The sequence below is a fragment of the Anser brachyrhynchus genome (genome assembly GCF_964034855.1).
Source record: "Anser brachyrhynchus genome assembly, chromosome: 1".
NCBI classification, from domain to species: domain Eukaryota; kingdom Metazoa; phylum Chordata; class Aves; order Anseriformes; family Anatidae; genus Anser; species Anser brachyrhynchus.
Genome location: NC_137694.1, coordinates 14,524,991 through 14,812,549, shown reverse-complemented (window position 1 = coordinate 14,812,549; position 287,559 = coordinate 14,524,991). Strand labels below are relative to the sequence as shown.

Below are 287,559 nucleotides of genomic sequence, written 5' to 3'. Positions count from 1 at the left end.
GCATCGTTTTGCTCATCCTTACCACAGATCTTAGAAACAGTCTTCCCCATTCCATCTCTTCCATTTGCTCCTTCTGTTGCTCTTGAAGGAACCGAGCGGATTCTGACAGAGCTGAAATTGGTTGTGCTACTGTTGTATTTACTCCATTCTGCTCCTGCCTTTCACCTTGCCTGACGGCTGCAGATGGGTCCCTCCTGTTTCAAGGGGGGAAACAGATCCTAGCCCAGGAGCTGGCAGGACTCATTGAGAGGGCTTTAAACTAGGTATGAAGGGGGATGCGGATGAAATGAGGCTGTCCCTGTGTGCTGTAAATGATCTGGCGGGGAAGAAGACCAGCGTGGCTGAACAGGGAAATTTTGCTGAGTGTCCAGGAGAAAAAGAGAGCTTACGTCTGGTGGAAGAAGGGACAGGCAACTCGGGGAGAGTACAAGGGAGTTGCCAGCATACGCAGAGAAAAAAATCAGGAAGGCTAAAGCCGAGCACGAGCTCAGCCTGGCCCATGGCTTGGACAGGTACACTCTTTGCTGGGTTAAAAACTGGCTGGATGGCCGGGCCCAGTGAGTGGTGGTGAACAGAGTGAAATCCAGCTGGCGACCGGTCATGAGTGGTGTTCCCCAGGGGTCGGTGTTGGGGCCCATCCTCTTTAATATCTTTGTTGATGATTTGGATGAGGGAATTGCGTGCACCCTCAGAATGTTTGCAGATGACACCAATTTGGGGGGAAGTATTGATCTGCCGGAAGGGGTGAAGGCCCTGCAGAGGGACCTAGACAGGTTGGATCGATGGGCAGAGGCCAATGGGATGAGGTTCAACATGGCTAAGTGCTGGGTCCTGCGCTTTGGTCACCACAACCCCATGCAACGCTACAGGCTACAAGTAATTTTATGCTACAAGTAATTTTAATAATTAAAAGTTTCACAAGTTTAGTTTTAACAATTAAGAAATTCACAATTTTAATTCTAATCATTAAAAAATAAACATATCAACAAGAAGTGCTTCATTCAGAGGAAGGGCAATTTCCACAGCGTGCGCTATCCCAGCAGGCCACTAGATGGTATGACAGGATTCTGTCTGCACGACGGCAGCCACCCAGCGCTCCCAGGCAAAATCCTCCAGTCAGCAGCTAACATTCTTCTGGCTGAAGATTTGTAACTCTGCAATGAAATTTAGAAATTTTAATACATGTGCATTCATCAACATTTTTGTCGTTTACAGTTAATTGCTATGTTCCAGAGCTCCATCTTCAGCGGTGACTTTCTGAGGTGCGTTCACAGAACGCTTCACATAGCAGCATACTGCACAGACTGTCTCACAGCTGCCTGCCTAACACCTACAAAATGATGAGCTATGAAAATTAAGCTACAGGATTCACGTGTAGATTGTGATCCCACGTGGAAATCGCAGTGCCTGAGAGTCAAGAGCAGCTATGAGAAACTTCTGCTCTGGAGCATCCTCCAGAGGAGCCACCACATCTCTGGGCCTTCCTTGCCCTTTGGAAACGTACAGAGAAATGTGGGGGGTAGGTTCTTTTTCTGTAGTGGACTTTTTCATTGCTTTTCAACAGTTTTACGGTTTACCTGCTTAAATTCATCCTTGCAGAGATTTGATTCAGAATTGGTTTCAGCTTATGAAATTAGCCTTATGGAAGCACCACCTATATTTAATATGTTTGATACCACTTTGGAATGCAAACCACTAGCAAAAATGTTCCAAAATACTTTTAACCCCAGTGGAGAGATAAGTTATATGGAGTGAAAAATTAAGAGCCTTTTACAGTTTTGAATTAATGAGCCCATAGCTAGAACACTCTATACAGTTCAGAGTACTTCCATAGCTGGTATGTGACACCTGAAAATACTTTGGGAAAAAAATCAGTTAGGAGCTGAGAGCATTTCTGAAGAATGCTTTAAAAAATGCAATACTTTTAACCAACTGACAAGCAGAAAAGGAGAGGAATCAGACAAACGCCTATATGTATTTTTATGGAGATGCATTGCTTGCAGGGATTAAGTAGAAGATGGGGAAGAAAGAAGACAGACACACAAATTCAAATACTGAGATACATTGGATGTGGATGGGAGGATGGCTTGGTTCATTTAGACTGAAAAAAGGCTTTAAATGCCACTTTACATACGGAACAGTTTTTCTTGAACATGTAGGATGCAGTGGAGAAAATGACCAAATAGATCTTCCATTTTTATCTTGACCTGTCCCTTTTCTTCTATTCTTCGTTAACTAGTTAAAGGAACTGGCTATTCAAGGCAGCAAGGCCTATTAGGGTGGCTTGAACCCTCAGCAATACTTTTTTGGATTTGTTGGGAGGTTTTTGTTGGTATGCTTTGGTGGGATTCTCGTACTATAAAGACAGTAGGGATCATAGAGAGTTTCCCATCGGGCATGTTTTCCTGGTTCAGCCGCTACTCATTTAACTCAGGGAAAACAGCACTGAACTGTGACAGATGCTTACAGGATGTGAGGGCATTACGCCGGCTGTGTTAAAAATACCACTGTGAAACACAGAAAAAATAGTGTCAGCTCCACAGAGACTGGCCCACTGGAGTCCAGTCCTACCAGACCTTCACAGCCCAAACCAAAGTGCATTTTAGTTGTGCCATTGCGATATCCCTGTGAGAGAGACCCTAGGAGACTTGCACAGCTCTGCTGTGGTTTTGTGCCATAATTTGCACCCACCGTTCAACTCCATTGACTTTAACAGGGATTGATTTCAGCACCAGAACCACAAATTACTGTCATTCCTTTGCAACATCAGTCAATAAAATACCTTATCAAGTCAAGCTGTACATTCTAATTAATTCCGTAATTCTCACTGTAAATTCTAACTAACGAAGTAACAAATTTTATTCTTTTAAACCTTACATTTGAGGTTCTCAGATAGCCTGGGGGCTCAGCGCAGGACAGGAAAGGAGGGCTCAAACAACACTTGAAAGTTCACAGGTCTTGTATGGGTGGCAAGCAAAAGGCAAGCAGGGGCCAGCTGCACTAATGTACCTACACTTCCTACCTGTGGTTAAGTCCACAGTCATTCCCCTCAACTCCAACACGGCTGAACACCATCCTTCTCAGGCTGTCCCTTGATGGTCTGCCCCCATTTTCTTTTATTAGTGGGCGTCTGTTCATGACCTGGACATGAATCATCTTATTTCGCACCTCGATGGTCCTCACTGACGTTGTTGGTGGGCATCTGTCAGTGGCCTGGACATTGCTCTTCTCAGGCTCAACTCTGATGCCTTGCGCCAGTGCCGTTGGTGGGTGTCTGTACCAAATTGCCACCATTTTGTTAACGTCAACCCACGCCCTGATGGTCCGCAAAAACTTTGTCAGTGGGTCCAGATTCATTTGTGCATCATCCACCTTTTGATGCTTATTGGAGGGTTGGTTGTCAAGGTCATCCATTTCTGCTGTGTATTTCCTTTTCCTCCCCAGCCGCACCATTTCTTCCAGCCTTGGACGCTTTCTGGGGGGCTGGCCATCAAGGTCATCCATTTCTTCCGGGTATTTCCTCTTCCTTTTCAGCCGCTCCATCTCATCCAGCCTGGGACGCTTACGAGGGGGTTGGTTGTTGAGGTCTTTCATTTTTTCCGTGTATTTCCTCTTCCGTCCCAGACGGATCATTGGATTCATCCTTTGGGCTCTGCAGCGCACTGCCCAAAGCCACCAAAGGCTGGCAGTCCCTGCCTGATTGCCCTGCATAGGTCACTGTCCAAATGCCCTTCGAGTCTCTCTGTGGCACTCCAGGTGCAGGAAGCTTCTGGACTAGTTGCTGGCACTTTGGCAGCCCCTTTATTAAGGTGGGGGCAAGATGACCTCATAGAGAGGTGACATGACGTTTAAAGAGGCTTCCCCTCTTTCCTCACACCTCATTAAAATGGTTGCCCTGGTGCTGGCAATTACTCGCCGAGCTTCGCGCTCCCCGAGTGCCAGGGAGACACTTGAAGGGCCCAGCTTCATGGGAGCCACTGCACAGGGCTGTTGCGTGAGCCCACCACAGGGACGCCAAGGCCAGGGCGGCCTGTGGGACTGGGTCTGCGGTCAGAGGCCAAGATGACTGATGGGCCCTTGCTGTCTTCAGCTCCTCCTGTCTTCAGTGATCGGAGGCACGGCTGAAGGCAGAGGCAGCTCCACCACCACTGCCCCTTTCTGCTGCTCAGAGAAGAATGTGAGGCCCAGGAGAGAAGCGGAGAGAGACCGCTTGGGCTCGGTCCCTCAGTGCTCCCTCAGGAGGCCTCATCAGGCCCATCCTGTTCTGTGCTAATTAGATATCTCCGTTTGGTGATAAAACCAGACCTGGCAGAATTTGGGAACTTAATTAGCTTTTGTCAAACATTTAGGTAATAATAGGCCCATGAACAGTCGGAAACCTGGGCTTACAATGCACAAGTCTTGCGATCTTGTTTACTTTTAAGCGGTTATGCTTAAAATCAGTGGATGTATGAGCAATACTCGCAACGTATTTTGATTTCAAGAACTTCATGCAATACGTTCTGGATTTCTGCAATTAAAAAATAGTTTGAATGATCTTTATTAGGAAGTTCATGGCATAACATGAAAATAAACACATGCCCTAATGAATCAAAATGGATTAAGTTATGGAGAAGTTTGCACAGGATTTTATTAGACCCAGTTTCATTGAATATTTTCAATGAAAATAGAAAAAGATTAGAAGGGCAATTCCCCCGCTCTACTTTTTGATGTGGAGAACCAGGGTTGAGGCTGTTACATTCTGATGTGGTGTTTCCTGTGATATCTGTGGCAGGGTTCAGAAAGGAGCTGTATTGCGTTTCCGTGGCAAGGTTTTGGTAGCAGGGGGCTGCCGGGGTGGCCTCTGTGAGAAGAGTCCAGAAGCTGCCCCATGTTAGATAAGGGCCAGTTCCAGCTGGCTCCAAAGAGACCCGCTGCTGGCCAGAGTCAAGCCATGAGCAATGCTGGTTGGACCTCTGGGAGAGCAGATTTAAGAAAGAAAAAAATAAAATAAAAAATAAAAAAATAAAACAAATAAAAATAAAAATTAAAAAATAAAAATAAAAATACAATTAAAAATAAAAATAAAAAACCTGCTGGGCAACAGCAGCTGGGAGAGTGAAGAGTGGTAAACTGCCCTGCAGTCACCAAGGTCAGTGAATAAGGAGGGGGAGAATCCATCAATCCATTTCTTGGGGGGCGTGGTCTGCACCAACTTTGTTGGTGGGCGTCTGCCCAAGTCCTGGATGTTGTTCTCCTCAGCCGAGCCCCCGATGGTCTGCTCCCATGTTTTCAGTGGGTTCCCAACCATCGTTTCCCCATCATCCATCTATGGACACCTTCTGGGGGGTTGACCGTTGAGGGCATCTATTTCTTGGGTGGATTTCCTCTTTGTCCCTAGTAGCACAATTTCATCCATCTTCTGACACTTTACAGGGTGATTGGCCACGGAGGTCATCCACTTCTTGGGTGGACTCCCTCTTCCTCCTGAGCCACACCATTTCATCCAGCCTTGGATGCCTACAGGGGGGTTGGCCGTCGAGGTCATCCATTTCTTGTGTGGATTTCCTCTTCCGTCCCAGACGGATCGTTACATCCATCCTTTGGCCTTTGCAGCGCACCACCCAAAGGCTGGCAGTCCCTGCCTGATTTCCCTGCACCCTGTCTACTCCAAGTCTCCTTGAATTCCAGGCACTAGGACCTTGGCAAGAGGTTGCCAGCTACAGGGCAGCCCTTTTTATGGGGCGGGTGCCAGCATACACTGAGGTGGCACGAGAGTAGGTGGCAGCTGACATCACAGGAGGCCCCTTCGTGGCAGAGGAGGCAGATACTGAGTCCACCCAGCATCGTTTTGCTCATCCTTACCACAGATCTTAGAAACAGTCTTCCCCATTCCATCTCTTCCATTTGCTCCTTCTGTTGCTCTTGAAGGAACCGAGCGGATTCTGACAGAGCTGAAATTGGTTGTGCTACTGTTGTATTTACTCCATTCTGCTCCTGCCTTTCACCTTGCCTGACGGCTGCAGATGGGTCCCTCCTGTTTCAAGGGGGGAAACAGATCCTAGCCCAGGAGCTGGCAGGACTCATTGAGAGGGCTTTAAACTAGGTATGAAGGGGGATGCGGATGAAATGAGGCTGTCCCTGTGTGCTGTAAATGATCTGGCGGGGAAGAAGACCAGCGTGGCTGAACAGGGAAATTTTGCTGAGTGTCCAGGAGAAAAAGAGAGCTTACGTCTGGTGGAAGAAGGGACAGGCAACTCGGGGAGAGTACAAGGGAGTTGCCAGCATACGCAGAGAAAAAAAATCAGGAAGGCTAAAGCCGAGCACGAGCTCAGCCTGGCCCATGGCTTGGAGAGGTACACTCTTTGCTGGGTTAAAAACTGGCTGGATGGCCGGGCCCAGTGAGTGGTGGTGAACAGAGTGAAATCCAGCTGGCGACCGGTCATGAGTGCTGTTCCCCAGGGGTCGGTGTTGGGGCCCATCCTCTTTAATATCTTTGTTGATGATTTGGATGAGGGAATTGCGTGCACCCTCAGAATGTTTGCAGATGACACCAATTTGGGGGGAAGTATTGATCTGCCGGAAGGGATGAAGGCCCTGCAGAGGGACCTAGACAGGTTGGATCGATGGGCAGAGGCCAATGGGATGAGGTTCAACATGGCTAAGTGCTGGGTCCTGCGCTTTGGTCACCACAACCCCATGCAACGCTACAGGCTACAAGTAATTTTATGCTACAAGTAATTTTAATAATTAAAAGTTTCACAAGTTTAGTTTTAACAATTAAGAAATTCACAATTTTAATTCTAATCATTAAAAAATAAACATATCAACAAGAAGTGCTTCATTCAGAGGAAGGGCAATTTCCACAGCGTGCGCTATCCCAGCAGGCCACTAGATGGTACGACAGGATTCTGTCTGCACGACGGCAGCCACCCAGCACTCCCAGGCAAAATCCTCCAGTCAGCAGCTAACATTCTTCTGGCTGAAGATTTGTAACTCTGCAATGAAATTTAGAAATTTTAATACATGTGCATTCATCAACATTTTTGTCGTTTACAGTTAATTGCTATGTTCCAGAGCTCCATCTTCAGCGGTGACTTTCTGAGGTGCGTTCACAGAACGCTTCACATAGCAGCATACTGCACAGACTGTCTCACAGCTGCCTGCCTAACACCTACAAAATGATGAGCTATGAAAATTAAGCTACAGGATTCACGTGTAGATTGTGATCCCACGTGGAAATCGCAGTGCCTGAGAGTCAAGAGCAGCTATGAGAAACTTCTGCTCTGGAGCATCCTCCAGAGGAGCCACCACATCTCTGGGCCTTCCTTGCCCTTTGGAAACGTACAGAGAAATGTGGGGGGTAGGTTCTTTTTCTGTAGTGGACTTTTTCATTGCTTTTCAACAGTTTTACGGTTTACCTGCTTAAATTCATCCTTGCAGAGATTTGATTCAGAATTGGTTTCAGCTTATGAAATTAGCCTTATGGAAGCACCACCTATATTTAATATGTTTGATACCACTTTGGAATGCAAACCACTAGCAAAAATGTTCCAAAATACTTTTAACCCCAGTGGAGAGATAAGTTATATGGAGTGAAAAATTAAGAGCCTTTTACAATTTTGAATTAATGAGCCCATAGCTAGAACACTCTATACAGTTCAGAGTACTTCCATAGCTGGTATGTGACACCTGAAAATACTTTGGGAAAAAAATCAGTTAGGAGCTGAGAGCATTTCTGAAGAATGCTTTAAAAAATGCAATACTTTTAACCAACTGACAAGCAGAAAAGGAGAGGAATCAGACAAACGCCTATATGTATTTTTATGGAGATGCATTGCTTGCAGGGATTAAGTAGAAGATGGGGAAGAAAGAAGACAGACACACAAATTCAAATACTGAGATACATTGGATGTGGATGGGAGGATGGCTTGGTTCATTTAGACTGAAAAAAGGCTTTAAATGCCACTTTACATACGGAACAGTTTTTCTTGAACATGTAGGATGCAGTGGAGAAAATGACCAAATAGATCTTCCATTTTTATCTTGACCTGTCCCTTTTCTTCTATTCTTCGTTAACTAGTTAAAGGAACTGGCTATTCAAGGCAGCAAGGCCTATTAGGGTGGCTTGAACCCTCAGCAATACTTTTTTGGATTTGTTGGGAGGTTTTTGTTGGTATGCTTTGGTGGGATTCTCGTACTATAAAGACAGTAGGGATCATAGAGAGTCTCCCATCGGGCATGTTTTCCTGGTTCAGCCGCTACTCATTTAACTCAGGGAAAACAGCACTGAACTGTGACAGATGCTTACAGGATGTGAGGGCATTACGCCGACTGTGTTAAAAATACCACTGTGAAACACAGAAAAAATAGTGTCAGCTCCACAGAGACTGGCCCACTGGAGTCCAGTCCTACCAGACCTTCACAGCCCAAACCAAAGTGCATTTTAGTTGTGCCATTGCGATATCCCTGTGAGAGAGACCCTAGGAGACTTGCACAGCTCTGCTGTGGTTTTGTGCCATAATTTGCACCCACCGTTCAACTCCATTGACTTTAACAGGGATTGATTTCAGCACCAGAACCACAAATTACTGTCATTCCTTTGCAACATCAGTCAATAAAATACCTTATCAAGTCAAGCTGTACATTCTAATTAATTCCGTAATTCTCACTGTAAATTCTAACTAACGAAGTAACAAATTTTATTCTTTTAAACCTTACATTTGAGGTTCTCAGATAGCCTGGGGGCTCAGCGCAGGACAGGAAAGGAGGGCTCAAACAACACTTGAAAGTTCACAGGTCTTGTATGGGTGGCAAGCAAAAGGCAAGCAGGGGCCAGCTGCACTAATGTACCTACACTTCCTACCTGTGGTTAAGTCCACAGTCATTCCCCTCAACTCCAACACGGCTGAACACCATCCTTCTCAGGCTGTCCCTTGATGGTCTGCCCCCATTTTCTTTTATTAGTGGGCGTCTGTTCATGACCTGGACATGAATCATCTTATTTCGCACCTCGATGGTCCTCACTGACGTTGTTGGTGGGCATCTGTCAGTGGCCTGGACATTGCTCTTCTCAGGCTCAACTCTGATGCCTTGCGCCAGTGCCGTTGGTGGGTGTCTGTACCAAATTGCCACCATTTTGTTAACGTCAACCCACGCCCTGATGGTCCGCAAAAACTTTGTCAGTGGGTCCAGATTCATTTGTGCATCATCCACCTTTTGATGCTTATTGGAGGGTTGGTTGTCAAGGTCATCCATTTCTGCTGTGTATTTCCTTTTCCTCCCCAGCCGCACCATTTCTTCCAGCCTTGGACGCTTTCTGGGGGGCTGGCCATCAAGGTCATCCATTTCTTCCGGGTATTTCCTCTTCCTTTTCAGCCGCTCCATCTCATCCAGCCTGGGACGCTTACGAGGGGGTTGGTTGTTGAGGTCTTTCATTTTTTCCGTGTATTTCCTCTTCCGTCCCAGACGGATCATTGGATTCATCCTTTGGGCTCTGCAGCGCACTGCCCAAAGCCACCAAAGGCTGGCAGTCCCTGCCTGATTGCCCTGCATAGGTCACTGTCCAAATGCCCTTCGAGTCTCTCTGTGGCACTCCAGGTGCAGGAAGCTTCTGGACTAGTTGCTGGCACTTTGGCAGCCCCTTTATTAAGGTGGGGGCAAGATGACCTCATAGAGAGGTGACATGACGTTTAAAGAGGCTTCCCCTCTTTCCTCACACCTCATTAAAATGGTTGCCCTGGTGCTGGCAATTACTCGCCGAGCTTCGCGCTCCCCGAGTGCCAGGGAGACACTTGAAGGGCCCAGCTTCATGGGAGCCACTGCACAGGGCTGTTGCTTGATCCCACCACAGGGACGCCAAGGCCAGGGCGGCCTGTGGGACTGGGTCTGCGGTCAGAGGCCAAGATGACTGATGGGCCCTTGCTGTCTTCAGCTCCTCCTGTCTTCAGTGATCGGAGGCACGGCTGAAGGCAGAGGCAGCTCCACCACCACTGCCCCTTTCTGCTGCTCAGAGAAGAATGTGAGGCCCAGGAGAGAAGCGGAGAGAGACCGCTTGGGCTCGGTCCCTCAGTGCTCCCTCAGGAGGCCTCATCAGGCCCATCCTGTTCTGTGCTAATTAGATATCTCCGTTTGGTGATAAAACCAGACCTGGCAGAATTTGGGAACTTAATTAGCTTTTGTCAAACATTTAGGTAATAATAGGCCCATGAACAGTCGGAAACCTGGGCTTACAATGCACAAGTCTTGCGATCTTGTTTACTTTTAAGCGGTTATGCTTAAAATCAGTGGATGTATGAGCAATACTCGCAACGTATTTTGATTTCAAGAACTTCATGCAATACGTTCTGGATTTCTGCAATTAAAAAATAGTTTGAATGATCTTTATTAGGAAGTTCATGGCATAACATGAAAATAAACACATGCCCTAATGAATCAAAATGGATTAAGTTATGGAGAAGTTTGCACAGGATTTTATTAGACCCAGTTTCATTGAATATTTTCAATGAAAATAGAAAAAGATTAGAAGGGCAATTCCCCCGCTCTACTTTTTGATGTGGAGAACCAGGGTTGAGGCTGTTACATTCTGATGTGGTGTTTCCTGTGATATCTGTGGCAGGGTTCAGAAAGGAGCTGTATTGCGTTTCCGTGGCAAGGTTTTGGTAGCAGGGGGCTGCCGGGGTGGCCTCTGTGAGAAGAGTCCAGAAGCTGCCCCATGTTAGATAAGGGCCAGTTCCAGCTGGCTCCAAAGAGACCCGCTGCTGGCCAGAGTCAAGCCATGAGCAATGCTGGTTGGACCTCTGGGAGAGCAGATTTAAGAAAGAAAAAAATAAAATAAAAAATAAAAAAATAAAACAAATAAAAATAAAAATTAAAAAATAAAAATAAAAATACAATTAAAAATAAAAATAAAAAACCTGCTGGGCAACAGCAGCTGGGAGAGTGAAGAGTGGTAAACTGCCCTGCAGTCACCAAGGTCAGTGAATAAGGAGGGGGAGAATCCATCAATCCATTTCTTGGGGGGCGTGGTCTGCACCAACTTTGTTGGTGGGCGTCTGCCCAAGTCCTGGATGTTGTTCTCCTCAGCCGAGCCCCCGATGGTCTGCTCCCATGTTTTCAGTGGGTTCCCAACCATCGTTTCCCCATCATCCATCTATGGACACCTTCTGGGGGGTTGACCGTTGAGGGCATCTATTTCTTGGGTGGATTTCCTCTTTGTCCCTAGTAGCACAATTTCATCCATCTTCTGACACTTTACAGGGTGATTGGCCACGGAGGTCATCCACTTCTTGGGTGGACTCCCTCTTCCTCCTGAGCCACACCATTTCATCCAGCCTTGGATGCCTACAGGGGGGTTGGCCGTCGAGGTCATCCATTTCTTGTGTGGATTTCCTCTTCCGTCCCAGACGGATCGTTACATCCATCCTTTGGCCTTTGCAGCGCACCACCCAAAGGCTGGCAGTCCCTGCCTGATTTCCCTGCACCCTGTCTACTCCAAGTCTCCTTGAATTCCAGGCACTAGGAACTTGGCAAGAAGTTGCCAGCTACAGGGCAGCCCTTTTTATGGGGCGGGTGCCAGCATACACTGAGGTGGCACGAGAGTAGGTGGCAGCTGACATCACAGGAGGCCCCTTCGTGGCAGAGGAGGCAGATACTGAGTCCACCCAGCATCGTTTTGCTCATCCTTACCACAGATCTTAGAAACAGTCTTCCCCATTCCATCTCTTCCATTTGCTCCTTCTGTTGCTCTTGAAGGAACCGAGCGGATTCTGACAGAGCTGAAATTGGTTGTGCTACTGTTGTATTTACTCCATTCTGCTCCTGCCTTTCACCTTGCCTGACGGCTGCAGATGGGTCCCTCCTGTTTCAAGGGGGGAAACAGATCCTAGCCCAGGAGCTGGCAGGACTCATTGAGAGGGCTTTAAACTAGGTATGAAGGGGGATGGGGATGAAATGAGGCTGTCCCTGTGTGCTGTAAATGATCTGGCGGGGAAGAAGACCAGCGTGGCTGAACAGGGAAATTTTGCTGAGTGTCCAGGAGAAAAAGAGAGCTTACGTCTGGTGGAAGAAGGGACAGGCAACTCGGGGAGAGTACAAGGGAGTTGCCAGCATACGCAGAGAAAAAAATCAGGAAGGCTAAAGCCGAGCACGAGCTCAGCCTGGCCCATGGCTTGGACAGGTACACTCTTTGCTGGGTTAAAAACTGGCTGGATGGCCGGGCCCAGTGAGTGGTGGTGAACAGAGTGAAATCCAGCTGGCGACCGGTCATGAGTGCTGTTCCCCAGGGGTCGGTGTTGGGGCCCATCCTCTTTAATATCTTTGTTGATGATTTGGATGAGGGAATTGCGTGCACCCTCAGAATGTTTGCAGATGACACCAATTTGGGGGGAAGTATTGATCTGCCGGAAGGGGTGAAGGCCCTGCAGAGGGACCTAGAGAGGTTGGATCGATGGGCAGAGGCCAATGGGATGAGGTTCAACATGGCTAAGTGCTGGGTCCTGCGCTTTGGTCACCACAACCCCATGCAACACTACAGGCTACAAGTAATTTTATGCTACAAGTAATTTTAATAATTAAAAGTTTCACAAGTTTAGTTTTAACAATTAAGAAATTCACAATTTTAATTCTAATCATTAAAAAATAAACATATCAACAAGAAGTGCTTCATTCAGAGGAAGGGCAATTTCCACAGCGTGCGCTATCCCAGCAGGCCACTAGATGGTACGACAGGATTCTGTCTGCACGACGGCAGCCACCCAGCGCTCCCAGGCAAAATCCTCCAGTCAGCAGCTAACATTCTTCTGGCTGAAGATTTGTAACTCTGCAATGAAATTTAGAAATTTTAATACATGTGCATTCATCAACATTTTTGTCGTTTACAGTTAATTGCTATGTTCCAGAGCTCCATCTTCAGCGGTGACTTTCTGAGGTGCGTTCACAGAACGCTTCACATAGCAGCATACTGCACAGACTGTCTCACAGCTGCCTGCCTAACACCTACAAAATGATGAGCTATGAAAATTAAGCTACAGGATTCACGTGTAGATTGTGATCCCACGTGGAAATCGCAGTGCCTGAGAGTCAAGAGCAGCTATGAGAAACTTCTGCTCTGGAGCATCCTCCAGAGGAGCCACCACATCTCTGGGCCTTCCTTGCCCTTTGGAAACGTACAGAGAAATGTGGGGGGTAGGTTCTTTTTCTGTAGTGGACTTTTTCATTGCTTTTCAACAGTTTTACGGTTTACCTGCTTAAATTCATCCTTGCAGAGATTTGATTCAGAATTGGTTTCAGCTTATGAAATTAGCCTTATGGAAGCACCACCTATATTTAATATGTTTGATACCACTTTGGAATGCAAACCACTAGCAAAAATGTTCCAAAATACTTTTAACCCCAGTGGAGAGATAAGTTATATGGAGTGAAAAATTAAGAGCCTTTTACAGTTTTGAATTAATGAGCCCATAGCTAGAACACTCTATACAGTTCAGAGTACTTCCATAGCTGGTATGTGACACCTGAAAATACTTTGGGAAAAAAATCAGTTAGGAGCTGAGAGCATTTCTGAAGAATGCTTTAAAAAATGCAATACTTTTAACCAACTGACAAGCAGAAAAGGAGAGGAATCAGACAAACGCCTATATGTATTTTTATGGAGATGCATTGCTTGCAGGGATTAAGTAGAAGATGGGGAAGAAAGAAGACAGACACACAAATTCAAATACTGAGATACATTGGATGTGGATGGGAGGATGGCTTGGTTCATTTAGACTGAAAAAAGGCTTTAAATGCCACTTTACATACGGAACAGTTTTTCTTGAACATGTAGGATGCAGTGGAGAAAATGACCAAATAGATCTTCCATTTTTATCTTGACCTGTCCCTTTTCTTCTATTCTTCGTTAACTAGTTAAAGGAACTGGCTATTCAAGGCAGCAAGGCCTATTAGGGTGGCTTGAACCCTCAGCAATACTTTTTTGGATTTGTTGGGAGGTTTTTGTTGGTATGCTTTGGTGGGATTCTCGTACTATAAAGACAGTAGGGATCATAGAGAGTCTCCCATCGGGCATGTTTTCCTGGTTCAGCCGCTACTCATTTAACTCAGGGAAAACAGCACTGAACTGTGACAGATGCTTACAGGATGTGAGGGCATTACGCCGGCTGTGTTAAAAATACCACTGTGAAACACAGAAAAAATAGTGTCAGCTCCACAGAGACTGGCCCACTGGAGTCCAGTCCTACCAGACCTTCACAGCCCAAACCAAAGTGCATTTTAGTTGTGCCATTGCGATATCCCTGTGAGAGAGACCCTAGGAGACTTGCACAGCTCTGCTGTGGTTTTGTGCCATAATTTGCACCCACCGTTCAACTCCATTGACTTTAACAGGGATTGATTTCAGCACCAGAACCACAAATTACTGTCATTCCTTTGCAACATCAGTCAATAAAATACCTTATCAAGTCAAGCTGTACATTCTAATTAATTCCGTAATTCTAACTGTAAATTCTAACTAACGAAGTAACAAATTTTATTCTTTTAAACCTTACATTTGAGGTTCTCAGATAGCCTGGGGGCTCAGCGCAGGACAGGAAAGGAGGGCTCAAACAACACTTGAAAGTTCACAGGTCTTGTATGGGTGGCAAGCAAAAGGCAAGCAGGGGCCAGCTGCACTAATGTACCTACACTTCCTACCTGTGGTTAAGTCCACAGTCATTCCCCTCAACTCCAACACGGCTGAACACCGTCCTTCTCAGGCTGTCCCTTGATGGTCTGCCCCCATTTTCTTTTATTAGTGGGCGTCTGTTCATGACCTGGACATGAATCATCTTATTTCGCACCTCGATGGTCCTCACTGACGTTGTTGGTGGGCATCTGTCAGTGGCCTGGACATTGCTCTTCTCAGGCTCAACTCTGATGCCTTGCGCCAGTGCCGTTGGTGGGTGTCTGTACCAAATTGCCACCATTTTGTTAACGTCAACCCACGCCCTGATGGTCCGCAAAAACTTTGTCAGTGGGTCCAGATTCATTTGTGCATCATCCACCTTTTGATGCTTATTGGAGGGTTGGTTGTCAAGGTCATCCATTTCTGCTGTGTATTTCCTTTTCCTCCCCAGCCGCACCATTTCTTCCAGCCTTGGACGCTTTCTGGGGGGCTGGCCATCAAGGTCATCCATTTCTTCCGGGTATTTCCTCTTCCTTTTCAGCCGCTCCATCTCATCCAGCCTGGGACGCTTACGAGGGGGTTGGTTGTTGAGGTCTTTCATTTTTTCCGTGTATTTCCTCTTCCGTCCCAGACGGATCATTGGATTCATCCTTTGGGCTCTGCAGCGCACTGCCCAAAGCCACCAAAGGCTGGCAGTCCCTGCCTGATTGCCCTGCATAGGTCACTGTCCAAATGCCCTTCGAGTCTCTCTGTGGCAGTCCAGGTGCAGGAAGCTTCTGGACTAGTTGCTGGCACTTTGGCAGCCCCTTTATTAAGGTGGGGGCAAGATGACCTCACAGAGAGGTGACATGACGTTTAAAGAGGCTTCCCCTCTTTCCTCACACCTCATTAAAATGGTTGCCCTGGTGCTGGCAATTACTCGCCGAGCTTCGCGCTCCCCGAGTGCCAGGGAGACACTTGAAGGGCCCAGCTTCATGGGAGCCACTGCACAGGGCTGTTGCGTGAGCCCACCACAGGGACGCCAAGGCCAGGGCGGCCTGTGGGACTGGGTCTGCGGTCAGAGGCCAAGATGACTGATGGGCCCTTGCTGTCTTCAGCTCCTCCTGTCTTCAGTGATCGGAGGCACGGCTGAAGGCAGAGGCAGCTCCACCACCACTGCCCCTTTCTGCTGCTCAGAGAAGAATGTGAGGCCCAGGAGAGAAGCGGAGAGAGACCGCTTGGGCTCGGTCCCTCAGTGCTCCCTCAGGAGGCCTCATCAGGCCCATCCTGTTCTGTGCTAATTAGATATCTCCGTTTGGTGATAAAACCAGACCTGGCAGAATTTGGGAACTTAATTAGCTTTTGTCAAACATTTAGGTAATAATAGGCCCATGAACAGTCGGAAACCTGGGCTTACAATGCACAAGTCTTGCGATCTTGTTTACTTTTAAGCGGTTATGCTTAAAATCAGTGGATGTATGAGCAATACTCGCAACGTATTTTGATTTCAAGAACTTCATGCAATACGTTCTGGATTTCTGCAATTAAAAAATAGTTTGAATGATCTTTATTAGGAAGTTCATGGCATAACATGAAAATAAACACATGCCCTAATGAATCAAAATGGATTAAGTTATGGAGAAGTTTGCACAGGATTTTATTAGACCCAGTTTCATTGAATATTTTCAATGAAAATAGAAAAAGATTAGAAGGGCAATTCCCCCGCTCTACTTTTTGATGTGGAGAACCAGGGTTGAGGCTGTTACATTCTGATGTGGTGTTTCCTGTGATATCTGTGGCAGGGTTCAGAAAGGAGCTGTATTGCGTTTCCGTGGCAAGGTTTTGGTAGCAGGGGGCTGCCGGGGTGGCCTCTGTGAGAAGAGTCCAGAAGCTGCCCCATGTTAGATAAGGGCCAGTTCCAGCTGGCTCCAAAGAGACCCGCTGCTGGCCAGAGTCAAGCCATGAGCAATGCTGGTTGGACCTCTGGGAGAGCAGATTTAAGAAAGAAAAAAATAAAATAAAAAATAAAAAAATAAAACAAATAAAAATAAAAATTAAAAAATAAAAATAAAAATACAATTAAAAATAAAAATAAAAAACCTGCTGGGCAACAGCAGCTGGGAGAGTGAAGAGTGGTAAACTGCCCTGCAGTCACCAAGGTCAGTGAATAAGGAGGGGGAGAATCCATCAATCCATTTCTTGGGGGGCGTGGTCTGCACCAACTTTGTTGGTGGGCATCTGCCCAAGTCCTGGATGTTGTTCTCCTCAGCCGAGCCCCCGATGGTCTGCTCCCATGTTTTCAGTGGGTTCCCAACCATCGTTTCCCCATCATCCATCTATGGACACCTTCTGGGGGGTTGACCGTTGAGGGCATCTATTTCTTGGGTGGATTTCCTCTTTGTCCCTAGTAGCACAATTTCATCCATCTTCTGACACTTTACAGGGTGATTGGCCACGGAGGTCATCCACTTCTTGGGTGGACTCCCTCTTCCTCCTGAGCCACACCATTTCATCCAGCCTTGGATGCCTACAGGGGGGTTGGCCGTCGAGGTCATCCATTTCTTGTGTGGATTTCCTCTTCTGTCCCAGACGGATCGTTACATCCATCCTTTGGCCTTTGCAGCGCACCACCCAAAGGCTGGCAGTCCCTGCCTGATTTCCCTGCACCCTGTCTACTCCAAGTCTCCTTGAATTCCAGGCACTAGGACCTTGGCAAGAGGTTGCCAGCTACAGGGCAGCCCTTTTTATGGGGCGGGTGCCAGCATACACTGAGGTGGCACGAGAGTAGGTGGCAGCTGACATCACAGGAGGCCCCTTCGTGGCAGAGGAGGCAGATACTGAGTCCACCCAGCATCGTTTTGCTCATCCTTACCACAGATCTTAGAAACAGTCTTCCCCATTCCATCTCTTCCATTTGCTCCTTCTGTTGCTCTTGAAGGAACCGAGCGGATTCTGACAGAGCTGAAATTGGTTGTGCTACTGTTGTATTTACTCCATTCTGCTCCCGCCTTTCACCTTGCCTGACGGCTGCAGATGGGTCCCTCCTGTTTCAAGGGGGGAAACAGATCCTAGCCCAGGAGCTGGCAGGACTCATTGAGAGGGCTTTAAACTAGGTATGAAGGGGGATGGGGATGAAATGAGGCTGTCCCTGTGTGCTGTAAATGATCTGGCGGGGAAGAAGACCAGCGTGGCTGAACAGGGAAATTTTGCTGAGTGTCCAGGAGAAAAAGAGAGCTTACGTCTGGTGGAAGAAGGGACAGGCAACTCGGGGAGAGTACAAGGGAGTTGCCAGCATACACAGAGAAAAAAATCAGGAAGGCTAAAGCCGAGCACGAGCTCAGCCTGGCCCATGGCTTGGACAGGTACACTCTTTGCTGGGTTAAAAACTGGCTGGATGGCCGGGCCCAGTGAGTGGTGGTGAACAGAGTGAAATCCAGCTGGCAACCGGTCATGAGTGCTGTTCCCCAGGGGTCGGTGTTGGGGCCCATCCTCTTTAATATCTTTGTTGATGATTTGGATGAGGGAATTGCGTGCACCCTCAGAATGTTTGCAGATGACACCAATTTGGGGGGAAGTATTGATCTGCCGGAAGGGGTGAAGGCCCTGCAGAGGGACCTAGACAGGTTGGATCGATGGGCAGAGGCCAATGGGATGAGGTTCAACATGGCTAAGTGCTGGGTCCTGCGCTTTGGTCACCACAACCCCATGCAACGCTACAGGCTACAAGTAATTTTATGCTACAAGTAATTTTAATAATTAAAAGTTTCACAAGTTTAGTTTTAACAATTAAGAAATTCACAATTTTAATTCTAATCATTAAAAAATAAACATATCAACAAGAAGTGCTTCATTCAGAGGAAGGGCAATTTCCACAGCGTGCGCTATCCCAGCAGGCCACTAGATGGTACGACAGGATTCTGTCTGCACGACGGCAGCCACCCAGCGCTCCCAGGCAAAATCCTCCAGTCAGCAGCTAACATTCTTCTGGCTGAAGATTTGTAACTCTGCAATGAAATTTAGAAATTTTAATACATGTGCATTCATCAACATTTTTGTCGTTTACAGTTAATTGCTATGTTCCAGAGCTCCATCTTCAGCGGTGACTTTCTGAGGTGCGTTCACAGAACGCTTCACATAGCAGCATACTGCACAGACTGTCTCACAGCTGCCTGCCTAACACCTACAAAATGATGAGCTATGAAAACTAAGCTACAGGATTCACGTGTAGATTGTGATCCCACGTGGAAATCGCAGTGCCTGAGAGTCAAGAGCAGCTATGAGAAACTTCTGCTCTGGAGCATCCTCCAGAGGAGCCACCACATCTCTGGGCCTTCCTTGCCCTTTGGAAACGTACAGAGAAATGTGGGGGGTAGGTTCTTTTTCTGTAGTGGACTTTTTCATTGCTTTTCAACAGTTTTACGGTTTACCTGCTTAAATTCATCCTTGCAGAGATTTGATTCAGAATTGGTTTCAGCTTATGAAATTAGCCTTATGGAAGCACCACCTATATTTAATATGTTTGATACCACTTTGGAATGCAAACCACTAGCAAAAATGTTCCAAAATACTTTTAACCCCAGTGGAGAGATAAGTTATATGGAGTGAAAAATTAAGAGCCTTTTACAGTTTTGAATTAATGAGCCCATAGCTAGAACACTCTATACAGTTCAGAGTACTTCCATAGCTGGTATGTGACACCTGAAAATACTTTGGGAAAAAAATCAGTTAGGAGCTGAGAGCATTTCTGAAGAATGCTTTAAAAAATGCAATACTTTTAACCAACTGACAAGCAGAAAAGGAGAGGAATCAGACAAACGCCTATATGTATTTTTATGGAGATGCATTGCTTGCAGGGATTAAGTAGAAGATGGGGAAGAAAGAAGACAGACACACAAATTCAAATACTGAGATACATTGGATGTGGATGGGAGGATGGCTTGGTTCATTTAGACTGAAAAAAGGCTTTAAATGCCACTTTACATACGGAACAGTTTTTCTTGAACATGTAGGATGCAGTGGAGAAAATGACCAAATAGATCTTCCATTTTTATCTTGACCTGTCCCTTTTCTTCTATTCTTCGTTAACTAGTTAAAGGAACTGGCTATTCAAGGCAGCAAGGCCTATTAGGGTGGCTTGAACCCTCAGCAATACTTTTTTGGATTTGTTGGGAGGTTTTTGTTGGTATGCTTTGGTGGGATTCTCGTACTATAAAGACAGTAGGGATCATAGAGAGTCTCCCATCGGGCATGTTTTCCTGGTTCAGCCGCTACTCATTTAACTCAGGGAAAACAGCACTGAACTGTGACAGATGCTTACAGGATGTGAGGGCATTACGCTGGCTGTGTTAAAAATACCACTGTGAAACACAGAAAAAATAGTGTCAGCTCCACAGAGACTGGCCCACTGGAGTCCAGTCCTACCAGACCTTCACAGCCCAAACCAAAGTGCATTTTAGTTGTGCCATTGCGATATCCCTGTGAGAGAGACCCTAGGAGACTTGCACAGCTCTGCTGTGGTTTTGTGCCATAATTTGCACCCACCGTTCAACTCCATTGACTTTAACAGGGATTGATTTCAGCACCAGAACCACAAATTACTGTCATTCCTTTGCAACATCAGTCAATAAAATACCTTATCAAGTCAAGCTGTACATTCTAATTAATTCCGTAATTCTAACTGTAAATTCTAACTAACGAAGTAACAAATTTTATTCTTTTAAACCTTACATTTGAGGTTCTCAGATAGCCTGGGGGCTCAGCGCAGGACAGGAAAGGAGGGCTCAAACAACACTTGAAAGTTCACAGGTCTTGTATGGGTGGCAAGCGAAAGGCAAGCAGGGGCCAGCTGCACTAATGTACCTACACTTCCTACCTGTGGTTAAGTCCACAGTCATTCCCCTCAACTCCAACACGGCTGAACACCATCTTTCTCAGGCTGTCCCTTGATGGTCTGCCCCCATTTTCTTTTATTAGTGGGCGTCTGTTCATGACCTGGACATGAATCATCTTATTTCGCACCTCGATGGTCCTCACTGACGTTGTTGGTGGGCATCTGTCAGTGGCCTGGACATTGCTCTTCTCAGGCTCAACTCTGATGCCTTGCGCCAGTGCCGTTGGTGGGTGTCTGTACCAAATTGCCACCATTTTGTTAACGTCAACCCACGCCCTGATGGTCCGCAAAAACTTTGTCAGTGGGTCCAGATTCATTTGTGCATCATCCACCTTTTGATGCTTATTGGAGGGTTGGTTGTCAAGGTCATCCATTTCTGCTGTGTATTTCCTTTTCCTCCCCAGCCGCACCATTTCTTCCAGCCTTGGACGCTTTCTGGGGGGCTGGCCATCAAGGTCATCCATTTCTTCCGGGTATTTCCTCTTCCTTTTCAGCCGCTCCATCTCATCCAGCCTGGGACGCTTACGAGGGGGTTGGTTGTTGAGGTCTTTCATTTTTTCCGTGTATTTCCTCTTCCGTCCCAGACGGATCATTGGATTCATCCTTTGGGCTCTGCAGCGCACTGCCCAAAGCCACCAAAGGCTGGCAGTCCCTGCCTGATTGCCCTGCATAGGTCACTGTCCAAATGCCCTTCGAGTCTCTCTGTGGCACTCCAGGTGCAGGAAGCTTCTGGACTAGTTGCTGGCACTTTGGCAGCCCCTTTATTAAGGTGGGGGCAAGATGACCTCATAGAGAGGTGACATGACGTTTAAAGAGGCTTCCCCTCTTTCCTCACACCTCATTAAAATGGTTGCCCTGGTGCTGGCAATTACTCGCCGAGCTTCGCGCTCCCCGAGTGCCAGGGAGACACTTGAAGGGCCCAGCTTCATGGGAGCCACTGCACAGGGCTGTTGCGTGAGCCCACCACAGGGACGCCAAGGCCAGGGCGGCCTGTGGGACTGGGTCTGCGGTCAGAGGCCAAGATGACTGATGGGCCCTTGCTGTCTTCAGCTCCTCCTGTCTTCAGTGATCGGAGGCACGGCTGAAGGCAGAGGCAGCTCCACCACCACTGCCCCTTTCTGCTGCTCAGAGAAGAATGTGAGGCCCAGGAGAGAAGCGGAGAGAGACCGCTTGGGCTCGGTCCCTCAGTGCTCCCTCAGGAGGCCTCATCAGGCCCATCCTGTTCTGTGCTAATTAGATATCTCCGTTTGGTGATAAAACCAGACCTGGCAGAATTTGGGAACTTAATTAGCTTTTGTCAAACATTTAGGTAATAATAGGCCCATGAACAGTCGGAAACCTGGGCTTACAATGCACAAGTCTTGCGATCTTGTTTACTTTTAAGCGGTTATGCTTAAAATCAGTGGATGTATGAGCAATACTCGCAACGTATTTTGATTTCAAGAACTTCATGCAATACGTTCTGGATTTCTGCAATTAAAAAATAGTTTGAATGATCTTTATTAGGAAGTTCATGGCATAACATGAAAATAAACACATGCCCTAATGAATCAAAATGGATTAAGTTATGGAGAAGTTTGCACAGGATTTTATTAGACCCAGTTTCATTGAATATTTTCAATGAAAATAGAAAAAGATTAGAAGGGCAATTCCCCCGCTCTACTTTTTGATGTGGAGAACCAGGGTTGAGGCTGTTACATTCTGATGTGGTGTTTCCTGTGATATCTGTGGCAGGGTTCAGAAAGGAGCTGTATTGCGTTTCCGTGGCAAGGTTTTGGTAGCAGGGGGCTGCCGGGGTGGCCTCTGTGAGAAGAGTCCAGAAGCTGCCCCATGTTAGATAAGGGCCAGTTCCAGCTGGCTCCAAAGAGACCCGCTGCTGGCCAGAGTCAAGCCATGAGCAATGCTGGTTGGACCTCTGGGAGAGCAGATTTAAGAAAGAAAAAAATAAAATAAAAAATAAAAAAATAAAACAAATAAAAATAAAAATTAAAAAATAAAAATAAAAATACAATTAAAAATAAAAATAAAAAACCTGCTGGGCAACAGCAGCTGGGAGAGTGAAGTGTGGTAAACTGCCCTGCAGTCACCAAGGTCAGTGAATAAGGAGGGGGAGAATCCATCAATCCATTTCTTGGGGGGCGTGGTCTGCACCAACTTTGTTGGTGGGCGTCTGCCCAAGTCCTGGATGTTGTTCTCCTCAGCCGAGCCCCCGATGGTCTGCTCCCATGTTTTCAGTGGGTTCCCAACCATCGTTTCCCCATCATCCATCTATGGACACCTTCTGGGGGGTTGACCGTTGAGGGCATCTATTTCTTGGGTGGATTTCCTCTTTGTCCCTAGTAGCACAATTTCATCCATCTTCTGACACTTTACAGGGTGATTGGCCACGGAGGTCATCCACTTCTTGGGTGGACTCCCTCTTCCTCCTGAGCCACACCATTTCATCCAGCCTTGGATGCCTACAGGGGGGTTGGCCGTCGAGGTCATCCATTTCTTGTGTGGATTTCCTCTTCCGTCCCAGACGGATCGTTACATCCATCCTTTGGCCTTTGCAGCGCACCACCCAAAGGCTGGCAGTCCCTGCCTGATTTCCCTGCACCCTGTCTACTCCAAGTCTCCTTGAATTCCAGGCACTAGGACCTTGGCAAGAGGTTGCCAGCTACAGGGCAGCCCTTTTTATGGGGCGGGTGCCAGCATACACTGAGGTGGCACGAGAGTAGGTGGCAGCTGACATCACAGGAGGCCCCTTCGTGGCAGAGGAGGCAGATACTGAGTCCACCCAGCATCGTTTTGCTCATCCTTACCACAGATCTTAGAAACAGTCTTCCCCATTCCATCTCTTCCATTTGCTCCTTCTGTTGCTCTTGAAGGAACCGAGCGGATTCTGACAGAGCTGAAATTGGTTGTGCTACTGTTGTATTTACTCCATTCTGCTCCTGCCTTTCACCTTGCCTGACGGCTGCAGATGGGTCCCTCCTGTTTCAAGGGGGGAAACAGATCCTAGCCCAGGAGCTGGCAGGACTCATTGAGAGGGCTTTAAACTAGGTATGAAGGGGGATGGGGATGAAATGAGGCTGTCCCTGTGTGCTGTAAATGATCTGGCGGGGAAGAAGACCAGCGTGGCTGAACAGGGAAATTTTGCTGAGTGTCCAGGAGAAAAAGAGAGCTTACGTCTGGTGGAAGAAGGGACAGGCAACTCGGGGAGAGTACAAGGGAGTTGCCAGCATACGCAGAGAAAAAAATCAGGAAGGCTAAAGCCGAGCACGAGCTCAGCCTGGCCCATGGCTTGGACAGGTACACTCTTTGCTGGGTTAAAAACTGGCTGGATGGCCGGGCCCAGTGAGTGGTGGTGAACAGAGTGAAATCCAGCTGGCGACCGGTCATGAGTGCTGTTCCCCAGGGGTCGGTGTTGGGGCCCATCCTCTTTAATATCTTTGTTGATGATTTGGATGAGGGAATTGCGTGCACCCTCAGAATGTTTGCAGATGACACCAATTTGGGGGGAAGTATTGATCTGCCGGAAGGGGTGAAGGCCCTGCAGAGGGACCTAGACAGGTTGGATCGATGGGCAGAGGCCAATGGGATGAGGTTCAACATGGCTAAGTGCTGGGTCCTGCGCTTTGGTCACCACAACCCCATGCAACGCTACAGGCTACAAGTAATTTTATGCTACAAGTAATTTTAATAATTAAAAGTTTCACAAGTTTAGTTTTAACAATTAAGAAATTCACAATTTTAATTCTAATCATTAAAAAATAAACATATCAACAAGAAGTGCTTCATTCAGAGGAAGGGCAATTTCCACAGCGTGCGCTATCCCAGCAGGCCACTAGATGGTACGACAGGATTCTGTCTGCACGACGGCAGCCACCCAGCGCTCCCAGGCAAAATCCTCCAGTCAGCAGCTAACATTCTTCTGGCTGAAGATTTGTAACTCTGCAATGAAATTTAGAAATTTTAATACATGTGCATTCATCAACATTTTTGTCGTTTACAGTTAATTGCTATGTTCCAGAGCTCCATCTTCAGCGGTGACTTTCTGAGGTGCGTTCACAGAACGCTTCACATAGCAGCATACTGCACAGACTGTCTCACAGCTGCCTGCCTAACACCTACAAAATGATGAGCTATGAAAATTAAGCTACAGGATTCACGTGTAGATTGTGATCCCACGTGGAAATCGCAGTGCCTGAGAGTCAAGAGCAGCTATGAGAAACTTCTGCTCTGGAGCATCCTCCAGAGGAGCCACCACATCTCTGGGCCTTCCTTGCCCTTTGGAAACGTACAGAGAAATGTGGGGGGTAGGTTCTTTTTCTGTAGTGGACTTTTTCATTGCTTTTCAACAGTTTTACGGTTTACCTGCTTAAATTCATCCTTGCAGAGATTTGATTCAGAATTGGTTTCAGCTTATGAAATTAGCCTTATGGAAGCACCACCTATATTTAATATGTTTGATACCACTTTGGAATGCAAACCACTAGCAAAAATGTTCCAAAATACTTTTAACCCCAGTGGAGAGATAAGTTATATGGAGTGAAAAATTAAGAGCCTTTTACAATTTTGAATTAATGAGCCCATAGCTAGAACACTCTATACAGTTCAGAGTACTTCCATAGCTGGTATGTGACACCTGAAAATACTTTGGGAAAAAAATCAGTTAGGAGCTGAGAGCATTTCTGAAGAATGCTTTAAAAAATGCAATACTTTTAACCAACTGACAAGCAGAAAAGGAGAGGAATCAGACAAACGCCTATATGTATTTTTATGGAGATGCATTGCTTGCAGGGATTAAGTAGAAGATGGGGAAGAAAGAAGACAGACACACAAATTCAAATACTGAGATACATTGGATGTGGATGGGAGGATGGCTTGGTTCATTTAGACTGAAAAAAGGCTTTAAATGCCACTTTACATACGGAACAGTTTTTCTTGAACATGTAGGATGCAGTGGAGAAAATGACCAAATAGATCTTCCATTTTTATCTTGACCTGTCCCTTTTCTTCTATTCTTCGTTAACTAGTTAAAGGAACTGGCTATTCAAGGCAGCAAGGCCTATTAGGGTGGCTTGAACCCTCAGCAATACTTTTTTGGATTTGTTGGGAGGTTTTTGTTGGTATGCTTTGGTGGGATTCTCGTACTATAAAGACAGTAGGGATCATAGAGAGTCTCCCATCGGGCATGTTTTCCTGGTTCAGCCGCTACTCATTTAACTCAGGGAAAACAGCACTGAACTGTGACAGATGCTTACAGGATGTGAGGGCATTACGCCGGCTGTGTTAAAAATACCACTGTGAAACACAGAAAAAATAGTGTCAGCTCCACAGAGACTGGCCCACTGGAGTCCAGTCCTACCAGACCTTCACAGCCCAAACCAAAGTGCATTTTAGTTGTGCCATTGCGATATCCCTGTGAGAGAGACCCTAGGAGACTTGCACAGCTCTGCTGTGGTTTTGTGCCATAATTTGCACCCACCGTTCAACTCCATTGACTTTAACAGGGATTGATTTCAGCACCAGAACCACAAATTACTGTCATTCCTTTGCAACATCAGTCAATAAAATACCTTATCAAGTCAAGCTGTACATTCTAATTAATTCCGTAATTCTCACTGTAAATTCTAACTAACGAAGTAACAAATTTTATTCTTTTAAACCTTACATTTGAGGTTCTCAGATAGCCTGGGGGCTCAGCGCAGGACAGGAAAGGAGGGCTCAAACAACACTTGAAAGTTCACAGGTCTTGTATGGGTGGCAAGCAAAAGGCAAGCAGGGGCCAGCTGCACTAATGTACCTACACTTCCTACCTGTGGTTAAGTCCACAGTCATTCCCCTCAACTCCAACACGGCTGAACACCATCCTTCTCAGGCTGTCCCTTGATGGTCTGCCCCCATTTTCTTTTATTAGTGGGCGTCTGTTCATGACCTGGACATGAATCATCTTATTTCGCACCTCGATGGTCCTCACTGACGTTGTTGGTGGGCATCTGTCAGTGGCCTGGACATTGCTCTTCTCAGGCTCAACTCTGATGCCTTGCGCCAGTGCCGTTGGTGGGTGTCTGTACCAAATTGCCACCATTTTGTTAACGTCAACCCACGCCCTGATGGTCCGCAAAAACTTTGTCAGTGGGTCCAGATTCATTTGTGCATCATCCACCTTTTGATGCTTATTGGAGGGTTGGTTGTCAAGGTCATCCATTTCTGCTGTGTATTTCCTTTTCCTCCCCAGCCGCACCATTTCTTCCAGCCTTGGACGCTTTCTGGGGGGCTGGCCATCAAGGTCATCCATTTCTTCCGGGTATTTCCTCTTCCTTTTCAGCCGCTCCATCTCATCCAGCCTGGGACGCTTACGAGGGGGTTGGTTGTTGAGGTCTTTCATTTTTTCCGTGTATTTCCTCTTCCGTCCCAGACGGATCATTGGATTCATCCTTTGGGCTCTGCAGCGCACTGCCCAAAGCCACCAAAGGCTGGCAGTCCCTGCCTGATTGCCCTGCATAGGTCACTGTCCAAATGCCCTTCGAGTCTCTCTGTGGCACTCCAGGTGCAGGAAGCTTCTGGACTAGTTGCTGGCACTTTGGCAGCCCCTTTATTAAGGTGGGGGCAAGATGACCTCATAGAGAGGTGACATGACGTTTAAAGAGGCTTCCCCTCTTTCCTCACACCTCATTAAAATGGTTGCCCTGGTGCTGGCAATTACTCGCTGAGCTTCGCGCTCCCCGAGTGCCAGGGAGACACTTGAAGGGCCCAGCTTCATGGGAGCCACTGCACAGGGCTGTTGCGTGAGCCCACCACAGGGACGCCAAGGCCAGGGCGGCCTGTGGGACTGGGTCTGCGGTCAGAGGCCAAGATGACTGATGGGCCCTTGCTGTCTTCAGCTCCTCCTGTCTTCAGTGATCGGAGGCACGGCTGAAGGCAGAGGCAGCTCCACCACCACTGCCCCTTTCTGCTGCTCAGAGAAGAATGTGAGGCCCAGGAGAGAAGCGGAGAGAGACCGCTTGGGCTCGGTCCCTCAGTGCTCCCTCAGGAGGCCTCATCAGGCCCATCCTGTTCTGTGCTAATTAGATATCTCCGTTTGGTGATAAAACCAGACCTGGCAGAATTTGGGAACTTAATTAGCTTTTGTCAAACATTTAGGTAATAATAGGCCCATGAACAGTCGGAAACCTGGGCTTACAATGCACAAGTCTTGCGATCTTGTTTACTTTTAAGCGGTTATGCTTAAAATCAGTGGATGTATGAGCAATACTCGCAACGTATTTTGATTTCAAGAACTTCATGCAATACGTTCTGGATTTCTGCAATTAAAAAATAGTTTGAATGATCTTTATTAGGAAGTTCATGGCATAACATGAAAATAAACACATGCCCTAATGAATCAAAATGGATTAAGTTATGGAGAAGTTTGCACAGGATTTTATTAGACCCAGTTTCATTGAATATTTTCAATGAAAATAGAAAAAGATTAGAAGGGCAATTCCCCCGCTCTACTTTTTGATGTGGAGAACCAGGGTTGAGGCTGTTACATTCTGATGTGGTGTTTCCTGTGATATCTGTGGCAGGGTTCAGAAAGGAGCTGTATTGCGTTTCCGTGGCAAGGTTTTGGTAGCAGGGGGCTGCCGGGGTGGCCTCTGTGAGAAGAGTCCAGAAGCTGCCCCATGTTAGATAAGGGCCAGTTCCAGCTGGCTCCAAAGAGACCCGCTGCTGGCCAGAGTCAAGCCATGAGCAATGCTGGTTGGACCTCTGGGAGAGCAGATTTAAGAAAGAAAAAAATAAAATAAAAAATAAAAAAATAAAACAAATAAAAATAAAAATTAAAAAATAAAAATAAAAATACAATTAAAAATAAAAATAAAAAACCTGCTGGGCAACAGCAGCTGGGAGAGTGAAGTGTGGTAAACTGCCCTGCAGTCACCAAGGTCAGTGAATAAGGAGGGGGAGAATCCATCAATCCATTTCTTGGGGGGCGTGGTCTGCACCAACTTTCTTGGTGGGCGTCTGCCCAAGTCCTGGATGTTGTTCTCCTCAGCCGAGCCCCCGATGGTCTGCTCCCATGTTTTCAGTGGGTTCCCAACCATCGTTTCCCCATCATCCATCTATGGACACCTTCTGGGGGGTTGACCGTTGAGGGCATCTATTTCTTGGGTGGATTTCCTCTTTGTCCCTAGTAGCACAATTTCATCCATCTTCTGACACTTTACAGGGTGATTGGCCACGGAGGTCATCCACTTCTTGGGTGGACTCCCTCTTCCTCCTGAGCCACACCATTTCATCCAGCCTTGGATGCCTACAGGGGGGTTGGCCGTCGAGGTCATCCATTTCTTGTGTGGATTTCCTCTTCCGTCCCAGACGGATCGTTACATCCATCCTTTGGCCTTTGCAGCGCACCACCCAAAGGCTGGCAGTCCCTGCCTGATTTCCCTGCACCCTGTCTACTCCAAGTCTCCTTGAATTCCAGGCACTAGGACCTTGGCAAGAGGTTGCCAGCTACAGGGCAGCCCTTTTTATGGGGCGGGTGCCAGCATACACTGAGGTGGCACGAGAGTAGGTGGCAGCTGACATCACAGGAGGCCCCTTCGTGGCAGAGGAGGCAGATACTGAGTCCACCCAGCATCGTTTTGCTCATCCTTACCACAGATCTTAGAAACAGTCTTCCCCATTCCATCTCTTCCATTTGCTCCTTCTGTTGCTCTTGAAGGAACCGAGCGGATTCTGACAGAGCTGAAATTGGTTGTGCTACTGTTGTATTTACTCCATTCTGCTCCTGCCTTTCACCTTGCCTGACGGCTGCAGATGGGTCCCTCCTGTTTCAAGGGGGGAAACAGATCCTAGCCCAGGAGCTGGCAGGACTCATTGAGAGGGCTTTAAACTAGGTATGAAGGGGGATGGGGATGAAATGAGGCTGTCCCTGTGTGCTGTAAATGATCTGGCGGGGAAGAAGACCAGCGTGGCTGAACAGGGAAATTTTGCTGAGTGTCCAGGAGAAAAAGAGAGCTTACGTCTGGTGGAAGAAGGGACAGGCAACTCGGGGAGAGTACAAGGGAGTTGCCAGCATACGCAGAGAAAAAAATCAGGAAGGCTAAAGCCGAGCACGAGCTCAGCCTGGCCCATGGCTTGGACAGGTACACTCTTTGCTGGGTTAAAAACTGGCTGGATGGCCGGGCCCAGTGAGTGGTGGTGAACAGAGTGAAATCCAGCTGGCGACCGGTCATGAGTGCTGTTCCCCAGGGGTCGGTGTTGGGGCCCATCCTCTTTAATATCTTTGTTGATGATTTGGATGAGGGAATTGCGTGCACCCTCAGAATGTTTGCAGATGACACCAATTTGGGGGGAAGTATTGATCTGCCGGAAGGGGTGAAGGCCCTGCAGAGGGACCTAGACAGGTTGGATCGATGGGCAGAGGCCAATGGGATGAGGTTCAACATGGCTAAGTGCTGGGTCCTGCGCTTTGGTCACCACAACCCCATGCAACGCTACAGGCTACAAGTAATTTTATGCTACAAGTAATTTTAATAATTAAAAGTTTCACAAGTTTAGTTTTAACAATTAAGAAATTCACAATTTTAATTCTAATCATTAAAAAATAAACATATCAACAAGAAGTGCTTCATTCAGAGGAAGGGCAATTTCCACAGCGTGCGCTATCCCAGCAGGCCACTAGATGGTACGACAGGATTCTGTCTGCACGACGGCAGCCACCCAGCGCTCCCAGGCAAAATCCTCCAGTCAGCAGCTAACATTCTTCTGGCTGAAGATTTGTAACTCTGCAATGAAATTTAGAAATTTTAATACATGTGCATTCATCAACATTTTTGTCGTTTACAGTTAATTGCTATGTTCCAGAGCTCCATCTTCAGCGGTGACTTTCTGAGGTGCGTTCACAGAACGCTTCACATAGCAGCATACTGCACAGACTGTCTCACAGCTGCCTGCCTAACACCTACAAAATGATGAGCTATGAAAATTAAGCTACAGGATTCACGTGTAGATTGTGATCCCACGTGGAAATCGCAGTGCCTGAGAGTCAAGAGCAGCTATGAGAAACTTCTGCTCTGGAGCATCCTCCAGAGGAGCCACCACATCTCTGGGCCTTCCTTGCCCTTTGGAAACGTACAGAGAAATGTGGGGGGTAGGTTCTTTTTCTGTAGTGGACTTTTTCATTGCTTTTCAACAGTTTTACGGTTTACCTGCTTAAATTCATCCTTGCAGAGATTTGATTCAGAATTGGTTTCAGCTTATGAAATTAGCCTTATGGAAGCACCACCTATATTTAATATGTTTGATACCACTTTGGAATGCAAACCACTAGCAAAAATGTTCCAAAATACTTTTAACCCCAGTGGAGAGATAAGTTATATGGAGTGAAAAATTAAGAGCCTTTTACAATTTTGAATTAATGAGCCCATAGCTAGAACACTCTATACAGTTCAGAGTACTTCCATAGCTGGTATGTGACACCTGAAAATACTTTGGGAAAAAAATCAGTTAGGAGCTGAGAGCATTTCTGAAGAATGCTTTAAAAAATGCAATACTTTTAACCAACTGACAAGCAGAAAAGGAGAGGAATCAGACAAACGCCTATATGTATTTTTATGGAGATGCATTGCTTGCAGGGATTAAGTAGAAGATGGGGAAGAAAGAAGACAGACACACAAATTCAAATACTGAGATACATTGGATGTGGATGGGAGGATGGCTTGGTTCATTTAGACTGAAAAAAGGCTTTAAATGCCACTTTACATACGGAACAGTTTTTCTTGAACATGTAGGATGCAGTGGAGAAAATGACCAAATAGATCTTCCATTTTTATCTTGACCTGTCCCTTTTCTTCTATTCTTCGTTAACTAGTTAAAGGAACTGGCTATTCAAGGCAGCAAGGCCTATTAGGGTGGCTTGAACCCTCAGCAATACTTTTTTGGATTTGTTGGGAGGTTTTTGTTGGTATGCTTTGGTGGGATTCTCGTACTATAAAGACAGTAGGGATCATAGAGAGTCTCCCATCGGGCATGTTTTCCTGGTTCAGCCGCTACTCATTTAACTCAGGGAAAACAGCACTGAACTGTGACAGATGCTTACAGGATGTGAGGGCATTACGCCGGCTGTGTTAAAAATACCACTGTGAAACACAGAAAAAATAGTGTCAGCTCCACAGAGACTGGCCCACTGGAGTCCAGTCCTACCAGACCTTCACAGCCCAAACCAAAGTGCATTTTAGTTGTGCCATTGCGATATCCCTGTGAGAGAGACCCTAGGAGACTTGCACAGCTCTGCTGTGGTTTTGTGCCATAATTTGCACCCACCGTTCAACTCCATTGACTTTAACAGGGATTGATTTCAGCACCAGAACCACAAATTACTGTCATTCCTTTGCAACATCAGTCAATAAAATACCTTATCAAGTCAAGCTGTACATTCTAATTAATTCCGTAATTCTCACTGTAAATTCTAACTAACGAAGTAACAAATTTTATTCTTTTAAACCTTACATTTGAGGTTCTCAGATAGCCTGGGGGCTCAGCGCAGGACAGGAAAGGAGGGCTCAAACAACACTTGAAAGTTCACAGGTCTTGTATGGGTGGCAAGCAAAAGGCAAGCAGGGGCCAGCTGCACTAATGTACCTACACTTCCTACCTGTGGTTAAGTCCACAGTCATTCCCCTCAACTCCAACACGGCTGAACACCATCCTTCTCAGGCTGTCCCTTGATGGTCTGCCCCCATTTTCTTTTATTAGTGGGCGTCTGTTCATGACCTGGACATGAATCATCTTATTTCGCACCTCGATGGTCCTCACTGACGTTGTTGGTGGGCATCTGTCAGTGGCCTGGACATTGCTCTTCTCAGGCTCAACTCTGATGCCTTGCGCCAGTGCCGTTGGTGGGTGTCTGTACCAAATTGCCACCATTTTGTTAACGTCAACCCACGCCCTGATGGTCCGCAAAAACTTTGTCAGTGGGTCCAGATTCATTTGTGCATCATCCACCTTTTGATGCTTATTGGAGGGTTGGTTGTCAAGGTCATCCATTTCTGCTGTGTATTTCCTTTTCCTCCCCAGCCGCACCATTTCTTCCAGCCTTGGATGCTTTCTGGGGGGCTGGCCATCAAGGTCATCCATTTCTTCCGGGTATTTCCTCTTCCTTTTCAGCCGCTCCATCTCATCCAGCCTGGGACGCTTACGAGGGGGTTGGTTGTTGAGGTCTTTCATTTTTTCCGTGTATTTCCTCTTCCGTCCCAGACGGATCATTGGATTCATCCTTTGGGCTCTGCAGCGCACTGCCCAAAGCCACCAAAGGCTGGCAGTCCCTGCCTGATTGCCCTGCATAGGTCACTGTCCAAATGCCCTTCGAGTCTCTCTGTGGCACTCCAGGTGCAGGAAGCTTCTGGACTAGTTGCTGGCACTTTGGCAGCCCCTTTATTAAGGTGGGGGCAAGATGACCTCATAGAGAGGTGACATGACGTTTAAAGAGGCTTCCCCTCTTTCCTCACACCTCATTAAAATGGTTGCCCTGGTGCTGGCAATTACTCGCCGAGCTTCGCGCTCCCCGAGTGCCAGGGAGACACTTGAAGGGCCCAGCTTCATGGGAGCCACTGCACAGGGCTGTTGCGTGAGCCCACCACAGGGACGCCAAGGCCAGGGCGGCCTGTGGGACTGGGTCTGCGGTCAGAGGCCAAGATGACTGATGGGCCCTTGCTGTCTTCAGCTCCTCCTGTCTTCAGTGATCGGAGGCACGGCTGAAGGCAGAGGCAGCTCCACCACCACTGCCCCTTTCTGCTGCTCAGAGAAGAATGTGAGGCCCAGGAGAGAAGCGGAGAGAGACCGCTTGGGCTCGGTCCCTCAGTGCTCCCTCAGGAGGCCTCATCAGGCCCATCCTGTTCTGTGCTAATTAGATATCTCCGTTTGGTGATAAAACCAGACCTGGCAGAATTTGGGAACTTAATTAGCTTTTGTCAAACATTTAGGTAATAATAGGCCCATGAACAGTCGGAAACCTGGGCTTACAATGCACAAGTCTTGCGATCTTGTTTACTTTTAAGCGGTTATGCTTAAAATCAGTGGATGTATGAGCAATACTCGCAACGTATTTTGATTTCAAGAACTTCATGCAATACGTTCTGGATTTCTGCAATTAAAAAATAGTTTGAATGATCTTTATTAGGAAGTTCATGGCATAACATGAAAATAAACACATGCCCTAATGAATCAAAATGGATTAAGTTATGGAGAAGTTTGCACAGGATTTTATTAGACCCAGTTTCATTGAATATTTTCAATGAAAATAGAAAAAGATTAGAAGGGCAATTCCCCCGCTCTACTTTTTGATGTGGAGAACCAGGGTTGAGGCTGTTACATTCTGATGTGGTGTTTCCTGTGATATCTGTGGCAGGGTTCAGAAAGGAGCTGTATTGCGTTTCCGTGGCAAGGTTTTGGTAGCAGGGGGCTGCCGGGGTGGCCTCTGTGAGAAGAGTCCAGAAGCTGCCCCATGTTAGATAAGGGCCAGTTCCAGCTGGCTCCAAAGAGACCCGCTGCTGGCCAGAGTCAAGCCATGAGCAATGCTGGTTGGACCTCTGGGAGAGCAGATTTAAGAAAGAAAAAAATAAAATAAAAAATAAAAAAATAAATAAAAATAAAAATTAAAAAATAAAAATAAAAATACAATTAAAAATAAAAATAAAAAACCTGCTGGGCAACAGCAGCTGGGAGAGTGAAGTGTGGTAAACTGCCCTGCAGTCACCAAGGTCAGTGAATAAGGAGGGGGAGAATCCATCAATCCATTTCTTGGGGGGCGTGGTCTGCACCAACTTTGTTGGTGGGCGTCTGCCCAAGTCCTGGATGTTGTTCTCCTCAGCCGAGCCCCCGATGGTCTGCTCCCATGTTTTCAGTGGGTTCCCAACCATCGTTTCCCCATCATCCATCTATGGACACCTTCTGGGGGGTTGACCGTTGAGGGCATCTATTTCTTGGGTGGATTTCCTCTTTGTCCCTAGTAGCACAATTTCATCCATCTTCTGACACTTTACAGGGTGATTGGCCACGGAGGTCATCCACTTCTTGGGTGGACTCCCTCTTCCTCCTGAGCCACACCATTTCATCCAGCCTTGGATGCTTACAGGGGGGTTGGCCGTCGAGGTCATCCATTTCTTGTGTGGATTTCCTCTTCCGTCCCAGACGGATCGTTACATCCATCCTTTGGCCTTTGCAGCGCACCACCCAAAGGCTGGCAGTCCCTGCCTGATTTCCCTGCACCCTGTCTACTCCAAGTCTCCTTGAATTCCAGGCACTAGGACCTTGGCAAGAGGTTGCCAGCTACAGGGCAGCCCTTTTTATGGGGCGGGTGCCAGCATACACTGAGGTGGCACGAGAGTAGGTGGCAGCTGACATCACAGGAGGCCCCTTCGTGGCAGAGGAGGCAGATACTGAGTCCACCCAGCATCGTTTTGCTCATCCTTACCACAGATCTTAGAAACAGTCTTCCCCATTCCATCTCTTCCATTTGCTCCTTCTGTTGCTCTTGAAGGAACCGAGCGGATTCTGACAGAGCTGAAATTGGTTGTGCTACTGTTGTATTTGCTCCATTCTGCTCCTGCCTTTCACCTTGCCTGACGGCTGCAGATGGGTCCCTCCTGTTTCAAGGGGGGAAACAGATCCTAGCCCAGGAGCTGGCAGGACTCACTGAGAGGGCTTTAAACTAGGTATGAAGGGGGATGGGGATGAAATGAGGCTCAATAGAGATGATCCTGGAGTACATGGAAAACAGCTTCCTGACTCAGCTGGTTTGCTGAGAAGGACTACCTACCAGAGAAGGACTGGTGGGAGATGTGCTGGTCGGGAGCTACCTTGGTCAGAGTGACCACAAAATGGTGGAGTTCTCTGTTCTTGGTGAAGTCAGGAGGGGCGCGTCAGTTAAACTGCTACCCTGGACTTCCGGAGGGCAGACTTTGAGCTGTGCAGGACACTGGTAGGAAGGGTCCCTTGGGAGTCAGTGCTGAAGGGCAGAGGGGTCCAGGAAGGCTGGATGCTGCTCAGGAAGGAAGTCTTAAAAGCGCAGGAGCAGGCTGTCCCTGTGTGCTGTAAATGATCTGGCGGGGAAGAAGACCAGCGTGGCTGAAGAGGGAAATTTTGCTGAGTGTCCAGGAGAAAAAGAGAGTTTACGTCTGGTGGAAGAAGGGACAGGCAACTCGGGGAGAGTACAAGGGAGTTGCCAGCATACGCAGAGAAAAAAATCAGGAAGGCTAAAGCCGAGCACGAGCTCAGCCTGGCCCACGGCTTGGACAGGTACACTCTTTGCTGGGTTAAAAACTGGCTGGATGGCCGGGCCCAGTGAGTGGTGGTGAACGGAGTGAAATCCAGCTGGCGACCGGTCATGAGTGCTGTTCCCCAGGGGTCGGTGTTGGGGCCCATCCTCTTTAGTATCTTTGTTGATGATTTGGATGAGGGAATTGCGTGCACCCTCAGAATGTTTGCAGATGACACCAATTTGGGGGGAAGTATTGATCTGCCGGAAGGGATGAAGGCCCTGCAGAGGGACCTAGACAGGTTGGATCGATGAAAATGAAAAATAAAATAAAAAATAAAAAATAAAAAAATATAAAATAAAAAATAAAACAAAAAAATAAAAATTAAGAAATAAAAATAAAAATACAATTAAAAATAAAAATAAAAAACCTGCTGGGCAACAGCAGCTGGGAGAGTGAGGAGTGGTAAACTGCCCTGCAGTCACCAAGGTCAGTGAATAAGGAGGGGGAGAATCCATCAATCCATTTCTTGGGGGGCGTGGTCTGCACCAACTTTGTTGGTGGGCATCTGCCCAAGTCCTGGATGTTGTTCTCCTCAGCCGAGCCCCCGATGGTCTGCTCCCATGTTTTCAGTGGGTTCCCAACCATCGTTTCCCCATCATCCATCTATGGACACCTTCTGGGGGGTTGACCGTTGAGGGCATCTATTTCTTGGGTGGATTTCCTCTTTGTCCCAGATGGATCGTTACATCCATCCTTTGGCCTTTGCAGCGCACCACCCAAAGGCTGGCAGTCCCTGCCTGATTTCCCTGCACCCTGTCTACTCCAAGTCTCCTTGAATTCCAGGCACTAGGAACTTGGCAAGAGGTTGCCAGCTACAGGGCAGCCCTTTTTATGGGGCGGGTGCCAGCATACACTGAGGTGGCACGAGAGTAGGTGGCAGCTGACATCACAGGAGGCCCCTTCGTGGCAGAGGAGGCAGATACTGAGTCCACCCAGCATCGTTTTGCTCATCCTTACCACAGATCTTAGAAACAGTCTTCCCCATTCCATCTCTTCCATTTGCTCCTTCTGTTGCTCTTGAAGGAACCGAGCGGATTCTGACAGAGCTGAAATTGGTTGTGCTACTGTTGTATTTGCTCCATTCTGCTCCTGCCTTTCACCTTGCCTGACGGCTGCAGATGGGTCCCTCCTGTTTCAAGGGGGGAAACAGATCCTAGCCCAGGAGCTGGCAGGACTCACTGAGAGGGCTTTAAACTAGGTATGAAGGGGGATGGGGATGAAATGAGGCTCAATAGAGATGATCCTGGAGTACATGGAAAACAGCTTCCTGACTCAGCTGGTTTGCTGAGAAGGACTACCTACCAGAGAAGGACTGGTGGGAGATGTGCTGGTCGGGAGCTACCTTGGTCAGAGTGACCACAAAATGGTGGAGTTCTCTGTTCTTGGTGAAGTCAGGAGGGGCGCGTCAGTTAAACTGCTACCCTGGACTTCCGGAGGGCAGACTTTGAGCTGTGCAGGACACTGGTAGGAAGGGTCCCTTGGGAGTCAGTGCTGAAGGGCAGAGGGGTCCAGGAAGGCTGGATGCTGCTCAGGAAGGAAGTCTTAAAAGCGCAGGAGCAGGCTGTCCCTGTGTGCTGTAAATGATCTGGCGGGGAAGAAGACCAGCGTGGCTGAAGAGGGAAATTTTGCTGAGTGTCCAGGAGAAAAAGAGAGTTTACGTCTGGTGGAAGAAGGGACAGGCAACTCGGGGAGAGTACAAGGGAGTTGCCAGCATACGCAGAGAAAAAAATCAGGAAGGCTAAAGCCGAGCACGAGCTCAGCCTGGCCCATGGCTTGGACAGGTACACTCTTTGCTGGGTTAAAAACTGGCTGGATGGCCGGGCCCAGTGAGTGGTGGTGAACGGAGTGAAATCCAGCTGGCGACCGGTCATGAGTGGTGTTCCCCAGGGGTCGGTGTTGGGGCCCATCCTCTTTAGTATCTTTGTTGATGATTTGGATGAGGGAATTGCGTGCACCCTCAGAATGTTTGCAGATGACACCAATTTGGGGGGAAGTATTGATCTGCCGGAAGGGATGAAGGCCCTGCAGAGGGACCTAGACAGGTTGGATCGATGAAAATGAAAAATAAAATAAAAAATAAAAAATAAAAAAATATAAAATAAAAAATAAAACAAAAAAATAAAAATTAAGAAATAAAAATAAAAATACAATTAAAAATAAAAATAAAAAACCTGCTGGGCAACAGCAGCTGGGAGAGTGAGGAGTGGTAAACTGCCCTGCAGTCACCAAGGTCAGTGAATAAGGAGGGGGAGAATCCATCAATCCATTTCTTGGGGGGCGTGGTCTGCACCAACTTTGTTGGTGGGCATCTGCCCAAGTCCTGGATGTTGTTCTCCTCAGCCGAGCCCCCGATGGTCTGCTCCCATGTTTTCAGTGGGTTCCCAACCATCGTTTCCCCATCATCCATCTATGGACACCTTCTGGGGGGTTGACCGTTGAGGGCATCTATTTCTTGGGTGGATTTCCTCTTTGTCCCAGATGGATCGTTACATCCATCCTTTGGCCTTTGCAGCGCACCACCCAAAGGCTGGCAGTCCCTGCCTGATTTCCCTGCACCCTGTCTACTCCAAGTCTCCTTGAATTCCAGGCACTAGGAACTTGGCAAGAGGTTGCCAGCTACAGGGCAGCCCTTTTTATGGGGCGGGTGCCAGCATACACTGAGGTGGCACGAGAGTAGGTGGCAGCTGACATCACAGGAGGCCCCTTCGTGGCAGAGGAGGCAGATACTGAGTCCACCCAGCATCGTTTTGCTCATCCTTACCACAGATCTTAGAAACAGTCTTCCCCATTCCATCTCTTCCATTTGCTCCTTCTGTTGCTCTTGAAGGAACCGAGCGGATTCTGACAGAGCTGAAATTGGTTGTGCTACTGTTGTATTTGCTCCATTCTGCTCCTGCCTTTCACCTTGCCTGACGGCTGCAGATGGGTCCCTCCTGTTTCAAGGGGGGAAACAGATCCTAGCCCAGGAGCTGGCAGGACTCACTGAGAGGGCTTTAAACTAGGTATGAAGGGGGATGGGGATGAAATGAGGCTCAATAGAGATGATCCTGGAGTACATGGAAAACAGCTTCCTGACTCAGCTGGTTTGCTGAGAAGGACTACCTACCAGAGAAGGACTGGTGGGAGATGTGCTGGTCGGGAGCTACCTTGGTCAGAGTGACCACAAAATGGTGGAGTTCTCTGTTCTTGGTGAAGTCAGGAGGGGCGCGTCAGTTAAACTGCTACCCTGGACTTCCGGAGGGCAGACTTTGAGCTGTGCAGGACACTGGTAGGAAGGGTCCCTTGGGAGTCAGTGCTGAAGGGCAGAGGGGTCCAGGAGGGCTGGATGCTGCTCAGGAAGGAAGTCTTAAAAGCGCAGGAGCAGGCTGTCCCTGTGTGCTGTAAATGATCTGGCGGGGAAGAAGACCAGCGTGGCTGAACAGGGAAATTTTGCTGAGTGTCCAGGAGAGACACAAGAGAGTTTACGTGTGGTGGAAGAAGGGACAGGCAACTCGGGGAGAGTACAAGGGAGTTGCCAGCATACGCAGAGAAAAAAATCAGGAAGGCTAAAGCCGAGCACGAGCTCAGCCTGGCCCACGGCTTGGACAGGTACACTCTTTGCTGGGTTAAAAACTGGCTGGATGGCCGGGCCCAGTGAGTGGTGGTGAACGGAGTGAAATCCAGCTGGCGACCGGTCATGAGTGCTGTTCCCCAGGGGTCGGTGTTGGGGCCCATCCTCTTTAATATCTTTGTTGATGATTTGGATGAGGGAATTGCGTGCACCCTCAGAATGTTTGCAGATGACACCAATTTGGGGGGAAGTATTGATCTGCCGGAAGGGATGAAGGCCCTGCAGAGGGACCTAGACAGGTTGGATCGATGGGCAGAGGCCAATGGGATGAGGTTCAACATGGCTAAGTGCTGGGTCCTGCGCTTTGGTCACCACAACCCCATGCAACGCTACAGGCTACAAGTAATTTTACGCTACAAGTAATTTTAATAATTAAAAGTTTCACAAGTTTAGTTTTAACAATTAAGAAATTCACAATTTTAATTCTAATCATTAAAAAATAAACATATCAACAATAAGTGCTTCATTCAGAGGAAGGGCAATTTCCACAGTGTGCGCTATCCCAGCAGGCCACTAGATGGTACGACAGGATTCTGTCTGCACGACGGCAGCCACCCAGCGCTCCCAGGCAAAATCCTCCAGTTAACATTCTTCTGGCTGAAGATTTGTAACCCTGCAATGAAATTTAGAAATTTTAATACATGTGCATTCATCAACATTTTTGTCGTTTACAGTTAATTGCTATGTTCCAGAGCTCCATCTTCAGCGGTGACTTTCTGAGGTGCGTTCACAGAACGCTTCACATAGCAGCATACTGCACAGACTGTCTCACAGCTGCCTGCCTAACACCTACAAAATGATGAGCTATGAAAATTAAGCTACAGGATTCACGTGTAGATTGTGATCCCACGTGGAAATCGCAGTGCCTGAGAGTCAAGAGCAGCTATGAGAAACTTCTGCTCTGGAGCATCCTCCAGAGGAGCCACCACATCTCTGGGCCTTCCTTGCCCTTTGGAAACGTACAGAGAAATGTGGGGGGTAGGTTCTTTTTCTGTAGTGGACTTTTTCATTGCTTTTCAACAGTTTTACGGTTTACCTGCTTAAATTCATCCTTGCAGAGATTTGATTCAGAATTGGTTTCAGCTTATGAAATTAGCCTTATGGAAGCACCACCTATATTTAATATGTTTGATACCACTTTGGAATGCAAACCACTAGCAAAAATGTTCCAAAATACTTTTAACCCCAGTGGAGAGATAAGTTATATGGAGTGAAAAATTAAGAGCCTTTTACAATTTTGAATTAATGAGCCCATAGCTAGAACACTCTATACAGTTCAGAGTACTTCCATAGCTGGTATGTGACACCTGAAAATACTTTGGGAAAAAAATCAGTTAGGAGCTGAGAGCATTTCTGAAGAATGCTTTAAAAAATGCAATACTTTTAACCAACTGACAAGCAGAAAAGGAGAGGAAGCAGACAAATGCCTATATGTATTTTTATGGAGATGCATTGCTTGCAGGGATTAAGTAGAAGATGGGGAAGAAAGAAGACAGACACACAAATTCAAATACTGAGATACATTGGATGTGGATGGGAGGATGGCTTGGTTCATTTAGGCTGAAAAAAGGCTTTAAATGCCACTTTACATATGGAACAGTTTTTCTTGAACATGTAGGATGCAGTGGAGAAAATGACCAAATAGGTCTTCCATTTTTATCTTGACCTGTCCCTTTTCTTCTATTCTTCGTTAACTAGTTAAAGGAACTGGCTATTCAAGGCAGCAAGGCCTATTAGGGTGGCTTGAACCCTCAGCAATACTTTTTCGGATTTGTTGGGAGGTTTTTGTTGGTATGCTTTGGTGGGATTCTCGTACTATAAAGACAGTAGGGATCATAGAGAGTCTCCCATCGGGTATGTTTTCCTGGTTCAGCCGCTACTCATTTAACTCAGGGAAAACAGCACTGAACTGTGACAGATCCTTACAGGATGTGAGGGCATTACGCCGGCTGTGTTAAAAATACCACTGTGAAACACAGAAAAAATAGTGTCAGCTCCACAGAGACTGGCCCACTGGAGTCCAGTCCTACAAGACCTTCACAGCCCAAACCAAAGTGCATTTTAGTTGTGCCATTGCAATATCCCTGTGAGAGAGACCCTAGGAGACTTGCACAGCTCTGCTGTGGTCTTGTGCCATAATTTGCACCCACCGTTCAACTCCATTGACTTTAACAGGGATTGATTTCAGCACCAGAACCACAAATTACTGTCATTCCTTTGCAACATCAGTCAATAAAATACCTTATCAAGTCAAGCTGTACATTCTAATTAATTCCGTAATTCTAACTGTAAATTCTAACTAACGAAGTAACAAATTTTATTCTTTTAAACCTTACATTTGAGGTTCTCAGATAGCCTGGGGGCTCAGCGCAGGACAGGAAAGGAGGGCTCAAACAACACTTGAAAGTTCACAGGTCTTGTATGGGTGGCAAGCGAAAGGCAAGCAGGGGCCAGCTGCACTAATGTACCTACACTTCCTACCTGTGGTTAAGTCCACAGTCATTCCCCTCAACTCCAACACGGCTGAACACCATCCTTCTCAGGCTGTCCCTTGATGGTCTGCCCCCATTTTCTTTTATTAGTGGGCGTCTGTTCATGACCTGGACATGAATCATCTTATTTCGCACCTCGATGGTCCTCACTGACGTTGTTGGTGGGCATCTGTCAGTGGCCTGGACATTGCTCTTCTCAGGCTCAACTCTGATGCCTTGCGCCAGCGCCGTTGGTGGGTGTCTGCACCAAATTGCCACCATTTTGTTAACGTCAACCCACGCCCTGATGGTCCGCAAAAACTTTGTCAGTGGGTCCAGATTCATTTGTGCATCATCCACCTTCTGACGCTTATTGCAGGGTTGGCCATCAAGGTCGTCCATTTCTTCTGTGTATTTCCTCTTCCTTTTCAGCCGCTCCATCTCATCCAGCCTTGGACGCTTTTTGGGGGGCTGGCCATCAAGGTCATCCATTTCTTCCGGGTATTTCCTCTTCCTTTTCAGCCGCTCCATCTCATCCAGCCTGGGACGCTTACGAGGGGGTTGGTTGTTGAGGTCTTTCATTTTTTCCGTGTATTTCCTCTTCCGTCCCAGACGGATCATTGGATTCATCCTTTGGGCTCTGCAGCGCACTGCCCAAAGCCACCAAAGGCTGGCAGTCCGTGCCTGATTGCTCTGCATAGGTCACTGTGCAAATGCCCTTCGAGTCTCTCTGTTGCACTCCAGGTGCAGGAAGCTTCTGGACTAGTTGCTGGCACTTTGGCAGCCCCTTTATTAAGGTGGGGGCGAGATGACCTCATAGAGAGGTGACATGACGTTTAAAGAGGCTTCCCCTCTTTCCTCACACCTCATTAAAATGGTTGCCCTGGTGCTGGCAATTACTCGCCGAGCTTCTCGCTCCCCGAGTGCCAGGGAGACACTTGAAGGGCCCAGCTTCATGGGAGCCACTGCACAGGGCTGTTGCGTGAGCCCACCACAGGGACGCCAAGGCCAGGGCGGCCTGTGGGACTGGGTCTGCGGTCAGAGGCCAAGATGACTGATGGGCCCTTGCTGTCTTCAGCTCCTCCTGTCTTCAGTGATCGGAGGCACGGCTGAAGGCAGAGGCAGCTCCACCACCACTGCCCCTTTCTGCTGCTCGGAGAAGAATGTGAGGCCCAGGAGAGAAGCGGAGAGAGACCGCTTGGGCTCGGTCCCTCAGTGCTCCCTCAGGAGGCCTCATCAGGCCCATCCTGTTCTGTGCTAATTAGATATCTCCGTTTGGTGATAAAACCAGACCTGGCAGAATTTGGGAACTTAATTAATTTTTGTCAAACATTTAGGTAATAATAGGCCTATGAACAGTTGGAAACCTGGGCTTACAATGCACAAGTCTTGCGATCTTGTTTACTTTTAGGTGGTTATGCTTAAAATCAGTGGATGTATGAGCAATACACGCAACGTATTTTGATTTCAAGAACTTCACGCAATACGTTCTGGATTTCTGCAATTAAAAAGTAGTTTGAATGATCTTTATTAGGAAGTTCATGGCATAACATGAAAATAAACACATGCCCTAATGAATCAAAATGGATTAAGTTATGGAGAAGTTTGCACAGGATTTTATTAGACCCAGTTTCATTGAATATTTTCAATGAAAATAGAAAAAGATTAGAAGGGCAATTCCCCCGCTCTACTTTTTGATGTGGAGAACCAGGGTTGAGGCTGTTACATTCTGATGTGGTGTTTCCTGTGATATCTGTGGCAGGGTTCAGAAAGGAGCTGTATTGCGTTTCCGTGGCAAGGTTTTGGTAGCAGGGGGCTGCCGGGGTGGCCTCTGTGAGAAGAGTCCAGAAGCTGCCCCATGTTAGATAAGGGCCAGTTCCAGCTGGCTCCAAAGAGACCCGCTGCTGGCCAGAGTCAAGCCATGAGCAATGCTGGTTGGACCTCTGGGAGAGCAGATTTAAGAAAGAAAAAAATAAAATAAAAAATAAAAAAATAAAACAAATAAAAATAAAAATTAAAAAATAAAACATAAAAAATAAAAAATAAAACATAAATAAAAATAAAAATTAAAAAATAAAAATAAAAATACAATTAAAAATAAAAATAAAAAACCTGCTGGGCAACAGCAACTGAGAGAGTGAAGAGTGGTAAACTGCCCTGCAGTCACCAAGGTCAGTGAATAAGGAGGGGGAGGATCCATCAATCCATTTCTTGGGGGGCGTGGTCTGCACCAACTTTGTTGGTGGGCGTCTGCCCAAGTCCTGGATGTTGTTCTCCTCAGCCGAGCCCCCGATGGTCTGCTCCCATGTTTTCAGTGGGTTCCCAACCATCGTTTCCCCATCATCCATCTATGGACACCTTCTGGGGGGTTGACCGTTGAGGGCATCTATTTCTTGGGTGGATTTCCTCTTTGTCCCTAGTAGCACAATTTCATCCATCTTCTGACACTTTACAGGGTGATTGGCCACGGAGGTCATCCACTTCTTGGGTGGACTCCCTCTTCCTCCTGAGCCACACCATTTCATCCAGCCTTGGATGCTTACAGGGGGGTTGGCCGTCGAGGTCATCCATTTCTTGTGTGGATTTCCTCTTCTGTCCCAGACGGATCGTTACATCCATCCTTTGGCCTTTGCAGCGCACCACCCAAAGGCTGGCAGTCCCTGCCTGATTTCCCTGCACCCTGTCTACTCCAAGTCTCCTTGAATTCCAGGCACTAGGAACTTGGCAAGAGGTTGCCAGCTACAGGGCAGCCCTTTTTATGGGGCGGGTGCCAGCATACACTGAGGTGGCACGAGAGTAGGTGGCAGCTGACATCACAGGAGGCCCCTTCGTGGCAGAGGAGGCAGATACTGAGTCCACCCAGCATCGTTTTGCTCATCCTTACCACAGATCTTAGAAACAGTCTTCCCCATTCCATCTCTTCCATTTGCTCCTTCTGTTGCTCTTGAAGGAACCGAGCGGATTCTGACAGAGCTGAAATTGGTTGTGCTACTGTTGTATTTGCTCCATTCTGCTCCTGCCTTTCACCTTGCCTGACGGCTACAGATGGGTCCCTCCTGTTTCAAGGGGGGAAACAGATCCTAGCCCAGGAGCTGGCAGGACTCACTGAGAGGGCTTTAAACTAGGTATGAAGGGGGATGGGGATGAAATGAGGCTCAATAGAGATGATCCTGGAGTACATGGAAAACAGCTTCCTGACTCAGCTGGTTTGCTGAGAAGGACTACCTACCAGAGAAGGACTGGTGGGAGATGTGCTGGTCGGGAGCTACCTTGGTCAGAGTGACCACAAAATGGTGGAGTTCTCTGTTCTTGGTGAAGTCAGGAGGGGCGCGTCAGTTAAACTGCTACCCTGGACTTCCGGAGGGCAGACTTTGAGCTGTGCAGGACACTGGTAGGAAGGGTCCCTTGGGAGTCAGTGCTGAAGGGCAGAGGGGTCCAGGAAGGCTGGATGCTGCTCAGGAAGGAAGTCTTAAAAGCGCAGGAGCAGGCTGTCCCTGTGTGCTGTAAATGAGCTGGCGGGGAAGAAGACCAGCGTGGCTGAAGAGGGAAATTTTGCTGAGTGTCCAGGAGATAAAGAGAGTTTACGTGTGGTGGAAGAAGGGACAGGCAACTCGGGGAGAGTACAAGGGAGTTGCCAGCATACGCAGAGAAAAAATCAGGAAGGCTAAAGCCGAGCACGAGCTCAGCCTCGCTCACGGCTTGGACAGGTACACTCTTTGCTGGGTTAAAAACTGGCTGGATGGCCGGGCCCAGTGAGTGGTGGTGAACGGAGTGAAATCCAGCTGGCGACCGGTCATGAGTGGTGTTCCCCAGGGGTCGGTGTTGGGGCCCATCCTCTTTAATATCTTTGTTGATGATTTGGATGAGGGAATTGCGTGCACCCTCAGAATGTTTGCAGATGACACCAATTTGGGGGGAAGTATTGATCTGCCGGAAGGGATGAAAGCCCTGCAGAGGGACCTAGACAGGTTGGATCGATGGGCAGAGGCCAATGGGATGAGGTTCAACATGGCTAAGTGCTGGGTCCTGCGCTTTGGTCACCACAACCCCATGCAACGCTACAGGCTTGGGGTAGAGTGGCTGGAAAGCTGTGCAGAGGAAAAGGATCTGGGAGTGCTGATTGATGCTCACCTGAACCTGAGCCAGCAATGTGCCCAGGTGGCCAAGAAGGCCAACGGCATCCTGGCTTGTGTCAGGAATAGTGTAGCCAGCAGGACCAGGGAGGTGATTGTCCCCCTGTACTCTGCTCTGGTGAGGCCACACCTCGAGTGCTGTGCTCAGTTTTGAGCCCCTCACTGCAAGAAAGACAGTGCAAGAAGGCCCTGGAGCGTGTCTGGAGAAGGGCTACAAAGCTGGTGAAGGGCCTGGAGCACAAGTCCTATGAGAAGCGGCTGAGGGAACTGGGGTTGTTGTGTCTGGAGAAGAGGAGGCTCAGGGGAGACCTTACTGCTCTCTACAACTGCCTGAAAGGAAGGTGTGGGGAGCTGGGGGTCGGCCTCTTCTCACAGATAACTAGCGATAGGACTAGAAGGAATGGCCTCAAGTTGCACCAGGGGAGGTTTAGGTTAGAAATTAGGAGACATTTCTTCTCAGAGGGAGTAGTCAGGCATTGGAACGGGTTGCCCAAGGAGATGGTGGAGTCACCATCCCTGGGGGTGTTCAAGGAGAGGTTGGACGTGGTGCTTAGGGACATGGTTTAGTGAGTGACGGTGGTGGTAGGGAGGTGGTTGGACCAGATGATCTTGAAGGTCTTTTCTAACCTTAATGATTCTGTGATTCTAAACATATCTAAACTACCCCTAAAGCTGTGGGATGAAGGCCCAGGAAGACAGCTCCGGCCCTGAGCTGCTAGAGGTCTGATGCTGGGCTGAGCAACATATTTGCAAGAGATGGAGTATTCTCAAGGCTCCATGTGTTCAAAACCACGCCAGAGCACACATAGACAGTCCAATCTCCTTTGTCAACTTGTCACCTTCATTTGGAAATGCAAGGTGCACTTCTGCAGACTCGTGGTTTTGTTCCCTGCTGTGCTGGGGACTCCCACTCCTGTGATACCTTGCTGTCATTTTTAATTGTACAGAGTGTTTCAGTAGCCTGCTCCACAGAGCAGCTGATCACTTATGTGCTTTCAAGGCATACACAGACAGAAAAAGACAATACTACATTTCAAAAATGAATTCTAGCATGTGCTTGATGATGCCTGCACACTGCTGGAGTGCTGAGAGGTTTGGCACCTTATCCCATCTGAGTGCTTGCAGAACAGCCTCGCTCCTCCAAGGAAAGCTCCACAAGTGGCATCTGCTATGCACATGCTCTCACCCTTCAGCACACTGCACCATTTGTGTTTTGTATCCACAGATGCATATTCTTGGAGATATCCAATACAAAAGCCAACTAGTCATTACTTGTAACTAGTAACTAATTTGTAAGTTGATCTTAACAGCAAGATCACACATTAGTAACTACGTTAATATTAAGGCTGGCAAGCGTAGAGCTACATCAGATTTAAAAGCAGTTTACAGATACTGGTATAAATAGAATCAGTGACACTAATTCATTGAATTTTGAGGTATCAACAACATCATTTCCCTGTAATAAAGGAGCCTCTTCTATTCATTTTAAGAGTTTATATAACCCTCAGGGACGGGCACACCAAAATTTGACAGCTGGGGATTGACTGTATTTCATCTGTGCAGTTCATCTAATGCTCACAAGCACAAATGAGAACAAAGCAGAAGCCACCAGCCAGGGAGGAGGCTGCCAGGCTGGACAGCAGCTGTATTTGTAATGCAGCAGTGAAAGAAAAGAATGAACCATCCTTTTCACAGTTTTAAATTTGGACTGCCTCCAGGAGCCCAAAGCAGCAGGCTGATCTCAGTACCTCTCCTGCTCGCCACGCAGGAAACTGGGGTAGAAAATTCTCCTTGAATGAAGAAGCAAACTGTGTGAGAATGTCATACCCTGCTGCCAATGCCTCGCAGCAGAGCAACCCCAGGCTAGTTGAAAGCCCGACTCTTTGCTACTGTTCTCAGAAGTACTACCCAGCCTGGCAGCTTCGTATGAATTACCACCCTTGGCCAGCTTCCCACAACTTATTCACAGTAGTAACATCTGTTGCAGATTTAATTCAGGAAAGTCTAATTATTACAGTTGCTCAGCACTGGGGATCACCAAAGGTCTGTGACATGTAGCGAGGAGGCTGTGAAGGTTAACCAGAACTGCAGGTAAATTCTGACTGGGATTTGCAGAGCCCACTTGTCCCACAAGCTGAGACCAGCTTTCTCTGGGCATGGTACCTGCACAGCACTGCTCTACCTTTGTGTGACCCTGAAAGTAATTTGACTGGCAAGCCCACGGCGGAATTTCACCTGCTCTTCTTCCCAGAGAGCTGGCAGTGCAGCAGTTCTGACTCACAGGGCACACATGTGGGAGCTCCTCCTCCTTTCACTGGAGGCTGAGCTAGCTCTGATCACCTCCCATTTTCTGGGGGGTGACAGATGCATAGTTCGTGGTGAGCAGGCTGCTCAGTCTCTCATCTCTGCATATTCGTACTGGGTAGGAAGAGAGATGAACCACATTGCCGAAGACTCAGTGTGATGGTCTGTTCTGAGACATTAGTGACTGTAATGCAAATGCAGAGCTGTACAACTAACACAGGAATATTTTATAAGGACTCGACAAGGAAAAAAGAGGGTTTTATTCTTTATGGTAAACAATTAAAAAGAAACAACAGCTGTTCCTATTCGGGCATATGAAAGACCATCCAGGAGGGCACTTGACACCCAGCAACACCTATTTGGGCCAACACATGATGTGAGACTGCATATGTGCAGGCCACGACTGATCCAGTAGCACCTCTCTCCAGGTGCCTCTGCAACCCTGCTCAGCCACTGGCAGTGAAGTCTAACAGCCACATCTTATTCTGTATAGTACCCCCCAGCTACATTTCCTTGCTATTCCTGGTTTGCTTTGCTGCCATTTCTTTCCTACTTCACTGGATCAGCAACTCCTGGAAGTGTTTGACACTTTATTTCACGAGGAAAAAAGAGCGTGTGGCACTGCAAGGACAGAAAGCAGCACAGGCGAGAAGGGGAGGGAATACAGAAACCAGGAAAGTCCATGAGGAGATTCACCACTGATGTCTAGGCTTCTGTGCATTTGTAAGAAATCAGTGGTATTTTGTTGCAATTATTGTTCATAACTGAGAACTTCCTGCACAACAAAAGCTAATGTTTTCAATATTTCTTGTCAAAATATTCAAAATGCCTGCCATCTCCTGGTGCTCACAAAAGGACAGCAAATGCAGGGAACAATCACGTGAAATGGGAAAAAAAAATAAAAAATAAAAAATAAAAAAAAAGTGGACAGTATTTTGTGTGCAGTTTTACTTCTCTTGCGTGGGGTACGCTGTGAAAGAGGACAGTGCACGTCAGGCCTGTCTGACTTGGAGAATCAGAGTCACTCAGGTTGGCAGGGACCTCTGGAGATCACCTCACCCAGTCCCCTGCCCAAAGCACGGCTGACTACTCTAATAAGATCTAATAAGATCAGTAAGTCCCAAATCCAGGTATGGCACACAGGGCGCTCTGAAGCATGCTTGTCCTTTGGCCACTACCCGTTGTTCCTAATGCATGGCTTGGCCACGAGGACACACAGCCCTGACACCACAGCACTCAGGGCCTCACTGTGGTTTCACCAAACTTCAGCTGAGCACATCCCCCTTGGCCTCCTGGCGTAGTCACTGCTGCCGTATTTCACAAAATGGCCGAAGCTGTTCCTTCCTGTGTCTCTTACTGCACTGCTTCCCCAAGCAGGATCCCCACCTGGAGACAAGGCCCTCCATGGCAGCAGCAACCACCCCACACAGCTGAACTTTCCCTCTAATTTGAGGCTGATGGACCCCAGTGTGACGTAACAAGGGGCAGGGCCATCCCAGTATGAGGTAACTGGATGGGGCTACCTCCAGTGTGACATAATTGGCGGGGTAGGGTGGGGTGGAGCAGGGCCACTGGCTCTATAAAGGAGTGCCTTGGGGAAGGTGGTGCTGGTGTGGGTTTCTGTGGTTGTTGCAGGCTGTTCTGCTGTCTTTCAGGATGTTTGGTTTGCGGGTGGACGTTGGCATGCTGCTGGAGCCCCTGGGCTTCATAAAGGTCCTTCAGTGGGTGAGTGGGGCTGGGAAGACCCTGGGGGAGGCCTTGTTTCCTTCATGAGGCTGTTTCTCCTTCTGGCCTGGGCCTCGCTTTGCTCCCATGCCTAAGTGGGGCAGGCCTGATGAGGTGTGTGTTAGCAGGCTGCTGGCTCCCTGATTTGTCTTGCTGCTGGTGGCTGCTCAACAAAGCTGCTCTTCAGCCAGCTCCTCTGGCTGGGAGGGAAGAAAGCAGTTCTGTAGATTAATAGGATTATGTGTTAATTACAAATATTATAGTAACTTGTGCTGCCCAGTGTTGGAATCTTGTGTTCTCCTCATTGGAGGGTTGAGGCTTTGCTAGTGAACAAAGGGAAAGCAAGAGCTAGAGATGCTCTTGAGTGTGCAGCTTCCAGCTGCTTTAATGTACAGCTGTGGGTGTCTGAGACTCTTAAAAATGCTTATTAACTGAGAGGTGGTGTGCTGGCTTTTCCCTGTAAGCATTCAAATTTTAAAAGGTACTTCTGCTATAAAGCTGAGAAAAATGCAAACAAACTTTCAAATTGCCTTACTAATTATGTTGCTCTCTCTTCTTGGTTATAGAAACTCAATGTTTCCATTCCCTCTTGACATCACATAATGCTTTCCCATCACTAGCTTCATCCTTTGCTTACTCTTTCACTAGCTATTTTTGCCAAAAGTTTGGATTTGTTTCCTCTGAGCTCTGGTGATGTATATTAATATGGCTGTGTGTGAACTTCTGTAGATTTTTTCCTTTTTTGCTTTTGCAACCTGCGGAGGCTTTCATGGTGAAATTACCCTTTTAGTTTCCTGCAAGGGTGTGGTGAACAAAACTGTAACAGCTGCTTTTGCATATCCATTCAGGTGAGTGTTCTCTTCAGTTGTTACTCATTATATGCTGATTATCTTTACTTTGCTTTCATCTGTCTTTTTCTTCATGATTGCTTACACTGTTAATTCAGATACTTAAAGTAAGCCCCCCTGACTTTCTCTGTGGTAGCTAAAAAAGTGAATATTTAGTTATAACTGCTCAAAGCATTGTGATTGTCAGTGCCCTACAAAAACAAGTAGTTAGAGCGGACAATTGGTTCTGTTATTGCTTTAAATTGCTCTACCTTAAACTATATCCTAGCAGAGTGTAAAAGCTGCAAAAATGATTTAATCAGCAAAACAACAGTCTTAACAGTCTTTCTTCATCAGTTTGTAGTTTGGAGGCATGACTGTGATGTTTTTGCTGTATAGCAAGCTCTAACCACATGAAGTATCATCTTTTCTAGGCTGAATACTGTTGCTTTTAATGCACCAGATCCAAAACGCTGTGGTGGTACTTGGACTGACAGCTATCTCGTGGGCAACTTCTCCTCTTCTGCGCAGTTCTTTGTTACACTTGCAGTGTTGGTATTACTCTACTGCATTGCTGCCCTTGTTGTATACGTTGGATATAAGGATGTGTATCAACACAATAGCAAGTTTCCACTAACTGTAAGTAATACTACGATATTTTAATGCCTTGCCTTCTAAAAATATAAAGAGATGGGAAATAGTGCTAACACAAGAGTACCTGAATTAATTTATGAATATTCAGTATTTCCAAAAGATAGGTGGAGCTTGAACCGAATGTCTTGCATCAGTAGCTACAGCACTCTAGCAGAAAATGGAAATCTATGGCATGTTATCCTGTTACTGAGTCAGAGACTGGAATGAAGTTCATTCTTAAGTGAACAGTGTCTTCACGCCTTCTTCGTTATCCTGTATTTGAATATGCGTTTGGTCTGTAGGGGGAGCCTCTTCTGTTAGTCACTAGGAATTTGCCATCTGTAGAGCACCTGCTGTGCAGATGTGAGTAGCAGAGGGAAATTGCTATCTTGTGAATTTTACTCACCTTAAATACTAAATCCTTGATCCTCAGGATGAGACATTCCAGAGCATGCCAAAAAATGGATCTTGTGACCTTTCAAGCCAAGTCTTCACATATCAGCAACCTAGTCTTAAATTATCTGCTTTCTTCTCCCTGCTGGTACCCTAGCTTTGTGAAACTTCAACTTTTATAAACAAGTGTCAGGCGTCTGATTTAGAAACTAATTTCTTCCAAAGGATCAGATTGCCTTTTGTATTTATCAAGCATAAGCATACACAGTTCTGCAGTTGATAATCAACAGATTATAACTTGTGTTGTAATTACAGTAGTGTTAATGTCTAAATGTGCTTGGGCTCGTTAGTACTGATGTGGTTATTCTGATATAACTGATATAGTCTCTGCCTTATTTTCTTGTGTACATTCATGCAATTTTTTAAAGCCTTATAATGAATGCTTTTCTTCTGTAGGACTTATTTGTCACTGTCATAATAAGCTTTCTGTGGCTAGTCAGTACTTTTGCTTGGTCAACGGCACTTGCTGACATCAAAATATCCACGGGGGCCAGTATTATTTCACAAACTGACTCTTGCAAAGCACCAGGAACAACTTGTCACTTTGTTTCTGTGACCAGAATGGGAACTCTGAATGCGTCTGTGGTATGTATTTCTTGCACTGTATGGTGTACAATAAATGTTACAGAATTAGTCAGTAGTACCTGAGAATCCTATTCTACTGATTATGTGTTGCTTCAACTTAAGATTGCTTTATGGGATATCAGTCATTCAGACCTATTAATACAGTGGTAAACATTGACTGGTATTCCTTTTTCCTTATTTTTAAAGGAAACTTCTTTCTTCAAGGAAATAAACAGAAATAACTTGCAGGGTCTGTCTTTTAGAATTACTAGATATGATAGTTCCATACACACTTAAGTTGCCATACTATTTCTGTCTCTAGCCTAGAGCACCTTCATATGTTGCTCAGCCACCCAAATGGCTTGCTGACTTATGTAAGTATGGAGGGAACACTATGCTTCCTGCTTTCCATTTGGTGCTGAGCGTAGCTTTTTTTTCTTAAGCGCGTGAACTTTTGCGAACTTTCACACATCAGAGGTTCCTTTATAAGACAATGATTGGTATGGAGTGCTCATAGTCATAGGCAGTACTCTTCCTCACAGCAGGGCAAATGAGGCTCATTGTATGATTCTCCTAGTAAATTCTGCTTTTTAGAACTGTTATAATTTGTTGGCCCAATAATCAATCATGTGCTCTGCATATGCAGAGGTACTGAGGGACTGAAGAAAACTTGTAGAACTGTCCTTTGTATGGAATAAGTTGACTATCTGACTTTTTTTTCAAAGTCTATTTAAAATACCCTGTAATATTTGAAAGCATGTGCCAGTGTCTCCTCCCAATTAGAGGTTCCAGAGATAGCTATTGTTTCTGGCTTGTTTTGAAGTCATATTCTGTGTTCTTGATGTGTGGGAGTTCTTTTAAGCCTAAACTCACCTTTTTTCTCTTAACTTGCAGGTATTTGGCTTACTTAATATCGTTTTGTGGGGAGGAAGTACTTCGTTTGTATACAAGGACACCAACTTGCGCAACCAGTCAAACAAAATTTCTCAAGTTGCAGGAATATATCCAGCTCAAAGAATATGAAAATGAGATGATACCTTGAAGTGCTTCTACCTTCACATCACATTGCCAAGAGCATGGAGCTATTAGGATTTCTTTCAGTAATAACTGATAGTACAAAATGGAAGTCTGCGCAGACTATTAGCTTGACATAGGGTCTTTGAAATTTCAACTGAAATGTTATCCTGAAATATATTATACCTTAACAAAAAGCTGCACAGCTTTGTACAATCTTTGAAGAGCAAAATATTGAGGTTACTGATGCTCTGGGGAGAGTTCTTATGTTACCCTCATAGGAGGGATGGGTAAGGAGCAACTGTATTTGGGTTATGACTGCAACCTATTTACTTCTAATAAGCCTTTAATGAAAGTGAAATGTAAATGCAACTAGGGTGTGTGAAATTCCCATGCAAATGTAGTTCAGCTGCCTCCTCTGATTGGTACCTTGCAAAAACCATAGGCGTAAAACTTGTAGCTGCGTCATAGTTGTAGGCATCATACATGGGTTTGCAGATGGTCCAGATTACTGTATCAAATCTGTCAACCAGTCTTACTGGAAGGGTGTTATTTCTGTGTTTAATATGTCACTATTAAATGGCTTGGGACAAGAAGACAGCTGAGTTTCAATAGAAGATCATTTCTCAAAGATGACGTATGTGCAATAGCTGACTTAAACATTAAAACAAAGTATGGTTCAATACTTTCACAAATACTTTAGACACCCAAGCTACTGTGTTCTAATAGCTAATGGTGGGGTTTCTATGAATAAAGAAACTCATTGTGTGGGCAGTCTTTGTATCTGAAAGAACAGGAATACAGTTATCTGAATATGACCTAGTCCTTGATACTGTTCAGTTTATTTACACTTACTTGGAGCATTACTTGAGCCTTCTTGTGGACAGCCATGTTGTGGTGGTTTTACATGGGTGGGCAGCTGAGCATCGCCCTAGTTGCTCTCTCACTTCCCTTCCTCAAAAGGAAAGGGGGAGAAAATACAATGATAAGGACTCAAGGGTTGAGATAAAGATGGGGAGATCACTCAACACTTATTGTGATGGTCAAAGCAGACTCAGAGTAGGGAGATAGCTTGTTAGTAATAGGCAATAAACTTTAGTAAAGAAGTGAGAAACCAGGGAAAGAAACCAGAAACACAGAACACCTTCCCCTCCCCATCCACCCTCTTCCACCTCCTTTCCCCGAGCAGTGTGGGGGAATAGGGTTTGTGGTCAGTTTATAGCACTTTGTCTCCACCACTCTTCTCGGTCACTCTCATCCCCTGTGCTGTGGGGTCCCTCCCACAGGATGCAGTTCTTGCCAAACTGATGTGGCGTGGGCTTCCCACAGGCAGCAGCTCTTCAACAACTGCTCCAGATATGGGTCCATACCATGGGGTCCATCCCACAGGAGCGAACTGCTCCAGCACGGGTCCCCCATGGGCAGCAGCTCTCCCCAGACCCCTGCTCCTGCGTGGGCTCCTCTCCACGGGCTGCAGCTCCGGCCCGGGGCCTGCTCCTGCGGGGGCTCTCCATGGGCCGCAGCCTCCTCCAGGCCACATCCACCTGCTCCACCGGGGGCTCCTCCACGGGCTGCAGCGTGGAGATCTGCTCCATGTGGGACCCATGGGCTGCAGGGGGACAGCCTGCTCCACCAGGGGCCTCTCCATGGGCTGCAGGGGAACTTGTGCTGCCTGCCTGGAGCACCTCCTGCCCTCCTTCTACACTGACCTTGGGAGCTGCAGGGCTGCTTCTCACTCCTTGCTCTCCCAGCTGCTGTTCCACAGAAGTTTTTTTTCCCTTTCTTAAATCTGCTCTCACAGAGGCGCAAAAAACATCGCTTATTGGCCCGGCTCTGGCCAGCGGCAGGGCCCTTACCTGACGTGGGACAGCTGCTGGATTCTTCTCGTAGAAGCGACTCCTATGGCCCCCTGCTACCAAAACCTTGCCATGTAAACCCACTACACATGTGAAGATATCTGACTTCGTGAATTTCCCAGAAAGAATGTTTGTTTTGATTAATCTAATAAACTCCTGTTCAATCTCTCTGATTCCTTTAAACTGTGTCATCAAATAAGCATATGCAAGCTATGGTGTGTGTAACACAAATCTTAATTGTTCAGTATGCTACAGCTACAGCATTTCTGATAATACACTTTCACGCTGAAGATTCTAATAAAAATAGTATGACAAATGTGCCTTCAATCCTTACTGCTGTGATAGATGCGAATGCACTAGGTTTTCAGCTTTTGGGACATGGCTTTAGCTATTGCTGATTGTGCTAGCTGAATGAGTTAACTGTGCTGCAGAGGAGTTCTTACGCTGATGCCTTCAGTTGTTTTTCTGGTGGGTTTGTTGTTTTGCAGACTATTTGTTACTCTTGCAGACTACAACTGCCTGCTGCTGCCCATTTTGTCACTTACTGTGGGCATTCCTTAGAACCATCCAGCACAAACTGTGCTCTGCAGACGCTTTCATCTAAAGGACAGATGAAACCACCAAAACCTCGTTCTTTGGCAATGATGTTTGTGTTAACTTCACACTCAAAGGTCTTCAAGCAGTTGGTGATTGGTGTTAACACATTGATTGACCGAACTATCTCCACAAACTTCCTTGGGCCTATTTTATATGCAAATCAGCCACGATGTGTATGCTCTGCTCGTAGTCCTATGTTCCTGGCACTTCCTTTGCATTAAATGATCAGAAGATGACACCTGGCTGGGTTACTGTTCTGTCATTTTAGTAATTTTAATTGGGTCTTGAAGCTTCACTGGAATTATTGATGTTAAAAGATGAGCCTGATCTTCTCTTTAATCTCTGCTACTAGGTCATACGCAGCAGAATTGCATCGAGCTATAAATACAGTGTGAATCTTCTGGAAAGGCTGCATGTATAGTAATTACAATGCTTAGGTGTTAACTAATGCAGAACATGAAGCTTTTATCAAGATTGAAAGTACTGAGCCAGACAGTTGTTTATAAATACAAGGAAGCATTGTTTAGAAATGGTCTTACATTAGCTGTTCTCCTGTCTTTCATAACTCCTGCCAAAAAAATGACTTGTGATGTCCTTTCTGACCTCTTCTCTTGTATCAATTCCATGTTCCAAGTTCTAACTTTAAGCCTCAAATCCTCATTCCTCCTTGAAGAGATTTCATTTATTATCTAGCACTGCCCTGAGCTGACAGTTGTCACTGATGGCTTCTTTTGTAACAGTATGTTTATATTGCTATGTATAGTTGGGAAGAGAGAAACAAAGAAGAGCTAGTGAAAAAAAAAAAAAACCTGTAGTTGCTGCACATAGGGCTGTTTTTTTTGTGTGTGTGTGTGTTTTTGTTTGTTTGGTTTTTCTTTTTCTCTCTCTCTTTTTTTTTTATGGTTAAGTCAAAACAATTGAGCCTCCTCAGCTGTTGTTTTCTTATCAGAATTATAGACACCTGAGATACAAAAGCCATGTGCTATTTCATCATGATGAACTAAGACAGCCTTATACAAGTGACTCTATCAGGAAGATAATATTTAGAAGGTTTAGTAATTCCATTGCTGTATTTTTAATTCCAAAGCTAAACCTGGAGCCCATTAGTGTTTGTCACCTGATCAAAGTTAGCACTGCTTTGACCAAGGTTGAACCAAGTTTTTTTTTTCCAGAGGTCTCTTCTTTGTAATGTTCTTTTTTTTTCTAACATCTGATGCATCGTTTGCTTTTGTCCCTTGTTTGTTTGTTTTGTGTTGTTTGTTTTTTTTAAATTTTCAACCAGAGACTCCCTGCTTGCATTATGCTTATTTAAAGTATGTATTTCATCCTAAAATCTAAAACTTCTATGAGTTTTCTTACTGCACAAGGAAAAAAACCCTGCCAGTTATAGACTAATTAAGCTTTCCAATCTCATAATTCTTTGATATAAAATATAAAATATATCAAATATAAAATGATGAATTTATATAATTCATCACATGTAATTCTATATATGGTACGTATAAAACTGTTTTTTAACCTTTAATATTGTTTTTAACAAAAGCAAGTTCCCGTCTATTTATCTACCACCTGCAGCTCCGGTGCCGTGACAAACTGACTGTGTCCCAAACAGCGCTGTTGGAGACATTCGAGCAGCTTAGTTATAAACTGGTAATTGTGTGTATTTTTGCACATGAGAGCAGGAATGGATTAGGTCGGTGTATGCCTCGTTGGCTAAGGTCCAGCCAGCAGCTGAAGCCAAAAGAGAGCTGGAATGCTTTTGTTTCAACCAAAACTTAAATTTAATGTGCACTCGGTCTGTTTTCATGAAGGTTTTTTATGAAGAGGCATTTCTGTCCTCAGTAGGGCTGAAACTTTCTCCTGCACTTTTTGTAGATGAAACAAGTGCATCTCATCTCCGGAGTGCTTCCCTTAGAAGGCAGAGAGATAAAATACAGCAGACAGGACTACAACTGGTAAAATACACGCCAAAAGATACAGCGTTATGTTGTGAAGAAATTCAAGCTGATGACTGCACGCGTGGCGTGCTCTGCACAGATAAACGTTAGCAGTGTCCTGGCTCTGCAGGCTGAGGTGGATGTGCTGTGTAGTCCTCAGCCAGCAAGATTTCAAAAAGAAACAACAGGCACGTGTCCCCTTCTGGTTCATTAGGATAAGGCTTGTTCTGCTTTGTGCAGGGGAGGGACTGGTGCAGAGCACCGCTTGCTTTGATGTCTGCTAGAGTCCTGCCACTGGGATGAAATGGAAAGCGTCGTGCAGCAGGAGCAAGCAGCTGCTCTCAGTTACACTGGACACCCACAAAGGGCTGAGAAGCCTTTGCCTTTGAATTGACATCACGTTCACGCTGGCAGCGCCGAGATGCTCGGTGTCTTATTTACTCATGAGAGCGGGGAAAGAAAAAAAAAAAAAAGAAAGACTGCTGAGTGATTTACCAGCTTTATCTCGACTGCACAAGAATCACTGTTGCTAACAGGAGCTGCAGTGTGCTTGATCCCTCTGTACAGAGGGAACAAAGGGCCTGGAAATCTGCCAGATCTCGAAAGGTGTCCTCAGCTGGCAGCAATCTCTCTTGCAGCCATCAGTGGAGCAAGCTCATAAAAATCCTCTCAGACTGCCTGTATCCTTCTGGTAGCAAGCTATGGTTATGCAGCCCTGGCAGGTGAACTGAGGTGCGATACACGGTGTGATCGTGAGGCACCGTGATCGGAAACCCATGGCAGGAACAAAGGCTGGATGGTGGCGGTGCAGGAAAATGGAGCTGGGGGGTCAGTGTGGGATACCAGCAGGGAACTTCACGGCCAAGAACAGAATCCTGCCAGCATTTTGGGATGCCTAAGGATGGGTTCCCTCTTCTCCTTTGACACCAGTGTTAATTGCAAATAGTGGAGGTGTATTTGGGTTGCCACATCTCATAATTCATCCTCCGCTGAAGGAACCTAGCTCAGTGTTGCTGCTGCCAGGAGAACTGCAGCTACCTCTGCCCCATCAGCAGTGAGTGGTTTGTACTCGACACTACATCCTGCCAAAATCCGAGCAATCCCTCATTTATTCATAAAATGCACTCTATCTTTTCTTGGCTTATGAATTTATGTTAGTGCTGCCAGCTGCATTTCCTTCTTACCTGTCTGCTGGGCAATTTGACTTAATGCAGTCATCAAGGAGGCTCTGTACTGATCCCTTCAGGCCTGATTCTCAGGCTAAGGAAAAGCTGGTGCAGCACAAGCGCTAACAAATTTACACACTTCATTTCAATTTGATCCAAAATTTGATGTAGTTTTTCTAGAAGTAGCGCTCTCCAGTCCTCAGCTTTGCTTTTTCCCTGTGGCCCAAGATCCTCAGCTGTCTGTCCCAAATCCCCTGGGTCATTTCTTGCATCGTGAAGCAACCACAGTTTTACCTGCTGCACCTCCCCGCCTCTGGATGGTGTGCAATCAGTTGTTACACATGCCGCTGTTCCCAGCTCCTTTTTCTTTTACCATTTATGCATATCATCCCCTAAATCATTTTCCTCTGCTGACTTCAAATCTAATTCTCCGCCACTTTCTGCAGATACAGCAGCTATTTTTAATTTTTGCATCCTGATCTGCTTTTGCAAGCATCTAATTTTAGCTTCGCATTTAATATGATCAGGTTCCCTTGGAGCTCTCCGTTGCTCTAGGGCGAGTCGCTGCACTATGCATGTTAATCCTTCTGCTGGAATCTGTCATTTTCTGCTTCTGCAGGTTTATTTTTCCCCTTTTCAGCACTGAAAATACCATATTTCACTATTACCTTTTTGAGCCGCTAGACGGTACTCCTTTTCAGGTTTCTTAGGATTTTCTTTTAAAACACAGTTTTCAGATCAAAGCAGTCATTTTCTGCTTTTACACTAGCTCTATCAGCACAAAATGTTGTAGTTGCTTCCCACAGCAGTCACAGTAATATGGGAATTGTGTTCTCAAGTTTCACTTCATGGTTTCCACAATAACTGGAGAACACTTACTCTGCATCACCCTTGTCCTACAGGCTGAGATGGCATGCACCTTCTTCCACAGATGGGTCCCCGTGGCCCAGAAGGTCTTGGGGCTTTTGTTTATTTGATTGTTTGTTTATTCTCTTACATCGCTCCAATCTTCAGCTGGATCAGTTGGCATCATTTGGGTGGCATTAGTGGCCTGTTGAGGTCTCTGCCTGCAGGGGAGGACCTAACATTTGGTGTCCAGCAAAGGGAAAAAAGACTGGGCAAACCGTGACGGGCACACACTGGCTAGCTGACGAAACCCATTTTTTTTTTTTTCTGGTGCCATGCAACGCCCTAGTGTGAACTCAACAAGAGGAGGCTGTGATGCCATCAGATCCAAACTGTGCTATTCTTTAACAAGACGTCATGGAACAGTGCACCTTGGAAGCTGCCCCCCGTTCAAGGACCCAGCACTGCCCCCAAGCTCCTTACTGACACAGTGTGCTTGTAGCATGCCTGGAACAAGCCACGTTTATGCCTCGGAAACAGCCTGCAATTAAACTGAGCACTTCACACTGATGCTTGGTGAACTGGCCAGCAAAGAAGAGATTCCAAATCAGAAGAAGAAGAAGACGGAACAAGGAAGCAATATGCTAATAATGGGTCCAAAGCAGAAAAGAAAAAAAAAAAAAAGAAAACAAAAAAGAAAAAAAAGTTTTGTAGTCCATCGAGCTGTAAAAGCTCAGGGCTGAACTTCTCTTGGCTTTCAGACGTTCCCAGCAGTGGCATACAAGGCATCTTCAATACAGAGTCCCAGCAATGACCCCAGGCACAGCACCAGCAGCAGGGTAGGTGCTGGTGCTGGGTAGGACTCAGAGGCTGCAGAAATAGGCATGGGATTGGTAGGGTTTCTTCCCAGAATATCATGAATGCAGGTAGATCAAGCAGTTATGGTTAGAGAAGAATAGCATGCATGCCAGTAGAGGAGATAAGGGTGATTATTTTTAGCTTTAGTTTCCACAGAGACTGTGCATCAAAAGTAATGAGAAAGGACTGGCAGGCACTGGCACCTGTGAGGCTTGCACTCACCTCCATGAAGAGCATCTCTAGGATGAAGCTAGACCAGGATGTAAATCTGAGAAATGCATTGCTAAATCAAAGAAGCCAAAGGGCACATATTCTAATCTTGTCCTGAGGCCCTGGGAGCTCTTAATCAAGGAAACAATAATTTCGTTTTGATCTTTCTTGACCGACTGTTTTTACATGTGGCTGATGTGTGCGCTGCATGCACAACCCTGCTGGAAATAGAGGAGGGCTGCAGGAAACCCCCAGAATTTCTGCTTTCTTCTTCAAGAGACCGTGACCCTATTCTTCCAGGTGCAGCACAGTTATTCGTATGGATCTACAGCAAGTGCAGCAGGCCTTCGGCCTGGAGTGACAGAGCTTTGTATCTGCCATGCGTCAGCACTGGTGCCTCCAAACGGGCAGGACTTTGAAGGGTTGGGGCTGCCTGTTGCTTAATTTTGCTAAGAGGGTAAACTCATGCTGCTTCCAGGTCAGTGATGGGGCAGGACCTCTGCAGGAACACCTAACGGTATGACACTGATTCAACCCTGGCTGTGCATGAGGAAATCCCCGGGACCATCCACCTTTGTCCCGACTTACCTGTCAGAACAGCACCGAAATGTTGATCTGAAACATCTGTCGCTTTGGTTCATCATCAATCTTCTGAGCTGGCTCCCTCACACCAAGCACAGCAGTGATGGGGAGAGGGGGTGAGAAGGAAAAAGGCACCAGCTGCAGCCTTGCTGGTCCTGTGTACAGGCTGAAGCAGGATTGTTCCAGAAATGATCCAGCCTGCTCCACTGTAACATGATCCTGTAATGGGATCATTCCTTACTTGATAAATCTACATCGCTGTGGTGTCCTACAACCCTTTTTCTCACTCTTTCGGATGTTTTTAATATTTTTTTTTCTCAAATTTACTTGTTCTTTCTGCCTTTCTTCTGCAACCTCCTTCTCCTCTCTCTTGGCCGGCAGCCTTTTGGCGTCGGTGCTGCACTGCACCCACCTGCTATATATATTTATGTGTGTGTGTCTGTGTGGATATATATAAAAATATATACACAGATAGATATATAAAAGGGAAAGTCGAATTTCCCCGCGTCGCAGGCCGCCCTGGCCCTGTTCCCAGCCCCGCAGGCAGCCGAGCCGCTGGGGGTCAGTGTTGCTCCGCTAAAGCTGCGCTTTAGGGCCCAGGCTCCACACAGCAGCCCCTAAACAAAAAGCCATGGGGAGAAGGTTCCTGGAAATTCAGGAGTAGTGCGAGGCTGCAGCAGGAAGAAATATTGGGGAAAGCCCTGGGGGAAGGGGAGGGATGGAGCCCGCTCTCCAGCGGTGTGTTTCGGGGTGTTGCAGGGGCCCAGTGTGGGTGCTCGGGGCCTGGTCCCGCACCGGTCACAGCGATGCTGTGGGAGCACGAAGGTCAGGCTGTCGCTGGGAGTACTGGGGGTACTGGGACCTCCCCAGCTCCCTGGAGCAGCCTTCACAAGCTGGGGTGCTGGTGGGCCGGCTCATTTTCACCTGGATACGCGCAGTCCCTCTGGCAAGGCGATCAGATATCATGGGGTGCCATGAGGTGTCGCAGGGTGCTGAGGGGTACCAGGGGGTGCTGCGTGGTGCTGGACACCCAGGCAGGGCAGGCTGCGCTGGATAGGCAGGGCTGAGCCAGGCAGATCCTGCGCAAACACAGCCCTACTGCCCTGTTGGAATATCCCCCACCAGTAACCACGGGATGGAACAGGAGATTAGGCACGACTGCAAAACTGGGCCGAGTTTGGTGCCGGAGAACTGCAACACAATGGCATCCTTGAATAACACTCAGAGTAAGGTCTGTTTTGTTTTCAAGTGTGAAAACAACACGATATGGAGCTTGCTGCAGAAACTCACTGAAGCTTGTGTTTGTCATCTTTGATCTCCTGGCCAGGCCCATGCTCTTCTACCTGGCTGCTCAGAAGCACATCTCACGCATCATTCCAGATGCAGAATGACCCCAAAGGCAGGTCCCAGGAAGCAGCCTGCAGACTGCAGAGCACCGGCAGAGGTGCCTGTTCTCCTCCTGGGATCTGAGCAAGCAGCAGCAGAGCCGAGCTGACCTCCACACTCTGCTTGCTGCTGATCTGCAGCTTCCTCAGGTGCGGGTGCAGCAGCACAGACCCACCCTGAACACCCTGGGCTGAGGCTCTGCTGATCTGACTCGGTGTGTCTGGCGTGTAGGCATCGATATCTGATCTAGGCAGCCAGAGAGAGCTGCTCTTAGGGTGCAGCTCATCTGATCGATTCCAGACAGACGACTGATTTGCAATGAGATAAATAACCCCCAAAGTGCCTTTGTCTCCCCGGTGACTACACGGGGAGCTTGCAGCAACTAGCTCAGACCAAGCACGTCCCAGATGCTGGCACGTCTCAGCTGGAGCCTTGCAAAGGGCCTGCTCTGCTTGCAGATCTCAGGCAAGCGATAAACACAGCAGACCTGGGACACATGCGAAGTGCAGTTGTGGTCGCTTGCGTATTTCCATTATGGTGTTGCAATCTGGGTCTCATCAAATAACCCAGCAGCTAGATACTTTGCTCAAGAGGAGGATTGTCCCCCCTGTCTGACCACCACCTTGTCTGAGGGGGTCCCAGCCCCATCTGCTCCTGACGAGCAGTCACAGAGTGGCAGCCGCCTGGGCAGACATTCTCCATCTCTGCAGCTGAAACTGTTCTGTGTAGGTCCATGAACAAATACAGTATCACCACTTTTTTATTCCTTGATAAAAGTGAAGTTACATGTCCAGAAGCTGAGACTTACAATGTTTACTGCAAGTGCTAATTGGTATTGCTAGCAACATGAAAGCAGAGCATTTATGCATTAGAAGTGTATTTGCTTTGGAGAAAAGAACCAAAAACACAGCAATATGTTCACACAAACTGCGGGGGGGGGAACTAGACCCAGTGAGGAAGAGTGACCCGTGCTCTTTCGTAATCCTTCTTGAAACTTCCGTAGCAACTTTAATACAAAGCTACCGTGTGGAGACACAACAATCAAACACTGCCACAGAACTCACACTGCTTTGTGTAGACTTTGGATAAAATTAATGTGTGATGTGTAACAAGCAGCTGGAGGTCAGGAACTGGTGCCCTCAGCCACCCTGCTTGAACCATCAGACACTTTTCTTTCTCTTAGAGTCTCAGCTTATCAATGCCATTACTATAAAATACATGGCACCAAAATTCACACCTTGTAAACTATATGCACAGAGACTAGTAGAGCTATTGAAGACTAGAGAAGCTGTTCGCATCATCTAGTCTGGCCTTCTCCAGCACACAGAAGCTGGTTTTGACTTCTGAAGTATTCAAATGGTGGAAAAGTCCCACAGTCTTAGCTAATTGTTCCAATAATTAAATGCTTTTATTGTTTAGAGCCTACTCTAATCCTTGCTCTCAGTCCATCTAGTGGCAGTTTTCAACACTGAATCTGTGTTCTCAAAGACACTTCTGAATGAAAAAAGAACAAAAGCTGGTTTAACAATAAGATGAGGTTTCTAATATTTAAAGCTGTACTGCACAGCACAAGTATCTGTCACATTCATACAAATAATAAGTGTACATCTAGGTCAGTCAGTACTAGTACTAGCTTCTCTGCTTTTGCTCTACAAAAGAGACTAAAATGAATTGCTGGGCTTCAGCTTGGTGTGACGTGAGGCTGTTCTTGATTCCTTCAGTGGGAAAAAAGTCAATAGCACTAGGGGCAGCTGATGGGAAAATTATGCTGCTTTTCCGTAAAGCTGATGCTCAAATAACGTCATGTTCTTTGATTTTGTAGATTCTGAGCAAGGAGTACCTGGAAGTAGTTTTGGCACGGGCAAAATAAGGTGAAGATCAGGATGAAGAATGAGATGAAGCTGGAGGTCAGCATTGCACCTATCAAACTAACTGTGAGTCAGGAAGCATGTAATAGGGTCGGCATGTTGCTTCCCCATGCAGCAAATTGTGTGGAATTTGTGAGAGGACATATTTTGTAGGAACCTGTCCCACAAAAGGCTGAATGCACCAGCTAGGCTCACCTCCGCTGGATGGAGGCATCCTGGGCAGTATTAGCTCTTAGATCTTGCAGCTCGCAGATCAGTGGTGCCTCTTTGTAGCTGTCTGTTGCTCAGAAGCTAGAGTATGCAAGCACCACCACCAGGGTATCTGCTTCTCACCCAGATGTTGGCCAGCTGTGGGAGACTGCGGCACCAGCAGTGTTGGCCGTGACAATGAGTCTGCTTACATGAATGTTCACAGCATGCTGTGATACCATGTTACGCTGTTGTTGGCTTTTTTTTTTTTTCCTGAGAAGGAAGGAAGGAAGTTTGCGTAGTTCAGCAGCAGGAACAGCAGTAAACAAAGATGAGTTTTTATCCATCTCCTTCCAAGTTTCCTGGCTGAAATGACAGCCTGTTTCTGCCTCCTCTTTAAAAAGGGGTAATTATCTCTTAATCACAAAAGTGGAATGAGAGAAATTGAGGGAGATTTCATCTAGCTTCCCTAGAGAAATGCCAGGAAAATAAACTTTAAAAAAAAAATCATGAAAACGATGCAGTTAACTTCTTCAGGTAACGAAGATTTAACGTGTGTAGGTACCAGCTGTGCCTGTGGGTACCTTTATGTCGCAGTGACAAAGAGATTAGAGTTACAACAGAGCTACCTGTTACTGCAGAACTTCTCTAAGTGACTGGAGAACCACCTACTCAGAGGTTAAATATATCATATGAACAGGGCATGGCATGGCAGCTCACATGGGAGGGCACCTCGTCGAAGGAAGGCTCGGTGACCACCGAGTGCAGCTAGCAGAGGCAGCCAGCAGACCCAGCAGCAGGCACAGGAGGGCACAAGATGGCCGCTTCACCTCCCATCTTAGCAGTGCACGCTCCCTCAGCAACCATGTCATGGTTTGACACGCTGCAGAGCTCATTCCCCCGTAGCTGTTGGAGTTGCTGTGCCCACCGTGTCGGAGGCTGCCACCCACCCAGACCTTCTGGCAGCGGGTGCAGCGCCGCAGCCTCAGGTTGCAGCAAGTGCCTGAGGCCTCTCCATGGAGCAGAGGCTGACGGTCACCTCTTCTGCAGAAGGTGTGTTGTTGTTGATGAGTTTTGTCCTTACCAACATGGTGAGGAGAGCTTTAAACCAAGAGAGATGGGGGAAGGGGAGACTTACAGTGACCTGAGAGGCTTCATGGCGATTCCTCCAGCAAGTGCATGCAGCCAAGGAAGTGCCTATAACTGTGAAGAAAGACCTGGGGGTCTTGGGGGACAACAAGTTGACCATGAGCCAGCAAACACAGAATCATAGAATCATTAAGGTTGGAAAAGACCTCCAAGATCATCTGGTCCAACCAAAATGTGCCCTTGTGGCCAAGAAGGCCAATGGTGTCCTGGGGTGCATTAGGAAGAGCACTGCCAGAAGGTCGAGGGAGGTGGTCCTTCCCTTCTCCTCAGCCCTGGTGAGGCCTCACCTAGAATATTGTGTCCAGCTCTGGGCTCCCCAGTACAAGAGAGACATGAGGTTCCTGGAGTGAGTCTGGAGAAGGGCTACTAAAACAAGTGAATGGACTGGAGCATCTCTCACATGAGGAAAGGCTGAAGGAGCTGGGCCTGTTCAGCCTAGAGAAGAGAAGGCTCGGGGGGATTCTAATCAATTTGTATAAGGATGTGAAGGGAGGGGGTCAAAAGGATGGAGCCAGACTCTTCTCAGTGGTGCCTAGCAATAGGATGAGAGGAAACAAGCACAAACACAGGAAGTTCTGTCTGAACATGAGCAAAAACTTTACTGCGAGGGTGACTGAGCACTGGTACAGGTTTCCCAGAGAGGTTGGGGAGTCTCCTTCCCCAGAGTTGTTCAGAAGCCATCTGGACACAGTCCTGGGTAATATGCTCCAGGGGAGGTTGGACTAGATGATCTCCAGAGGTCCCTCCCAACCTCAGCCATTCCACGATTCTGCGATTCTGTGGTTTACAGCAAATGAATGCAAACAATGGTGGGTTGGAGCTCTGAAAATGTGACAAGCCCTGTTGGTGCTGGAAGGTCAAACAACGCTATAACAACCACCACAGCCACAGTAAACTGATAACATGTCCAGAGACCATAAATCACTCTTTCCTATCTCTATCATTGTGTTCATGACACGCTGGGTTTCTGATTGCTCAATGAAATGTCATTTGACTCAAGATGTTTGGTGCGTGTAAGGAAAGCTGTTCCCGAGCCAAACCACTCCTTTAGGCTGCAGACAAGGGTTGCAGCACTGTGAAGAGTGGTTTTGTAAAGTGTAGGATCCTTAGTGAAATTACCCTGGGCCTCCCCACCTAGGTCCTCTGTTGTATGACAAAAAACAATATGCATGACAGAATCTTAACTTACTGTCTCTGCTGAATTTAAACCAAGTATTTTCTTTTGCCACCTAGCTGAGATCAGTCCCTTGATGCCAAAACACCTTTTTCTCATCAGAAAAGAAAAGAAGCCAAGCCACTGAGTATTAAGTCATCATTTATAATTAATTTTCTTACAATTAAAATAATTTTCTGAAATCTTGCAGAGTTTGCTTGTTTTATATCAGGTTTTTAGACAGCACTTACGTTATACATGATCACACTTGGAAAAGATTATTTCACCACATGTGTTTGCTGTAATTATTCTTTTGAGTGTGTTCCACTTGATTCTGTAAAACTCTGAATATGCCAGAGGAAATACCAAAGGTGAAGATATTGAATGCCACTAGTGTTACAAAAGATAAATAAGCTAAAAATGTTGACATGACAGCCTGAGATACCATGACAAGTTGTGGGTTGTCTCCACTCCAAAACTGCTTTCAAGCTCTGTTCTTTCCTACAGCAAGACAGGATGGGGAGGAAGGGATGAAATAAAATACTGAATGAAAAGAAAACATTTTTAGCTGTTACCAGCAAACTTTTCAACTCTAATCTGCTTTTCACCCCTTCTGCTGTTCAGACTCAGCAGGGACAGGAGAAGCAATCCCGCCGCACACTCCATGCAGCTGCGCTCCTGGCCCCACTCAGCAGGTCCATGTGTGTGCTGCCCTCCCTGAAGAGGACCTGGCCATGATGGCCTGGGGGCAGAGAGCTCTTCCAGGAGGAAGCTGCCAGCAGCTACAGCCCAGGGAGCAGCAGGTGCTTCTGTCCATGACAGTGCTCTCATTTTTTCTTCCTGCCCTTTCATGTCCACCCCTTCTCAAGAAGTAAGCAATTCCTCTGCAACATCCAGAGTCTGGTTTTGCACTTGGAGAAGCAAGGTCTGCATTTACCCTAGCTCCTAGACCATGATTATTGCCCCAGTTGTCACTGCACCTTCCCTTCTCTCCCAGTCTTACCGGCACATGCCAAAATAAGTCCAGCTTCATCCTGCCTTTGAGTCCACAGCAGTGGCCACCCGATGTTTTGCAGCTGAGACAGAGAGCTTTAAGGCTGGTGTAACAAAAATGCAGCATTCATTGTGGAGAAGAGGTCAGCATCTGCCTTTGGGGGCTGGTGAGGGTAACCCCCTGTCTGCAGATTCCTATTTCTGCTTTTGTACTTTCACCCCATCCTGGCCTGGTGTTTGTGATGGCCCTGCTGAGGGCTTGGCAGCTGTGGTTGGTTCCTTCCTCTTTGTCTCTGCGGTTGGCTCTTTCCTCTTCTCTGAAGTCTCTTTTTTGCTCGGTGCCTCTGCTCTGCCTGTGTCATGGCCACCGCTGTCTGTGGCACTTGACGTTACCTGCATGGCCGGAGTGGGCTGAAGGGGCTCATTGCTCTTCTTCCACCTCCGGGCCCCCGACCATGTATTGAATTCATAGATTTTGCCGGTGACTTGCAAGGGAGAAAAGACAAGGAATTAAAATCATGACTACTTTAGCAGATTAAGACATGACAGCTCTCCTCACGATAAGGCTGAAAAGGAAAATGTGAAAAACCTGGAAAACCAGATGAGTTGGGGAAGGTAGCCCTGAGAAGGAAATCTTCATTTCTGCAATGAAGTGTGGTGCCCTGGAAGTCATGGAGGCCACTCAGCGGGGATGCTTTTCCATTAATACAAAAACTGGCTCTGCACTTCAGAGAATAGGAATATTCAAAACAGGACCTTGTTATCATCCTAACCCTCTATCCAAATTACAACTGCTGTGGGTTATTGTGGTCAGTGTAACAAACCCATACATAGTCCGTAGTTGTTATGACTTACTCTCCCCAGATTTGTGCCTGTGGCTATGCTGGGAAAGGCCACTGTGTATGTGTGTGCCTATTTTTTCAAGAGGAGTTGCTTACTTGGTATAGCAAAACCTGCTAGGATCACAATATACTGCGTATGTCTTCCAGACCACGTCAGGTCATCTAGGGTGACACGAGGTTCAGAGATCTGGGATTCCCCATGGGTTTTAGCTGTACGCATTGTGTCACAATTTTAACAAACTGATTTCCTCCCGGCCTGCTGTGAATACAGTGAAATAAAATGTATTTTCTGGTTGTGCATGGATATGCCTTCCTCAGATATACACAATGTTGTTAAGTTTGGTTTGTTTAGCACACATTGCTACCTTTCCTTACTACAAAGATTTTTGGCCCTCTTCAGGTTTTATGAGTGATTTCTACTTGGACACAAAGCAAGTCTCTCCTCCTTCAGTTCATTCACTATCCAGAGGTAGGTGGAAAAATGCCCATCCATCCAGTGTGATTGCCTCATGGTCTAAATTACTGTCTCTTGCTAAACAGACAGAGAATCAGGAGCTGTGGTGGCACTGCTTGTAATTAAACACCATTAATATGAGACAAAAAAGACTATTGAGGCCTGGAAAGAAACAGTGGTTGCGTGTTACTACACGTTACAGTTTGTATCAGAATTATGGTTTCTGACACATGAACACAATTTGAGCAATTAAAGATGAAACTGGATCTCTTCACGTGGTATTTTTTTCTGAGTGCTTACAAGGCAGGCATGTTAAAGCAGCCTAGATTGGGCAGCAGTCCCTGACCAGCCGTCCTAATCGTATTCAACAGATGAAATATCACATTTCATCTCTGAACTGCCAGCACTCGACCCTCTATGGTTTGGGATGAGCCATGGAGGGGAGAGGGAGGAGTGAGGAGCCCACGCTCCTCTGCTGACACCAGAAAGCCGTGTTACATCTTAGGGCTTGTGGCAGGCACGACACAGGTGCTGTGGCTCTGGGGGGCAGTCTGGGTGGGCTCAGCTGGCCATAAGCATGGTGTGGTCGGGTCTGCTGAGGAAGGGAACCACCAGGTGCCCAGCTCTTGCAGTGGCCTGGAGAACATCCATGTTTAACATCTGACAAACCCAGTTACACAGGCGAAAAGCAGGGACTTCTGGACGTCCCTCCAGAATCTCTTTATAAATAGCAGGTGGGCTTGGACTTGGCCCAATCCATCCTCAAGCAGCCTTGTGGATGAACTTCATTGCACAGTAGGGGCCCATTTGTTCACCCAAATTCTACTGAAGTCCCTGTGCCTAGTGTTTCCTATTAGCTCACAGCCTCTCACAGCCCAGAGACAGCTAATAAGAAACACGAGGTACAGACACTTGGGTGGAAATTTGGCTAGATGAATCCAAGCCTCAAAACAAGCCTGCCTTTTTTTTTTTTCTGGATAATTTGAGACCTATTGTTTTGGACCTATTTTCAGACGTATTTGTTGAAGACCTATTTTGACCGGGTGTTCCACATTCTATCAACCCTTCCTCTCCATTACTGGGGCCCTCAGCCACCGCGACTGTATCTAAAAGCAGAATGGTCTTCTCTGTCCTCCCCAGCAAGAGATACTCAAGCCTCAGATAAATAGCAGCAATGTGCTGTTCCTACCTGGAGGAGGTTTGTGCAGGTGCCAGTAGCTCACCCACCCACCCTGCATCCAGGGAGAGGTTTCGGAGACAGAATCAGCCCACCTGCAGCTACATTAACCCGCTGGCCATTTCCCATGCATGGGGAGGTGAAACCACGTAGCCGTGACAGCACTAGGGCAGGAGGCTGGGAGCAAATTCCTCCTTCTCTCTCACCTCCTAGTACCAGCTCCTTACACTCAGTGTTAGCAGAGCAGCAGTGAATAATCTGACCGTTGGATGTGAGTGTATTCTACCATTAGAAATGTTACTAGGGCACTGTCTTGATTTTCACTATCTGTGAAGCATAGCTTCCGTTCCCCTTGGAAACAGCAAATCTGAAATACGAAAAGCAAATGTCAAACCATATTTAAGTCAACTAATCCAGTTTGTTTCCGGCCAAATATTCATATTCACTGTTAATTGCTTTTTATTACCTGGGTCTCTGGCTTCTCCATCAAAGACAGTGTTTAGCCTTGTCATTTTCTGTGAAGAGAGACAAAATGTGGAACAAACCCTGTGAATTAGTTAAGCAAGAAGGAGAAGCAATGACTTGGAAATGCTGACCTACATGGATGGAGGCGGATTTGTATGACCTGTATAGTGCATTCCTGTAGGCTGAGTTTAATCAAAACTGGCAACAAAGGCCATTTGTGGTGTAGGGTGTTGCTGCTAGATGTTCAAAGGAGAATTAATAAGGTCTAACATGCAAAATACCCCCACGTGTGCAAACCACAAGAGCTTCACCTCCACCCAGAGGAGGCTTGGGAATCCCCTCTCCAAAGAACTTGGGAAGGGAGAGTGCATACTGCAGCCTTTATGCCTTTATGGCTATGGAAAAGGAAGGAGCCCCTAGATGTGGTATCTGGGAGGAAAAAAAAAAATAATAATAAAAAACATCTATTACAATGGAAATACCTATGATCATACCACATGATGGGGGTCAAAACTAAACTTTTGTTTTGCTCTGAGGCCGGCAGTACTCACCAAAACCACTTCTTTCTTAGGTTTCTTCTTTCCTACAAGAAAGAAAATGCACATTGTAAAGAATCAGATTTTTTTCTGACATTAACTATAGATATTAAAGTCATGTTTTCCAGAAACAAATAGAGATCCTTAGTTCTCAGCTTCTCAGACATCTCAAATGAGTCTTACTTCTTTTCAAAGGGTGATCCCTAACACTATTTGAAAAGCAAACATCTTCATAGTGTTTTGGAGTGAGGATTCACAGTTGCCAATGACAAATTAAAAGTTGAGCCTTGAAAAGTTTTATTCCTTCAGTCATGAATAAATAACAATGGTTTCTTAAACAAAACTTCCTTCATAAATGATATGAACTGATATAGAAATTCAAATGTGGTCATTATTTAAACTTATTCACACATCTGTTCAGTGAATAATTCATTTTATGCATGCCACTGCACTCCACACCGTCACAAGCAGAGTTTTTTCAGGGGTGAGATGCCCCCACCTGGGCACCTGGCCAGCACAGGTCTGTGCACCATATACCACCTCTTCAAGGCGTATTTTGAGGACTTGGGTGTTGTAGGGGCCTTGGACTGGCTATCTACCAGCAAGTGAATTTCACTTTGGGGAATATTTGAATTACAAACGTAGATTTTTTCCCATGAATGTTTGTACTTACTAAGCTTGTGCGCTCAAACATGCGTTTGGAGACAAAACAGGGAAGTGCTGCAGATCCAGTCAAGTCATATTCAGATTGAAGAACAGTTTGGTTATGTGTGAATTTACCACACTATTAACTCATCCCACATGCAAACAAACACAGCAGCAGTGCCACAGGCATCTCGACAGCACGGATTTGTGGATGATACCCAACTAGTTGCTATGATTTCTTCTTGTTCACTCCTCGCTGGTTTGTTTAATGTCCTTCCTTTGGAGGAAGCCACCAAAGGAGTTTATGGCCAAGCATGCAATGCTCTGAAATGTTGCAGATGGGCCTGAACCTGAGCATCAATGGGAAACCTGTTCTGTCCGGCCTTTGCTGCCCAGCATTTGGGAACCAGTTTTTCAGAAAGCACCAAGCACCCATTTTTTTGGAAACTGGCCAACGCTGAAATGTCTCAAATTGGGCAACCAAGAGAACAGCTAGTTTTGTCGGTGTTTGTTAGTCATGTGTTGTTGTTTTTTTCTTTCAAGCTGGGCAATACTGATCGAGGAAAGGCATGCCATGCTTGTCAGGGGAATGCTAATGGGATTAAAAGGAAGACTGCTTAAAGAACACCTGGTTTTGTGTATGTAACTTACGCCCCTGCTAAGTTATACAAACACCTTTACAAGCACCAATACTTGAAAACAAATCTTAAAGTGTTTGTGATGAAGTCAGGGGAGCAAATGAAAGGGAACAGAGAACAGGGAATTAAGAGTGGAGAGGACTCTTGAAGGGGCTTTGGTGCGATAAGATTTTTTTTAACAGATAGCATATGAAATGCATGTGAAAAATACTGTAATTCTTTAGCATCCACACCAGAATACCAGGCTATTCTGAACTTGGGTTTACCTAGTAGTTAATAGATCTGAAGACCAAAAGGACCGTCTCATAGGCTGGCATCCTATTATCAGCCACGGTGTTTGATCAGAGTACTTCTGTACTGGGCCAAATGTATTTGTCTAGAAATTGATTTACAAATTTTACACAGAACAGTAAACACAGCGTTGTTGAGAGGTATTATAATATAGAAAAGAGGTACACACCTGGATCATTTATCCTGTAATGAAAGAAAAAAAAAAGATTAAGAGGTGTAGTTAGCAAATGTCATGCTTATGCCTACATAAAAGTGTCATGCGTCACTCTCTTCCACTTGGCAAGAAGAATGAGTTTCCCTGAGTTCTGGGATTTGCTTGATTTGTTTGTTTTATGCTTTTCTTTCACTAAATGCCTGCATCATTTAACACTGCTCCCAAACAGGAAAACAGTCCTGAGCATTGTGCTAACACATCTCCAAGAAGGGATGATAGTAAAAAGATACAGACTTATTGATGATAGCATTATGGATTTATGTAATCTGGAAAAATGTATTTTCAGACATTCTCATCTTGTTCCATCCTTGGAGGAAGGTCAATTTTTTTGATCTGCTATGCTCAGATAATACTTTTTAAAATATGTGAAAGATTGTAAATGTATTTGAAAATATAAAAATTGCTTTTTAATGGAAGAGCCTGCTCCCAATGAATCACTTGCCCTATTAATAAATAATAACAATGGCCAAGCTATATGCTTCTAGATTCATTTGTCATTTTTATCACAAATTGCTAAACTCCTTGCACACACTATTTGAATTATAATCACAGTCATATATTACTTCTTTACATTTTCTATAATTTCTAAATTTAACTTCAAATCCTGAGAATACTTACAGAAATCCTTTTTAAAGCCCAGTCTACTGACAGAGCTGCTTATCTTTGCTTTTGTGAAAATGCCAGTTTATAGGCACTCGGACTCCCAGCAGAGATCTCTTCCCACACTGAACCAGAGCTGTTCCCAGGTGCTTCCATGGCTTTTGCCAAAAAAGAGCTCTCAGAGGTGCCATGAGGCTTTATGGGCCAGAGCCTTGCAACAGGCCTGGGTAAGACTGCAGGAAATCTGCAGAAGCATTGCCAGAACACAGAATTTGGCATTAGTGCCAACATTTGGAAAGAACTCGGAGCTCCTAGGCTGAGAGGGAGGAATATGCAAGTGGTACCTGCCTGGATGGGAGTGCCCTTGCAGTGGGCATCGGGTACATTTGTATTTTTGCTCAGCACAGTCAGGCACAAACTCCAACAGGGCTTTACAAGATTAGCTGCCTTTAGAGGTCATGACTGTTAATTCCACTCTGACGTTTAGCTAATGCTAAAGTATTAGCAAATCCGTGAAAAAAATCCATGGACATTTTTCCTTCATTTCTTGACACGAAATATTGCTGTAGCCAGTAATTGCATTTACTACAGCAGAGGGCATACCACCATAAAGCATTCAAAGCACAGATTTTGTTATGGATGAAAAGGCTGAGCTCTCTCTGCCCGTGCCAGGGGCTCCCTGGCATGACACCCAGGAGGACTCACAGAGGAGCGCCGTCTGCTTTGTGCACCGGAGGGCAGCGGGTGCGGAGCCACGTGGCCAGCAGGAGCCCCAGGTACCCCAGCAGTCCCAGGAGCAGCAGACCGCTGAGGGTGATGATGAAGGGCACGTACCACGCCGAGTCGGAGTAGAGATTTTCCTTCTTCGTCACCAGAGTAAAGCCAGGCTTTTAAAACAAGATAGGAAACGTTTCTCAATGCTGCATTCTTGTAAGGTTACCGACACCAACGGCACCGTTCATCTGGCTGAACTTCTGCACCCAGGCACCTGGCCCAAGCTTGCCCCAGGGCTCTGCAGATGATCGGCAGAGGAAGATTGCGTCTGCTGGAGAAGTGATTCACCCCACGTACCTCTCTGCCGGCTGCCGAGGCAGCTCAGATGGCTGAGATGGGCCACCGAGATCCTGGGAAACCAAAGGCAGGTGAAACGGAGCCCACCCACAATGCAAAAGCTGGTTCCAGATGGTGTTTCAATGTCTAATATTAAAATAGGCATGCCATGGTGGGGTTGAAAAGCCTCAGATCGCCTGAGAAGCTGCGAGCGCACTGTTGGAGGGTTTGGAAGTTCAGGGAATACTGCCATTACCGAGATAATGGTTTCTTGTTACCTAAGGCAAAACTGGAAGTAGGTCATCTGCACTGCAGCGATCATTCGACCCCCTTCATAAAAGCGGTTGAACCCTGAGGAATTACGTTATTGTATAAAATAAATGAAACTCTTATTTTTTTTGCCCTGTGACTTGCTCCAGAAGGGAAAACCACACTTCCTGAGCAGTCGTGATCTTCCACATCTTCTGTGTGCCAGGAGACACAGCTCTGAGCTGGCAGGTCACTAGCAGCTCATTCATTAGGGTTCTGTCATGAAACTGTCTTTATATGGATTAGAAATTGTTTGCCCTACCTGGGTCAATCATGGTGTGGTTCTATTCATTTTGATCATCTACCAAAGGTTTTATTAAATTTTCTGTAAGACATTTGTAATCACATTGTGTATGAAATTCAGTAGGGTATCTATTTTGTTTTCCATCTAGGGACACTTTTCAAATAACTTATTTAGCCTTGCAAAAATTGACAGGTAGCTGAAGTGGGTAATATCAGTCACTATTAAAAGGAGACGTTTAAAGTGAAGAGCTGTCAGTGTCCATTGCCAGTCAGTTGTGCTGGGCACATCAAATCCTTACACAAAGGCTAAAATAATCTAAAGATCACCACCACTCCATCCTCATTGGGACTGAAGTCACAAGTGGCTTTTTGGAACGGGGCTTCCTGTCACTGCACTACCAGCATCACGGCATCCTAGTCATCAGGTTGCTACACTGAACCCAGGTAACGAGCAGTGATGGGAGAAGGTGCTGAAATGGAAGTGCTCTTCTGGAGAACAGTCTGAAAATGGGAGGCTGATATCTCTGGGCAGGCAGACTGAACACTGTGGTATGTGGTCTGTACTGTCTGTGGTTGTAGTAAAGCATGGGAAAAGAAACAGGGAATAGGTCTCGTTATTCAGCTTAACTTTTCATTTCTTCATCAAGTAGGGGGGAGGAGAAGGCTGTGAAAAAGCCATTTATTCCTTCCAAACAGAGCATTAGATGATAATTGGGTTATTAATCAGTCTGCAAGTCTGGATTTAAGCACTTTCATAGCAAAGCTTCCAGACTTGCACGTGCTGTTTGGAGGATCCCCTGACTCTGGCTCAGTTACTGGCCTACCCTGGCACATTTGGGCAGTTTTACAATAAATAACTCTTTTACCCCTTCAGTGTCCTAATATTTTCATTCCTGCATGCAGTGGAAAAAGGCTAATGCCATCTGCAGACAGGCAGAACATGTATGGACTCTGGATGATGAAGAGATGATGAGACGAGGGATGAAGGCAGCGATCAGCACAAGGATGGAGGCAGGCTGTTCTGCACCCAACAGGCTGTGCTGCTTCAGCAGGCAGGAGGAAAGCAAAGCTCTGCTCGTGTCCTGCACTACCCTGAAGGAAACTGGCTCCAGAGCAAAACCTTTGAGCCAGAGCTTGCCTGGGATGGACGTGCCAAGGAGCTGGCTGTATCACTGGGATGCAGGTGCACAGCTACACAGGCTGATCAGGGTGCGAGGCCAGGTCCCAGACTGGCTGCCAAAAGCTTTGCAGGCTTCCCCCCGCTCAGCTATGGACCACCATGTGGACAGGGAGCTCAGGAAATACCCATCCTACCCATCTGGCCTTGCCTGTTTGAAACCCGCTGAGAACTCAGAACATGCTCAGGATGTGCACAACTGCTTCAGTTCCTGACAGGCAGCTTGAACATTTACATGAGGGTGACCTAGGGATGGAAGAATGGCCCTTGCAAATGATAACAATTTTTTGTTGTCACTGTTATTGCCTATTTTGACTTTGGTAGGCACAGAGTAATTCATCCCACTGCAAAAGGAGCAAACAGAAGTGCAAGGACAATGGAGTAGTGAAAAGCAAAAATATGTAAATAAATAAATAAATGAATAAAAGAAAAAAGAGGCTGAGCAAAATGCATGAAGTAATTTTAAGGTTCCAGGCAAAGGTTAACCCCTACACTTTCCTTATTAATAAAGCTGCCAAAATCCTGAACTTCCCAGTTACATGGTAATGGCAGAGTGCCTGGTCCTTGGATACTCACCCTTTTCATTTTAGAAACTAAAATACAAAACAGATGTTACAAACCTTTACCAAGAATCCTTCCTGACACCAAGCATATCAGCAACCAGTGGCTTCAATGTAAGAACACAAGGCTCAACACTTCCCAAAACTGGACCCACTGTCGGTCTTTGCTTTCCTTTTGCATATATCTACCCTATTTTCTTCATTCCCATGGCGATTAGCCCATAAAAGAACTGCAGAATTGAGCATAAATTTCAGTGAACTTACCGTGGTGGTAATGGCAGTTGTTGGGTTTGGGATAACCCTGATGCTTAAAGACACTGTACCAGTTTTAACTAGGTGTGTAGCTTTGTCCCTGGCAGACAGTAAATTGTCATCTGTTATACAGACACGCAGCCTGTAAATCCAGCTTTTATCAAGTCCGCTCTCATAGTTAAACCTAGATGCAAGAATCAGCCGAGATGTGTTGGAGCCAGCACTTGGTGAAAAGGTGAAATGATTGTTCACATTGCCTGCAAGTGATAACAATGAATAAATAAATAAATGAAAACAACAAAAAATGAAGAAAAGTGAAAAACAATCCCACATTAAAATAAATGCACAAAGCAAACAAAAAGAGCAGTTTCTGTTGACAGCTTTTTATGAATCAATTTACACCTGTGTGGTGGAATATCATTCACAAGAATGGCTCTTCAATCTTATTGATACCATATACAATCTCATAAAATAATACGATCATAAAATGTTTAAAATACGGAATAAGACCCTCTATGGGGACACAACTGAGACAAGGTTGCCTCATTGGGCACACAAGAGGAAGCTCTCACATCACGTGAGTGACCTGTTCTTACAACCCGGAGCGCACTCAGCAGCAGCAACACGCAGCCAGGGTGAGGACCCTAAGGTGCTTAGTGATATGGTTTAGTGGAGGACTTGTTAGTGTTAGGTCAGAGGTTGGACTGGGTGATCTTGGAGGTCTCTTACAACCTAGACGATTCTGTGGTTCTGTGATTCTGTGCTGCAGGATTCCTCCCGCTGCTGGGGTGACCCTGCTGTGGCCCTTAGGCCATATGGGCACCAACAGCATCTCCAGAGGCTCCTCCAGCCCTTTCCACGGCTTCTCCCTCTGCCCAGAGCACACTCCCATTTGAATGGATCCCCCAGATGACAGCTAATGACTCAGGGGGCTTAATTGCCTCCAGGGCTTCATCTGCACTGTGAGCTGCAAGGGGGAGGGCAGAGAAGGGAGTTCCATGTGTCTGGCCCCCAGTCTCCTCATTTTCTGTTCATGTTACTGGAGATCTGCTAGTGGCCTGGGCAGCAGGGAGGCCAGCCCTGGTTGTTAGACTTTGGACAGACTACAGATAAAAGAGTTCAAAGTCAGGGAAAAGCACCAGAATTACTTTGTTTTTGCTTTTGTTGCCCTGTAGAGCTCCAGAGTTGAGGTGACCTTGAAGGCCATGTCTACCATACAACATATAAGGGGCCATGGGCTGCTCTCTGACTCAAAGGCCCACTGCATGGCACAAATCACATTTGTGTAGCCAAACCTCTAAGTGTTCACTCCACAGGGCCCATACACAGTGCACTGGGCAAGGTCCTGGCTTCCTCAGCAATGCCCAGATCTCTCTGGAAATGTACTGTTGGTACAGACCAAAATTATGCCAGCAACCACACTTAAAGTTTCAGCAGTGTGTCAATAACCTCAGCAACACCAACAACAAATGAAATTCCCCCAAGAGAGAGTGTTTCCTTTTTTGTGAAGCTAAATGTCAGTCCATACTGTAACAGTTCTCCAGATGCAGTTGATTATTAGGTTTGAGCATACATTTTTATAATGTGGTTTTAATGCATAATGCATGGAATTAGGACATGCAGGTTTGCTCAGTTACTTACCATCATCTGATTATCATCACCTAAGGGTGAGGCATGAAGAGTAACAGAAGCCACCACAGTTTCTTAAGATTCACTCAACTATAATTGGAAGTTAAATTTGACCATGCAGATCTTTCCAGCTCATTCTACTAAAGTCCTTGTCAATTATGCAATTCGTTAATTCGTTGCCAGTTAATTAATGTGGTAGGCAATCCAAACTTGCAAGGGCATCATTCTAGGTGGCAGAATCCACAGCCAACTTATAGAAACATCTCTTTTGATAAGCAGCAAAATAATGACATGTGAAACTTGGGGATCACAATTAGCTCTCCATGAGAAGTAGCACATAAACTGTGCTAGACTTCTATTTACAAATCAAATTGAACCATGTGTGTTTAAGAATTTTTGCACTGCTCCCAGCTCATATGCTATGACGCGGTACCTTCTTTAATGAAGTAACGGAAAGACCTGGGATCAGAATCGCGATCTTGACATTGAATCCTGAAGCCATTTACATTGGTCCCAGCTGCTAAACTGACTGTGATTTGAGATGAGTAGAAATTGGGTGAACAAACTGGTTCTTCATCATTTACGTCTAAAACATTCACAGTTACCTGAAAGAAAAGAGTAATAGCTAGCTGAAGTTCCTCTACTGTGCTGAAGCAGAATTTTGTTAACTTCAGAAATGATTTCACTTTGCCCCTTTTGCACTTCTGAGCAACAGCAGTTGAAGAGCTATGACCCTCCCTTCCACACTGGGTTCTACCAGAAAATGTCTGTGATCATTTGACCTTCACTTCTTGTGACTGGCAATCTTTTGGAACAGTTTCCTTAACTTGAAGCACGTTCCAAAACCACAGGGATTTCGATCTGATGTGGCTGATCATTTGAATTACCTGAAGTGTGTCATAGTAAGAATGAGAAATAATAATAGTACCAGACATTCATTAAACTTCTTTTCAAATGTCTCAAATTGCTTCACAGACATTAGTTAGGCTTCTTAGCATAGTTAATAATAATTCAGACTATGATCCATGAAAGGAAGGAAGACTCCTTATAGACTGACCATGCCAGTATGAGAGAAATGACGGTAATGGCCTTTCTAAACCCCCTCTGACTCACCCCATAAAAACACAACTCTGATGGACTGCAACACAATTCTCATGTTATGTTGAGCATTTTGCAGTGAAAAAAGGTCACATATAAAATCATAAATATGTTTGAGCACCATAGGGGCACTACCTGAAGTGCAACAAAGACTCGGTACTAGGCATGGATGTGGCTGTGCTACTTGGCCTCAAGACTCATTCCTTTTTCTGTTTTCTGGTACATATGTAGCCATAAGTAATACCTTAAATTGGCTAGGGCACAGAAAACAATTTTACTTATCGGTAAGATAAGGAAGAAAGACTGAAAAAAAAATTTAAAAATATAAAAATATTACTTTAATCCGTTTTGTAAGAAACGAATCAAGACAGTAAGCACCATCTCTTTCACCTGACTAATCTACAGTCCAGTGCAGAACTTGCATTTTACAGACCACAAGTGGTTTGCCCAACGTCTTACTGCTCTTGTCAGGAAGAAGAGAGAAAAATGTAGATAAAGGGGGAGAAGTAGACTGGATTTACTCACAGATGCTGTTGCAGTCTTCTCTTGGTCTGAGGCCTGCACTGTGAAAAGGTGTTTCTGAGTTGTTTCATAGTCTAATCTAGCCAAAATCTTCACATCTCCATTAGTTGGGCTGATCCAGAATACATTTGTGTAATCCTTGGTGCCTCCTCCAGCTACAATGGAATAAGTGATGACACTGGGCGGCCAGTCTGCATCTCTGGCATGCACTTTTCCAATTCTGGATCCAACTAAGAGGAAGAAAATTCATATTTCACTAACATTTTAAACCTAGAGGAAAAGGAAGTACAGATGGCTTGTTCCTACAGAAGCTTGATGAAACCGTAACTACACATTTGTTTTAGAGTATTTTTCACCCCAAAGAAGTAAAGCATAATTGTAAGAAATACCAGTTTACCATGTTGTGTTATGGCTCCCCTGTGTATAGGCTTGCCTACTAGCAATAAATACCACAATGCAAAGAGCCTGTAGAGAACCACAGCAGAAGTGCTCTGGTGGCAAGGGCCACCCCAGAGCCCTGTACTGACACACAAATTACTGCCTTGCAGCAGCCCAAGCACTAGCTGTAGGAACAAGACTCTTTGTCCTCCTTCAGAAATAATCACTGCTCCTCCTTCTGGGGTGTCTAAAGGGTGGTTTGAATCATCTTTGCATGGAGCATTTATGAAGCAAGCTACAAATGACAGTGCTGTAAACTGTGGGAACTACATCGGGATTGTGCACACCCATCTCTGCAGACTTGATTCAGACCTGATTCAGTGCTCAATGCCTCCGTATGACCTGGGGGCAATACGGGGTGAATAGGCTACATGCACAGAGTAAGGCTGAAGGAGGATGTAAATGAAGGGTTGGCATATTATTTTTTTTTCCTGACCCTGTGAACTCCAGTCCCGCTGCAAATTCTTGATTCCTGTTTGGTATGGCAATAGCAAGCACCCTGCTAACGTCAGCTCAGCCCAAAACCTGAGCTGGGCTCGGGTTTTGTCTGCTCAGCCCAAGTGCTGAGTGACCACTGTGTGTCTCCTGGTCCTCCCGTAGCCCTCCTTGTTTTCCTGTTTTACAGGAGCCAGTGCTGTCAGTGTCCCTCTGCCAGGCAGACCTCCCCTGGGAGGTGGTCACCCTCAGCCTCCCCAGTGTCCCCAGCTCCGTTCCCCAGGCCACGCATCCCCACACCAGCTGTCCACCATATTCTTCAGCGACCAGCGACGGCTCTCCACAGGGCATGCAGGAGTGATTTGTGCAGGCCTGCAGACCCTTAGCAGGATCTCCCGGACCAGGGGAGGAAGAAAACATTGCTAAGGGTTAGGGCTGGAGATTTGTGCCTGCTCCTTGGCCCATGACAAGGGAGAAGAGGATGTGGACAGGACAGCAGGGCTGATTGAAACATGCTTTTTCCTGTCCCCCCAGAGCACAAAAACACCACAGAGCCCTACAGATCTGCTGACCACAGGCACAGCTGCCTTCACCTGTGCTGGCCATAATCACTTGGTGTGTTCAAGCACATACTAGGTTATCTGCCTGCTATGTGATGCAGTTGCACATCTTCCTTGTTGGTTGGCCACTGGGATAGGTTTCTGAGTAATACCAGCCTGGGGCAGTGGTGGACGTGCTGCTGTTCAGAAGGGCCTGGCAGGTTGGAGCAACAGGTCAACAGGACTTACGGAGCTCAGCACAGACAAATGTAAATCCTGCTCCTGGACCAAAACAAGCCCATGCTCCAACACAGGCTGGGACTGACCAAGCAGGACCCCAGGCCCAGGTGGACAAGTTAAACATGAGCCACCAGGGTGCCCTTGGGGGAATAGAGACCACATGCTGGGCTGCATTAATGAGTGTGTTACCAGTATGTGGTGAAAAGTGACCACTCCTGTCTCCTCAGCACTCATAAAGCCACAGCTGGGGACCTGAGACCTGTTTGGGGCCCCAGGTAAAAGAGAGACACTATCAAACTGCAGTAAGGCCAGGGGGGCATTAAGACAGCATGGAGCAGAGCCCAGGAGGCAGGAGGAGAGGCTGGTGGTGCTGGGGTTGTGCAGGCCGGAGGAGGGATGGCGAAGGGGGGATTTATTCGCTGTACCCCACTACCTCAAAAGGCAGGAACAGAGAAGATTGAAATTCACCGTTCTCAGGAGGGAACCATGAAAGAACAGGGAATGGACACAGATGGCAACATGGGAAATTCCAACTATATACAAAGAAAAATTATCTGGAATGAAAGTTGCTCAGCTGAAGCAAGGGCTTAGAGAGGCTGTGATGTCTCCACTGTTGGAAATTTTCAAAACTCGACTGGATGAGGCCCTGAGCAACATGACCTAATTTTGAAACTAGCCCCACTTTGAGCAGGAGTTGGACTTGAGACCTCCAGAGGTCCTTTCCAACTTCAGTTTTTCTGCTACCCTAGAAAGTGCAGAATGAGGATCAAGATTTATCCAGCATACATCCAACACACCTCAGATTTTATTCTCAGCCAACAGAGGAAAGCCGGTGCATCAGGTCATATGAGGGAGAGGATGAAGCTGGGGAAGATGCCATTCCTGTGCTGACTGCTCTACATGCCAAGCAGCACAGCACAGAGTAGGTTGATGGTCACATCTGGCACATGAGGACTACCAAGAAGGAAAGATGCCATGGTGCTGCCCCACAAACTCTTAAAATGCAGGGCTCATCAGGGGACAGGAAGGGCACTGAGGTGGGAGTCAAGCTCATGAACCTTTTCAAATTCAGTTGCAACAGATTTAAGACCACATTTACACCAGCTGGTCCTGGGCTGTTGTAGGAATGGAAAGGACCTTGTCTCCAACACAAGGAGCTGCACTGGCTGGTGGAGCACGTGCTCCTCATCCAAGCATCCCTATCCCACCCCACCTCCAGGACGCCTGCTGCACCTGAGGTGAGCTGGGTCTGAAGGGACAGTGGAGTGACAGTCTCACACCATCCCTGGGACAAGGCTCTCTTATCTGTGCCATGGTCTACGGTGTTGTTGGGTTTTTTTTTATACCATCATGATCCCTCCAAAAGGCTAATTTAGCAAGAGCAGAAAGACGGTCTAAAACAAGAAATCTGAGTTCAGTTCCTGGCTCTGTCACAGATTTCTTGTGCAATTGCTGAATTTGTCTGTGTCTCAGTTTCCATCTGTACAATTGGAGTTCTTGCCAGTTTTGTCTATTTAGGGTTACTAGGTGGTGTACTGTGAGACCCCAGTCAAAGTGGAACTTTGAGGCATTCTCCTTATTCAAAGAAATGAAAATGCACTTGGAGCAAAAATATATTTGTCAACATGACAACACTATTTCGATCATGTAGGTGCTACTTACTGTACCTTTAGTAGTTTCTCGAACATTAAATTCATATGATAAACTATCGAAGACTGGAAAAAAATCATTCACTGGCTTTATCCTGATGTAAATGTAAATGATGTCTGGAAATATAACAGAAGATTAAATCATAGTTAAGTATGGCTGTGAAATTTTCTCATGCATATATTCAAAATACATATGGTATTCCTCTCTCCATGCTGTTACAGCACAGGAAAATATCAAAAAAGTGTAAAAGGGATACTTGCTTGAATAGTTAGGAGAGGCAATATCTCGCACTCTGACAGTCAAAGAATAAACTTCAACTCCTAGATTAGCTGGGTTTTCTAAATCAATACTTCCAGTCATCTAAATTAAAAAGAAACACAACTGTATTTACACTTTACACACAAAGTCACAATACACATGATGGCAATTAGTTTTTTCAGCATTCTGTAAGTGTGGTCTCTCTCTTGACTATATAGAATTGACCTGTAGGAGTAATATAGGCTATAAATCAATCACAGGATTGAAAGTCAGGCTTTTTCCTTACATTCACGCTTCGGTGTCTCTTGGCAATTCAAAACTCTTTCCTTCTGCCAACAAAATATCTTCCTCTTAAGTGGAGGAAGTTGTATCGTTTGAAGGATAAGGTCTTGGCCTTTCACCTAGTTAGTTCAAAGTGTATCTAATGAGCTGGCTATTTGTTGTGCCCTTTGTTGGCTCAGGAAGAATCTGTGATTGCTAAATAGCAATAGTTACTCCTTGAGCTCATGCCTGCAGACCTGTAATATAGGTATCAGGTTCAGCTACAACTGTTTGTCCAGGAACCTAGTAGCTACTAAACAGTGGCTCACACAGAGATTTAAATCCTAATCTCCTGAGCTCTGTCTCTCTGCAGGAGCCTCATAAACTCTGGGGCAGCAGCACTAAAGCACAGGCATCCACTGTTTATTGTCTGTAGGGAAACTCCTGGAGGGATGGGACACTTCAGATAGCCCTTTAAGTTACACAAACGTGGTAATCGAAAGGCTGACAACAATCATGTCCTGTGCAGCAGAGTAAACTCTTTTTTTGTGTTGGTAGATGAAGCAGATAAGGACAATGGTTATCAACCTTTATACTTCAGATTAGAAATCAAAGTAAACCATACAAAATTATTTTACTGCTCCTGTAGCACCGTTGTCTTTTAGGCAGAATGCCTTTGTACTCGCTAATTTTTGTGATGCCTCCTTTTTTCTGTATTTGTCTGTGGTTCTTTTTAAAGCAACAAAACAACCACCACCGCACTTGTCCAGCAACTGCTGGGGGTTCTGGCAAATGCAAATATTACAGCAGCTATTAGCATAAGGAAGCCATGTTTTGACACACAAAATCACGCAAGTGCAAATACCACCACACTTTGGTGAATATTTATCACCCGAAGTGGTTTTACAATTCTGACCAATGAAGCTGGGAAGCAGTTACTATGTTTGGGATTTCTCAAGTATTTCACTTATTCTTGCTGATGAGCAAGGGTCTTCAATGGTCTGTCATGAATAAATAGGTACAAAACAACACCAGATTTCTGTGCTTATCTGTATCAAAGTTGGTGCCTCATATCCTCCCACCCCCAAATATTTTTTTTCAGTCATATCTAGCACCTTGATTTAAAATGGGAGAAGACAATTTTCTGTTCACCAAATTCTGTAGGATCCGTAGAAAGCATCCTACCAAATGGTATGTAGCTCACATCTAGTCAAAACAGCCATTCTCCCCATCTCACCCCACTGTGACATGAATTACAGTAATTCTTTTTTCTTTTGCAGACAACAAAGTAAGAAATGACTTAGTGATATTTCATAAGTTGCTTTCTGAAATGAGACAATCTAACATAAAGCCACAAATGACTGACCACAAGTCTTCCGGACCCAGTAGACTCCAGAGCAAAGTTATTGCTTCCAAAACCAGATAATCTGGTGAAATTAAATAGATTGTTTGGTACATCAGCATCAATATCTTTACAGTAATTTCGGAGATCAAGAAGAAATGTTCCAGCAGTCGTATTTTCATTTATCTCTTTCCTGTTTAAAAGAAACATGTTTCCCATCAGAGCTCCTTATATTTCTCCCCTTGAACTCTTCATATTTACATGCCAAAACATTGACTTCCATTTATTTTCTAAGCGAAATCCTAGATCTAAATAGACAACAGCTGATGAAGCAACCTAGAATCTGAACCATATGCTGTGGTGGATAGCAGCCCTGTGTGATGGGCAGGACACAAACATTTAGCCAGACCCAAACCTAAAACTTGGAACTCCGCTTCACTTCAGAAGCTGCCATGAGATCTTAACGTTCAAGATTACTAATTAGTATTAGTAATTAGTTCAATTACTAATTAGTATTTTAAAACGTCTTTACAACACTCATTTCTTCAGTGTGTTATAATGTTTTTCTGAAGAGAAACTCATTCTTTTCTCCTTAACCAATACCTGGACCATTCTGCTGCTTTGTGAAGCTAGCGTTTCTGTCCCTGCTGTTGGCAGTGAGGGTCCCTGTGATGCACAAGATAGAATTGGAAACAGAAGGTGTTGATTTCATTTTTTTAATCAAAAGGATTAAATACGAAAAAACCATGAAGAACTAACTAAATGCCATTAAGACCTGATGGTTTGCTCCTTGTGCAGAACTGTAGTTCTTTAGTTGATCTCATTTTCTCCCCCAAAAACTTTTTCCTCATTCAGATCAAAGTTTGAGCTCACTGGATAACAATGAGACTGTTCTGTTATTGTCATGGATGTTGTAACCAAGCAGTGCTCTGAAGAATTCAGTTCTCTTCCTGCCAGTCCACAAAACTACGTGATTTAAATGCAGGACATTTATATTAGCTAGTGAGCAAGCAATTTAAACAGATACCCACTAACCAGGAATCCCTGTTTAAAAGAAACATGTCTTGGCTTGAGGCACTGGATTTTTACCTGCAGAACAAACTACCATGTGTGCACTTGAAGTATCTGAGAACTGCACTATGCAGTGTGGTGTACCCTGAAAAATTGCAGCAAGGGCACATCAGACACTTCAGATGGACAATTTCTGTTGCTCAGTTTTGACCTCAGTATTTCTATAAAATGAAGATAATGTCATATCCTCATCTACAAACATAAACCAGCTGATCATCGCAAGGGTCTCAGAGAGTTCAGAGCCACAGCAAAAGTCCATGACTAAGTTACTATGCACAGAGGACACAAGACAAGAGGTGATCTGGACTCTGAAGACCTTACAGACTGCATGAGACAAAAACTATGGAGGCCGCTAGAAAGAGATTCAGAAGAGAAGCTTAGGAATTTTAAAATAAAATTCCAGAACTGCCTGGCAAGCTTTCCCTGGCAAATGATTCCCCACAGTTTAACATAAAGTAAAAATGGAGGAGCCTGGATCTGTATGGGTCAGAAAAGTAATTCTGTAAAACACATGGCTCTGATAGCCTAATGAATTTGGTACCTGAGAGAAAGATAAATACAGTATCTGACAGAGATATTTTTAGCCCAAATTTCAGTTTGCACAAGTCATAAAAGTGAACTTTGTGCCCTAAGGCACTTAGAGTGAATACTAACCTTCAAAGGCTAATGATAAATATCCACTTGAACCTCTAGCTGTAGGTCTGAGGACCCTAAGTGATGTGCCCTAGACATGTCACTGGGCTGGGGCAATGAGGTGGCACTCAGGCAACAAGAGCCTCGATACCTGAAGGTAGATGGAATGCATTCTGGTGGGTTGTCGTTGATATCTTCAATAGTGATGATGACCTCCATTTCACTGGCGTGGCCACCACTGGGACTGTCCTCCACCCGCACTATCACTGAGATATTAGGGTGGAGCTGCAGGGGAAGGACATCTCTGTCGATTCTCCTGGTCACCTGTAGCACTCCAGTTGCTGGGCAGAAAGCAGACAGAAGTTAGATGCTCACCCTCAGAGAGATGGCAAAACTCATGGTGTGCATGCAGAAGGACAGGAGAGCTCAGCAGACAAGTGGCAGACTAAAAATTCTTCTCTTCTGTGGAAATCATGGCTGGTTTAGTTATTTTTTAAAACAATACGCAATGGCCTGAAAGTTCTGTGTAAGACTTTCATAGGTAAATACCCACTGCTCAAAAATACACCAGTGGTGGCCTCAGCAGAGGCCTTAGATTTCCCTTACACTCTCAAAGAGCTAGCGCAAGTCAGAGTTGAGTGCACTTGCAGACCATCAAGGACAGTGAGCTGCTAATGCCTTTTTCTCTATCTAGTAAAATGGCTTCACTTTCTGCTGTTGTCATTCAAGCATCCTTCAGCACCTCTAAATCTACTCATACATCAACAGATCTGCTCTCAGCTTCTGCCAAGTGTTCTGGTCAGCCATGCAATTAATTTATTGGTTTGTTGGTTTTTGTTTTTTTTTTTCACTTCTGTAAGCCTCTGTCCAAAAAAGAGAAGGTTGTTCTGGCAGAGCACAATACTATTCCCAGAGTACTGAGGAGGTGAAGAACAGTTTGTATATCCTCTGCCTTTTGGGGTGCAATTGAGGGGGGCGGTAGCAACACATGGCCAAAGGGCATAGGGAATCTAAAGCATAGAAAGATCATCTTGATCCCCCATAGCACTGTGCTGCATAGCACCGCTTACAGCTGTGATAAGCAGCTCTAAAACAATATAAGATGAGGGACAGAGCAGTCACTGAATGCCAGCCCTAGAAGCAAAATCTTCAGGTCAGCGGTGTGTGCACCCCAGAGAACATAGAAACAGCACAAGAGAAGTAACTCTTTTTAATGGTCTTGCCTGGGGAGGGGCATACATAGAGCCATGAAGCTGAAGTGCAGATTTGCTGTGCATCTCAGCGCTAGAGCAGATTTCAGGTAGGAGAGAGCAAATTGTGGTCTAACTACTTGCAGCTGTTGCAAGAGCCCCAGAAGGACCACAGAGATTAAAATCCTCAGAGATTAAAAAGAAGGCAGCTGATCTCACTTCCACACAAGGGATCATCAACCTCCAGCCATCAGTCAGTATTTGTCAGTAAGTCACCTTTGGTCTACTTTCTTTAAGATATCTTATTTAACCCTGTTCAGCTGATGGAAGAACTTGACCCTAAAAACCTACCGAGAAACTCAGGCAAAATCATTTTTTGCTGTGTGGCGGGGGGCGTATAAGAAGATATGTTTTTGTTTGTCTTACATGGATTTATGGAGAAATATGTGTCAGAAGACTGGATGCTGTAGAAAAGTCTGCTAGCAGAGTCTCCATCATCAGGATCTTTAGCTGTTATATTGGCAACCACAGTCCCTGGGCTTTGTTCCTCTGGAATCCTGTAGATCCTTTGTTTTCTACAAGAGAAAGCAAAATTCAGCAAAGGGCATGTCTGTGTTTGCAGGAGCAGCTGATCACAGGCTTAGCTGAGCAGCCAATTGTAGCAGCAGAGCCATGGCCACACTGGGCTCAGAGATGTCAGGGTAAATATCCCAGTCACTGGTTCTGCCAGCTGGACCTGTAGTAGTAGCTGAACTGGAATGTGGGCATAAAGCATGACAAAGCCACACAACCAAGTGTGGGAAGTCCTTCCCTTCCCCTGCAACTTGTCACAGCAAAAGCAATTTGACTTTCACAGAACTGTGGAAGCTGAAAACGGAAAGGGCTGTTAAGTCATGCAGTGTGTCTCCCTGTAAAGCCACCAGCCTGTAAAGCCACTTGCTCGAATGCTGTCATTCTGCAAGACAAAAACAAAAATAGAAGCAATAATGCAATTAATCGTATTTTGGAATGAATGCTGGAGGCATCTGGGGAGCAACAGTATTACTGAAAAGCTTGAGCTGGCCCTGCAGTAGGTAGAGGCAAGAGAGAGCCCTCCTGTGGGTGTCCCCCAGATGTCCCCATGATGTTCCTCCAAATTCTCAGCAACATCTGTCTGATTCAGTTTACATGGTGAAAATGGTTCTTTACTGCTGCTGTTTGATATGCCAGTGCTCCCAGACTTCCCATGAAGTGAGTGAATTTTATGGCCCAGGTACGGTCTGGCAGGCAGTTGTGCAGGATTGCTTGTAGTGGTTGCAGTTGCATGTTCACATGGGTCCTCAGGTATGCAGTTACGGTACTTGAACCACATGTAAAAGCAGGCGTAGGCAAGCACACAAAAACTCTGCAAGGACTTTATGAGGGCTGATTTATTCCACTGAAACACACAAACACACAAAACATCTGCTAACAAAAGTCAAAGGGAGTTGAAGGTGCTCAACAGTTCAGAAAAGCATTAGGAGTATGTTTCAAGACCGAACCAATTTTGTGCACTTTAAACTTTCTAAGCCACCACTTAGCTAATTGACTAGTCTATAGTTCCTACGACAGGAAAACATGAGCCCTTTGTTTTCCTCTGAAACCCAGCGTTATGGGGCATTTAGCAACTGGAGCAGAGAATTGCAGAGACAGAGTAGAAGATCTGATGCCTCCAGGTCTGCACTTGCAATTTTAAGAATGGCTAAGAAGACATAGTACTTCAGCTGTTCTGTCAGCTGATGTTAAAAGAGGAAAGCATACAGCAGGCAAATCGCATAGAGTTTTCTCAGCATAAACACCTAACTTTCAGCCAGAAACAAACAAAAAGGTGTTTGTGAAGGCTGTGGAGCCTGTGTCCTTATTAAGGTTCTGTCCCACTCTTGGTGTTGGATCACTTCCTTGTTCTCCCATTGCTCAGGAGTTACTCAGAAAGAAAACAAACAGCAACAGATCTCCGTCACTGCTACCAAAAATGCCACCTGAAAACAACTCTCTGATCGCTGGGGATATGGGAGGGACAGCTGTCTGGTTTTGGTGAGACAGACAAAACTACCAGCCCTGCACAGACCCTTCTCTTGTCCCCACCAGATCTCTCAGGACGAAGTGGGACATTTTCAAGCACATATCCCCATTGCACAGAGTGCTTGTGCAGCTGGCCAGGAGCTGGGGCCTCTTCTGCGCAGCTGCGTCTGGGCTGTGTCCTGCTGTTGATCTACCTGCCACCTGCCCGTGGTATTTTACAGTATGGTTCAAGCAGACCTTTTGGACACTGCAGTATAATCGTGAAGGAAGCATATGTTTGTTTTCTTGTCTCCTCCTTTGTTTTCCTCGCTCCATGAGTTTTCCATTGATTTTAACATCCCGAATTTCAAAAGGCTGAAATGCTGATGGAGTGTTGTGAACACCAAAAACAGATGTGCCTACATATACTGTGAGAACAATTAAAAAGACTCTTTGAAACTCTGTTCTTGACAGCTTTGATCAGGAGAAAATAAAGAAGGTTTGCTAACTTGTCAAGTTTCCTCAGCTTCCATCCCAGCACTAATTATTATAGTGTCAGAAAATACATAGTCCCAGCATGTAGCTCACATTTTAGCAGGGGAGAGGGCATGCATGTGCACAGTGAGGACAGCTCATGAAGTGCAATTTAATCTCAAGCTCTTTACAAACTGAGCTTCTATTTTTGGTCTGTAGTGTCAATCTAAAGCGGAAAAGATTCAAACAAATACCAAGCTTTTTTTGTGCCATACAACATCTGAGTCTTAGACATTAGGTGTTATGGATACTCCAGTCACTGAAACTTTCGTTATCTTGAACAAATAGATAAATATTTAAAAGAGCTCCTTCAGCATTCCAGACATAAGGATAAATAAACAGAAATGGCAACATTTGGAGAAAATAGTCTAGAACAAACCATGCAGGCTTTGGCCCTGGGAGGTGGATTCCTCCTGCTTGTAGCAGTATAGTAATGTGGAGAGAGCTGTTAACCTTATTGATTACTGCATGCATGAGTTCGAGGTTATAAATAAGTAACAACAACAACAACAAAGTCCATGTCTGTTTCTAATATTTTATTCTTCCACTTCTTCAGATTCTCCACCCCTTTACCCAGCACTGTCCGGATCCTTGGCCTCAGCCCAGGAGCTGTGCATTGCTCAGGCTCCACAAGGCAGCCAGAAGATTGCTCCAAACAAGTGGCTGGAGATCTCTTGGCATGCCCAGGTGCTGCACTGTCTTCTCCCTCTTTGCATTGATATCAGGAGAGAACCCACCATAAATATTCTTGGCGGGGACCTTGTAAAGCCTCAGTATCAGGAGAGGTAAAGAGAGTGTCTAGAATCCAGTTAGTGTCTCATGCAAAATGACGAAGATAAATCAAGAACAGAATCAGACCAACCCTGTATTTGTCAGGCTCCAATTTCAGAAACAATCATCCATTGTACTTTCCACCACACAACAGCCTTCTAGTAGCATATGGATATTCCCTCCCGTTTTGCAAATTTTCAACAATACTCCTGCTTCCAGCTAGAGCTCCATTAATTTTCGAAAGCTATTTCTGACTTGTGTGTTATGACACAACAATTTCCTGCTTATGACACAGTAAGCGATGGCAATGTTTCAAACAGCACTGGGATCATTTACAAGTGTAAGTGTTTGGGAAGAAGAGGAAAAGACAGATCAAAAGTGAGACCTTTTTATGTCTAGACATTTCTGCATGAATAAACATCATTATGGTGAAATGCACATCTGCATGAAGGGTAAACTCTGTATGATCGTATTCACACAGAGTAAAACTCATGTCTTTGTCTGAACTTGTCCACAGGTCTTTGCATAGCTTTAACCTCTCTAAATGCTTACAAGTACAACAAGCTTGTTTGGTTGCTTTTAGCACGAGAACTTAAAACTGTTAAAAATATAAATAAGAATAAAAAAGGGAAATGAGAGCAAATCTCAGTAAAACAACAGGATTCATAACAAAATGAAAATACTGTTTTCAGTAGTACTTTGTTGTTATATTAGCTTGCCCTGTATTACACCCTCCCATTGGTGCCAAGGCAGTAAAGCTGGGAAAACATCTACATTTTCATTACAATGGAAGTTTTTCACTCACATGGTAAAGTAAGGTCTTTCATCATTGATGTTAATTATATTTATATTCAGTGTTCTAGTAGAGTTGAGTCCTTCTGGATCTGTCACTGTTATATTTAAAAAGTACCTGTTAAATAAGAAAACGAAACAAGAATCACTCTGTGGCTACGTAGGAAAACATTGCCTACAGTAAGCTAATAAAAAGAGCACATGAGTTAAATAAATTCTCACCAATATGGATCTTTCTCATAATCAAATTCTTTTTTGGAAGAAATGGTTCCACTTTCTGAGACCAGGAATGGCACTGATGCAGGGAGTGAGGAATACTGAAACAAAGAGCACAATGCATTAGTTTTTGTATCCTTTTGTTAAAGCATCCTTCTGTTCTTGCCTTGCCTTGTAGAAGGGGCCAAGGTACAGTGTCTCCTACTATCCCAGACCTGCAACGGGAATTTAACATAGAGGTCAGAGCCACAACACAGCTGGCAAAATCATTTTTGTGGTGGCAGCAGAGTACCTCCACGTAGGAGGAGAGAGAAGAAAGGCTGGGGCTGGATTTGGGAGACTAAAGAAGAGCTGTGCAGGAGGTAACAAAGTCTGGGGGCCAGGCAAGGGGAGAGGCTGGGGAGGGGCGAGTGGACTTTCATGGGGTGCTTGAGGGAGTGCGAGCTTGGTGTTCACACAGTGGTCAGCACCTGCACATAGCTGCAGATGCTTTGTGCATTGCACAACACAAATGTGTACTGTAACAGTACCAGTGCACAAGATAAATCCCCTCGCCTCTGCTTCCCTCCTCACCAGCCCACAGGGGCTTGGTAGTTTGACTGGATAAAGCCTGAGGATGGATGTCAAGGTAATTGCTTTCCTGAATAATGCTACATGTGGAATTAACATCTTCAGGTTCTGTTCTTGTACATGCTGTCTTTTATAATACAAAAGTCAACACAGCAAAGCTACAAAATGGTTCTTAGGTTAGTGCAGAGTTACTTTTTTCCTTTCTGCAAACAAAGTTATCACTGTCCAGGAATTTTGCTGATATCAAGAGTATTTTCAGATCTGCTAATCCATTTTCTTAACTGGGGGGTCACGGTTTGCCCTAGGATTGTCACAAAAATGAGATTCAGTTGCCTTGTAAGCAGTTTCCTTACCGCCTCATTTGAAAGAATTTTCATTGTGACACAATATTAAAAACTTTACTTACACTTAATCATTCTCATCTACTGAAAATGTTTTGCAAGCCAGTTTTTAAAAAAGAGACATGATTTCTACTGTATCTCTGATTAACTGTATCAAACTCTGCCTTCAATACCCCTTAATTTTGGAGTGCTGAGAAATCAAAATACAATTTGAGCCCAAGTGTTGAGGCTGGTTTTTCTCAATTTATTATTGAAAATGGTTCTTTTTTCCTGACAAAACCTTTTCCCATGTTCCTGATGACGAAGTGCATTGTTGAAAGATGCTAGCAATTAGCATTTCAGAAACAGTGGATAATATAACCTCTGGGGTTTTTTCAACTTACTTTGAGTCCACCATTTTCAGGATCAGCTGCATGAACTTGGTAAATGCATTCAGGAGGTGTACCTTCCAAGATGTAGATCGTTACAGCTGCACAGATATAAGTGTACTAAGTGTTAATTGGATAAGAATAAAGGACACAACAGCAAACATACTGATAAATTGAAGCTGTCCAGGCATATTACTGACTAATGTGTGTTCTCACTTCACCGGTGTAGTTCCAAAATCATCACAGGAAAGAACACACACACTCGAAAGATTAAAAGGAAAAATGCTTATCTGTAAACAGAAAACCATCACTGATAGATGCAATCTGAATTATGCCTTAGGGAGGCTGATCTATACTATACATCAGGTCTTCCTTGAGCTGCTCCATGGGGTATGGAGTACACATGTGTCTACCTTTACCATGCAGATAGGCAGAACATAGCTCCATGCTGGGTTCCCATCCCCTCTACATCCACCCTTGTCCCCTGCCAGGACACCTCAGAGCTTTTCCTCTTCTTTTCTGCTCTTTCTTTACATCTGTGAGGTAAATAAATAGCGGATGGTCTGCGCTTATTACTCTTGCCTTATTAAGGGTGTTAATTCTGTACAAGTATTGTGAGCGCTCCTTTGCATGTCAGGAGCTCTCACAACTGGGCTATCCCATACTGGGCCACAGGCAACAGGCTTAGCTCTCCTTGGCCAGAGTGATTAGCAAAACAACAGATCTTTAGATCCCATTATTTGCTTTCTGCCCTTTTGTGTCTGCTGGCCCTGGCGTTTCTGGACTATTAATTTCCACTGTGACCCCTGCTGACTGCTGCTTCTCATCAGAGCAGTGGGAATCCCAGAGCAGTGTAATGAGTTGTTCCCAGAGGACAACAATATGAATATAAAGTTTAATGAGAGGGAGATGCTTTTTAATAACCAACGAATGTGCAATTAGCGTCTAATTGTGGCTGGTACTGTTAACTAAAGCCACGCAGTTAGACAGATCAGACATCTGTGCTCACCAATTTATGGCAGCTCTAGCTGAGAGTTAAGCTGATGCACTTATTTGTAACAAGCTCCCACGTAGAGTGTGCTTCATGCTGTGCCGATCCCTGAAGTGTCACGTTTAATTATTATTAGATTCCAGCAGCACCCATGATATGCAAGACACCCTTGACACCGAGAAGATGACGCGGCCTTTTCCCTCAGGGAAGCTAATTTGCTTTACAAACTAAGTATTGTGTGGAAGTGGGAATGTCAACGTGCTCGGGAGGCATTAGTGAGCGGGCTGATTTGAGCATGGCTGCGTTGAACTTGTCCCTGCAGACAAGCCCTGCCCTTTGCAGCACTGGATGGCTAGGCTGCAGCCACACTGCCCTGCTGATCGCTCCCGGGGCTGCAAGCCACCAGCCTAAATAACAGCACTGCTTTCCAGATCTAGGGAACCCCGCTTACAAATATGTACCATGAGCAGACCACAGCTTGCTATTCTCAGATAGAAAAAAAAAATGTTGAGTATTGAATTACTGAATGTTCTTGCCTAGGTGCTGTTATGAGTTCAGACACCCCAGCCTCTTTACTAACGCTATTGCAGACTTCTCCCTGTTGCACCTTTGCCTGTGGTCTGAAAGAAAACCTGGTTTCAGGTAAGCCTGAAAAGTAGCCAGGCTTACTGTCATCTGCCACAGGCAGAAGACAATTTTTTGCCTTTTTCCATTTACACCACCATAAATCACAATCTAGGAGATCTCATTCTTCAGAATGATTTTCCAGTTAATTTTCACATGCAGGTGCAAATGTGATATACAGGTATAAAACACTGGCAGGTTGCTGTCTTTGTTTTTCTCCCCGAGAAACTCTTGCATATACACAACATACATTTATTTAAATTTATCTTGCTTCTCCAAATCAGTCCAGTTTCAACAAACTACTGAAACATGGACCCACAGTATACTGGCTACATCCCCACCAAACTTCATGTTTCCAATATATACCCCTATGTCACTTCACATTAAAAATAGTATATGTATCTAATGATATAAATAAGTTTGCTTTTATACATATGTGTGTGTGTATGTTTATATATATATATAAACATTCTTCAAATGTTTTTAAATGGTTCCATCACTTTTGGTCAAAACTTCAAGAAAACAGAAGGGCATCTCCAGAGATTAAGTATACCAAATATTTGTGCAAAATAAAGCTTTGATAAAAACATCACCCTGTTCTTCCCTTGTTTTTCTAATGGAAAACATTTGGACCACTTTAACAACTGGCACTGTATGCAGTTCTGTTTTGTATATGATGTCAGCTTTTTGAGTATTGTTCTTTTCAAATGCCACCACTATCTTACTTTGAATTGCCATATTTCCTCGAAATACAGGAGGTTCATTTTTATCTACTACTTGGACAGTCAGTGTATTAAGGTCAGTTCTCCCACTTGTATCTTCAACAAAAATCTGTAAATCAAGGCGCTTTGGCATCGTTTCATAATCTAGGACAGGGTTTCCAGTGGTAACAACCTGAAAATAGAAAAAAAAAATATTATTAGCACATTATGAAATAGATGTAATTTACATTCTATAGGAAAGAATACCAGTAACAGGTCATTTTCCATCAGTAAGCAGTGAGTATTTTAGATCATATTCTGATTGCTGGCACAACCCTTGCCACTGGCTGAAATGTGAGTAAAAGGAGAATGGAAAGACCAAAATGTTGTGGCCTCACAGAGCAACTCAAGGACCTCTTGTATGAGGGACAGTTTGGGGAGGAGAAAGCCTGGAAGGAGCTATCCCACCTTGTGTCAATCAATGAGCTGCAGACACCTGGGCTCATGGTCTTACTCCCCTCAGATTTTCTCCCAGTAACATCAGCAAAGAGAAATAGAAAAGTGCCGTTGTATAAATTCTGTGAAAACCTGAACTTCCTTGGAAACTTCCAGAAAAGTGGATTCAAAAGTGCTCTTGAGTGTCATTGTTCAGGCTCAGACATACAAGTGAGTTGCAATGGGATGACAAGTTATGCATCTGAACACTCGTTGCCAGTGACAAATGTGAGGTAATACTTGCTAATTTATCCAGCAATAAAAACTAGCCTGAAACAACCAAAATTACTTTGCATTTTCCACAGGACAAGAGTACGCAATAGATAGAAATAGATTACAGATGTGTGGAAGTGTGATAACTTCATACCTCAAGGTAACTTCCTCATATGTCACAGCCCTCATTCCAAGTTAAACTTGGCTTTGATCTGACTCAGCTTACTCTGTTTTGGAAGTGAGTCAAATTCATTTTAATTCGAGGTGAGAGTGTCCAAGTAAGAGCTGCATGTGGTTTAAATAATCCACTTTAAATTCACAGTGACTTCATATTAATTAAGTTGAAAAACTATGGATAAATCCTCAAAACAGAATCAGGTCCTACATGTCCTTCTTCACCTCAGACTTTCTAGAAAATCATGTTTTCTATCACAGAATAAACAGAATTATTGTGATAAGCAGTTTTTGCCTAGATGCAATTAAAATCGTAATCACTATTGCTACTCATTTGTCATATCTATCACAGCATGTCCAAATAGTACGGCGGTCTGCATTTGCAGCTCTTCTCTGATTAAAAGATGAGTCACTGTGCTCTGTCAGTTCTCAGTAATCCAGGAAACATCAGCCTACAGGACTGAGCATTGCTCAAGCTAAATGTAAAACTCACCCTGTATACAAGATCTCCCATGGATTCAATATCAAATGCTTCTGTAAGTGGATTTGAATTTACTATGGTAGGATGTCTTGCAACACCTTCAGAAGACAATGCAGAAAGAGTTACATTAAAGGTATGAACGCAAACACCAGCTGGAGAATTTTCTTCAACAGTCCTTGTTGCAGGTAAGCCCCTAAGCAACTGGATTCTTCTTCCTGCAAGATGAAAATGAATGAAAAATTACTTCTGGGAGTCTTAGGCTAGCAGGAGCACACAGCTGGTGCCAGGAGATGCCATTAATGAGCACAAAACGGCCCGATTCTCTTTTTGCTTATGAATGGTGGCATTGCACTGTAGTAAATCCAGTGCTAATGGCAAAAGAAGGAATCTCTTCTCTAATTCAGCACTATACTACTGTCACTTAGGGTGGCTGATGTTTAAGTAGTGTTGTTACTGTGTTGTTTGCCTACATATATGCCTTTATATAGTAGGAAAGAAACAGTGTTTGTTTCTATTATTTCATTTCACCCTTTGTGCTAGCTAACTGCTGCCTCTGTGCACTAACTGCACCAAAAAGCACCTTGAACCGCACAGGCCAGGATGCTAAAGAAGCAATCTTCATTGTGAATTACACCGTCTGCAGCGCCCACTTCCTCCATTTTCCCTTTTCTTAATCTCTCTGGCACAGCTGTGTGCAGGCCCGGCTCACAAGTCATGTAAGCAGCAGCTCTGGGGGTTGTGCTGTTTTGTCTTCCGCTCCGAGCACGGAAGAGCAGCCATCCATTCCCCAGGGCAGACGTGGTCCCACGAAGGCACCCTGTGGTTCACAACTGCCTGGCTGCAGCATGGCGCTGTGGTATCCCATGGCCTCGGGTGAACTCCCTGCTGACTCCGTCAGGCCTCCCGACTCCCCAAGACAAAATCTGTGCTTGCTCTGATGTTTATCACGGGTATTTTTGTGTTATTTTAACAGGGGGCTGTGGTGCTTTATCTCCTGAAAAGCGTGTAGAAAATATAAATCAGGTCAGCTTTTAGGGCATGCCCTGAAACAACATCTTAGTACCCTCATATCCCTCAACTGGCCTCAACAGGAGACCACAGCAGGACTGAATGTTGCTTGGGGGGCTTTGCTGGCTTGTCCAAAACACTTGCCAAGGGAGCTAGCTGCCTTCAGTAAAACTTTCCACACAGCGTGTGCCAAGACGGTGGGAGATACTCTTCACTCGAGGGCCAGGCTGCTCATACCACAGCATTTACTGTAGCAAAGCTTCACAAAGCCTTTATTTTTGTTGGGCAGCTGCAAGGTAAAAAGCTGCTAGAGAAACTATTCTGAGGTCATTAGGGCTGCAGCACAGTCACACTTGGATGCTCAGGTTCCGAATGGAGTTCAAGGGAAATGCCCTAGGAACGGAGCCAAAGGGCAGTGGGCTCCCTTGCACTACACTACTTACATCCTACACTGGTAGGATGGAACCACTTCCCTCTTTCCCCTTCTCATGTGGCTGGGGAAGGATGGCCCACATCAGCTCCCAAAGAGGCACTAAAACTGCCACACCTCCAAGAGCAGCAGGATCTTTAATCTGGAAGGAGAGAGTTCAGCTCCAGTGATTTCAATGACTTTAGAAGAAGCCTTGGTGACTTTTGCGCCAAACTATCCAAAATCTTGTTTCTTTGATTCACTAGCAACATTTTGGAGCATTTTAGGGACAGATCACAAATGATCTGTCTTTGCGTGTTAGACATTGCTCCTCTTACTGGACTCTCAAATAATGTTCCCCATAGGATCAAAGACAGGATATTAGTGCCTTTGCTTCATAACAAGCAAAAGTAATAGCAGTAGATGAGCCCCTGAGACAAAGCATGGGGTCCTATGTTTCCCCTTCTTCACAAGTCCCAGTGAAGGACTAAGCATTTATCAATGTTCTTAAAGATTCTGGAAAACATCATCAACAGAAATCGACCATGCAAAAGAGAATGAGCTGAGAGGGCCTTCTGGGGATACATTTCCACAAGTGGAGCTGAACATTGAACTTGCTACTGACAGCAAGCCAGAGTTCATTAATGGAAACCATTTATAAAATCAATGAAATCGTTTTCAGGATTCAGAAATGAAGAAAGAAGATAGTTGCTATTTTCATATTATCTCTAAAGATTTCCTTGGCAGTTTATTCATGATTTGTCTTTCTAAATCATAAGCTCTTGCTTTTTGCTTTTTATTTTTTTTAACTGAAATTTTCCATCATGTATCTAAATGGCGTCTTCTTCTTCCAGTTGATTTTACAAAAGCCTTCCTTTTGTATTCACAAGTCCTTGGTTACCTCTTTACTTCAGAGGATGAACCATGCCTGAAGAAATTTAATACATTATCTAACTGAATTACCAGCCCCAAACATTAACAAGTTGTGAGCCCAAGATAAAGCAATCATGAAATTGGCTTTGAGATGTATATGTATATTCAAGTCTTATTTATGTGTGATTTGTTAGCCTTTACAGTGTGCCTGAGTCATGTCGTCAAGCTTTTCTTTCTCTGCAACCATGCACATTAAAAAAACACTGTTCTTCAAGAAACATTGAGATTCACATGCAGTGTCCTGATTACAGTTTTGGGGTCATAAAGGTAAAACACCAAATACTGACAAGTTTCTGAGGACTGGAAGAATTCGTTTCCTTGAAAGCAAAGTGATCCTACCTGAGCAGATAGCTTGCTACAAACAACTCTGTCAGCCACACAGATTGATGTTTGAAGATCTACTTTAAGTTGCTACTTTAAGTTGCTAACATGTATGTATTCATATTGGCAAAACCTCCATGTTTTTATCATGGGCAAAAACACTGATACCCTGCTAATAACCTCTACAAGTGTTTTTCTGTTTGGTTGCTTATTTTACTTGATTAGATACAAATGTTATCAATATTTGAAAGGAGAATACTGGAGTATTGTTAATAGATATTGTCTCTTGCAGAACTGACCTCCTTTCCCATTCCAACACTTTCTTACTGAGCAGTGGTTATTACAAGCTGAAGTGCCTCTTCCAGCCAAGTGTCTTACTGAGGGGTCATATTCTCTTCATTATACTGCTGTAACCACAGAGCTCAATCTATTTCAGTAGAAAAATAATTGTTACTTGATTTTTTCCATCCGTGTCTGATCCTTAAATATGTATTATAAAGCTCCCAAGAGAAAGTACAACAGCCAACAGTGTTCTAATTTTAGCAGCGTAATGAAATCATGTTCTTACCAGATACTACTCCCAGCAAAATGAAGAGAAGGAGTGTGCTCTTCATCGTCTTTATGACCCTGTCCTTCATGTCCCCAGGATGCCAACTGAAGGAAGATCATGGTATGTTTTCCCTCCTTTATAATCAGCTCCACCTAAATTCTTCCTCTTTGTCATGCTGTGGAGTGAGAAATTAAACAAAGGACCCGTGTCTCTAAGGGAGTTTCTAAACACTGCCAGCATGTTTGCTTGTCAGAGAACTGCTCCTTGCTGACACTCCATCCACAGACCTGGGCCACACTTGAGAAAACAGACATGAATAATCCTTTCACTGCAATCATCTTATTTATTGAAGCATTATGAAAAGAAACCAGCAAGTTCTAGATGTGGAAGTACTGTGCTGCTTTCATACCTCTGGCAAATGAGGTGCTCTTTTCACAGACCAGGATCAAATACTCATGCTTTCTTACACCAAGAACCTGAAGCTTTCTCCTTTCTCTGGGTATCGGAGAATTACTCAGACCACACACACTGCATACCTGGAGGTGAAATTGCAGCATATGTACATGACAAAGTCAGTTTTGCTGTAGCTGTCTCAGGAACAGCATGAACCACCACTGGCTCCCTTGGATTAGGCATTTAGAGAGCTAGCCCCACAATACACCCATGCAATTTTTTCTCTTTGATCTAAGGGCAGTCCTAGCACTTTTTGGCAGAGTGTATTATAGAGGTAGCACTATTACTGGGACTGGATGCAATATAGGTGCATCAGCATCAACTCATATAATAATTTAGGTTGGAAGGGACCTCTGGAGGTCACCTGGTCAAACACCCATCTCAAAGCAGGCCTAATTAGATCAGGTTACTCAGGGATTTGTCCAGTTAATTCTTAAATGCCTCCATACAAACTTATCAGCTCTGCCATGAGGCAGGACTTAGTGATTCATGTTTAACACCACTCTGGAGAAACCACACTGAGTTGTGAGCTAAACTAGTATCTCTAGATGGTTCTCCGTGACACTCTGCGGCTGTCCCAGTGAAAGCTGACACTAGTTCGGATAGCTCTATCCTGTGCTCCTGTGTTTTGTATAGTATGAGAATATTAATTGGACATGCTGAACATGAACAGCTAGCATAACACTGGGAAGGGCATTGGCTGTGCTTGTATGCACACCTTAAACTACAGGACGGCTGTAGCTGGGAGGAATCTGCTGCTATGACCCTGGAAAAGATGCATCAGTAAAACCTACTGATCGGAGCTGAGCCATACCCACATATCTGATACTGCTTTGGGGAATTACAAGAAATGTTCATTTGATGGTTGATCTGCATCTATTTTAAAGTGCTTCTAGTTCTTGCCAAGTCCAGATGCAGCCTTGGTCTACAAGTAAATGTGGCCACACCGTATCATCCTGTGAGCACACACTGCATTGGTCTGTAGTACTGAGGAAACTAATCTTCCATTGCCCCAGGGGAAGTGTGCCTAGGTATTATGTTAGAAAAAATATATGGAGAACTTCACCCTCAAATAACTTAGTTACGATGATATGATACTAATGTAAATGTATTTATATTGGAAAAAAAATCTAGCCTGGCCCTTTACATACCAGGTCATTGCCCATCCCTTCACATGCATTTTCTGGATCCACAAAGAAGCTTTTGATGTGAATGGATACCTCACAAAGATGAGGCCTGTGTGTGCAGACATGAACCAGGCCTGGACAATAAGCTCATGATCTTTTAATCATTACCAGCACAGTGTAAAACTGTTGGTAGATTTTTTACCTCCTTTTAGTTGTAGTGTCTAATCTATCCCATTGTACTGCTGTTTCTTGTACTCTTGAAGAAACTAGAGAAATATCTGGGCTAAGTTTTAAAGTATTTCAGATACATGTTTACATTTGTTTAATATCTAGCTTGATGGACTGTTCCCATCTGATGCTCTGAATAGCCAAGCTTTCCCCAGAACTCAGAGGTCACCATTTTTTGTCCTTTATTTTCTTTTCTTATTTCTTAATCTGTTTTTATTTTATTTTATTTTAATTTTATTTTATTTTAATTTTATTTTATTTTATGTTGTTGTTTGTTTGTTTTTTTCCCTATAAATACATATTCTTATTTCTTTGTTTTCTCCTTCCTTCATATCAGAACCCACACAGATCTACTTTCAGCAGGAGTTCAGTGTCCATATACATAAATCAGACTTTCCTCTGTACATCTTGTGCTAAAGACACCATAGAGGGATATGGGAGACATGTATAGTGAAGGCATTTGGAAAACATATGTGATTAAAATGCCAGCCTTTCCCCAGCTTCCCCTGGAAGTGCAATGGTTTTCAGGTGCTATGTGAAGACCCATGGAGCAGTTAATATCTGTTTTCTCTCTAAATATGTCTCCAGGGCTTTCAGGTAGTCACTGATAAGCCTCATGGTTCAAGTATGTTGTGAGAAAAGACCATGAAGGTGACCAGGGAGATGGGGGGAGAGCCCAGTGCAGCACACAGTGAGGGAGGAGAGAGCAGATAAAGGGCAGCTCACACAGGAGGAGCGCCTATGAGCAGAAAGGGCTCTGGCTTTTTCTTCTTTCAGTCACTGCCAATATCTCTCAATACCTTCCTTGGTCCCCCTTTTTTTATACTCCTCTGCTGAGAGGATTTCTGTGGTTCTCTGGTCCGTGCTGCCAGGTTGTGAGGAATGAGGTGAGAAAGATGCCGGAGTTAGAAGAGAGCCTTGAAGAGGGAGAAAATCAAGTAGTAATAAGTATATTCAGATTGGCAAGTATAGAGCTGGTTAGGAAAAGGTGAGCAAGGTAGGAGTTTGCTGATGATGCTGGCAGCACCTCTGCCACTGCAGGAAGGGCAGGAATGAGATTCCTGGGGATATAAAGCAGCTAGACAAAAAGAGGTCAAGGCAGTGCAAGCAAGAATATAACCAGGGAGTTTGTAGGCAAAACAGAGGGAGGAAAATATTAATTGGAGCACATGAAAAGGTCAAAGAACAAGCTGGGTTTTTAATCACTAGTTGTTTTTCAAGATGATTTGAAACCTGGGCATTTTAGAGCACTGTCGAAATAAATGCATTTCTAGAAAAAATGTCTTCTGGGGGGTCAGGTAAGATAGAGAGTGTGAGAGGAAGGTGCTACACCTTTCAAGAAATTAAGGGGTCTTGGTTCCAGGGGAAAGACCAACAGACAGTGTGAGAGACTGCTCCAGTGTTAGGTTGGGATGCAGAAATAAAGCATATGGGAAGCGAGGGATATCAAGTGGAAAAGAACAGAATTAGATGTGCAAAATTTCAATTGCTTGTCCTCAGGAAAGCTGGGGATTTTAACAGAGGCCAACATCAGAGACATAGTCTACTTGCATAACAACATGTGCAGGTTCAGGACATCAATCTTTTTCCTGCACATTTAATTCTCAACTGACTTCCAGTCTGTCAACGGGAAGGAAAAGTTCTCTCACTTTTCAAATGCATCAGAAGTTCAAGACATAATTTTCTCATTAATGGCTGCTTCAGCCAGAGTAGTGGCTCTCTTTTGCTTAGCCAACTCACAGGAAGAGACATTTTGCTCTTATTGTGATAAATACCTGCCAAAAATTGAGCAGCCTGAGGAGAATTTTCCCACACCTGATCCAACTTCAGTTCAAGAGTATTTATTGTTATTTCCCCAATTAAATTGCCCAGACTGTCAGTTTTATTTTCATCTCCTTTCTCTTTAAACAGTACAGCTACTCCATCTGCTGCCTTGGTAACCTTTCCTAAAATATTAAAACAGTACCTCAGCATCCTACACCAAAAAACTTATGCACCATTTCATTTGATTTCTCAGCTAAAAGCTTCCTCTGTACCATTTGTGAGTAACAAGAGCAAACTAAAAGCCATGAGTAGTATCCAGGCTACCTTAATCTCACCTAAAGCCATCCCAGATTAGTAAGTTTAGTAACTAACCCCACACAATTATGTAAAAAAAGTCCCAGACAGATATCCAGGCCATCTATTTTCTAGCATTTACTTGTTGACACATAAACCTGCTAGTCATAATTAACTTGAGGTGTCTGCAAATAATAAGTACTTCCATCATGTCAAGAGCTTTTTGGGGATCCAGATTTAAGTAAAGGACAGCCTAAAATCTGGGCAAGTACACACCAAAACCTGAAAAAGTACCTATTGTCAAGAGGGAAAACAAGTTCTCCCATTGCTCCAGCAGTTATACACTCTATGGATGAGAGCATTTGCAAAAGAAAAATGAATCCCAGGAGTCTGGCTTTTGCCACTTATTTCATAACCTGAGAATTTGAGCGCTCACTTTAGGAGGACCAGGGGCACCAAGGCATTAAGATTGTTCTGATCCTTCCCATTCCCTCCGCTCCGTCTTGCCTGATCAGCCTCTGCCTTCCTTCGTGTTGCTGTAATGACAAATGTGGATGGAGGCAGACAGACGATTACAAGGACAGAAGTTTAGGAAAGCTCCAGACACAGAGTTCTCCCTACAGAGGGGTCAAGTGACTTCTGCAGGGCCACACAGGAAAACCCAAAGAGCTGAACTTCTTCCACTGAAGCTCAGTGGTGCCAATTGAAAGGTACAATGACTTTAAACAGTGCATTATTGCCAAACGTTTTTCCCTTTAAAAAGTTCTTGCACTGCTTAAAAATACTATTTTTTCTGCATCAACGTAACATTAAAGTTGGTGAAACGCATTATTCATTCACCTGAGCAAAAGTAAATGTTACCAGCAACTACTTTGTGTCTTGAGCTTCAAGATCAAAAATGTGTGATGGTGTAGAACATTCAGTACCTGCAAGAATTGCTGTCTTTTGTCCATGCCAACCACGTACATCACTTGAATTTTAATTGAGTGATTTGTCTTTAAATTCCGGCACAAGTAAAGAATCGGTGAAAAATGTGTTGAGGCCAATGAAGTCTCCTGAGCACTGGATATTGGATCAGGGCCTGAGCCCATGTGGCAATACCTTGTACCTCATAATACAGTATTTACTGCACATTACAAGTTTGTCTGTTACTGTAATTGCCTGGCCACCTAAGCTGATTAGTAAATACATGAACAAGGACTCGAAGTAGCAAATAATGCAAATGCAACAAGAAAGAATGCTCTGGGCAAATATGGGTACAGAAACTCTGGGGTTTCTATGTACACAACGTGATGAACTTCACTTAGTCATATACTTCAATATACCACCGAGAATTACTTAAACAGGCCTTTGCATCACAAAACACACTGTATTTTGTCTATTTTATTCAGCAAAAGGGATTTGATGATATTTAGCAAAAGTGACTTTGCATCTTAGCACAAATAAAATATTTTTATGATCCCTATTTTAAGAAAGAGTACGGAATGAATAGAAATATGACTTGGCACAGGGCTGGGGCTCAGATGGTAGAGTTTCACTTGGAGTTGGACAGGTTTTTACACTTAAGTTCCTCCATCCCTTTAACAGGAGGACTGAGAACAATTCACTGCTTCACAACAAACTTTGTTTGTTTATTTTTTCAGGAACTTCGAGATCTTCAGCTGGGCTCTGCAGCTCTCCGGGGCAGCAGTGGAGGGATGTGTGATGAGCGAAGGGCATGTGGCCCTGGAGACATCCCGGTTTCGCTTGGGCTGCCATGGCCGTGGTGGGGATGGGCCTGTGCCAGGGCCCTGAGGTACCACAGGGTATCAGCCATCTTTGTTCACTTCCTGCCACTCTCAGTGGCTGTTTCCACAGAGACACTGGTCAGAAGTAGCTCTACATTTTCCAGTGGGCTTCTTTAATCTTTAAATCAGATGTAGTACAAAACAACAGCAATTGTCTACCTCAGCTGCTTGCTTTACACTTGATTTTTGCTTTTCCCTGATCCTCATCCTTTTCTGTCTCATTGCTCCAGGGCTCTGATGGGCTCTGTCTCAAGGCCCCAAGGACAGATAACTGATTCATTTCTCCTAGGCAGGCTGTAGGCCAACAACAGCCTACAGCTGTAAGAGGACATTCTCCTCCGTGGAGAATTGCATGGCGAAGTCAGCGAGGAAATGATAAGTATTGTATGCGTCTTCTCGCATAGGCTTCCCCTGGGGAAAATGTCTTCTGACCTCCTTAGCAGCTGCACCTAGCATCCAGAAGACAGGTAAGGGAGTAAGCAAAGACTTACCACTTTCTTCCCATTTGATTCACAGTGCAGCATAAGCTGCAGACTGGCTTTTGGAAGTATCTGGAAGAGGACAATTCTCTTTTATGAGGCGCCTGAAGCAACTGCAGCGTGACTTATTCAGGGCTCTGTGCTTCTGGTTCTCCTGCCAGTTTCTCTCCCCATCAGACTACTGCACATCAGCTGGCTGAAAGTCACTGCAGTCATTGCCATGGTCAGATGACATGCAGCAGCATAATACCACCTGAGGATCTGGTGTACACTTTTGTTTCTGCTCCATTCTCTTGCTCAGCAATACCAAAACAGTAGCACCATTATTTTCTCAGCTATGTGACATGAGGACACGAGGACAGAAACTTATGCAGAGTTTTAAGCTGCGTTTCTCACTTACTTGATGGTGAAGGGAAAAGGTGGAGAAAGTTCAGTCTCTGCTGGGAAAGTTGAGGAGTGGAAGAAAGAAGAAAGCGGGACATGTGAAGATGTGTCCAGATCTGAGGGCATGGAGATGTGCCAAAAGAGGACAAGGGAGGCAGTGAACATGGTTTTGGGACCTTGGCTCTAAAAAGTATGTAGCAGAACAGCTGTCACAGCATGAAAGTGGGTTTATGAGCTAAGAAGAAGGTTGTGTGGTGGGGGGGACGTGAAAAGCCATTTCAATAGATCTGGGTCTGAATAAAGTGCCCTGAAGGCAAACACTATCTTAGTGACACAAAGGAGATAGATGCAATATTCTTAACTAGCTCTGTTCCTTGCTACCTGTAGTTTCAGTGATCAGAAAAAAAGAAAGAAAAAAAAAGAAAAAAAAACTTTAGAAATATCACGCAGGGATAGGTCCAAATTTATCTGGGTACAGATACAGGAGCACGTTTTTACAGTTATGAGTGTATTATTTTATTCACTTATTTTATCTGACAGCAAATATGAGTGAAAAAATGAGCCACCTGTGAGTGACATGAGGCAACGCTATATCTGAGTAATGACTTGACTCAGTCTACCATCACATGAATAGGCAAAAGGCAGCAGGAAAGTAGTGCACTGCTCTGGATGTAGACGCTTCTTGCCTGTGGATTTGAGCACAAACATCATGGAACAGCCTGAGACCACAAAACCTTTCTTAATGAAACAGAAGACCGCATGCAGTAAACATACTTGTCCAACAAATGTTTTGACAGAGAACTGTGAAGCTGTAAAGGTAGGTGGGTGAATGTATACAGGGAGAAAAATATGTCTGCAGCTCAGACTGTCCTCAGTCATGTAAAACCTAGCTCTTATGATCTACATGGATGATAACAAGGAAACAAGGTCAGAATATGTCCCTTTGCTGTGCACTGCTACCCTGACCGTTGCTGGAGCTGAGGGAATATTGCCATCTAGTGCCACACAGAAATCCAGCTGTCTAAACAGAAAGCCATTTAGTTTGTGTGGGCAATGGTTACAAAGCATATTAAAAACATTCCAGGGACATCATCTTGGTCAGTGTCTTTGCCAAGCTTGTTATTGAAAATGGTAAATTCTCTCCTTTAAACAAATGAGTGTGTTGTGGGAACTGACTCATAACACTTTGGAGGAGAGACTATGATCTGCAGTTCAGAGGTTGTGAAAAACTGCAAAAGTTCTCACACAATGTTTTACAAACTAGCAGTCAGAACGATGAGATGTCATTTAGGATGGGTTTTACCTCACCCACTTTGATATAACTAAAACATAGACTTGTATATGTGCTATATACAAGTATATAGCACATATATATACATATATATAGCACATATATATAGCACATATATATACAAGCTATATATGTAATGCTATATAGTCACCCTAGACTTCTTCCAGAAACAGAGGCACTACCAGGGCAAAACCAATGTGAACATCTCTAGCCCTCTCCTTTAGGACGGGTTGTGCTCTATTTTCCCATTGACTACAGTGAAAACAAGCACTGGCCTATCCCATATTGCATTCCCTGATAGGCAGACACACTGGACTATCATATATTTTACAAACACCACTGTGGGCATATAGCAATAGAAACTTCCTCCCATTGTCATGCCAGAAAGAGCCCTGAGGGGTGAAAGGGCAGTGCAGCTCCCCTCAGCCAAGCCCCTGCTGAGACAGTGATGAGAGTTTTTTAATCAGCGCATACGTCTGAGGTACTTTTAATGAGGCCAACAACTCATTTATCTATGCTACCAAATACATGCCAGATTATAACAATTTCCAGTCATTGCCCATCTGGAGCAGATTCAAACCAGTGGTTGATTTTCAAAAGCAATTTGAAAATCAAAATCAATTAAACAATCTAATCTTTCAGCTGCAAACAATGTCCAGATTTTCAAGCCAGCGATGTAATGTTTATGTATGTCGACTTAAAATTACTTAAATGTCCCATCAGTACCTTTGAGTTAATTGGTATGTTATTGCTTGTAGCTGTGACTTTCCCACTATGTCTACCCACTAAGCATGTAAAGAAAAGGATTAAATCACAGAGGTAATCAGAGTCAATAGTGTAAAAGAATAATACTTTTCAGCCTGAGAAGAGCTAGATATTTGAGACAGCCATGGCTCCATTTTCTTTTACGTAGCACAAATCCCAATTAAGCAAGAAGCTAACTTCATTTGCTTATATTTCATAAATTCATTATTTCACACTATCAAGTAAAAATCCTTATGGGGGATTTTTTCCTCTTACATGCTGATGTTTTATATGCTGCAAAAAAAAGTGCGTATCACAGATTGCCCCAAATAAAAAATTATTTAGGTACTAAAATGCCTCACAATAATACTACCCTATAGAGTTACTGATGTCAAACCCTGCCAGGATTTTTAGGAGTATCTTCTTTGCTTTAGAGGGAAGGCCATTCAGTAAAGTCCTTACATGTGGTATTAGAAAAGAAGTAGAATATCTGCCCTGCCCTGAGTGTCCATAAAAACTATTGAGTTAAAATTCCATCTAAAAAGAACTTAAAAAGCAAGAATGGCAGATTTATAAATATATTTTAAAGCACCTATAAATGTTATGTTCTAAAAACCCTCACTCTTATCATCTCACTTCTCCATGACCAAGATTAACTAAAATATCTAAGCTAACAGCTTCCAGAAATAAATACCAAGAAGCTGGCTGCAGATTCTGGAATTCCCCTATACCTCTTGGTCCATGGGGACACAGAGTGACCTTTCAGATGCAACACAAAACCATCTGATTTCCTTGGGCTTTTGTGTGAGATGAAGGCTAGCTCAAACAACTTGGGTATTGTAAGTAGGCAGGGAAGGACTACTAACATTAGCCCAATATCTTAATTGCTGTACTTAAGTGGCTGTGTATATGCCTAGAGCTGGCTACAGCACAGTGAGAAAGCTCTCACTGACTTCATTGGGATCTGGATCAGCCTTTTAGGTTTGAAGGAGCTGGGGAAGTGGCAGGAATATTGGATATCTTCCTTGGATATCTTCCTTGCTGCTGTTGTGGCTCTATTGACATTTACACCAGCTGAGCCTTTGCCCTGGGATATGCACAGCTTTATGAAAGCTATGACAGAAAATAAAATCACAACATATTTTCCCATCCTAAGGGGTAGCAGCGAGGTGAATTGCCAAATCTCTATTAGAATCAAGAAGTTGATACCCAGAAATGTTCTATACCAGGCAGTCCAGTTGGCTCAACAGTCTTAATGTAAAGAAAAGTAATGCAAATATATGTTTAACAACATTTATATATCCTTTGTTTCAGTTGACACTAATGGTAGACTTTTTTTTTTTAAATCCATTCAGCTCTACTGAGATCCAGGGAGCTGGATTTATTAATTAATTCTGGAAAAGAACTGAGGACAACATGGCCAAGAATGAATGGCAGGACATAGGGTGCCTGGGCAAGAAAGCGCCTGTGGAATCACAGCCTAAAACTCTTCCTTCATTTGTGTCCAGAGGATGTGGATTAATGCTGGTCTAATTTGTGGGATAACACTATAAATGGGTTTTACCAGACCTTGAAACCTCTAACATTGTTGCTGATTTGTGAATACAGAAACTTAGCCTTGCTTCTGTTAAAAAAAAAAAAAAAAAAGGAAAAAGAATTGTGCTAAACATTGTATTTTTACTTGTTTTCTGTTGAAATGAATTAAATGCTTTGAGAAGTATAAGAGGGGCAGCCACCATGTCCCAGCTAAATGGCTTGTTTTTAGCAAATTACTTTCAATTCTTACGCAAAAAAAGAATTTAATCAAGTGTCAGAAACAAACTACATCTTGACAGATTAGCAGGGTTGCTGCTGTTAAAACAAATTTGTTGCCAGATTTGTTTACAAAACTTCTCTTTCAGGGATGGGTGAACTTCCTGAAATTTGCCAATCTTTTGAATAAATATTGTGGAGGATTTGTAAAATGAGAATTAATTAAATTTTTCCTCTGAGTGTAAATCAGGTTTTTCACTCCATGTAAAAAATTGCTTTTAGGCAAAGAGAAATCTTTTTTGGGTTGTGTGGAGGGGCAAAGAAATCTGAGCACTTTCTTTTCCCTTCCAAACAAAAATCAGGGTCTAGTAACTATTACTAATTCAGGAATTGCAATTTATTCATTAAATTTGATATATCCCTCTAAGTTCCTTCATAATTATGAATTGAGCTCAATACATTCGACTTCAGTTTTCCAATCCCTCAGAAGTCTGTGCATTTTTTAAATGAGTCTTTTTGTTTTGGCTGCCTCTGTACAATATATGGCAGATACATTCATTTCTGGAAGTAGGGCTTTTTGATCCTGACTTCTGTATATGACGTGTTGCTCTACTGAAGGCTTTTGAGTGTTAGTTTCGATGGGTGGTGTCACCACCTCAGACAAAGAGATAAGCATATTGGCATCATCCTTTCATTCTGCTGGGATATCTGAAAGGATCAGATGGTGAAATGCTCATTCTAGGGAGGGAGCAAACAAGGATAAGTATTTACATTCCACCTTTTCCTTCACTGCAAGTTGTTTTTTGCATGATTTGGTTTTGTTGTTGTTTGTTTTGTTTAAGAGATCTATAGGAAAATGTGCTTCATTTGTGAAACAGCAAACCTGTCTGTATAAAGTCAAGCAAGAGTCACTAATTATCCAGTCTGTGAAAATTATTTTGTTACAGCTCCATAGTTCCTTGGAGAGGAACTCCAAAGATGGTAACTCTTCTAATAAAGAGACAATGAAGTGTTTTTATTTTTGTCAAATGCCACAAACCTGAGATACTCATCCTTGACAGAAGTCTTCCACTGCTACCATTAGGAAGATACTGATGTCGGTCTGGCAACTGACAGTCTGCCAACATCAGCAACAACCTGAGGGACACCAACATCACTGTCCAGGTAAACTAACCACACGTGCTGTCGGCAAGTCCTTTAGATAACTTACCAAAAAGTTCCTGTGTGACTTCACAGAAGACGCAGGTTTAAAAATGAAGCATGATGCATTCAGGCAAACAGTCTTTCTTTGATTCTTTAGGTGTCAAATCAGGAGGACTGATTCTTCCCAGTTACCTTTCCATAAAGAAAAAAAAAAAAAGAAAAAAAAAAAGTCCAGCTTTTGAGACTATCAAGACTGTCTCTTCTTAAAAGTTTGATCAGTTAGAGCTACCACATGCTGCTGCTGTCCTAATTAAATTAAATTCCGCTGGGGCCATCCTTCCAAAGCCTTGCTGGGTGCATTTGAGCAGTGTTTCCCACAGTCTTATGTATGAAGCCGCACATTGGCAGGACGGACAAGCATCTCCGTTTTAAAGACAGCCTCAAGCTTTTGCTTAAAGAGGCTAACACTGCCACTAACAACTAGGAAATCCTGGCAGATAGTCCACAGGAATATCTCTTTCTATATTTGCACAATGTCAAACACACTATCAGCACTGAATAAATAATAATCATAGAAACCTGGAGTCAGCCAGGAAATAGCTGTGAATGAGACATTCATATTTTAAAACCTGAAACTACAAAATTATCTTCTCGTGATTCTGGGAAAACTGTTCCTTTCCTTTTTCTCCATTGTTTTCTTTTTCTAAATAAGAAGAAGAGATGATGATGATGATGAAGATACAAAAAAAAAAAAACAACTTTATTTGGTCCTGTATTACATCATTTAAGACAACATCTACATCTGAAGTGTCTTGCCTGCTTAATACATAAAATCCCTTCAAGGAGCAAAATAAAGAACACTTCTGGTTTTATCCAAAGAATACATTTCTAACTTCAGAAAAAAATATATTAGAAATGGAATATAAATATACTATATAGGAGAAAGAGGGAGAGCCATTGAAAAGCAATTTCACCAGACAGTCTTGCTCCTAATAATGTCTGGACAAAGTCAATTTTTTTCTAAATATGGTTAAATCTCCACATGAAACAGATTTATTTGAGCCATAAATCTTTAAAACAATGAACAAAATTCATGGGGAATTGAGTCTTCAGCTCTATAGAAATAATAGTAAAGGGCAATTCCCTTCAGTAAAACAAGTTCAATTTGGTAACTCTCATTCAATTCAGACTCTTGACAAACATTCAGGGTGGCTCTTTCTTCACAAAAGAATCAATTACGTCTCCTTGTCTGTTGATGTGTAGTGCTCTGATAGAATACACGGGGTATTTCAAGACTCTGTTTTTTAAGGTTACAGATAAGAAGAAACAGATTCTTCAAGTACTTTAAAATCTGCTTTTATAATTGCTGCCAAGGATACATGTACAAACATATTTTTTTTCATTTATCGGTCATCTTTAATGGAAATAGAAAAGATCCAAGAAATCACTCAGTATAATCAAATCGCAATTAAGTTAGTCCAGGAGCATTTTCCAAAAGATATAATGGCAAGGATTATAAAGGAGAAGAATAAACTGAAAACACAGAATGCCAAAAATCACCATCTGCTGAGATGATGGAGTATCATGCTCAAAGCTGTTAAGGTGTTACTAGAGCTGTTGTATGTTACAACATTAAACAGTTAATTGCAGTTCATGGGTTTGAAGTAAAAGGACTGGGGCCTGCTTTTTGCCATAGCAACCACGAAAAAGGAAATTTCTTAAAGCATGTATTCAATGTACATCAGAAAAAAAAGAAATATATATATATATATACACGTATTTGAGATTCAGCATTTAAATTGTAATTATTTGGAGAAATTCTTCTCTCCAAATTTACATTCAAAGTATCCTGGAGAGAATAAGACATTTATTCAAAAAGTACCAATGGTCTTTCCTGAGGGACAAGAAGATGTATTAGATTCTGTATCTTATCTCACTACCAACTGCTAACACGACTCCTGCTGCTTAGGTAAACAGAGCAGGGAAGTGAATGGATAGAAAAGAAAGGAAAACTTCTCTCTCGTTGACGTGTGGCCAATTGTGCTGCAGGCAGGATATGGGTATAAATGAATCAGTCAAGATCACGTGTACTATTGTTCACCTTTTGCTACTCCAACCATTTCTTGCGTTTGCTGAGGTCAGCCTATTAGTGAAAGAGAAGTAAGTTATGAGGACAATGTTTCTTATTGTTTAATCCCAGGTCAGCTTGAGTTTGAAAGAAGGACAAGAGAAAAGGAAAGTAAAACGACAGTGAATTCATGAGGGTTTGATACTGATGGAACTTCTTACCCATGTGCCCTTTTGAAATAAAATGCTGGTGACTTCAACCACCTTGCAAGAAGTGGTCCAGTTTTAATGAATACACCGAGGGCTGGAGACAATAGGAGGGACTGCATTTCACCAGCCCTGAACTAATTGAAGGTTTGAATAAGGAAATGTTTTTAAAACATCTGTTCTAACTGCTGAAAACAATTATGTCTATGGTATCTGCCAACTCTCATAATCTTCTGCTGTTGTTTTAAAAGTGTGCATGGGAAATTTTACAAAATCTAGGACCAATAATCCCGTGGCCAACACAGCATGCTCTTAGACTCTTACACCACAAATGCAGTGTAAGAACTGCACAGAACAGTTGGCTACGTTACGATTCAGATTGACAAGGACAGACTGAGGGGGGTTTGCCAACTGATGTATAAATTTCCATAGGCAAAAATATGAAACCCTGAATAAATGGAGGAATTCACCCACATATGAGCCCCTTCACAACCTAGAGATGCCCTTCAAGTTTTCCCTCTGCAAATCCAGGGGGCACATGGTCATGGCACAGTGCATCCATTAAGTTCTCCAAAAAGACCACTTCTAAACTCTCCGAACTTATTTATCCATTTCTAGGAATTCATATTGTATTCCTATTAAATGTTGTGTTAATCAAGCGACTGTTGTTAGGTCTGTTCACCACCATAGTTCTCTCTGTTTACATACAACCTCTAACATCCTATTTGTATTTGTTTATAACAGCATGACACACGTTTTGCTTCACTGGTTAAGAACAGCTTGAGAAATATTTAAAAGTGCCCAGCTATACTGTGACAGGAACACAGAATTCAATAAAATTCCACTGCTTATGCTACTAACAGATTTGACAGAGTTGTATCAATTGTGCTAATTTTGATGATGTGTGAGGGCATGGAAAGAAAGGCTCCATTGTTCTCGTAACCAGAAGAGTAGACACCTCTTGCCACAAAGGACTGACAGTCCATTTATGCTTAAACAGATAATATTCTGCACGAGTTTTCATCCCAGTATACATCAAGCCTTCTAATTTTGGTAGCCTTCCCTATATCACAGGCCACAATTGCAATAGTATTTTGAAGGCATTAGTTGCTGTAATGCCAAGAGAAAAATAATGTTCCTAATACAGCAGGAAAAACTGGCATTCTATTATCAGCTTATTACACGGTCCTTGAATGTAAATATGAATGTAAGTAAAAATGTAAGAGCTCAAATTTAGTATATACAGAATAAGACTTCAATTCCCCATAAGGAAGAAGAGGAGTTTGTGTTTAAGAACTGCTTTGAATTTGAATATTTTTAATTGATCTTATATAATAATAATTCAGCAGAATTAAGCACAGAGGGAAGTTACAGATGCCCACTGTCCCTTAAAAGAAAAGCATTTTTTTTAATCTGCCAATGAAAAGATTCAGAAAACAAAAGCCAGTTCTACCTATAAACTCACATCAAATAAATGGGTATTTAAGCTACAAAATACCCAAATACTAGTTTTATATTGATGTTTAGTTAACTTTTTTCCTAAACCGATATTGCTCACTTTTCATTAGTCTTGTAACTTTTGCATATATGAGATGTCTCATGCTCAGTACCTAGAAAACAAGACATAACTCAATGCCCAGAGCTGTACCACTGGAGGTTATTAGCTAGTTAAATATTTGATAGCTATAGATCTACAAAGATTTTCTTAATCTGAGCCTGGAAATTTGGCTGACAATCTTAGCTCCTATGCATTTCAGAACTGTGCAGCCTTCAGAGGCAGCGCTGAATATTTTTATTAATGTATTTACTTTTGTATTCTTGACTAGCTATGTTGTATTTAACTCCATGTATCATTAGATCTGTTTGCTTACACTTTGTCTGCTTGAAGGAAATAGTGGCTACTCATCAGACCATGGTTTTCCAATAAACAGACCATCAACGGATGACCTATTTTTATCATTATGAGGATTTAATTACAACATTCATTAGATCTGTGAGACCGTAACTGAGGTCCATGCATATCTGGTCTCTGCAACCTTAGTGTCTGTGTAAAATGTCTGCTGAAGAACTTGACACAAGTGCAGGCTGGCCTGTGAGACAATTTGAAGAATGATGCTTTCAAAAAAACTGTGGAAAAAAAAAACACATTGCATGTAAGCTGCTGCTTAAATATCAAATACATTTTTTACTTTAGTTGCACTAGTTGCCAGGCATGTCACTCACTGTACCCAAATTCCCACTCTGGCCTTTGGGATCCATTTGGACTGTAACGAATTTCCAGATGCTGTACGTGAAGATGCTATCTTTGGCTCTCCTAGTTTGTGGTTGGAATCTCGTAAGGACAAAGCTCCTTGAACAGTTAGCATGTCAATGCAAGGAGCTACAGGAGACTTCTCTGTACAATAGATCAGACACAATTGATTTCTGGCACTCCACTTCCAGCCTCAGCCAGAAATACAAGAAGAACAGGCTTGCGTTCTTCTGTGATTTCAACGTCTGCTTCCTGTACAAGCTGGAAATAGGACATACCATAACAACTGCCAAAACATTTCAGAACCTCAAGCAAGGTTTGATTTGAGCTGGCTCCCTTTGAGCAAGGGCCCGGGGAGCCAATGTAAGCAGGTTTGGCCTCCTCTGCTATCAACTGATTTAGGGCCCAAACGTGACCACTACCAAAGGCATCACCGCTCGGCCCCCACTGAAACCTCTCATCTGGCTGGCCTCAAACATTCAGAGCTGGGCTGAAGTAAACTCAAACGGCTTCTGAAGGCCAAGGGACAGCCTGCACAGGCTGCAATTCGGGTGCCTTTATCTTAAGCACCCTGCCTGGCCCTGTTGGCCTCCCCACCCTGCTGGCCACTGCCCTCGGGTGGCTGGGGCTCCAGTCTACCTGGGAGGGCTGAGGATGAGTCCCCATTTGCAGTGAACATCAGCAAGCTGCTGGGAGGGTGGAACACCCCAGAATTTGTGGAAAATAGTAGATGAGGGAGAAGGCCCCTGCACCAGGGGACAGAGGCCTCCAGCCAGGGCGAGCACAAGGCCATGGAGGGCTTCCCAAGGAGAGACAGAGGAGAGCTGGCTGCTGAAAGGAAAGGAGAAGGCAAGGTGGTTTCTCCACAGGTGAGGAAGCATTTCGATAGAAGAAACTCCAAACAGTTTTCTGAAGAGAGAGGCAGCTCGCTGGCAGGAGGCGGAGAGAGTCATCAGGGCTGGGAGAGACATATGGGAGAGACCTGTCTTCTGGTGAGGGAGGCAGGAGGAAGGCAGGCTCCGAACTGCAAGGCAGGGGATAAAAAGCAGGGCAGGGAGTATTAAAAGACGTGGTGGTGTGTGGCGAGGCAGCTGGGCCCAAGTGGGAGGATGGTCAGTGAGAGGCTGGGCGCAAGAAACAGACCCCAGGACAGCACTTCACAAGAGTGACCTGGTGGGAGATGAAAACCCACCCTGCAGTGCTTTGGCTAAATGTTACAGAGAAAAAGGAACAGAATTCAGAAAATGTAAGTCTGAGAGAAAGAGGGATACAAACAGAAGCAATACGGCATCTATGCTGAGAAGGAACAAAAGAAAATTGATTATGACCCATTGAGAGAGATGCAGGAAGTTGCTGTGGTGTTGTGTGCTGCCTACGCAGTGCTCAGGTAGCACGCACGAGTGTGTGGGGTGAATGGAAAGGGATAATATGCATTATTCAACAGGGCGAGCTTAATTTTTAATGTCAGTTTATTTCTATACCTACATCATGGGAAATGTGTGAAAATCTTCGGGGACCTGCATTTTGTGGGTTTTGTTATTCACACGAGCATTTTGAGGGAGCCAAGTCTAGGAAAGGACCGAGCTGTCTGAATGCAGACTTAATACTGAGGCGAGGTAACTTTCTCCATCCCCAAGTATCGTGCAAAATCTAAACAACTTTGTCATGTCTTTCAAAAATGCAAGGAACTCCTACAAGTTTCACGTTTTCTGTCCTGACTGGATGGTTAAGAGCCTACTTTGGATATGGCCATCAAAAATATTTGTATTGCCGTTACTTACCAAGAAACTGTTCCAAATAAAACAAACCAGATAAATATTTAATAGGTAAAATACAAGCGATTTTTGCTGCACCAATACTAGATATGCTTAATAATTTTAAGAAGCACTATGAAACATGCACTGCTTATTTTGCTTATGTACTTATTTTGAAACAATTCAACTGTGGTCTATTCTGGGTGCCTGTCAATACAGGGAAATTGAATTTTAGCCTGTGAAGTACTCTTTGACCTGTCATTCATGTCTCCCATCTTCCCAAATAGTCACATTGTTAAGTATCTAGCTCTCAATCTTCTGCTACCAGTGCACTCCCCGGATCTGGGCTAACCCAAAGTTTCTTGTCATAATTTTGTCTATGGAGTGTTAGATAAGGGACCCTGGGTAGTGTATTTTAAGAAGTGACTTAGAGATCGCTGTTTGATATGGGTTGTACCGTATCATTGAGACCAGATGTTCAGGTGTCTGGTGGAGGCCAGGACATGGGGAACGTTCTTGAGTGAGTTTAAGTATTGGTAAGGAAGATGGGTCTGAATGAACTCTCAGAGGCTCCTGGCTGAAACCTGAAACCCTTACAGAAAAAAATGAAACACTTCGCTTTGCTTCCTACAAGCAATTGGCAAGTTCCTGTGTCCAGTGAAGATGCATGTCTGCACTGTACAAAAAACTCCTCTCTAGAAATACAATGATAATTAGTGTTACTAGCTTTGATAGCAGAGGCACGCCAGCTCTGGTAATACAGTAGGTAAGATAAATTATTCTCTTGAAGAGCAGGATAAATTAGCTGCTGTACAGTGCTGTGTTAATGCACTTAAGACTACAACCAATATGTGAACAAAATTGTTTAGAACAGGCTTTTAGACGCTGGAACAGAAGGATGTGCAATTTATTTTTTCACACTGCTTGCGTAACTCTCTTGGGTTTGAAATGCGTAGTTAAGTGTTGATTTCCACCTCTAGCTCATGGCCATTTTTTGGTAGTATTTTTCTTCAAATTTTCCAGAGTTCACTGTAATAAGATAATGTACTGTGCATTTTCTGTGCATAGTTCTGTGCAACATACCTTTCTTTAGATTTTCTGTTTCATCTGATTAGTGCTGCTGTAGTGTTTCAAGCACTGTTTTTTGTTTGGGGTGAAGCAATTTGAAACGCTTGTTTGAGAAACATGTTTTGCTGAGATACAAGAGCGGTGGCATGTACAAAAAATTATACTGCCACTTAGAATTTCTTTTTCAGTTCTCCATTTCTCTGACTGTTTCTTTTTTTAAGTGCTGGCTTCTTTGGCTAAGATGGAACCAAAAGCTTAATTTAGACTTTTTTTTCTTGTGCTATTTCAGGGGACATTAAAATAGATTTCTCTGCTATAAGTGTCTATTTAATCCAGTTTTCTAGCCAAAGGCTTTTATGATGGCATTCGCATAGTGTTTGAGACACCTTCTGAGATCATGAAGCGATCAGAAACAGCACAGGGACTGAACTTCTGCCAGGAACGTGGCTGTAGGGAGTGGGTCAAAGTGGTTTTTACATTTGGCTTGCTAGGTGCTGAGCTGTTTTAATGGCAATCCTGTATGCATCCGCTTGCAGAAACCTCAATGTAGGATTTTTTAGGTGTCCATTTTGCTTAACTAATTTAGCTACTGTAATTATCACACAGCAGACTAGGATGCTACACTGTAGAAAAGAAAAAGTTTCAAAATCAGTTTCACCACAGAAAGGCAGGACTATTTGTGGGTTTCGCACTTTCTCAGTCCCAGCTTCTCTGGTATCATTTCCCCTAAGATGCAGATTTCGCAATAAGGAGAAATTTCATTTATCCACGGTGGAAAGAGAGACTAACTACAGACAGATAACTTACAGGTTAAAACAGCCAGCTAGTTTGCTGGGGCTTTTCTTAAGCAAACTGCATCGCTGACTGTCTTTAAGAAAGTCCTGTGATTCATTTACTGTTTCATTCCCACCAAAGTGGATACCTGGGTTCATAAAACTGTCTGCTATGTAATAATTTCTGCTATATAAGATAAAACCACGATTGTGGAAAATCCATTGTAAAATAGGATTCTGAAAAGTACTAATGAATCTTGCCAAGCTGCTTAAATCATAATGATTTTGTCACAAGAACATCATATGTTTATAATCTTGTTATGATACTGAAACCTTATCCAGCTGTTTTTTGTAATACTTTTGTAGCTAGTTTAAAGCCATCTGGTACACTTATTGTCAGGTATACATGATTTAAAGCAGAGGTTCACAAATTGTTGTTGTTGTTGTTGTGACTGCACATGCAGCTTCAGCGACCTCACGGTATTTTCTCAGTATATGACAGTGGAGTTGAAACGCAATCATGTCATTATTTATTTGTACACGGTGATTACATGTGATGTTCCTGACAGCCACATGTGAGAACTGCTGTTTCGTTTTGTTATCTCTCAGCATTTAGACCCTGAAAATTATAGAAATGTTGAATTGATCTCCACACAAACCAAAGACCAGGACACAACTTTGTATTTCTTCTAAATGCTGTAACTTTCCCTGTGATTTTGCGAAGCACAAGTCTTTAATTCTAGTAAGTGTATATAGGAACATATGATTTTTATCTCTTGCTTGCTTACTGGAAAGCTTACATTTGGAGATTGTCTTATTAAAGACCAGTGATATATGGATTAAAAAGATTAGAGTTAGGTTTCATCCGTATTTTGCTGCTTATTACTTAAACGCCTTAATTTGCTTATAGTTTTCTTTTTTAATTCCATGTAATGATTAGATCAGTGTATTATTTAGAAGCTACTACCAAGATCAAGGTTGCGTTATATTGAATTCTGAAAAACACATAGTAAGAGGAAGCCCCTACTTTGCATTTGAAACAAACAAAAAAAATCCAGAGGGACTGGGGAAGGAAAGAAGCACCTTTCCTGACTGACTGAACTATTTTGCTGTGGCAGAGTGACTTGTTCAAGGTCATAAAAGAATTAAACTTTTGTGTGTGCAGGTGGAAAAGAAACATAAAGGATGTTTCGTCTGCACTTTCATGTGCATTTTCTTTACTCATTTCCTGTGGAAGTAAGTCTTCCGTGATTATTATGTTTGTGCCTTTCCCTCCCTTTTTTCCTCTCCATCTATAACTTTTGGATCCCTTTGACTGATACCAGCAAATTTGAAAGAGGAGTAAAAGTCTTAAATAACATTGTTCTTCTAAAAATGTTGTGAAAGCAGATGCCGGGAAGAAGAAACCATCTGAATGCCCCTTTTGCTGTAAAGCTGCAGCCTGAGTTCAAATTCACCATAGCAGAAGCTTCTAAACAGCCAGGCTGCCCACCTTCTTGCCTCACTGTAGGGCTCTGGAGCAAAACATACAGCCGTCCATGCTACACGCACTGGTTTGGCTCCAATCTGGAGTGAAACGGCATTGAGGAGGAACCCCGCTGCAGAAGAGAGGCTGCTTTTCTGCGGCTTCGGGTCTTGCACCCTACAAGCCGATGGGATGAGGTTCATTCCTTGGTGCAGATCACAAAGGTAGCGAGGACATAATCAAAGCAGAGCTTGCACTTTTCAAAGAAAAGCTGGTGATCACTGGAAAGTTGAGCACATCCGTTCTGATGGTTGTGGAACCATTTGTTTAATGATAATGTTGCTCTTGAATACATATGGTAGGGAGGAGGAAGAATTCCTTTGGGAGGGCTTTGGAAACGTTTCTCTCAAACTGTAAGTCACTGGATTGTTTCTTTTTAGGAAGGAATTGGTACATCTTGCATCTTTGATTTTATGCTAATTTTCTTTCATATGGTCTGTTTCTGTTAGAGCCTAGACTGTAGATCTGCAGTGTGTCATGGTAAGCAGCATGTAGATTAGTGCCATGTGTTAAAGTTGGAAAGTTTCTTCACTTTTTTGCTTGTTTTGTGGCAGCTTGTATTAAATAGTTTCCCCCTCCCCCCTCCCCTTTTTCTCAGTTGTGTGGTTAGGAATTGCTTTATTGCTTGTGTATCCTGTGGCAGTGTTTAATATTAGTTAGATGTTTGGCCATATGTACTTCCCTGAAATCTTATGTTGGTTTTCACTGATGGGGATTTCCTGGGTGCTCGCGTCTTCCTCTTGAATCTTCTCTCCAGATACATTATCTTCAGTAATCACAGAAGCATTATGGCATAAGGCTGTGCAGTGCAACTTCTTTAATTACGAGACTATTTGGCTGTTGTCAAGGCTTTTTGCTCAACTATCTTGCAGGCAGTTTGAGCACAAATGCCAAACATGGTTGACCATTAACTTCATGACATTTACTATTCCTCTTAAGGAATTCCATCTCGCTATTCCTGACTAAAGTTTTATTTGTACTGAGCATGGTTTAAGGTTTTTTGTTTGTTGTAATACGCTATTGAAATCAGGAGTGTGAGGTATTTCATTTTGAAATACGTGCTTGTTTTCATTGCCAGGAACAGAAATAGCGGGGGCTTTGAAAGTATTAAGAAAAAAAAATCAGGAAATATTTTAGTATTGTAATGATGGTTTAATGAAAATTGAAACATAGCATTATTTTTATTCTGAGTTGTCAAGTCCAGTCTCCCGTTTTTGCACGCAGCTATTATATAGTTCATTCATTACCGGAAACCTTCTAATTTTCAACCTCAGCATAAGCAATTTATGTCTATTTGTTCTTTATTTTTTTCTTCCCCATTGATGATTATGTCTTCTCATAATTAAAAACATCAATCATATCAATTTCCAGCTAAATTTTGCTAGACTAAGTCAAGCTCTTCTCATACTGTAGACTTCTAATTCCTCTGATCTCTCTGATAACCCTTTCTGCCCTGTTTTATAGGAAGATTAATTTAAACTGTTGACTAGAATTGTACTTAATATTCAAGGTAAGTCTCGCCAGGGCTTTGTATCATAGCAAGACTGCTCTTCCTGCTTCTGGAAGTTGCACGTGTGGTATATCTAAGGCTACACATCCTGTGGCTGCTTCACGTTGGTTGCTAACAAGCCTGCCGCGATTGACTGATTTTCTTTTGAGGCGTACTTTGGCGAGCTTTCTGCTGCTTTGATTGTTTTAATTGTGTTCCTGTAGTTTCTTGTAGCTAGTGTTACATGACTGGAGGCACTCTGGCCAGGCCATATGGTATGAAAGATTTTAGGCTTGCCTCCAGATATTAAAGATGGGGCTTGTATATTCCAGCTACTTTTTGGAAGAGGTGGAGTGTGAATGCTGTCTGTATTTAATACAGCATCTGTTGACAGTGTATACGAGGCAAAGGGTGTTTGTCCTTTACCCCAAGTATTTATCCACTTTGGTGCTGCAAAGAGCCCGTTCTCCACGAAATTGTAAGAGATTCACTTAAATCCATTTTAGGCTGCAGTGTTGTGGGCCCATCTCCAGCTTGCTTTGCTGACTTGAGATACTCTTGTTGTTCACCTTTGGGCTCTGCTCCAACCCTTAGGCTGGCCCTAGGTGTTATTTTATTTTTTAGCCTAAATTAATTGCGTGCAGTGTCCCACAGGGGGTTGGGGCAGCAAAAAGCGTGCGGTGACAAAGGGCCTTGAAGGAGTGGCTGGGAGGAGAGGCAGGACGGGGAAGGGACCCCCGGAGGGCCACACCACCATCCTGAGAGGCGTCTGCTGAGCTGGAGGCTTGGCTCTTCGGCACCGAGCAGCTGAATAAAGGACGCCGTGTGTGGAGTCGTGGGGCTGCCTGCATGCAGCCAGGTGCTTCACCAGTGTGCGTGTGCGGCTTTATGGGCAATAGGTTTATGCCGCAACTCCTTACCTGAGCGAGATACACCGAGTTAAAGAGTTCTCACGGTGTTTGCTGCCCTTACCTCAACGAAGCGGCGACACCGAAGTGCCGCAGCCCCAGCGCTGAGCGCAGACCCCGTCCGTCCGCAGGCGGCTCGCCGTGAGGTGAAGCCCCCCGCCGTTCCGCCGGGGCTCGCCGCGGACCCCCTCCTCCTCCGCACGCCGCTCGGACAACAAAATGGCTGTGGCGAGCGGCGAGCCGCGGCGGCGCAGCAGGAGGACGCCGGCCCCGACGCCCCGGGGTCTGTGCGTGGAGGGGAGGGGGGAGGTTGGGGGGGGGCCGGGCTCCCGAAATCGCGTCCCGGGGACTTACTGCGGGGCGAAGCGGGGGCCGGCGGCAGGGCCCCGGCGGCGGCGGCGGCGGCTGCGGGGAGCGGAGCGCAGGCGCGGGGGGGCCGCGGGCATGCGCGCTGTGCGGCGGGGAGCCCGATCTGATAGGGAGCAGGGGCTGACACTACCCCCGTGTGGGCGGCGGAACGTCCCGAGGATGACGTGCGGCGTTCTCGAATCCCGTGTCTCGCTCGTTCGCTCGCCGCCGCCGCCGCCGCCGCCGCCGAAGGAAACGGGAAAAGCAACAAGGAGGGCAGGAGCAGGCGCGGCGCCATGGCGGCCCTGGAGCGGCCCGTGCCCAGTCCCGAGGCGTTCCTGGGCCAGCCCTGGGCCGCCTGGGTGCGGGAGGCCGCCCCCCCGCACGCTCACGGCGCCGCCCCCCCGCACAGTAAGGGCAGGGACCGGCCCCGCGGCTCCGCGCACGCCGCTCCCCTCCCCCGGCGGCGGGGCAGGGGCCGGGGGGGCCGGGGGAGGGGGCCGGCAGGGCCGACACCACCCCCCCCCCTCCGCTTTCCTTCCTCCTCCTTCCTCCTCCTCCTCCTCGCCTCCCGGGCCGGGCCGGGCCGTGCTGCGGGAGGTGCCGCCCCCCCGGGCGCTCAGCTGACGCGCCGAGCCCCCGGTGCCATGTGTGCGGGAGGCGCTGGCGTGCTCCGTGCCCTGCCGCTTAACCCCCCCCCCCCCCCCCCCCGGGAATTTTTTGGGGGGAGATAAAGGGGGAGGAGGATGCCCCGAGGGGGGGTGGTTCGGGGGGCCGGGTGCCCCCGTGGTGGTGGCGGTGCGGGGAGAATCGCCCCGCAAGATCCTCGCCCCCCCCCCCCCCCCCCCTTCGCCACCGCCTCCCCCCCGCCGAACAATAACTGCACACCTCGGGCCTGCCTGACTCTGCTTCTCTTCTGCAGGTGTAGAGCTAGAAGAGGCTGGAAAGGAGGGTGGAAAGAGCAGGGAGGTTATGAGGCTTAATAAAGAAGGTAAGTGGATAGTGCTGGCACACCTCTCTACCTGTCTGTCGGCTCTCGGTGGCTGTGGTTTGGCCTTGGCAGGGCAGGCTGGTGGCACGCGGAGCGCTCTGCCCTGGATGTTTCAGGGCTGGGTGCACGCAGGTGACTGTCACCGTGTCAACTTCTCTCCAAATGCGAGCATAACAGGTGTATCCATACGGCTGGCAGGCGTGCTAAGAGATAAGGCAATTTTAAGTCAAAAGGCAACCACACGTCAGTGGCCATATTGGATTTTTTTCGAGGACTGTGGCCCTTCTTGGCGCAACGATCCACTTGCATCTCTCTGAAGATGAGCATATAAACCTGGGTATCAACTTTAAGCCTTATATTATCATCGCTGGCTCTTGCAAAAAACGTTTTTATTCATTGAAATAGTCTCTCGCAATCTTTGAGTTCATTCACTTTAGGTTAAATCGCGTTTTATTCTTTCGTTCTCACTGCCGAGTGTGATTTACAGTCAACTGAAGCAGCCAACATCTAATACTACCTTATGCCAGGCTAAGTCATGCGTATTATGCAAAAACAAATATAAAAGGTCATTTGGGTCATAAGGTTTTCTGGTACCATAAATACGAACAGGCAAATTCCAGGCTAATGGTATTTGCTAATATGCCATACTTGACATAGTTCTGTCAGTTGCTGAAGGAGAAACTTCACTGGTGAGCGTAGGCAAACCCATTTGACACATTTTGTTTGTGATGTGTGTCCTCAACACGGTACTGGAGTAACACCTAATGCAGCTAGTGAAAAGGTTTGGGACATATTGTCATGTAGCTTTCTATTTGTTTCTGTTCTGCTAAGGACAGTGTTATGCACTTCTAACCTTCCCATAGCGAGTAATACTTGTTGTGAAATCGGTTCATAACAAGTGATCCCATCATAGTGAAACTTCTCTGTGACTTAGGGTTGCTGAGAGAAATCCCACTATTACCTGTAATGTCATAATACATATTCTGAAATGATGTTAAGCTTCTCATCATGTTATTGTTGTCATTACAGGCGTGTTTAATTTTGAGCATCTTGGCAGCTAGAATATTATGTCTTATAAACAAGATCTTGAAAAAAGAATGAATTAATCAGTAACATAAATTTGTGTGATAAACTACAAGATTGGAGTGGAGCGCACGTTAAATAAAAATATATTAAAAGTAGCATAAAACCTCCACTTTTAAAGACCTCCATAGAGACGTCAAGCTTGGTTGTGTTCCCGTCTTGACTCTTACATGCCTGAACTCTATTTTGCGGCCCAAAAATAAGTTAGAGACAGAACTGGGATTCTAACATAGTTTATTTATAGGTAAACGCTCAAGGCTGCACCAGTCTGTGAGTCTGTCCGTAGCATTGAGCATACACTTGATTCAAAAGCAATTGAACAAAAATCTTGCTACTAGAGCTTGGCCTTCATAAGGAGAGTAATTTGTTGAGGTTAAATATTTTGTGCCTAGAAGTCCTTGAGCACAAATTCTCATTGTGAAGTTATTTGAGACATAAAGATTGAAGAGCATCACTACTCCTTAGTCATACCTAATATGCAAATCGTTTCCTAGAACGAATCAGTATAGGCTGTGAGCTGTAGTCTCTCCTTGTTTGTTTTTGGGGAGTTTAGAGACTCCATCAAGGTAGATTTATTTAAACGTGCTCTCCATAAAAATTATTTCCAAACAAAGCGTAACGTCGTTACTGCCATTGGTTGTGACAGGTGTGAACTGCTTATTAGCTTTCATAGTGCTTGCATTGCAGTACAGTTTAAAAGAAAAACAAGAAACAAACAAAAATGACTGTCGTATTTAGAAAACAAAAAGCTTTAGGAACTGTTTTGTTTCCAAGTGGTAACTTGCTTGGGATCACTTAGAAAGAACTTCCACAAAGTTTGAATAAATTAGCGTGTGTCGAAATATTTCTACTGTATTCACTTAAGCAGTCTGTTAATACAGGTGCTTTCACCACACCCACCCATGTGTCTGAACTCTCACTGTAAATCTTCCTTGAGCCTTGCTATCCTTAAGAGTAAAGGTGGGGAAAAATTTGAAGGGTTGGATTGGTTTACAGAAAACATTGCTGACATACTTGCAGAGACGCTTGTGCTCTTACTCGGATCTTGCACACATCTGTTGCGTGAGATGTTGACTTTTTTTATTTGCTTTGTTAATAGACAAGGATTGGAGTTGTGGTAGGTCTTAATACCAAACCCAACTCATTTTTGCTTCGCAGTCTTAGGTAATTGTGTAGGGATTCTTATGCCATTTGCAGTGCTGGGGATTGTAAGCGGTGTCTTACAGAAATCGGGCTTTATGTGCATAAGGTAGCTGCGGTTACAGATGGGCAGGACTGTGAGTATTAAAAATTACAGCCCTGTTCAGTAAAGACAGTGGAAAATCTGATCTTGTCACTTGCTTCCTGTAATATTTGTCTGGGTTTTGTCAGCTTTGGTCAATATGACCAGATTTGCCTGGCCTTTCCCTTATAAGCAGCTAGGCAAGGGGTGTGTTTGGATGAGTGAAGCTGTTCATAGGGAGGATGGTGTGGGGAAGGCCGTGGTCTCCTCCGTATTACGACGAAGGGGCTTGTTTGGCTTTGGTAGAACCAGGTGTCAAAAAGTGCTTCCATCCAGCTTCATCCCTGTGTTGCTGCCTCCTTTCTGGTCACGTCCTACGTGTGCTTAGAGTGACGGGCTGCTCTTCCTCCTCCTGGCAGCCCAGGTGGGACTCAGGAGATGGTGTTCTCCGGTGGCAGCAGGGAAATGGGATCCCAAACCCTCCTGACAATGTGATGGGTACCTCTTAGCATGTCCCTGGGCCAGGGGGTCACAGTCCGGCCATGCTGTTCCTTTCTGTAACTCAAGAGATGCCTGAGGCCGAGTGTACCCCGTGCCCCATCTGTAGGGAAGGAGTAATGCCATAGAAAGACTGCTCGCTGCTTTCTTTTATTCTACAGTGTGTGTATATAGGCAGCACAGAGGGAGAGAAATTTCCTGAACGTTTGTTCAGTTTTGTAGACAGAATTGCTTTTTGCATGCTAATACTTACTTTATGTTTTCCTTTAGTGATGCAGTTTGTCCATGGTTGACTTTTACTGGCACGTAGATTTGTGGAGAGGGGATTACGAAGTTGCAAGTGTTCACAGAAAATGAAAAATTTTATGCATAAATGTGTGTGCCAGAAAAAAAAAAAAAAACAACTTTATCTGCTTATCTAATCAGGAAGCTGAAACAGTATTGTGTAACTTATCTGAGAAATCACTACCAACCAACCAGCTTAGCTCGAAGAGGGGTTATCAGAATAGGAGAAGCATTTGGAATTTATATTGAATTTTAAAAAGTTGAATGGCATATTTGAAGAATTGAAGATTTTCTTATCGATAGCGTGCATAACAAAATGCGTCTATGTTTATTTGACAATTTGTGTCCTGTGAAAAGTCACCGTAACTGCATGCTTGGAATAGATAGTGTGGCATTTTATTGCCAGTAATAACCTGCAACTGATTTCAGATGAATTTTGGAGGCATATGGTTGACTTTATACAACATTTAAGAAAATAGAAGAATGTGTGTTTTTTCTTACCTACAGAACTCTTGTTTATTTGTATATAAAGTCAGTTTAGCAAATGCGCAGGGATTAAGTGCTGGGAGTATTTCTAGGCAGACACGGGCTGTTAAGGAGCAAAAGATATCCTGCGTATCTTTCCTAACTACAGCAGGGTTAAATATGACCTGTGGGATTTAGATCTAAATCTGGGTACTTGGTGTCATAGTCAACTTCAGTTTCTCAGTTCAGTGGGTTTGCATTATTGAGGTTTCAGTCTGATGATGTGTGTGTTTTGTCTTAGATAATCTTGTCAGTAACCAGACTGTTTCATTGTTGTTTAGCATTAAGGATGTTACATAAAATACTCTGTTCTGTTTTTCTGATGTTGCGTTAAAATTTGAGATTTTCTGTACGATAGTTGTCCAGCCCCAAATGTGACCATTTTACTTGAAGATTGTACGTGCAAACTAGAGGGTTTTTTATCTATTGGATGATTGTTTCCAGTATTTTTCCTGTTTTGACTTCCCACGTAAATATCTGATGGAAAGTTTTTTGTTAAATGCCCTGGTAACATCAGAACAAAATTAAAAGGATGCTGATTAGCTCTGCTTTCAGTATTTTTTTTCTTCAGAAAAGTATCTTGATGATTTTATCGTTCCTCATGGAGAAATAAGAAGTTAAGGAGGATGGGAGATGATAGGGAACACTTCTATAGGGGAGGAAAAGAAAGATGTAGCATACAGCATTGTACTGTATGAAAAACAAGGAAGAGAACTAAAATTATTTATGAGAAGATTGTGAAAGAAGAGAAGGCAAACAGCTGGTTAATGTAAGCATAGGGAGTTGATTTGATTTCTTTAATTTTTTGTTTGCCAGTGGTTTGTGGATGGTGATGTCTGTCTCCTTTAAAAACGTATCAAAGAAAAACTTAAGAATAAGCTGTAATTTTTTTTTTAGTTGCCTTCATCTTTCACCTTTTTGTGGTGGTGGGGAATGTTGGGAAGGGCTGAGAGGGAAAGAAAATGGTAATGGCATGCCCCAAAAGGAAGAGGTGAAGAGGTCAGTGGATTTAGGTCACCTTACCTTAGTTGGTGATTTAGGTTCTTTTTGTTTGGTTTTGGTTTTGTAGTGGGCGAAAGAGAGGGATGGATACTGTAAAATTTTCTTTCTCTTCCCTGTAGGCTAATAAGGTCTTCCAGAGATACTGGTTCTTAAGCAGATGTAATATTCAGGTAGAGCTTGGTGGGTGAACAGCCTGAGAATTTGCAGGATACGAAAACGTGTCTGTCCTAAAGAGAAACTTTTCCTCACCGTTCTTATCTTTACGCTGAGAATAAGAGTAAAGAGCAAAGGTCCCAAGGGGGTTTTCTTCAGGATGAGAAATGGCAGTGGGTTTGAATCATTTGGGCTCTGGTATTCCTGATCAGATGTGATACCTGACTCCATCTATTTTTCCGTGGATAGCAAGGGGAGCAGAGTGGCTCCTGGTTGTGGCCTCAGACAACGTGTCTTAAGGACCGGTGGTGGAGGAAGAATGAAACCTTGTGTATGATTGTGCCCAGAAATTTAGCAAGAACTGTAGGTCAGCTTTCAGAAAACAACTGTGCAACTGTGAGGCTAGAGTCTATGTCCTATAGTTCATCAACCCACACTCTGGGTAACAAAAGCAGAGCAATGGGAGTGCTCTCTGGTCAGACATTCTATGGTTTGAATCGGGATTGTGAGGTTTTTGGAGGATCTGGCTCTGACATTCCTTCTACTTGTTGTAACTTATCTGAGGGAAATGACATGTCTGCGACAGTGTACCCCAAGTCCTGTTGTCAAGGCTGAAAGTGAAATAACGTGTGTCTAATTCTGAATGAGATACAGAAACACGTGTGCTTCCTTGTTGATCTGCCTCTGCATGTGGATTAGAGTTTATAGATGAAATACAGGTTTCCATGCTTAAAGAAGGACTACACAAGTTGCCACTGAGAAATGGAGTAATTTCCAAGAAATGGGCCTTCTGTTCCTAGGTAACTAAAAACTAGGGCATTATCAGCTTCCGTTTTACCTTTGCGGCAAAAGATGTTGACCATTTAGCCAGGGCTGAGGTATATGAGATGGGAACAGTGGAAAATCCTATAGGAAACATGGTTAAAATACTTTTTGTTTAAGTTATGGATCACTAGAGCGATCCATTCTACCTGTTGGCAGAAAGCTTAAATTTCTGGTGGTTCTAGTGAAAGTTAGATGTCTAACACTACGTGCATCACTAGGAAAGATCACTTGCAGTAAAAGTAGTGTATAGATATGAGTATTTCTTAGAGTTAACTCCACCATAAGGTTATACGAGCGCCATGACAGCTTGTTATTAAGAGTAATTTTAGAGTAACTAACAAAAAAGATTGTCAGTTTCTATTGGGTATGGATTAATGTCAAGTTACTGAACGTCTCTTGTCTTCCAAGTTCAGCTTGGTGGAGAATCTCTTTGGCTTGTCCTTGAAGAAGCTGATTCAGGAGTTTGTGGTGCAGGGTGCCAGGTGAAGCTAGTAATTCACATGCCAAAAGACCTGTGGCTAATGCTGTAGTGAAGCAGTAAGGGTGTTTGACAGATCTCTCAGCAAGTCTGTAGCGAGAAGTCTTTGATGGTTCTCTTTCTGGGTGAGAGAGAGACCCTGTGTGGGTAACGTGATCCAATTTCTATCGCAGTGCTGTGCATCTGTCTGAGCTGACGCAGACTGGAGATGGAATCCTGCAGTTACTTAAGACAGATATGGGGCAGAGGAAAACCAGCTAGTGCATGTGTCATTTCTCTTATTTTTTTTTTCTCTGTCCACTCTCTGAGATTGATTGTTGATGATTTTAAGGGATTGATTCTGTTGTAACTTGTTGTGTGGCTTATTAGAAGTTATGCATGAAAGCCACTGATGTTGTTGTTGAAGTGAGCTTTCTGATTGCTTGTGGTCTTATACTAAAGAGAAATAGAGATGTCTTCCTTACTTGTGAAATGCCACGATTATTGTTCAGCAATTTCCTTTCATGTTTCAACACGTTATATTAATAATACAGCCCAACGTATCTTCCTCCTTGCATTCTTGACAGCAGTAAGACTTTAGAATTGTTTTGTCTTACTGATTGTTGGCGTTGGTGAGCGTGTGTATATAAATTGTGTGGTGTCTGGGGAAGAAAAGATGTGGTTTTCCCAGATCCCAAGGAGTGTCAGCCAGAAGGAGCAAAGAACTCCAAGGCAGAAGTTCTAGGTTCTGTACGGCTGCTGGTACCGATTTATTTCTAGTGCAGTTTCGCGTAGTCCCCAGGCTCCTCCTGAATCGTCTGCAAAACGGAAGCAGTTGTATTGTGACAGAGCCGCGTACAGCACACAAGGGGTTTAGGCTTGCTTCCCTTTCCGTTCGCTTGGAGCAGGTGTTCAGCAGAAGAGAGAGAAGAATGTCTGGTGAAGAAACATCGAGATGTAAGAATGACTGGCAAAGGACGAGCGTTTGTGGGGTTTGAGTCTGCGAGGGGATCTTTGCTGTGCTCTTTTCTTTCTTTTGTTTATATGTATATATATTTTTTCCTAATACACAGTCTTTGATGTTTTCTGTCCAGTCATTCTTCCTCTTCCTTCTACTGTGGGGCTAGACACAGGAGGGGCAGAGACTCTGGGATTTTGAAGTTTTATTTGGATTGGACAGCGCTAACATCATGGAAGCAATAGTTGTTGACAAGTTTCTTGAATCTTGTCTACCAAGACAAAACAGGATGGACTGAAACGCCCCTGTGGTAGCAGAAGGTGGCTTTAGCTTGTCATTCTTGTGGGTTGAAATGGTCAGAATGGAGGAAGTGGGGATTTACAGAAGTGTAAATCATCACGTGCGTTCATCCTTCAGTCTCTGATGGGTATTGTCTCCTTTAGGAGAGGCCACCTTTAGGCTGGCCGCTTGTGCAAGTCAGGTCGGTTACCAGGTGATAGTTAACCTCTCCAGCAGTTTTTTAAGCTGCTCTTAGTTATGCCCCTTAGAGATAGGACGCTACTGATGATTTAGATCAGAAAAGTTTGTTGGAGCCACGCCACCAACAGCAAGCATTGACAGAGCCAAAACTTGTTTGTTTGGGGCTGATAGCGGAGTCAGCTGGAGGACAGTGAGCTGGACGAATGTAAGTAATTCATCTGTTACTGCCCTCATTAGGGAGGGAGTGTTGTTGTTTGCAGGATCCGAACGTGTAGGAGCCCCACCAAGGACTAGACACTGTTGTGCAGGGTATGGGCACAGGGGGTGTGTGCACGTGTGTGTGTGTTGTCAAATCATTGTGCCACAGAGAACTATTTTTTTTAAATACATGTCAAAGCAAGAGTTTTAATATTGACAAACAAAAAAGCACAGTTGCTCAGCATGATAGATGGTAGACTTTGTATGCTAGTAGCATGGTTTTCTTAAAATGGTGCAAGAAAAGCTTTCAGGTGATGTTCAGAGAGCAGTGAAGTAGTGCTGCAAGTGCTTAGAAGGTGTCCTTACTCAAGAGGGTGGAAGCTGGCCTGAATGCAAATACGGACTGGTTGTTAGAAGCTTAGTAAATAATACTGACATCACGAACCATCTAGAAAGGTGAGCAAATGATGTGAGAGCAAGTAGGATGTAGATAGTATAGCTTAGCTAAAACGCAGGAACCTGAACAGCCAAGAAGGATGTAGAGAGAGTAATGACAGATCATTTTGGCAAAATAGAAAAAATAACTTTTGAAACAAGGTGAATAAGCAGGATAGTGTTTGTCGTGACAAAAAATGTTAGTGACTACTGTGAGACAAAGGACAGACCTTTAGCTCTGGAGATCTTGAGCGAAGACTGTCCTAAGGATACAAGACAGGAAGAATCATTTAGATACAGATGTAGCCTGAGTAAATGGATCGGGAGAAAAGTCATTGTCAAAGATGACAAAGTATTTCATATCTGAATGATGGGCGAGATGCTGCTGCTGTCCACAGCGATCAAGAAAGAAAGTGGAGACAAGAGGGTGGGAGAGGTGAAATCTAAGTTCTGTTCTAGCCGTGCGGAGCTGAGGCTGACAGCTACTCGGTGACGAGAGGTGTCAGAAAGATAGGCTGAGAGTTTGGTTTAGACATAAATCTACTCTGTTTGAGACCTGTGTCCGAAGGAGCTGAGTGTGTGATTCAGGGGATTCCCAGACAGAAGGGAAGGGCAAAAGTTGTAGCTCAATGGAGCCCGAACAGAAGGTGAAGTTGCAAAAAGGAGGCTTTCAGTGACCTGTGAAAGAGTTGATACAGGGAGGAAGGGAAGCAGGAGAGGACAATCAGAGAAATCAGAAAAGGAAAATGCTTCAAAAGGAGAAACATATTTTTTTATGAAAGACACACGAGAGTTATGGAGGATAGATTTGGTGACGTTGCAATACTAAGAGATTTTTAGACATTTGAATGAAAGTAGTTGCTTTGGATTGCAAAGGAAACCTGAAGAGAGTTCAGGCTGGGGCTGGAGACAAATTGCAAGTGTAATTTGTCATAAAACAGCTCATAATGAGTTTAAAGGTGAAAGAAGGATAGAAAGAGAAGCAGTGTAGTTAAGAGAAACAAGAGATCAAAGGTAGGCTTCCAAACGGGGGAAATACTGGTTGGCTGTCAGAGCAAGAGGAGAAAGAAGTTGAGAGTAAAAACAGGAAAGGAGATGTGAGGAATGGGGTGATAAGAGGATTTGGACAGATGTTCTGTGTTGTTCTTTTTTTCTGGCCTTTTCATGGAATGAATTTTCGTGTTCTACTATGGAGAAAGAAATGGACATGAGAAGAGGCTCGAGGAGTGAGTCAAAAGTAGAAGGAAAAAAGGCTGAAGTTGCAGGTGTGGGTTCAGCTCAACTGGAGGAATGGCACGGCTTAATAAGCAGCACGGAAAGAGAGAGAGGGGAAAAAAAGTGCAGTAACCTCATTTCCAGACTGGTTTCCTTTTCCACTGCAAATTCTAGGACAGGCAAGGATAAAGCAGCAGAAATGGTATTTAAAATGAGAATATCATTAAAATGAGCATGGGTTCAGGATCCGTGGAGTCAGACCTAGTCATAACAAGGAGAAGCAAAAAAAACACATCAAAGGTAGAAACAAAAAGGGCAAAAATATGTAGTAAGTGTGAAAGAGGGCGGAGTGCTGGGTATCGGGAATAATGGGCTGGCAACAACAGGCGGTGCTGAGAGAGTGAATTGATGCCACTCAGAATATGCTGGGTCAGCCTTTGGGTCAGGTTCCCGGATGAAAGATTATTTTGGAGATGACTGGAGAGAGGACTGCTGGCTGTTTGCCCTCCCCGCCTGCCTCACGTTTGAATCCATAACGTGCCTTTGAGAAGGTTCAAAGCCTTGAAGAAGAAGAAGAGCAATCAAGAGGCTCTCACCTCTCACGCTCTCACCAAGGAGAGCGATGGTTGTGTAGACCATGGTTTTGGCAGTAGAAGGCTCCTGTGCTTTGTTCACTGGTTATATCTAACACATCCCGTGCTGGAGATCAAAGTGCTTTGCTAGCTCAGTGGTTCTGTGCTTCACAGTGCATCAGGAGCAGATGTATGCCTACATGAGCCCTCACTTACTGATACTGACTTGTGCTTCTTGCTCTGAGAGCTAAGGCAAGGCCATACGATTGCATTTTCATGGACTGGGCCCAGGCTAATAAGTCATAATGTGCAGGGTGTAGCCTCAGAGCTCTGGTAAACACGAACTTTTGCTTGTCTTGCATGGCAGAGTGAGCTTGGTGCTGTCTACCTACTACAGACAGGCATGTTTTGATACAGCACTTTTTTTTTTTCTTCAGAGGAAGCAGGACTTAATGATTTTCGAGGTGTTACATGGGAGTGGCTGTTCCTGATACAGGCCTAAATTAATCTCAGGTTTTCACACTTCTTCAGTACATCTAAACATCTGTGTAAGGAAAGAAACAGGAAGAGAAGAATGCAAGGAGAAAGAGTTGTCTGCTCGCACACAGAGGATGACTGAGCTGATCTCTTGGCTTGGAAGGTTTTATTCATTACCTTACCTTTCTTTCCCAAACAGCTTTCTGCCTGTCTCCCTGCCTATTGTCAGCGTTCAGTCATCCCACTAGTTCATAAACATCTCCCAGTTACTGAGAGTGAATTAATGTTTGTAAAGAGTCTTCAAATTTTCTCTTCAAGGTCTCTTTAAGTCCACAGTTGTGTCCTGTGTTTCATGTTTTCGTTTTGTTTTTTGGCTTTCTAGAAGACTTAGAGAATCCTGAGCAAGTGTACTAAGCATGGCAATTCAAAAACATAAGGAGAAACTGGAGAAAAGGTGTTTAAGCTCTTGGAATTATGGTGAGCTGCACGTAGCTGTACTTTTTTTATAGACTTTTTGTACATTCTGTGCTTGGTGTAAGTTTTCTCCAGCTAATATCAAAACCTACGGCACATTGGGTGTGCGTGTTACCCAGCTTTGTGTAGGTATTCAGGCTCTGAAAGGTGTAATGCAGCTTTACATATTTTGGGGTTTCTTGTTCATCAGAAAAAAAAAGCCAAAGTCTTCTTGACTGCATCTCTGAACGGAGGGAATGCTGCAAGCTTTATTTTGCAGCTTTTATTATTTTTTCCAACTTTCAAGATACCTGTCACTACCCCGACTGTTTTCCAAGTTTTTTGACAAAACAAAGCTATGGTAAAGCTTTCTTGCTTTCCTGGCAGTTTATTCTGAATGTGGGGCTTCTTGTTTTTTTTGTTTGTTTGTTTGTTTTTTAATGCCATTTTAGTAAGTATATATTCGAAAAAAAACTCTGAAGAGGTGTATAACTTATATGTTTACATGGTAGAGAATGCATGAAAGTGGTAGCTCTAAAATGATAAGAGGTGGTCTATATTTTAGGGACCTTCAAATGTACTTCAGACAAAGCTATGAGCAGTGTGTGTTGTGAAGACAAAAGTCTGTCTGAATGTTGAAAAATGGCGTGCTGACAGCTATTTTAAGGAGGAATTTGAAGGAGGTAGAGAATGATTAGTTGATGTGGAGGAAGGAGGCATCAAAGCTGATAGTAGAGCATACAGGAAAGATGTGTATAAAACAGTTTTCTAGTGAAAGCAGTTCATTTAAAAAAAAAAAAAGAGGCCAAAAAAAAAGTTCTTTGTGTTTTGTTAATATTATCTTAGTGTCTTGGAGCTGGAAAGTGAAAATAATTGTAATTGTTGAACTGCAAAAATGACACGCATACTGAAAGATAAATCTTATTCTTCCTTAAATAAGTTTCCTAAACATGCTCTCTGTTCTCTAAATACTTAAACATTCCCTTCTTTATTAGGCTTCAGCCTCATCTGTTCTCTTGAAACCTGCCCTAGTTTTGATATTAGCCCGAAACTGAAGAGAAACAAACACAATGTGTACACACCAGCATTTGTCATTCTTTCATACTCTCCTTCTTCACTAGCTCTTTTATGTCCATTTATTTGTATGCTATGGGATTAGAGGCTAAATGGGATACAAAATTCTAAGCAGCTTTGACTCTTGCTATGGACTTTCATCCTTAGAGTGAATCTGTTGTGACCAAAGCCCTCAGAAGTTTGAATTTGTTTCAGGAGAACCCCTCCAAGGTGGGCTTTTTGTGGCAGGTTTTGGAAGTACCGCGTGCAAGCAAAGAGTGCTATGAGAACAACACACAGAACGTGCTTTTGGAAGCTTCTTCTTTTTAATACTGTGAGGTTTTGAGAAGGACTTCCCTGCATTCAGAATCATGTGTTAAAACTGCTTTTAGTAATAATCAAGATGGTGTGTGTATATCTAGAGGAAGGATATGAAATGTGATTCGTGTCTGCAGCACACCTATCGCTGCGATGAGAGGAAGTGAATGAATGGGAAGAAATCATGAGAATAAACAAGTTGACGGCCGATAATTCTCATGTATCACCTTTCCTTGGGAAAAAGCCCAAGGTGTTCTACAGCTATGCGCAGAAATCAATCCATTTGTCACTGAAACAGGGGATTTTGAATGCAAATATGGCTGCTGTTGACAGCCTAATCCTACCTGCACTGGAATTAAATGAAAGAATGCTGAAAACCTTCTGTGTACTGATAGGGTGTAATCCAGTCCCCCCTGAAATATTTTATTGCGTAATGATTTGAAAAGGAAAGGAACAATACCTCATTTCTAGATTACAGTGTGAATGCAGGTACCCAAAATGTATTTATTTAAAACAAACAAATAAAAACACAACATTTTTTTGACTAGAGCACATCACCTTTGCCTGTGAGAGGTCGTAGAATACTTAACAGACTACTTCTGTGCTTACAAATTTCCAAAAGATGCTCCCATTGGCACCAAATTTTGCTCGTTAAAATTAAGCAGTGATCGAAGACTGCCATCTTTTGAAATAAAGTGTTGGGGCTAATCTTTCCCCCAAAGAATAGTTACCTGAACCAAGCTTAAGAGAACAGGCCAGTTGTTGTAACAGGAGAAAAAGAAAAAGGTACTTCACTGTATTTTAGCAAGTCTCCATAAATACTAATGTATTGTACACAGTCACCATAAATATTAATGTATAATACTAGTGCTTTTCTCTCATTTAAACTTACTTGAAAGTAAAACTTGATGTTGCTTCTCCAAAACCTAGTTTGCTTGCTTCTTTCCTGTGCAAATGTCACTAGCGTTATCTTCTTTCCTGCACCTGCTGTGCCAGTGAGGGCCGTGGATACCAGGAAAGGATATGATCTTACTTTTTATTTTTTTTAATTTTGATTATCTTAGCTACTTTGTGACCATACGTGGGTTATGTTTCTATCCAGGACAGAAGGGGAAACTAGCTGGTGATCCAGCTGATCACCAATCCGATTGAAGATTATAGCTGGCAATAAATTTTTACTACGTGGGATGATTTATTACATTAGTAAATCCTCCACGGCTAGCCTACAGCTCTGCCCTTTCACTGCCTCTAGCCTGAAGCAACCTTCCTTTGTGCCCGCTTGATTTTGCTTAAAATAAATTCTGCTGTGTCCACCCAGTACCTCAAGAGGTGAATGTACAAGGGAGCATCAGTATGCCATGGTGCAAAATAGACGGTGAGCGGTGAGATGATTGAAGGAAATAGCAGTTGAAGGAGGTACCTTTAAATTTGGTAACTATTACATGATTGCAACGTCATCTTTTGCTCTGCAGTTTTTCCTTTGTGAAGTGTAGGCATTGAATTCGTATGTTCCATTAGATGTAGAGCTTGTACAATTGGGATTAAAAAAAAAAAATCTGTATAACAAATCAACAAATTTGGTCATGATCCGTTCTGAATTTGTTGTGTTAGAAGGAGCTTTCGTCTAGAATATAAGTAGAGAAGGAAGGTTTACTCCAGAGGGCTGATAAATTTAACCATACTCCTGTGCAAAGCAGTCTTGAAAAAGGCTGAAAGTGCACGACAGGGAAATAGAGCAGGAGGGAGGTGAATACTACTACTTTCTCTCCAGCTTTACAGGAATACTACGTCTCAGTTCTGATGTGCGCGCTCAAAACGGTGTTGGAAAAAACTAGGAGGAGTTCAGAAAAAAATCTACATTAATTTGAGGTCTGGATAATCAGCTTTAGAATGGAAGATTTAAGCAGCTCAATCTATTTAGTTTATCAACAGACGGTAGAGGCTACCTGATAAGTCCGTAAGTACTTAGACAGGGCGAAGGTATCTGTCAGTTCGATGGCTCTTTGTCAGCAAGATTAAGGGGATTCTCGTGGCTGAAAGCTGAAGCTAGATCAGTTCAGGCTAGAAGTAAGTTGCAGTTTTCTAACGATACAATTAAATAGGAACAGCTTATGAAGGGATGTAGTAGACTCCCTATTGCACAAAATCCTTGTGGAAGGCCCTGGTGCTTCCCAGCAAGGATGCTTTAACAAACCAAAAAGCTTGGCTGTGAAGCTAGAGGAGCGTGGTGGATTTCTATGGCCAGATTTAACGTAGACATTCAGTCCAGATCATAAGCAAGCTTTTTGTTCTTAATTCTTCCCACTGTAAAACTGCATAGATGCTAAATGCTGCTTTTGTTAAAAGAAACGTTAATGTGAAAGATGAGGTGGTCAAAGCAAAAAGCCAGCTTGCTAGCAGGATGGGTGAGAGGGGACTGTCCCTTAGTAACAGACAAAAGAGGAAGTAACGCTTTCCATTCTCCCTTTTTATTTTACCAGTAATCAAACCCACAAATCTCTCTCCATTTACTAATTCTAAGAATAACTTAATCTTTTACGGAATAATTGTTAGCCGCCTTAGAAGTATTGCAGGTAGGTTTTATGCCTTCTCACCCTAGTTCATGTAACTGACAGCTGGGCCCAAAGATCTTCTTTGGCTTTGCTTTGTTTGCAGAGGAAAACAACTTTTGTGACCGTGTTGTGTTTTTTTTTCTGGTGCTGCCCTCTTGCCCCTGGATTTATGAGGGCATGGCAGGTCAATCTTTATGGTAAGTAAGAGGCTCTGTGATTTCTAATGAACTGTGTGAGAACTCCGTGTCCTGGTTTTTCAAAAGAAATAGTAGAAATTTTTTGAAGGACTATAGCATTTAAATCATTTAGTTTCCCTCTGCTGTACAATCAGGGGATAGCCAGTCTGAGAGTGTCATCTCTTCTCTTGGTTATATCCACAGCAGGGCTGATTTAAGGTACTCCTCTACTTAGATGAGAGAGGTTGTGTATGTGGGCTTAAAGGAAGCACCTAACCTACTTGCAGTGCAGACACACCGAGGTTTCCCCAACCTGGTGGTTCTGTAACTCCTGTAAGCATTGTACACAAAAATAGGGGGAAGGCAAATGTGCTACATCTAACGTTTATAAATTCTCCTCCCTCCTCCCCTTACCAGTATTGCTACCTCCAAAAACTTGTAAAATAAGGCCGCATGAACTGACGCTCTAAAAAAGAAAATACTCGATATTGGATTTCTTTGTATGAACTGCTAGATTTCTGGGCCTGCACATCCAACAAAAAATAAAGAATTTCAGGACTGCAGAGTAGATTTAGGCTTTGAGGGTTTTTGTTTGTTTTGTTTTCTGCAGTTGGAAACAACTTGTGAATTGAAAAATGAGATTTGCTCCAAACGTGTCAGTGCGCGTTCTGTTCCAGGGCCACATGAATTCTCTGCACAAGCTCCAGCTGTTTGTGGTCAGGAATGTCAAGGCCATACCTGGCCTGAGCTACCTGGTAGTAGTACCGTGGTGGAGGGTCTAAACTTCCAGTGAGGCTGGTTCTTCCTCAGTTCCTTTTTGGTGCCGGGAACATGGTGACGTAGCTTGGCAGGTGGCTGATCTATCTGCTCTTAGTTGGGAATAGAGAATATTTACACGTGCAGTGAGCTAACCTGTATGTTTGGATGGAATATCACCACCGTAATCCCCTCACCATATAGGTCCCTCTGTCCCCAATTTCGCAAACACTGGATTAAGCCAGGATCTGCTCTGAAGAATGCTTACAACCATGCTTAAGTTCATGCAGATACGTGGTCTGCTTAACCTTCCCAGCAGTGTTTAATCCATACCTGTGTTAAGATAAACTGCATTTGAGACTCTGCAAATACAAAAGATGATACTTGCTTTGACATAAAGTGCCACAAAGTTTAATTTCTAATCTGAAAGCTTGAGTTCAAGAAGGAGGCTGATATCCTGCTGTGGGGGCAGCTTCGTGGCAGCTGGAGGAAGCAGTCAGTTATTTTATCTGCGCAGGGTAACCAGCCAAGGCAGTGGTTTGATGGGCTGTGTATTAGGCAGGTCTAGCTTACTGTCGCTGTCAGATACAGATCTGTAAATGTATGGAAACTATTGTATTGTAGAAAGCTCAAGACAAGGCTTCACCTTCCTGTGAGGTGGCGTTTTTCATCGCTCTTAATCAAGCTGGAAGGTAACCGCCCCAAAGTTCTTACTTCTCATTTGCCTTCTACAGGAACAAGGCAAATGTTTAAAAAAATAATTAAAGTCAACGCTCTGGATTGTCATACAGCAGTCTCAAAGTCTAAATTGACCTGGACTGTCATCTTCCAAAAGCTGTACTTGCTGTAGGAGAAACAAGCTGGTGAACTTTAGAGCCTCGTGTAGCTCATGATGGCTTAGAATAGTCAGGGCATCTAGAACCACGAGTTTTACCTGATGTCTGTTGATCACAAAGAAGGCCTTCCTCTCTTCTCCACTCCCCTTATCAAAATGTCAAGATATGCTTCTGCAGGGGACAAATGACACCAGAACCAGAAGAGTTGCTGTCCCGAAAGGCAGCTGTGTGAAGGAGCCCGTTAACTCTGCTAACAGTACGTACTTGGCATGGCACGTAGGTCAGGTGCCAGCTCCCGGAGAGGAGCACTTTGCTCTCTGTACATCTGATTAAACTGAAACCCTGATTTCTTACTTCCCGTCACCTGCTGAGAGAGAGCCACACCTGTGAGGAAGAAAAAAAAAGGTTACTTTTAGTGTACAGTGATTCTTCAGGATGCTGTAGGCACGGCAGGTTTTGCAGCATGGGCATTGAACTGAAACACCTTGTGCTGCTGTGGGAGCCTGAGGATGCAGAGGGTTAGTGCACAGTCCTGACAGTCGAATCGGGCCATCTTGTAAATGGTGTGCTGGCCGAACCTGCCTGGCCTCGCGCAGCCCGTGAGCTTTTTCATCACATTTTCTCCCCCTGTCCTGCTTGGGGGGTAGTGAGGTAGCAGCTGTGTGGTGCTCGGCTACCTACCGGCGTTAAGCCACCGTAGCAGCGTAGTACAAACACCCGTTTGCAGGCTGGAAAAGATCTGAAGTGCACAGAAAGGTTAGCAAGAACAAGATGAAGGATGGCACTGCAGCGTTAGCGTTTCTACATGCTGAATTCCTACAGGTGGATTGCAACAGATATCCTAAAAATACACGTGTGTGTGTGTGTATAAAAATATATATACATTTACATACATATATTTAGAAAATTCTCTGCAATCATGTTTTGGGTTTTGAGATTTTTCTTAAGTGTCTGGTGATACAAAATGACATTCTTTTCAGGCATCAGTTACAGTCTCTCATCTGGTTTTATAACTTCGACAGTGTGTGCTGGGGGTCTTTTGCCAAAATGAAAGCTGCTTTTCATCTGTGACATGTTGGAGAATATTAATCTCTTTGGGCTAATCATGTTTTAATAATTTGAAAAAAATGCAAGGAAATTAACGTACTGTTGTTACCAGTCTCTCATTTTGATTTCTTATTTTTTTTTTCAGCTGTTGCTTAAAGTAGGTGGCTTTAGCTATAAAAAGTAGATATTATGTACTCTAAGTGTAACTAGTGTATGAGGGTTTGGTCAATATGTGTCTGTACCATATAGCTGGTATTTTTAAATGACCCTTGTCCATTGTCAGTACGTTAGGTGTGCTGTCTCTCTTGCCAAGAGTGGCTTTGAGAATTGGTGGCGTCATCGTCCCTGGGGGCGTTCAAGGAGAGGTTGGACGTGGTGCTTGGGGACATGGTTTAGTGGGTGACATTGGTGGTAGGGGGTGGTTGGACCAGGTGATCTTGGAGGGCTTTTCCAGCCTTAATGATTCTGTGAATCTGTGATTCTAATACTGAAGCTAGCACAACTTTTGTTTTTTTTTTTTTTTAAAAAAAAAGGGCAAATGACTTAAGGCTGGTTTTGTATAGGTATAAAACTTTTATGTGGATACTGCTTTGAAAGAAGTCTAGCTCTTGAGTATTGTTCACTACCAGTATCTAGTCTATTGTGTTTTGCAGGTGTTGGGAGCAGCTTGCCCTTGTCTGTATTAGCATCCAAGCTCTTTTCTGCCGCGCTCAGCCAACCTGTAGTTGACATTTGCTGTCAATTAGGGATTGCTGATGGGTCTCCCTGTGCAGAGGTCTTTCCCCTGTGGCCTGGAGGCAGTGAGTCTGACTGGGCATGTGTCACTTTCATTTGGCATTACTGTTTTGTTTTTCCCTGCTTATCACCTCCTCCAAGAGTGTAACAGTAAATGGAGAGAAAGGAGGGTTCAGGATGTCCTGCTGTAATAAAACACTTAAAGTCTGGAGTTGTTTTTTCCTATAAAGGCAAATAAGACAAACATGACACTTCTGCATTCAAATAGCGTGGCCTTCCTTGAAGGATATTGTTGTTTTTATTTTGATTTGACTAGCGCTTTACCCTTTCAGAACCAATGAACACAATTTTAATGCTTTAGTAACACACTTGTCTAAAGCACTTGGCAGCCTGTTAATAAATTAAGCCTCTCAAGCTTTCTGCGACACTTCACAGATGGAGGAACAGAAACAGAGAGAGGCCAAATGACTTGCTCCAAACATGTAAAAGAAATCTCCAGTTCTGTTGCTGGAGTGCTTTGGCTGTGCCTTCACTGGGAGATTGTATGGGAGTGGAGTGAGGGAGAAAAAATAAGAATTGCTGCTGGTAATGGCAGCATGTAGCACGTTTTCAATGACATTCCCAATAGATCTATATCCTGTTCTTTACCCAGTGTAGGTAGCTGTATCTGCACGGAGCCTACATCCCACTTTGCCTCGCTTTGAGTAGCTGCTGATGCTTTCCTGGAGGGCAAGGTAGTGGAAGGTGGGATGGGGGACCTGGGGGCTGAGGCCAGCCACAGCTTTACACCATCTGCTGCTGGAGAGTTAAGTTCTAACTCTTTTTTTGTTTAAGGAGAGAGAAAAACTTTTTCTGAATCTTTCTAGAAAGTGGGACATCTTATGGAGGAGGTTTTGTCTTCAGAATCGTTATGCTTTGTGTTGTGTTCGTGCTGTACTTGCAGTCCAACACAGCTAGGTACTTAGCAAAATCCAGGCAACGCTGGCAAACTGTACTTTGGATTGTATTATTTATACAGGAATATGGGCTGCACTCTACTGTAGGTGTCTAACCTGTGTATTGAAGCCTCAGATGCTTTAAAATCGTGTGGTTTTTTTTTTTTTTTTCCCCCCCTCAGTTTCCTTCTAGCTCCAAGCAGATGGCAGAGTAGCAGTTTGATGTCATGGTGCTCAGTAGCCTGAAGGAGGCTTTGGTTCACTTTGGGGAGTATCAGTTTACTCTCGTAACGAGAATAAATAACAAACTGTCCCGGAGCACTCCTATGGAGTTGGTTGATTGAGGGAGCCATTTTGCAGCAAGGAACCTAGTGGTGTATGGGATGCCTTCTTTGACTTGGTTTTGAGTTTCTCCCACCGTTTTCTGCCATAGCATTGCTTTTAATCAGAGAGGTTTGGACAGGTGAAAGGGGACAGAGGGCTCGAGGTGAGAGGAAATTACCTGGAGGAGGGTAGGGAAGAGGAGGAGGGGGAGACTTTATGTTTTGGGAGCAAATCTTCTGAAGCTGCTGGGAATGCGTCCTGGCTGCTAGCTTGCCCTCTCGCCCAATTTGCTGGATGTGCAAGTGCTTCAGGTACGCCTGGCGGGAATCCTCCAGGAGCCTGCAAGTTGTCAGAATCTGTTTGAAGGAATCGAGAAGCGTGGTAAATGATTAAGTTTCTGTTTGATTAGAGTGTCCCAAGTTTTGAGCATGTCTGGGCTACCGCTGGCTTACAGTTCCCTTGGAATGTGTGCTCAGCACTCTGCCCGACCAAACAGAGGGCAAAGTTTTCATGAACAGCAGGATAGCTCCCACCGTGAGTGATCCTGGTCACCTCATGTGTCCAGGAGCCTTTAAAAGTTCAGATTTTTGACTGTTTTGATAACGATGGCGTTTCTTTCTCATTTATGTTTGGGGGTTTTGAAATCTAGAAGTCTTCTGCATGTATACGAGAGGCATGTGGACAAATCGACGTATGTCACTGAGGAGATCTCCATATCCTTGTAGACATGTCACGATGATGATACAAAAATCCAGTCATTAAAATAAAGTTTAGGCCTTTGTGCATTTTATTCTGTAACTTCAATAAAGTGAAATATAATTCCAGCCTGCGAAATAACAGCCGATGACAGAGCTGGAAAAAATAGTCCTGTATTATTTATGTAAATTTTAAGAATACTTTTTGCAAAGAAGTATTCATTTGGGAGTAATGCTTTAATTATTTTTTGTGTGATGTATCTTCTTTTGGTGGAATTTCAGGGATTATTTTATTCACAATTTCATCAACAGTTTTGCAACAAGTTTGACGTTTTGTAATACTCTGTTTCCACAGAGGAATAAAAGTCCTTGTAAGGTTATTGAAACATGCAGTTGTAAAGTGCTTGTGAATTATCTTGGAATGTAAACAGTGATTCGAAGCTAGCTACAAGTACGTTATTTCAGCAAGAATCGGGGCACGTTTGATAATTAACTGGGCGTGAATGATTACTGGTGATTTTTAATGTATTATGATTTCTTTTTCACAATTAATCTCTATTTTCCTTTTTCTTTGACAAGGGGAGATTTCATCAGTTAATTTCTGGTAGCTGCCCTGTTGATACTGAACCAAAATAAATTAATTTTGAATGTAATATGGGCCAAGTGGCTAGCTTCTGAACTGCAGCTGGTAGGTGGTTGCAGCACTCTCCTTGCTGTAAAATATAACTCTTAGATGGAAGTAGATCCTCTCACCTTATGTATGCACAGTTAGAGGCCAAGATTTTGAATCTGAGGATGGGTCTTAGTTATGCCCATGTTTTCTATTGAAATTGTGAGTGTATTGTAGTTGAATTTAGTAGCTGATAACTTTGATAGTGTTACCCATAAAATTCAGTTGGTGCATGAAATGACAACTGCTGCCACTTAAAGGATAAAGAAACAGAATTGTGATTAGCAAGTTCTTATCTGTGTTTATGATGAGTTTAGGATTATTTAGCCAGAAGAAACATTTTTTGTTGTTGTTACTCACTAATGTAAAACTGAGATAAGGTCAAACTGTGATGAGAAAATGGAGTAATATTACAGGATTTTTAATAGTTGAAGTGATGTTGCAAGTATTCTTCAAACAAGTATTGCAAATGTAGGAAATGAGTGATAAAGTTATTAGTTTAGACATTAAAGAAATTCATTAAATCAGCAAGGAAACTTATAGTCAAAGTCTCCAGACTGCCTTGACTTTATTGTATAGTCATGCAGCAATTATGCATCCTGGTAACTTACTTCAGAGTATTTGCTTCCACATAGTTAGTGATTTTTACAGCTCTTAGTGGCTTTTTTCATTGCAGAAACATGTTGTTTTAATCAAAATAAAGAGTTCGGTTTTATAAACTTACAAAGATTCTTGGTTCTTTAATGCTCACAATTAAATGAAAGACAAGTTTTAAAATGTGGCCGTTTGACTCTGTTTATGTTTCAAATGATGTACTCCACTTGAACTTGGAGACTTAAAATAACAAATGCACTTTGAGGTACAAAGCTGGTTTAGGATTCTTCTGCCCATGACAGAAGCTTTGAAGATGCTTTGTATTTTGCCATTGTAGGCAACGTATTCTGGCTTCAAGAGATTTCCTTAGACAGAGACTTTTCTATCGTGAACGCCTGAAAAAAATAAATGCACTATTGAACGTTTCTGCTCTGATAACTATAGAATATCCTTTCCAGATCTTAGTTGTTAGGAAGACTGTTTGCAATAATTTCAGAACCAGGACAGTATTTAATCACAGAATAGTTAGATCATTTGCAGGAGCTTCATTAGGAGGGATCTTACGTTCTCAAGCGGTGTCTCATGCCATTCACATACCGAGTTCAGCAGAACACCCACATCTGTCAAAGGGGAGACTCAGAATGAAGGTGTACATTGGTGACCTGAGGCTGAGTGATACTCCAAATAAGCACACCACAGATGCATCTGGTCTTTCCTTGCACTGTGCTGAGTAGGGCGTTAGTGCATACTGGGCTTCTTCTGTTCTCAGGCATTTTGCCTCCTTAACAGAAAGAATTTCACAGCCTGTTCTGGTTAGAATAATGGTCCTGTCTGACATTATATTCATTTACCCTTCATTAAAGCTACGGACCACATCAATCTCACCCAGCTGCTGCCAGCATCCCTGAGGCAAGCAGCTCCCACAGGTCTGGTGCTGCAGCAGCAGCAGCCAGGGCACAGTCCTGCATTGGGATCCATCACATCCCTCAGGACACGTACGTACCTCCTTCACTCTGAAAAACAGCCTCAGCTCACATAAGCAGCACCAGAGTTTGCTTCAGATCCTCAAAGTAGTTGTGCTTGAAGAATGTGCAAACAGTCTCAGTGGACAGATGTTCACTTGCATGGCTGTTATACCATATGTAGGCTATTTGCTGTTTTTTTTTTTTGTTTGTTTGTTTGTTTTTCAAATTGAATTTTGTTGGGCTTGGTCTTTTGGGAAAAATAGTAATACCAGGGATTTTTTTTATCTAGATGGAATGTTGGGACAGGAATTAGCCCTCACTTACGCTGTTATAATTATCACATAAACTTGCAGATAAGGTGTTAACATGTATTAAAACGTGTATGTTACTTGTTTTCTTGTGTGATGCTTTTCATCAGTAAGTTTTAAAATGTTTAATTAGGAGTTACAACGTACATAACTCCTCCTGATGTACAGGGAAAGCAACACTTAAGAATTCAAGAAATTTGGCTAAAGGTTTTCCCAGTGGGCTGGTGAAAGAATGCAGGGCTTGGCTCCTCTGTCCACTGTCCTGTCTGCTGGATTGCATGGTAATTAGTAACAGTCCTCTGAGGACCCGTGCTGTTATATAAATGGGGGGTTAGGTTTGTTCCTTGTAATAGTTTGGAAGATGTTTTTATTTAGTGGGATTGGTAGAAAGGTCTCACGTGATCTCTGTCCATGGATCTCGCTGACTTTTTGTTGTTTTATGATGCTGGAGTATATCTCAAACGCAGGAGAGGAGGTGGTGCATTTTTCTTCTGTCTCCTTTCTCTTCATCTAGCTAAGGTGCTGTTGCTGCTGAGGCCGCGTGTGCACCAGAGAACTGAGTGTCTGTGAAAAGCTGCATCTTGGACTGTATCTAGGAGACCTCTTGTACCAATATCCCTACAATTAAATAAATTGTGGAGTACCAGGAGGCACGGCAGTCTTGAAGAAAAGCTGAATAAACGTGGATCCTATCTTTAAATAGAACTGTTTTGTTGATTTATTTTTTTAATTAACTTTTTAATTGTTGCAGAGCTAGCACGATGCTCTAATATTGGATTAAGTAAATGAATAACCTCTTTGCTACACGCAGTCGTTAGAAGAGCATAATGCTGGAAGAGAGATTCCTTCTTATGCTGCAGTTTGATGCCTGACAACTTTTCCTAGAAGTATTGAGTGGTCCGTTCATTTCACTGAGCTGGTAGGTGGGTGAGGTGAGTCTGGGAGCTGGCAAAAGCATCGCTTCTGGGACCAGGGCATGTCAGCAAATGTCGCTGACCTTTCACGTGTTAGCACTGAGAACCGTCACTGAGCAGACCCGTTCTCGGCAGCTTGCTTTAATCTTGGGGCAGGTTTCTTTGTGCGTGTTCCCAGGATGGTCTTGGCTCCCCCACAGAAACAGCTGAGCCCTTTATATCCCAGCCTCATTCAGGTGTCAGCAGCTGTGCAGCTGCTGCTGTGTACCTGCTCTGAGGAAACCTGTCCCAGGAGGTTGCCTTGAGAGGCTCGCTCTTGCCATGGTGGTCAAATGGCTGTAAAACCTCCTTGCTTTTTAGGTCAGTGTACATCACAAGATCTGAATCGGCATGCTGATTCTCCACTGCGTGCAGTGGTCCTCCTTCAAACAGAAAGGCTTCTCAGCCTTCAGAAACCCTTCCTTGTGATATTTGTGTTACACCCTGAAGTCCTAGTAAGTTATTGCTGCCAAATAGTGGAAAATGAAGTAATGTTGTGAAAAAGTGGGCTGGAAGGTTCCTTGTAGTAATATATTTAAGATAAAGGAAAGAAAAACAATTATCTTCCCTTATTTTAAGGAGTTCATGCCCTAAAAGCCATCTTTTTTTACCTGTCCAGGAGAAGAAAGGGAAAAAAAAAAGGAAAAAAGAACAACTCCAAAGTTCTAAGTTTCAGAGTCTTCTTTTGATATTGTGAAAATGAAATTATTACATGATTTTGTGTTTTAAATGGCATAGTGAGAATTACATAAGTGAACATCAGAATACGATTTCTACAATATTCAATGGGTGGCTGAAATTGAAATAGCACAATAAAAATTGAAATAGCACAATAATGTGTTTGAACTAATAAACTACTTCTTTCCCTCATTAAAAGGAAAGAGCCCTATTTATAGCTTTTATTATATTAGTGTATGTGCATTTAAGTGGCAATATTAAACTGATGATTTGTAGTATTAGTATGTACTGTGCAGCATAAGAAGTGGAGATGATCTTTTTTGATATATACAAATAACACGTGCTTCTTCCATTGCTTTTTCATTTCCTCTTTTTGCTGTTTCAGTACTACTAGATTTGCAGGTTTCTTTAAATTTGCTCTTTGAATTTTTTGAAAGCCTTCAGAACTGAAATAGCGTAGTATTTCAGAGGGGGAAATACTTATGGTTTCTTTAATTCATTCTTTAGTTGGTAAAAGCTCTTCAAGTTTTTAAAGACCTATTTTGCCTGATGTAGCAAGAACAAAAATATATAATTTTTCATAGATAATTTTTCTTTTACCTAGGCAATGAATCTTATTAGTGTGTCTTGGTACTGGGGTTTGGTCCTTTATAGGATGATGGCTTTAACCACAGAACTTTATTTTGAGGCTTTACATTGTCATTGATCTTCTACCTGTACCAAATTATAACTTTATTGGAAGTACCCCTGAAGGAAGGAGGGGAATACGTATGAATGTAGTGTGTACGTATGTTTTAGGGTGCTCAGATCAAAGCCTTGATTGATGTTCTTGTGCCACGTGGGCTTGTGCTGGCCCTTGTGCCATTCATGGCCATGTTCTCTGTAAGGGTTGTGTGAGGTAAGAACTCCTCAAGGTGTGCAGCAGGCTTTTAGCATGGCCCTGGTTAGTCTAGCAAAGGTGCTTATATCTCCTTGTCTTCCATGCGAAAGAACTTCTTCACAGTGAGGGTGGAGGAGCACTGGAACAGGCTGCCCAGGGAGGTTGTGGAGTCTCCTTCTCTGGAGATATTCAAGGCCCGTCTGGACGCCTACCTGGGCAACCTGCTCTAGGGAACCTGCTTTGGCAGGGGAGTTGGACCCGATGATCTCTGGAGGTCCCTTCCAACCCCTACAGTTCTGTGATTCTGTGATTCTTTAGTGAATGGGGAAGAGGCCACTGTACCAGTACCACGTGCTGCGTTGCCAGTCTAGTTTATCTATACTTAATGTGTACCAGCAGTAGCATATTCTTATTCTGGAGATGTTTGTGGTCTGCACGTAACTGTACTATATGAATCTCAGTGTAAGAACTGATTACATATGTATGCTTTTTTGAGAGAGGAAAACGTTTGACTGATCGTACTTGCAAGGATAATTATTCCCTTGAGAGCGGAATTTTTAAACAAGAGAGCTGTTTTCTGGAGTTGTGTGTTAGTGGAACTAAAGACTGCTCTTTAATCTGCTAGAAATATATCTCCTGTTTCAACTGTTTTGTCTGAGTGGCCTTGAGGTAGAGTTTTTGTACATTCGAACTTCGATTAAGAAGTTTCTCATTCATATTTCCACATCTTGTTATCCATTAATGACCTTTCTCTCACATATTTTTCTTCGGCATAAAACCCTCTCACTGAAATAAAAGCCCAGATGAGTGCTTAAGTGGTACCTCAATCTGCACATCAACAAGGATGAGAATAAAGTCCGTGTCATTTGGAGATGTGTGAAGGGAAAAGAAAAGGAGGGATGGCTCCAGGCTTAACCTCCTAGCTGCTATCTTCTAGACTTTTGCAGTATTGACTACAAAAATTCTTCACATGTGCTATATTTTGTGAAATAGACTACGAAAACATCTGCAACTGTGAGTTCATATAGCATTTTGTGAGCAAATTCTGAGATTTGTATTTAGAAGTCCCTTTCTGTGGGTATAGAGATTTGTACATGTACAAGGCGTTGTAAGATGGGGACCTTTGCCCTCCCTGTTTGTTGCCAGTTTTTGAATGAGATGAACAAAATGAGGTGGCTAGATTTTTTCAGGATACTTACGCTTTCAGGGTCTTTTGGAAATACAATGTAAAATTCATCATTACAGGAAAGAGAGGAGATATAACACGATTTTGTTGAAAGTCTGTCTGAAAGTAACTTCTCAGAGAGGCATAAGAATTATTGTGTACTTCTAAAGTAGTAGTACAATAGAGTTTCATGTAATATCCAGCTATCAATTAGAAACGAGCAGGCACCTTGAATCTTCAGTAAGAGGAGAGTTCCTATAAGATGCTCTTAGCCCTTGCTCTTTTTTTTAAGAGAGACTTGAAGTAACAAAACAGAATGATTGGTGATGAACTTGGAGACTGGGAGAAGAACTGGTGTGCGTGGCTGCATAGAAAGTGCCCTCTTGAATTCATTCAGTCAACTTTGTCTGGTTGGAAAACTTATTCAGAACAAAGTTATTTATAGAGTAGACACCAAATGTTTGATGGACAATGCTAATCATTAGTCATTTACTTTAAAGTAGCAACCTGGCAGTAAAAGATGGTATTTGCCAAACTTGCACTTCACTACTGGATATCACATCTTCGGTGTACTAAAGCAACAGTGGTTTTCTGTATTTGTCATAAAGAAATAATGACTTCAAAATGTGTAGAACGCTTTGGGAGAGAAGGAACTAAATCTGAATTTTCTGTGAGTTTTCTGATGGCTGAGTTGTTGTGTGTAAAGAAGCACTGACTTTCCTCAGCAGCAAATGATACTTTGAGAGCAGTAACAAAACAAAAAAAGGCATCTATAACAACAGTTGATGAAATGGGAACAGCATATGAATTCAGTCTTCCTATATATGTACAAACATCACGATGTTTCATGTTTTCTAAACAACGTAGATAAGGAATTTTATTTTTCTTGGTGTTTTTTACTCATCGTTTTCCTTGCTAGAAAAAGTAGAAGAGTATAGTCAGTAGTCAGTCTGAGAAATACCTTCCTGATGGTACAGTCTGTGATTGTTGTTACAGAATCATAGAAACACAAGGTTGGAAAGGACCTACAAGATCATCTAGTCCAACCGTCCTCCTATCACCAATACTACCCACTAAGCTATTAAATCATATCTCGTATACTTATCATATCTCATTATTATTTAAAAGTTTGTTGGTAAGAGGTTAGGCTAGAAAGCCATGAAAACTTAATGTTTATTGTTTCTTTTAAACCTTTAGCATAGGTTCTTACTCAAAAAGTGTGACTTCTGTAAAGAATACGTAATAGTTTTCTATAATGTCGACAAAGAAGAATATTTTTTCTGTAACGGTGTGTGCCAGTTGGGTCTGAAAATGCTCCTGTAGAGATTATGAAGACTTCTTTAAGTCTTCGCAATAGCATCGCAACTGTCACAGAGCAGTTCTAAAACATACCAAGAGTTATTTTATTCATTGCCCGTTCTGTAGTAACAGAGGAGTCCCAGCCAAAAAGAAGGGCCCCACTGTGGCTGCAGTGTATGGACAAATAGTAAGAGAATACAGAAAGGCTGCAATCTAAACAGGCAAGGCAGACAAAGAGCATATTATCCTGATTTTAGAGATGGGATACTGAGGCACAGAAAAATCTAATCAGGGTCATACAAGAATGTTGTTCTGGAGCCAGGAACTAAGCCAGCTCTCCTCCGGTCCAGTTGTACTGCCTTAAACCAGAGTTGCTCTTCTGCAGAAGATAATACAGCTTCCCAGGCCCCCGCATCGGTGCCAGTTGTGTCTTGCAGGGTGTTTATGATGAAAATGCCAGTTGGAGGATTAAGGTCTGTTCCATGGCAGTCTGCACAGAAGAAATAGGAGTGAAGGGTTTTTTTTTTTTTTTTTCACTTGTGGGGTTTTCTCCTGAGGACTGATTATGGAGTGAACGTGTTTTTGTTGGTGTGTATTGTCAAGGAAATAAGCAAACCTGCAATCCTTGTAGGATTTCATTACTAGCACTCCAGATGATGGATTTACTAAAATAATTTATTACAAATTAATTGTATCTAAAACATTTTTTTTTCTCTACACTCAGGAGCCCCTAACATAGATGTATTCAACATTTCTTTAATAAATAAAAAAAAGAGGAGGGGGAAGAGATAAAACGTTAATAAGTATCAGATACATTACTTCCTTTTCAAATTTTATTTTTTCAGATCACTCAGTCTTGTATTCAAGTGCTAAATTATTATTAAGCTGTTGTTTTAGCAAATGGGGAAGAATAAGGAAAAAAACACTTTAAAATTCACCGTGACCTGTGACCTACTGCAAAGATGATCTGTAGTACATTGGTTGTGTAATTTGGAGAAGGGTTATTAATTTCTTTTGATTTCAGGTATTTATTTTGACTCGCATAACAAAATACTTGAAATCTTTGCACTAAATCCATGTAGAAAGCCTGCTGGTTTGAAACGAAGTAATAAAGTATCTATGTCATTAGTAAATATTTATTGATTATAGTGAACCCTTAGAATTATTGTGCTGTAGTGAAGAGCAGTAGTTGACAATAATTAATGTTGTCTTCTCACCTCTTTGTCTAGCCACAATGAGAAGCGGCATTTCTGGTGAACAAGAACTAAAAAAATATCTCTGGTCACTCTGGCTGTTTCTCAGCTATTCTAATAACCTCACAATAGCTCATTGTGTTCCTTGAGGTAGTCAGCTAGCAATTGTCGAGTAAATTTGAACATTAAAAGGTATTTGCAAGATTTGCTTTGAAGTAGAGAAAGACCTGCATTTTCTCCAGAATAAAAATGTATTATTATTTTTTTTCCTCTTATAAAAAGGCTTCTTTTTTTTTTTTTTTTTGCTGGTGACCTGTAGGGAGGAAATACCTTATGCAGATGGAACAGGTTCTTGGCATCAGTGTCGCTGTTGGTCCCACTGCTGTGGTACATATCGGTCGTAGGGGTGACCGAGTATTTTCGACAGTATGTACAAAGTCGGGAGTTGGTGAATATCCTGTTTGTTACTTAGCTCAAGTTAAGCATGTGCATCCTCAAACCTTTTTCCTTTATCTTTTGCTTCAACTGCTGTGATCCAATGGCCGCCCTCTGGACTAAGCCTTGCTGCTCATAACAGTCTAGCTCCAAGTGGGATCACACCAAATGCTGACTGAGAAGCTCAGACAGAAAGAAGACATCAGTCTGATAAAGAAAGTGATAGGGAGGCTGTATAACAACCCACTTCAAATTCTGCATGTTTCACTTCCAAGGAACTGGGAAAACTTTTTTTTTCCACTCCCCAAGCACTGTTTGCTTTGTTGGCTGGCTTGGTGCCTATCTTGGCAATCCTGGAAATCGCCTGTGTTTGGATGGATGGCTGTACAGGAATAGAGAAGACACTTCATTACTGATAAAAGAGAAACCTCCTTCACCGTTACTTTGGCACCAGGAGTTTGGCTAAGGTTGCTATCAAAAAGAGGTAGGCCTACGTAGAGGGGCATCTGAATGTCTCACCTTTTCAGAAAAAGATTCCCTGATTGTCACTGATACTGTTTTCACCTTTGGCTCTAGACAGACTGATTCATTTAGCTCGTCAAGACTCTACTGACTTGCGGAAGTCCAATATGCTTTCTAAAACCTGTTAGGCTCAGGCTCCAGCAAGGGTTGCCCACTCCTCTCATGAAGGATGGTGATACCAACTCGTTGCCCTGTAGTAATCATCAGCTGTTGTAATGCCAAAAGTGAAAGCTGAGAAGAGGTTCCACGTACCTTCTTCATAGCTTGAGTACTTCTGTACCTTAGAAATGTTAGAAATACTGAGGAAAACATTAAAAAGGCACCAAACATTCCAGCTGGCTCTTAGTATCTCTAGATATTCACCCTGCTACTTCTGCAGTACCAGTATGTTCAGGTCGTTTTCTTGCCTTTTCCGTGTGTTTGGTGTATCAGAAAGCTTAGGCATTTTGTGGCAGAAAATCAGAAACTGAAACACTGTATTTCAGTCAGTTATTGTAGCTAACTGGCAGACGTGAGATCTCTTCTTGTTTTTTTTTTTTTTTTTTTCAGTGTCAAGGTGTGCTGTCCCAGCAGAAAAGCTGGCAGAGCCCACCTGCTGTGGAGGTCTCTGAGAAAGTCTGTATGTGGTGAAACCCTGTATCTGTTGCTAAAGGTCAGACGTCTAATTCTGGAGAGCCATACATCAATCTGAACTGAAATTCAGCCCCATCATCCATGATGGATACCACTTGTGCTGACAAGTCTCATTTGCAACGAGCCTTCTCTTGATGCATGTTCAAGGGAGAAAGAATTGTTCTCTTGCTACGTAGTGGTTCCTGGAGGCTATAGTAAAAGTGTGTGATAGTGACTTTGAATTATGAGGGAAACGAAGATGCTTTCTAGCCTTTCCTCCCTTTAGGCCCGGCTGTGGGAACTGCAGAAATCAGAAGGCTAATGCATAGACAGACGGTTCCTGCATATTCTCTCTCCTGTGCATGCACACCTGTGTGTGGACATGTTCACTTCCCTGGTTTTCATGGTGATATACATGAGCATCTAAAGGAAAGCTACTGCTTTTGCAGGGTAAGAAGGTCTCCTGAGCAGGGCTTCTTCACCGTATTCTCCATACGCAGGAGGTTAGGAGTAGCTGTTCTGTGTGTTCTACAAATGTGATCCCTGCTTCTGGATATGGACTGCATCGTCTGGGTCTTTACAGTTAATATCCTTAAGATAATTTCCCTGAAGTGTAATCTAATTATTAAAGAAAAACTTAAGAACAGTCACAATTTTGTAGACTATGTTTTTATGTAACTGGAGTTGTTACAGTGCTGCGTGTTCATACATTATGATTATACTTTATGCTGTACTTAATTTTAAATAGTAAATTGAGATAAATAGAATTCATAAGCCTTAACTCTACAGTCCATCTCTAGGCAATGTTTCTGATCCCTTAGCATGGGTTTTATTGCCTGTCACCCTGCTGAACTCTCTTTTGCCTTTGCCTTTCAGCCTTGTCTTGCTCTCCAAATTCATGCATGCAGACTCGGAAGAGAACAGGCAATGCGGGGGAAGGTCTGTCTCAGCTCTAGCTGCTCCTTTGCAGGACCACCTCCCTCCTCTCCAGTCCTGAGCTGCAGTGGCCAAATGCAAACATTCGCTAGACTTAGTTAATATATTTTAGCAGCTTTATTAATGCTTGTATTTGCCCTGTGGTAGGAAATCTCATTATAAAGAATTAATAATGAAGTGTTAACAGAAATTCACGTAACCATCCAAACAGACCCCAGTGACATGTGGCCCCCTCTGAACATTGTCTGGTTTCTTAGCGTTATTGCCAACACCCTTCGCATCAGAAAGAGAGGAGGCTTGGTAGTTGAAGGACAGGCAGGAGAGCCAGTGTGTTCAGGAACTGAAAAGGTAAAAAAATTAACCTGTCTGGTTACATTGCAGAAAATAATTGAGAAGTTAAATGGTAAAGTGGGAACTTGGTTTTAAAGATCAATTTAGTAATCTGAAGTGTTAGAAATGTGTAAAGAACTGTATAAAAGCAGATGATGTGCTTCAGAATGATTTTACAGTACAAATTAATCCATTTGGTTTCTGCCATCTTTAACTGAGAGACAAGTAACTTTATTTTTACAAAGCTGCTTTTTGAGCTTAGTGCCCTCCTTTAACACTGCACAGATACCTGCGTGAGAGGTTCCAGAGCAAGCTGGCAAGGCTCAGCTGCTCGGCTGCAGTTTTACCTGCTGTGGGTCCTCCTGCTCTCCAGTTCTGGGCTGTGCATTTCCTTCCCCTCCCTTGTGCTGTTAGCAGTGGTCATCAGGCTTTGCAGTGGGACAGCTCAGGGAATTAAACTGCCAGAAAACTTTTTCCTGTTTTGTTTTGTCCTTCCTCTTGCTACTTTGCTCCTAGTTCAGAGTTTTCTGAATGTGACTCCTTGTGTCATCAGACAATTGATGGCACAAGGGAGTACCAGTGCCCAACTTTGATCAGTCTAAATTCTTTTGGAAGCCTGATTTGCAAGTGAAACAGAAGATTGCAAAATAACATGTTTTGAGTGTCATATAATGTTACGTAAATAAGATTGTTACAGAAGAAATCAACTGCCTTTGCAAATACAAGAGCAGCTGGGCACTTTACTGGTTTATTCTGTGTTGGAGACTGTGTTTTGTCTTAGCTGTACAGAGAGGGAAATAAAGACTCCTTAGGCAGGTGAGCTGAGCTGTCTTCTGCCTGCCCCAGGAGGTATGGGGCATCTGCCTCCATATCAGCAAGTTTTTAAGAAATCAGTTTTTCACGGAGGAAGTACTTGCATTAGCTAACTTCTTACCCTCTAGGTATTTTAAGGTGTGGAAAGCTGAGGTTTCTTGGTGTTACAGGTATGCAGTGTACTTTCTGATTTGCGTTTTCTCTTCCAATATTCTTATGATGCGTTAGTCTGATAGTCCAGGCAATTCTGATCCTGTGTTGCCAAAATATTCTGGGCTGGAATTGCGAATAGCCTGCGTAAATTTCATCAAGGGCTTCAGAATTCTGGAAGAAGAGCTTTTTCTTGCTCTTATTTTGGTTATTTTGTCATTTTCCCACGTTTCTTTGCTCTTGATGCATAGTGTCCTGTCCGAAATAGCAGTGTCAGCATAGGGCACTTTCTAATCTCTACAAGCAGTTTGTTCTGAAAAGTCCACAGATACTATAAATCCACTACATTTGTTTAGATCTCTAATTTCCCAATTCTGCATGTTTTTTTCATTTGTTATCCGTCTTTGGGAGTGGAAGGCACCACTTCCATATTCGACGCAATTTCAAAATGCCTACCTAATGTGGTGTAGCACAAAATCTTTCAAAGTCATTGGGGGTGGTATTTCCTGTACAAACTGTAATTAATGGAAAATTGCCAATGTTCTTTAGGATTGCCAGCATCCTCATGATTGCTCTGACCTGGGAGACCTGGGGGGCAGCATGCCATTCAACGCTACTGGTCTGGTTTAAAGGTGTCACCAGCTAGACCTCTTACCACTCTGACTCTTGTCTATTCTATTTGCTGTTTCTTTTTTCCCTGCATTTTTTCTATCTTGGTCACGGTTTTGTTTCATTTATTATTGTTGAAAAGTCCAATATTTCTGTATTCTTCTCATTAATGACTTGTGTTTTTATCATACACAGTCTTTGGTTCCTTATATTAACACCCAAAGCACATCACTCAGGACTTATGACAGTTGTGTTTGGCTCTATGTTAGTTGTGTCCTGAATATTTAATTTTGCTTTTCCCTCATTTTCATGGTTACTTCAGCCATGACCTGCCTTTTTTCATCAGAAAAGAAATCAGCTTGATCATTACTTTGTCGCTCTGACCCTGAAGTTAGCCATGATTTGAGCAAGGGCTTTGACTAATGACATCCAGAGGTTCCTCAGCTTAAATAATTCTGTGGTTAATTGCATCTCTGACTTCGGCATGTTCAGGAGTAAAATGCAGTTGATACAGGATAAAAAATTACTGAACAATTTACCATTTTTTCCATGAAAAGTAGAAAACAAAGGAAAATCATACTTGGTGGAGAAGAAAGCTGATGCAAGGAGTGTGACACTTATTTCTGAGATAAGGCTATCCTGTCTATGCAAGCACGTTTAACTGCTCTCTGAGTAATACCCTGAATATATTGTTTCAGTTTCAAGTTTCAAGTCAACATTCAAATTACTTATTTTTTTAAGAAAGCTCAAATGTGAAAGTAATGTAATACACTGAAAGATTCTTTGTTTTCCCACGTTTTTGAATGATGCATGGATTTTTCACTTCTGTGGAACAAGAGGGAAATACTGAGCAAGTTTCTAGACACAGAATTTGAAAGTTTATGTCTGCACATGGATTTGTGGTTTTTTTTCCCATTACAATTCTCTGCATTGCCTTTTCTAAGTTTTTCTTTGTTAGTTTTAAAGCAGTATGACTTGAATATTCTTTCTCTCTCCATCTCTCCTCCTTCCTCCCCCCCTTCTTTCACATATGCATCACTAATATTTTTAAAAGCAGGCTTTATGTGAATACTTAGTGAAGCAGCTGATATATAAGAGAATGTTTAAAGTGTGTATAATTTATAGCAAAAGATCATCATTAAAAATTTAATTTCCCACGCAATATTATGAGATCTTGCTGTTCAACAACCTTAATTCTGCAGTGGAAGAATGTTTTAGATTATTTCTAGCTTGTGTTTTATTGTATGGTTGGATGTAAGTGATTATGAATTATATAATATCAGAGAAGAAACTTCATATAAGTCATCTGGCTTTGATTGTTACTAAAAATAATTCCTTTGTGTGTGTTGTTTTAGAAGATAAAAAGTCGTATTTGACACCTGCATTTTTATGTTCCTGCCACAGTTTGCAGAAGCAACATTTTCTTTTGTTTCTATGGTACTTGTGTTTTTAATGCACATTTTACCAAGCTGATGTCTCACAAAACTGTGTCATGTGGCTACAGCTGTCTTTTTATTTGCAAATGTTAGTGATAAAACTACAAGCAGAAGTTGCATTTGTTTCCCAAGCACCAAGGCAAAGTATACACACAGTAATATTTGGTTTAAGATTTTAATCTAGGAAAGTCAGGTTTCCTACAGTCAGCATTCACTGTCTCTGATTTTCACGTATCTTGCATATTTTTCACATGATATGGGACACTCCGCATCCTGTTAGTCAAATAGCTCATTTTCAAGCAAGGCTGTTGTCAGTGTTTGCTATCATGGACATGGCTGGCCAAAAGATGCAATTTTGAGGGGACGGTGATTCGGTACTGCGAGGAGAGGCGTATGTAGAGATAGGCCTTCCACAAAGCCCGTGGGGACTGGAAAATAAGTTACCTGTTCGTTCTTCCCATCAAGACCATACTCCCAGTCTGCTGAAAGCATCTTCCGGTAAAATGAGGTAACTGACGGGGGCCATGGACAGCCTTTACTCTTCAGAAGCAGTGGGCAGCTGCTCTTCTGCCTAGGACTTGTAGCTGTCTGTATTTGCAGGTAGGGAACGAGTGGGTCACAGGCTCTGGCAGCGATCACCGTGCCAGTCTGGGATGGGCAATGCCGACCTCGGTCTCCTTGTTTCCCCTGGGGGGTGGCCCAGTGTTGGTAGGAAATACACTCTTCACAATCCTTCTTCTCTCTTCTGTTCTTCCTGTGCTTTCTGTTCTTTCTCCCTGCCTGTTCTTTCTGTGCTTTGATAATGGTTTCAGTATTATTTGGTAGGTGCTCGCCTTATTCATGGATTATCTGCCGTCTTCTCCTGTGTTCTTACCTTCTCTCCTGAAGAGGTTTTTCCTGAGTTAACTTTGGAAAGAGCTGTTTTCTGTTTTCTTCTCCACAGTTAACCTTTCCTGAGAAGCTTATCACTGTTGCTTCCAGCTTAGCAGCCAAGGAGGTGTGATGGTTGCCTCGAGAAGATAAATCTTTGTCTGGAGAGGCTGTTGTCTTTTTTGCTGCACATAAAAAAGATCTAGATTATCAAACGGCTATAATCAGATCTGAGAACAAATTCATTGTCCAAAACCACCCTTTAGTCCTGGCTGCTTTGAGTAGGACATGCTAGCATTGGACTGTTCTTATTAAAAACAAGAAAACATCTATAAAAAGATATGTTTGTTTATTTTCTGCTTCCTTTATCATTTTGTACTTTCCTTGTTTTCTTCGTTCTAAATTCTCTGTGGTATGGATTGCATTTGTAATACTGTCACACCTAATAAAGTGAGTCCCTGATTGGAATTTCTGGTGAGACAATACTAATGCTTGGTACCGTTTTTAATTAAAACATAATGTATATATACTGTGTGCGTGCTTGCGGATCATGAGTTTAATCGTGAAGACTGATTTGTGCCAATCTTGTTAGCATTGATGGATCTACTAGGGTTAGTTGAACCTGTTTGGACATGATGAATTTTCCCTCTTACAAATTCCTGCATAATGAGTTTTTAAGGAATCCAGTCTGAATGATAGTGTTCGGTTTGTTTTGTAGCTACTGTGATTGAATAGTAACAATTTATTTGTGTAGTCTTTCTGCTTCTGATTTCCAACTTGAGGTCTTCAGTCCTTGCAATTCATGGATTAGTTGAAGTGGACTTTGACAGGTAGCTAGTAAATCAACTTAGTATCAGAAGGCCCACGTTTACAGTAGAGGTTTGCACCTCCACTGGACTATTTCTAAGAATCTGCAAACTGAAAAAACCTTTCGAGGTGCTGCCTTTCAGAATGTCTCGTACACTGCATCTGCGCAGCTCTTCGACACCGTGCTTCTCAGGGCACCCTTTGGGTGTGATCTCTCATGCATCTGTGCAGTTTCTTTGCGCTTCAGCTTCTGCCACCTTGGTATCCCCAACACCTGAATGTTCCCTGTTTGCCAGGGTTGTGCAGTGAGCTCGCAGGTACCAGAACCTGTCCTGTACTGCTCTGTCTCCTTGACCACGTCTGGTGGAAAAAGCAGATGATTCAGTGATGCTGTGAACTAACCTGATTTCTTACTCTATGACCTGGGATAGATTTCTGCAGTATTACTACCTTATGTGTCTTTATGAGTCGCTCCCTGCAGCCAGACTTCATAAAACTCAGACTCAGACCCAGCCAGACTTCATATGCTTCAGGGCTAGGCATATTTTATAGTCTAGCATACAGAGCTGTGAAGGCTAAATGGACTTACAGAATTTAAAATGGAAAAAAAGTTGCAAGTTTAAGCATCTTTTGTGTTTGCAAAGGGCAACTTCTGTATGTTTTCATAGCGAGATTGTCACTGGGCTATTCAAGCAGAAGGAACAAAAGTTTTGAGTTTTTGAGAAGTTTTAACTGTTCTTGAAATATTTTGGAAGTGTAATAAAATGGTTGCTTTTGAGCTGAGAATTTTCATCAAATTATGCCTTGGAGAAATACTCTTTTCTGTGGAGTTTGTCAGTCTGTTGGTGGGAATCTATATGTTACAATTGGATATGAGATTTTGCCAACGTAAGAATTGCTGATGTAAAGTGATCTTTAAGACCACAAGCTTATCACATGAAAAACAAGAAACAAAACAGGCCTGCTGTTGGCATCATCAATACTAGCACTAATGGCCCAAAAAAATGACTGGAGTAGTTATACATAACTACTGCAGTTCTTTAAGCTTCACCCTGGATGTGCTGGTTGCTGCCTTCTGTTTGTGGTACATTTAAAGCTTTGGGTAGTCCAAGACCAGCACTGCGAAGGGGTCACAATTAATAAGCCTTTCACCAGGATTTCATAGCCTGGTAAGAGCAGTAACATAGAAAGAGGCTTTTGGTTTTCAGGGGATAACGAACAATTCGCATCGTGTCAGACCAAGGAATATCTGTGGGTCGGGAGTGCTGGTTCGTGCCCAAGGATGTGTCAGTCAGCCTGTTTGCATCTGCCTGTGGTGCTGCCTAAATTAACATGAGAGCGGTTGTCCTGGTCCCTGTGGGTTTCTCGTGGCCTGGAGACACTTTCCACTTTATGGCTGCCAGCGCTGCCATCACAGGCAACTGTGCAGCAGGGATGGCCAGGGCAGAATTTCTTAAAATAGTGCTAGGCCCAAAATGCTTGCTTTTGTTAAGAACTGATGAAATAATGTACTTGCTGAAGTAGCTTTTTGAGATAAATAGCTATTTTTAAAGAAAAGTATGACTTGCACATCGAAAACTTATTGCAGAAGTAAGATTTCATCACTGATGGTTATCGCTCAGCTGCTGTTGTGCGTGTTTGTCCTCACTGAGGACCTTCCCATTTTTCTTCCTGTCAGAGAAGCGCCTGCTTGAAAGGTGCCAGGGTGGTGTTTCGGTCTGAGTCAGAAGTCGCGCTTGCAGGTTCTCTAATAGATTTCGGAGGCTGCTGAATAACACTGGAATGCCATTTTGTGTCATCCTTAAACAAAGAGGTGACGTCCTCAAGTAAATGACTGCAAGCGAAGATGTCGCGGCCCTGTTCGGGGAGCAGTGCGATCTGCGTGGCTGGCGCCAGGCGCGCGGTCACAAAGGCAGCAGCACCTTCGTTAGCACCGCTGGGTGTGGTAACACTGTCACAGGAACAGAAGTGACCGTAGTGACTGCCCTAGAAGCTGAAAATTGGCAGATGAGTCCACACACTTGTTCTTAAGTTGCAGCAACGCAGCGTGAAACGCGCTAACTCACTGCTGATGTCAGAGCTGGGAGACCTTCGGTAGTAATTGAAGCCCACTTTACTCGGTGCCTGTAATGGCTTAAGAATGCGTGCGTTGCAGTCTGTGTTTCAGCTGGGAGGGACAAGTGCCTGTCATCGTTTGCCTGCCCCATCATTTGATCTCATGCAATTCCTCGTGCTGTCACTGGGAAATACCTCATTAACCGTCTTTGGCTTGTTAGGGAACCAAACGGGAGGGCATTTGAACAAGGAGGGATGTTGGCAAAGGATTGGGAATTTCACATCGTGACATCTGGTTCAAAACAGAGATGGTGTTCCTGACTGGTTTAAGCTGACTTTGGTTACTCTAACCAGCTTTTAAGCAGGAGACTTTCTCCAGCAATCTGTAGTCAAGCTCGTAATGTTGTAACACGGAGCCTAACTCAGGCATCCTGTTTTCTAAAATAATCCTTAGGAAGAGGTGCTAAAAGACATGTTCTTCTGCTGTTTCTGTGGCTGACCGGTACAGAAACGTTCAGTCCACTTGTTGGCAGCGAGCATTGCTCTGACTCAGACGGAGGGGATGCGGCAGCAGCTTTAGCATAGCTCCTTGAAATTCAGAAGAGGAAAAAATGTCGCTTTAACATAGTAAGAAACCCTAATCGAGCAGTGTATAAACTTGTTTTGTATAAGTTAATATAACAGTAACGGCCCTACGGTATTTTCAATTTTTTTTCTTAATATCTATTTAAAGCATAATTTCTAATTCTTGTATATATTTTTAACTTTCCCACAGATATGCACTTATTTGGCCATTATCCAGCTCATGATGATTTCTATCTTGTAGTGTGCAATATCTGCAATCAGGTAGTCAAGCCACAGGTTTTCCAGTCACACTGCGGTAAGTGAATGTTTTCTTTCCTGAATTACAGTGCCAAACCAGCGTATGGTTCTCTTAAGAATCCTTGCATACAATCGTGACAGAGGCATTGCAGATACTTTTCCAGTTATCTTGTGTTCTTTCCACAGAAAATATCAGGAATGCCTTCAAATAGGCATGTTTCCTGTAAAGAAGGAAGTTAAATTAGTTATTCTAGAAGCTGGGCTTTTCAAGTTGAACTTGTTATACTAAATTAACCTATTACAATAAATAAATCCTGTTAGATACTAGCTAGCCTAAAACTGTTTTAATATTGGGTTGTCTTTTATCGAAGTGGCACAGTGAGTGATACTGATTGATGTTAACTAGAACTTGGATGTTATGATGGATTGTTTTCTAATGGAATTTATACATAGGAAGTTACAGGATTTGTTTTTATATTTCTTATATGGTTTAATTTTTGAAATAATTGGTATGTTGCATCACATTAGTTAAGATTCTCTTGAAAGCTGTTCATTTGAGAACCTGCAGAAATGTGCAGATATTTATTTCTCAATTAGTATGACAATTAGATAATTTTTATTTTGTTTATTTGTAAGCAAAACTGCTTTAATTAGAAATTTTTGTTATTGATTAACAAACTACTCTCAAATATTCTCTGAAAAACTTCATCTCAAGGTCTGATTTATTTATTATTTATCTGGTGGTTTATTTGTTATTTGTCCAGTGTTTTGTTCCTGGCTTTTGTTTTTTAAAGGATTGCAAAATGTGATTGGAATGACCAGATTTGCATGAAGTTTTAAAGTTTTTTCTTCTTAAAATTCAGTTTAATCAAATTGATTCGAAGATGATTGCAAAATAATGAATGGGAGGTAGTACTGAGGACGGTATCGGTGAAATACATTGAGGGGGGGGGGAAAAAAGAACCAGCAAGGTTTGCCTTGACTACGTACAACAAATAGATTTAATAAATCCTGTGTCCCTTTCAGTCTTCCTGACAGCAAAGCAACTCAGTAAGTGGAAAATGTAAAAGTGTGTTTACTTTGAAGGAGAGATTAACAAAGTATTACCTTGGGTTTGTATGGATGGACTGCTGACAACCAACCAGGAGCAAGTGCATTCATGTTCAAAGGCAGATGTACGACTCGCTGGTACCTTTGGCCCAGACTGAAACGATTGTGAAAAAACACTAATAAGGGAATATAGCTTTCAGCATCTACCGAATAACAAATGATCCGAAAGTATTAGTATACTGTGAGAAAGATGTTTTAAACTAATTGGAGGGGTAGGAGAATAATTCCAGGGTTTTGACAAGCAGTCCTGTGTGCGTTTTTTATTTGTTTTTTGTTTCCAAAATTTGCTTCTTGATGATATATGGTTTCTTTTTGTTTAGCTTCTGGTATCTTATGGTTCTTTCAGTGACAGCAGAAAAGCTTCTCTGTGTGTGCTGATAGGTACAGTGGGTACCATAAGCATTGGTACATTATACAGAGGTATATGACAGAACAGAAAATACGTGCTGCTGAATTTCTGACTCATGGCTATTGACAATGCTGTGCTGTAGCCTTCAGTAGTTGTGCTGTTTCCTGAATTGTGACCACCTGGTGTGGGGAGTGGTACGAAAGCTGGTCCTGTTTTCACATAGGAGCCATGTACAACTCCTGCAAGAAGTGTAAAGTGAGATGCTGGATCAGTGTTTTGAATTCTTTATCTTAATGTCCAAGTTTGGTACAGGATAGCATAGCCAAAACAACCATTCTGTGAACTCTGCCAGAAAGAGCAGAGGTGGAAGAAGTTGCTGGTGGTACGTCCTTTAAATGAGATTGAGGATACTGAAGAGCTGTAAAAGGATATTGTAAAACTAAGCAGCTGGACAAAATGGTATTTTTTATAGATGAAAGTGAAGTAATCCGTGTTGGAAGGAACTTTTTGAGCTCGCTGGAATTAACCAATTAAAGTCAGCATTAGTGTGTTGCCTGTGAACTGCAGAGATCCTGTGAGTCACTGTCCTTTTTTTCTTTTTTTCTCTTTTCTCCGTTATTCCATTATTTATGCAATCCCTTTTACTTCATCACAATCGTGTTACACTGAACAACTGAGAGTTAAATTCTGAACTGCTTGATTTAAGAACCTAAGGTTAATAAAGACTTTCAGAAAGTCTGCATTAAAAGAAATGGAGAATACTGAAAATAATTGACCAGAGGTGTTGCCCCTTGAAGATTGTACTTAAGTCTGCCTACATTAAGTTAAGTATATTATTTCAGGGAAGGTATTCTACAATATTGCTGAAAGGCCTGTAGAAGAGCTTTAAATACGCATTATATATGTATATATGTGTGTGTGTGTATATATATATATATACACATTGTTTTAAAGAAGGAACAGAAAAGGTGATGTACTAAACCTGTATAAAAGAAGTTTTAGAAGAGAGAAGTGTTCTTGGAGGTCTTAGTAATTATTGCAAAACAATGATTTTTTTCCCCAAAAAAAATGATTGCTGAAAGTACTACAGGTTGTGTAACTGGCAATATACAAATACAAAATACAATCATTTTGATACGAAATGAGTAAGATTTAAAGAAGAGTTAGACATGTATCAATCAAATTTTGTTTAATTAATTAGGCCATGCAGCAGTATACCTGTGAATTCAGTGACAGAGAAGACCTTAGTCAATAGACTTTGAGGTTATTTTAGACTGCCCTATTTACTGTAAAATGCATTATTTTACATGTCTTGAATTGCAGCTTTAAAGTTGAAACGAAGACAATGAAATGAGGCAGAGTTAGAAGCCAGCATTGGGGTTTTTTTTGGCTCTTGAAGGCTGCATCATGGGGAGCCTTTATTGCTATTGACAAGGACTAGTAGAGATTTATCCCAGAATCTCCTGCAAAGTGTGGTTTGTTACTAATATCCCTGGTAAGATCCAGTGCATATTCTCTCAGTAAGGATTCAGATCCATGCCAGGCATGTGCTTTATGTCTCTAGGTTCCCTGCATTGTAACTTGAAGGTCTTGGCTTTGGAGCAGCACTGGAATGCTTAGTTTAGTGAACATTTGTGCTGTGGTACACTTCTCTTGAGTCCTTGATGGCATTTGCCTTTCTCCAGAGCGTAAGTCGACCCAGTGGTTCATTTGTGTCTAATTTCAGACATGTGGCAGCCATCCTTGATGGCACTGGGAAGTTGTGAAGATTGTAGAAGCAGATGTTGTTGTTTAACTTTTAAGGGTTTGCTTCCTGGACTATCGAGCAGAAAAAGACAAAAATCTGCTTGTGGTTCAGGCTTTTAAAATGAGAAGCGGTGCATCGTACAGCCTTAAACAAGCAGAAATCAGAAAGGTAAAATAAGAGATCTGGCTAATTAGAGGACTGACTTGTTGGTCTTGACAGTCTTTGTAATGAACCCAGCATAAAGCTTGGCATTGCAAAGTAATAGATCTCTCCAAGCCTCTAAGGGAAGTACTGAACTATTAAGAGCAGTTTCAGGTCCTTACATCTGTGGGATAAACATTTGCATCCATTTATAAGGATTAAACCGTTCATGTTCGTATGGTGTAAGTCCAACTGAAAGAGCTACTTGCTGTTATAGGCTGCTGGGTAGAATATATAAATCAAATAATTTCTGGAGGTCGTTCAGTACTATTGTACACTCTGAAAATAATATATCATCATGTCATCGACAATAGCATTGAAATGGTGTTGTTTGCTTCTAAATCCAGTTCTTTTCAGTAACTTGTTGCAGTGTAACAATATCTTAGGTTTCTGTTTGTTTGTTTAATATGTGAACATGCAGTTGTTTTGTTTCTCCATAAACTACTTTGAAATGAGGCATCAGCCTAGTTAGATGGCTCGCAGCATGTCTAAGTATACTGGCATGTGGGGAATTTTTGTTTTGAGACTGTTTGTTCTCAAATGCTGACCTCAATGAAGATGTAGAGCACTTTTCGGGACACTGAAAGTGTAGTGTTTTAGTATCCATGAAGTACCACGGTGTCCTTGGTATTCGTTTTTTGTTTGTTTTCTCCAATATATCTGTTTTCTAGAAGATTTTTAGGGTAGCAGCCTGTGCTATCTGACATAGACTATCACAGAGCTTGAGTTAAGAGAAGACATATCTGTTATTTGTTAAGATGGGACCCGTACCATTTCCCAGGAGATGTTTCTATTTTCTGTTAGTTCCACTCGGAGCAAAACTTGATATTCTTATTCTGCATTACCCTTTACCAGAATAAAGAGCATCAGATACAGTTCTGGTTATTTTTTCAGAAATGTTCCATATAATCACAGGCTTGTTAACTTTGGTCTTTTCCTGTTGAAAGGAAAATCTCTTGCAAAAGGTAGCTCTGGAGCAGCAGAGAGCTTGTCAAAACATCTTGAGTTCCTCTTTTAATACGAGGAAACAAATTAATGTGTTTAAAAAGTGTTAAAAGTAAAGAGGGGGGTGGGCATGAATTAGCCAAGCTAAATAATGAAGCTTGGTTTAAACAATCACTGCAGTATAATCATCAAGGAAAGTTTCCAAACATACTCTGGAGCAATTTCCAAAAAATGTGGAGGGTATTTTAATGAACCGAATAGCTAAGACCCCTATTTGATGAAGTAGTAGCATATAGAGGAGAACGAGTTTGTTTTGTCAAGGAAAAATGAATGTGAAGATCTCTTCCTCTGTTCACTTCTCTGTTGCAGGTTCATTGCTGTCTTTCCTTCTTGTCTCTAAGGTTGTTCTAATGTAGGCTTCTAATTAAGAAATAGAAATTCTTATCCCTTAAAAAAGAAAAAAGCTGCCCTTAATTTTCATTACTTCTGTGTTATAAATCCTTGGGTCGACTTATTCATGTCCTCATGAAAGGAGGAAAAGGATATTTCCTTTTTATCCTTCTATTGGGCTGTTTAAGCACCATTTAAAAGACAAACAAGCTAGCAAGTACTGGAGTACAGGAGAATATAAATAAATTATTTTCCCTTCCAGATCATAATTATTTTCTAAGAGAGGTTATATACTCTGAATTACTCAGACTAGCTATTTTACATTGTAACAGCTGTGTGTTACAATTTAATGAACCACGATTAAAGAAAAGGCTGAGCTTCCAGTGTGAATGGTTTGCTTTCTTACCACGAACTGGAACATTACTAGCTGGCATCTTTTTTTGCATAAGGATTTTGATATGGGTATCACTGTCACGTTTGATGGATTACTCTCAGCTTTGATATTATTTCAATTATTCAATGGCTTGCTTTTTACAAAATACGCCTGTTTGGGGTTTTGTAATTGTTAATATTTTATCCATTGCATTTGACCTTTTATCAGGGGAGCGTTCTTGTGCCCTTCAAGGACAATGGCATTTTCAGTAATTCTCCTTCTGTTGCTGGGATTTTCTTTTTTCACGGCCTTGTCAAAACTTGTTATATGGTACTGCTGCTCATCAAATAACTTTGGAGCTGTCACACGGTTAGGTTTCACTGCAGAAGAGAACTACAATAATGAAAATTACCCTCATCCCCCCTGCTTTTTGTTAAATATGGCAACAGTTGTTTAATGTTAGCAGCTGGACTGGCAAGAATCCAATTTTTTTTCTTTGGGGGGATGGGAGAGAAGAAATTGAGTATTTTGTGTGTACTGTTTGTACGTTTAACTTGACTTGTGCAATTGCCTAGGATACACACATTTTGTCTGTATCTCTCATTTCTGTTACTTTATATTGGAACCCCCGGTAGCTACGAGCATACAAAAATTCTCTCTAGCTTTACAGTCTTTCTATCAGAAATCTTTTCTCAAGACCAAATTGCAGCCAGTGACCTAACTCTGTTTCCTGTCCATGGTGAAAATATTAGCTGTAGTTTCTGCAATGGTACTTGCAGGTGATGTGGATTGGTCCTGACTCCATCATTGCAAGTTCTGTGGGCCCAGCGTAGCGGCAGTCTCTGAAATTGAGGCCACGAGCCATTTTCTGCACCATTCCTGCAGAATTTAAATAGCACATCGTTGCCTGGACAATCCAGATAGGGTGGATGTTACCCTTGCAGAAGCAAAACTGAAACAGCACTCTTCTGAATTCAGCTCTTTCCCTACATACCCTTGGAGTGCTGTATTTTTAGACTGTCAGAGCAATTCTTGGGATTCTGAATAGGTGCAGAAATGGAAAATCTGTCTTGGAGAGAACAGCTCTGTATCCTAACTGCTGATAGACTCTGGCCAGATTCAGAGAAGTACTTTGGTGCGTAAAAGGTAAAATGAAATTTTAACATGTAATTCAAATCAAACAGTAAATGAAAATCCTTCTTAGCTGCTTGTATGCGTGAGAGTGTTGGTCACCTCAGTATTGGCTCCTGTGCTTGGCCAGAACTGCAGACAGCTTGGGTTGGGCTTTTTTTGGATGTACCGTAGAGAGAGCTCAATGAAAGATGCATTGGCAAGGCCATGTTCATTCAAGAAAAACAAAACAAAACAAAACCCTGCCTTCTCTGTAATAACTTGGCCAGGAAGCAAGAGATTTGGATTTAGTAGCCTTATCACCTAGGAGCTATTCTCTCATCTTCCACCTCTTAGGAGAAGAGAATGCCCTAACCAGCAAATGCATCGTAAGCCAGACTCTAAAGCAAGACCAGCAAATGCTTTTTGTGTTGGAGATGTATCACACAAAGTAGATCTGAATGCAGAAAGAAACACACAGATCCAAGGGACGGACTGTGGCAGGGACTGAAAGATGCACAGCTGATGCTCAGAGCAACAGCAAATGTAGCATCTTCACTTTGCAGGTTGCTGAGATCTGCTGGAGGCTGGAAGGAGTTTGCCATGTTTTCTTCTCTTAGTCTAGCTTGCGAATTTAAAGTGGAGCTGTGTTCAGACTTGCTGACTTGCTCGCTTAGAAACAAGTAGCACAGTATTTTGGGGAGTTAACTTTTTTTTTTAATATATTTTCTACTATCATCCCACTGCTTAAACTGCTGTCTTGTTTGTTGTTACTAATTCATGATCAGTGACAGAGCCTAAAACAGCCCATAGATATATGGATACCTATCTATATATCTATCTAAACTCTGTTTCTGATATATATCTATATACAAATAGATATATAGATATAACATATAGAGAGATAAGGTCAATGAGTAGCGTAAGTGGGAAGCTCACAACTGCCCATAGAAAATATACGCACTTCAAAAATTCACCCTAGGTCGGTGTGTCAATAATTGACAATTCCTTCATTCAAAAGATTCTTTGAATGAGATAGCAGGAACGTTTTGGCAGGGTTGAACTCTCAAGGGATTGTACTTTGGGGAGCAGGATGTATTCAACAGAAGACATTGAGCAGTGAGCAGAATGCTATGCATGTATACAGTTGTTATTTAGCATAGTAATCTTTCCCCTCCACCCCTTACCTGCGTATGAAATTGAAAAATCTGAGGCTAAAACATCAATCAGTCATTTTTTTCCCTAACTTTCTCTGTACTGCCTTTACACTGCTTTGATTGTGCTGTAATTTTACAGTGCTGATCTTAAATAAGTCTACAGAGGAAGTAGATTGACAGAGTAATAATGACGCTGGGCTTTTCAGTGCACTGAAAGTGTATTGTTCTAGTTTACACCTAAGCTAACTTATAACAATAGAAATTCTATTTTGCATAGCGTATTCATTGGTAATATTTGTTTAGTGAGCCCTTACATATTTTTTTAACCTGCAAGCAAATGGTGCTAAATGATATAGTGCATACTTGAACCGGGTGGTGTTGTCATGGCATTGATGGGAGATGTGTATCGCTTGTAATTTCTTTCAGTCGAGATTTTAATAGAGATGTAGTTTTAAATAGTAACCAATAAGGATTTCTTTTAAGGAGTGTCCATTTATAGAGCTCAGCTGTTGAAGGTTGACTGTAGCATTAGGCTTAAGTTTAATCTCCTACATACTATAATTTACAGGGCTGAGTTTAGGGCCTCTTCCTTCCAACTGCCTCACTGGTGGAAGGCTGGGGCTGTGGTAGTGAGGCAGAGGGAAAAGGTACGGTGAAAAATTTCTGTCACAACCTGTAAAAACCTGACAAAATTAAAAATAGGACTGTTTGTGCTAGAATTTTCCATAGCATGCCTTCCCTGGGCTGAATTAGGTAGATGTCTTCCATCTTAGAGAAAGAATGCGGTGTTGGTGTTTTACGAGCTTTTAGAATTCGCTGCTTGGAAGCATTTTGCTGAGTAAAAGATAAGCAAGAACAAATCCTTTTTTATATCAAATTGTGATGTACTGTCCAGAAGGTACATTTGATGTGGAATGCAAGTTTGCCAAAAGCCCAAATACAAAGTCATTGCTTCTTTGCTGTATTCAAAAGTACAGAAGTTTCAAGAGCAGCTCTCTTGCCTCTGTTATCTCTCTACTTATCCTGCTTGTGATCAGGCGAGAAAAATGTGGTGGGGTTTTTTGGGTGTGGTTGTTTTTTTGGTAGTAGTACCTTCAGATGCGTTTTACTCAGTGTGTCTCACAGAAGGTAATTAACATTGGGATTAGTCACTACCCAATACTTTAAGTCCCATTTCAGTCCTGTTGAAGTCATTCCTGCGTATAGGCCTGCCCATCGACAATGACTTCTCACAGTTGCCTAAACATTTTAGGTATAGTTAATTTTCTAACCGTTCTATGAATTTCTAGTATGTTACTTTTAGCAATTTCTCGCAAAGCGTAGATTTAGCGACTTCTTGCTCTCCATCTACTAAAACTTGTACCAGAAAGCTGCCTCAAAAAACTGATTCTTTTGTCCATTGCTTCTTCCCAAAGGAAACGGCAGCAGTTTTGGGGCAGCGCCCTCTCTAGCAGCCAACCACCTCCTGTGCCCCGACCTGCGTGAGGTGGGAGGCAGCAGGGCCCGGAGGTCAGTGCCGGAGAGCGGGGCTGGGAGGAGGCCGGAGCACCTGGAGGCCAGCCTGCTCCAGCCCACACAGCTGCCCCAGTTGGGCTGCCGTGGTGAGCAGAAAGCAAGCAGGAACATCAGTCTCTTACTTTTCCAGAAATACCACTTCTGATGGTCCAAAACACCACTTTCTGCTGCCACTTCCATTACCTCTTCTAACACCTACAGGCCGCCTGGGGTGCAGCGTGCAAGACCAAAGTCCTTCGGCATGCCGGAGGGCGATAGGATAGACCCTGTCCTTTTGCAGAGAGGTGAAACAAAGAGCAATTGAAATAAGTATGGAGCTGAGGTTCAAGAGCTTTTGTTGTTGTTTGCTTTTTGTTGTTTGTTTTTTTTTTTTTTAAGTTGGAAGTAGTTACGCTAAATGCCTTTCATGAAGAAATGAATTTATACGGTATTTTACAAAAAATCTTATTTTTTAGTAGAGGAAAATCTCAGCTATGATAAACTAGCTAGTACAAGGCTTGCAAATCTACTTTAGGTACTTTTTCCACAATGCTCAGTAATAATATTTATCCCAGATAAATTCTTCTGAATTCTTAAAATATTTCTTCTTCTTTATTTGAACATGATTTTTATTTTCCTCGAGTGTGCAAACATGTTTATCACAGCTGCATGTTTAAAATCCAAATGTTCTGATCATTTCACTGTGTACTAGTAGTATACAACGTTTTGGTACCTGACTAGTGCCAAATCTATTCAAAACATTTTGTTTCCATGCATAAAATACTGTACTTAAAATTCTCATCGTTTCAACTATAGTTGAAGCTCTTCTGTGTGTTTCCCATTTGACAATCCTGTAGTGATTCATATAATTATCTTAATAGCTTAATGCTATTCTATTTAACTAGTGGTATTAATGTAATAATTGTCATATTAAAATCTAAAAATATTGAATTAGACCTTCTTCTAAAATATACTTTATCACTAAGGATAGGTTAGAAGCACTGTAAGATTCTGGTTTTAAAATAAAATTGTTATCCATCTAGATAGTTCTCTCACTGTGTCTCATAGAATTTAATTAATTAGTCTGTTTAAAATACATTAGGCAAATGATGAGGGGCAACTTGTTCACCTCACTAGGTGTGTAGTTTGATTTGGATTTGATTTTAAATGCTTGATTTAGCTTCCTGCACCAAAAGCTACCTATCGTTAAGATGCGTAAATAAAATTTAGGAAATCTGCCTCGTTAGCTATTTGCATTTGTGAGACTAGTGTTGCTGTTAACCAGGAACGTTTCCCTTGACTAGTGTTCTGGGAAATAACAGATTTTTCCCCCCTTTTTTTTTTTGGACAGACTTCTCGTATCCGAGAAAATAATCTTTTATCATGCTTAGCATCTGCTCTGCATCTAGTGAAGTATAACTAATACCATACTTCCATAAAATATCAAGCACTGCATATGAGAAATACGTTTAACGCTAGTGCTAATCTATCATTATTTTATACTTCTGCTTCCATTTTATTTCCTGTGAATAAATTGTGTTGTGTGAGGTTATTCTTTCCTTGAGTATATCATTGGTGTTGTGGTTTACTAATTACATAACTAGAAAACTGTTATTTTTTTTAATCTTCTTTTTAGGCTTGAGATTGCTGACTGAAAAATTGCTTCATTTTAAAATTCAGTTTGCTGGGAGAAGGATTGGCAGGGAGGAGTCTCATTTTTTGGTGCAGCTTTTACCTCAAAATACTGAAGCAGGAATACATCTGTGCAAGCTGAAACATGGGCCAGGAATTGGCCAACAATACAGAAAAGGTTTATGTAGATTATACTTGTTCAGATAGATTTAGTTTGTGTTTGCTGATCGGGTTGCACGAAGCGTGCAGTCCAGCGCATCCTCGCGTGTACTTCCAGCTTTCTCACCCTGGCAGTACTACCCGGGGATGTCCAGATGAGTCTGGAGACAAGTGTTTCTCGTTCTGTGACTCTAGGTGGATGACTATCAGTAAAAATGGTGCTTTTGAATTTGGCTAGGACGACAAAGGATTAGTTTGCAGTGTAAGTAAACCTTTTCATTGCTGTCTAACGCCAGATGCATTCAGAGGGAATGCTGAATTGAGCAGTAAAGCTTTTCAGCATTTTCACATGGGCAGGAAAGGCGTAGTCAGACCCAGACACTGCTGCAGAGAACAGCACGGTGCAGAACAGCATGTTTTCAGTAGCAGACTTGTGAGGTTTTTTTGCTGTCCATTAACTAAAAACGTGTGTGAAGCCATTACAGCCTTGATGCAGGAACTAGATGTAATAGAAGAGTTTGTACTCAACCGAAAATAGTTCTGTAGAAGTTGAAACCCTACAGTTTTGTATCAGTGTAGATAGTTTGGGTCTGAATCACTGAAGAACAGGATAGCCTTTCATTCAGCAACCTGGCATGCAGCATACCTTCCCGTCAGATGGAAACACAGTAAGATGAGGAGAGAAATTCTGTAGCGAAAGAATTGAACTTTGCAAAGACCGGTGTCTGTCACTGTGCTGCCAAACAATTTTGTTGACCCATTGCTTTTTCAGCTTAATGGAAACTTAACAGCTAGGGTCCTGTGGAAAGGATTCTCAACACTTGGCTGTACGCTGTGTGAAGTACCTCCCTTTTTTTGTTTTGAACTTGTTGTCCGACAACGAACAGTCATTTCCTGTCCACCTTCATAATGAGTGTGTATCATAACCCTCCACTGTCATCGCTTTTCTAGTTTGACAAGTCTGCATCTGTTTAATTGTCACTCGTGTAGAGACTGTCCCTCTCTTTGCTATGTGTTTTTGTATCTTACCCAGCTCTTTCAAACCATTTTTGAACGGGAAGCAGGGGTGTCTTCCTGTGTTCCTTGCCTAACATTTGACCACCGCAGATCATTGAGATTAATTTCTGTTGCAAGACCAGTACCTCATTATTCTGTAATAATAATTCAGAGACCGTCATTTTGTATATAAGAATTGTTTTTTTTCTTCTATATTCTTTCACTTTAGATGTCTCTACATTGAATCTCATTTACTATTTTATTACTCCGTTCAGCAACATTAGGTCTTTCTACAATCTGCTGATTTTCATCTTTAGTCCTCTGAGTAATTAAATACCAAAGATCTTGCTTGCTGGCTAACCACCTTCTCTGAATATGTTGAGTATGTCTGGCCTTAATACAGACCCTTGTTGCATGCCACTGGTGAAATTCTTGCCTAGAAAACTGACCGTTTTCACCCCCTTCTCTTTGCCTTGTAGGTAGTTATCTAGCCTTCAGGTGGAGGGGTTGAATGTTCCTTCCAGTCCCACGACAGCTACCTTTCCTCTAGGAAACGCAAATACGTGGTTTCATTTAACTTAGAAATTTAAATAGACAGTGTTAATTGGATTTCTCCTATCCACACTTTCATTTATGCCTTCCAGTACGTTTGTGACTCATAACTCTAACAAACTCCATTGGCTTTTCCCCAGTATATCATACTTATCTGTATGTGTGCTAATTTGGTTCATTATAGTTTCTACCACTCTGACCTGAACACTTTTCAGACTTGCTGCTGTTGGCTTATTTGTGCCCTGCCAAGCATTGATGGTACCTTCTGATCTTCAGGTGCAAGGTGGTTTTCAGCAAGAGGTTCTGCTTGTGGGTTAATAACTCAAAAACTGCCTCCGCGGGTTCTGGAGAGCTCCTGGGTGACTACAGACGGCCTGGCTCTGCCAACCTGCTCTGCAGCCAGCTTGCCCATCCTTCAGCTGGAGATGGGGTCTCAGTCCTTTGTTTTATTCCATAAAACAAAACCTTCTGAAAAAAAAAAATCTGGAATAAATACTAGGGAGCAGTTTATTGCCACTTAATGGGTAGACACATTTGGGGAAAAAAAGCTTTTTTTCTCCAGCTTGCTGAAGAAGAAAACATAAAGGTTTTTTGTATTAATAAGACGGCTTGAGTATAACTAATTTTTCTCTCATTTTCATAACAAAATAAATGTCCTGCTGATAGAGGCAAAGTGTTCCACTTGGCCTGAGTTGAAATCGCTTTTAGGAGACTGAAGTAAAAACAGAGGAAATAAAGGACTACCTTTGCAAAATGATTTCTGTTCCTTTAGCCACTAGTTTGGAGATCAGAACGGTTACGTGCGATGTGGGACATCCCATTTACCCTATTCTTCCCTAATCTGGGGGGACTTGAATCAAGAGCATCTTAAGCAGGCCACCTAGTGTCGGTGGGAGTTTGCAATCACTCACAGAGACTGTGTTCTCCTCTGGAGAAAGAAATGCCGATGGGAACTGGATTTATCTCATCTCCCAGGGAGTGCCCTAACCACCGTGCTTGAAAGCCTTTGCCTGTTTCACTGATTGTGTGTTTCATATGGAAAAGAAATGGAAGGAAATGAGGGAGACTCTGAATTACCTGCTCTCTGAGGGACCAAGTCCCTCTGGTGCTGGAAGGCACAAGGTCAGGACCATGCTGATTTCTTCTGTCCTATCAAAGTTTTTATTTTGAATAAAACTACCAAATAGCTGTTGAACAGAGCAAGGAAGAGCCATTCCGTAGCTTTGACAAATAAGATACTCGCTTGGGATCCAGTGTGCGCTTCAGGAAGCGTGTTTACAAAAAGTGAAATAATTTCAGCAGGAGGATGGGACAGCAAATATCTTGCCCCCTTGGCACTAGTTTGTCCTCATAGTCAGAGCACTCTTCTGCAGATCGGAATATTTGGGTTCAAATTCATTCTGGTAGAAAGGGGAGTGCTTTAATTAGAGACCCCTCTAACTGGGGTTTGTTACCTTCTTGATGTTTAGAGCCATTTAAATGGCCTTTTAATTAAAAAAATAAAAAATAAAAACATAGTTGGAAATATTTTGATCAGTCAGAATTTTAAAAACAAAGCACTCTCTGAACCAACCCAAAATTGCTGGTCTTTAAGAAAAATAAAGCCAGTCAGAGAATTGTAAATTAATGTTTGAGAAGGGAAAAAAAATCCATAGTAGTATCAACACCTGCATGTATTGGATCAGTGATAACTACTGACGTGTCCTGCATATAAAATAACGTTGGGGGCGGTGAGGATGCTCAGACAGCAGTTATCAGGGTTTGGTTGGCTGACAAAGGCTCAGCGTTCCCTCGCGGTGCGGTCTGTGCCACCGCTGAGCCCCGGTCTGCTGGGTGTGGAGATCTATGGCTATATGTACACCGGGGTAAATATTCTCTAGTGCATGATGCGATAATACCCCCGTTGCCCTGTAACGTTTGCCCTGTCCAAGGGCAGGTGTTTTTCTTGCAAAGGAAAAGGGGGAAGAAAAAATAAATATAAAAAAGTAAATAAAATAGTGTTTTCCCCCAAGAGCAGAGGAAGGACATACCAAAGAACATAACGCACAACCCCAGAGGTGATGTTCACATTTCCTCGCGTGGAGTCCTGAAATTCACAAGAACCTCACCTATGTCTGTTTGTCAGACTTGGGAAGATCTGCAATGCTTTGGGTTTTCTGCTGCTGCTCTGTAAGCTTTACCTGGCACGCTGGGAATCAGTCAGGTCAAAACCAGCCCGACTTTGCAATTGGAAAGGGGCAAGACCAAAAGGTCAACAGAAATGCTGAAGCAAGGAACAGAGCTTTTTGCTCTGTTTTGTTTTGTTTTGTTTTAGGGAACTAGGAAGAGAAGCCACTCGGGATGTTTTTGTATCCAGTCCATGTTGTGTTCACAGCTTCACTTGTACCGAACATTATTTTCACAAACTCGAGAAAGAACTGCGTAAATGCTAGGCTGCAGCGTCCCACAGACATTGCTAGTTTGGGTATCTCCCAGTTACGGAGATCTTGGAAAAAGAAATTCCCCAAAGCTTTTATCTTTCAATTAGCATGGGCCAAGTGAAGATCCTGCCTGTGCGCACTCTCAGGTCGTTCCTCCAGGCCACAAAGTGCCAGCTTTATCCACGTGCTCTCCTGCCTCCGGTCGTCGCTCTGCCTGAACCCTCACGGCACGCCGCTGCGAGCAGGCGTGGGGGAACTGAGCCGACCCGGTGCTTGTGCCCTAGCTTAAGGATGCCCGGTCATCTTCATCCTGTGAGTGGCTCTTTTGCTCTTCCTATGATGAAAAGTCAGAAGGTGAAAGCAGATTTTGGAAGCGTGGGCAGAAGGTGAAATCCCTTCCTTCCATGCGTTTCTGAGGTCAGTGTCAGTGAAACCTGGCGAGGTTGGCTCCAGTCTCTGCTGCTGCTTCGCTCTCATCCGCAGCGAGGGATTCAAGTTACTCGGTAGTGCGTGTGCTAGGTCAGTTTTATTTCCAGTTGCTTATCATGTGATGCAGTTATATGAAGAAATTATGAAGTTGTTGCCAGCATTTGCACCAGAAGCAAAGTTTAAGCAGACAACGTATTTTTTTTGTTGGTGGTGGTTTGTGTTTTTGTTTTTGTTTTTTAACTCACAGACATGGATGTGGCAATTTTAGCTAGATGGTATCAATGAGATAAGGCAAAGTTCAGAAAATAGATACCTTGAGTGTAAATTATAATGGTTTCATAACAGAGCTATAGAAACAAATATGTTCCGCTGAACACTTAACAGTTCAGCTTGCTGAATGCAAGACTTCATTTTAACCATTAATTACTCACTGAGTAATGTATGCCTCCTTATTTTTACTTCTGCTCCTGGGTTTTTGTTCCATACATAGTTCTGATTTAAAAAATATAGATTTTCAGTTTTTAAACTGAATCTTAGTTCAATGTCAGTTTAGCAGAATTGCCTCGTGTCTTGTTTTTGGTTTTTAAGTTTCATATTTACTGTAGGATTAGATTGAGTTTATTTTTTCAAAAAATATATAAAGCACAAAAATGAAAACAGTGCAAAGTTCTTTAGCAGAGGAATTAGAATATTTATTGGAAAGTTTTGTTTAATGTCACAAGAATATGCTTACAGCAGCTAACTCTGCAGTCAGTTGCACAATTATCAATTGAAAAGCAAGTAAAACAGGTGACACTTTAACCTGTTTATCACCTAACAAAGCTGTCATCTCTGCTGCTTCATCATGTCACACCTTTACTTTGCAAAATTCCTCTCTTAGCTTTGGCAAATGCAAACTTTACTGCACTCCAGTCAACCCAAGCATGATTTTGAGGAGTTCACCACTATCTTTGTAGTAGTTTTTCTTTTGATTTATGAGAAAATATTTCTGAAAATGTATTACAGCCTCCTTTTAGGTTCAATAAACATAATCACCTGAAACTTTTTTGTGTGTCTGTGCCATACTCAGCTAGCTGAATGTCTGACCTGGGCATTTTATGTCCGTAAAGGGAATCAATACAGAAAGCTTTGTCGAACTCGGTTTTGTAAAGCGGACTTTTGGAGTTACATGAGATGCAAAATAGTATTTCCTTTTTCTTTCATTTTTTTGTGAATTTTAGAGCAGTAGCTTTGCATTCTTACGTGGCTGTACAGCATTTCCTTAAAAAAAAAAAAAAGCTTAAGCTCATTATAAACTATTTTATTGCGAGTCATTTCAGCGGGCAGTCCGGACAGCCAAAAGCTGAGTGGCTCCTTCGGATGTTTTGCATCTCCTCCGGCAGTGGATGCAGCCCCAGCGCGGTGCCCGTGCAGGCTGTGCGCGTCGCTGCGGCAGCGGGTGCGCGAAGGAAACGCAGGAGTTGTGACACAGGAAGGGCTCGGAGCCTTGCTTCACTCGCAGAGGAAGCTGCTCGCTCCCCGGTGTTTGTGTTGCAGACCGTGCTGGGCTTTTCAAGGCTGGATTTCACCCTGCCTGGCCCTCCTCTTTTTTTTATTTTCCTTTTATTTTTTCTCTTTAAGCTAGGGTTGTTTTTCTTAGTGTATTTCACATAAGACGTTTACGTCGGACGAGGCAGCAGCAGTATTGACCTACGCTGGTTTTACTGGTTAAGCTTTGCCATTCTCCTTTTTATCCTAAACTTTGCTTTAAAGCTTGATTTCGGCTGCACCGCACCAGTTGGTCTTTAAAACGTTCCAGTTACCTGTTAGTTGGGGACAGGTCTGCTTTTCCTTAAATATGTCCATCCCCGATACAGACCCCGCCAGGATGGAGGGGGACCGCGGATACAGCACAGCCACCTTACATTTTGGAAATCCCTACAGCTGGCTCCTCTGAGGCACCCTGCAGGTGTACCGGTTTGGTTTGGGAGAAATGGGGAGGGGGTTCAGAGTCTGAAAGGTTTCTGTCAAGAATTTCCATGCAAGTTTTTTTTAAAATTTGATCGAGTTGAGCAGCCACAATGCTGGGCCAACACTGCTCCTTTCGTGCTCAGGGGTAAAGCGTGGTCCGCGTGGTGCTGGGTGTCCTGTTAGCGCACCCTCAGCAACTGCACCCACTCTGCTTCAGGTCGCCTAGAGAAGGAATCATTCTGGAAGTTTAGAAACATTGCATATTTTGGTGGTTTAAAAAATAAAGTGTACCTATTTACAAAATCTAACCTGTGCTTTTTATTAAGAGCAAGAATTTGATCATCTAGAAATATGCATAGGAAGTGTTGCTGGGTGAATTTCTAGTAATTAATAACTTGTTTAATTTGATGACAGTTACATTAAGTATTTAATTTGGAACTGTGCTGTCACTTAAAATACCTTTTTTTCTGTTGATTTCTCTGTAAAAGTAAGATTTTGTCACCTGGCTTTCCACATCCTATCATGCAGCATTGATGTAGAGATTTAGGTAGTTGCTCACAGTTAATTTTGTAAAGATTATTTTGTAGTACATCATCGCAGCAGTACTTTCTTGTAAGTATGGACCAAGTCTTGGGTACTGAAGCACAAACAGCTTTACGTGGAATCAAAAGATACTGCAAATAAATCATTATTTCCTTTATTTGACTTTTGCTGTTCAAACACAGATTCCATTCATGTGTTAGGGAAACTTCTGAAGGCATATGCAGAATTGTAATTTTCCTCTTTTTTTTTTTGGAACTTAACGTAGTTAACTTCCAGCAATGTCTGCAGCTGGCTGCCTAATAAAAATAACTTGCATTCCTAGAAACATTAGGTTGTACTGAGGGCAAAAATGACTAAACAGTTTTTAAAATGCATCCCGCATTGTTACATTTAAATGTTTTGTCTTAGTATTAATCTGAACTAAAAGCTTAACTGCAGTGATATCTAGTAGTGTTTTTGTTAATGTGGATTATCCATCTACAGAAAAGTTCTCCTGGTATTGTATCAGTTTGCTTTTGTATCTTTGGATGTACTCCATCTATTATTTTGAACCTATTGAAAGGCTTCCTGATTTCTGTTGCTTTAGTGATTTGTCTTTCCTTAATGCATGGAATACTCATGTGCGGTTGCCAGAAATACAATAACCAATATTCTTGTGGTGCAAACGGACAGTGACGTTTTTATGCCTAAGAGTGTTACACGGTCTTTCATACCAGTTTTTCTTTTAACAGGCAACTTCTGTTTTATTTATTGCACTCTGACTTCCTGATGTTAATGTAGTGAAACTTTGTCATAATGTAGAATTTGTTTTAATGTAATGATATTTTTTGAGCTCCCAGTTGAACTAAAAATACAGCTTTTAGTTAACTAAGAGATAAAATAGTGCAGCAATATATTTCTAGTTTTAAAACTTGAGGGCAAATTAAAAATGCAGAATGTGTCATTGTTGCTTGAAGTTCAGGTTCTGGAGAGTTTTCAGCGGCAGGGCTAGATTTTTTTGTAATGAAATTGATGAGTCTCTCAAGCAAGGTAGGAATGTTATGGTGGTGTTGCGTTGCGAGTCTAGCAAGGTGCCCTGAGTATGGAAGTGCTGTAGCAAATCCCTGTTGCATGACTTCTGCAACAGGCTTTTCCTAGGTACGCCAGGTCGCCGATGAAGCAGGTCTGCCACATAAAGTAAGCTCCACAGCCCTCGTTTTGGTCTCGCAAGTGAAGAAGGCAGGTTCTTGGTGGTGTATACAGACAGTGAATAAACAGCTTTTCTCCTTTTTTATCCAGTTCTTTACAGACCCATTTGGTTTCTCATAATATTAGTGTGGAGAGTTGCCTGTCCTTGCCGCATGTGTCACGTCCTCCTTACCATGTGCAGCTCTGAGTGAAGACCCTTGGGGTTAGCTGCAGCCAGGAGCTGCATGGCACAACGTATGGGGTGGCTGAGGCCAGACTGTTAGCTGTTGTTTTCCAAAATAACATTCTTATAAACAGGGCAGTGCTCACTGACGCTTTGCGGGAATAAACTGTTCAGCCGTGATAACTTTTCATAGATTGGAAGAAGAAAATACCGGTTTGAGGCTCAGCTGTGAGAGGAACTTGCTTCAGCAACAACAAAGCTTCTGTCAGCTTTAAAACCTCGTCATCTCTCCAGGATGCTTCCTCTGTTGGTGACATCAGTGTCCCTTTTACTGCTCTGCTGGCTGCCACTGGCCAGGTTGCTGCTTGCTGGGCGCCCGATGGGGATGTGAATTGCCCTGGTGGCACGCTGCTGCCAAGGGGCCGTACCCGCTCCTGTCATCATCTTCCTCACCCACTTCTGTGGCTCTTCTCACCCTTTAGTGAGGCTATAAATAATACAAGAAAGCTATGTGCTTTGATTTGGGTAGGTTTGGGCTGTTGTTTTTTTTGTGGTTTCACACTTTTCCCCCCTTTGTTTTGGTAGCTTTCAGCTGGCTTAGCAACCTAAACTTGCGCGTCGGGGCAGCAGGTGAATACCAGGGGCAGTGCAAAGAAAAAGCTGGGAGAGTGCACGGTTCAGGGGGAGCAGCAGCGGCAATTAATTATTAAATCGGCTCAGCCTGTCTTATCTAAACTACAATCTTAAAAGCGTATCTTTTGGAAAGGGCATCTGACCTTGAAGATGAAAGATCTGCTGTTTGAATTAACCTAAAAGTGATATTTTTCTGGGCTATGCCTGTTCAGATTTGAGTGTTTTTCTTGGTAGTTGGTATCCACAGACTGATGATATGTCTAAGATTTAGTGGCAGTGTGTTATTTTTTTCCCCCAAAAAGGCATGCTCATCTCTAACAGGAATTCAGAACCCTAAAAGGGGATGTGGTAGGGAGAAAGTTTTAATGTATGGTGTGAGCCTGCTCATATTATCAAAAAACACAGCAACTCTGTCAGGGACAACTTCATAACTAAAATTCCATATGTAGTGTAGAAAATGAGAATTAAATGAAAACAAAAAGTGGTGGGGCCTGCTGGGCTGCGTATCCAGAACATTGGCTTCTGCAGCACTGCATTCAGCAGGGAAGAGGTAGCAGATTGAGCACAAGTTTCTGCAACAACTTTGTGAATTTACCTCAGGATGAATTTTATTGTACGTTACCTGAGCACATGTATTTAGTGAGGATGCACCGATGTTACAGTTTTTTCAGACTGGAGATCAGAACAAAAGAAGTAAGGAACTTGGTATGTTTGAAACATTTTCACTCTTTTTAATCTTAGAATTTGGGGGGAGGGAGAGAATCTGTAAGTCTGAGGGTGGTACATGTGGTCTCAGAACAAGTAATGGAGAAAATTAATGTGTAAATTAGGAATAAACAAATGTAGGAATAATACCTGTATTTCTCCTATGTGTGCAGGTGACCTTTAAGACATATTTTCTGAGTGTACTTTTTATGTACAAAAGGTACAAGTATATGTCTGTATGCTTAGATAAATACTCTCTGGACTATTTTCCAAAGGTATATATTGAAGTTCAAGTCCACAAGCAATTAAATACTGGTTTGACAGTTTCAATCAACTTCTGTGCAATTTAGAGTACATTCTTGCAATACTGTCAAAATGTGTATACCCACACTACATGAAAATAATTGTGTGAATATCATTTAAATTTAAGTCACTAATTCTAATGCACTACTAGCAGACTGACTGAACCAAAACCTTTATTATTAGTTTTAATTAAGTCAGTAAGAGATATCGATATTACTTGGAATTACTGAGGAATCTGAAGCTCAGGCTAAGAAATACTAGTTTGGGGCGCTCATGAAGATTTTTATAGCATTGCACTGATCAAGCACCAAAGCTGATCTTGTTTGCTCTAAGTAGTTAACGTTTGAGACCTTTGCCATCTAACCCCTTGAGGAAGCAATGTGCATATGAGGACTAAAGCAATAAGCTTTAAACTCTACAATGTACAGCAGCATTGCTGCTGTAAGAAATTGTATTTTTGTGAATTTTTACTTGTGCATTAACTCTTCGTGTGTCATTTAACATGAATCCTTTCCATCTAAATATTCTCTAAAAATATTCAGAAGCTTTTGGAGTCCTAGAGCAGTGGAAAAGGTTGTACAAGAGAAGTAACGAAGGATCTGTCGTCTTCCTGAGCTTGCTCTAAGAATTGCATATCTGAGTGTTGGAGGAGGAATGTTTATTCCTCTTTGGGTTAGTTTCATCTGTTTCCCTAGACGCATGTAAGCCCGATGCTGCACCCAGAGTGGTACTGCTGAGCTTGATGGCACTGGGGAGGTGGCCAAGTGTTCAGATCATCTTTTACAAGTAATTGAGAACAAGGTCTGGTTTTTACATGATTGTACACTATTAGCTGTAGCTACGTTCTGGGAAGACAGACACCTCTTGGTATTTCAGCTTGCTTAGACAATTCGTGTTAGAAGGTTTACACCAAGAAACTCGTGTTCAACTCCAAAAATAAATAGTTTTCATTTTTGTTGTTATAATACTTTATTTTTAATGAGAGAAACTTATGTCTAAGGATTCCCTAGGGATCATGGCCAAGAAAGAGGAACCCATTAAATACGAACTTTCTGAAAAGGTGACGTTTTTCCTAAGAAAGTAGATAGTGGGTTGTCCTTTCCTATGCTGTTAAGGTACTCAAAGCTGTTTTTAAAATGTCACTTGAATGTCTGTTGACATCCAAATGGGCAACAGCTTCTTGGCCTGGATACAGATTGAAAAGGAAGAGATCTGTATTTGTCATATATCTCTCACCAGGCAGGATGGGGCAAACATCTTGCAAGTGGAATCAAGTGAAGGGACTGAAATGGCTATTCCCTGCCTGAAATATGGGCAAATCTCAGATGTGCAGACAGAAAAAAATGGAAGTGGGTGTATCTCAGGCCTTCTAGGATTTCCCCAGAATAACAGAATAATTTATGGGTTTTAGGAATGAACTGTTCAGAACTAATGTATGCCTCAGTTAAACCTGTGTTCCTCACTTTCCAGCCTTCTTGTTTCCGGGAGGTTAAAAAAGAAGGCAGAATGCCATGGCCTTTCTGGAGGAGCAGCTCTGAAAATTTGGGACTGCTGAGGCATCAGTCTGATGTGCAGGAGAACATAAGCATAACTTGAATGTCTGTCAAGCACCACTTGTTAGTCAAGGATTTGTACTTTTCCTCCGTACAATAATAGTTGTTTGATTTGTTTATGAAGATCTGTGATGCTTCAAGAGTAGCAGGAGTGTTTTATAGGCTGCAGACATAGCTTCATAGAGTGTATTTCTGAAAATAGATCAGACACTTGATCTACTGGAGTTGTCAAGTCAGGATACTGGGAATTCATAGAAATCTGTTTGCTGCTAAATATTGTTTAGATAAGACACCTGCCAGTAACTTTTACTAGCAGTCTGCAGAAATGATCAGCTAGAGCTTGAGGGATTCTTCTGAGATGACCTCTGCAGACAAAAGCAGTAGGATTTTGGCTTTCCCAAATGTTCTGACCTGCACTGCTCTAAAAATCCTCTTCTGTCCACTGGTGCTGAGATATCCATGGCACTGAAACACTAGGAAACTGATTTGGGGCTCAGAGTGAGATTAATATACAATTACAGAAAAACCTGAAACACTTAGCACGGCTGCTGCTCAAATACCTGAGCTGGTATTTCATTTCTGTGGCGGGTTAATTTTTTTGCCTGAAGTCTGCTCTGTTGTTTTTGCCAGTGTTGAACTGCTGAAGCTGTAGCCTTGTTTCTAGGTGGAAAAAAAGCCTGCGTGTTGACCTACCTAGCACTACGAGGAAACAAAATTAATTTTGTCACTATTTTAGGCCCACACGACTTTAGCAAGAAACACCTATACTCCCAACAGATTGGACTCTTCTTTCTGCATCTTTAAGTTTTAGTCAAAGAACGCGTTGCAGACTCAGCAGTCTCCATGTACTTACTACGTGCTAAGAAATGTCCCCAGGTTCAAATAGCTTAAAATGTGAAAGCTCTCAGGTAATAACAGTGTCCATCAGGAAAGCACTGACTTTTTAGATTTGAAGCCTTCTCTTGAAAATTCCTTAGGAATATTCTTTTGTTGCACAGCACCAAAAAAGTTTCTCTAAAGTGATGCTGGCATGTTGTCCTTTCTTAGTTGGGACAAGCCCAGCTCCTTCTATCCAAAGCTTGCTACAGAGGTGAGAGGTTTTCTTTTCAAATTAGTCTTAAAAACACCCTGATAACATCTTCTTGCTGACATCAGGTGTGTTAACGTCTAATTCTAGGCACTGGTAAATAGGCAGTCTCCTTAATATTTTTATGTAGTAGTATTATTACCTGAGCCACATTTATAGACTCAGAAAAGCAGGCTGTAAAGGAATCACTTTTGGCTGCTCCATATTTCTTAACCTAGTTAAAGCCTCTGTGATGAACAAACAGAATGATCCTTTATTAAAAAAAAAAAAAAGTTTTATTTTCTGTATTATCCGCAGTGATATTGTATTTCTCACCCTTGGCTTGTTTTGTTCTCAACATTTATTTTTTTTTTAAGATTCTGTAGTTAAAACTTCCATATCAGAATTGCAGAGGTAGAAAAACAATTACTTGCAATGCTTTCTGCATATGATTGAGTGCACAACTTGTCTGTCATTAGCACAAGCTGTCTCTGTTAGTAGGGCATTTTCTAAAGCTATTTACTGGAAGTTAATCTATAAGGAAAATGTTTGTGGTCTTCATCTCTACTGAAGAAGACCTCTTAAATTTAAATAAGAGTTTTGATATTGTTGATGAATTCCCCTTTTTAGTTTGAAAACGAAAGCACTGCTTATGGCTTCCTGAAACACTGGCTCAGGCAATCTATTGATGGATCACTTGAGACACCTAATATTAAGATACGGAAAATTGACAAACCTCCTGGATGTATCTTGATCAAAAGCTAATATTAGCCTTGCTTTTCAAATAGTGAAATTTTATTTTCCAGAGAGTGAAAGCACTGTTGTAAAATTATATTTGCTAGGCTGTTTGCATGGTTACTATGCTCCCCTCCAACCCACCCCCCCAAAAAATAGTGTATTGTTTTGTTTTTACATGGAAGTTAACCCTTCCTTAATGTTACCCTCTGTTATAATTTAACCATTCAGAACCACACTGGGACTTCATGCCATTCAAGGACTGGGAGGCAAACTTTGCCAACCCGAAGTTCCTTTAAGCTTTTAATTTGTCAGCTTTTTATAAGCATATCTGTAAGCATTTTTACTTAACTGTTTGTTCTGTTATTTATTTACACATTGATATTACCTACTACTTCTGTACTTATTACTTGATTACTTTCTCCTTTTGTTTTTTTTTATTATTTTGTTTCATTATTCCTTAGCTTCTGTGATTACCTCTTCTGTGAGGAAAGTGTACCTACAGTGAATGCTTTCCCACTCAGAAATCCCAGACGCATTTAGTATTATTTTGCTTAGGTAGATTCATACCCCAAATATACAACATACTTTTTGGTTTTGGTCTTGTTTTTTGGGCTGTGTTTTGTCTTGTTATTCTGTGTTTGTTTCTTTTTACTTCAAGCCCCACATTGAAATTAAATGGGAAAAAAGCAATAACAATAATAATAATCATTAAAAAAACAGGTTCTGTACCTTCAAAGATCTGTTGGCTCCATTAGTGGTCTGTCTGGGCTCCATTTCGGGTCCAGCAGGTCGGGATGTCTTGAATCCAGTTCTGTCTTCTGCCCTATGGAAACCGCTGCCAGGAGGACCCGAAGTGCCCCCTGAAGAGCTTACTTACCGTGACTAATCTCTGAGAGTGCTGCTTATGTATTTTCACACTCCCCAACCGCTTTCTCTCTCCTTCCAGGGCCTCAGGCAGAGGATTCTGTGATTAAGAAAGAGACTCAGATAAATTGGGGCCATTTCCTCGCCTGCCCCCTGGGATCCCTGCAGAGGCAGGGAGGGTGAGCAGCTGGGGAGCACAGTGCTCCAGGGAACAGCTTTGAGCTTAATTTCCTGGGGACTGGGGCTCCATGCGTGTGTGCAAATATATACAAGTTAAATCTTAAGACATTTGTAAGTGCCTCATGATGTGGGCTTGCATTTGTCAGAGTGTTTTATGTTGGACTCAGCTGTGAGAATAAATTTGCATTCAGCTGGGGTCCCATGCTAGCCTGCTGCAAGTGGACATTTTTGGCTTTCTGTACAGTCCGACAACTTCTCTGCTACAGGTGGAGCGGCCTCTGCTGAGGGGCTGCACTCATGGGCTGTGCTCTTCGCCCCTAATGAATAAGTCGGGAGACTTATGCCCAAGGAAGTATTTCCAGATAACGGGCAACGTAGCATTTCCAGCAGTGGTCAGCTGGATGCAGGCTTGCCCGAGAGGTGCTGCGGCACGTGGAGCTCCGCTGCAGCAAAGCCCAGCTTGTTCACAGAGCCCTTAACTTCTGGTAGGGGCTGTGCAGGGCTGGCTGACTGTGGGGACAGGAGGGGGCTTGGGGGTAATGCAGTGCTCATGCAGCAGTGCCCTGCATAAGAGCCTTCGCCCCGCATCCGCTTGGATGTGGCTGTATAAAAATCAAAGATAGTAAGACCTCAGAAGCGTAATTTTTTAATATTTTAAAGAATACATTGTTAATTTGATAATTTCTTTACTGCGAGGGTGACAGAGCGCTGGAACAGTTTGCCCAGAGAGGGGTTGGAGTCTCCTTCTGTGGAGATACTCGAAACCCACCTGGCTGCCATCCTGCGCTACGTGCTCTAGGTGAGCCTGCTCGGCAGGGGGGCTGGACTGGATGATCTTCAGAGGTCCCTGCCAACCTCGGTCATTATTATATCTGTAATTATATATATCTGTGTGATTCAAATTAATTACTGTGTATTATTCTGTGGAGTTTAGCCAGTGCTACAGCCTCAGAGAGACGAAGAGAGCGCATAACCTGACTGGAGAGGGCAGGTGTTGTGGTAGCTGGCAGGGCATGTTTCTCTGGGTTTTCCTAAACTTGAGGTAGGAATTTGACAACTTCTCAGAAGAGCTTGGGTTTCCTGGGCCGTTTTGCGAGCGAGCCTGTCCCCTTTTGGGCTTTCCCTGGTCAGGGCGCAGAGGTAAGAAACAAATAAGTCAATAAACACCGAATAAAGCAGCCCCGGCAGCCCGCCCCCCGGCCCGCCAGGGGGAGCCCGCGGCCCCGCGCAGGGCAGCGCAGCGCAGGGCGGCCCCGGGGGCAGGATGGCGGCCGGGGCCCGGCGGGCTCGGCCGGAGGAAGCGCTGCCGGCCGCGGCCCCGCTGCGGGGGAGCCGGGCGAGGCCTCGGGCCGCAGCCGGTGCTGGAGGGCTCGGGCAGGCGGCGGCGAGGCGGCGGCAGGTACCCGGGGCTGGGGCAGGTACCCGGGGCTGGCGGCCGCGCTCCGGGGGCGCCTCACGGCGGGAGGACGGAGCGGGCTTGGGCCGGCGCCTCGCGCCCCTCTGAGGAGGCGCCTCAGGAGAGCGCGGGACTTTGACCCCTTCCCTTATCTGTGTTTTTTTTTTATGTGTGATTCTTTTTTTTTTTTTTTCCAGCTGTATCAGCGTACTGTTGTGCAAGTATCGATCGCTCGCGTTGCCTGCCGTCTCGGGGGCTAATGTCTTCTGCGATTTTTATGCTTGCACAAACCCGCATGAATTACACCCAGGATTTCAGCTTGGGAGCAGACGCTGAATGCCATTCGCAGCCGGCATTGCTGTCCCTTCAGAAAGGCTCAGGAAACATAGAAAAGCTTTAGGTAGACCCATATATGCAGAGAAGTTATCATGACTTCTCCCTTTTTCATAGCATTTATTTGTACGTTCTCTGCTTGCACCGTCACATCTATTTCACGTGTCGTGGAGTGGCAAAAAAACAGTGCAAGCTATATCTGACTATGTTGGTACTAGGTAGTGTTTCAGAAATACATAATTCCTACCTTTTTTTTTTCTTTACTTGATTAATAACATGACAGTGGTACCAAAGCAGTTTAAACACAATCTGCCACTGTAATGGGAAATTGCTGACTCTTGAATTAGCAGCTGTCAACTTTTTAATGGACTCCTTTATATAAATTCCATAGAGCTTTTTAAATAAAGAACAAGGGAATTACCGAACGTTTGCTTTTGGAGGCTTCGATATGGTCTGAATTGTGTAAATTTAAATTAAAAGAAAGTGAGTACTGTCATAATACTGAATTATTCTCTAAATATATCTGATTTCTCCCAATTTGGAGTTGTTGAAAAGATGAGGATTGCCTGCAAGCTCTAAGGGCTGTTTACTATCAGCTGTAACGTTGGCATTACCATTTTACCTCTGCTATGCCGTAGTATGAATTATAGCTCAGTTACTTTCTGTATGCAGCAATTACAGCCTTCCTCTATTTGTACTAAAAAAAAAAATGGAAGGAGAAAACCGTTACATTGTTAACAAACGTTATCACCGTTACATTGTTATTAAATGGTTATAAGTAACTTACCCTAGAAAACTTTTACGGATTTTCCAGGGGCAGAAGAAAACCTGCTTGTTTACCTGAAACCTGTGAGCTGTTGGAGGTGTTACCTGTAAATCTGTGAAAGTTTGTGGCTGCTAAATGAGCTTTATCTATCGAGCTAAGGATGTTCTGAGGTATCTGACCAGTATCGCTCTATATTAATTAAAATACAAAACCAGCATAGCATAATTTGTTTACAATTTGCCACACAAAGATTTTGACAGGTAATTTTAAAGGGGAAAGCAGAAGTCTTACAAAAGTAGCCCATTTCACCACGGTCTGTTGCCCATTACTACAAGAAGGAGATTAAGGTGCTGGAGCATCTCCGGAGAAGGGCAGTGAAGTTGGTGAGGGGTCTGGAGAACAAGTCTTTGAGGAGCATCTGAGGGAGTTGGGGTTGTTTGGCCTGGAGAAAAGGAGGCTCAGGGGAGACCTCATTGTGCTGTACAATTACTTTGATGGAAGCTATAGCGAGGTGGTGATTGGGCTCTTCTCCCAAGCACCAAGTGATAAGACGAGGGGAAACTGCCTCAAGTTGTACCTGGGAAGATTTAGTTTGGATATTAGGGGAAATTGCTTTACTGAAAGAGTTGTGCGGCATTGAACAGGCTGCCCAGGGAAGTGGTTGAGTCACCGTCCCTGGAGGTCTTCAAGAAACGTGTAGATGTAGAACTTAGCGTGGTTTAGTGGTGGACTTCAGTACTAGGTTAAAGGTTGGACTAGATGATCTCAGAGGTCTTTTCCAACCTGAATGATTCTGTGATTCTGTATAATAATTTAGTTGTTATAGGTTAGGAATTGCTTGTAAGATTTGTAATTGGCGTATGATGATCAAAGAGAAAGAGGTCGGTCCCTGATGCAGGGTGAATTTAGGCACCTTGTGAAAGCGGGTCCCATTTCAGAGCAGCGAGTCTGCGAGCCCATGCCTCAGGACAGCCTGCCCGAGGAAGCAATTGCTGAAGGACTTGAGGTGACCTTATTACAATTTGCCCCTCTCTGATCCTACACCACGAGGCAGCCCTGTATTAATACAAGGTTGGAGGCAAAGGTGAACCAGGAATGTTCTGAAAGGGAGGTGGAGCAGATATAGAAATCGCATCTCTGATCGCGGTACAACTGTGGCAGTCACACGTGAGGCCCAGTGCTGGCCTCCATGCTTTGCCCCGGGGCCTTCAGGCTGTAAAATTTCACTGTCCTTCAGTAAGTGTCACCTCTGAAGTTCTGTGAAAGCGTTACACAGCCTGTTGCTAATCGTGTTCCTGGCTAGAGCTGATATCTTATGGCAGGGGGGAGCAGTAATGGAGCAGAAAGTTTATTTAAGCACAGCTCACATGTGTGTACTTGACAGATACGCAGCCAGTTTACCTGGAAGCTACAGGCTGAAATTTGCTGTGGCAGTAGCCCACGTGAAGGGGAAATACCTTGGGTGTATTTCCTCAAACCTTACAACAGTTGAGACTCTCAGCGCAGTGGTTTCACGTCGTGTGTTTTGCATTTCTGGTCTTTCCTAGTTTGGTGGCATTTGGCGAGGGGGAGGAGGGGAGCGTTGGCCTGTACCTTGTTACAGTAAATAAGAGGCGAAAACTTTTAAACCTTCTGCTGATATGAGTCGGCAAACATTCAGCAAAGTCTTTTGGCTCCCGGTTGTTTATCAGTAATCGAGTCTGCTCCCTTCTAGTGCTTGTGATGCTCCATCATTAGTAAGTACTCAAAAAAAAAAAGTACACAAGATGCGCAGATACTGTACAGCAGTAGACGTCTTTTCCATTTTTGTTGGCTGAACGTTATACCACCCAAAATATATTAATTCCTAATAATGAGAATAAACTTAATGTCCGAAGATAAAATAGCAAAGACAATAAATCCTCTGTAGCTTCCAGTGCTATCAGCTTTTAGGTGTTAGGCATTTGAAATCTAAGCAGATAAAACAACTGGAACTGCCAGAATTCTCTGATAAGTAGTATTGTGGTGAACTTTAGTTTTGAACTTTTTTTTTCTTGAATTATTTCTTTTTCAGACTTTAAGCAACGTGGAAGTCAAGGCATTTAGGACTAGGGAGAAGGAAAGGAGGGGTTTAAAGGCTGTCGATTTAGGACGTGCAGATTCCTGCAAGTGTTACAGGGATGTTCTTCTGGGATAGGTAGCTGCTTTCTCTACTTCATGTTCTCTACCATGACCTTTGGTTTTTGCTATCATTTGAAACTACTTTAAGCAGTTCCATGCTATACATTGCTGTCTTCAGTGTAAATAAATATTTTCCTTTCAGTATTTAGAAACAAGGTCAGTTGCTCAGGCATGGTTAATTTTGGTTTGCTTGTTAGCCATTGCTGGTTAAATCTACTGCACTGTCTAGCTACCAATTTGCAGACTCAGCAATAAGCTTTAGAAAAGACTTGCTCTGTGATCAATTTGCCAAATACAGAGTGTAGTTCCTCCTCTGTAATCAAGTTGGAGTCAGCTGATTATAGCTGAGATTTTTCATGGCAGCATCCTGCATGTTGTCCTCCGTCTGCCTCTTCGGTCAAGTTACTCCCAGAGCTGAAAAAGAAAAGAATTCCAAACTCCTCCAATGTAGAAATATCTCTTATTATCTCTAAATAGTAGGATTTCTTTCAGCTATAGCAGCCTCGATTTGATGAGGAGAGACAACTTCCAGAAGGGTCTAAAGAGCATAAAGTCTCTTCTGGAGTTTGCTGTCTCCTGATAGATGGGAGAAAGGATTCAGCCCTGCAGCATGAACACAGATAGCTTGATTCAGAGGAAGCAATTGGCAGGTAGGAAGTCATGTTGCTCTTTTTTTCCATTTCCTTCCCTGTGTACCTTTTTATTTCACTGCTAATTACAGGGAAATTTTGGCTTTGTGGCCAGGAAAACAGCTTCAGTCTGAACTAGTATTGTCTGTTGCTTTGTTTTTCTTACAGTTAGGAAAACGCTTGCATTTTAAGTTTTCCCTTACTTGAAGTATCTGGCTTAAATGACCTGGCTGTAAATCATAATCTCAAGTGATCTCACAGCTCAGGCCCTCAGCACGGAGGCCATCCCAGCTGTATTTGGGTTTTTATTAGCGTTTGCCATGCTGGCTGGTGCTGGCTCCTGCGCTGTCACAAGTATCCTGCTCTGGTCGGCAGCGAGCTCCCCAGCTCCCTGGAGTCCAGGCGGAGGACAGCCCTGACGCAGCAGGGCAGGAATGCACGCAGCCAGCTCTGCCTTGTCGCGGGGCCTGAGTTAACACAACTTCTCGGGACCTGGGGCGCGGGGCTAATGCTGCAAGGCAGTGCCTTCATCTGGACTCCGGGCCCTTTTACCCAGTGTTCTCGTCTTTGGAAATGTCATACGGAGACAACCAAAGTGCCTCAGTTTAGATCAAAAAGGACTTCAGCCTTATGCTGGAAAGAAGTTGTTGCATTATTTCCAGACCCACGCCAGCCCTAGAAGTGTAGGAACATTTGCACTGAGCTGCATGTAGGCTAATGAGCCCAGCTGGAGCTCATTTGTTTCTGCATCTCTGGTACAGATAATCTGACCATGGATAATTGAGTGTTGACTCTATAAATAACCGTCTGTACACTTTGCAATCCTACCCTTAAAACTGTTTTCTCCTTCCTGTTAGCTCCCAAGCTTACTCCCGTTGTAATGATTTCTTGACTGTCAGAGGTTGCTCTCGACTCTTGACAAAAGGTTGTGCTGTTCATTCTTCCCACCTGAAGTGACGTTACACCTGGCAGGGATGACACCAGCTCAGCCCCGATGGTAAATAATCATCCTAAAATGTTTTACCTGTGCCGTAAGTGACTCAGGTGGTTTAAATCAAAACCAACTGATACATGTCAAACATGATACCTTGGAAAGTTGTTTAGTGCATGCTTGTTCTCATAGTTAAATATCTTCAGGCAAAACTGATTCCTTCATGTGGACTTGCTTACAAGTTGGACTTGCAATGATCTTGGTTTGTTTGTTTACAAATCAAGCTTGTCCGTGCTGAAACTTGCAGGAATTATTTTGAGTTGAGTTATGCCTGAGAAGTGATTTTTTTTCCCCACTGAACTTGTGCAATTAATTACAGTAAAGTAATTAGAGTGCCTCATAGCAAAAATAACCCCTGTCGTCAGCGGGTGAGTTTCTACATACTCATTTTGTCCTAAAAGTTCTTCTAAAATATACCATGTGTGTGCTTCTGCGAAGATGCACAGAAAGTTGAAGCCACCTGAACTGAATGGCATTGGGAGTGGCAGGAGGGAAAGCTGCCTTGCACAGACGTGCTGTCACAGCCTTGTCATGTTGCAGAGATCACACACGCAGCTCGGTAGGTAGTCGTAATGGGAATCATCTGCATCTTTCCCCCGTGCCACTCCTGCCACACTAATATGTGACGGGGGCAACGTGAGTGGATGAATAAGTTTGGAATGCCTTAAATTCAGATCCTCGCTCTAATTGCTGCATGGCCTTGGAAAATATCTTTGTTCACACATCTGAAACGGTGGTCATGCTTCAAAAATTGTGGAAGTCTGGATTTCTTAGTGATTATATAGTAGCAGGAGAAAAAAGAGTAAAGGCCGGTTTATCTGAAATAAACCATTTATATATAGGGTAGAACCGACATATAACATCTTTGACATGTATCATTCTCTCCCATTCAGGGCAATGGTGGAAAAACTATTGGTGTTACGGACAGGTACAGGTTTATCCATAGCAAGGCTTCTGTAATACATGAAGTTACTTGCAGTGACAAATGGGTAAGACGCATTCAGAGGTAGAATACAAAGTGCATTTCATTTGGATTCTCTTAAGCCGATTTACATCTATGTCGTTTATGTGCAGTTAGGGCTGAGTTTCTTACTGTGTGCTAAATGACGCAAGTTACATTAGAAACCGTCTTTCTGGATCTTAAGTTGCAAATAAATGTGGAACTAAAGAAATTATGAAGAGAAAGGAACAGCTAACAAAATGCCTTTACAGGTAGGCCTTTCAGCATGGTTTGCTCACAGTTTTCTTCTGTAGAAGGTTGAGGGTTTGGGGTTTTTCTGTTTGTAAGTGCTGTTTTATTAGTGAGAGAAACACGAATATGACCTCTTCAGGAACTATTTTGGACGTTCACTTTGGATGCTGCGATTTAGGGAGTTATAACCTGTGGGTATTCTTGCAGTGTGCTAAATAATAGGTTTTATTATTTGTGGCAAATAAGGTGCCTGAAGAACATGGAAGCTGATTTATCTAAAACATTGGGAATGAGAAAATACACTGGCGCTTATGCTGCTTTTATAGCAGGTTTGATAATACGGATTAAAACTTAAATATAAGCTCATTCAGTTTTCAGAACAAAACAGTAGTCCTCGCTTGGGCAGATCTGTTTGGTTAACTTGATTTTCAAACGACATCAGAATATTACAAGGGGATTAATTTGAGGCCAGGGAATATCCATGAGGAGTAACAAATACACAAAAGCAGGTAAAAAATACCATATAAAATTTTCAAATTGAGTTTTCCAGAAAATAATACTAATAAGGCTCATGTGATTACAGTGATTTTTGCCGAAGAATTTTTAACTCCTTGCCAATTTGGCTTCAAAGAGGCAAAGTTTTTCAGCAATTTTGTGAAAATCAGCAACTGTGAAGGGACACCTTACTGTGCCCCCAGGGAACAGTGTTCCTTGTTGCAGCAGCACACTTGTACTGATAGTTGTCATGTGTGTACCTCTAGACCTTGCTTGGGGGAAGTTGGTGGGATGGGGGACAAAAAGACTCTGGATATGGGATGAAATTGTAAGGGTACTGTGGGGCAGAAAAGCTCAGCGTAACTGAGATGGATCAAATTTAGGGATCAAACCCATGGATTTTCAGAAAAATATTTTGCATTATTTTTTTGTTTATGGCACATCTGGTTGTTAATATAGAAAAAAGAAACACGTTGTTTCACCAGATGCTGGGTTTGGATCCCAAATAACAGAGCTGAAAAAGCCAGAGGTTTGAAATAGTAGGTTACATGCAAGTACTACAGAGCTATTATTCTGGGCCAATTTCAGTAAGTTACAGCATTGTTTTTGATGGAGTCATGAAATACGGGTATTTTGCTTAAACAAGGCTCATCTTGCTATTACGTTTGTTTTATTCTTTTGCCTGTAGAGGCATTTTTAACTTGTGGAAGTATGACTGACTTCTAATGGTATGCGTAATATGGCTAGCACCGTTAGCTCAATTACCTGAAAAACCTTAGTGATCACGTTCATTTTTGCAGGAGGAGCTGAACACCGCTTGTCTGATTAGTTTGGGTCTGAGTATGGAGAAAATACATGGCACCTAACCCTGAGCTGGTTGTGGGGACTTGCCAGAGCACCTCGGCTGTCCGTCCTTACTCTTCTGTGGCTATCTTATCTGCCAAAAGAAGTATTGTTTTATCTCTGCTTAGATTAAGTAAAACATTAAAGAAGTAGAAGTACTAATTTTCTATAATAGTCTTATGATAGAAGGGGAAAACATTTGATGAGTTCCTAAAACATTAATTTATGTAAATTATTTATATTTTAAATATCATTGAAGGTGGAGATAGGTAAAATATTCCAGGGTATCTCTGAAAAATACAAGTAAATAAATAAAAATCTGTATCTGCAGATGACCTTGAATGAGAAAGATCTGCCCTAGGGCTGATAAAGGGGTCTGCTACACGATATGAAGCATGAGGGAACAGCGATACCAAATTTTCCTCTTTTTGCAGCAGTCTGTCTGCAGTAAAATTATTCCCCAGATTCTTTGGGGAGTGAATAGATGAGTTGTTTTTAAATTTTTATTTCTCATAAACTAGTGTGCTGTTCCCAACGTTTTATTTCGGTATTAAATAAAACGTTTAGTTACATCCAACAAATAGCCTAATTAAAGATTTCTCTTCACATACACAGATCACCCACAAGATTCTTATTTTTCTGTGGTGCTGCCTTTACCTGAAATGGAAGCACTGTTGCTTGATTGCTTGAAAACTTTGTAGGTTAGGGATGGGAGTATATTTCCTTGATCTGAGAACAAAAATACTGGAAATACTATGACCACTGGTCAGCAGGTAAAAAAAAAATATCAATTCAGAGGAACTTGTGCAAGAGGGTGGTGAGGTCTGTCCTTATGGCATAAGCACAGGGCACAAGGTGTAAGATATACTCACCCCACACCCTCCCAGGGAATTCGGGGTGTCTCACAGATTTCATGTTGGGCTACCAGAGCATCTCTTCCAGCAGAACTGGAAATTTCCATGCCTAAGCCCTCCTTGCTTTTCTTTCGTAGAGTGTCACGCAAAAAAACAAAGTGTGCCCGTGATTCACTTGCTCTGTTATGTCTTTTTTGCCCAGGGATTTTTGGTCTTGCTGAGCTGAGGAAAGCGTGTAAGTTGTGATAGAAAAACAGGTGGTTTTCCTGCAGTGGCACTGTCAGGTGGCACATAGAGAATTGTGTCTCCAAAATCTCCAACTTCTTTTTTTTAAGCAAGTTAATATCCTAAATCATTAGTATCCTTTTAGAGCTAAGAAATAGGCCTTGGCACCGGCGTTAAATCTAGGTCTTCTAATTGCATGACGTGAGGAGTGACATTGTCACCAGGACGAGGTATTCGCTCTTCCATCCTTTTCCTGGCTCTCTAATACACCAGCAGTGCCTTGGAGCTTCATCTTTAGATCTCAAAATACTCGCAAAAAGAAGCGAGCAAGTAGCCAGCAGCTTCGTTTTATATTTAGCGTAATTAATCCCGCCATTTGAAGCTTTTTTATGCCATGGTGGAGGTCTGTTCGACCCTTCCTGTTTGTTTTTTTTCTATGCTTTATTCCAAAAAGAAATAAGCGTTCTGGGAAATGCTGAGTGTTTTTTATGGAATTTGGCCGTTTTTAAGAAATTTAGCCACTTTGGAGTAATTTAGTGTTATTCTAGAGATTAATCCTGCTGTCTCACCTATAACTGCCCTTGGAAAAACTCAGGGTATTCTTCCATAAATAAAAGATGTTTCAGCAAAACAGCAGGTTTGCCCCAGTCCCTTAGACATAAACACCCTCGTCCTTTCCTGAATCAAGAAAGAAAAAAAAAAAAGTGTCTTCTGATAAAAGGCTGTGTTTCTTGTCGCTTTTAATTTTGCACTTTGGTTCACTTCTGCAGTTCCTTGGGCTGGATCAACAATTCAGAAGAAAAAAAAAAAAAAAGCACGCAGCCGCTTTCAGGGCTTGTTGTCCTTGGCACGGGATCAGCTCTGGTGTCCAACTGGTAGGACCTGAAACTTGGTGCTTAACAAGTGCCTGTAGTCAAAACAGGCGGTGTGCGCGCGAGCACCGATCCGGTATTCGCTGCGGCAGGTCATCTGCCTGCTTTTTACCGTGTGCAGAATGCCTGGTCACGTTGCTGCGTTCCTCTGACGGCATCTGTGGCAATGTGAATCATTTCACGTTCCAAAAGTACATGTTTACAGTCGTCGTAGAATCAGATTAAGTTGGCAGCCTGCTCCTCGCTGTAAGTGGCTCAGTTTACATTTCTTCTTCTCGCAGGATGTTTTGCATAATTTTGCTGATCCTACTCAGTTGTAGGCTTTTGGGAAATGGAGAACCATTTTCGTGGGTTTATGTCAGAAAGCGACGCTCGTGTTTATTGTAAATAAACACGAGCGGAACGGTGGTTATTTTAGCACTTGATAATTTCCCAATTATGTCATTTGACCTGGAATGAAGCTTGCAATTGTCGAGCTGCGTTTTGTACAGCGGATCAGTTCTGGGGTTTGAGTTGGCAGTTTATTTCCTTTGTCAGTTTACAAGAAGTATCAAAATGAAACTGACTGTGCCGTTTCCTTTACAGTGCACGGTGCAAGAAGGGAGGAACGGTTTGCGGATATAATTTCCAAACTTTTTCAGCTGGACTCGGAATAGTATTTTGTCCAAAAAGCTGGTAAAGTCGTCCTTCGGTCTTGCAATGTTAAGCTGTAGTTTGTTAGCGTCAAATCTGAGTTTATTTTTAGTTAACCTCACGTACTGGCTTTTGTTAGGTTTTTTTTTTAGACTGTGGCTGCAAAATGAAAGTGCTTACAAGGTGTTTATGAACTCTTGTTATGAACCAGCTGCCAGTTACTGCAGGATGACACATTTCTGCAAGTAGTCTACTTGTTCAATTTTCTGGTGGCTGATTGTAGCTTTTCGGGCATGTGTGTGTGTTTTTTTTTTCTGTTTGGGTTTTATTAGAATTAATGCCAAGTGCATTTTTAAACTTTGAACTGGGATAAGTACAAGGTGGAAAGTTTCACTTTACTGTTTGCTGAAATTGTAAGTATACATTGCTCAACTGTGCACGGTGAAGGGCTGTGTAACAAAGCACCTCAGGATAGACTGTAAATAGAAAAACTGCAACTCGTGCATAGGTGGTGTCTGCTGTTACCATAAGTAACACGGTCATCAACAAGATGGGTGTATTGCTGGAACACAATCACGCTTTGGATTAGATACTAAATTTCATTAACATCTGCTTATTGTAAATAGGGAACAATAAATGGTATTCGTGTTGTGTTAAGGGCAGTCAGATTTGTTAGTTTATGCTATTTTAAATACTACAGACTAGAGTGTTGTGATGAACATAAGCTTTTAAGGAGTTTTATTTAAACTAAATCTGTTTATTAACAGCAAATAACTTTTACGTTTCTGGGTGTCAGCAATTATGTTTTGCTTGTTTTTTCCAAATGTGGTACCAAGCTGTAATCCCTAACACCAGGTCACTGAGTTACTCATGGGTCAACTTAAAACTGATTTTGCCGTAGGCCTCCTGTATGCAGGAAGTAGGATCGTGCTGAACGAGAATTGTGTTTCGAAATGACTGTTGCTGACAAAGTTCTAGTGTGCTCTTCTGTCAACGTTAGAGGGATTTTTTTTGAACTACCTGCAAAAAATACTGAAAGACCAAAGGCGTATCTGTCTCTGCGCTTAAGCTGTCTCATGACTTTTTTCCTTTGCAGTCTTCTAAGTCTCCCCAACGGATGAGACGCATACTGTGGGCAAAACCTGTTCACTTGATTTGATGAATTTTGAGTAGAGCATGTTGGGTAAGAATGGATTTAGGTGGAATATACTGTGAATGGTATTTGTTCGTAGTCCAAATTGGAGAAATCTGTGGTTTCAGTATCATATAAAGGTCTTTTCTGGGTGCAATACTGCTGCAGTGCACCTAGAAACATGTGGTTGGCATAATTTACTAGCAATGTATTTAATGTTGTGTTGTTGTATTTAAGGTTTGCTGAGAGCTAAGGGGGTGATTTATCTTACATAAGGAATAGTCGAGACAAAAATTAAAGAAAATACATTCTACTTCAAAATGTGTTTTGCCTCTTTTCCCACACGCTATTTGTAGATCTGGAGATCATGTTGCCTTTCTATTGCTTTGCTTTTTTGCTTATGATTAGAAGGAGATGTGGCGTTTCCTGCAAAACAGCTGCTAGTATTCCCTGGTGACCAGTCAAAGAGGATCCAGTGGAATTACAGATTCAAAGACAGACCTAGAGGACTTTGGCAGCTGCAGCAAAGGTTTTGGGGAAAGGTAGGGGACTGCGTTCCATGGGATGCAGGAAGAAGGAGTTGAAATTGAGTGCAAGGGCAGGGGAGAGAAGCTCTGGAGATTCAGGGACTGTTAAGTCTCCAACAACATAAGGACTTCACATCTAGCAAACAATTCAGATTTGGCTGAGAAAGTTGGACTGCATCCATGTTTCCATAGGACATGGAGAATCTCCTGGAAAAGTTTAAGATCGTTCGCAGTGCTACTGATGCAGAGTTCGTAACGCGCGTCAGGACAAGCTGTAGCGTTGAGCTTTCAGATACTAACCAGAAAAAACGACAAGTATCGATCTGCGATTGATTCTTCAGAAAGCGCTGTTAATTCGGGGCGAGCGTGTTAAACTTCTCTCGGAGATTACTGTCATTAATACATTAACTGTTTGACAGCACGAGTCACATGTTGCTTGTCAGTTGCTGCAGTGGCTGCTCTGAGACAGCTGAGAGGTTGCAGAAGGATTAATGGGGTAAAGAGGATTGTAACTTTGATTGTGCTCTCTCTGTTCTTTGGATTTGACAGCAACTGGTATTTGGGAAGAAAACAGAATGTGTGTTGTTATTTTTGAGGAGCGCAAGCATATTTGGAAATATTGAGATTAACTGGAAAAGTTGGGGGCATTCTTCATATATTAAACTTGAACACGCATTCATAGCATTGGAAACTTCTGCAGAAACTGAAATGGATGTAAAATTTAGATTAGTATTTTATGAGTGGTGATGGGATTTCTAGTTGTCTTGCAGGATTTTATTATTTTTAGGGGCAAAAACTTTCATCCTACTTTCTGTTCATGTATAACCAGTGACTCTGCCATTTGTTCATGTAAGCAGGGACAGATATGTCCACAGCTGTGTGTGTATGAGTTCATCTGCCCTGCTAGATCTAATTTGTCTATGTATAAACCTGCAGATGAGTGTAGAAGCTTCTACATGGATGGCTAGTTATGTTCTGGATGTGCTAGCACGTGAATATTTGATTTGATAATATCTATCTGATGTGCAAATGTCTTTTATTCACCTATTAATTTACTAATAAGGCTGGATAACAGCAGATTAATAATGTAATAAGTAAAATATTAATAGACAAATTAGTAGAAATTTTTAAAGAACAGATGTGACTGGGAAATTTAGTTTGATAAGGAAACACAGCACAGAAACAGGAGCTCTTACAATAATAGCTCTTATCCTAACAGCTCTTGTGAAGAAATCTATCAGTATTTAGCTATGATTTATGCCCCCACCATCAGGATTTTCTATGAGGTTTCACACCTTTGGCAAGCCCAGCCTCCTGCCGCAGTGCCTGCCCAGCTTAAAGAATTGCTTTCTGCCGCCTTTCAAGGAGTTACTCTTCCAGCACTCCTCTGCAGCCCTCCTCGTAAGGTGTTGCTGCCATCCTCTCCTGCTCACACTGAAGTGATGTTACCTTGCATGAGTAAACTTGTCGATTTTTCTCCTCATAACGATGTCCGACACTGTCAACAGTTGTGCGGCCCTGGCTATTTATGTTCTTCCTGCTGTGTGACTTTCTAGGGGTCACAATTTCCATTTTGCATATAGGAAATTTCAAGAGAAGCTGAGTAACACTGGTAATTCTCAAAGTATCAGAAGCTCTCTGAAGCGTGGAGGGCTTTCTGTAGTTGTGCTTTGGGGGAAGAATGGAGCTGGAGGAGATGAAAGGAAGCACCAAATGTAGCAGTCAGTTCTGATCACAACACTGACCACCAATCTGGCACACTGAGATAAAATATATAATCTTCTAATCCTTTCCTTCCCTATCTTACAGGTAAACATTTATTTAAAATAGCGGGATGCACTTACTATATTTTCATATTACTGCTATACCTCTTCTACTATTTTATATGTTATATCGTTTAAAAAAAAAAAAGTTAATGTAGTGTTTGGCTCTTGGGAATTAATGAACTGTAAAAATCATCTTGGAAAGAACACCGAATGTTCAGCTTTGGTGTTTTTTAAAAATCCAGTGTAAGGTGACTCTTAGAAAATAACCTGCTATGGCATGTGATACTTAGATGACTTTTAAATATAATTTTAGATGGTCAGTATCTTGAATGTCTGTCTTTCCGGAAGATTAATTTTAATAACAGAGTAGTGTATTTCACTTCCAAATATATCCTTAGGGATGATATCAAAGATATGGTTTACTCAAGGGCAGTCAGTCTGGAGAAAACCAAAAGCTATGGTGAAGATTTGAGTAGTGATAAATCCAGAATTTATAGAATTTGGATCTGAAGAGCGTGTTTTTTTTTTTTCCAAAGTTTCACTTGTGGCTTGGTTTTCTTGGTTACACAGCAGTTCTTTTTCATCAGCCCTCAAGTAATTAACGGTAAAATTGCAAATTTTTATTAATCTAATTTAAACTGATTAAATAGTTGCTGTGAAGGCTGGTAAATCTTAACACAGCAGCTATTATTTAACTAAATAAATATTCTGTGAATAGAACTGCACTTCAGAGACAGATGCGTAGCTTACATGGCTGTTAACACAAATGTGGAGTGAAATGAATGTAAATTAATTACATCCTGCCGAGGACTTCTGGAGGCAGGGACTGTATACTGAGCTATGTGGCCGGGTGAAAACCAGCAAATGATGGTTGGCATTTGGGGCTGAGGTGAACTACTTCTTGCATTGAAGATAATTATGGAAGTTTTGTTCTTCGATTACAGGAGAATCTTGAGGGAATTTCAGCGTTTGTAGTTAAAGCTGTGAATATATGGAGATAGGGAGGTGCTGGGCTTTAATAGAAAATCCTTTGTTTAGTCACTGGAGATGTAGTAAAACAGTTTGAAATACTCTTCGTAGATTTTTTTCAAGCGTTTCTCTTTGTTCTCGAGGTATTCGCCTATTGCAAATTAATCATGGATGAATCCCTCTGCTACTGGCAAGTTTTTACTTGCGGACATGCCTGACAAATTGTCATGTTTTGATTCTCTGTGGGAAAATTTTTCTTCGTTATCCTTGAAATATCAAACCAGGGAGCACCCAGTTTGGGATGTGAACACAAAACCTCTCCTTCGGAGCAGCAGGTTGCTGTTGCTTCCCCAACCCGCTCCTAGTTGGCGGGGCAAGCTCGGAGAGCAGCACCCAGCACTCCTCAGTCTCAGTGCTGAAGGCTTTAGACTAGGAAAAAATGATGTGTATTGAGGGGGAGAGACTCGCCTTGGCAAGGTTCTGGGTCTGTTGTTAGGCCGTACTGCTGTGCCTGGTGGCTGTGCCCATAGTGGGGCAGAGGCCTAGCGCTGTGCGGGCCTGGTCGGCCGCTGACTGGAAACCACTTCTCCCCATGAAACATCTTTACTTTGAAGCAAATGGCTATAATATCAGGGATAGATCACGTAGATTGTAATATTAGTAATACTAGTGACTAAACCCAAACAATTTCTCTGACGGCTGCCTGTCCTGAAGCCTGTTGCCCTGCTGTGGGGCCAGCACGGCCAGGAGGCCCCTTGCGCTGGCGCGGACGACACTTGTCCAGTGCTCGGCCTCCGGACGCAGTGTTTGTAAATGATCATAAACTTCCTGCTCTTCGGCACTTGCCATTAGCTCTGTGTGGCTTAAAAAAAAAAAAAAAGGAAAAAAGGTTTTACTTTGATTGGAGCTTGGAGATAACCTCCCAGCTATTAACCGGGCAGAGCCTGCCTCTTTGGGAGGGACGGAGCAGCAGGCCTTTAGCTACTGCTCAGTCTTCCGCATGTTGTCCTTAGAGCTTCCCATTGAACTGGAGCAAGGCAGTCCTGAGGTAAACTGCCCAGTAACCGGGTCACATGGATCTGATATGAACCCGGATAGAAGCAGTCTTCTGTCTATCAGGGTGTATTTCACTGAGTCATCTGGGCTGTTGCTACATATCTGCGAAGGAGCTGGGACACCCAGCGTAGCTCACACAGGTGCTGGTGGGTACCTGGTGCTTGACCAATGGTTTCAGATTTCGTAGTGAAATTTTCTGGCAGATATGTGTTGCTAGTTAGCGTTTGTTGTGCTCTGTTTACATTTTTCAGAGCACTTTACAGAGTTGATTTTGTTTAATTATCTTTTGGCATGATTACATTCACTACAGTAATGAACTGGTAATCATTCTTTGGATTGATTAAATCATTGTAACTAGAATAAAGAGGAACAATTTCCTCTTCCCTGACTTTTTTTTTTTTAATCTTAGGCTATGAAATGTTGTAAAGTATATTATTTTTCCATTACAGAACGAAGACACGGTTCAATGTGTAAACCTTCCCCTTCTCCAGCTTCTCCAGCCTGTAATTCCAGGACATCCCTAGTACAGATGAAACCGAAATCCTGTATCAGCGGCCATAACCCTGTCAGCAGCAACTCAAAGCCATTCAAAACGCCCAAAGACAATCTACTTACCTCCAGTAGCAAACAGCACACAGTCTTTCCTTCAAAAGTATCAAGGGATAAACCATGGTAAGTACCAAAAGAACAGTTAGTTAGCTAACTTAGTTAGTTGAGCTGTTGGTGTTCAAAAAATAAGTATCTATATATACATTTCACAATTGCAAAAAAAAAAAAAAAAGTCTTATCTTTTCTAAGTTTACCTTTTAAACCCCTACATTTCTTAAGGGAGGAAATTGGGAAGTCTTTTAAATATATATACATATATAAAAGTTATTTTAAATATATATACATATATACACATATATAAAAATGGTTTATATATATATGTGAACAGGAAAAAGGACTGATATACTCTTCTGATGTTCCATCAAATGTCTGCTTCTCTGAGATGCATATAGTAAGTGAGATATTAAGTCAGTTTACTATCTTCGAGGTCCATCTGCCTTTACAGTATCAGCCCTTAAAAGTGATGCTTTTAAACAGTCAGATAATTTTTGTAAAGTTCTTAACATTGCTTTAGCTCATGTTCATGAAAACTTACTGGTTATAGTCATTTATCTTCAACGGCAGCTGCTGTTGGAGCTCATTCTGCATTTTGATAATGTGTGCTGCTTTATAAGAAGACAGAAAAATATTCCAGCTGCAAAAATCACTTTTTTTTTTGGAGTCTTGCATCATGTACTGTGATAGATAAACACATGTAGGCTTGAGACTGGCAGGTTCATCCTCCCATGACTGTGATGATAGCAGCAGAGTTGCAAAGACATAGAAGAGCAGAACTGGGTCACTGTTATCCCTTAAGAAACTGTTACTTAGTTATCTACAGAAAAGATGCTTTGTGATTAGGTTACTAGGTTGGTGACTCAGGAGATTTGGGTTCAGTTCCTGCTTCTACACAGGCTACTGTTACAATTCAGTTTCCTCAGCTTCAGTTCCGTTTCTGTGAATGTGAGATAAAAGGACTTCCTTTTTCTTTTCCTCAAGTTTTATCTACTTATTATATAAGTATCCTTCCCATTTATATGCAGTATCTAGCATAAGAGGGTCATGATTTTAGGTAGCATTTCTTGACACAGCTGCCTTAAAGCAGTAAATAAACCATTCACCAGTGAGACAAAGCGTAAACTCCTAGTGTGTTAAAATAGTAGCTGGTGTTTTCTGCCTGAAACATACACTCCTTGGCATGATTTCAAAGGCAGCAGCATCTGCCTAGCCATAGAATTTACCTTGCACTGGAACAAACCTAGTCAATATCTAATTTTCCTGTAAGTCAGAACCCACCATTTCTATAAACACGATGAATGTTGTGGACAATTATGGTATATAATTCTGAAAATACAAATTTTGGATGTTTAGATTACACAGATGAGATACAGGCTATTTTAGTTAACATCTAAGTGCCTTCTTTACTATTAAAAAAAAAAAAACAACTCTTGCTTGAATAGTGGCCTTTTATTTTGAATATTAAAAAGAGGAATTTTATACAAGAGAGCATTTTTATTTTAAGTCTAATTAAAAGAAATTCAGAAAGGTCTTCATAGTATTAATTCTATTGACTACAAACCTGTTACCTATTTTTAAAGACAGCAATTTCCATGTCTACGTTTCAGCTTGCTAACTGAATCTAAACAATATCCTCCATTTTGGCAACAGATGGCTTTCTGTCAGTCAGTAAAAGCTGAAAGGGAACAAAATATCCATTTTCACCAATCCCTTTTCCCATTATTGGGACCATCCCAAACATTTACTGATGATTAATAAGTTAGATTTAGTTGTTTAAAACTGTTGTACTGACTTGTTAATTATTTGGCAATTAATATGTCAGTAGTTTTACTTGTGAATTACCAAATTCTTGTAGCTCTGCGAGGAGATAACACTGGTTCTGTTTACCAAGGGGAAAGTGAGGCATATACTGGTTAAAGATACTGTAATCATCACACAACAGATCACTAACAGTCTGAATTGGGGATTGGTAAACTTGTCTTTCAAAGTTTAGTGTCAAGTGCCTTAGATTGCATGATTTCTTAGAGAGTAAAATCAGTCTGATAATCATCACAGTTTATAGTGAGCTGTTAACAAAGAGTTTGTTCCTATTCCATTAGTGGATTGTCATATTTATTTAGAATTCTAGGAATTATTCAGTAGATCTGATTTTCTTAAAGGAGAAATTATTCATAAATGTAATTCTTTTTTAAGAGAAGATTATATTTTCCATTCACCAATCTGTACAAGCCATAGAACTTCACCCACTTATCTTTTAGAAAGACATACTGAATTGACACACAAATTTGTCTCAAAAAATACGCACAGAATTCATCACATATCCATGCGTTACAGCTTATCATCCTCTGAAGCTTCCAGTTATTCAGTGCTTTTGTCCATTACATTGCAGTAATTATGAGATACCACAAATAACATAGGTTAGCTTCATTCAGGAGCTGTATCACTTGTAATGATTGCTTTCCAGACCTGCAGTAACCTTTGTTGCACTTCCCTGATTCTTTCACATTTTTTTCAGCATCTCTTTTAATTTTTAGATGCTATATTTATAGCAGTAGTTCAGCAATGGCCTCTGCGACAGCATGGCCCAGTAGATCTCTGTCATGCCTGCCTGCATGTAGGCCCAGCTCTTCTGTTAATTCACTATTGATTTGCTTGAGTCATCATCTTAAGCATTGACCCAGCAGCTCGTTCTCTTCTTCACATCCCATGTTCTGAGATGCGCTGCAGTGGTTCAGAGGGCTCCTCAGCTAATGCTTTAAAAGGCGTGATCAGAATGCTCAGGTGAAAGAGAGCTGGAATTGTTGCATTTTTGTCTCTGCTGTTTGTCTCCTTGCCTTCTTGTAGCTGCAATGTGAGAGATTACTGTGAATACATCATCCAGAAATACCTCTCAGCTCTGATTTTTTTCCTGTCTCTCTCTAACATCGTTGCTATTAATACAGCAGTGCACAGAGACTGGAGCGGTGCTGGAGCACGACTGCACTGTGCACAAATAAACGTGAACCAGGGTTTTCTGGAGCTTGCAGCTGAGGTTGTAAGAGGTACAGCAAACAGGTAGAAAATAGAAAAAGGCAACAAATAAGTTAATTGTTAGTGATAACAATAATAATGAACATGAGATGATGATCAATAAAAACAGCCCAGACACTGTTTGTAAAAAGCATTCTGGTGCCAAGGAGGCAACAGTTGACTCATCTCCACTTGAGCTGACCCTGTCTCTGTTAACCCCTCCTCGCCTCACGACGCAGTTTGCTCCCCTCTCCTCAGAGGAGCTGCAGCTCTGGGGCCCGTGGGCTCCACTGCAGGGGCCAGGTGCTCCTGGCTCCTCCCTGGATGCCGCTTCACCTTCCCAGCACTGCCCTGATGCTGCGGGACGTTCATTTCCCTGCACCGTGCTCCTGAGGCAGTGTAAAACCGGGGCAAAGCGTTAAAGCTAGCTAGCCCTGTGATCCCAGCTGAAGCAAGTCTCCTTGACCTCCCTCCGTGAGGATTAGCTGCTGCCTGCCAGAAATTCTGAAAGTAAAGGAAATGAAACAGAAATTTTGTAGTTCTCATCGACAGGTAGGGAATTCATGGTCTTTTTGTAGTAAGATCACAAAGGTATACCTGTGGGTAACCATTTACAGTTTGTAATGTCACTTACATGGATCTTTTAATCATCTTTTAGTCTTTATTTCTTTGTGGTTAGGAAATACCATTCTACGTAGAAAAGATGAGAAAGGGAAGCTTGTCAAGAAATTCTAATGCAACATGGAATTGGGAACAAAATTCAGAGGAGTTAACTTGTGCCATATATTCTAACCACTACATCAAAAATACTTTCTTACACCTAGAGGCAATCCCAGAAATGAAAAATAGAACAGTGTTTTACATTTGTAAGTGGTTTTGAGTTATATTTTCTATGAATTCAAAAAAAAAAAAGTTGAACAGGTGGCATAGATATGGCTATGAATGACCAAAAAAAAAACAGCAAAATTATACAATAGCGAGGAAAAAAAAAAGTGTTTAATAAAGCCTGAAGAATGTAGGTAATAAAGAGACATGAGTACCAGTATTGTGACGTACTATGTCTATTTTTCTTGCTTGGGAATGGCTTGACAAGTAATGGCTTGGAACTGAAAGAAATTATCACAAGTTGCTGAGGAGGGAAATACAGTCTTGTTTCAGGGGTTTGTCACAGGCTCTGCTGAAAGAGTTGCTATTTACTGCGTATTTAAGAACGTGAGAAAACAGAAGGAAATCAGTTAACTTACCTAAAAAATAGAATGAGCCTTTGAAGTCTGTGATGATAAAGCGCTTTCTGTAGCCCTCAGATACATTCGTAGGCTTTTCTGGTTCCTTTCTAATTCATCAACATCAGTATTGAACGCTGGTCAACAAAACTGGAAGACATACTCTAGTATAACTGAGGACATGTGAAAAGTAAATCCGCACCTTAATCTTGTTTGCTATATCCTTTTCTTTTAATGTCAGCACAACAATACAATAAAAGCTTGCATTGTTCATCCACTGACCACTAAGTATTTTTGTCCTTATTTTCCAGTGTGTTTTTTCCCCACATTTTACTGTAGACTGAATAGCTTGTTTCTTCATGTATAACTTTACATTTGATTATATTTTTTGAATGAATGCATTTCACCAAACATCCCATGCTAATTTTTATAACTTCCTTTGTCTCTCGCGGTTTCCCTCAATCCTGATTCCATCAGCAAATGTCACCAACAGGAATCTGGTGTTTATTTCTAAACGCCGGTGAAGTTTTCAGTCGTGTCAGACTGGGTAATGATGGCTAAAATGTCCTACTAGCGAACACCCTCATTGGAATCTCTAAAAACTGGTTTTTGATTTTTGGTTGTTTAACATGTGCTTTTCAAGTGTTTTTATTTTATAATGCATTCCAAAAGTTGGAATTTTCACAGTTATCTTTTTCAGCTCTACTGGTAACCTCACCAGAAAGTGAAAACAGATTTCTTTTGCTTTTCAGTACAACCATATGAACAAATTGTTTATCAGTTTGTTATTGTTAGCTTTTCCATCATTCCTTCCAAGACCTTCTAGTGTGGGTTTTCAGTGTGGATACAACATCAGCACTAGGCTGTCTTCTCTAAGTTGCCAGATATTCCAAGATGCAGTTAGAAATTAATGTGGAGAGACCGGATATCTCTTCAGCTCTTTTGGAACTCATGGCCATGTTGTCCAGCTTTGCTTATTTTAAAAAATATATTTATGATTTTTCAGCTAGCATTTTACAGTTACTGAAGGAATCAAAAAACATCTTTTTGTGATCGAGGTGCATTATCCTGCTTCATTCTTAGTATAGAAAAAATACTGAACATTTTTGCTATTTTGCATGCTAATAACTATTTTACTGACCGTTAGGTAAATACTGCTGTTATTGTTAGAATTTCCTTTGTAAAAAGGAGAACAACTTGTCTTTAATGAATACAAATTTTTCTTCGCATATCTTTGGCGATCTTCTGCGCCCCCAATTCTCTCATTTTCACTGATTGCCATGTGCCCTTCCTCTCTTTTCATGTTTGTTGCATGTCCGTTTTCGAATTGTACCTTTCAGCCACTGTCTTTATTAAATTTGAGTAGACTCTTTATGCAAAAAATTGTTTTTTTAAATATAGTAAATAGATTAAGGAGATTTAAAAAAAAAAAGTCTAATGAACTTGTTGAAGAAATCCTTAATTTTCAATCAAAAACATGGCTTGGAAAAAGAACTCTCTTGAACCATCAAGTACAAATATGGGCGTTTGATTTATTTAGCTTTTTAGTCCTTAGCAGTTAATCACAGTTGTTGGTCCTATGCAGCTTCCAGATTGCAGTTCAGTTATCAATTCATCTTTATTTGTTATGCTGACATTAAATTAGAGTTCCTTAATGTTGAGTGTCGTACCCACTTACATTGAGAGAAATGATCATTTGTAATTTCTAAAATCTCAAAAAAATTACAGTAGACTACCAGGAGTCATACAGAATGTCCATCTTAAAATATGAGAATATTTTCATTTTCATCAACATTGCAGTGAAATGTGTAATGACTAATTACACCTATTCTCAAGGTTGACTTGTTGGTCTGTAAAAACAAAAAAAAAAAAAAAAGAAGCAAAACCCAAAGCCTCCCTTTGGCTTTGTTCATTTTCACAGTGAGCACCCACATGTACTCTAGGACTTCCAGTTCTGCACACTGCAAAGTAGATAAACTTTTTTCATTTTACCTGTATTTAGCTGCTAGACCAGAGAATAAACTTGAGTCTATCACAGTGTAATCAGTACTTTGAATTAAGACAAACCTTATAAATGGCTTGAACATTTGTTCAGCTCTAATATATATGTATATATATATAGTTTCTATGTAGTAAAACTACTTAATCTAGAGTAAAGAAGTTCTCTTATTTTCAGCAAATTTAATTGCCAGCAGTTTAAAAGCAAAATAAATAAATCCTCACCCTAAGATGTTATAATTTATATCTGTCATTTAACTTAGTAAATTCAGAGCAAGTTAAAAAAAAATTACCAGAGGATCAAGTGCTCTTATCATAGCTCCATGATTGCTTTTTTATTGAAGTACTTATGCAATTCTGGTTTTATGAGTAACTTGAGTTGTTTTCCCTACTGGCCAGCACTGTGCATCTTACTGTAGTTGGTTCTGTATTCTGACCACCTGATATGTATGTTTATGATACCACAGGATATGGAAGTTTCATATAAGTTAATTCCAGCTGCAGAATGTGTCTTGGTGCCTGCATCTTATTTTTAATTTTATATACCTATTGTTTGTCATTGTTGATACATTTTTCTTTATTACAATATCCTTAGACCAAAACTAAACAACTTTACACTCTAGGAGAGTCCAGTCCAGCCACGCACGCTGCACTTTCGGATTAGCATCTTCAGCAGCCAACAAGAAACAGGTTTTGTAGTATCCCGTGAAGGTCAGAACTTGAGTGATTTTAGCCCCTGCTTCCAGTGTTTCTGTAGGGAGTCCGGTGGAAGATGTCCTGCCAAAGCCATCTTTTTCTGATCATAGCAACTTCCTACCTGCTAACCGTTCCTCCCATAGCAAGGTGATGTTTTTCGGACACAAAGGACTGGGATTATGTGAAATTTGTGAGTGGGGAGAAACCCTAAACGGTACCATGATGTTCAGACAGGCAGCTGCTGCCTGTCTTGGGGCACTGACAACAGTGTGTACTTTGACAAGAAGCTCCACTTAGCTGAGCTGCAACGTGCCAGTTGACAGGGATGCTGTTAAGATGGTCATGCTTCTAGATGAGGAATTTCTTTTACCTCATAAACATCACCATTGCATTTGTAGTTAAGAAAACTTAGGTTTCTTTTGTTCGTTTACGTGGAATGATACCTGAAAATTGTCCTTTTGGCATGATCAGCTTGCAAGGCAACTGGTCAAAAAATTGTGAAAAGCAACTCTTCAGACAGTGTGTCGGAAGAACAGGAATAAGTGTGGTGTTTTCATTTGCAGCCTCCAGTGAAACCATGGCTTAAAACTCTAAGCATTTAGGTTTTTAAATTAAATACGTATTTTTAAATTAATGTTTTCTTTCTGGGTTTGTTTCAGTAAGGAGGGGTAATTAGAATTTTAATTGGTAGGCTCAACACATCCAGTTTTGGGGGTTGCTTGGAAGATTGAAAGCAGTGACTACTGTTGAATATTTTCACATGCAGATATGACTCAGAAATATTGTTATAATTTTGGATTTTAAAATTACTCATGTTAATCTTTTTTGATATCAAATTGAGAATGTATCTTTTGTTAGCATCACAAATATGCTGTTGCAGTAGTTAAGTTAGATGAAGTTAGTTACTGCGGAGTTTATTCTTGAAAAGGGCCAACCAAGGTAATAATTATACTGGGGATTTTCATTCATAAGTTCACAAGATTTTATTAAAAATAATGCTCAATTCATCAAGTATGGTAATACTTTTAAAGGGATTGCTGTTACGATTGCTATGCTCAAAATCTCTTTTCTCCTTGTTCCCAGAATTTATGTGTCATTTAGACACTTTCGAGCAAATGAATTCTTTTTGCATTTGTTTAAACTGCTAATATTGTTAGCACACTGCTTCAGTATCATGGTGAGTTTAGCATGGCATACACACGTCTGATACGTGTTTGTGTTAATGACATGAGACCGTGTATGTAAAGGGACGTGTTTTGCTTGGCACCAAGGAATTATTTTGTTTATGAATAGTAGGGAAATGTATCTTTAAAAAACAAAAATCTTTATTTGCGTAATTCTTTACATTACCAGGCTTTACAGATGGCTGCTTTTGTAAAGATCTGATTGAACAAAAGTAGTCAATAACTGTAGTAAGTTTTCCATTTTGGTCTGAAGATGTTCTTTCACTTGTATCAAAATCTTTTTATCTGTGGAAGGGAGTTAATGAACTGTGAATCTGTGATACAGAAAACGCAACTTGAAGATTTTTCTTGGTTTTGCAGTGTTCCTGTTCCAGTAGTCAGTCTAGAGAAAATTCCTAATCTAGTGAAGGCAGATGGTGCCAACGTTAAAATGAATTCTGCAACCACTACCACCATCACCTCCTCCTCAGCCTCTTCATCCACCATACCTGCTCCAACCTTGGTCAAATCTGGTTTGACGTCTAAATCAGTGCCGCCGTCACCAGAAAAGATTCTGAACGGCAAAGGAATTATAGCTCCTTCAATAGACAAGAAACACCAAAATGGCACTAAAAGCAGTAACAAGCCTTACAAAAGACTTTCAGGTGAGTAGTGTCGTGGTTCGTTTTTTAATGTAGTCCATCTTTCTTCATTAATCCCTCTGTGGCTCAGAAGTAAGGTACCAATAAACTGCTGTAGCCTGTTTTTGTTTTGATTTTTCTGCTGTAAGATGCCTGTTTACATATATGAGAAAGAAAGCTTTCAAACTCCTAGCACGTGTAAACAAACTATTTTCAAAATGCATGTTCCATTTAGCTTAAATGTAGAGTGTTTTAATGTATTGACCAACAAGTCAAATGTAAAATTTTAAGGAAGAAAATTCATTAAAATGGAAAGGCAGAAAGCTTTTTCAATCTATTATATAATATCAGTTTGTCTACAGCAAAAGATAATATGCCTGGGTTGAGTGACTATACTATGGTCATGACCACATTGCGCAGTTGAGGTTTAGGACATTGTATTACCCACCAGGTCATAATTTTATTTAACAGTGATTTTTCTTGATAGTGAACACTGGAAAATTCCGGGAATGTATGGGAAATGCTGGGGGAATCATAAATGTCATAATTTTCCTCCTCCACTTCTACCTCTGTGATTCACATGTGAGTGAAGTAAGAAGATGGTAACACGGGCATCTTGATCTTTTTGAGGAAGATAGAGCAGTGAGGCTGAGGGACTGGCACCAAAAATGGAAGTGCTCTTGCTGGCCTCAGGCTGTACGGCACTGAGGAGATCCTTGTGCAGATTTACCACTGAAGCACAGAACAGCCCAGCGTGGGAGGGCAGGGGGGCAGGTAGGAAGGTTGCCCTCTGCTGGAAGATTATTTTTTTTTTCCATGGAGCTCCCCAGAGGTGACCCGTGCCAGCTGTTGGGCAGCGTGTAGGTAATTTGTCCTCTGAAGCCAAAAACGTATTTTTGTTCCCAATAAAAGGGCGGAAAGAAAGTGTTTTGAGGGACATACCATTTAAAGCAAAAGCAACTGATTCAATTTGACTGCTTTAGAAGCTGTGCAGGGTGTATTCATCTGCTGGCAGTGCTTTGTGATTTGGGCAGGAACTCCTTGTGTGTACTGAAAGGCTAATTCTGCTAATGGCAGTGTGATCCGCGTTAGATCGTCTGCTTGACAGAGTTGGTTCATACGATTTCCAAGTGTGCACAAGTTCTGAATCAAGTATAAGTGTACAAGAAAAATGCTTTCATTTCCAGTTAATGAGTGTGTCCTATTTTTGACAGAATATCAGTTTTATTTTTTCCATTTTCTCCAATTTGGCAGTTAGCTCTTTGGTACTGCATCCATGGCTTGGTTCCAGACCAGTGAGAGGTGTTTGCTAGGGCTGTGTGTGGTATGGAAGAATGCCATCGCCTTCAAGGATTCAGCACACTGATTGCTTTCTTAACTAGTTAAAGGTGGCAAGTAAGAAAATGGAGCAGTTGCTCATGATAGCATTAAAAAAATGGCAAAAGTAGCTGATTCTGCTTTTATTACTTACTTTTTACTTGCTAAGATCCAATTTGTTGTTTCTTCTAAACCATTATTTCATTTAACGCTCTATAGGCTTAATTTAGCCGATCAATTCAGATTGATTCTTACTTGGGTAGTTGAAATTGATACTTATTTTCTTCATGTCACCATGTACCGCTGCAGCACTGTAGGAGATACTTGTACCTTTTTTGTGCAAGTGCTTGCTGAAATATGTTCATAAAGGAGAATCATTTTTGTAGAGCCTTCCTTCGGCATGCTTACCGTGTTGTGTGGAGGTGACTCTCCATCATTATTCTGTCTCTAAGCTATCACTCATGATTTCTTCCAGGATAGGGAAAGTTTCAGTGGTGGAAATTTCCAAATAGGCTGGGATTCTGTGCAGGACTATTTGGGCACTCTGATAGGCATTAGTTTACTTTTATATGGTTAACAGATACGCAAAACTGATACTTGTAGTAAAGTTTCTCTATCACTATCAGATTTAAAATCCATTAAATCTTGCTTGTGCTGCCCCATGTATTCATGCAGCAAGGCAATAAATCAGTGGTGATGCAAAGAACAGAAGTTCTGTGAGCCCTGCAAATGAATTGTCTGTAGATTGTGTGTCACTCTGATGGATCCCGCTCCACTAACCATACTGAAGGGCACAAAGCCTGAGAAAAAGAGCTTGGAAGGTCAAGAAGATGATTGTTTTAGTTATACCATAAATTTTATTTGTTACACATTAAAAGGAGAAGCTGCCTGGGTTTAGGTTTCCCTGTCCTCTGCCATGCAAGTGTACAGATATTAATTTTTGAAGACTCTTTATAGGTCTGGCTGCTTTACATCTGTTTTCCTTCCTTTTTAGCAACCTCCACTTTCTCTCATACCATTTCCCTTCCTGCGGCTGAAGGTTTATTTTTGTTTGGTTGGTGTTTTTTGTTTTGTTTTTTTACTTTGCTGAGAGCTGGTGGTTGTTTGGGTGATGAATGAACCTGCCCTCTTTTCAGGAGCACTGTTGGTGAGCGAGAGGAGTCAGCTCATGGACCCACAAAAGGCAGTCTGTAGCTGCCCAGCACAAGTGGATCAGTGTTCCCTAGTAGCAAACTGGGAAAAAACAACCCCACATATTTAAATTTTCTTTAGTTCTTGTTCTCTTTGGGGTAAAACTAAAAAATACAGATGCCCAGTTTAAACTTTGTTTAAGAATATCTGTGGTGTTTCAAACAGCAGTGTGACCTTCCTTCTGTAGGTGAAGCTACAATGCTCATTGCTCTGGCCACCAAAACCTAGGAAGTGAAATCCATTCTGGAGAAACGGCTTTCTCAAGCTGGGCATGTGCACAGGAATCTACAGAATTCCTAATACAAAAGTAGCCAGAAGCTGTATTTAATCACTGACAAGAAGGCGAAAATCTTCATTTAAAGTGTTGCCCAAACCAGCGTATCTGTAACTAGGTTTCATGTTCATGAATCCTCGGGAGCAGCCACATAAGCTTCAGCCAGGGGAAGTGGTTTCCTGTTTAATATTTTCTATTCTTCAGAGAAAGCACGTTATTTTGCTGATCAGTAGGTGGCAGAGGCTTCCACTTCTTCTGCTTGTAGTTCATTATAAGCTTAGCTTTTACCTCTGTATGGTTTCCTGAAAGCTGTCTTTCCTACGTTCAATCCCAAAAGTCTTGCTTGGTCAGGACACAAATTGCAGTCTGGCTGTTCCCAAAACGCTTGATTTTTGCAGTATGTTTCCATGTTGGTCCAAAACAGCCCAATTTTGTGTCTTTCAGAATACCTTGCACAGGCCTGTCACTGCCTTCAGGACTGATTTTTTCAGTAGAAGGCGTGTTTATAAGTCCATATAGTTTGTTTAGGGTTTTTGCCTCTTTTCTGGGTTTTTGGCAGGTGGTTCAGATAAGACCTCATACACTTGAAAACCAGGAGTAATTAACTCCTTCAGCCCCTGAACATGCATTTTTATCCATTAAATAGGAAAAAATGTTTATCATATTTAGTCATATACAGATCAATTTTCTGTTTCTGTTGAGCTGTAGAAGCCACAGAAACTACAACTGCGTGTGACGGATTTCAGACCCTTTGTAGGTTTCACCAGAAAATAGTACCAGCTATTTTTTTCAAGCTCAGTTTTTGGTATATCTCTGCTAGTAGACCAATAACATAACCTTTTATTTGATGTTTGCTTTATCAGTTGTAAGTCCATACATATTAGAATACACATGACTGCTAGTAATTTTGCTATCGGAAGACAAGAATGATCTTCTGTAGGCTACTTGGCCTCAAATTTCTTCTTCCAGCTGTTCCGCTTGCTGTATGCTGTCATAACATTATAACATAGCTGGGAATTGCTGTCTTCATCTTAGCTCTGATTTTGTTTGTTTATTTATAAGGAACATTTAAGTACTTGGATTAATTGTTGCATTTAAGCATAGGATATTAATTTTTATCTGAATATAACACAGCTGTATATTTAAAAATGATTTTGACAAATAGCTTATATCCCAGTATCAAATAAAAGCAAACCAGCCTGCCAATTAAAACACACCATGTCTAGGAATGTAAAGATAATTGTAGTTTTTTTGTTGGCATAAAATAAAAATTCTATCTCTGTAGTTTTGTTACAGCTCTGTAGTGCAAAACATAAAATTATATTAATACAACTTAACGGAGGTGATGCTATCTGTGGTCTATAAATACTAAAATATTAATGACAACGAAATATGCAAATATAGCACATTAAATATTAAATGCATGTCTTATGTTAATCATCAGTAAAACTCAAATGATCCTTTTTTTTTCATAATCTCTGCAAACTTTAAGCTCCATTCCTCCGTTGACTTAGGGAAATAAGAACTAACATACGCTTTTTTTTTTTTTTTACACTTCCTGAAAATGAGACAGATTTAGATAAATTTTGTTTTTAAAATGTCACCAGTAATCTTGTGTTTACATTTTAGACAGCGCTGGTTGTTTTTCAGGCTTTCTGAGTATGTCAAAGTAATGTGTAAAGCACTTACGGTATTTAGTCTGTATGTGTCTGAAGAGTGTGTCGGAGTCAATCTCAAAGGCTAGATTTGGAAGTGCTGTATTTCGTGGCCTCACAGGCAGCCAGTGTTAGAGAGGGAACTGAACTCACCAGTATTTGGCTTGGTCCCGGGTTTAGACCGCTCTGTTGAGTAGAGCTTTGTAAGCAGACTTACTCCTGTGAAGTCTGTGATTGAAATCCAGCAAATATGGTTGCTCTGGTTAAAATTCCTGAAATAATCTGCTTTTTTCTCCTTTTTTCCTCCACCCTCATCAAACAGAAAGAGAATTTGACCCAAATAAACACTGTGGAGTACTGGATCCTGAAACAAAGAAACCTTGCACAAGATCGCTCACCTGCAAGGTATTTTTCTTAGAAGATAAAATATCAGATGCTTTGTTATAGTTTAAATCCTACCACAGTAGTTTGAGAGGTCATACCTGCTCCTGTCTTACAGACAATGGGTATGGTATTCAGACGCTGTTTTCAGGTAATTCTTTTGAGTAATTCTGTTTCTTTGAATCAGAGCATCTGCATTATTCCACTGATGTTTCTAGAAAGATGTTTGTTTTTTTTTCCTTGTCATCTCGTTATGAAAAAAGCATTAATGTTTCATGTAGGAGCACAAGAGTTATTTTAAATACTCCTTTTCTTAGTTCATGTATGCAAAAATGTTGAAGTATAGTCACTTTTTAGTGAAAATATAACGTGATTTTCATATAATAAATTACACGGAGGCTGACTTCTGGTAATAATAAGTCTCGTTAAAAACTAGCAACAAAGTAGAATGTTGATAATGAACATTTGTATGTGTATATGCTGCCTGTTGGTAGAGACAATCAATTAAATTTGCTTAATGTATTCACATTTTTCAATCCAATGAAATCAGTTTTTCATTGTAAGTTAAGAGCTGCGGTGACGTTACTTGTTAATATTTTACAATTATTGGAATTATGCTTTCTGTGCTCGAAAGGGGAAGTCAATAAGAGTCTATTACGAAGATTGTTGCAGGAGTAGTTTTAGCCTTTACGTGGCATTTCTTAAGAATTGCTTCATAATTTATCAAAGATAATGTGGAATAACAGCTTTATTTCCATAACTGTGGCTAAAGGTGTTTGAAGTAGATTTTTATCTTGTAGAGAGTTGTGGTGTATCGGAAGTATAGAGGACTCATAAACAATGTCATGCACACACAAATGCTTTTTAACCACCCTATTTTTAGACTCATTCACTTAATCATCGACGAGCAGTTCCAGGCCGTAAAAAACAGTTTGACATCCTTCTAGCTGAACACAAAGCTCGATCCAGGGAAAAAGAAGTTGCAAAAGACAAAGAGCATCCACCGTCTGCAAGGGAAAGCTATCAGAGCCAGCCCACACCAGCACAAGACTCTCTGTCAGGATCCTCAGTGAACTCTGGGCAAGAATCTAAAGTCACATCTCCTGCAAAATCTAGACCGCCAAATTCTGTACTTCCGAGGTAAGCAATTCTCCAGTGTGAAGTGCTGCATTCTGAAGTTGCTGTTAGAAATGTACTAGTCTTCTATATGGTTTATTTTATAAATATTTGGTATTTGGGCTATTGAATGATAAAACATACGTTAATTGTAAGAATTTCCCTTAGCAGTAAAAAAAAAAAAAAAAAAAGTAGAGTATGCTTATATTAACCCAATCTGCCCACGGCAGCCTGTTGTCTGGTTGGGCACGGGGTAAGGAGTGGTGTCCATCCTCTGCTCTGGATCTTGGACTAGCAGCATTTTTTGTATAAAATGGCCAGTAATAATCAGGACAGTTTCTGACATGTTTGGAAATAAAAATATATTTAGATGTATTGGGGTACTGCGGGCAAAATTCTACACATTTACATAGAAATTTTCTTGGCAAATAGTTCACCAATTACATCAATGGAATGTCTTTTAAAGAAAGGTATGATTTCACGTAAATGACGGTGTAAGCACCTAATTCTTAAAACTTGAGATTTGAAACTGCCTGTAGCACCTCTTTCCTCATTCTGAAGATTTTTTCATATAAAGGACAAAAACAGGCTTCAGAAAGACAGTGTAAACTTTAAAAAACGTCCTGTTAGAAAAACTACTGTGAGGTATTGGAGCTACTGAATTCTCCTTACCCTCTGGCAAACTTGCCCATGTGCTTTGGTTGGCTGCTTGTTTTTGGAGAGTTTTTTTGGTACTCATTTTGGCTGGGATAGGCGGAGCTAAGATCGTTGGTTTTGTTTCATATTTCATATTTTGTTTATTTTGTTTCATATTTCATTTCTTTGCAGAAGCCTTGGTCAGGATTGGGTGCCCGTTTTGGGGCTTTTGTACAAAGTCCGTATTTCCAAGTGATATTTAGTCGTACTTGCTATCTTGAGTTTTAAAAACAGACATTTCCTATATTTTCTCTGCGTTCATCATGCCATAATGAAATCTTGTTCCTACAGTGACATAGGTGGGTCTGACAGGGCTTTGAGTGAATGAAAGAATACACATAGGTAAATTGGTGAGAACTCTGCATAATTTCTGTTAAAAGAGTGACCTTACACCATCCGCACGTGAAGAGGAGCACAGAGGGACAGGCAGACAGTTTTTTTAGTAGGTGTTTCAGAAACAAAACTGGAATGTGATTCAGTGAGAGTCAGCTGAAGAAACTGCAAAGAAAGGTAGTGGTACAGGAGGAGAAGGATTTTAGCAGTCACGCATTGTGTTTGTACAATTTATACTTCTGTTTCTGCTACAGCTTCTATGTTGTGTCATCTTTTCTGTTTTTGCAAGCAGCTGTGCCAGGGAAAAGCCTTGCTACCTCTCCGCTGGGAGTCAGCAAGCCTGCTGCTCTGGTGCTGGCAAGGGTTATGTGAGTGCTGCCTGCTCTGCTAAGGCAAAATTTTCTGGTTTCACTGAAAGTGACTTGGCTTGACGTGGCCAGCTTTTCCCGAAGGCTAAAGAGCACTCGCACAATGAATTCCGTGCAACAGTAACTGCAGCAGCAGTTTCCACCTGATGGACATTGTCAAGCAAACCCTGCTTGGTTCAGAAGGGAGCGCCTGTCCGCAGTTTTAGTGGCTGATAGCATAAATTCAATAGGTTGAAGAAGGCTGGCTGGATAGCTTGCTTTTCTTCTGATTTTGCTCAGTGTGAACATCTCTTACAGCCTCAGAGTTACACACGCACGCACGCACTTGGTTGTATAAGCTGTAATTTACAATCCTTTACACACACCTGCACACACACACACACACACACACACACATACGTACACACACCCTACCTACCCACCTTCAAATCTGGTTTGTTTCCAAGGTAATTTGAAGGGGAAGATGTTGTTGTGCCCTGTGGTGTAAACGCTTTCCCACTTTGTTTTCCTGGATTTTAGATAGAGGTAAAGAAAACCTCCATGATGTAAGAGGTCCTCCATGTTACCGCACTTACTAAACCAGCTGTGCAGGGAGTAAGCTAAACACTCGTGTTTATATTTAGTATGCTAATTTCAGCATAACTGGACACTTGGGATTAATCAAATAGTAGAGTTACGGTGTTGTGTAAGAAGATTTCACACATCTGGTTTTGTTTGCATATTTAATACACTTTGGCTCCCTCAGGATCTTAAACTCAACTTCACGGCAAATTTAAAATTTCAGGCAACACATAGGTGCTTCTGTTAATGGTAACCTGGTGATAACCCCTGATATAATTCTGACAAGGCCAAGTGTCAGGTATTCTTTATCTTTTACTGTCCTTCTTTACGTGATTGTTTCAGGTGTAATTTACTTGGAAGCGTTACTCTGGCAGGTGGGTTTCTGGAGCTGTTGAACACTGATGATTTAAATGTCTGTTCTCCTTCTAGACCATCATCTGCAAATAGCATAAACAGCAACAGTTCTTCAAACCACAGTGGGTACGTACCAGAACTGCCACTGCCTTCCATGGGAGGAGATCTAACCAGTAGATTGTCCAGTGATGAAGGAGAAGCAGATGGAGCTGAAGAATCTGAGAAATTAGACTGTCATTTTTCTGGACACCATCCCAGACCTCTTGGGGTATGTGTCTCTCTCTGGCATGCCTTGCTGTTATTCGTAAGTTGTTAAAGAGGGGAGAAAAAGATGTACTTCAGTAAAAATGTAAGGAATGAGAGAATTACATTGCAAAATCTGCATTCTAAAGAGAACAAATACATTTGGCAGAAAACTGGTCAGAATGGGAAAAGGTAGGAGGAGAAGACTGCTTGTTGCATGTGACAAACATTGTTAGGTTGCAGGACAGGACGAGCAGTAGAAAGTAAGAAGTTCTGGGTTTAGATATTCTCAGTAGTCTGTAAATCAGGTATAGTTCTGCTAAACTGTAGAGAAAAGCTGCAGTGTTTTAAATGTGACATGAAAAGATAATTTGCCTTTGTTGTCATAGTTCTTATGAAACTCCCTTGCAGTTGGTTATAGCTCTGCAAATCATGTGGCAGCAAGGTGCTATTACAGTGCTCGTTGATCTTTGTAGTCTGCTATGAAGCAGTAATTAAATATCATTTATGTGAGAGTGTACGTGGACATCGAAGCTATTGCTTCATTCATCTAAAAATGGAAAGTAGAGCACAGCATACCCCATCAGCTCTGGCAGGGGCTGAAGAATGTTCTCTGGCAGCTGTTTTTGTCTTTCTCCCATGCTAGTGACAAATTTTATTGTAAGTAGTAAAGTGCAACCTTGTGTCATTAGATTTGCAGTGTGAATTTGTTTACATTGTAGAAACTGAGAAACAGGGGGAAAACTCCTGAACTTGTGAGCAGTTGGTTCTCATAAAGATCTAGCCAAGGAATAAAATTAGCAAAGACTCCATTTATATGTTTTCCACGTGATACGCAGAATAAAATTAACACTGGGATAACTATAGGATTGTCTATGGTCCTTAGAGCAAAGGAGAACTTTCTAATGTCAGACCACCTGTATTACCAGCCAGAATTACTTCCTTAGCAGTACCTCAGCATTTATATTCTTCCCCTGTTCTTTACCTGATAGTAAACTGAATTGTTAGTGGAGTATGAAGTGTACTTTACACTAAGCTGAAAAGTCAGACGCAAATTTCATACATCATGCTAAATAATATTTATGGTGCAGATAGTGAGAAATACCCTTTTAAAGGTATTCATGATACAAATTACAAAGATGTTACTTGATGTTAAAATGATCATTCTTTCATAATGTAGAAACATTTTTCTATAAACAACATTGAAATACCTTTTCTTGCAGTTTTGTTCATATGGTAGTCGCTTAATGGGAAGAGGGTACTACGTCTTTGACAGAAGATGGGACCATTTTCGATTCGCACTAAACTCCATGGTAGAAAAACACTTGAATTCACAGATGTGGAAGTAAGTGGGAGTTTTACACTTGGTGGGTAGTTCAACATTTGTAATTCTGTACAACTACTAAATCAAACTCTCCACTGGGAATTGTTTTTAAAATTACTTCTGCATTAAGTCGTGTCAGTAATATGCCCATGCCAGTAAAAATTTTCTCTTCTTTAAGGAATATGCAGCACAACAGAACAATCTCCTATTCTGATGTGAATTTCTCCCAAATTTAGGACTTTTCTTTAGTCCCTCCAAATCTGGGGAGGAATAATTCACTAGTTCTGTTAACGTTTAAGTGCATTAAAGCTCAGTGTTTTCTGGGTTTGGAGATGCATCTTGATATCATGCAGTTTTGTAACACAGGTTAGACTTGGCCTAGATTGTTATATTTGTGTCACACAACTATATCACCATTCACACTTTGCTCTGTGAGACTCGGATCGCGTAATAAGGAATTCAGTACCCATTTGCTAACGTGTAAGCTGGAATATAGAAATTTTCAGTCCATAGTGCCCTTTAAACTCACTGGCTTTGAGGTCTTAATTTTCTCTTTATGACAGTACTGAAGCACCTCTGTGCCATGTATCAAGGTTCCAATCACTATAAGCTTAGGTTGTGCAAAAACATTAAAATAGACTGCACTTAAAAAAAACCAAACAAACAATTTTTTAAAACAATATATACAGCTTTATTTGAAAGACTCAAGGGATCTGCAGATATGATATTTTTTTAATTCTGCTATGGAACATGCATTCTGCTTCCAATATAATGACACTAAGGTGCAGTGTTTCATGTCACTGTTTATTATCAGGACTGTGTTATATTCATTGGATGCCAGCCATTAGATAAACAAGGTTTGATTTTTATTTACATATATTTTTGAAGCACTAAAGCTTGGCTCGTCTGACTAACCCGGTAACTCAGTGATAACAATGCTGGGAGGCATAGTTTGGAGATGGGTGGGTTTGCCATGAAAGGGCCAGTGTCATCTCTGTTCAGAGACAGGTCACGCTTGATCTACAACGGGTTCCTCTCTTCTACTTTGCAAATTTGGCAGTTAACTAGTGTCTGTCACCTTCCACAAATAAAACTAATTCGGTTTCTATAAATAGGAAAATTAAAACCCATTATCTATTGGCTTTGTTTGTCAGGTGAAAAGACATTCAGGCATGTGAGGAAATGTTGCTAGTATCACTCCTTTAATGAAAAACTAAAATAACTTCTGTTACAGTTCTGTGATACAAGGAATAAACAGGCCTCATCCTGCTCCCATTAAATCCAATTGTAAATGTTTTCTCAAATTCCAGCTGTGTATGTAATCTCTAATATTTTCATGTATTATATCCATACTTACTTGTCTGTATAACACAGGAAGCTCACAGTGCTTCATCTCTGTTGTATTCTTCTGTTGTCCTCAGTCCTCTGGACTGATCTTTTCCTGTCTTTGCCAAGCAGGGGTATGTGTAAAGCTGTGATTTTATAGCTGATGCTGGTTCAGCTCTAGCTGTGGCTCATCCAGCTGAGACAAAAGGTAAAAGGGATGCAAGGCCATATTTTGAGAACAATAACAACATCTACAAAGTGCATTTTATCCTAGTTCTCAAAGTATTTTACAAAGGTGGGTACGAATTACTGGCTCTTCTTAAAAATACACCAAGGAACAGACCTGATAAGCAGCTTTATTCAAAGTCACATAGCAAGTCACAGGCAGTAGGACTTGCTCATTTCTGGTTGCGTAGTCTGTATGTAATCTCTTAACGTATTTGTACCATAAATGATGTTCTGTCTGAGAGTCTCCATGAGAAGAATACCATGAGAGGACACTAGTAATTAGGATTTGGTTTTTGGTAGAGCAGCAGAGGATGTGTTTTACTGTAAGCAGTACCCTGCGCTGTTTTATCAACACCCTGTGCTGCTTTATCATGCTTCTTTGAGGGCAGGACTAAGTCTCTACAAATTGAAAAGGTGTCAGTAGTGAGGATAACAAGGGCAGAATTATGGTGCGCTGTAGGTTCTAATGATAAAAATAGGATTAAACCAATAATTAAATTTTAGTCCAAATAATGAGAAAAGCTCATATGATAATCTTCCAAGACACCATTATGGAAGCCTGTTTCTTTGTTAACACTGGACTAGGTAAAGTAATAGAAGGTGTGCTATCAGTGGCTGAATAGAAAGGAAGTTGAACACATTCTACTAATTTCACAGGTAATATTATATTTTATACTTTGAATAGTATTCAGCTAGTTAGAGAGCTTATCAAGCATTGTTTAATGCTCTGTCAGTTTTTCAGTATCAGTGCAATTAATAAATTAACTAGTTAATCCTGTCTAACCTGCTCCCGGATGAGCTGTTGGGAATAGTACTGCATTGAGAAAGGGATGAGCCAAATGACCTGATTGCTCCTTTTCCTCTTTCTGCTCAGTGATAAGTAAATCTCAACTGCCCCCCAAACTGACTCATGTACTGCCCTCATCAAATCTGACCTGTGAGTTCAGGTTAATTTTGAAACTGTTCTATAACTTGGACTTTCAGGCAAAACACAGGCAGTGAATGAAACACAGTGTCTAGCATGTTTATAGGTACCATCATCAGGCATTTTATTTGCATTTTTTATTTTTTCTAGTAAAGTGAAGAAAAAAGGAAATGAAATTTTTAAGAAAGTGGTTAAGTGTAACATCATACCTGTAACTGCTACGTTGCAGAAGTGAAGCTCAGTTTTGGTTTAACAGAGGAGTTGCACAGTTTCAAAGTTGTGTGCCATGGCAGAATTTTGTATGGAAAGTTACACTGCGTAATTCTTTACCTTGCCCTAGTTCAACTTTGAACTTCTGTCAGGCTACGTCTAATCTTCTTCTGCTAGGTCTCCTCTGCCTTCATAGAATTAATGTGTCCTGTTTGAAAATTCATTTCAGATGAAAATACACTTCACAATCCAGTTTTCCTGAATCCTTACAATATTAAAACACACATGCTTTGTGGTAGGTTTTTGCTGTTTTATTAAATCACACATAACTTAATAAGAGAACCTTAAAATGGAATTTTATGTTTAAAAAGAAAAAACAGTAGAAGTAAAAGCGTTTTTAAGCTGTTGTAGAACGTAGAACTTATTTTGAACTGTGAATATTAAAATATGTCTGATGGTAGAACAGGAATCAAAACTAAAATGCCTTTTTAAATAAGATTTTCCTTCCCAGGAGTCATTTCCTACCTGCATTGTTCAGATGGAATTATTCGTATGTATCTAAATCTCCTTTTCTGTTCTATTTAGGAAAATTCCTCCTGCGGCAGACAGCCCCATGCCTTCTCCAGCAGCACATGTCTCCACTCCTTTTCCCGCATCAGTCTTACAACCTTTCAGCAACCCCAGCGCCGTGTATATTCCTTCAACACCTATCAGTTCAAGAATCACTTCTTCTTACATAATGACATCAGCCATGTTATCAAACGCAGCCTTTGTGACGACATCAGATACGAATTCCATTATGTCACACACTACAGCTTTTCCTCATGTGGCTGCGAGCCTAAGTATCATGGACTCAACCTTTAAGGCGCCATCAGCTGTGTCACCAGTGCCAGCAGTCATCCCTTCCCCATCCCACAAGCCATCCAAAACAAAAACCAGCAAATCCTCAAAAGTAAAAGACCTGTCATCTCGTAGCGATGAGTCTTCAAGTAACAAAAAGAAGAAGCCGCAGTCGTCGTCGTCATCATCGTCCTCATTATCTTTGCAGACATCTTCCTCGTCTTCATTTTCAGGGTCCCACAAAAAGAACTGTGTCCTGAACCCCAGTTCAACTTTGAACTCCTATCAGGCTACATCTTCCTATAACAGCATGTCTGTGCACAATACAAATAACGGAACAAGCCCACTCAGTGCCAAATCGGAGCCCTCAGGACGGACTTCATTATCAAGTAGTTCAACAGACTCAGTGAAACACATGAGCATGGTAGTAAGCAGTATTGACTCTTCTAATCTGTCTGTATCTTCTCTTGTGCACCACTCAGGGGACCACTCCCTGGGAGCACACAATGCAGTGTCTTCTCTACCCCTTTCTTTCGACAAATCAGAAGGAAAAAAACGTAAAAACTCTAGTTCTAGTAGCAAAGCCTGTAAAATCACTAAAATGCCTGGTATGAATAGTGTTCATAGAAAGAGCACTGCCAACCTTATTTCTGCGGTGCCAGATCCTACAAGCAGCTCCATCTCTCGACAGGTAAGGGACTCTTCCAGTTTTTTTTTTGAAGGTCGTGGTTGACTTCCTTGAAATATGCCATGCATTACGAAAAAGAAAATAAACGTGCACTTCAGATTGTTTTCCATCGAACAGTGTGTTTTCTAGGTTAATACAGAACTGTATTTGTATTTGGTTTGTACCAATCACAGAAACATGCTGGTGGGGGGAAGTTGTTGTGTTTGTGGTTTTTTTTTACTTTTTAAGGTATTTTAATCAGGATTTTTATTCAATCACTGAAGTAGCTATTTGTATTTTTGAAGTAAAACTGAATGTCCAGAACAGATAAATAAGTTTTAGGCACCAATTTCTGATCTTAATTCTCATCTCTCTGAAATAAATCGTATCTCATTTAAAGCAGGAAGATAAGAGTCAGCATTTCAGCTTTTCATTTTCCTGAACTTGTTGCTGACTCATCTTTTAACGTTAATGTGAGTCACCTCATTTGTTTTATGCAAAATGCTTACATCTACCTTTTCCTGTGGGGGAAATCTGAGACGCGTGACCTCAGATGCTGTTTCCTGTTTGAAACTGGGAGAATTAAGAAGTTAAGCTCTTAACCAGATGACCTTTAATGGACATTTAGTTATCATTTAATGTGTGTGCGTGTTCAGAATATGGAAGTCAGTACAACAGATAAGGGTACAAACTCAGCCTTCGTTGTCACTAACAGTAGAGCTTTGACTTTTCTTTCATTGATGCTGTATAAGGATGGAATTATATGAATTAAATTTTGCTGCAAAAGCTGCCAATACTATCTTTAAAATGATGTACTGTTTAATTTTGCTATTACATGCAATGCTGTGCAGTGCACAGAAAACAAAGCTCAGTCCTGGCCTCTGAAAGACAGAAACAGAGAACAGAATACCTGAGAAATAGCGGATGAGGTACCTTAGGACAATTTTTGGTTGGTTTGTTTCTGAACTGTTGTGAAGCTCATTTCCTGAAGATGTTGTACGTAAAGTGGAACTCAGAACCGGAGCGGGTAACATCTTGGGCAAGGCAATTCACAGGTAATAGCAGACAGAAATGGGTGTGCAAGAAGGGAATGAGCAAACATCATTTGAGTAGTTCAGTAGTTCATGAAAAACTGCTATAGCAGACAGAATGAGGGTGTCAAAGAGATTAAATTGCCCCAAGATAGAGTATCTCAAATGGGAAGACAAAGTAAGTACAGATTGTTAGCTTGGTACAACTGTTGGTAATAGGAAATGGATTGTATCAACTTCTCATGTTACATAAACATATCTGTAGCTGCTGTGGTCTGAAGAAGCCCTACAGATACATGCAATATAAAGAGATATAAGGAGGTCCCAAGTTCAAATTCTGATTCTCTTAGTGATTGCATCTGTTCCTGTGGGACATTCCTGTTCCAGTGTGTGATGTGTTTCAGCACGTTGCATAGTAATGGAAGCAAATGAACCAGAAAGAATCAATCAGAGGTCTTCTCTGAATACATGTTAATGTGTGAGTAATTCACACTAATAACTTTTCCTTAAGGAAATGTTAAATATATGTAATGAGTGTGATGATATGCAGATTTTTAAACAGAATGTTTTTGCATACATATGGATATGTGCATACACATACAGATGTATAGATGTGTGTGTGTATATATATGTAGAAACCATCCCTTTCCTCTCATACTGCTGTCTTTGGAGCTACACCAGCAATCAAATATAGGAGGTAAAGTGAAGTTGATTGTGTTTTAGATGCCTGGCTCACAGCTGGTGACTTTGTGAGAAGGATACTGAATTGTGCTCTATACAAAATGGATTCTTCCTACTGATTATTTGTGCTATAAACAAATGACACTTGTATCCGCTTAAGTACATGCGTCTCATAATATCATGTCCTCTACGTGTGAATATTAAAACTCTAGAGAATACAATACTTGAAATCCCTTTTAAGCTCTGCTGTTTTGACTTGCTGTGTTCCAGAAATGCAGTCACAGTAAAAATTCCACAAAAAAAACCACAGTATTACTTAAAATCATACTCCTGTTCCCTGTTATAATAAGGCAAACCAAATTAAGAGAGTAAGAACACAGGAAGAAGCTCAAACGACTGGTGATAGGGTCTGGATTTTTTTTTGTATTCAAGTCTGGCCCAGACAGGCGGTAACTGAAAGCGTTAACTGTTTGGTTTTGCAGTGTACTGATAAAGAAAAAAAGAATCTGACTCCTGGCCTGACCCTAATGCTTTCAAAATGTTCCCATCGTTAAAGACCCAACACAATTGGCAATCTTTCTTTATTTTCACCGAGTGTTGTAGCTGTTCCGCCTGTCTGCATCACCCTTCAGTTGCGGAGCGCTGCCTTTCCAGCTCCGAGTTCAGAGGCGATGGTGAGGCAGCTCGACACAGACCGCAGGGCTGCAGCTGTGCTGCTCCTCGCCTTGCGTTGTGCCGGGAGTCAATCCAATAGTCGTAGGAGCACGGAATGAAGGAAAGCCTGAGAGGCGCGTTGTGCTCCCTCTCGTGATTCTAGGATCCCAGCAAGTCGATTTCTCAGTGGCTATTTTTGTCATTCGGAAGATGGAGATATATTTGCATTTTGTTGTGCAAGAGTTTCATGAATGTTGCCATGGTGGATGTAGAGGAGAAAGGTTTGCAGGTTTGCCACGGCGTTCTGAATGGCTCGGAAAGATTTTACAAGGCTCTGCGTATCTTTGTCCAAGATTTGCATATTGAAGAAAAGCTTGATACAGCACAGTGCTGCCTGGAGAAGAACAGCTGTGACATGCAAAACAACAATCTGAGAGGGAGCAGGGTAGGCAGAGGCCTGCCCTTTTAATGTTTGTGTGCCATGGGAACTGCCTTCGGAACTGGCTGTAAATAAAAACATTAAACATTTATTCTGGATAGGATGTGAATAGAGAAAACTGAGAGTCTCTGTGAGAAAGGGCAGATATGTATACAGAGACAAAGGCTTCTTTGCAGTATATACATGAAATGGCAAAATAAGAAATGGTGTTGCAGAAGGGAAGGAGAAAACGCTGATGCCGGTGAAAGCCCTGCCAGCCATTGTCTGAGTCCCACGTATCCAGTAGGAAACTCGCCGCTTCATTTCTCATTGCATTTAGAAGACAGGTCCTTGCTGCTTCTCCGTCAGCCGGTTAGAGCTGATGTTACCTGAAGTCCCTTGATCATGTGGATAACTGTTCAGATCCAGTCCTCTGCCATTTTGTAACCAGGGGTCCGTGGTTAATTGTTACCAGCCTTGTAACCTGTGGAGAGTTGCTCCTTTGATCCAACAGCTCTCCCCTTTTGTATTGCAGCAGTATCTGCCATATGTTTATGGGGCACTGCAGAAAACCTAAGGCAGACTGCTCTTACAGAGTGCCGTAACCTTTCGAGGATTGAAATACACAGATTGCATATCACAGTGTTTTAATGCAGTACTTTTAAAATCAATGTACACATACTGTTAAATGTGTACTCGTTCCCAAAGACATTCTCTGACCCAGTAAATATATACAACTGGAAAATTAAACCTCCAGAGGTTGATTCTACTGGTTAGTATTTGCTTTATGGAGCAGTGATAAATGAAGACTCTCTATGGAAAAAAATGGAATAGCTTAGGGCATGCTACGGTGCTTGGCCAGTTGCATTAAACCTGAGAACCCCAAGCAGTGGGCAAGGTCCCAAGGGCAAGGGAGGAGTGACCCTGAGTGCTCTGTGCACTGGCTGAGCTGCACCAAGCGAGTTCAGTCACAGACGAGTGCTCCAGTCTAGAGAGGTGGGGTTTTACAACCTAAATTCCACCAGAAGCCATTTCTTACTGTTGTTTTCCTACCTGTAGTAGTATTTATGTGCCTTTTAAAATGTGCTTGTTTAAAATACAGTCTCTGAAAGGTAATTACAATTCTATCTGAAATTGTTGGGTTTTTTTACAATAGCAAAACACCTGCGTTCCAAATGCAAAGCAATTAGTGCCACTTTATTCAGGAAAAGGAAGGCCATTACCAGCATCTGCGTTCCACTGACAAATACTCTCAATGCTGCTCAATTAATGTCTTTCAGATTGGAAAAAATAGCAGTGTAGCTTTGTCACAGTCCAGTCCTTCGAGTACATCAAACCCAGTACACAACAGACAAGTAAGTTCCTTTTAAAAAATTACACTTAAATAGTCTATAAATGGTTTTTGAAATATTTAATATTGTAAAACCTTAAAATACAATTTCTTCGTAAATACAGTTCTTTATGGAAGCTTTCTTTCAGTGAACTAATAGATTTTTTTCCTCTCATTTAGGATGTTTTCCTCTGAGATTTATGAATAACAAGTTTTCTGCTTGTTTTTCACCACCTATGCTGTGGTTCAGGTTGGCTTATGCGATGCCCACTGGCTGTTGCTCTGGTGATACAAACTCAGCAGCAGCAGAATCTCTGTCTCCATGGGATCCAGCTAAGCCAACGTGTCTTTTCTATCCAACTTCCGCTGCTGAGCGAGGTGGCATGGCACAGTCCCCAAACTGGCACAGAAGAGCGAGCATTTAAAAATAGGCAAAAACTGAAAGCAGCAAGGGAAGGACAGAAACAGGACAGAGAAGACAGAAGGCTCGGCTGTTCAGAGAAAGTAATCTGAAAGCATAATCTGAATTCCTCCTAGAGTGTATGAAATCCTCAACACTCACGCCATGCCTGTTTATCACAGAGACTGCTGGTCAGATAATGGTAAATTCTGTAATTCGGCCCCTTTGTGAGTACAGGTGTTGGACCTGTCACCCAGCCCTCACCTGGCCAGAGGACTGATAGACTAATTAATTTTTTCATTGTGGCCCGTACTATTTGACTCTCCAAGCTGGGTAATTTCTCAAGAATTCATTATCAAGATCCTTGGTGTGAAAAAGGTTTCCACCTCACCAAGTTGTAGTCACAAGTAAACAAAAATTCCAGCAGATCTTTGTGTGACCAGTCAGTATTAAAATCCCGTTACGTGGTCTGGCACAGTAGTTACTCCAAATGGCTGTGCTACTTAGTTTCTGCTATGTAGATGCAGCCAAAGAATTGTGGCTATTGTAGTGAAGAAAACTCACAACTATCTCATCATTAAAGCATATTCTGAGTCACTCGCATCCCGAAATGAACTGTCAAATGGTAAAACAACCCCCTTGGTACTGAATGCAAAGAAGTATACGTAGGCCAGAACTACGCTGAAGGGAAATAAGTGGAAAGTTTCTTCGTAGCGAAGCACTTGTAGGGGCTGGCATTTTGCTGTGTCAGACACTGCCATCCGACTGCCAGTGACAAACGTGATAAGGCTCTTCTGAAGTGTAAAACTTGCTGCTTTAACCTCCTCCTCCTGTCTGACATAAAATGCACGCTACCAGAGGAGCAAAGCTTGTTGGGATCTGTTGCCTAGATCCCATGGGGAAAACCTAGCAGGACAAGACATCAATTTTGTGGCAGCCGTATATAAATAGAGGCTATTGCTGAGCTTTTCAGCTGCCTGTTTCCATGACTTTATCAAAACCAGAAGTGTTTGCTTGTTCTAAGCCCCACAGACTCTTGATTGTTAAAAATACATTTCTGTCAATTTAGTAACTGAGTATGGAGTTCAGGATAGAAATACAAAAGAAAATGAAGATGTATATTAAGCTTTATGGAACATTTTGTTGCTTGTTTGTAGGTTTTTTTGTGTGTTAACTCTGACACGGGATTTTAGTGTTTGGAACCATGAATAATGACTACCTAGCTAAGATATGCTTGCCACTGTCAAAATCAATCTGAGATGCTTTGCTGACAGCTTTCATCTCCAGTCTGGCAACTGAATAGTCTCTAAACAAACTCTTAGTCCTAAGACGTGCTGTAATATCCCTTTATAAAGGTGTTATTAATTAGGTATCAATAAGTGGATCTCCAAGTGTATGCCGTGGCAGTCAGGTTATTACTGGGGGATCCTGAGCTCTCTTGCTCTTAATATTAGTATTGTTATAACCGTGAGAGGGAGTCCAAGGCAAGGCTCTAGGCAGAGGTGATGTATGTTACCACTCTGGGTTTTACAGTTGGAAAAAACAGGCAAGTTTTCATGAATACAAGCCTGAAAAGCAGAATTGGAACAATTCAGTTTGAAATAGAATTGCAGCCATCAAGCTAAATACGAGTATAGAGCAGCTCCTCTGGACTTCCTCCACTGCATTAATTGGTCAGGCAATTTGTCAGAGTTGTCTGCTGGAGCAGAGTGGGGAGTTAGGAGGGAGGAAGGCTGCTGTTTCTCAAGAGAAGGGAGAGTGACTATGTGAAAATGAAGCGTTCAGAAAATTGCAGCAGGCCCTAAAACCAGTCTCCTTTGAACCTGTGATTGCCGGTGTGCCGTCATGCTAGGAAAATTGGCTTCCTCACTCAGCTTCTGGAGGTGTCCAGTCAAAGCTGAGAGGACGTGGTAGTGCTGTGAAAGCCAGCTGCCACCAGTAACCAGGGCTTTTCCATTATTGCTGAGATGTTGTTGCAGGCTAACGCCGGTGGGCAGCTCAGCCCCGTGCAGCCACTTGCCTGCTCTCCCTCAGTGAGGTGGGGGAGAGAATCGGAAGGGTAAGAAGTGAGAAAACTTGGGGGTTGATATTAAGACAGTTGAATAGGTAAACCAAAAGCTGCACACACAAGCAAAGCAAGATAAGAATTCATTCCCTGCATCCCATCAGCAGAGGGATGCCCAGCCATTCCCAGGAAGGCAGGCCTCATCATGCATAACAATTGCTTGGGAAGACAAGTGCCATAATTTTAAGTGTCCTGCCGTCCTCCTCCTCCCGGGTTTTATTGCCGCTCGTGATGCCACATGGTGTGGCATAACCCTGCGGTTGGTCAGGGGCAGCTGGCCTGGCTGGGTGCCCTGCCACGTTCTTGTGCTCCCCCAAGCTATGTGCTGGCCAGGCAGCGTGGGAAGCAGGAAGGGCTCTGCTGTGTGAGCGCTGCTCGGTGACAGCTGGAACATCGCTGTGTTGTCAGCACTGCTTTCCTTACAAATCCAAAGCACAGCACCGTACAAGCCAGTATGAGGAAAGTGAGCTCTTTCCTGGGCAAAACCAGTATGGAGAGAAAGGTGCCCCGTGGTTCTTCTGATTTCACAAGAGGAGTTTGTTTTGGTCATTTACTCCGTTTGCTGAGGCACATTATATTCTCAGGTGTTCCTGCCTAGGACTGGCAGACTGTGATGATAACTGTGGTGGGCCACTTCGCTGTCCCCCTTGACGTTAAACTCAACTTAAACTCAGACAAGTTGTTCTCAATTCACATCCAATGTGAACCTTGCTGCATCTATTTGAGACCTGAGCAAGGGCCTGTATACATAAAAGCATGTCTGTTTTTCCAACTGTTGTTGCTTTAATTAAAAAACACACTACTTTTCATTACAAAATCTACTTGTGTATTAAAAAGCATTAATGGAACGATAGTTTTACAATCAAATGTTGTGCCTGTTTATGCAAACTATGTATCAAAAGCTTGTTTTCTCCAGACTTTAAACCTTGTTTAAACCTTGCTGTAGGTTGATAACTAATCAAATGTTTTTTTCTTCGTAGTGCTTTTAGGTGCCTTCATGTGTTAATACTTCGAGACCTCAGTATGCGGTGGTTTTTAAATACTGAGTAACTAGATCTTTTTATTAAGGGAAGGTGACAACGTGTGTGCTGTATGGGGTTTCATCATGCATGAAAACACGCTGTGCAGGGAAAAAGATCCTTCAAAGTTGTTGTTTAATTGCTGCTCTCTATTTCTAATGCTAAATTCAATCAATGAACATAAGGTTCACCAAAGCTTAGTAAAATCAGATAGTCCCAAAAGGAAATAGTGAGTTTATTCAAAGCAGGTCCTTTTCTTAAAGGTCTTAATGTAATCAGTAAGTAGGGACGGACTTGAAATAGATTCATGGTTTGAGTTCTCTCTCAGATGCAGACGTTGTTAAAGTATTATGGACTGAAAGACATTTTCTGATTCTGAACCTGGCTCTGGTTTTTCTTTTAGAAGACATCAAACCGGACTGGTAGAATAAGGACTCTTCCATAACAAGGAAAAGGAACCAGCCTATAATCTCTAGCTCTCAGCAGCCCTACTCCACAGGGTTTTTCTTTTCTATGTCCTGCAGATGGATTTAACCTTTTATGAATTTGTGGTTTTAAAGAGAATCAAATTTACAGAAAACTGTAATAGTGATTTGTTTAGTTTTTCACTTGTATTTGCCACTGATCTGTGCGTTCTGCTTGGTTATGTTTCATGCCTTTTGAAGCTGTTGGCGTTGCAATGCTCCCTTTGTTTCCTTACCAGAATACAGTGGACATTCCAAAAAAAAAAAAAAAGGAAAAAAAAAAAACAGATCAAGATCTGAATTTATTTAAAGGACCTCCAAATTTTTTCATTCAATAAAAATTACAGTAATTCTGTATTTAAGCTTGTCCTATGGATAAATATTGAGTGCATTTCTTAGTAATTTGCAAACAGCTGGGGCACTGCAACTTTAGGGACTAATCCTGACTGGTGCTCTTCTACCTACAGCATTTAATGATTTCAGTGGGAATTCCGAGTGTTCAGCATCTTCCAGGATCAGGCTCTTAAGGAATCTATACTTCAATCAATGCATAGAGGATTTTTGCACCAAACTGTGGTTAATGTTATCCGAGGCTCAACACGCGAAACCCCCCTGTCGTGGTGGAGTTCTCGACCCTTAAGATCCCAGTACTTGATAACTTCGGTAAACAGTTTGGCTTTGCAAGGACGGGCGTTGAGCAGATTGGCTTGCATTAATAGAATTGCACTGACAGTGTTTCTTATAGGATTACTGAATAATTTTTTAATAAAATATAGATTTTATAATCAGGAAGCCAATACTAGGTACTGGAACAATAGTACAGAGGAGTTAATTTTTATTTCTACAGTGTTAAAAGTGCACTTATATGCTGGTTTATTTACATCTGGGGGAAAGGCGAGAGACTGCAAATAGGGAGATTATTACTACTTTCTTTTTTAAAAAAAGAAGGCTTAAGGCAAATTTTAAGACTAAAATGTTTAAGCAATTATAAGCAAGGCTAGACCCTTTGAAAAAAGTTTAGAAATATTCTTAAAATAAATTTTTATAGTGTTAATTTTGTAATAATTTATGTTTTGCTATACTTCAGAGCTAACTGACCGTATAGTTTCAGAAACAGTATGAAACTTAGGAAAGTTTAAGCAATGTTTATATTTTTGAAATGTTCTTTGAATTATGTTTTTATTGTACATTTCTTCAGACTGAAAAATGTGTACATATCTTTGTTATTTTTGCACAATTTTTGTCTTGTTCAGTTTTAGGAGCAGTACTATGTTGATTTTTTTAATTTATTTTGAGTTTTAAAACTGCAGGAGTTTAAAAATCTCAGTAACAAAGTCATCCTCTGTAATCGACGAAATGCTATTTCTAGTTGTTGAGGGAAAACGGTGGTTGTGAGATTCAGTGGTTGCTTCTGAGAACTAATGCTAATCAGTGACTGAAGGAGCGATTTCGTAGTTTTAGGAAGCTTTAGCTCTTTCCATGCATCTTTTAATTGGAAAGCTGGAATATGGAGCCTGTCCTTTGAATGCTGCTTTATTTTTTTGTGTCAACTGGCTTACACCTGACAGCATTTCAGGAACGTTCAGCACCAAGTAAAATCCCACAGCCTTTCATCATCAAAGAATCATTATTTAATTACAAGTGTCAAAAAATTCAGCCTGAAAAGCGAAATGGAAGTAAACATTTGAATAAATGGATATAAACTGGACCAGCCTATAATGCATTATTAGTGTAGCATTCACTCGGTAGTTCTTTTTCTTCCCCATTTGCCTGAAAATCTTGTGATTTGTTTCCAGCAATAGAGGCTCAGAAGCTTTGGTTGTTACACATACGCAATGCATAGGCCCGTCAGCCATAAAAAGCGACTTGGATAACTTGTATGCCTTCTTTTGTATCGATGTAACAATTGTAAATAGTGCTGATCGACCTTTGTAGAGAATAGTTTATACAGCATATTCTATTATTGCTGATTCTCAGTGAACTATTGTTTTAAAAAAAAAGAAGAAAAAAAGAAATTTTTCTATTTACACCTTATATTTTGTTATGCTGTTGACCCATGGCACTTTAACAAAACTCTGTGGGTTTTGCATAGCTGGTCAGTCATGGGGTATATTAAATAACTGTTGTTGCACAGAAATGAATTTGCACCTGCTATATTGTGCTTTCCTACTACAGATTTTAGAACCTTTTCCAGAAGACTTTTGAAGAAAGCATGTCCAATCATTCTAAGAAAAAAAATGCCATACTTGTACAGCCAATTTCTTTTCTACAATCCATATTTTGTAACACTAAGTATTTTCATTCTTTGTCCTGCACCTTTATGTATTAGCAGTATCAAATAGAATTCATTCCATGCTTGTGATAATTGTAAGCAGAATAAATGTCTAAAGTAGGTGTAAATAGTAAATTCTATGGCTTACAGTTTAAAAAAGGAAAAACAGAACAAACATGTATCTGATTGATACTGCCATGGTTCAACACCGGGCCTGGAGATATTCTCTAGTGAGCGATTGTATTTTTTTTTTGCTTTATTATTATTATTTTTTTTTTGTAACATGGCTTTGTAAATAAAATAATTTATATGTTTGTAAGAAACAAATGGGTTTTGTCATTATTTATCTTGGCAAAGCGAAAGGGGTATGTATTGCAAGACTGCCCTTTTTCTTCCCAGAGACTGAAACAGCGTGTGCAGCAGCCAGCTCTGAGAATTCCTAGTTCACAAGGTCTGCCCAGTCCCCTGTACAGGGCTGAATTGCTCTAGGATTGGTTTTGGCATTCGTGTCTAAAATACCTCTGTATGTGTGATGATCAGCCACTGAGGTCTTCGTTCTGATCAATCGTTTTAAAATTCCTTTGCTTAGCTGATTGCATTTTCTTACTCTTTATCAGTGTAAGAACTTTGCCAGAGCTGCTAGATGTGGGATTCGGACTTCAATGGGCAGTGTAAAAATAAAACCAGTCTTTTTGTTTTTATCATTGTTAATTCTAAAAATGCAACTTTTATCTCTAGGCATTAAGATTCTTGTTCTGTGTAAAAGCCCATTCCAATTACAGATCAGATATGACTGAAATTGTTAATTGACTTGTCAGCTCTGCAGAGAGAGAGCATTGCAGGTTTTTCTCTCAAAGCAAACCTCTTCTGCAGGTCTGGAGAAGATGTACGCTTTATGTTTCTTTTATGAAGTACCTGGAAACTCAGTCTTGGAGGTACTGTAGGGAAGAGACACAATTATGGATGATCTTTAAAGCAAGAAATTGAACTGCAAAATGTTTTGGGTTTGGGGGGGTGGAGGGGGGCATGTGTTATGCATACACTCAGAGGAGATAGAAAGCTGTCCTGCAGTACAGGAAACAGAAATAGGAAGAAAATTTTACCTTCTAGGTGAACAGCTTTTTCTGTAACGTATTGCATGATCTTGCATGTGGCAAAAGCTGATTTTAAACTTCCTTTTAGCTGCCCCCAGTGTGTGTCTGAGCTGCTCGTATTTTGATTTTTTTTGAATTTATCATTTTCGGTACGCTGTAGAGAAACCAGGCGTCATTTAGTAACAGTAGATACTGAAGTTTCATCTGACAGGGAGTGGTCCCCACGCTGGAGAGACGCGTTCTGTTCACAAGATGATTTGATATTTCTTGCAGCCATTAGAAATGAAGGCTATAACCGAGCAAATGCAATATTGCAGCCGTTAGTTACTAGTTGCTCACCATCATCATCCATGGCCAGCAGTGGTCAAGGACCACTAAAATTATTTCCCAAACGTGACCGAGTCGTTTATTAGCACTTGCAGCTTTGTTGCACTGGCTCACAAGCTGTTCTCTGTTTGGAGTTGGTTCCCCACACCCCTTTTTTGGTTATGCAACAAGTGTTTTGCTTGCAGCAGCACTCTCTTGTATTATCTAACGTGCTTTAAATGCCACCAGTTTCAGAGGTAAGCAGATCACTGAATAAGTTTTGTTACTCATTGCACTCCAGTTCTTATGCTTCTGTTTTTACCAGAGAAATATTGATTTTAGAAGACAGTCATTGCTGTCTGCTAACTGGTATCTGTTTTACTCATCCAAATCTGTCAGAATTCACAATCGGAAGCCAAGCCAAGTACCGATTCCAGAAATACTTGGAGGCGATTCATACAACACAGACTTTTTGAACACAGTGTTTGTTTCATGCAATTTTTAATGCTGTGTTTCCTCTCGAATACCTCTTGAAAGCTACTACTCCAAACAGGTACAGACCTCTTTTAAAACCTAATTTCCTAAGCTGAAGATAAACTGATACCTTAGCAGCGGGTCCTCGTTTGCCCTTCAACCATAGAAGCCGTGGTAGATGGTGAGCGTGCTCTCGTTTCAGTTTAAAATCCGTCACCAGTGACATGGGCTGGATTGCTTTGTGCATGAGTGTTTTTGTTTATTCTGCTGGCCTGCAGAAATACGAACATCGAGTCTGCATTCAGCTGTCCCCACAGAAGGGAAGCTTTCAGGAAACGTCTCCTTTTTAAGGGAAGCTTGCCAGAAATGGATCAGGAGAGATTGACTTTGAGGGTAAAGACAACAGGAGGGATTCCAGGTGGTGCAGAATGTTCAGCAGCCCCTTTGCCGTTTCCCCAGACCTGAAAGATTTGGCTCTGAAGTTCAAGCTAGGTTTGGTTAATGTGGAGCACTTAACAAGGTTAATGTGACACCACATGAGACCAGTTTTTCTGAGAAGCTGCTTGGCATGAACAAAGTATATTTACAGAACTCTACAGGTAAAAAAACCTGTTGGTGTAAATATAATAAATGGCCTGAGGAATAACCCTGCAAGTCCCAGGGTTGTAGCACTCGGTTTCCAGCCTGGCCTCTACCAAGCCAGAGGAGGGAATGGTGACAAAGCATCGCTGCAGAAGAGAAACTATCATCCTTCCCAGTGTTTTGGTGTGCTGTGTCACAATGGAGAGCTCACAGGTCGCTTGAAAAGGATTGCTCAGGCTCAGCTCTTCAGCCTTCCCTGCCACCGATGCAGAATGTATAGGCCCATAGTCATCGGTCTTAGGAACCTCTCAGCATTTGCACAAAACTTGCCCTTCGGGTCAGCTCCACCCTTAAATTGCAGCTATTTGCTTTCACTTTCCTTCAGTTCTCTTATTTTGACCCATAGTCAATTGTTTGGTTGTTTTGTTGTTATTTTTGTTTTGCTTTTTTTGTTTGTTTGTTTGTGACCTTGCCTAGAGTTACTCCTTCCTTGTTAATCAATTTAGGGTTTGTATTTGGACCTTACAGCCTGAGCAGTAACACCAACGCACCAGGCTTCCTTCTTCGTTATTGAGGAGACACCAAGAAGATGCAGAGAGCTGGTTTTCACTTGTGTTGTTTTGCAGAGTGCATCCAAGGCCCGTACAGCTTCACGCTCTGAGCATAGACACTTCCCAAGGGAAGTGCTGCATCGGAGCAGGATGCTGGGCTACAGCCCTCCTGTCCTGTGATCCAAATGTGAAGGAAGCGATGGTGGTGATCCACCTCCTCTCTCAGGGACTCACCAAGTAGGGTCATTTTTGAAGAAATGCACCACAGGACCTCCTTAGGGCATTTTCCTAATACCAAACCCTCTTGCCTGGTCTGTGTTATTCATTAACCAACTTTTTCTCCCACTCAGAGCTGGTAACACCCAAGGCCATCTCATTCTACTTTTCACGCTAATAATATATCTTTCTTGGGTAAATATTCCATTAGATTTTTTTTTTTTCTCCTAAGCCTCTCCCTAGAGACATATTGTAGCGTTTCAATAAATTTACCTGCTTTGTACCTGGGACAGCATAGGGTAAGGCAGAGAAACTATTGTCTACGCTAACCAGTCTGAACATCTTTACTCAAAAGGTTGCTAATTGTGTAACAAACCAGAAGGCATTATTTTATAAAACTACCATCCCACTACTAAGGAAGGTGTGGGGAGCTGGGGGTCGGCCTCTTCTCACAGGTAACCAGTGACAGGACTAGAGGGAATGGCCTCAAATCACACTGGGAAGGTTCAGGTTGGAAATGAGGAGACATTTCTTCTCAGAAAGAGCAGTCAGGCACTGGGACGGGTTGCCCAGGGAGGTGGTGGCGTCACCGTCCCTGGGGGTGTTCAAGGAGAGGTTGGACGTGGTGCTTAGGGACAGGGTTTAGTGGGTGATGTTGGTGGTAGGGGGGTGGTTGGACCAGGTGATCTTGGAGGGCTTTCCCAACCTTAATGATTCTGTGATTCTTACAAGCAAGCTGCAGATTTGAATGCCATGAGTGAACTGTGAGGTGGGTGGAAAAATCAGCCGGACTGCAGGGCTCGGGGAGGAGGTCCAGCCGGGGGTTGTTAAGAGTAGCATGCTGCTCTCACAGAAACCCTGTTATGTTTGACGAAGACAAAGGCAGGGTCCTACAGCTGGGTGGGAGACGTAACCCCAAGTCATTGGTCAAGCTGGGTGCCAGCTGGCAAAAAGGCAGCTTTGCGGAAAAAAAAGTGGACAAGCTCAACGCGAGTCAGTAATGGGCCCGGCAGTGCTGAAAGCCAACCCCACACCGGGCCACAGGAGTGAGAATGCGGGCAGGGGGTTGGGAACAGAGTGTCTCCTGCTACGGCACTCGTGAGACTCCGTCTGCAGAGCTGCCTCCAGGTTGGGCCTCCACAGCACAAAATGCAGTATGCGTGCCGAGGTGAGCCCAGTGGAGCGCTACCAAGATGATCAGTAGCTGGAGCATGTGACGGAGATGCTGAAAAATGATTTGTTCAGTTCTAAGGTAAGATTAAGAGGGGGAGAGTTAAACTGCTGTCTTCAGCTACATAAAGGGTGAGTGCCAAGAAGATGGAGCCAGACTCTTCATGGTGGTGCACAACAAAAGAAGCAATAAGCATAAGGTACAGCAATGGGAATTAAACACAAGGGAAAAAAAAAAAAGAAAGGCCTTTGCAGCGTAGACAAACAGTATAAGAGGAACCAATAGGTGTTGTGGAATCATCTCAGAGACTGTAAGAACGACTAGACAAGGAGGTGAATGACCTGATCTCAGCTTTGAAGTTAGTCCCAGGTTTGTTTGGTTTTTGTTTGTTTGGGGGGGGGGGAGGAGGTGGGGTGAGTTTTTTGGGGGGGGAGGAGGTGACCCAACGATCTCCAGAGGGCCATTCCAACCTAAATTATTCTGCCACTCTATACAGTAAAAATAATAACAATAATGATAATAATAATTATGATGATGATAATAATAATAATAATCAATACATAAAATTATCAAATAAATAAAAGAGTTCTGGCTCTTGAGATTATTAATACCCAGAAACTTAGCATTTCTGCTATTAAGCACTTTCCTCTGTAAATGTAGTGTCCTCTGAAGAGGCATTCACTGGGATCTTGGAAGTCCTTGAAGAAGAGCAGAGGAAAACACTGCATGCAATGAAAGGGTAGAGTGGAGCTTTTCCAGAGCATCTACAGGAACAGCACAGCCCGTTCACTACAGCTCCCCCGTGCTTGCTGATGCCCCTGGTGAGAAGGAGCAGCGGCAGGTGAAGCACCCAGCGTTAACAAGCTCTTGCTCGGTGTGGCCACAGAAAGCACATGGTACACCTGGGCATCTTTCCCAGCCCCTTTCTTATTGCTCCTGTCTCATTCCACAGCCCTAGACTTCTGTCTTCTACAACCTGATTTGGAAAAACGTGTCCATCACTTTGTTTCCTCAGCAAGCCAAATACTTCTGCAACCAGCTTCATGTCTGACCTGCAGTCCCCGTTCCTCTTCATTAAATCTTTAATATTCTTGGGAGTCTATCTAGTCCTTTGCAGTTAGGTAGGTTTAATTTATTAGTCATGTTTTGCAAAAGGCTCACCTTCTGTTACAGCAGATATTAAATCTTTTAACCAAATTCAGTTTTAAATAACCAGGACACTTTAAACACACAAAAATAGATGTGAGCCTTGCAGTTGTGATTAAAACTTAATTAGCGGTGTTGCTATAATGGAACCAGAAAACTTTCAGATGTTTTGTCAAATCCTGTTGTTCTTAGTCACCAGAAATTTAATTCGGCATACAATAGTCCATATGAACTTCTTGGATATTATCCTAAATTATCACACATTTAGAACCCTCATTTAGCAGATAATATCACATGAACTGTGGATAATAAATCCCCTACATGATGTATTATCGGAACATTTTTCAAGGAAATAAATTGTGCTTTCTTAACAGTGAAATGAATTTTAAAAATACATACATTCCTAGTAATAAATCTAATTGTGGTTTGCTCTTAGTGATTTTTGGAACCAGTCCTCATAGAAACACACTTCAGCCTGTCATTCCTGTGTGTTTATGCTTAAAATGTTAGCCTTCAGCACGTGTTTCATACTGGTTATCTTTGTTGACCACTGAAGGAGAACTTTGCCAAATGCAGTTTCCCTGCCCCAAACACTGACTTACCTACCTTTCTCTCCAGGTCTTCAGTTGTTCCTTCCTGTCAAGTCAATCATCTTCTTATGTTATCATTTTCAATAGAAGATTTTCCGTGTCATTATTTCTCCCCTGCTGGCCAGCTCAGACACTTGTTTGTACTCCTCTGCATCTCAAAATACTCTTTCTCCCACCACTCTTCTTTAGGGGAAAAGAACAACAAACAACCCCAACTTTGCTAGTTCTTTGCAAAATCTTCTGAACGGAATTAGAAAAGTCAAATTCAGGAATGGTTTCAGTAACTATAAACTGTATACTTTTTTTTTTTTAGTGGGACATTCTGCTTGATTATCTTTCTCCTCACATGGGTAGTACAATAAAAAGGGTACTTGATGTCTCATCTCTGTTTGCACGGACTGTGCTGCAAAGCGAAGTAAAACTGTTTAAATCTTTCTCGCTCTCAGCTGCTACTCATTGATTTTGCAGGTAGGAGGGGGACTTTTCTGTGGGATCTTGTAAAACCCTTTTGGAAACGGAGCGTGTCTGGGATGCCGCGGTTACATGCGCTGAGGGGTTTGCCTTCTGCGGCACCATTTCTCTTAACAAACATCACGCAGAGCTGTACCGCAGTTTACCAAGCGCAGCAGACAGACAACAAACCCGTTTTCCCGTAGTTTTGCTGTGTAATTTTGGGATGTTCTCGCTGGAAGGCCGCCACTTTCAGCCCTCCGCCCTGAGGCGGCGCCGTCCTCCCGCCTTCACCGCGGCTGACTGAACCCGCCCGGGGGCCCCGGCGGCGGGCAACGGAGGGCAAGAAAACCCCAAAGTTGGCGGCTGGGTGACCACACACGGGCTGGAACCGGCAAGGCAGCGGTGTTAGCGGCGTGTAAGGCGCTGTCCCCGTGAATTTATGCCGCTGGGGTACGGACTAGTAACTTGGAAGCGACGCTCTTCTGCTCCAACGCTGACAGGATCCAGGCGAAGCTCCCCCCGGTGACCACGTTCCGTCCCGCAGCCGCTCTGCCTCCTCCCGCCGCCCTCCTCAGGCCCCAGGGCTCCGGTTGCGGCTTCTTTCTCGAAGCTTCTCCCCCTCAGGGCCAACGGTTTTAACGGGCGGCGGGTGCGAGGCCTCCCCTGGCAACGGCGAGATGGCGGCGGGCGAGCGGGGGGGCCGCGACTACCTGGAGCGCCACGGGATCCCCGAGCTGCTCCGCCGCCTCAGCGCCCTGCTGCTCTACCACCAGCCCGGTGCGGATCCCCCGCGGTGGTAGGGTGGGATTGGGGGGAAAAAGGAGAGATTTGGGGTCTTTAAGGTGGTGGCTGGAAAGAGAGACGCAGCGCGGGGACCGGGCGGGGGTGCTGAAGGAGGGGAGGTGGCAGGAGCCGGGAGAGGGTCGGGTGGCGCTGGTGACTTGGTTCCCTTGAAGAAAAAGAGCTCGGTGGCTTGGTTCCGTTGCAGAAAGACCTCGCCAGTTCCTCATCCAAGTGCTGGAAACAGTGAAGGCCGGCAGGCAAGGAGAGGGAGGGTACCCGTGCCTGATGGACGAGTCCAACCTGGTTGCCATGTTCCAGATGCTGGATGTTGCAGACCTGGGCTACATCACGCCTGTGCAGTACCGAGAAGGTCAGTCCAACCCAAACGGCAATCAGCATCCTCCTAGCTGTTTGAACAGTTTTGTTAAAGTAGTTTCAAAAGCATTGTATCAAAACAGTTTCGACCCCATCTGTATGTATACATTAAAAGCATCGGCACTTCTGGCCACACAGCCTGGACCTTGGAAAGTTAAAAGAAGTTACGTATGTTTATTTTTTGTTTATTACATCTAGGCCACTTTCAGGTGTTAAATTATTTTTTTTCAGATTTATATAGGAAATTCTGTTTCCTTAACTTTAGCTCTTAAAACTTTGGGACTGAGCACAGACAACCTGCACATTGGTGATGATGTGAACGTCACACTGGACACATTCAAGGAAGAAGTGTAAGTATAATTGAAAGGGTATGCGCAGAGTTGCTATGCACAGATCTTTTGCTGTGGCTTATGTTTTATTTACAGAAGCATGTCATTAAAGGACTTACTGGTTTACGCTTACCCACTTTGCATTTAAAGATTTAAACGGATGCTATTGCTCTAGCTTGATGGGTTTGCTCAGCACTTTCCTCAGCCACCTCACATTAGGACCCACACAAAGCAGGTCTATCAGATTTCCTTCCCTACAAGCAGTCATCAGGTAGCCCAGGACTGAGAGCGCTGGTCCAGAAATGCGAAGTATTTGAGATACATTGTTGTTTCTGCCTGATATAGAAGAGCTAGTAATACATAGCTGAAACAAGCTTAAATTTTTTCAGTAATTTCTCATGGTTAGAGTATGGTTCTAGGGAGGATATTTTGGCAGCTGTTACAATGAGTGAAAGAAAACTAAAACTAGATATCCCAACTTACCTAACTGGACGTTTTTATTTTTTCCTAGGAAGAAAAGGTTGCTGGAGATCTGGGCTGCGTATTAGATGGAACAGTGGTATGCTTAATATATTAAAAATAGGCATTTTGCTCTATTCTTTTGCTGCTGTGTCAGCTGTGAACAACTGATTTTAAACAGTGCTCTCTTCTCTTTTTTTCCCCTCTCTTCCCTGTAGTAGCGATCAGCTGAAAACGACAAATGACAAAAATTTGTTTACACTTACCAGGAACTAGAAGGGTATCTTTTGAAAACTACCTTATTAAAAATAAGTAGAAACCTCTTAAAAAAAAAAAAAAAGTGTTTTGGAGTCTCCTCCTTCAGCTAGTAGCTTACTTTGTTAATCATCGGTAATGAGACAGCAAATAAAGTTAATTTTAAGAGTTGTGGCTTAAGACTTTTTTTTAACCCCCCTTTTATATATATATAAAAAAAAATCAGTTTCAGCAACAAATGTTCATGGTTGAAAGACAGCAGTGCCAAGTAACATAGCATTTATTAAGTTTTAAAATAGGCTCAAAAACAAAGGAGGTCTTATTAAAAAAAATGGGAGAGACTTGGGGACAGCAAAAAAAAAAGAATATAAATACAGGAAACAAACTGACAAATCCCTTCATTCCATCCCAGGTCCTGCATATGAGTATTTTAAATACAGAACACCTGTTACCTGGGATTTAGAGGTGTAAAAACGTGTTTAAGAGAGTGTGCCAGTTCAAGTAACATAGTCATTAGTAATGAAGATTGTTAGCTTCTAAATGTAATGACAAGGTGGTTATGTTAAAGTAAGATCTGTGCAGTTAAAAGCCAGGTCAAGTTTCAAATAATTTAAAAGCGTATATATAATAAATGGTAAGATTAGATCAAACCAATTACACAGCATACGGTGTTGGAAAAAAAATAACAACTATGCTGTAACTTATTTGTTTTGATTTTGTTTGAAATAAGTAATCTAGATCAAGTCATTAACCAATTTTGAAGTCTTTATTTTCCTGTATTTGGCCAAATAGCTCTCAAATTGAGAAGAATCTCAACATCCCTTTGAGCTAATTTGTAAACGCCAAGTTCATTTAATGCTGCTGTTGCAGATGGCTGGTTTGGCTTTAGTGATGCGTCATTTTCTGAGGCTGACTGTAGCACATCCTTCAGCAGCAAGGCAGAACCAACATTCAGATTCAGGATAATGCAGGCTTCTTTTATGCTATGGAAGGGAAAAAAAGTTACAATTAAAAAGATTCTTTGTAAATATATAAAATAAAATTTCATAATTAAATTAAATAATTAAATAAATAATTAAGTAATTTAATGAAATTCATAAAATTATTTATAAAAAGAATAATTATATGAATTACTAAAAGAATCACACATAAGATACACTTGATTTTGTATGCATAGTGACTAACAAAAAAGGTTCCATGGACTTCTGAAAAGGATCGAAGTACTGAACTGAAAAGTGCTGCCTAGCCAAAGACAAGCAGCATACTTGGTCTTGCCATCTTAGCACTTTGTGTTACAAGCACCAACATTTTGCCATGCTTGTCTTGGCTTTTACTTCCTAATTTTTCCACTAGTTTAAAAAATACAGAAGAGAAGTTACCATATAATTATGTTTAGCTTCCCCAAACTGCATTTTCTGTTGATAATTAGAAACCTTATTTGGTATATTTTAAAAACATAACTTTACAGAAAGCTGCTAGAGTCTGAATATTCACTCTTATTGATCTCATTAGAGAGCAAACAGATACCCTGCCGCGTTGTTTCTAGTACAAAAAATAGCCATGTACCCACTATACATTACTTTTTACTGTTCCTTTCTGCATCTATTTTTTTAAGCTATGAATACTACATAGGTATCTATTACCTTTGTGAAGGTAATGTGCTCAAAAAAAGTAAGATGCTGCTACGGGAATATTCCAATTAAAAATGCCAATATAACCTTCATCTTCAAGTGTTCAAGACTGAATGCCACGTTCCATGTTGATTTTTAGGTGTGTAGTAAGACTTCTGTCCCAATTAGCCTCGGAGTTTAACGTTTGACTCTGTATAAGACTGTGGGCTATTTAAAGCTACTAAGCACCAGGAAGGTAGCTTCTCACCAGTGAAAGCAACTAGACTGCTATGCAGGGCAATTCTAAGCAGGAACATAGTTTAAAGTAGCCTAAGGATACAGAAAATATGTTGTGCTGTAACTAAATCTTTGAGTAGTTTCTTTTGCCCCAGTTTTGGAATTCTGCTTACATTCCCTAAGTTCATCTATCCGTGTGCAGTAGACATCCTCGCTGCGCTAAATGCTCCAGAACATACATCACAGTCAGTTGCTATCTGAATACGTGCTGCAGGATCGAAACGTTCCCCGTCGTAAACACTGAAAGATGATCCACATAGTTCAAGTATTTCTTATCCACTCAAAACTGTGAAAAAATGTTGGTGATATACAAAACATTCATCTGGATGTTCTATTCTGAAATACTAATGGATCAGAAGTTTGCCTACTTACTGCTTGAAGTAGTTTTCTGGCCTCTTACAGTAGTGTGAAAATAAAGGGAAAAGATTTCTACTCATGTCAAACTGAAGTTGTGCTGCTCCTCCTTCATTGAAATGATTCGCCATGATTATCTGCAAACACAAAGGGGTGCATCTTCTGTTTAGGCCAGTCACTAACACCTGCGCAGTACTGCACACACTTCGTAGATACCTACCTCCTGATAGATGAATGTATCCACTTTCTCTGCGAGCATTTGCCAGAACACTTTGAATAGGGAGTGACAGAGCTGCTGTTCCAGTTGTAGCAAGCGGTCTCTTAGGGTCAACAACATGGGGCAAGCTGTGCTTGACAGAGACATTACTGCTTGCTCTGCTTGAGATGGTAAAGATAGCCACCTGAAAGAAATTCCATTATTATGACTTCGATGTGATAATTAGTCACATTACAATAACTGAAGTTAAAATTATCCTTTAAGAAAATCTTAGCCAGTTACAATGGTTCAGAGTTTTCAAACCCATTTCAAACCTAAAGGTAATCACAGTCTAATGCTTTATTTAAATGTCCTTTAATGTTAAGCTGATGCTTTAGTTATAAATCTGAACATGCTATTTTTTTTAAAAGCTAATCTGTAAAATCATCAAGCTGTTGTGTTCATTTTGTGAAGTACTACAGAAACTCAACCGCAAACATTCAAGAAACCCTGTGTTTCTGTGAGGATAGAAGCAGTTGTTACAGGCCATTTTTAATACCACTTTGAAGAAAGTAACTCTCATCTGAACTAGAGTGACCCAGCATTCTTCCTAGGGTTTTTAAGACAACATGCCCACCCACTGCAGAACTACTTCAGCAAGCATAACATAAAATAGGCTTGAAGTAAGGATAAAGAAAATCTTCCAATACTTACTACCCTGTGCCTTTCCCATTCAGGAAAATGATTTTTCTTATTAGCTATTCTTGCCTTTATTTGCCTCAATGTTTTTAACAGAAAATAATATTGGAATATGAGAAGAGTAAACAAAATCACCTCTCTTTTTTGTACAGCTTTGCAGCATCTGTGACCTCTTTGAAGACATGATGTACTTGACGACTCAACATATCTTGTTTCAGGCGCTCCAGGAGGTTAATCATTTCATCAAAGACAGAGCTCTCCATTGAAGCCAGCTGCCCCAGCTGTAGCTGGCTGACAGTGCTACTTTCTGCACAAACCTCCAGCTCAGCCTGCTGTAGCTGCAGGAAGAACTAGAGGAACAGAAGCAGACATAAGTACTAGCAAAAATCATCTTATTATTTGAACTCTACATTTGTACTTTAACAGACAGGGTTCTACAAAACGCGCTCTTGACATATTTATAAACTTAGTCTTAAAACGCTGTCCTGATTCACTAGAATTAATGCACTGTTTTAATCCTTGTAATGCAACTGATGTGGGTCCCAAATACAACAGCAGATAGGTAATGCATGTTTGCTGGTCTGACAATAGCAAGAAATGGTCTGAGTTGAATGTGACAGAGCAGTAATGAAGTTGGTTTTGCTTTTAAGCACGCCAAGACACTTTCGTAGATGCAGCTGTACAACACAAAAGCTGCTCTCCTATCAAGTCAAGATCATCCTCTGCTAGAGACAGTTTCCTGTCAAGACAAAAACAATTTGGAGGCTGCCCATCTCACACAAAATGCTTATCTCTTCAATAACCATAGAAAAGCTGACATACTACAGAATAGATATGGTGCCACTGGGCTCTTACTGAAAATAACTGTACCCAGCACGCTGTTATCAAAGAGTGACTTTGCCAAACACCACCTGAACCAAGCTGTAATGCAGGCACCCACACCAAATCCATTTAAACTGACTTGGCATAGGGGCAATTCAAAAAGCAGGCACATGCTACTGCAACATGTACGCTTCAGCAGCAATACTATTAGTACTATTAGTTCCATTTTTTCCAGAATTAATTCTTCTAAATACATCTACATAAATAGTGCTGAAAATACAACGTTTGATTATGAAACAAACAGAACTAGTCCATTTAAAATAAAAAATTACTTACTACGTTGTCAGCCCAGTCTGCCAACACTGTTGCAATATAGTTAACGGCGTTAAGGATCGCACAGTATCGGAAGCCTAAAGAAGCTCTGCTCTCTTCCTTCATTACTTGAGTTAAGCGTATCCTGAAATCATCAACTAGCTCCTTCTGTAGCCCCAGGAACTGCAGTTTTCTGGAAGCTGTTGGAAGATTCTTATACCTGTCTAGAAAAACATTGTTAAAATATTTAACATTTTCCAGCACTGAAGAAAAGGTTTTGAACAAGAAACATAGTCATCTTTTTACATGATCTTACTCCTACAAAGACATCATATAGTATTTAATTTTACAAAAGCTTATTTTTAGCAACCTCAGGAAACTACTCAATGCAAAAGCTAAATATGTAAAGAAACAACACATCTGAGATCCCCTCCCCCTCACGAATCCACTAGCATATTGTATCCTAATACTTTAAGTGATATGTTATCATACCACACCATCTAGCGATATTATGTGGTCCCTAAAGCCAGTCACAGAGTAAGATAAAGCTTTTGTAAGAATAAAATACATAAAGTATTCGAATATACAAATAAGCACCTCCTGAAAAGGTACATCCCGCAGATTCAACAGGAATGGTAGGATATTTTTATTATTGCTTTGTAACAAATTATATTCTCTCCATTATTAATGAGTTTGAATGTGCTAGGTTACGAATTATCAAATTTTAAATAACGCATTTGAAAGCATGTCACTACTAGCTCAAGATTATTTGTGCTAGATAATGTCCAAAATACAGGATGAGCAGGAAAACTTTTATTAAATTGCAAGTATCACAACTTCGCAAAGTTGTTATTTGCTGACTATTGTTGACACAACAGATATCTAATAAAGAAATCTATTAGCTGCAGTTTTTCTACTAGTCATTAGGAACAAGAGCAATGTCCACAGATTGGTAGTTACCGGTTATAACTAACAACAGAGTCATAAAAGTTTCGGCACAGTCTGGGACTTTCATTTCATCTACGTCGGTGATATCTTTGTATTGTGATATCCACGCCGCCTCAGATGAAAGCATGGAGTCCATTTTCTGAAGAGCAACTGAGCACAGAAATTGTAAATTGTTTTAGTATTTAATAATGAAAAAAACTTCTAACGAAAAAATCCTCTAAAACCAAACAATATATAAAAATAAAATCTTTATCCCTAATGAGTTAAAATTTACATTTTCAGATCAGAAAAAACTACTGATGACTGGTTTCATTCAGTACCAATTCCAATAACAGCATCACAAATGCAGATACAAGAATTATGTCAAGGCTATCTTTTTTTTTTTTTTTTTAAATAGTTGGCTTGTTCTGTTTCAATATATTTCTTCTCTGACTCTCAAAAATTAATTCTTCTCCCCATTTCAATTTAAAGTCTATCCTTGTCTGCACACTCAAATACACCTCTGTCTAAAAGTAAGCCTGCTAGGTCCCATACAGCTCAGGGACAACAGTCCTATAAACTTCAGAAGCACTACTAGAATCAAACGATTTTTTATTCAAAATAACTGAAGAGTATAAAAATATCACAGAATCACAGACCTGCTTAAACAGGGCTGGACCCAGCATTAACCCCTGGGCACTCCTCTCATTACCGACCTCAAAAATACATCTTATGGAGTAGCCCTGTCCAAGTGACTTCTACTTGAGAAGACTATTTGTATTCTGCACCATCAGAAAGAAAATGTGTCAAGGCCAACAAAATCCATCGCAAGTCTTACATTTTTTTTCCACTGTTAGCCACCTCTGGAAGCAGGACTCTTCTGAAAGAATATGCATGCAACTGGGAAAGGTGCTGAGGTAACCATGAACGCTGTAAAGCTCTCTCTCAAACTGAAGTACCTCATCCACAAGGTGACAAAAGAGGGCATCATCGTATAACAGGAATGGAATATCAGCAGCCAGCTTCTCCAAAATCAGCATTACCAGAGCACGAGAGAATTCAAGCTTTTAAAAGAAAAAAGTGAGTAAAATATCAGAGATACATACATATATGTATGATCTTAAAACTGTTACTAGGCTGAGTTAAGTCTCACCACAAGTTTAGTGAACTCAGTAGAAGAATGCTTGTACAAATTGACTGTATATATATTTACACATAAAACACACAGATGTGCTTACCCCAGCATTCACTGAAGATCCTGCCTTGTCCAATATTGGCTGGATTTTGTCATCAAGGAACTTTGAGTGATTTCCAATCCACATAAGCACTTGTGTTAAATACCATTCAGGCTTATTTTAAAAAAAAAAAAAAGAATAGAAAATTAATAAATCCCCTAATATACTTAATACTATTAAAATGCACTGTATTAGCAACTGTAAGAGCGCAAATGTATTTACATTTACTCAAGACTGTCAACACAGAGACTTGTGCAACTACAGTGTTAAAAACCAGCTCTCCAAGCCTGCTGCAGATGCATTACCGTAGCATTAATATTTACTCGTAGGAAACCTGCTTCAGTGACAATTCTCGGGTAAAATACTCAGTCTTTGAAGATAACTCATACAAAAAGCAGGTCAGTTTCCAACTGGTAAAGTGCACATCTCTCTGGCCCAGAGAAAATGTTTATGCCTCTGGAAGATCTCCACGTGTTACCTTGGCATCTGTCCCGACTAAGGGAGACACAAATACTGCATAATTTAAGAATCTTAATTTCAGAGAAGAAAGTGTCCAAGCTATACAATTTAAATACAGTAATGTATCTGTTGTTAAATAAATAAATTAATAAATCAAACCGCTTTCTTCCATACCTTGCTTAAGACATTTGTTGGTTTATTTCCAGTGAAATGATACTTGAATCTTTTCTGCAGAGGATTCAGCATGATCTGGATTGGAAGGATAATAGGTGGTGAAGGGGGTAAGGAATACTTTTCTGGAAGCTGTTTAGGTTTGGTTAACAGTTCATCTCTAAGTTTCACAGTTAAGGACAAATTTAAGTGTTGATTCCTCCAACGGTAAAATTTCAATAAAATGTGTTTACAGAACTGAACGCTTTAGCTCTACCTTGTTGGCTAAAGGCAGTATTACACAAGGTATACAAGTCCTCAAATATGAGCAACATTCAAAATGTTTCCGTCTTATAAGATATTTAACGTAACTCTGGCTGCTAAGGATAATTTATTCAGTGACAGTACAAGTCACTGAAGTCAGTTTGATTTAGGAAACCAGTATCATTTAAAAAAAGAAAAAGGGAAGAAAAAACACCACCATCACTACCAAACCCAGGGGCTATCCAAGAGACATGCATATTCATGTTTCTTAAAGAAATATCAGATTCATGAGATTAATAAATGCAGTACATGATTTCCCACTTCGAAGCAACCAATTTAAGCAGCCCAGCCTCACTGACCAAAATTGTTACTGGCTCCAGGTTGCCTAGAATGACCTTGTTTCTTCCCAGTCCAGTACTGCTGATTTAAACAACAACAAAAAGCTACAACAACCCCAGGAAAAAAAAATGAACAAAAATGGTTGTTTGAACTTCAGCTGTGCTTGATTTCACCCACAAACAAAAGGAACAGGACGAGCAGCAGTGCCTTCTGACTTACCTCAGAGACAAGTTATTGCTGCTCAATGAAAATTGTTCCATTTTTTAAAATTCCTTTCTGAGACGTACATCTTGAGATTTCTCTCTCTTCTTTCTGGGACTGCATATATTAAAGTGATTAACACAGATTTCAAGTAACATTGGGGAAGTAAAAGCATTAACTACATCCAATTAAAAAAAATTTCATCATCATTTGTATTAATATAGGTAATCTTGCTGAAAGTATATAATGTAAGATGTGCACATTGTGAAGCCTGAACTGCAAGTTACCATGAGATCATTGGATCTGATGACTTGGAGTTATGATCCTGCTACTGCCAAAAAGAATAACTTGAATTTTAATTGAAAACAAGTTTTAAATTCTTGCTCTGGTCACCTAGCATTTTCTATACAAGAAGTACCTTATAATGTTAATATAAAGTAATATAAACTCAATTTAATTTCTGACTTTCGAGAGCTCTGACAATTATTATCCTCACTAAAACACGCCACAACTTTTTAAAAGGATACGAGGTTTGCAATTTCAGAAGCTGACAGAACAGCGTCTCCAAATTGTTGTATACATCAGGGGCACTGGCTGGAGCAGCAAGGCCAAATGCCTGAGACTGTGGTGGCCCCACAAACGGCCAGCGAAGCTGGGTTAGTACCTCTTCAAAGTCACTGCAACATAAAACACGCACTTTAGCACAAACCTGCAGTACAACATAAAGATGAGGCAGTGACAGTGCATCCCTTACCTTGACAACTTGTCCTTGAGAATTTTATGCCAGAATTTAACGGTGGACCTCACAAAAGCAAGAAGATGAGAACAAGATGACTCCTGAAGTTTAATATCCAGTTCTGCCATAAAAGCTAGAGTACTGGCTGCCTCTGGAACATTGTTGGTCATCAGATACTGCTGAATGTTATCACTATAAAATTCAAGAAAAGTTGAGGTCAAACATTCACCAAGAATCATTTGTGCACTGAAAAACTGAGATAAAACAATCTAAAATATTTTAATGAGACAAACACTGTTACCACTCTCATCGCGTATATGCAGTGCTCAGCCCTGAAAAGGCTGTGTGATAACATTAGTAAGAATATTCTTAAAGTATATAAGATTTTAAAGTACACCAACTTTACCTTAACTCTTCTATTCGTGAAATCCATTTAAGATAGGACAGGTGCCGTTCAATCTCCTCTACTTGACTAATCAGCACACCAAGCTCCTCCATCCATGGCTCAGCTTTCAGTAAGTGGCTATCGATTGAATCAGATAGAAGAGCTTCTTCCTCTAGAAGCCGATTCAGAGATTTTTTAGAATCTTCTGCGTTCTTCAAGGCCTTTTGAATTCTTTTAGGGACTTCAGATGAAACTGTAAGTACCTACATTTATAGAAAGGTATTAAAACTCACATAAAAACACTGCATTACATAGAGTGGTATCTTCAGAAATATCAATACACTGCTTCAATTAAGTTCGGTCTTTCGACTGATTTTACTACTTAATCAGTCATGTTTACTACTTAATCAGCCATATATTCAGCATATTAAAATAAAAAAGGAAATGTGCTTACCTGTTCTTCTAACTGCTTTTTATTTTCAGATAGCTTATCGATAAGGCTGCCCAGCTTCCTCAGAGAATCATAGTCGTTTCCAACTTCTCTTTCCACAAATTCAGAAACATAGTACGGGATATCGCAATGGTCTAGATCTCTAGTGACTTCTTTCTTTGTAACGTTAACGGCTGCCATGTTTTCTTTATCTGCAATGCTAATCATATAACTTCAGTTACTCACCGCTAAGACAGCACTACCAGCTAGAGACCTCCCGAGGATACAAAGCTCCATGAAAAACAGGGCAGTTCAACTTAAACTGAAGTTCAAATAAGACATGTAATAGCAATCCTGCATTAAGTGAGACAACTTGCTAGCCTAGGTCTTAGCTGAAAAATCTTATTTATATACATTTCTCTGGTGGTTTATTATATGTTAACTAATGACATGGAACATGCGTGCTACTTGAAAGAGTCCTCCCTTCCCCAAAAGCATAATTTAATAATTGTTGCAAATAGTTCAGCACGTAGGTAGTTTCTACACAGGTAAGTTAGAAAACATGGAAAAATACAAATAATAATTTTGTGAAGTAGAAAGAGAAACCACAATCCCCCTCTTTACCTGTTCACAGAAGCAAGTGGTGAAGGACTCGCTACTAGCCAAGGATTCACTCAGGTCTTACGTTACAAATCATTGCTTGTTCTTCAAGAGTGACAGGGCAATACTCGTAAGGAAGCCCCGGCAGGGAGGCAGCAGAAGAGGCACTTGCCTGTTTCAGCATTTGGCAGAGAAAACCGGACCTGCAATTGAGACGGCGATCACACAGACGGAAAGCAAAACGGCTGCGAGGAGCTGCGCTTGGACAGCTCAGCTCTCTGCTTTTTAACATCGCTGTCAGAACAGCGTTTAAAAACGAAGTTTAAACGCTTGCACTTCGTCGCTACAGGTTTTAATTAAATTAAAAACCCCGCTAAGCGGACGACGGGAACGAGAAAACGGCGCAAACGAGGAGACAAAATCGGGAGACCAGGAGAGGAAGGCGCAGACCACTGCCTTGAGGAGCTCCACAAGGCCCTGGGCGAGCCCACAACGCAGCCCCACAGCCGGGGAGCCCCGGCCCGGCCCCACAGCCGGGGTGCGGACACCAGGCGACCGCCACCACCGCGTCCCCGCCGCCCGCCCTCAGCCACCGGGGCCGGAGCCCTCAGCGTCCCCCCCCAGCCCCTGTGAGAGAACCGCGCGCGCCCACCTGCGGCCTCACGCCCCGCCCCGCCCCTGCCGCGTCAGCGCCTCGCTGCGCAGCCCCGGGGCGGGGCCGGAGGCGCGCACTGCGCACGCGCGGCCGCTCCCTTCACGCCCACCCGCCGTCGCCTGAGGGAAGGTGGAGGGGTGTGATCATGTCCGCTGTGTGTGCCCCAAGGGCGGCTGAGCCCCTTCCGAGGGGCACAGCGAGGTGGTACCGATACGAGGCTTTTCAGCGCGTTTATTCCCACTACCTGTTCTTGGTACACGTATTGGCAAAGCAGGAAAATAGGCACAAATATTTTCCCGAGGAGATTAAAGCCACTCTACATTGTTACAGCCTTGCTGAAAGAATCGTTAACCGCACCAGCGCAAACTTCTTTGAATATTATATTAACATCGCAATTCAGTTTCCTAATCTGTGATTTAATGTATCTTCAGAATTCGCAAAAACATTCACTGCTTACTGAAAAAAGCAAGCTAAACATTCTTCCAAGTCTGAAATTATTATAAGCCCGCTTTTTAAAGATGCAGCCCTGTTAAAGCTCAAGCAACACGTTTATTTGTTCATTTAAAAGCACCAGTCACTAAAACCTATATTATATTACACCATCTTGTAAATGACTACTGAAGTGAAATGCTTGCACTAATAAAAACTTAAAAAAATACAAATCTCTTACTAGCAATCTTTAAGATTTGTACAGAACATGTAAATAGGAAAACGCTTTATACATGTTAAAAGCTAAGCCGTTTTAGCAGCTCATTCAGCGTAACCAGGTAGTATTCAGTTGTGTCTGGTTTTTTATGCTTGTGTCCATTTTCAAAACTTCTCGAATCGCCATAGTAGCGTAGGTGGATGGGGGAAGGGAGAACTCCATCTTCAGTGCCCTGAACTTACCATCTATTGTGAAAGAAGACACAAAGCAAAAAGAGTTAAGAGCATAAGTAATGCTTATCCTGGATGTCATCTGAAGTGGACCCAGGTTTTCCACCACCACCCCTAAATCCATAGAACAGCCACTACCACCACACTCAAATGTACAATCCACAGTGTAATGTAGAATTTCATAAAACAACTTTAAATAAAGTTTTCTCGCAGTACGAAGTGATGTCTTAAGTATTTATTGGTAATGACAGTTAATTTTGTTACGAATGGGGTTTTCCTTGGTTTGTGTTGCTTTAAAAAACAAACAACAACAACAAACAGGCTTTTGTTCTTTCAAGATTCCTAGCCCCTCTTCCTTCCCCCCCCCCCCCCCCGAAAGTAGTGCCAAAAGACTTTGTAATCAAAGTTATTTTAAAAATTCAAAGATCAGCAAGAACACTAACTTACCTGTAGGAAGAACTGGTAATGGTTTTCCTTCCAACTTATCCAAATCCGTAGTAAATAATGGGATTTTAGGATCATCATATGCAACAACTTCCCTTTATAACATACATAAGATTTATTATTATTATTACTATTATTCAAATTTGCCAGGCATAATCATACAACTGAGATGGAATGATTTTCTAATGAAATTATTATGAAATTTATCTTGCAATAACTGGTAAAGCTTTATATAGAAAACTTGCCTCTGTTTGATGAGGATTATCACAAAATAATGAACTAGTGAGAAATGTCTTTGCATAATTAATCTCTTTCCTCCCATGGCATATCAGGATTTCCAGCTATATAAGAAGTACAGTTTATGAAATTAGGGGAAGAACGGTGTAAACTCTAAGAATACTTGGAAAGAAAATAAAAAAAATAAAAAGCATTCACTTTGAAGAAAACCCTCTAAACTTCTTTGAAAAGGCTTATATGCATATTTATGTATTCAGATAATAGAAATCATCCCATATGTAGTGACTAGGCTGAAAGAAGTAAGTGGGAGGTAGATAAGCTTTAAATATCAATAGTATTTAAAATAAAATGTAAATATGAGGTTTTTGACTCCCTCCTAAACCCTCTATATTTTGTCTATTTATGAAGTCTTTCTGCACATTTGTGTGGTTACCTCTTTAAAAGGTATTTATTTGGTTGCTGTGTGACAACTAGGTTGTCTCTCTAATACGGTAATTTAGTATATTGAAGTGATATAGATCTTTCTGATTGACACGCAGTTAATTGGAGACCCAACTTTCTCATAGCAAGATTGCAGCAAATAACTCTTTTGAATATTATCTATCATGGCTTCAACATGAATAATTATCTATTAAGTGTTTAGGCAAGCCCTTGCAAGGAGAGTAACAACCAGATAGATGTTTTGACACTAATGCATCCGAAAAACAGAGGACGACTGTAGAAATAAGGCTATGGTTCAGTTTCAGCTGTATAAGCAACATAAGGAAAATGCACAGAGATTTCTCCCTACCCATGTTTCAGTCTATATGCACACACCATGGGTCAATCTAATACTTCTAACTTAGTCATCCCACATACACTCTATGCTGCCAACTCACAAGTTTGTTTATCCTCCTACTTACCAATTGACATTCTGAGGTCGAATAATAACCTTTCTGTATGCTCCAGAAAGTGAATAATCTCTGATCTTATGCCTCATGTTGTTGATATCAAGATTGTCAGCTACAAGCATTTCCTTGTAGGCCTCACCAACTGCAAGAGAGAAAAAAATATTTAATCAGAGTGTAGCACAGCTGATTGAAACAGACAGCTTTCATAGAGCATTCCATCCTTTGTATTTTAAGTTTTCAGCACATATGGTTATGTATGGGTTAAACGTTAGACAAAAGTTTAAAATTATATATTGCAAATCTTACTACCTACAACGTTTGCTTATACAACCTGATTAATAAAGGCAAGTAACCAAGAAAGAATCTTTTTTAGCGAATCAAAATTCCAGCTGAAAACAAAACTTACAACTTACAAAATACTTCAGGTAAGTGGAAAATGTATGTAAGATGTCAGTGAAATGTCAACCATCTTCAGAAGATTAACCTCAGGTATATGGATTTAAAAAAAGGGGGAGGGGAGGGGCAAGACTACCCCTTGTTCTGTTTTTGAAAAAGCAGAGACTGAAACAAGTAAAGAAAGCCCTTTGAGAAACTTAGCTGATAGGTACCTGTAAGTAGCTCTGACACTGCCGAAAGGAGTAATTATTTTTTTTACAGTCTTGCATCCCTAAGTAAGGGTGTGTACCTGTACGCCAGGGGAAGACATGGAAGGCAATGGACACATAAGAATATCCAGCAGCTAAAATGCTGTCTGATGCTGCTAGCCTGCACTGCAATTGTCAGCATTACTTCCATGCAACTGGGAAGTTTGAACAGGAATAAATTAGGCTTTCCATGGGAAAATTCCATTAAAAATACAATGAATACAAAAAAAATTTCAGGTTTTCTTTCCAATCTTTGAATTCAATGTGGTTTAGTGCCATACATTGTAAATAGATCTTTGCTTTCCAAATGTTTGGAAATGAATGGGATCCAGCTCTGAGACTCAGTTCTGACAGCCAAAGAAAATCAAGAGAACTGACCAGTCTTTTAGGGACAGCAAAGCACAAGAGCAGTTTAACCAAATATTGGAAGATTGGCATGGTTAAGTAGGGAACTTGTGACGAAGTTCATATCTAAGAAGGACATATACAGTAGGTGAAAGCTAGGAAACCCTTCAAACAAAGGATATACGAGCGCTGCTTAGGCACACAGAGATGGCATTAAGAAAGCCAAAGCCCAGTGAGAGCCTTCTATAATGAAATTATTACATTTGAGGATGAGTGGAGAGCAGTGAATGTTGCTGGTCTTGCCTTTAGCGAGGCTTTCAACATGTTCATGCAGCATCCTTATATCCAAGGTTAGAACATTACAGTAGGTGGACTGCTAGATGGGTAAAGAACTGTCAGGCTCATGGTCCCAGTGGACCGTCACCACTGGTTTGTCCTCTGCCTAGAAGCTTGTTAACAGCACGGCTCCTCACGGAACTGGGACATGACATGTTAAATAACTTTGCAGCTCCTCCTCCATTAAGTTTGTGGAGGAAACGAAACTGAGGGAACAGTCGATATGCTTAAGGGCAGGACTACCATTCAGAGAGACATAGGCAGAGGCTAGAAGAATAGGCCAAGAGCATGAAATTTGTTAAGAACAAGTCCTGTACCCAAGAATGATTAACTCCTTGTAATGGTAAAGGCTACAGAGCACCTCTGCTGTCAGTTACTTGGGAATCCCGGGGGAAAGGAGACTTAACAAAGCAAGCTGGCAGCAACAAAAGCTAACAGCATGCTGGACTCTGTCAATGGGAGCGTAGCCAGTAGCTACGCCAGTAACAATTACTGCCCCTTGCTGGGCACTCATTAGATTGCACTTGGAATAAATCAGGTGTCCAGGTACAGGCACCCCAGTACGAAATATATGATGATAAACTTTAATGAATCTAATGGAGGGCCACCCCAATGGCAAGGGGTTGTAGCACATACTTTGTGAGGAGAATCTGAGACAAATGGGCTTCTTTAGCTTAGAGAAGACTCAGAGAAGACATTAGAGACTATTTGTCCTTGGAAGTCTCACACCTGACAGGACAAAGCTGGCCTTGCTTTGACCAAAAGTTTGGACCAGGTGGCCTCCTGAGTCTCCTTCCAACTGAAATGATTCTACAACTCTGTCCCTTAATAATAACATAGTGCTCCATGCAGATAGTTATGGATTGCCAAACCTATTCCATAAAAACAATTTAAATCCAATATATCTTATATACAACAGATGAAATATATGCATTTTAACATTTGTATTTCTTAACATTTAATTAAACCAGATCTGGTTCTTTTTCCTAACATCAAAATTTTGGGTTATGTATTCTGTAAGTTTAGCTCGTTTTCTAATTTAAAAAAATCAAGTGCATATACTTTTTAAATGAACCTTTCACCATTTTTCCCCTTGTGCCAAGATAAATCATTTTGCTTCATTAGAAGTTTTCTGGAAAAGCTATTTGCTAAAAAGAAATACAAAACAGATTTATGTTAAATTATAAAAATTATAATGAACTCTAGTATCATAATGGGAGAGCTTGACAGTAGCATGCCTACTACTAGAGCACAGCTCTGAAATAGCTAATTTTTAATGGTCAGGAAGGTTGGACAGATCTCATCTTCCTTTTAAGAGCAGATCTACAGTTTCAGAGTCACTATGTAAGTCAATAGTCAGACTTACTTTTATGCTTTGGATAAATAACGTCAAATCCCGGCAAGGGCATCACAACGTCATGAATGGTGTAGTTATGAACATCTCCTTCTTCAATGTGAACAGCTGTGGCTACAGTCAGGACAGAAAAGTAAAGAGTTACCAGTATGGATGCCTGTGACAGTTAACATTAGCCAAATTTAAAATGAGCCATTTGACTGAAACAACCCTACTTAGAGGGGGCTAACTACTCTGTTTTATCTCCACTGTAATAGACAACATTTCCAGGAAAAGAAATAATAGTCTTCAAGGCTGCCAGTTACCAGCAGACTCACAGCCTGGTTTCCAGAGACTTTTAAAGCCGAATGAAGTTAAGGACTGCTAGATGAGCAATCAATCCCCTTACCACATATCAGGCATACATGAAGGAGAAATATCATGGACAATCCCACCACAGCTAAATGCAAATCCAAGTGAAGAGAGTTTTGACTGAGTGCAGTTGCTGCTTTGCTAGATACTAATGTAAACAAAAATTCCTGTGGCTAAAGCTTTCATAAACCTTTCTTCCATAGTTCTCCATAGCTCAACAAGGTTTGGGTTTTTGGGTTAATTCTTGAGATCAATCAGTCCTTCACAGTCCCCCTTCCCTACCCAACTGCCTAACTGGAAAAACGAGTGAACCAACAGCTCAGGGATGTGTAATTCCTCACTCCTGATTCCTTGCAAAATGTGCCTAAAACTGGCCAAGGGATTCAGAAGACACTGGACCAAAATGGGTCACAAGGAGAGAAAGCAGATCTGTTTGTGATAGTGGATATTTGCACCTTGTTTTCTACCAATTTGTACTACAAAGCATCACCAGCCCTTTTTGTTTGTTTGTTTGATTTTACCTCCTTTAAGTGTGAGATCTCCTGGTACAGCTTTAAGCCCATATTCTTCTATTCTCTTGCTCACCATATTATTCCAGACGTAACTCTGGTAGCTATGAATGTACATTAAACGATTGTTTCTTGGTATCTGGAGGTTAAAAAAAAAAAGAAAAATTAGAAATACGTATTTTTAGTTTTTTCTTTTACTCATAAGCCAAAAATGTATATATTTGAAATGTCACCTTCTCCAGCACCAGGACTAACAAAACAACTTGATATACAGACTTGTGTCTTTTATTTGTGATTTGGGAAAAAGGTATGTGAAGAAATAATGATTTTATACATTTGAAATCCACACACAAAAAAACACTGTGGTTAAATTAAAAATGAGATAAACTTTTTGGGTTTTTTTGTTCAACAGCTCAAACACGTGGGGCTGTTAAAAGAAACACTGAATTCATCATATTCAACCTTCTGAAATCTTATGTAAACTTTGCAGATATTAAGGCATAGCATTATTCTAATTGTGTTCTTCATAAACAAGAAATTATTCCCAGCTTGTATGCTGGGCCCAATAATTGCTGGTTATGAGCTATCTCCTCCAAAGATTTCAACGTAATTACAGAACTTGAAAGTGACAGTGAATCCACCACCCATACAAAGCTGGTTCATTAGCATATTATCAGTTTGATTTATACTTTTAAAGCAACGGGAAGAACTCTGATACTGAATTTCTACACAATCCTCAGGTCTGTATTACAAACGGTTACTAAGTGTAGCTGTATTGCTTCCAACTTAAAGAGATCGTTGTTAAAGAGATCGTTGTATAAATTGGAGAGCTCATTATACATTGATTACAGATGTCATATGTTACCATCAGCAGTACTTCAAGCAAAAATGTAGGATAAAGATTTTACACTTAGACCGAGAGATGCCTGATGAGAGTATTTCTAATTCATCATGATACCATGAAAATGTTTATTCAAGTAAGTAGCCCACAGCACTTTTACACTCACTATGCCAAATGCAGAGATTATGTTCTTCATTCCATACTTTAAGAGTCCGCGTAGAAGCTGTCCTTCCACGCACCTTTTTACAGGTAGTTTCTTGAGGGCTGCTGCTGGATCTTTAGTCTTTGCCCATTCTTCTCTGCATTTCACTAAGTATCCCTTTTCAGCTAGAACAAGAATGCAGAATACAAATATTTTACCTACATGCCGAAAAAACATTAATTTCACCTTTTGTTAAAACAGTTGAGTTTTGTTAAAACACTTCACTCATGACAAATTACACAGGTTAACAGAATCACAGAATAGTTGAGGTTGGAACCTTACCTCCTGGTCGTGGTTTTAATATCAAATCCATTACTTCATTCCAATTGTTCTGTAGAATAGCTCTAAGATTCAAACAGGAATGTTGATTACGAACTTACTAAATATATTTTAAGATTGAGCAAACTTATTCGAAATAAGAAGTATTGTTTGTGTTTATGCAGTATTAGAAGTAGTGGCATTATGCAAGGTACCTCCTGAAGCTCTTTCAGAAACAAGGCCTTCCTTGAATCTAAAATTAAAACCGGTACATACAATAGGACAGAAAAGCCTTTAAGATATATAGGGTTTAAACAAATAAAGAGTGATGAAAACAACATATACCTGCCAATTTGGTATGTAGGAACAGCTGTAGTTCCAAATCTTTGCATTCCATAGTAATTAATGAATCCAATTTCCCTGAGAGAGTTCATTGCTTGTTCTATCTGGTCATCAGTTCCTGTTATATTTCTAGCATTAAAAAAAATAAACATGTCATGGACATGGACAGATTATTGAGGGCTTACACGATTTCATAATCCCCAAAATATTACAGCTCAACATTATACAGTGCTTAATAAATTCAGTAGCCTCCTGCCAATTGGATTTTTCTTTTTTGCAACATAAGATACACTGACATCCCTTCCCTGTTTGAGGGTGGTGGTGGGGAATCTAACAGAACTGTCTAAATACATGCTAACAATATTACCTGAGAACAACAGTGAAATGGTTCCCTTGCAGCTCTCCTAATTTCAGTGGATGGTTCTTGTAACTGAAATTTCCTAATTTAAAGTTCATCAAGCATTTATTCAGATGAGCAAGTCTTTGTGCAGTGATTCTAAAAAGAAACAGACCAACAGTGACCACCCCATGCTTAGAAAAGCAGGTAAGTTCAATAAATATAGAAGTGCCATAATTTTGAAACAAAAAAGCAATGACAGTCTAGTTAAAGAAAGAAGAGAGATTCTGAAAAGAAGAGAACATTCTTAAGGCCTACTTATTCAAGAGAAAACATGCACTTTGACAAGGTGTTAATACTGTCTTTTCACATCTATGTTATCACATGCATTCAAAAAAAAAAACAACAAACCACACACACACACAAAAAAAACAAGCTTTTAATATTGAAGTACAGTGGTACTCCACACCACAAGCCTAACTCTGCTTTATTTGAGTAAATACACCGTGAAAGCACTGTGGTTAACTCTAAGACTGTGCTATGTAACTAGCCGCTGTGTGAGCTCAGTGGAAGTGAAGGAATATGAAACTGTCGCTGATTTCTGTTATTTTTGTTGCTAGGTCTTTCAGAAGTATGTCCTGTTCTTTGCATCGCAGAGCTGCTCCTTGACACTTCTGCTAAAATTTATACCAGGAGAGACAAGTTTATCGAACAGCGTGGCCAGCATAATCAGCTCAGAGGGGGCTGATAATAGGTTACCTCTCCTTCCCCATGACATCTGTCTCCAGTGATCTACAGCAGAGTTTGGTGCTGTGACACTACTGAACGTGCACCAGAATCGGAAGGTTCCTCCTGGGGAAGCTGGCAATGCTTACAACACACTGAAGCTCTTGCATGCAATGTTAAATGTGACCGTATTAAAAGTAAACAGAACAGCACCTGAGATGGTTACACCACAAGTTCAGTGAATTGCCATCGATGGGTAGGTAAACTTGTTTTCAGTAACGAGAATCTGGGCTCCTCACATAGTTCACAAATTAATTCCTTTTATATGCACAAATGTATGCGCATGCAAACCACAGGAAGGAAAATTATGAACAATTAAGTAGTGAATGCCCTCCTCTTAACAAGAACTTGAAAAATTACTGGCTCTCAAACCTCAGAATTCCTCCACTTGAGGACTGTGGTTTTGAAAGTGCTGTAAGTATCAGTACAGGCAGAATATTCCAGCCAGCTAAACAGATATTGTAATACACAACTGTGAGGCATCCATCATCCTCTGTTACTAATGTAGCACTAATTTCAAGTGCCTAGGAACCATGTAATTATCTTGAAGTATGCCAAAATAAGTTTTATTATGGGAGTAGGTTAAGGCAAGAAAAATTCCTTGTCTTTTCTTCCCCTTCTGGCTACTCACAGATGAGCAAAGGCAGTGGTTAGCCTTCTCTGGAGCTGTTCAGAGTTCAGTGAGAAAGGAAATAGGATTCCAGCTGGAGGAAGGGGGAAACAAAAGTCAGGAAGGAAACGCGACAGGATTTTCACCGTGTCATTCTGCTTATCTGCTGTTGCACGAGGGCCATGCAGTGCAAGAGCACACAGGCAATTTGGCCCACTGCTTCAGCCAAATATTAGCTGCATTTACATGTACCTAGCCTATGACTCAGAGCACCACTGCCTGAAAGTGTTAGCAGTCTCCATGGAATAAAAAAAGATTATGGTTTATTCATTAACACATGCTCAAGCACGTAACAAGATCAGGACATGAATTTGCTGTTCATGTTACGTGCATAACGAGTCTTAGCTTTTTAGTGAGGTAGCCAAGCCATCGTGCTAGGAGTGCAAACACTCCAGGGTATTTTCACTTACCTAAGAACAGCAATTTCTTGAACTGTTATAGCCCTTTTATCTTTAGTTCCCATGTAGGAAAATATGTTTGGCTTCACTCTTAAAGGCAATGGTGAAAGATATAAAAACTGTTAAAGTAGCCACAGATTGAACACAATTTTCAGTATAATTACCCAGAATTATTAATTTATCTTTTATGTGGAAAATACATACTTTCTATTTGAAATAGAACATACATTTATATAGGTAGACTTATATTCTTCCTCAGAAGTAGGCTGCAGTTCGACACTCCTAAATATGTGTGACATTTCCTAAGCTCATCTGTAAGTAAATAAAACTCAAACTTCCCTGTTTTAATTTTATGCAAACAGAACCACAACTGTGCTTTCAAAATATGAGCTTTGAAGTACTTCTCTCTATATATCCACTCAATTCATGAATATGTAGCCATCATTATAAAAAAAATTCACAGCAGGTCCATTTCTTCCTTAAATTTCAAATAGCATATGCATGCATGGTATTCAAATTGACACGACATGAGAATATGTGAAGTTAACTTAAAATTTGTTCCTTTTCTTCCCTCAAAAAGGAAATTTCCTTTCCACTTTGTGTACTACAGCCCGTGTTACACAGGAAATACATCCCGTTATTCCAGCTATGGGCAGCAGGTGGTAGCAGGATTACCACTAGGTATGTATTTCCACCAAACTACATACCTAATAGTCTCTTCTCAAATGCAAATATTAGTATTGTATTGTACTGGTTACTGTCTGAAGCGCAGATATTTATTTTTGAATAGGAACACTGAAGGTGGGTGGAAAAGCAGGGAATAGATCACTGAATTGACCCTATTTAAAAAGAATTCTTTGTCTGTAATTCATTGTGTTCCCATTGTGCCTTTCACGAATCTGTTGTTGCATTTCGTGGGGTAAAAGAAGTTAAGGCTGTGTTTGTACTGGAGAAATTAATACATGGAATGACAGTTTATCAATTAGTACTTAGCAACCAATTAGCATATTATCACAACAGTATCTGACACAGATTCATAACATACCTGCATAAAACACACACATTCACCCACTTGAATAAAACTGGCTTTTAATTCATGTTATTCACATTGAGCCTATGAGCTGCCTAGCCCTTCTCCATATGGCCAATTTGAATTGTGTAGCTTTTTTCCACTGAAGGAATAGGGTACAGCCTTTTAAAATCACTTGGGATCACTTTGTACTTTCCTTCTGAAACATAGTTTCAAATTCAGTCTTTTTTTAAAAAACCAAAAGGCTAAAAATTAGGCAATAGTAACCACTTGTATTGCTCTTACATAACCCTGAGGCTTAACATTTGCAGTAACATGAAATACACAGTGGGAAGACAGTGTGCTAGACAAGTTGACAGGAACAACAGCCTTACCTTAAAAATTTTGATAGGACGTTAATGGCATCCATAGTATCCTTGTTCTCCTTGTACAGTACAAAATGGCAGTAGCTTCCCCTAGATTTTGGCCAAGAGTGTTTTCTTGGATCTTTAAAAATAAAAAGGTCAAAATTTTAGAAGTGTCACTTTCTTATTTCAATGAATGTGGTTGCCATTGCAGTTCCATTTAAAACAAATACGTAAATTCAATTTCTGATAGCCTCCATCTGCTTTAAAAATAAATAGATACATACTGACAGCAAAAGCTGCAAAGCACATTGAAAAGTACCTTCTCTCCTTCCACTGGCTGTAAATTTCTGTTTAATCAATCCTGGCACCTAAAAAAGCTTCAGTGAAATGGTGACAGTTCCTTTGTCATGAAACTACATAAAAATATCCCCTAGTCACTTAACTGCCACATTGCCGGATTAAACTCCTCAAAAACATTATCATTATACTTACTTTTAGCCAGTACAGTAAAAGCCACTCCACTTTTCACCTGGTGCCTTCTCTAATTGATAGATTTGGACCATTGGAGCACTGTTTGTAAGATGACTACAGTAATATTTACAGTACTAATATGTTATTTATTTTTGTAGAATTTTCTTCTGTATGTAATGAGAAAACATGGGTTGTATATCTATAAAAACTTTTAAAAGTTTATTATTAAAATATTAAGGTGAATTAGGAATTGGACTCAACAGTCCTTGTGGGTCCCTTCCAACTCAGGATATTCTATGGATATTTTTTTTAAGTCATGTGGGAAAGAAAAATCTGGCACCATTACAACATTAACAAGTAATTCAAGCCAGATACTGTGCCAAGTTTAGAGAGCACCAGAGGGAGAGAACTTCAGCTCCTGCAGACTACCAACTGATTTACAGTTCTGTACAATTATTTGGAGATTGCTGGAGAGTGAAGCAAAACCGTCAATATATTTGTCAAGCTTCTTATACACACAAAAGCTTCCAGGGATAACGCTTTCCTCTGACCATCATCCACTGCTGATGACATTACTGAGAATGAAGGTTCATTCAACAAGCTTTAGCAACCTATTTTGAGGTGCTTTGTTTATCAATTATTTCTTTTACAAGAACAAAATTAAGGATTTGTTTTTAAATAAGAAGCACCTTATCTCTTGGTAGCCACCAAATGGACATTCATTGTTTGGTACAAAAAGAGCTTTTCTTTCCTAAAAATAAAAGCTATCTAAAAAAGCCAGTCCTATTCCAGTATATAAACGTCAACACCGAAAGGAAGGTCTTGGAAAACACTGCTGGTTTTGTTCACATTTGTTTAATAAACCTCAGATATCCCATGCAGACAGTGAATATGTTTAAGCTTCATTAAACTTTTCGCTAAAGGACAGCTCTTCTTGCCTTTCTTGAGAAAGCACCATCCACACAAACACTTCTGTCAAAACAATTTCTCATGCGACAGTTTGAAATACTATATGTGTAGTTTTTAATCACTAAAAAATCATTCCAGTGATTGTCTTGTACCATTGGTTCCTAAGCAAAGTCCTCCCACAAAAACAATATAAAGTTTCCTAGGATCTAAACTGAGTAGCATGATCAAAAATCTGTTAAGAGACCTCATGATGCTACTGGTCACTGTTCTGAGCCACCATTTTTCTTAAGCACACTCAATGAAATACTGCATTCAGTTTGAAGAACAAGATACCTTCATGAAAAACTCATTAATTAAAAGAGAAGTGGGGAAAACAGCGAGGGATTCACAGGGAAGGTCTTCTCCAGCTGAAACAGTTCTTCAAATTTAACTAATTCATCTTGCAGTTGTTTTGACACCCTCCTAAAAGAGAGCTCTAATCAAGGCAAGACTAAAAGGACTCTGCACGATATGCCCACAGGCTTCTCACCTCTGGGCATCACAGCCACATCCCTATCCCCAGCACTAAGTCCTAGAAGACTACAGCTATAATCCCAAGATTTATCCATTCCTGACCCAACACATTGAAGTACTCAATTGGGTAGATGGACTGAAAGGGCAGCCTGCATTCCTTATTGCTGTTTTTTCAGTCTCATTACGTATTTCACAGTAAAATCGTATTCCAAGTTTTTTTTTTCCAAATCTTTTGCTGCAACTTGAGGGCTAGAAGCTCTCTGTTAAGATCACGACGTATGATACATACTTTTAAAGTTGTATACGCCTGGAGAATGGGTTTTGAAATATAAGGCTGAAGGGTAAAGTTTTGGCTTAATGAAATCAAAGGGAAATTTACCATAGATAGGGTATGTAGATAGATAAGTATAGTCAACCCCAATAATTCACATCACTTATTACTGGCAGACTCTCTGCACCAAATGACTACTGCCTATACTGCACTAGTGAAAAAGAGATAGCACAAGCCTAATTCTTAGCTGTTTCTGGGAACTGTAATCATTATTTATGTGTAGGTTGTTTTTTTTGTTTTGTTGTGTTTGTTTTGTTTTAAATTAATTGTTACTACTTTGGCCAGTCTCGTCACAATTTAGGAGGTCGTAATGGTTGGCATTTCATTTTGTTAGCATGAAATGTCAACATCTCTTACCTGTTGCAGTTCTGACCTCTGTCCCAATGCATAGCGTAAAGAGCACAAAAGAGTAGCATTTAATTTTTAGACTGTCAAAGGGTTTTTAGAGGTGAACATGCAGGTTTATGGTTATGGGATTGTTTATGCTGTAGAGAACATCCAACAGTTAGGTGGTGGATGACAGCAATTTAGACAGTTATGCAATGGAATCGTGCAGAGGCAAACAGTGAACATATGGAAAGCTTCAATCGGAGATGCAACGAACTTCATTTGTGGACAATGATGAAACAGCAATTAACTGACAATTTAGTAAGGCAGTATTTTAAGTATTTGGGGTGTGAACTTACTATAAACAGACATCAGCTTTTAATTTTAAAATTTTAGGAAACTGTTTTTGGCAACGTTTATATTATAAACAAAAGTAATCAGATAGCTAGTTAGTGAGTATTACACACTTCTGAAATGTTTCTTGCCTGGGGAACCTGCTCAGGACTGAGATGTGTTAGTGGCTGTATAAGCATGAAGGACACGTAATCCTGACTAATAGGAACTTGCACTCAAACCCCACATCCATTAGCACTTACACACACCCACTGAAACTGTACACATCTCCACCAACTCTCCCAGGTGTTTGTAGCATTGCAACTTAAGAGTTCAGCTTTAGATGATGCTCCTCTGCATAACAAAACACTGCTCCAGAAAATGTTCTAATCCTAGAGATACATCATTAAATTCTCTTCAGTGTATTCCAAATACTTCAATCTTTTTATACAGTATTTGTTAAATCAAACTAGAAGCACAGGTAAATTTCCTCAGGCCAGGATGACTATTTTTTACCATAAAATTATAAATCAGACTGGTCAGCTTAATAACAACCACTTGACTGTAACAATGGTTAAAGAATATGTGCAAGCAGAAGGGAAAGGTGGAGGTAAAACCATTACAAACCAACAGAGAACAAAACTGGTTGAGGAGAATTTTGTGCTGGTAAGTATACATACTCCATGCATAAAGCATGCAAACATACAGAGTTTCTAAACAATCAAACAAAATATATAACACGTTATAACTTGTACCAATAAAATACAACATTCCCATACTTGCCTAAAAAAATTTCAGAAGTAATAACTACATTGAATGTGGAGATGGTCTTCTTTCAAATTTTAAATTATCTAATTTCCTTTTATTTTCCTTTCTCCATCTCCTTTATCTTTAAAATGAAAAGGGCTAGCCTTACATACTATACCACTTGCAGTAGGTTGAAATGAAATTGGAATAAATCAGTTCAAAACAAACTTTAAAACCTTTAGTTAAGCACGCAATTTTTTCATTTAGACAATCCTCTCAACTTGCAGAAGGATCAAAGTAAAATTAAAATACATGTAAATTAAAAAATAAAACACATTAAATGATGTAGAACATATGAATTTATCCCCTGTAACCAAAAACAAGATTTGGTAAGAGTATATATAATACTGCATTTTGAAAATCTTGCACTACTGTAATTATTCCAAAATAGTAACCACAACATAATCAGTATGGACAATCTTTTGCAAATAAAACACAGCCACTTCTGCTTTCAAAACTAACGACTGAAACTATCTTAAAGACCACAGTAAATATATTATGTTTATATAAAACTATAAGAAAACAAATAGGTCCTATCTCAATTCAAGTCATGAAGAATTTTATCATGATTTTTCAAGACAGTCAAGACATGCCGAGTGCGTTTCAACTACAAACACAGCACACGCTTGCGGATCCAGGCAAGTCCATGAAAGCTACGTTGAAACAATACATATAATAAAGCCCCTGTTTTGCCTGTTTCCCTTGTAATACCAAAAGGTCCTCTCACTTCTAACATAAATATACTCGATTAATGATTTGGAAAGAAAAGTGAGTAAAAATTTAAATGTGAGATACCATTTGCGTTCCTAGTTACTTTAGATGCATGACATCAGCACAGACAAAAAGAGAAAAGCCAGATTACATTTTAGGATGTACAATCCATGTGAAGTACTTTCTAATGTTTTGTTTTGTTTTTTAATTTTCAGGTTAGTTTTAGCATATACTTTACCCAACTGTTGTGATACTGAAACTCACTTGCCAGTGCTTTTTTCCCAGCAGCATGATAGGCAATAATGTATTTTTTTCCATCTCGATCTTCTGTTTTAGTCTCCAGTCCAGGAAACAAGGACTTAACAGCTTGATGGATGACTGTTCGTTTCTCTTTACTGTCTTCAATTACCTGTGGTAAAACATATGCGTACATAAAACACATAAGATAACACAAAAGGAGAAGGACTCTCTCAGAGTTGAAGTTTTGTGTGCTTAAAAAAACCTATTGAATCACACTAAACTGAATAGGTACACTTTAAAAAGTCTGGCCTAGTCATTAGTTTGAAAAACAGTTAGAAACTGATACAAAGTCTCAACACTCAAAACCAAAAATTTTCAAGACTAATTCCCCTCTTTTGTACTTAATAAAATTCCCTCTTCTAATGATAACTCTGGCAAAACTAAGTTTTTCTACATGAATTAAAGGAAAAAAAATAAATCACTAGTTAAGATTCATGGGATTGCTTATTTGAAATTACCAGACCTAATCTTACTCATTTCTCTAAACCAAACGTAGCTCAAGAGTTGTTCTTCAAATATATGGAATATTTGACTTTTCAAAAATATGAATTTTTTGTTTTAAACCTTTTTAATTTCTTGTGACAGAAGACCATATTTATCCTCTTTTCTATTAAATCACTAAGCGTTGCCCTTGGAAATAGTCTTTTTATCGGGATGGATTTTATTTAACCCTTCTCACATAAATATCCTATAAAACACTTCTAGACAGAGAACCAAAATATTGCAATAAAATTTTAACACCACAGAAATTAAGACATGCATTTTAGTTCATGTGCATAGTCCCACTGAGATCTTAACTACTCACATGCATGAATTTGAGTACATCCGTACGTAATGCTTTACAGAATTGCATCTAAATTAGCAACGGTTCCTTATTACCTGCTGCTACATCACGTTCAAGCTGCTCTTATGCTACGCATACATTAGAAAGCACATACCTTCTAGTCAGTCACTCTTATCCCCTCCCCCCCAAATTTTATCCCATTTATTAATTTTACCTCGATGGCAACACTAGTTTCTTTATTCTTAAGAAGCTGGAGCTCCTCTAAACGCTGCTTGTCTTCCTCTGACAAAACTGTAAATGTTTCTTCCGATGGGTCCTGACACGCATTTAAGGGGGGGAGGAAAAACAAACATCCAATAACCCACGTAAAACAGTTTTCAGTCTCTTAATGTTCTTGCTTAATGAGTTTAGCCATTACCTTTACCTCAGAATTTACCTCATCATCCACTGGGACAGAAAAGTCATCTAAATGGCTCACACGTCCATCTTTGCCTATTTCATGAACAACAAAGTCCGAGTATCTGATGGGAAGAAGCATGCATTAAAACTGTAATTTAAAAAACAAAAATATCCCACATCACAAAGTCCTCTCCTAAGAAGCTATTTGCTCACAGAATTCATTCAAGGGAGTGCAAAAGAAACTTCAGCCATGGGAAAGCTGTACCTATTCCCACCCCTCAGAAAGATACCAAGAAAACATTGCAGAAAGTCTAGCGTATCTAAATCAAGTAGACTTCTTTGCAGATAACCAAGCACCTGCTGTAGTTATTCAGTCATTTTCCCACTAATTTGGGGAGATCAGTAATTTATGTCCTTAATTGTCACTACCAACAATTAAGACTACTACGTCACCACAAGTTCAACACAAATGCACTGTCACTTCAAACAACCTGCAGGATAAAGCACGTGTTAGTCATTCTCTAAGGAAAGCAAGACAAGTTCAGCTTTGTTACATATATTCAGTTACAGAGAACATCTTCCAACAAAAACTATTCTGTACCCTCTGTGACAGCAACATAAAATTTCACTGTGACATTTTAGATTGAGTTGCTACACCCAATGAGAAAAACATCCTAACTTTAAGGTTAGAGTAGAAACAGTCTATGCTGCAATTGCTAAATTGTTTTAAAGTAGCAACAGCCTGTAAAGAGGGGGGGAAAAAAAGTCATCAGCTTATGAATGTTGAAAGATCAATAAAAAGCTTGAGCACTGGAATGTTTCTATAGTATCCCCCCAAGCCTACGTTTGCCGTACATCTTACTGGTGGAATTCCTTCCTAAGGAAGAGTGTTTTACGTCCGCTCTTATTATCTGTAGCTGTCTAGACATGCTAGTGACGGTTACCATAAAAATGTTAGGATTAAATTAATTATAGGTGTTATAAACTGGGATCAAAGTCAAACCGTGAGTCCACAAACATTTCTAGCACACAGCTACATCTGGCCACCTCAGTTTGAAGACTGGCAAATTTCCCAGCAGGAGGTTCAGCACAGACTGCGTTCACCAGTGAAGGATTATGCTAGCTGTTTAATGCTGCTTGTAAAGGTTAAATACAGAACACGTACATATCGTTTTATTATATAAGATGTTCTATATACGAAGCTAGTATTTAAAAACAAGGACTTTTTGGTGCGTAAAACAAAACTGATTTCTGCTTCAGAGTTTTTGTATGTGCACTCAGAGTTTTATTCAACTATCTTTTTTAATTAAAAAACTCTAGAAGATTCATGAAAAAATAAAAGCTACTATAAGCCAATCGTCTTATTAATTTTATAATGCAAGATTCCACACCCTGAGTTATAAAATTCCCTTTTATGTTTTGTAAATGACATTATGGCTGATCACACTGTAAGTTAAACTCTAGTGGACTACCTGCCAATATACATGCTTAACTACTGTAGCACTAACAAGCCAGGGAAATGCAAGAAAGAGCTTAGCTGGAGAGGGATGGCTTCAATACTGTTATCAGTGCCTCCTGAATCAGCACTGAAGAGCTGTACAGAAGGTAGCTATATTGCACAAGGTTTTATGCTGCATGCTGCTGCCACAGATAAAGATAAATGGCAAAGCTTAGCGTAGTCATCTATTTCTATCCACACAGAGCTTCCCTCTCCAGAGTTCCATTTGACAGGAACAAAAAACAAATAAAAGAGAAAAACAACCAAGAAAAATGCCAAATTAAACCTTTCTTTCAATCTCAGCATTAGCAACAGAAAGCGATGAACCTCCCAAATGGCCGCACATAATCCAACTGCATCCTGTGAGTCAGAAAAGGAAAATGGAAAACAACAGCTGCTAACACAAGGAATTAACATATATATATATATAACAAGACAAAGAGTTACCTCTCTTTTAAGATTCCAGAAAACCCTTTATGAGAGCTAACAAATTTAGTAATGCCAACATCACTTTCTGTCAGTCCATGCTTCATCATGTCTGCAAAGCTCTCTGGATCTCCATCTTCATCACTGTCCTCTAGTTCCTCATCTTCTTGCTCCTCACCTTCCTCATTGGGGATTATTTCATTTTTCGTGTCCTCAAGCAGAGATTTGTCAGGTTGTTCTTTTACAGTCTCAACGCTCTGCCCAGAGTTGTTCCCTGTCTGAGACTTCTCTGAGATCTTCTGTCTTTTAATTTCGTCTGCATTAGCCACATCATCCTCAGAATGAGGACGTTTCAAGGATATGCTATTCATTTCTACAGTTTCCATGTTTAAGGCACAGTGTAGGATAGAAAGCCCTGAGGAGCAAGAAGAATGGCTTATTTCCTGGCTGCTCAAGAGCAATATCAATACATAGTCTCTTCACTCCAAGGACTGCACTCTGCAACAGTTTGGGAAAACCATAAAACTTTCTGCATTTAAGTTAAACATCAAGTAAAGTTGTGGGGTTTTGTTTTCTTTTTTACAGCTAGAAACAATACGTACTTGAGAAGAGAGAAGGGAGATATTAAAGGGACTTAATACCCATCTGAGGCAGCAAGGATATAAAGCTATAGAAGAGCAGAACTCGATGTTACACAGTGCATTTACAACCACTGTCACCCTTGCAAACTCTTACACAGCTGCATCAAGCCCTGTCCATGCAGATCCTGCTGTCAATAGTAATTTAGTGCCTAACAAACTTTCTGTTCCCAAGTCTTCTGTTAGACATTACTGCTCTCAATTATTCCTTGTTCTACCAAATTTTGATCTTGCAACGATTGAGAGAAGATGGCTTGATTCCCCCTAAACCTGAAATCTCACCTTCTCCTTTTCTGTGTGCATCTCTTCTAACACACACAATCCCACATGGAACTCAAGATGGCAGGAATTCAGACCAAAAGATAATAGGGAAGGGGTAACACATTTTTTGAATGAGTGGGACAAATGAAACAATAAGCAAGTGAAATGATTTCTGAGAATATGACTACTCACAATGGTGGAGCAGGGATCTGACTCTTCACTGGCAACTTTAGCTGCCGCCCTTCTGTCAGCAGAACCAGAACCTAGAGATCTGAAAAACAAAGGAAAAATATCTATTTGAGAAAGTCTGGGGAAAAAAAATAACCATAAGTTTGCAAGGATGCCCTCAACTGCCCCGTGCTCATCATGGTCACTTCCAGCTGGCTCCACAACGGAGGAAACCCACCACATGCCAAAACTCTACTCAAAAAAGGTGCACACAGTGTCTCTACTCAGGCATACTTAAAAAAGACAGGAGCTGCTGGTGGCAGAAAGCACAACGGGAGGCAAAGGAGGACGTGTGTGAGGACATACTAAAAAAGACCTGTGGGGAGGAATGTGGAAGGGAACACTGCAGGGGACGTGTGCTCCATGCCAGACCAAGGACACCTCTCAGGAGACCATGGCCTCCCACCAGGGAGCAACATCCATCACTCTGTATTTCTCTAATGTTCTATTTAAATTTAAAGGGTATGTTTTTAAAGGAGGACACATGACTAATCATCACATGCTGAGTTGTTAACTACTTGTTACCAGTTTAGCTGTTAGCCACTACAGATTTAATTGTTGGGACTTTCAGCTCTAAGGTCACATAAGTTTAGGGTAAATAGGCAGGAAAGCCTGTTTTAGGAACATCTGAAACGTTTTGCTCAAATGAAGGACTGAAAACAGAAGCTAGAAAGGAAAAGAAATAAAAGGAAATAAGTAGATTATAAAAATGCACATGCGATACCTGAAAATGGTGACAAAACACACGCAGAAGAAAGCAAAACACTACACAAACCAGTATACCTACTAGCAGAAAACATCAATGTCAGTTTGTCCTCAAATAATAGAATATAAAATCCTCCTTTAAAAATATCATACCCAAGATAAGCAATTCACCAGCATTTCCAGATTCTTCTTGTATCTTCCCAAATTCATGGGGTGCTGGCAACAAAGCACTGGTGAGGAAAAGGCTTCTAGATGGCTTCTGAGTCTCCTCGCATGGCGAATGAATCCACATGGAGCACGCTGAAATCTTCTGGAACACCTGCTGAAGGAGGTAGTAAGACAAATCTCATGTTTCTAAAAGAAATATGTAATGCTGAGTTACTAAATGACGCAAATGGTTAAAAGAACTCAATGTTGGCCCCAGAGGCTCCGAAGTTAGCAGGCACGACCCGGTCACGCTGGAGCGCTGCCTGGTGCCGAATGGCGACCACCACCAGGGCAGCCAGTGGCGGGAGCTGCAGTGCGGGGGCACACAGAGCAGGGTGTTTCGGAGAAAGGCCCTTTATCTTCCTGACAGCTGTTGAAGTGCCTCAGCCCTCTGCCCCGCTAACAGGTGCTTCTGCAGAAGCCAGGCTCCGCACGCAGCGCGGCTCTGCAGCAATTCCAGCAGGGACCTCGTCCTGACAGAGCCACCGACTTTCCTGCCGCACCAAGCGGTCACTGGGGCTTCATTCCTCTCCCAGACGGGCACGGGACCTGTCACGGAACAAAACGCGACCGCAGCAGGGCGCGATGATGATGATGATGATACGAGCTCGGCAGGCGGCCGGGAGCCGAGCCGAGCCCGCCCTACCTCAGCGGCGCCCCCGCGGGCTTTCGAGCCCGGGGAAGCGGCTCGGGGAGCGGGGCGGCAGCGCCAGGCCCCGGAAGAGGCGGGCAGGGAGGGCCCGGGGGCCCGGTTACGGTCCCGGTAGCTCCAGCCGCCTCCTGCCGGGGGCTGGGGTGGGCGGGACGGGGAGGAAAGGCCTGCGGCCCCGGGGAGGGCTCCGGGAGCTGGGGACGGGGGTGCCGCTTACCCGCACGCCGGCTCGGGAGGACGGGCCAGGAGGAGGAGGAGGAAGAGGAGGAGAAGGAGGAGGAGGAGAAGGAGGAGGAGGAGGGCCCAGCTCGGCTCCACGCCGCGTGTACGGGGGCGGGCTCCGGCCAGAGCTCCCGGCTGCGCCCCTGCGGGCGGGCGGCGGCGGCTGCCTCAGCCCCGGGCTGCGGGGAGAGCCGGGGAGTCACAGGATCGTTAAGGCTGGAAAATCCCTCCAAGATCACCTGGTCCAACCACCCCCCTACCACCAGTGTCACCCACTAAACCCTGTCCCTAAGCACCACATCCAACCTTTCCTTGAACACTCCCAGGGACGGTGACTCCACCACCTCCCTGGGCAGCCCGTCCCAGTGCCTGAATGCTCTTTCTGAGAAGAAATGTCTCCTCATTTCCAACCTGAACCTCCCCTGGTGCAACTTGAGGCCATTCCCTCTAGTCCTATCACTAGTTACCTGTGAGAAGAGGCCGACCCCCAGCTCCCCACACCTTCATTTCAGGCAGTTGTAGAGAGCAATAAGGTCTCCTCAGCCTCCTCTTCCCCAGACACAACAACCCCAGGTCCCTCAGCTGCTCCTCACAGGACTTGTGCTCCAGGCAGGGCATTCAGGGCTGCCTCTAGAGCCAAAAGGAAGGAGCTGCTCTTGCAGGGAGGTGTAATTAGCAGGATAATTAAAAGAGTTCCTGGCCGGGGCAGCCCTGGGAAGGCGGCAGTGCCCATGGCAGGCTGCTCTGCACACCCTTCCTTCACCTCTGGCCTGCTGAAGTTTTCCTTTGCAACTAAAAAACTATACTTCGAAGCACCTAGGGGAAGCAGGCAAGAATGTACTATAAACTCCTCAAAAGAACAACAGCAGTACAGAAAAGCATAATTTTCCCCAGTCAGCTAGAGTCAGTGGCAGTGAGTCACGCCTGTGAGGCAGTCAGTGGCCTTCCTGAACTCTCCCACTGTGCAGCAGATTGTGCTAATTGAACATCAGTTCCCCGGGCACAGACGTGTCTGAGTGCCATTTCAGAACCTGCACCATGCAAATCACGCCACCATTTTAAAACCAAATAAAAACAGAGTGGATCTGTACTACGAGCATTCTCTGACCTGGTCAGAATGTCGGCTTCCACCCTCCTTTCTATTGTAAGCAGCAGTGCAAGAACGTCTTCACCATTAGCTTCAACACATAGGATTTGTCTCTACTTTCAAGACTCTTTGTAGCATATCATAATACTAGCCAACCTCATATCTCCTCTTTGTCAAGCTATTAATGCCACTTTTTAGTTTCTTATACTTCTTATTCTCTAGTCATACTCTGTTCATCACACGTGCATGTGATGAGACTTACAGCACTGCATGTATATGAGTGATTTTCTCATCCCTGGTACTTACTTTCTTACTCTGCTCCAAGAGGGGAGGCAACAAAGTGGAGCACTTTGGTTTGGATTTTAAAAATCCCAGGTACACATGCATTGCTGTGTGACTAGCTTACAAAGGACCATATTAAAGAAACACGTTGCACTTAGAAAGGAAGGAGCAAAGATCTGTGGCTATTCTTGGGAGGGAGATGGATCCACAGAGATTTATTTTGCCAAGTTGATTTGTGCTAGAGGATCAAAGCTGTGTCTTTATCACTGGCCCTCAGTGGGCCAGTGAACTCCCTGACTGCCCTTCTCACTCGGTATTTAAATAACCTACTAGAAACCAGTAGAGGTAGACGGGTTTTGCGTGCCCCTGCGGACAGGTCAATGGTGGACTGGACACAGTGATAGACATGGCAGAGTACAGCATTGCTGAGGAATCCAGAGCTGTGACTACTGTTGTTCAACTCCCAGGCTGTCTTTGAAATAGAGGAAATGTAAAAAAGAGCCATGTGTTGTTTGAACATTGCTGTCATCTCACCAATTACTATAGCTTCTGTACATAGGTGTTGAAAGGTTGCCCTTCGCTCCTCCCCAGGTGAAGACATGATGTTATCTGGCTGAAAATATCTGCTGGGGGGATCCTTCAGCAAGACTCCTCCCATGCATCAGTCCAACTTTTTTCTCATGTAGTTTCTTTCTTTCATCTTGTGCAAAAAAAGTTCCCTAAAACTCTTATTTTTCCTCCTCCAGATTCCTGCATTAAGTACCTCTCCGTCTACAAAATCCTTGTCAGTAATTAAGTAGCTTGTACATTACAACCTCTGCTTGGTATGGTAATTACCCTACTGTTAGTTCTCCCTGTTGACTGTGTTCATCTACCATCCACTACCATTAGCTTGGATTGAATAGAATTTGGAGTGACATGAAGTGCTTCATACAGTGAAGAACCAGCATTTTGAAGGACCTGCAGGTGCCACCAGAAGGTAAATAGCTAATAATATCATTACTATGTATTTCTCAAGTTTTCTAATATATTCAGCAAAGTTCATTACTCCTTTCTCAATAACAGTAGTAATCTCCAACATATCAAAGAACTCTTTGTCTGTATTTGATAATCTACAGACAAAATCCTTGAGACTGGCCTTCCTACAGCTCAGGGGCAGGAAGGAGGGAATATCTAGTTCTGTTTCTGAAATAAAATGGAGCCATTCTGACAAGCAGAGAGCATCAGACCTTAAAAATTGTATACTCAGTCATGTTCTGCTATGATCTGCCCCCAGCATGGTTTCTATGTGCAGGCTGGCAAAGGGCATCTGTGTAGTCATCACCACTTTCTCTTTCCCTTAGTCAAATGCCCTTTTTTACATACAAAACTGTAAGAAAATAATGATATGACTGCAGCTTCAGCTTGATTTTTCCCCCTGGTTGGTTTAACAACTAAAAATATTCTATTATGAATGGTTTTAATATACCAGTCAGGTGGTATTATTAAAATAATATTTTAATCTCAATTAAAATGTGAATATTGTTATGTTTCCATAGAAACTTAAATATTGCAACCTAAAGGAATTTTTTTTCATTGAAAAACATAATGACCAATGATAGTTACGGCCTGTAATAAGTTCACGTTTATAATGGCTTCCTATGCTCAGGCTCCCCAGGAGGGGATATCAGGAAAGCACATATTGGCAGGTGGGAGCATAACTCTAGCTAGGAAGGGAACACAAGTAAAAAGCATATTGAGCCAATCTCCTACAAGCATGTTCCTTGAAAACCCAAAGGTACAAAGTTGAGCTGTTCCCAATTCATGGAAAAAAACTAATAAAAGAGAGCATCAATAACTGCACTCACTCTTCAGTTTTAAGTCTCCCAGGGGCACAGACAATCAGGCTGATAAGTTGTAATTTTACACTCTTTACACTTAACTGGTCTGATTTTTACCTATGTCACTAACAGCACCACAGAGAATTAAAATGAAAGAACTTTTAAAAGCCTAATGTATTTTTCATATGTAGGTTGTTTGCATTGCTAATGCTTATTTTGAAGCCGTGCATGAAGAAAAAAGTGGAGGTGATAATTCATTAGCATGCAAAATCTACAGTATTACGAGAAAAACTGTTTTGGGAGGGTGATAGAGAACTTAGTGCTCAAGGTAAGCAATTTCAATTAGAAGTTTCTGTTAAGTATGTTGAAAACAGTCCAAAAACAATCATACAGATTTGCAAAATAAAGGCAAAACTGGTTTTCAGAGAACACACTACAGAGGCATACAGAGCTTTAATAGGTCATCACCTTTAAGTTCATACTTCCCCTCTTCCCTACCCCCATTCTGTTTTAAAAATGAAAAGCTGCTTATTTTTCATGTTCATCTCTCCAAATCCCTTGGTCAATTAGTCTGCAACAGAAGAAAGGTAGAAAAACATCTTTTCTAGAGATACTATGGAAATTTTAGGCAGAGGTGATTTTTGATCAAGTTCCTCACTAAAAATGTAATTATATAAAAAGAGCTGTAAACAAAGTCATCAGGTACTGTGCTGTACAGGGTGGTTTTAAGTTCAGAATGTACGTGACTGGAATATTAAGTAAAAACTTTCCATTGAATGTGGGGGGTAATCGTGAAATACATTTTCTTTTTGTACCTTTTTCTTCTCTGTTAGAAGTTTGATTCAGCGATGGCCTAAAGCTTTGCAGCACTGCAGACAAAACAGGATGTTATTGCCCACGGATCAGATGTCTTTGATTGGCAGCGTTCAATTTTTGCGAAGACGGTGAAGAGCAAGTGTTGCAGCTACTAGGAATCTGAACTGGGGGAATAATTACATATTTCTGCCCCCACCCATAATTGTCTCAGGAGGCCTTTCTCCTCCAAGGGCTGAAAGGCCTTTACTGTGTACCTGGGCTAGTGCTGTGTGGATGGGAAGAGGAAAACAGCCGAGACAGGGCACAGAGCCTGAAGCGTTACCTGCCAGCAGGGCTGCCTGTTCCTGCTGCTCTCACAAGGGCCACAAAACAGTGAGGGAACCGAGCGGTGCTCGGTGGGATCATCTCCTGCAGCACAGCTGCTGCCTCACACGCAGGAGGAAAAGCAGAAGACTGCAAAGTGGAGTGAGAAAATGAGCTATGCTGCTGAAGTGCTGCCCTGCTGGGTAGCAGAATGTGCTCTTTATGTGCTTGCCTGCCCTGTCTATGCCTGCTGTCACACTTGTTTTTCCATGACATTTCTTTGACTGTCTTTGATCACTGTTATTGGTGTGAAATTTTGTACACCATTAAGCTACCAGCAAAATGACCATTGTCCTTTGCACAACTGGTGCTGGCCACTAAAAACACTCTCTGAATCACAGTATCAATGTCAAAGGTTGACAGATGTAAAACTAAAATAGATTATGGCGATACCTGTGGTATGTTTTTAATCATAGCTGTGGATTACTTTAAAATCTCATTCCCCATCATCCGTACAGAAAATCACAATACCTGCATTGGACTAACTTCTGGGCTGTAGCGGCATCATAGCATTCCTTGTCTAATTCTTCCCATAGTTTGCAGACAATAAGATCCAGAACAGAG

The 287,559-nt window shown here is 42.2% G+C and overlaps 6 protein-coding genes and 3 long non-coding RNA genes across 32 annotated transcripts; 4 read left to right on the top strand and 5 right to left on the bottom strand.

Annotated features, from left to right (window-relative positions):
- The first annotated feature begins 49,882 nt into the window (after window positions 1–49,882).
- SYPL1 (synaptophysin like 1) lies at window positions 49,883–54,388 on the top strand. Its single transcript, XM_080594122.1, has 5 exons — window positions 49,883–50,040; window positions 50,770–50,888; window positions 51,302–51,506; window positions 52,350–52,538; window positions 53,412–54,388. The coding sequence occupies exons 1-5, from the start codon at window positions 49,972–49,974 to the stop codon at window positions 53,538–53,540; spliced, it is 711 nt and encodes a 236-aa protein (XP_080450248.1). The 5' UTR covers window positions 49,883–49,971; the 3' UTR covers window positions 53,541–54,388.
- A 2,006-nt stretch (window positions 54,389–56,394) lies between these two features.
- On the top strand, window positions 56,395–59,154 carry LOC308188305. The gene is made up of 3 exons (XR_013945378.1): window positions 56,395–57,131; window positions 57,560–57,634; window positions 57,860–59,154. It is a non-coding gene; the product is annotated as an uncharacterized lncRNA (long non-coding RNA).
- Window positions 59,155–67,479: 8,325 nt separating this feature from the next.
- On the bottom strand, window positions 67,480–101,764 carry CDHR3 (cadherin related family member 3). 2 transcript variants are annotated; one of them, XM_080590227.1, is made up of 19 exons: window positions 101,610–101,764; window positions 98,383–98,585; window positions 97,032–97,200; window positions 94,707–94,792; window positions 93,419–93,513; window positions 93,210–93,314; window positions 89,507–89,655; window positions 88,042–88,231; window positions 86,211–86,379; window positions 84,586–84,685; window positions 84,343–84,441; window positions 81,027–81,253; window positions 79,837–80,008; window positions 77,787–78,031; window positions 74,889–75,070; window positions 73,539–73,552; window positions 71,811–71,842; window positions 71,261–71,309; window positions 67,480–68,806 (listed from the first exon to the last, which is right to left on the bottom strand). In XM_080590227.1, exons 1-19 carry the CDS (start codon window positions 101,677–101,679, stop codon window positions 68,517–68,519), a joined length of 2,646 nt encoding a protein of 881 aa, XP_080446353.1. In that variant the 5' UTR covers window positions 101,680–101,764; the 3' UTR covers window positions 67,480–68,516. The 2 variants fall into 2 exon arrangements, 1 of the variants encoding a protein (XP_080446353.1); XR_013950464.1 differs by lacking the exon at window positions 73,539–73,552 and having other exon boundaries at window positions 68,647–68,806; window positions 74,875–75,070; window positions 101,610–101,763.
- Window positions 101,765–106,772: 5,008 nt separating this feature from the next.
- Window positions 106,773–125,303, bottom strand: LOC308188498. Its single transcript, XR_013945532.1, has 3 exons — window positions 125,144–125,303; window positions 113,105–113,229; window positions 106,773–108,793 (listed from the first exon to the last, which is right to left on the bottom strand). It is a non-coding gene; the product is annotated as an uncharacterized lncRNA (long non-coding RNA).
- Window positions 125,304–125,523: 220 nt separating this feature from the next.
- ATXN7L1 (ataxin 7 like 1) lies at window positions 125,524–241,580 on the top strand. Of its 9 annotated transcripts, none has more exons than XM_080577591.1 (12): window positions 125,524–125,838; window positions 126,350–126,418; window positions 165,739–165,843; window positions 208,024–208,246; window positions 216,651–216,934; window positions 221,670–221,752; window positions 222,612–222,868; window positions 225,232–225,424; window positions 226,623–226,744; window positions 229,998–230,943; window positions 234,984–235,058; window positions 238,921–241,580. In XM_080577591.1, exons 1-12 carry the CDS (start codon window positions 125,724–125,726, stop codon window positions 238,960–238,962), a joined length of 2,514 nt encoding a protein of 837 aa, XP_080433717.1. In that variant the 5' UTR covers window positions 125,524–125,723; the 3' UTR covers window positions 238,963–241,580. The 9 variants fall into 9 exon arrangements, with proteins under 9 accessions (XP_080433717.1, XP_080433718.1, XP_080433719.1 ...); XM_080577592.1 differs by having other exon boundaries at window positions 235,284–241,580; XM_080577593.1 differs by having other exon boundaries at window positions 235,214–241,580.
- Window positions 239,243–245,994, bottom strand: LOC308188497. Its single transcript, XR_013945531.1, has 2 exons — window positions 243,258–245,994; window positions 239,243–242,501 (listed from the first exon to the last, which is right to left on the bottom strand). It is a non-coding gene; the product is annotated as an uncharacterized lncRNA (long non-coding RNA).
- Window positions 245,995–248,142: 2,148 nt separating this feature from the next.
- On the top strand, window positions 248,143–250,205 carry EFCAB10 (EF-hand calcium binding domain 10). Its single transcript, XM_080577625.1, has 5 exons — window positions 248,143–248,613; window positions 248,825–248,989; window positions 249,260–249,344; window positions 249,835–249,882; window positions 250,001–250,205. The coding sequence occupies exons 1-4, from the start codon at window positions 248,514–248,516 to the stop codon at window positions 249,869–249,871; spliced, it is 387 nt and encodes a 128-aa protein (XP_080433751.1). The 5' UTR covers window positions 248,143–248,513; the 3' UTR covers window positions 249,872–249,882; window positions 250,001–250,205.
- A 579-nt stretch (window positions 250,206–250,784) lies between these two features.
- On the bottom strand, window positions 250,785–260,853 carry RINT1 (RAD50 interactor 1). 3 transcript variants are annotated; one of them, XM_080577600.1, is made up of 15 exons: window positions 260,706–260,853; window positions 260,078–260,256; window positions 259,478–259,673; window positions 259,045–259,286; window positions 258,657–258,830; window positions 258,430–258,579; window positions 257,123–257,279; window positions 256,493–256,603; window positions 256,093–256,318; window positions 255,288–255,425; window positions 254,352–254,551; window positions 253,329–253,543; window positions 252,519–252,699; window positions 252,317–252,435; window positions 250,785–251,020 (listed from the first exon to the last, which is right to left on the bottom strand). In XM_080577600.1, exons 3-15 carry the CDS (start codon window positions 259,652–259,654, stop codon window positions 250,804–250,806), a joined length of 2,307 nt encoding a protein of 768 aa, XP_080433726.1. In that variant the 5' UTR covers window positions 259,655–259,673; window positions 260,078–260,256; window positions 260,706–260,853; the 3' UTR covers window positions 250,785–250,803. The 3 variants fall into 3 exon arrangements, with proteins under 3 accessions (XP_080433726.1, XP_080433727.1, XP_080433728.1); XM_080577601.1 differs by lacking the exon at window positions 260,706–260,853 and adding an exon at window positions 260,484–260,639; XM_080577602.1 differs by lacking the exons at window positions 258,430–258,579; window positions 258,657–258,830; window positions 259,045–259,286; ... (1 more) ...; window positions 260,078–260,256; window positions 260,706–260,853 and adding an exon at window positions 257,921–258,006 and having other exon boundaries at window positions 257,123–257,197.
- A 384-nt stretch (window positions 260,854–261,237) lies between these two features.
- PUS7 (pseudouridine synthase 7) lies at window positions 261,238–282,846 on the bottom strand. Of its 13 annotated transcripts, none has more exons than XM_080577603.1 (18): window positions 282,623–282,846; window positions 281,700–281,868; window positions 280,806–280,884; window positions 279,736–280,129; window positions 277,810–277,912; window positions 277,606–277,707; window positions 276,572–276,716; window positions 271,933–272,044; window positions 270,541–270,618; window positions 268,705–268,833; window positions 268,341–268,466; window positions 268,020–268,081; window positions 267,702–267,862; window positions 266,707–266,833; window positions 265,847–265,948; window positions 263,168–263,297; window positions 262,032–262,123; window positions 261,238–261,599 (listed from the first exon to the last, which is right to left on the bottom strand). In XM_080577603.1, the coding sequence occupies exons 4-18, from the start codon at window positions 280,098–280,100 to the stop codon at window positions 261,463–261,465; spliced, it is 1,971 nt and encodes a 656-aa protein (XP_080433729.1). In that variant the 5' UTR covers window positions 280,101–280,129; window positions 280,806–280,884; window positions 281,700–281,868; window positions 282,623–282,846; the 3' UTR covers window positions 261,238–261,462. The 13 variants fall into 13 exon arrangements, with proteins under 13 accessions (XP_080433729.1, XP_080433735.1, XP_080433739.1 ...); XM_080577609.1 differs by having other exon boundaries at window positions 281,700–281,865; XM_080577613.1 differs by having other exon boundaries at window positions 277,816–277,912; window positions 282,623–282,844.
- Window positions 282,847–287,559: the final 4,713 nt, after the last annotated feature.

Coding starts and splice junctions, on each gene's coding strand:
- SYPL1 (XM_080594122.1), top strand. CDS start 49,972: ATGTTTGGTTTGCGGGTGGACGTTGGCATGCTGCTGGAGCCCCTGGGC. Junction 51,507..52,349: donor ATAGCAAGTTTCCACTAACT/GTAAGTAATACT, acceptor TTTCTTCTGTAG/GACTTATTTGTCACTGTCAT. Junction 52,539..53,411: donor GAACTCTGAATGCGTCTGTG/GTATGTATTTCT, acceptor CTTAACTTGCAG/GTATTTGGCTTACTTAATAT.
- RINT1 (XM_080577600.1), bottom strand. CDS start 259,654: ATGGCAGCCGTTAACGTTACAAAGAAAGAAGTCACTAGAGATCTAGAC. Junction 253,544..254,351: donor CAGACTGGGCTGACAACGTA/GTAAGTAATTTT, acceptor CTGTTCCTCTAG/TTCTTCCTGCAGCTACAGCA. Junction 252,700..253,328: donor AAGCTGTACAAAAAAGAGAG/GTGATTTTGTTT, acceptor AATTTCTTTCAG/GTGGCTATCTTTACCATCTC.
- ATXN7L1 (XM_080577591.1), top strand. CDS start 125,724: ATGGCGGCCCTGGAGCGGCCCGTGCCCAGTCCCGAGGCGTTCCTGGGC. Junction 126,419..165,738: donor TATGAGGCTTAATAAAGAAG/GTAAGTGGATAG, acceptor ACTTTCCCACAG/ATATGCACTTATTTGGCCAT. Junction 226,745..229,997: donor TTGAATTCACAGATGTGGAA/GTAAGTGGGAGT, acceptor TGTTCTATTTAG/GAAAATTCCTCCTGCGGCAG.
- PUS7 (XM_080577603.1), bottom strand. CDS start 280,100: ATGGAAACTGTAGAAATGAATAGCATATCCTTGAAACGTCCTCATTCT. Junction 265,949..266,706: donor AGATCTCACACTTAAAGGAG/GTAAAATCAAAC, acceptor TCCTGACTGTAG/CCACAGCTGTTCACATTGAA. Junction 262,124..263,167: donor CGACCTCAGAATGTCAATTG/GTAAGTAGGAGG, acceptor TATGTTATAAAG/GGAAGTTGTTGCATATGATG.
- CDHR3 (XM_080590227.1), bottom strand. CDS start 101,679: ATGAAGGACAGGGTCATAAAGACGATGAAGAGCACACTCCTTCTCTTC. Junction 88,232..89,506: donor ATATTTCTCCATAAATCCAT/GTAAGACAAACA, acceptor CTTTCTGCCCAG/CAACTGGAGTGCTACAGGTG. Junction 81,254..84,342: donor TGTTCGAGAAACTACTAAAG/GTACAGTAAGTA, acceptor TCTTCCTCTTAG/TTGGATCCAGAATTGGAAAA.
- EFCAB10 (XM_080577625.1), top strand. CDS start 248,514: ATGGCGGCGGGCGAGCGGGGGGGCCGCGACTACCTGGAGCGCCACGGG. Junction 248,614..248,824: donor GCTGCTCTACCACCAGCCCG/GTGCGGATCCCC, acceptor GTTCCGTTGCAG/AAAGACCTCGCCAGTTCCTC. Junction 248,990..249,259: donor GCCTGTGCAGTACCGAGAAG/GTCAGTCCAACC, acceptor CCTTAACTTTAG/CTCTTAAAACTTTGGGACTG.